The sequence below is a fragment of the Corvus moneduloides genome, chromosome 13, assembly GCF_009650955.1.
Source record: "Corvus moneduloides isolate bCorMon1 chromosome 13, bCorMon1.pri, whole genome shotgun sequence".
Classification (NCBI taxonomy): Eukaryota; Metazoa; Chordata; class Aves; order Passeriformes; family Corvidae; genus Corvus; species Corvus moneduloides.
Window position 1 is genome coordinate 5,196,273 of NC_045488.1, and position 280,497 is coordinate 5,476,769.

Sequence of the window (280,497 nt, forward strand, 5' to 3'; positions counted from 1 at the left end):
TTCAGCCATTTCTACCAGTGTTATCAGATGGCTCCTTCCACTTACTGGTGCTATTCTGATGGGAAGAGGACAGTCCCTTTCTCTTAGCTGGACCATCAGGCTTCAGACGGAGTTGGAGGAAACAGGGATGAAAACCAGGCCTAAAATCCTACATGTTTTCCAGGGTGATATAATGTGAGGAGCAGGAAAGGAAAAGAGAGGGGGGGGAAGGAGGTAGGAGGGCTGATAGGTCTCTTCACTGCGTCTAGCTGTAATTCTTACACCTGAGGGGGGGAGTCAAAAGTAGCTATTCACATCCCCTTGGGATATGACACCCTCATTTTCCATGCTGAGTAAAGACAAAAACCCTTTACAACATGTTTCTGGAATTTGTCAGCGGCTGCCAGCAGCAGCATGTTAATTAAATGTCGGCAAAGATGGAAGCAAGAGGCTCTGCTCTAATTGGACACTTTGCTTGGTGGAGCTGAAAAACATTGTGACAGAGGAGGAGGTGCCGAAACACTGTGTTCCCCTGCCATGGCACGGGGATGGGGACAGCCAGGCACGGGAGACGCTCTCTCCTGTACACGCGTTGCCTCCATTTGGCCTGAAACAACCTCACCATTGAAAAAAGAAGAGTAATAAAAGATCTAAAATCCTCCATAGGGTTGGTCTCGAGCATGGCAGCAGTGTGTGATGCAGGGAAAGGGCTGGTTGGCTAAGGAGAAATTCAGAAATATCGTAGCTGGGCCATCAGGAGCTCCAGCCCTCTTGCCAGCAAGTGGTATATTGTGTATTTATTTTATGATGGCAAAGGCAGGACTGACAGGGGTTAGAAATGGTCTCTGGAGAATGATCCCTGCAGAGGCTGAAGCATATGTTGAGCTGCATCTTTTCTCCAGAATAGGGATGGGAAAATGTAGGGCAGTTTTCCCTGTGCAGGGATCTCCTGAAGGAAGGAGATCTCCGCCCAGCTTCTCTGCACTGGGAAAGGGATGTAACAGCCATTTTCTGCTCACAGCTTCATTCAGAGAGTGCATCAGAAACCACCACAGGGATGTTTACTGACAGGCACCGTAGACAATGTCATTTCAAAAAGGGAGTTCTAAACTCTTCCCCCCAAGTCTGCAAAATCTGAAAGCAGCAGCAGACCTTTTGGGCACTGCATTTCCTACTGTGTCACCAGACTGGTGTCCCTCCATCCCACACCATTTGAGTTCTGTCTGTGTCCCAGATAATCTGTGTGTCCAACCTTCATGACCTCTGATCTTCCTCCCAGCTGCTTGCAAGGGGCTGTGGGGTTCAGTAATGGCAAAGACTGGGTGACCCTTACTGCTTCTGCGAGGTGGCCAGCCCACATCTCTTGTGGGACGGGTCTGTGAGCCCTGGGAGATGTTCCCATGTGCACGTGCTGGAAGAAGAAGCCCTGACCCAGTTCCCTGTCCCTCCGGGCTCTGCTTCCTCCTCATGGGAAGACACCTAAATTGCCCAGGCTGCTGGGCAGCGAAGCGTTTTATTGCCCATGCTCTTGCGGGGCTCAGTCTGGTCTCAGTACCTAAATCACTCTCTGGGGCTGGCTGTGCAGTTTTAATTCCCTGACAAACAATGCTGGGATCGGGCTGGCGCGTTTGAAGTGCAGTCGCCGCCCCAGCAGTGGACGGAGGGTTTCTCAACAGGGGAGCGTGGAGAGCAGAGGATTGGGCTGCTCTGGCAGGCGGGAGAACGTGTGAGAAAGGGGCTGTAGATACTCGTGGGGATTAGGTGGTACAAATTGGCTGGGAAGCACTGGAGGCATTGACCAAAGTTGTCCTGGGGCAGGTTCCCATGGGGGGGGGGGGCCGCTGAAACAACCTGCCTTCAAGGAGGCTGGAAGGCCCAGCCTGGCTGCTAATCCCCTGGGATCTGTGTGGCACGGAGCAGAAAAGAGGTTAAAAAAAAGAGAAAATCTCATGTAAAGGTGGTGGTTTCCCCAAGGGGATGATGTTAGAGAGAGCAGGGAGGAGGTGGGGGGGGAACAGCGTAGTTTAATCCCTCTTTTAATAGGCAGGTGGTGGGCATTGCTCGCACTCCTGCTTCTGTAAGCTGCTGCAGAGATTTTGGCAGAAGGCCTTTGCTCACCTCTGCTGTCCCTCATTCTTGGTGGAGAGGGGCCCCATCTGTGGATCTGCCCGAGACAAGGGGGGTTGCCTGCTTACTGCATCCATGCCCATGTGTGTGTTGGTGTGCATGAGTGCAGCTACATGGTGCCAACCCCAGATTTGGGCTGAAATGGACACATTGCACACCCCAGCCCCTGGCTGCTGCGTATCTGCTGCTGGCAGAGTGCCCATGTGTACAAAGCCGCATGTTCCCACAGCCGTGCCTCAGCCTTCTTGACCTCGCACAACTGGCACGCTGAAAACCACGCTGTGGGTGCTGCTGGTGATGCTCACACGGTGTTGGCCGTGGTGCCACTGTGCACATCCTCCCACCTTGGCCACGCACATTCACCTACCTTTGGGCCGGAGCGAGCGCGTGCGTGTCCAGCCCGGCGTGTCCACGCCTGCGTGAGCACCGCTCCGGCCCCTTCTGAAGGAGCGCTGTAAATTGTAATCAGATTAGGGCAGCCGGTCGCTTAGGGCCCTTGAAAAGGGCATACGTCCCCTCATCAGTACCTAGCATTGAGTCGCACAAAGGGTCTAAGTAACTCGGCAGGGGTCGGGCCCTCTGGAGCGCAGGGGAGGGGGCTCGCCTTTCTTTTCTCTCTGTCCCTTGTAATTATGTCAATTTGCTAGCCAAATTGTTTGCTTGAGTGGACAGTGGGGGCTTGCCCCCCTTCACACCTCCCCCCCACCCCTAACCCCATTCATGTGCTAATGTGGGAAGGAGCATGGCCTCCTGACTTCGGGAGGTGGCCGTCAAGGAGCAAAGCACAGGGGTGCATGGGCCAGGAGTCCCCCGTTTAGGTGCCCATGGTGGATGGCTTGGCCTTGCAGCCCTGATGAATGGGGCACTCCTGTTTACTTTAGCCCATGGCAGGCTGTGCAATGGCCAACCTGCCCCAGACAGCCCTGGTTTTCTCTGGCCACCCCTCACCTGCACCACATGCCTGCTCGGGCCACGGCATCCCCAGGGCCAGGAGCCATGCCCTCCTCACAGTGGTTTTCCCGGCACACCTCCCCACCCGTGCACCTCCCAGCATTTGCATATATTCTGCCCGCAAATCCTTGTCAAGGGGACCCTCTTTATTGCCTGTATAGATCACAGGGTGTTAGTTAAGGGGCTTCTTTGTATTGCCTCAGACAGCTGGGGTCATCAAAAGTCCTGTGGTGGGAAGGAGAGACAGGAGGAGGGGGGAAGCTCTGACAATACAGACTGAAGGATTAAAGGAGCATATAAAGTTCCTATTGAGTGAGACAAGAGGCTGTTCACTCCCAAGATTGACAGCAACCAGGAGGCGATTCCCAACACAATGTCCAATTAATTCTCTACCCTCTTCACTGCCGTCTCCTCCTCCCTCCTCTCCTGGGCTGGGCATGAGCAGGGAAGGGCTGAAGCTAAGATCCTCGAGAAGGTTAATTAATTATTCCTGACTAAGAGGAGCTTGCCAAGGTGCAGGCCAGTCCCCAGGCTTGCTGGTCATCCATCCCCCTCCCACAGGCTACCATCAGTTTGGGCCACTTCAGGGTAGTTTTCCTCTCTATCACAGAGCTGTCCCACCAAAGGTCCATCATCATGGCATGTACTGGACAATAACCCGGGCTACTGCTGAGCCCAGAAGAGGCAGATTTAGGGCTAAAGCCAAGCTGACAGTGGAATGCAGCAGGACAAGGCAGCAGCAGGAAAGCTGGGGAGCAGGGCAAGGTGCATGGCCAAGATGTACAGGCGTGCAGAGCATCTGGGGAGAGACAGAGCAGTGTGTGCCAGGCCTGGGGATCAGATTTTACCTGTGTGTCCAGTGGCAGTGGTTAAAGCAGCTCCACCTACCCTGGTTATGTAGGGAGAAGTGAGTTTCTGGCAGTGAGGATGCATTTCCACTGTTCCCTGGGCTGGCCACCCACACTGGCCCCAGTGCTGGGTATAGCAAGACTTGTAGGAGATATTGTAGGATACTGCATCTCTCTGATGTACCTTCATGTACAGGGGCAGAATCTGGGCCACCATGTGAAATTTCTGCAAAGCACTGAGTACACAAATTGTCTGACCTGTCTGTTCTGGTTTTTTCCTTACAAACATCTCAGCCCAGAGGGAGGAAAGCACCTTTCTCTGAGCTGGCCATCTTTTTCTGGTACTCTCTGCAGCGGGGAGGCTCCCAGACATGAGTGTCAAATGTCCTTCAACAGTGACAAACATTTTCAGACCACCTCATTTGGAAGAAAAAAAATGCAACCAGGACAGCCTGTTCTCACCACAGGGACATTTTGGCCAGCCCATCTTCTACTGCTCGGCACTGACCCCTTCCCCTCTGCTGCCCCTGCCCATGGCACTGAGGATGCCCCGGTCAGCACGGGGTGGGGGACCAGTGCTGCCCTCCCTGCACACCTCACGAGCAGGGGATGCCCTCAGGATGCCGGCATGGGGCTGCCAGTGGCCCGGCACCTCCTGCCCGCTCCCTCCCGCCGCACACGCTCCCAGTGAAGTTGTTTGAAAGTCTTCCGGCAGTTTTCATGGCCGGGAATAACAGATTAGCCATGATCTGATCAGCCCAGTATCTAAGCTGTATTCTCCCTGCTGACAAGTATTTGAAAGAGGGGAGGGGCCACTTTCAGCCCAACGATGAATCTTTCACCGACAAGAAAAGACCCTTTTTTCTCCCTGCCAGCCACGGGCTGCTCCATGCCCTGTTGCTAAGCGAGACCCGGGGCTGCTGCTTGCACGCGGCCGGCTCCAGCCGAGCCCTCGGGTTAGCAGGATCAGGATATTCACACCAGACATCTTGTATTTTAGGGAGGGTGTTTCTTTTCTTACCCACCTCTGGCTGGCAAATAACAGCTCGCCGGCGAGGCCTGGAGATGCCCCTGCTGAGGCAGCTTGCCCTGGGAGGAAAGGGAAAATGCAGAAGCCTTTGGAGGGCAGACTGGGGCATTGGGGTCAGGCACTCAGCCCTGAATGCCTGGGGTTTGCTACCACACATGGGGGTGTCCCTATCTGGGCTGTGGAAGGCCAGCCACCCCACAGCCCCCATGTCCTGGTGGGTTTGGGTCCAGCGGGAGCTTGGGGATGTCGCCTTGGAGGATGGTGCTTGTGTCCAACAAAAACCTGGCTCGGCCTCATGCAGGGGTGGCTCTGGGCATGGTAACGCAGGGGAACGTGTGACAGAGGAAACAGGAGGGTGATCTCCAGGTTTGGGATGCTTTTTTAGTCCCCGCAGCTTCTCTCTGCTCCAGAGCACCCTCTTACCCAGTCAGCACCAGCCGTGTGACCCTGAGAGAAAGAAGGGAAATCACTAAAACAAAGGCTTCCAGGCTATTTCTGGAGCTGCCAGCATGAGGTGCCCTCGCCTAAGACATGGTGCTCGCATCTCCCTCCTCTCCTGCAAGGCAGCAGTGCAGGCAGGACTGCAGGCTGCCAGGGCCTGGGCTGGCACCTTCGCAGAGCCCTGCCTGCCCTGCCCGCCCTCGCTCGCAGGCAGAGTGCTGGGGGAAGGAAGGAGGCTCTCCTTCGTTCAGGTACCCCTCCAGTGACTCTCTAGTGCTGCTGCCGAGCCTCCCTCGCCAGCCCTGAGCAAAGGCATCCCTGAGTGTTACTGATGCACGGCAGCTCAGGCTCTTTGTGAGCAGCCCTGTGCAGGAAATCTCCCTCTCCACTGCTGTAGGAAGCCTGGAGAAACCTGCTCACTCCTACCTCAGCCTGGGAAGTCTTGCTTGACCTCAGACTCCTGCAAGCCCTTGATCTCCTGATAGAGGTGACCAGGGTTCATTCCACTGACGTGCAGGACTGTGGAAGAGACAAGCAGAGAGGCTGTTTCCTTTTCCACGGGAAAGATAAACCGCTCTGGCACGGCATCACAAGCTGCTCCCTCTCCTCAGGCCATGCCCTGTGCCCAGCTGGTGGAAAAAAACCCAGGGAAAGATGCCAGAGGGGATGCAAAAGTTACTGCTGCTTTGAGCAGCACAGAAAGGAAAGAAACCCTGAGCCTCCTGGTTTGAAACACAGAACGCTGGATCCGTGGCTGTGATCCAGCCCCTTTCTGGATCTTTAGCAGCACAAAGCCGCTGAAAAGCTGTCCTCTCTGGCCCAGGGAGCTCTCCTCCAGTTTGTGGAGGGTCACTCGCTGACTGAAGGGGCAGCACCAGTGCTGTCACAGCCACCTCCAGTGCCATGGGCAATGCGATGGGTTTCCCAGTGCCTAGAGGTTGTCCTAGGTCACACCAGAGGCATGATGACTTTCTCCAGTCTTCCTGGGAACAGAAGTACCTATGTTTGGCATTCTGGGGGCAGGTGGATTTTTGGTGCAGGTGCTCTTTCAGTTTGTGCTTGCCATGGGCAGCAATGGCTGCATGGGCTGTTTTCCATTCCTGGCAGAGGGCACCCACCCCAAATAAATCCCTCCTAGCCCGCAGTTTCTGAAGGACATGCTCAAATCTCTCTAGGCTTGAGCCAGCAAAGCACAGGCAAGGTCTGCTGACTTTTGAGGCTCTCACAGTCCTACCTAAGTCTCTGTTATGCTTTTTTCCTGGCTGTTGGCCATTCTGGCATAGGCAAGCTCTCAGCTTTGGGACCTTAGCATTCCTCTGGTACTTCAGGCCAGATTTCTCACTCTTTTTATGCATCTCTGCCAGCCATGAGTCATGTTCTCCACGGCACAGACAGGTCTCCTGCCTTGCTCTGCAGCCAGGAATCACCTGTGTGAATGAGCAGCAAGAGAGCTGGAGGGGGGCTGGAGCACAACTCCCTTCATCCTCTCCTGGGGCGGCTGAATGACTTTTGACATACATCTTAGAGCTTCCTGGCCCATTGCTTGGTTAAACCTGCAAATGGCCTCTGTTCCTCTTGGATAAACTCTCTGACTCATTGACTTCTTCATCTGCAGTACAATGACCCGATGCTCACACCACGGATATGAAGACCCATGTTTGACTGCCCCCGACTTCCACTGACCAGGTTTTCAGGAGCTCCATGTGCTACATACAGCAAGTCCACAGCATCAGAATTAACTGCTCCTGACTTTATTCCTTTTGTCTCGATTGTGTCTGCTGGCTTTGCTTCCAAGCCTTGGCTTTGCCTCGGATTGTGCTTGGCAGGTGCTGGGAGGTGCTCTGTGGATGAGAGCAGGAGCATCCCATATGGCTTCCCTTTTCTCTGGAGAATCCTGAACCACTAAATCCAATTTACTCTGTAACTCTGGGTAGTCTCTACATTGGAAATGCTCTATAGAACACTTATTTGGGGAGGATGTGGTCTGCAGAGAGATTTGACTGTCCTCCTGATGGTCTGATCATCTGCAGGAGAGCACAGGGGCTCTTCCATGACCAGGGCTGAGCAGCACCATGTCTTCCTGAGGAAGAAAGGAAAATTTGCCTTCAAGAACTAGCAGGTAAAACCTGATCTGAGAATTCATGTCCCAGTGCTGAAATAAACCATTGTGCAGCGAAGAATAGTACACAATGTAAGCACTCAGGAAAGAAGAAAATAATTTTATCCTGATTTCTAGTGTCTTCCTGACTTGTGAGCACCCTTCCATACTCACACATGTCAGCAGAACACCATGGAGATATATTTATATGAAAATCCGTTTGTCTCCACAGCTATCTATAGCATTTCTTTCCATGCCCTCAGCTCCTGTGGCTGTGGGCTCGCCTTGCCTGCTTGGTTCCAGCGCCTGGAACATCCCTGTGCAAAGGGATGGCATCAGCACCCCATGTCCAAAGGAAACCAAAATAAAGAGCCATCATGGGATCAGAATGGGAGCTTGGATGGTCTGGGAGCACATGGGGAGCCTCGAGCACCGCAGCATCCTTTTCTGGGGCGCTGCCAGCGGGGAAGGGGGTCCCCCCACGGGCCTCCCTGCAGACGAGGGCCCCCGCTCAGAAAGAAGAGGCGGCACATCAGTATGCAGGAGTGGTCGCTGCTCGCCAATAAATTAGCATAAACCACTCTAGGAGGTAAATAGACATACAAGGCGCCAGTGTGTGCAGCGTGGGCTGCGGCTTTGTCTCAGCCCCACTATTGTCACGGCCCCTGCTGCACACTGACCGAGTGGGGCCGGTGTGGTGGGCTCTTACACTTTTGACTGCTGGATAAAAGGGGGGAACATAAAGAGAGGGGAGAACTTTTTTTTGGGTTTTTTTATAAGTCCAGACGAAGTTACAGACGTCTGTTAAACGTCAATTACAGCTGAATAAAGACGTCTGCTTGAGGCTTAGTTATGGCTCCTTTCAGCCACCGAGATTTTTCCAGGGCTGGTCCGGGATGCCTTCGGCAACCTAATTTGGAGATTGTAACTCTATAAACAGGCTCTGGCATTAATCAAGGCTGGTGAAAATGCAAATGATGGCATGAAGGGGGCTTGGGGACGGGACGGGGTCCTGCGCCTTGCAACTCAGGGCAGGGAGTAAAAAGGGGAAAGCGAAGGGGAGGAAGAAAGGGGCCATGCAGAGGAGTAGGGATCCATAAATAGAGAGCTTCGTGGGGTTTGCCGGCTTTCCTCATGGTGCTCTGAGAATCTGGTCCCATCAAGACCCATCTGTATCCCACTGCTTCCCACTGGTTAACCCTTGTGGTGCTCCTGGCCATACAAGCCTGGTTGCCTATGTTTTTCCCAGCAAGACCAAAGCCAAAACAGCAAAAAAACAGGTATTCAATGCTTTAAAATCCTGGAGGATCACTGGCTGTTTGGGAGCATCCAGACTGTATGAGAGAGGGTGTCAGGACAGTTTGGAGGCTGCAAGGAATGATTCCTTTTGGAAGGGCAGCTCATGCTCTGTGTGTCTCCCTGCTGCTTGGGTGGCTTGTTGATGTTTCCATTTTGCCATGGGAAAAAGGCCTCTGAGCTCTAGCTGGGTGAGGGGGGAATGAAGCCCCTGGTCAGTGTTGCCCATGCCATTAAAAGACATGCTGGTGACCACAAAGACCAAAACACCCTTCAGACAAGACAAGGGCCTTCTTCCCTCTTGGATACGTCCATGTCAAGAGGCTGAGGGTGGAGGGGTGGAGCTCCCCTTGGCCTCATTGGCAATATTGTCTTGTGCCCTGGGACAGGTCAGTACCTGGTGGGGAGAGCCATGTCCTGTTGTATAGCCATGTCCTAGCCAGATATTGCAACCCAGAATATGAGGAATAAGCCTGAAAATCAGAGTGGCAGCAGTGCAGATGCTGAGGGCTCGCTGTCTGATGTGTGCTGTGGAGGAGGCTCACTGCTCACTCCACCCAGACTATGGAGCATCCTTCCCATGCTCTGCCCTGGGGCTCAGCGCTGTGCTGGCCCAATGTGCCACGTGGTGACTGTGGATAGATGGTCCAGAGGAGCTCCAATCTCCCTCCTTTCCCCAGATCTTCTGGGAATCTTCTATTTTGGATACATTTGAGAGGAGAGGTGAGTATTTTAAAGGTAACGGTAGCACAGGAACCCCCTTTCCATTCTGCTCCCTTGGGAAAGCGTGTTCTCCTCTCATTTCCATTCTTTGGGGATCATTCTCTCCCCATCCCAACCCCTCTTCTTTTATTCTCTCTCATCTGCTCTCCCACATCTCATATGAGTACGCACTCCTGTCTCCTCTGTTTCCATATCAGAAAAATCAAACTGGCAGGGAGACACAGAAACTCCAGAGAGTCCCTTCTCTGCTTTCTTGGAGAAACTCTTGTCCATTTTCAACAGACCCAGAGTGCCAGGTTCTTCCTTGGCCCATGGGGATAGAAGTTGCGCTCCCATCCATCTCACGGACCTGCCATGGGACTGGCTTGCAGGGTTGACAGAAAGGGGGATTTATTTCAGAGCACTGAAACAGAAATGAACATCCTAGGTCCTTCCCCTTTGGGTGATGATTAGGAAGGAGCCTGCCCCTCCTGAACTGTTAACCTGACACTGCTGAGGACTGAAACCGGATGTATTTTCCCCAGGTTTTTTTCCATCCACCCGTGGCTTCAAAGAAATGGGCTGAAAAACCAACAGCATGCTTCTGGAAAACTCCTGAAGGATACCCTCCAACCCAAGGAGAATCTACAGGGTGGATTCTGGCCAGAAGACATTCTTTTGATGATGGTTTATACACAGCAGAGCAGTTTTCCTGATGAAGCAGCCTGAGAAATCTGTAGTTGGTCCTGGTGAAGTGTGAATGAGGTGCTGTGCCAAGGCTGTGGAAACCCCTTTCAGGGAAGTGGCACATGTTCATGGGTGTGTTTTGCAGGATTTGGTTTTTTTTGCAGCAGGATATGGTTCAGAGGAAAGCCAAAGGAAGGACAGGAGGGTGCAGCCTCACAGAGCTGCGAAGGCTGGCTTAGGCAGAGATGCAGAGAAGCAGTACCTGAACAGGCATCCGGTTGCTCTGGGCTGAACTGGGAATGCTGGTTCTCCAAGGCCTCTGCCTGATGTTACCGTGCATTCACATCCTTTCCCCTTTCACCTGGGAAGAGGGGTACAGGCAGATTTTTGGGGAGCTGACAGCACTTCCAAGGAAAGGAAGGTCAGACCTTGCAGTGAAAAAGTGTCACTGAGCCCAGAAACCAAGAGACGACAGAAAAAGAAGGGGTGAAGGTGGGAAGGAGGAAGAAGATGAGAGGATGATAAAGGGGGATGTGAATCAGGGCACAGAGCCAGCCCGGCGGACAACGCCCAGGGCTTCCCGAAAAAAATGGAGGATGGGGTGGACCAGCGACAGCTGGAAGATTTAATTGCTCCTCTCCACAGACCTGTTCGGCTCCCTCCCTCTCAGATCTGCATTTCAATATGAGAGCAGCAGTAAGTGGGATGCCGCTGGAAGGGGTTAGAATGATTAATCATTTAAAAAGCAAGATCTTAATTACAGGGTGCAATTTTTGCTATTTAAGGAGTCCATTAGTTTCCAGAAAGGAAAAAAAAAAATATATATATATATATATACTGCAGGTTATTCTCCTTTTGAAGAAAATGGGAGGGGGAGAAACCGGGGGGCCGCAGCACCCAGGCTGGCGTGGCCGCCCCTGCCTGGGCGAGGGCGTTGGTGTGCGAGGATGGCGAGGGGGAGGTGGTGTCATTTGTTCCCCGAGTGATATTTTTGAAGGGTGCTGGCTGCAAGCGTTCGCCGCACTCAACCACGCGTTGGCACAATCTGTGCCGGAGCAGGCAGACGGCTTGTGCTCAGCCTCCCCCGGCACGGCTCCTCCTCCGCCGGGAGCAACGGGAGCATTCGGCCGCTGTCAGCACCACTGACCCCTCGGCCAGAATAGCTCCCAAAGGATGTTTTGGGCGGTAATTGCCGTGATAACATCTTGTCTGCTGCGAGCCAGGCTGAGACCTCGGACGGCTCATCTTGCCCGCGGCTGGGGCAGCTCCGATCAGGCGGGGGGGGCTACAGAGCGCCATGGGCCGCAGTGCTACCCCTGATGGGTGCCAAGGGACATCGGGGCACAAGGGGACACCGACTCAACTGGTGCCGGGACCGGCGGCTGCGGGCTCGGCCCCGTCTCACCCCGCGCCGAAGCCTGGAGGGAGGTGACGGGGGTTAATCGCCCACCGCCTCCCCTCTGACCCCTCTGTGGGTTTTTCTCTTGTATGGTCATTTAGCCGTCCCCTGACACAAAAGGGAGCGATTAAACACAGCTCAGGCCCTTCATGCTTTAGTGGATTAATTTGCTGATCCCCCACGGATTAAAGGTCTCGACAGGATCAGCGGGAGCAGCGGGGCAGACCCCGGCGGGAGGAGGCCAGTGATAGTCCCGGGCAAGCTCCAGCCCGCAGCAATCCCCCTCTCCGGGGACCTCGCGGTGTCACCGAGCCATGTCAGGGTTCAAGGCATCGGAAGCTCGCCTAAATACCGCATCCCCAACCCTCCTGCTCGCTTTGCCGACAGCCGAGCGATGCGGAGTCGCTGTCGCCCCGTTCGCTCCAGGGAGCAGAGCCTGTTCCCATGCACCCAGCAAAGGCGAACGGGGATAGCGTGACCGGCTGCTGCAAAGGAAAGAGAGAGCAGTGGTGATTTTTGGGGGCTGCACCCCAATGAGGGGGGAGCGTGGTTACCCTCCCCAGGCCTGCGGGAAGCAGAGATTGCATCTGCCTTTAATTACTCCCTCTCTACATATCAGATGCTCGTGCACCTTCTGCACATGAATGCTGATTAATTGCAGGGTTAGGCTCCGAGGCAGGCCGGACCACATTATTTCTGATGTTTGCTCTTTTCACGAGGAGAATAAATGCCATGAATCCACAGTAATCAGTGGCTTTTAGCTTGTCACTCTTATGACACTCTTTACTTAGACCAGGAAATGGCAAATGTGGTGGAAATAAGAACTTTATTATCTTTTTTTTTTTTTTTTTTTTTTTTTTCTCCCAAAAGGGAGGTGTGTGGTGAGGAGGGGGAAGAAAGTGGCAGGGGCATCTCATGGGAGAGGGAGAAAGCGGCTCCATTTTCCTTGTGCCTGAGGAGCTGAGCTTCACCCTCTTCAGTGAGGGAGAGAGGAAAAGCGGCAGCATCTTCTTTGTGAAAGGAGGCCAGGGTGGCACGTCAGACTGCGGCTGTCCTGGAGCAGTGGTGGCACCCTGTGGACAGCAGAGCTGGAGGGCAGTGGGATCTCTGCTACCCTCCGTAGCATCTGTGGCCTTGCCTGAAATGCTGAGCTTGGGCATGCACTGTACAGCCACATCCGGGCACAGATACCCACGTGCGCTGCATCCAGCCCGGGAGACACCCCATAGCCTTACCAGAAAGGAACAAGGCTGGGGGGAAACCCCGAAGGATCATCATAGAAAGGCTTGGGTTGGAAGGGGCGTTAAAGATCATCTAGTTCCAACCACCGCATTCCGAGCATGCTTAGTCTCCCGGCAAGGATGAGCTCTGGGAGACACCCAGCAGCACCCACAGCATCTCCCAACCCTCACCCTTCGCCCTCCCTCGCCGGCAAGCCCCGTTCTCCTCCCAGCAGAGCCCCATCGGCTCAGGTGGGAAACCCTTTCACCGCCTCCCTCAATGCCCTGCTACCGATCTCATTGCCACCGCTTAGCTCAGTGCGAGGGCAGCCCTCGCCTTTTCAGCAGCGAACATCTGGCGTGCGGCGGGCGCCTGGCCACGGCCGCCCCGGCCCCCTCCCCGCGCCGCCCCGCCGGGGTTGCCCGCAATTAGGCAGCCCTGAGCCCCTGGCCGTGGCCCCGCTCAGGTGAGCACCCGGTTCGGAGGATGGAGGTGTAATTAAGGTTAATCAGGGGGCCGGGGATCAGGGCGGTGGTGGGGAGACCCAGTGAGCCTAATGGCGGCCGTAATTAGGCAGCTGTGGAGAAGCGGTTAATGAAGACGGCAACCGTTAATAAAGCTCTTCCTGAGCAGCCTTCTGGCCCGGGTAATTGAGGGATTTGCAAGTGCCATCTCCCCCTTAACCCTGTAATGAGCAGACCCGTGGCAGCCCGCGTTAACCCTTCCGGGGACGGCGGCGGAGGCAGCGGGGCCATTTGCCGCTCTGCGGGGACGTGCCAGCAGGGCCGTGGTCGTGGGATGTGGTTTTGAGCATCTCCCCTTGCCACCGGGTCCCCAGGGCTCCCTCTGCCCCGTGGCTTCCCCGGGAGCCCTTTGAGCCATGCTCAAAGCGGCTGGCAGAGACTTTTCTCGCAGATGCTGTGGTTTCCCACGCCTGCCTCGGCATTATGCAATCCCCCCCCAGCCCTCACCGCCCCCCCGGCCCCACCACCCACCAGCGCCGGGATGTCATCATCAGCCCAGGCCCTGGGAACCCACATTGTTAGCTTAGTAAATAGAGAAATCCCCACTCAAGCATTGCAAATGAGGGCAGAGGGGGAGCCGGGGAACCGCGCCGGCGGGCCGCAGGGTCTCTCCCCTCTCTCTCTCTCTCTTTGAGTTGTCAGATGAATTCAGTGGTTAACAAAGAGCAAGGGAGGGAGCTGAGCTGCTGTCGCAGCTGGGCAGGGCGGTAAGAGGAGGCAGGACTGCAATGCCACCACTCCAGCGAGCATCTTCGGCCCTGCAATACCTGCTGCAGGTGGGCAGGAGCCTGGCGTGCCCCCAGGGCTGGGCCTGCCACGTACCTGAGCATCAGTAACTGCACCCTGAGGCTCATATTACAACAGGGGGTGACGGCCAGGGAAAAGCAGGGGGGCTGGGGACACATCCCATCCTTGCTTTGCTCCTCTGCTACTGGTTGTACTTGCACGGATGCAATTCCCCAGGGAATCTTGGGACCTTGTTGAGATATGGGGACCCACCATATCCAAATGCTTGTGAGCATCCTGAATGTGTCAGTAAGGAAGTGAGGCAGATCAAAAGATGCAGAAATGCTTTTATTTTCATCTGAAATAAAAAAGAAGCACAAAAGAGATGCTTTTTACAGAGCGATGGTTCTGCTTTTCTGAGTGGGGCACGAAAATCAGTCGATGACTGGAGTGCCCAGTGCCAGCTCTGGCAACAGTGATGCTACTTGGTCTGTAGCACAGCAAAGCCTCTCTTGGCCCTACCAGGGGTTTTCCTTCACCTCTCACCAGGGATTCTCCTGTTTCCCTCTAGCTCTGGGTTTCTGTATGTGCAGGGACGTGTCAAGAAGGATGCACACCCCCCTTTGCAAGGTGCACAAGGGCTGAGAGCTGCTGAGTGAGAACATCCCACTTGGCACAAGTGTCTGGAGCCAGACTCCGTGCTGAAACTGCTGCCTATTGGCTCTGCCCTGCAGCAGACAGGACAACTGGGAGTCTTTAAAATCTTTATTAAGATGTGGAGGTGTGGGTGCCCTGCTCTGTCATTTGCCTTAGTCCAGAGCCAGACAAGGTTGTGGTGATGAGCTGGGAGCTTCGCAGGCTTTCTGGCACTGTGAGCAGTGCTTGAAGTCTCAGTTCTTTCCACAGTGCCCACAGAGCTGCTGTCCCCAGGAATCCCAAGGGTGGCCACAGCCAGAGGGTCAGGAGGAGCCATGAGCCCCTGGCTAGGAGTGGGCACCCAGTGGTGAGCAGGTGAGATGGGAGCACAGATTCAGGGCTGTTCTCTCTCCTAATAAAAAGCTTTTGCTTTTTTTGCATCCACCACTGGATGGTCAGAGAAATCTGCCTGGAGGGCACATTTTCCCAGGCCACAGTGATTTGCAAGGGGTTGAAAGATCTCAGTCTTTGATTTCTAGTGCTAACCTGGCTTTGTTGAACTGTTTTGTTAAACTCTTCAAATTGTGTGTTTCTATTATAATAACATATTGGGTTTAAAATAAAAAATACCTTTTTAAGAGGATAGCAAAAATGTTTCACTCTGTGTCTTCGCCCCTGGTTTCAGCTGCTGCAGCTGGATTAGCAGTGAATGCAGGAGGCTTGGGGAACCCCTGAATTCCTGCCAGGGGGTTCATCAGAGCACTGGCAGCTCGGCCACCCTGGTAACTTGTGCCATCAGGTGCTTGTCAGGACGAAATCCTTACCCCAGCACAAGCAGGGAAGTGCTATTGCAATCAGGCAGCCAGAGGCAGAGCTGCTCAGATCGTGTACTGGGAGTGAACCTCGAATTCTACCCCGTTTTGGGGTACAACTGGCATCTGGCACCAATGTGCTATGGATGCCAACCCTGTGCCTGTCCCAGGTAGGGCCAGTCTAGTGTGAAACACCAGCCCTTATCTCCAGGCTTCCCAGTATGTCCCATGGTGCTGCAGCCGGAGACATGTTCACATTCTGACCTTTCCCCAAATCTCTGGGATTTGCCTCAGGTCATTCTCATAACCAGATTTACTGCTGGTTGTACTGGGGGGATTGGAAGGAGCCAAAACCCACCCCAGTGAGACAAACCCAAAGAGTGGACAGATGTTTGTCCTGCCTCGTACTACAGCGTGTGTGGGGGACAGGGAAGGAAGATGTTGTGATGAGAGAGCAGCTTGGAGCCATGGTTGTATTCAGAAGAATGATGAGGAAACCTCTCCCTGCAGTTTCAGGGCCCAGATGCTCCAGGTGCTTCATACCCATGCCAGCAAGCAGCTGTGCTGCAGGGTCAGGTGAGCTCCCAGGATTTTCCAGCCACACCCCCACGTACTTTGGGAAATCAGTGGCGGCTCAGCCTGCATCCCTCCATCCCTCCCTGGTCCCATGGGCTGACCCTGCAGGGACACTCCCAGCCAAGCACTGCGATTCATCAGCTCCTACAGTGCAGGGTCACTAAGCTGGGAGTCGCAGGTGAAAAGTCACTTCCAGGTATTTAGGATGGCTTTTTCTTTTAGAAGCCTATTAAATCGTAGATAAATAAAGGGAAGAAAAAGGTTCAGCTGAGACCAAGTGGTCTTCAATAGCTGGTGGCTGCTGGTGTTGAGCATCTCCAAAACAACCTGATAACAGATATATCCTCTCACCAGCAAACCTGCTTTGGCAGATCCCACATCAAATAAAATATGTAGATTTTTCATGAGAAGGTTTATTTATTTATTTATTTTTGGCTCGTTGCTCCACAAAACACATTTACTCAGTCACATACAAAATACATTTATCCAGTTTCTTTAAAACAAACAAAATAACCTCTCCTCTCCATCTGGCCCCTCTCTCTGCTCCTTTCTAGCCTGGTCTGCTTCCCTATTCCTCGCAATATGGAACATGACAGGGTATTTTCAATGCTATTTTTGTCCGTTGTGTCATAGCTTATATTTAAAATAGCATTTAAATCTGCCAAGTAGTGCGGTGTTTTAAACTGCTGTCAGACTGAATTTCTCCTCCTACATACCACAGATTTCAGCTACGACTTAAAGACAGCTGAGGGAAGCTTTTGAGGAAGGGGGGAGGTGGAGGTGGTTTGGGACCAGATTGTCTGCAGGTGTGAGGACAGTCAAAGGATATTAATAGGGTAAAGGGATGCTGGAAGGGGGGGACACAGACCCAAAGAAAACCAGGGAAGGTGCATATGGGAATGAATTTGCCTTCCCAAAGGAAGCTCTTGCATGGGACAAAAGGCTGTGATGGTTGGACCAGGAGGCTGCACCCAGCTGTGGAAATGGGGGGATCTCTGGCCTAAGGGTGAAATGAGAGATGCCCAAAAAGGGGTATTTGCTCTGCGTTTGGGGTTCACCTTTCAGGTCCCAAAACCAGGGTCAGTTGAACCTTTAGTAAGGACAGCCCTAAGGCAGAGGAGGAGGTTGTGCTGCCTTGCTTGCATTGGGGTTTATTCCCTCTTTCTTCATCATTTAATTTTTGGGACGTGGCTGACGTCTGAAAAGCCCTGAGGTGAAGGGGTACGATCATTGTCCATGGTCATGGGAAAGGGCCCATTCCCCCTCTTTACGCTTTTGGGGATCTAAAAGTCAGCTGCTCCCTTCCTTCCCCGCCATGAATAAACATCACAGCCATCCCCAGCAGAGCTGGCTTGTTTGCAATCACACTAGAAACCTCAGCCCAACCTTTCCCAGGCAAACCCTCAGCCAGTTCAAACCTTCATGACCCCTCTGAAATCATCTTCCACTGAAGGACATGCTCCAGACATGGATTTTCTCTCCCATCTGAGCCCGAACCACCTTTGTTTCGTATGTTCAGTCTTCAGCCCTTTACTTTAGGTATTCCCTTGGTTCCTTGTTGTCCCTTTCACATTTCCCCATCGATCCGTGGGCACATCCCAGCAGCGTGATGGGTCCTGAGTGGCACCTCCCACCCTCTCCCCATTGCTCTGCTCTGCTCCAGGAGCACCCTGCCTTGCATGTCCGTGTCATAAGAGGATGCACCACGTCACTGCTTCCAGTCGCTGGCACACGAACAGCACAGGGATGCCCAGGCTGTGGTCCCTGTCACTTCGGCTGCCCCCGCTTTCCTTCCTTCCCTTTCTGGCTGCTCATGTCTCTGCTGGGCTCGGCTTGGCAGCCTGCATGGGAATTGTGGGTACCACAGCGAGGGCCAATGGAGCTGGGAGCGTCCCCACACCGAGCCTGGCAGGCACCTGCAGCCCCACCCCGCTGCAGAGGAGTTTGGTGTCTGTTCTTCCCCAGATCATTTTTGGCTGCAGTGGAGATCTGGCACAGCCCCACCAGAGCAGCTGATGTTCAGGAGGGGTCTCCCCCAGCCCCTCGCTCAGTCCTGCACCTGTCCCAATGCCAAAGGGACCCATGCCAGATCCTGATGGCTGCTTGATCTTCCAGGATGTCTGGAGGGATGGGTATTCCATAGGGTGCCCCCAGCCTGCAGGTGACCCCACTTTCCAAAGAAGGTTTGGGTTTCTCTCCTGCAGCTGTCCAAGGTTCATTTCTTGCTCTGTCTCTGTTGGTGTCTCACCCTCTCCTGGACACGTGTGCCTGCCATTGAAATCTCCTACCCATCCTCTTCTGTCAACACCACCTAAGGAAGGGACAGATTGAAAATTTAGCAATGTGTCCTCTGTGTCAATAACTCCCCCTCGTCATCTCCTGGGCGGCACAGAGATCTGCTCTCCCATCTTCTCCCTGTTCCACAGGCAGACTTCCTCTCCCCCCTCTCGCCCTTCACCATTTCCCCTTCTGCCTGGAGTTTTCTATTGCTCACCCTTGTTCCCAGAGGGAGAGGTGACCCTTCTCACAACTCCTTGTCGTGTCACGCAGTGCCACAACCCTTGACACATCCCTGTGCCGGCCCCAAAACCAGCTCTGCCACCCTGGGGCCAGGATGGCAGAGGCATCGCTGTTACACCCCTCAGCTTTCTGGGCTGAGACAGGACCAGCATCAGGATCTCTTCCTTTGGGATCACCTCCTGCCTCCAGTTCGGTCCCATTCTCTAGCTCAGTTCAGCGCAGGATGAGGCACCGTGGGTGGGGGTGCCTGGTTGGGTTTGGTTATTTATTCCCCAAAAAGGCAAGGCTAGGGAAGGGGTACGGCTGGCTCCACGATTACATCGTGGCGCGTTAATCAGCCGCATTAAAATTCCGAGACAGCTCCTGCCAAAGTGGCTGCGCGCCGTGCAAGGTGGCTGGGAAACGCCGGGAGCCGTGACAGGCAGGCGCAGGCAGACAAAGAGCTCGCTCCGTCACTCCGGGTCTGCTCCGGGAGGAGAAAACCAACACACGCACACACCCCGCTCCACACCAGCACTCAGCCCGCGCCGCCCGGCCGCACGGATGCCACCAGAAAGCCCAAAGCGAGCAAGCGTGCAATGGCCAGCGAGCCTGCCAGCATCCCAGCACCATCCCAGGGGATGTCTAGGCTGGATGAGCATCCTGCCTGACCCCATGGAGCTGGGTGGTACCCGCCACGGGGGACTGGGATGTCACGGTGGAGGGGACCACTCGCTGTTCAGCCCCCGCCATCCCATCCCTGCATGCGTGGGGAGCGAGTGTCCCCGCAGGGTGTGAGCCCCCAGGGCGAGGGCCCCTCAGGCCGTGTCGCCCCTCCGGAGCCCCTGCCAGCTGTAGTAATGCGTTTTGCCACAGGGTGCCACTATGGCAAAGCTGTAAGGCCGCCGGGCCCGCAGCCCCGTTGTGTAAGGATACCTGGCGTTACCCACGTTACTCGTGGTTTCCTTCTTGCCCTCCGCTCCCATCTCCCCTCATCCACCCCGCAGGGAAACTGCGGCAAGAGCCCCCCAGATATTCATCCGAAGGGGACAGTGCTGCCGGGTGACCCCTGGACTGGGGAAGGGATGCTGCCACCTGCTCTGAGGTGTCCTGAGAGTGACACAGAGGAGACGGACATGGCAACACTGGGATGGCATTGCTCTGTCTCCCCCAGACCTGGCCAGGAGGAGAGATTTTGGGGGCTTTGTGGAACCTTGTGCCGTGACAGTGAGTGAGTGGGATGCTGTGTAACACAGATGTCCAGGAACAATACTCCAGCCATGCTCCTCTCCTGCATTTGGTGTGCTGGGCTCTGGGGATGCAACTCCCTGACAAAAGGGGTCCAGCTCCATTGCTGGGGAGCAAGCAAAGGGCCTGGCAAGGCTACAGCCACTCATCTCCTCCAGCTTTTCTCCAAGGATGGATCTGGCCAGCCCTGTCCTTCTGCACCTGGGCCTGTGAACTGCCTGAGAGAAAGGGCATGCTGCAGCTGGGGCACCCCATCCCATCCCATCCCATCCCATCCCATCCCATCCCATCCCGACACCCTGTAGGAGTGAGCAGGTTGGGTCCCATGCCCTGAGTTTCTCTTCTCCTGGCACACTCCAGTCCCTTCCCTGCCTCTCCCCAGGGAAGAGGAGATGCCACGGGGGAGCTCAGACCTGCACCCACAGCAGCATCCCAGCAGAGCCACACGAGGGGAATGGCATGGCTCACGTAGGAAACGGAGCTGATGAGAGACACGCAGGATCAGGCCACGAACCTGAGATTTTTTAGGGTGAAAAGTGCTCTGCAAATGGCAGGCAGTGGGATCCTGCGTGCTGCATCCGCCGCGGGCGGAGAGAGAAAGAAGATTCTCTTCTTCCCTCGCTAATAAAGTCTGGCTGAAATGACACAGTATAATCAGTGTTTACCTGGGAGTTTACATATGGTTTGTTGTAATTATAGTTTCAATTCCTGCTTTTGCTTTTTTTTTTTATTTTTTTTTCCTAACATCTATTTTTCAATCAGTAAAAGTAAATACTATTTTCAGCCCAATGTAATTCTTCCACTCCCGTGGCCACAAACACAGCAAGGAGAGCGATTCCATTTGCGCGCTGTGCAATTGAGCAGAGAGAGGAGCCCGGCGGCTGCGGAGCATCAGCGAAGCCACGGCCGAGCAGAGACCTGGGGACATGGGGACGAGCCTCCCCTCCCCACCACAACTCCCCCAGGGCCTCCACCCCACCTGGCAGGGCTACCTTTGCTGGTAAAGATCAGCACCAGGCCCAGACGTTGCTTCTCATCACATCGGCATCATTAAAACCCCAAAGCTGCCTGGTCGGAGGCAGTGGGGAAGGGATAAGAGCCATTAGGGGAAGCATCATTTATTTCAGGGCTGGCAAAGCTTTGTTCCAGCTTGGGGATTGAGTTGGCACTAAAGGCACCGTGATCCCCAAGATTTAATTTCCCCCCCCCCCCCCCATTTTTATGTGTGTGATTTATAACAAATCAAGGATGCCGGTGTCAGGTCCCCTTCTTCACCCAACTATTGTCACACACACATGCTGATTAAAACCACCCGGCCCCCGCCGGTTCCTCCTTGTCCATCCATCAGCCGCTCCGGGGACAAAGTTAGACATCCCACTCCTAGCCCACACCTGCATCCCTGCGTGTTCTGACACCCTGGGTTTTAAACCAATATTGGGTATTAATTTGGTGTGCACATACCCACATTTAAATATATAAAAACGGGTGTATTTATTTATGCCATGCACCCAAATCCCTGTAAAAATAATTGGGAGCTTTGTCTCAAGGAGGAATTGGGTGTTATTGGGATGCAGAACAAACACGTTGCCCTAGAGACACACACAGTGTTTCTGCCTCGGCCACTCCAGTTGAATATTTGCCGGTTCAGGCACGGTTGGAACTCGGTGCCAAGGCAGAGCCGCTGCCTGAGGCCGGTGGGCAGCTGGGCAATGCTGTCCAAAAGGGGATCAAGAAAGGACCCTTCTCCTGCCTGGATGGTCTCAGCCCCTCAGGGGAGTCAAGCAGAGGCCAGAAGCCTTGCCTGCACCCCAGCATCCCCATCATCCTCATTTTGGGGTTAAAAAATAGATGATGAGGATGCTTCTCCTAGAGCTCTGCCTTTGACCTCCACTCTCCTACATGCCCTGCTCCCCACCAGGGGAATTACTGGTGTTCTTTACTGCCTTGAAGAAGGGCCGTTTTCTCCCCAGATGCACATGTTACCCTTCTGAATATCCCTGGGAGCAAAGGGGAATGTTTCAGCAAGGGTTTTCAGAGGGGCCTCTTGCCCCCCAAGGCCCCAGCACGGCAGGCAGGGAGTTGGGGCTGGGGCTGTGCAGGAGCAGAGCCACCCCACAGCAGCCGGGGCTCTCCGTGCCTTTGGAGAGTGGCTGCACCAAAAAATGCCTGTCCCAAAGCACGGGCAGCTTTGGCCAATTAATTCAAGGGGTGCTGAGTCTGGGTTTTCCAAAATAGGAGGAAGGAGGGGGAATATTCACCAGGTCAAGAAAAGCATCCCTCTCCCGCCACTGCCTGACACTGAAAAGAAAATTAAAACCCAAGCAGTTTTTTTTTAAAAGTACAATAAAATTGTTTTATTTCTCACTTCCACAAAAAAACCCGAAAAAAGCTGTTCTCACCAATCCCAAACACGAATATATTTTCTTAGTATGTTTCTTAAAAGTCTACCACACTCAACCTTTTTCCCCCAAATTAAGAATGAGCTGGTTTAAACTCTCACCCAAAATATTTATTGCGAGGAACAAAGATATTGGAATCGTCTCCAGCGTTGGATTTCAATTCTCCCTTTCAGGCTTTTATCTTTTCAATCCAAATTTCAGTGACAATAATCCGATTTTGATTGACATTAAAATTATTTATTGTCACATTGTAGCTGTTTAATAAATTGTGCCTGCTTTATTTTTTGGCTTATAAATACTGTATCTTTACTACCTTGGTACTTAATTCAGGGAAGAAACCACTTCTGAAGGCAGGCAGCAATAGTCTTAGCTCAGGCAAGATATAAAAATGCCTTTTTAAACACATGAACCTGAGGAAAGAGCTGATTCCACCTTTTTACTAATTTATATATTTTAAGTCTCTCTGGTTTATACAATTTTGCTTTATTTTCCAGTGGTAAAATATGCTTCTGTGAGCTACGTGCAAAACAAAGATTATTTTAATCTCCTTTCAGATACAGAATAATTATTTGTCAGTAACACTTAAAAAAATTAGGAAAACAATTCATGACACTTTCATGATCTAGATTTGAGAGATTTTTCACCATTCTGGGAGTGAGTTCATAAAAAAAAAAAAAAGAAAGAAAAAAAAACAAAGCCAGGCGACATCCATTTCAGAGTGCCATTTAAATCTGGGTCGCGTTGCAAATGATTTTCTTTTTTTTTTTTTTTTTTTTAATTTCCACAAATTACTGAAAGTTAAAAGAACCATCAGCTCATTTTACTATTAAAAAAAAAAAAAAAAAAAAGAGAGAGAGAGAAAGAGAGAGAGAAAATTAAAATATAATATGGAAAAATGTAGCCCTTGTAGAATAAACCTAAAGCGGCTCCTTTGCAGAAATATTTCCCTGGGTGAAAGATTTCAAGCCTGTGTCCCACAGATTTTTTTTTAGCAGGGGGGCCCTGCCTTTTTATGCTGGATAGCAGGGGGTTGCCGAGGGGTGCTGGAGGATGCCAGTGCCCCAGCGATGTTCTAGGGACACGACATCTCCTTCTTCCACCTGCAGCGGGCAGAGGAGGCTGTTTGCCCACTGCCTGAATGCCCTGGAAACCCTTTCTGGGGGGAGCCTGTTGGCAGATAAAGGAGGTATCAGCCGGGGAGAGCGGGTTTGTCCCCTGTGACTGTGCAAATGGGAGTGGAGGCACTGGGACCCCAGTTGGGCTCGTGGGACCAAGGGAGGGATGCAGGGCAAGGCAGGGAGCAAGGATGCTCTGCAGGATTCAGTCTTGGGCACCCCCTGCGCTCAGTTCCCAATGCACAGACCCAGCGCTGCCCCTCAAAACTATCCCAAATCTACACCTTAAATCTACATGGGTTCGGTCCCAGCTCCATTGCTGATGCTGCTATTTCAGGGCAGTGTTAGGGTCCTGTGGAGAGCCCCCAGGGAAAGGCAAGGCCTTTCCTGCAGGGACACGGGCTGGCCTTGGGGACACAGACTCTCAGCCAGTGCCAGAAGGACAGTGGGGCTGCCCTGGGTCTCGCTGCTGATCTTCTGTGCTGCCTCTCCCAGTGCCAGGCGGCCGCAATGGCTCTGGCAGCCACATTTGTTTACGGGCTGAATTTGTATTAAAATGGTTCATTATTTTCCTGACTGGCAGGTTTCCAGGGTCCGTGCTAGTTAATAATTGCTGCCAATTAAACCTTCGCAAAATATGCGTTGTGGGGACGGGGATGGGGGGGAAACAACACGCGAGGATTTCTGCCGAGCCCACGGATGGCTCGTGCTGCCGCAGAGGAGCCCCGTGGTGGCTTGGGGATGCGGTGCTCTATCACTGCTTGCCGTGAGAACCTTCCAGGGATGGGGCAGCTGAGCCCCCTGAGATGGGGATCCTTGCAGGGCGGTCACTGAAAAGGGGTTTGTCCCTTTATGGGGCAAAATTTGCAGCTGGTGGGGGGAACAGAGTAGGATCGATCCAGGTGGCCCCCTTGACCTCGCAGGAAGCAGCCTGCCCATCCCGAGCCCTGACCTGCCCGCTCACCCTGTGGATGGGTGTTCCCAGGGTGGGCAGCCAGGGCTCGGGACATTGCCCCAACCCTGGGCATCCCACTGCAGCTTCCAGAAGGTTTCTTTTCAAAGAACAGATCCCTCTTTTCCTGCCTTTCCACTTGTTCCCTTCCTCTGCTGGAACACCCTCTGTCTCTGCAGGCCAGCAGAGCATCGCCTCTGAATTCCACCCCGCTCCCGCTCCGATTCCAGCTCCAGGCACAGCCTGGAAATAAAGCTTTTCTCAGGGGTGAAGCACAAGCAAACCCCCGTGGTCCAAAACCCACCTGGGGGTGCCCAGCTCCTTCCACCTGTGACCTCGAGTGTCTTTTACAAGCCATAAAGACGTGAGCGCATTTCCCGACCACCGCTTGAAAAGCAGCCAAAGAACAGGAATAAAGAATCATTATTTAGTGAATGCTCGCCCCACTCTTTGAAGCTGGGAAGCTCGGCAGAAAGGCTGGGTGTTCAGGCAGGCTGTGGCTATGGGAAGGCTGGGGGGAATGTTTCTCGGATGCTAAAATCGCTGAGAGAGATGCAGGAGTGGGACTGCGTTCGTGGGAAGGACGGCTGACGGGGAACCGCTGCCTTTCAGAAAGGCAAATAATCGCAGCCTAGGTTAGCTCTTCTGTCGAGAGAAAAATTGTGCTTCTAAAGGCTCTGATATGATGAGCAGCACTGCTTTGAAATCGAAATAAATACATAAATAAATCAGGGATCTTGGACTGATTAAGGCAATTGCTTCCCTTGCTTTTGCAACCCCTTTGGGTCCTGGTTCCCAGAGCCAATTACATATTTAAAAAGTTTCTCTCTGGAAAAAAAAAAAGAGGACTTGCAACTCTAAAATAAAGTTTCTTTGTGCTTGCCTAATGAACAGCAAGGGCCAGGGCAGTTTACAGTTATTAATTGGTTTTAAATGGCTCCAGCTCTGTCTTGAAGCATCTTTTTGAGCTGGCCACAATATGTCTGTGCCCTCCTGACTGCACCACACGGGGTCAGGGCATGCCGGGCACGGCTGGCCCAGGCCCCTTTATGTGGGTGAGCAGCCAGCTCACCTCCCCTGTGGCCTCTTCTCCTTCTCCACCCCATGGTCAGTCCTACAAAGCCCCCCAGGACCTGCCGAGCTCCCCCTGCTTCAGACAGGGTACGGATGCAGCCGATGGGGAGATGAGCCAGGAAGATGCTGAGGGTGCTCAGCCATTACTTTTCCAAATGAATTCACAATTTCTCCAGCTCTCTGCTCCCTCCTGTATGACTATGGGGGAGATTTGCTTTGCCACCCACTCCCCACTTTATCCCCCACCTTGGCACACTGCAAACCCCTCCTTGCCACCCAAACCTCAGCTTATTTCTAGGCTCCACATGGCCACGACATGTGGGAGCTCAGCAGCCGGCACGAGCCCAGGGACTGCCTAAGCTTCTCTTGGCACACCACAGCTCACACCACCGTGCACCTCCAGGCACCGAGCAGGCAGAGAAAAGGCTCTATTCCTCACCCAAAAAACTCCCAGGGGGGTTAATTCAGCAAACAGCCTCCTTGCCATGAGGATAGGTGAAATAAATCTTTCTCCCAGCCCAGGGAAATGCAGAAACATCACCCCTAAAGGGAGGCAGGGCTTGAGCCATGGGCCTCCTTGAATGTCTTCTCCCTGTAAACATGCATTATTGATAGCAGAAATTATGTTGGATTGGGTTTGGGATGTAAGGAAACGCTGGAGAATATTGATATTTTCCCGAGTTGCTTCCAAACCTATTCTTGGCCTTGAACGCGTTGCATATGTCATCTCCAATGAACAGTTTTAAGCTTTAATTCAAAAAATAGCATGATGTTTATAATACTATATAAGGTTTTCTCCTGGCTGTACGCACGGGATTATATATGTGTCGGTGTGTGGGTGCGGATGTGTGTGCAGGGATGTAATGAGACAAACAGCTCAATCTGGAGCCGGTGGGGAGGAGGAGCTGCACACGCAGCCCCGAGCAGCAGCTGGTTCCCTTTGGTACCAATTCGGTTTCTTTTCTAGCAGCCGTCAGAGTTGTCTGAACAAACAGGTTATCATCGGGACCGATCCGTAGATAAACAGGCGGTGCTGTTGTAGGTGCAGGAATACACCTGGGGGTGTGTGGGGAGGTTTATTCTCCAGCTGTTGAATGCTGGAGATGGGCTGGTGCATGACAAGATGCCAGACGCTTTTCAGCACATCAAATCCGCATCTCAGCACTTTTCACGGCGCGGAGAGGAAATAGTAATTAAGCGACAGGACTTACACCACTTCCGCGCCGGAGTCTCGCTGCATCCCTTTCAGCCCCGTGCACGTGTGTGCCGGCGGGCCCCACTATTCCAGGTGCAGCCTCACCCCTTCTTAAGCACGGTCCTGATGGTTTTTTTTTTTATAACAGATAAATTATTCAGCAGAAAAAGTGTTTCCCCCATTCGGGGATTTTCCTGCTAACACCTTATTGGTCATTTCTGTTGGTCCCTGCCCAGCTCCACTGGTTTTGTAAAATGCTCTGGAATAAGACTGGGAATAGCAGTGTGTGGGAAGGAGAAAGGTTTTTATCTGCATGGGGTCTTCCATCTCCAGCTCTGTTTCTATGGATATCTGAATGGAGTTTATATTTATCTCTCCCATTTGAGCCATGTGTGCAACTTTGGAGGAGAAGGAGGAGGCCAAGAGCAGAGCTGCCCTGCTGCTGGCTCTGCTGAACCCTGACTCCTTTTGGTCAGCGGTGAGAGCATCGCCCAGGTGGTCAAACTCAGCCAAAATGTCACTAAGGCAAGCGGAAGCTGCAGAAATACTTGAGCTAGAGCTTAACACAGCAGCAGGCACTCTCTCCAGCAGGGAAGTGGCCCCTCTGCCACTCCCAGACACCGGTCAGGGATGGCAGGGTAGGAGCATCACTCCCGGTCTCCAGTCACCGGTCCCCAGTCCCTCATGCAGCTGCCCTGTAAATGACCAAATTTCTCGGGAGCGAGGGATTTTCCATCTGTCACAGTGTCCTTTGCTGTCAGGAGAGAAGTCGGCACAGCCCTGGTGCCGGGGGGAGCATGCCGGGTGCCGGAGCAGGTAGGAGTGGGAAGGCAAGCACATGACTTGGCCTGGCCCCGGCGCACCAGCTCCCAGAGCATTACCATGATGGCTCCATCATTAATTGATCAATCACTGGATGACAGTTAATTAAGTAGAAAATAAAGCTGCTCTGCCCAGCTTGGCATTAGTAGGCAGCGGCATTAAGATTTCTGGAGTACAAGGGGGAAATTAAAAAACAAAGGCACAGCTGGAGGAATAACCCCATCGCCGGTGGCTGGGGGTGGCAGCCTGGCATGATGTTCCCTGGGTCGGGATGTGCAGGCAGCCCCTGCACGGCAGCGATGGCCGGTTCTTGGCTTCTCCCCTTCCCAAGAAACTGGATCTCACCTGCTGCCCTCCAGTCATAACCCCCATTATCCATGTGCCCCTTTCTCGACAGCTCTGGTGCTGCTACCTGGGCACTGGCCACTGGCCACCAGAGCCTCACCAGCACACAAATCTGCAAAGGGGCTTTTCCTTTCACTCCTGTTTTCCCATCTCTCCGTCCTGCCTTATGAGCTAACCCACAGACAGGGTAGGAAAAGAGAGAAAGCCAGATAGAAAGCATCCTCCTGCCCCCCGTCTCATGTGCCCAGGATTGTCTTGATATGAAAAATTATGGTTTTTGTTAAAAACTATTACTAATGAGGCGTCTTTCCTGCCCTTAATTGTTGCCAAGGCAATGACCCCAGCCAGCCATCTTTAATTAACTTAGACTAGATCTCCTGAAATGAGTTCCTCGGGTAAATTACTCACCACAGCTTTCAGGCACGGAGCCGTGTTTGCCAAGGCCACCCTCTCCGGCACGCTGCCACAGCCACCGGCAGAGGTGATGGCACAGGCTGGTGTCCCCACCGCTGCCTCCCCTTGCCACCACCGTTCGGCAATCCCAAAGCCACTTGGTAGAAACTCAGAGTAATATGGGGACGAGGCCGGAGTGACTGATGCCTGACCACAGGGAATGGGATGAATGCGGGTTCCTCCATAAAATTGGAATTCACCCTGGCTGCTGGCTTCTCCCATCGCAGGGGCTGTGGGACCGGCCGCACGGTGGCTGGCACCTCTCCAAGTGAAAATCACATTTCCTGCCTGACAGATAACGTCGGTCAAGAGAATGCCAAGGACGATTCCTGAAAATGCCATAATTGTTTTAATCTGATGGCGGATAAAAGATAATGATGCTAACAATATTTAAACGTAATTATAGTTTCCTGCGGCTGTTGGGCTCTCTGAATCGTCTCCACTCAAGTGGCTTTGTTTACGAGCGGCTCCAATAAGGCAGGGCCCGTTCTGCTCCTCTATCTCCTTCACACCTGCACCTCCATCAAGGCAGAGGGTGGACACATGCCAGGGGGCTGGATCTCCTCAGGGACCAGTGCTGGCCAACTCTGCAGCCCCTCCGGGTTCTACTGTTTCGGGCCCACCATCATCCATCCTCTGTCTCTTGGGATGTGATGCCTGTCTTGGAAAAATGACTGGGATGCTTGGACCGTGGCAACTGCCAGAAGAGAGGGATCTGTTTGGGGAGTTTTAGGGACAGGTGGTAGAAGTAAATCTCCCCCACCAGGGCAGGGGAGGCATATGGTGGCTTGTTTCTACCAGTCACTCGTGTCAGGGCTGTGGCCCCCTGTAGTCCTCAGATCCCATCCTCAATTCCCCTCCAAGGTGAACTCCCCAGCACCAACATAAAACAAAAAAGCAGGACAAAGGGAATTTTTAGGAATGATTTGCCAATAGTAAACCAATAAAAAGCACCAGAGGTGGATGTCTGGGGGCTTGCAATCTGCAGGAGAAGAAAATGGAGGGAGAGGAAAATGGGATGAATCCTACGTGGAAGATTCTCCCACACTGGATACTGTTACCACCACCTCAAAGAAAATCCCCCAGTCTTTTGGGGGCCTGGATGCCCTGGTGGCCCCAACAGCAGGAGGAGAGGTTGCAAAACAGCTTGATCAAGTGCACAGAAAAAAGTAGTGAGAAAAGATGGGATTTAGGCGAGGCTTTTAGAAGAAGTTAAATATGAAATGGCTATTTCAGTAGCTGCAGTTTAGCCTCCTGTGTGAATCGGTCTTTGTAAATAGGAATGGAGGATAGCCAACTTCCCCAAAAGGGCTCTACGGGGGGTCCGGAAAACCACAACGTCCTGAGTTTAATGGGGAAAACAGATAGAAATGGTAACAAAGAATGGGGAGAAACAGCAATAAACCTGATTGTTTGGTAAATAAGACCAAGCCTGTTGCCGAGAAGGGAAGTTTGAAAAGCAGCTGGGGAATGAATAACCGGTTAAAAGTTAGGAGACAAAGTGGCATAACAAACCCGAGGGGTTCCCAGCTCAGAGCGGTCAGTGCCGGAGCCCCCGCAGCAGGCAGGAGTGCGAGCCTTCGGAAGTGCCAGGGAGGAGGGAGGAAGTAGCAACAGGACAATATCCATTGCTGCCCCAACATGATGAAATCTGGCACTGTGTAGAAGGCTGTGGAAGGGTCTCATCGTGGTAATGAACCTGGCCTTCAAATGAAGGAGGAATTCAGTGTTGAGCACAGAGAAAATAAATCCATTACCTACATGACAATGAAACAGCTACATCCATGGAGGGAGGGTGCTCCAAGACATGGATATTGAAAAGATTAGCCTGGTCACTGGCAAGAGTCAAGAGCCACATGGCATGTCAGGAATGACTCAAGATAGACCAGAGAAGAGGGCAGAGATAGGTGAGGAGCAGGCTCACCCTGTGCCGTGTGGGTCCCTGCCTCACTGAGGGCATCCCACGAGGACTGGGGAGGCAGCAGGGCAGGGCGAGGAGGCATCTTGGAGTTGTGCAATAGCTGCCGCCCGAGGAGGAATTAAAGAGTCCAGCCTGCAGAAAGAGGGGCTCGGATGCTCCAGCTGCCTGGCTTCCCGGTCCTGCCTGGCACAGGAAGCTGCTTCGGCAGTGACCAAAAGTTTGGAGGGGTTGGAAAAGTAATCGGGGAGAGCATAGATGTGCCTGGCTGCTGGAAAGGCAATGAACGCGCTGGGGCTGAGGGCTCTGCAGAAAGCAGGGCAAGAGCAGGCGAGAGAGTGCCCCCTCCCTGTCACTGTCCTGTGCCCTGGCCTGGCCTGAGACAGCCCTGGGGACGGAGTGAGTCATCTCCGGACCTGACATGGGTTTGGGCGTGGCCCGGGATCCTCCACTTGTCCCTGGAGCATCTCTGCCCTCCAGAGCCGGGCATGAACCTCGGTAGGGGACTTTTTTGCTATAGCACCAGCAAGGATCTCCTCGCTCCCAAAATGAGCCTCCAGGTTTCCCAGCGTCTCGCCCCCACCCCGCCGGGACGGATTCTCACCAGTTACCCCGTTCTCCTTGGAAATGCACGCGAGACACGCAGGGAGAGGTCTTTACAGGACACGCATCACAGCGATGAGTGCCCACCCTTTTCGCCCTTGCAGGACCTAGACGCGAAAGGCGGGGGTGGATCCCGGGGAAGTCCGGCCCCTGCCCTCTCCCGGCCCCGCAGCCCACGGCCACAGCCAGGAACCCGCGGCCGTGGCCACGCGTGGCCGGCGCAGCGCGTCTCCACGGGCTCGGCGCAGCCCCGATGGGGCGCGTTGACATCTGTAACCAACACGCCAGCTCCGGCAAAGGCAGGGCTGCCCGGCCAGGCGGAAAATTAACACTGACATTGAGTTTAATTAAACAAAACAACCAGGCTGCGAGCTGGAGCGGGGACGTGGCGGCAGCTGGAGGAGCCGGGCTGGGCGCGGTTCGGGACCGACACCCGTCGCCGCCCCGCCGGGATGAGTCCACGTCGGCCGCTCGGAGCCCGGCGTGGCTCGGGAAGCCGAGGCTGGACGGGCGGCCCGGCTTCCCCGCCGACACTGCCGTCCAGGGCCGGGAAACAGCATTTTTCTTCCCCGTTTTGCCGTCTCTTTACAAAAAGATGCGCGGGACGCAGCACGACGGCGGAGGCCCACGCGCGTCCCTGCCCCGGCGTAGAGCAGGACGGGTGCCCGGCGGTCTGAGGCGCGGGGGAGAGGCGAGGGACACTCCAAGGGGCGGATTTCGTTGAGGGGGATTTGGGGAGATGCAGACCGACTGACAGCCACCCCCTCACGGGATGCGGCCCCGCACCTGTCCCCGGCCCTACCCACAAGAGGTGGGAAACGGTCTGATCCGGGCAGGGAGACCCCGACAGAGCATTTCCCGGCCAGCTGCTCCCCGGCGGGCACCAGTCGCACCAGTAGCACCAGTGGCACTGGCGCTTGCCATGCCTGGGCATCGGAGCTCCGGGCAGCGCCGGCAAAGGGGAAGCCGTGCCCGGAGGAACCGTGGTTTTACGCCGCTCGGCTCCGAGATTGGTCGTACGAGGCAGAGCCGCCCTGCCCGCTGCCCTCTGCCCGCTGCCCGCCGCTGCCCGCCGCTCGCACCGCAAGTTCCTCCGCGGAAGAGCTGAAAATAGCGCGCAGCCCAGCGCAAGGCGAGCATGGGGCGGCCTCCGATAGCCCCCGACAGCCGCAGCGCTGGTGTCGGGTGTTTGGGGCTGTTTCTGTCTGATCCCCCACAACCCTCTGCCCCTCCGGGAGCTCCCTCCAGCATCAAAGACCCTCGTGTTCCATCCAGCCCGCTGCGTTCAGGTCCTGGAAGCTAAGGGCTGATCCCTCTGCCGTCGGCCTCCTCCTCCCAGTACCCAGTCCATAGCTTTGGGGCTTTTAGTCTGGAAATTTTATTTTATTTTATTTCACTTTTTTTTTTTTTCTGGGGGGGGGGGGGGGGGGGTGGGGTGTGAAATGTCGGCTTTGAAGGATATTTGTAATAACATAACCAGCAAAATGAATGTCATATTTTTGCTCCAATGAATTGGATTTCCTGAAATATTGTCTCCGTAATGATGCCTTTAGGCTCCTCTGGATTAGATAACTCTCCAACCACATCAAGAAGGCTAATTATCCCAAAGCCACTTTGCCGGCGTTTCCACATCTATTTCACACACCTATGTATGTCTATATTCAGAGACACGGCACTCTCACGAGCCAGCCGGGGCTGCCGCTTTGCGGGGCGGCGCACGGCAGGGGACAGGCCGCCCGCGCCCGTCGCCCGTCGCGCCCCCGCGCCCGGGGGAGCCCCGTCGAGCAGCCGTGACGACACCGAGCCCGGCTCCCCCGCCAGCCAATCCGCGAGGCCCGAGCGCGCCCGTCAGCCCGCGCTGACCAATGAGGGGCGGGCGGCGCGGCCCCGCCGGGATCCCCTCGACGGCTCGAGGCTCCCGCGGGGCGCTCCGGGACCTCCCCGCCCCGTCGGGAGCTCTGGGGTCGCATCCCCCGGCGAGGGGAGGGGACTGGGAAGGGCTGGGGCAGCGCCAGGTGCCGGGATTGCCCGGTGGGGTTGGGTCACGCTGTCACAACTGGGGGTGTCGGAAGGCGGCGAGACCCTCACGGAGCGGTGGAGGCGCGAGGAGCAGAGACCCAAACAAAGGACGAGGGGTTGCCCTGGTCCCACCGAAAACTCCAGCGCTCCGGGGGGGTGCGGGCGAGGCCGCCCCTTGCACACTTGCGGGCGGAGCCGAGGCAGCCCACGCGTGGGTGCCCCCGCCGCCACCCGCCCCCCCTGCTCCGCCCGGCGCGGCTCTCTGTCCCGGCTCTTTGCTTGGGACGGGGAGTCTGTACTTCGGGATTATTCAGCTCCTGCAAGTTTTTTGTTAGGCGGCCCTGAAAGGCCTCAAAGGCTGGGAACACCATTCTAATTACGGGGAAGCACAGCTTATTTAGAAGATAAAAAGAGACTTGTAGTCTCATAACAGCTTCTTATATCCGTCAAATAAGGATCTCTAATGACGGGGTGAGAGCCAGTGAATGCCTAAAACAAACTAAAAAAAAGGAGTGAAAATAAAGCAGCCAGGGGCTTAAGATATATTAAATTACCCTGATTAGGAATTTAGGCCGTGGCTCGAGTCTGCTGGAGAGGCTGGCGAGGGGGGGGGGGACGGAAAGTGCTGCTATTCATTTCTGGGGAGAGGGGTCAGTAGGTCGGAGGAGTTCACAGGGCCTGGCTCTATTCTTATGCTAACAGAGAATACAAGCGCTGGCCTGGAAAATAGAAATGAATTTGCAATAATCCGAGCCCCTCTGTTTGCAAGGCGAGCGGCTCTATAGCTAATTGCAGCCCGGCCTCCCCCGCCTCGTTGCGGACAGTTGTAACGATGCATGGGAGATTAGACCCTGAGGGGCTTGGGGGGGTGGATTTAAGCCGTCTGCCCCCCTCCCTTCCCTCTGCCCGACGGTGAAATATTCCGGGGCAGGCGCTGGTGTTTGGGCTGGCTCTGCTCGGAGGGAGCGGGGCCAGGCAACTTCTTGAACTTCCCCGAAGCCGCGCAGGGGAGCGGCCGCCGGGCAGAGCGGTGTGCCGGGGGGGTTGGGGGTCGGCCCTGCGCGGCCCCGGGGCCGGCGGGGGCGGGAGAGGGGGAAGGCAGCGTAGGTCCCGGAGACGGGGGACCCCCATTGAGCTGCCGGTGACAAGCAGTAAATCGGGGAAGAATAGCGCATGGAAACGCGCCGTCGGGGCCGCTGGCTGGCCCTACAGCTGCCGCCCCGTCTCGCCGCCGTCAGAGCCACCGTCTCCTCGGTGGCATTCCCGGCTCCCGCCCCATACAGCGACGCCTCCCGCCCCGCACCCGAGCATTCCCTTCCCGCAACAGAGGGGTCCCTCCCGCACCCCGCGGGGTCCCGCCGCCCTCCGCCCCGAGCCCGCCCCGTCGGCTGCTGGGCAGACTCGGCGGCCCCAGACTGTTTCAGGACCCTGGACAGGGGCGGGGCCGCCGTCGGGGCGCGGCGCCGCCGGGTCCCCTCGCGTTCTCCGGCCACGTCCCGACGGGCCGAGGGAGAGGGGTCCTCCCTGGTCCGGCCCGATCTTGGCCTCTCGCCTCCTTTTCCCCACGTTACCGGGCTGGGATCACCCGCCGCGGAGGCCGTCCAGCCCCGGGGCCATGCTGTGGGGACGGGCCACGGTTTGGCACCGGTCGGAGCCCACTCCAACGCAACCACACCCGCCAGCGCGCAGAAATCGTGCATAGGGGACGCAAATGCAGCCGAGGGGCTGTTTAAATGAATATCGAGCGGGTCGGTCAGCCTCCGCCGCCCTCGTCGGCATGCGGGCTGCTCCCGGTGCCGGGGATGATGTGTACTCCCCGCCGTGCCCCGACGGTGAAACGGGGTGGCAGAGACCCGGGGTAGCCCTGCCCGGTCCTAGCGACAAAGAGCTGCCAGAAATACAGCCCTCTTTCGTTAACCGCATTCCCCCTTCTCCTCCTCGCCTGTGGCTGACCCCAAAGCCGGAGCCAGAGATGCCCCGGGTGAGGGCTGTGCCTGGGGTGGGCGGCACGAGACGGTGGCAGCCCCGGACCGAGACCGGGACCGGTTCTGCAGAGCCGGGCCGGACCCTGCGCCCCACACAGCCCTGGCAGCAATTCTGCCGAGCGCTGCAAACTTTGCCCGGCAGCTCAAGGCTGTCCCTGCAGTCCTGATCCTGGAGGCATCGGGTGCAGGGAGATGGAGAGCGGGTTCGGGGGCTGCTGCGGGCCGGGGCCAGGGTTGCCGGGGCAGCCCCGGCGGCCGCAGGTCTCAGGGTCTCCATAAATCACTTTTTCAGACTCTTGAAATTCTCTCACTCGAGACAGAAATTAAAAGGATGATTCCCGTAAGTGGCACACGCCGGACAGAGTCATCCCCGCTCGGCATTGTCTGTGCCACGGGGCTTCTCCCAGAACCTTCGCCTAACACTTTTGTCGTTTTAAAAAGCAGAACCTCCGAATTTTGTCCAGAGTGCTGTTCTGAAAGGCTGCTTAAGCTTAAGAAAATTACATTTCAGGTACATTTGAAAAAAAAACCAAACCCAAACCCCAAACTTAAAAACACCCCCTATACACAAAATAAACCATACAAATAATAATAATAATAATAATAATAATGATGCCAAAACAACGGTGTTTCCAATTTCCAATTGTATATTAAGTCGGTGAAAAAAAGAGGCGGCATTATTTGTAATCATAATCTATTAACTGGGTTTGGGAGAAATTTTCAGCAAAAAAAATTCATTACGGGGCTGCTCTGTGAATTTTCGCTCTCCCGAGGACATACAGGGAAAGGATATACTCGGGGTTTTAAAAATTATTTTGGAAAACAAATTCGCCGGCGTTTTTATCTCCTCTGTGGTGGGACACGGAGGTGAGCCAGGGCGATTTAATTTCTCAACGCCGGCCGGAGTTTGGGCTCTCCCCTCCCCAAAACACTGGCCGGTCCGGCCCCGCATCCTCTCCCCGCTTTGTCATTCCCGGCCAGAAATAAACCATCGAGGCGGAGAAAAGCTGGCTTATTTGCTAGAATAAAAATCGGGCTTATTTACAAGATTTTTTTTTTAAATCTTATTTACTTGGAAGAATGAAAAGTGTGCTTCTTTTCAGGAATGAAAATCGGGTTTATTTGCGAGACCAAAAAGCCGGTTTCTTTGCAGAGCGAGGACCCGCTGCTCTCGGAGGTGTGGGACAGGGGGCTGTGCCGTGTCTCGGGGGCACGCAGAAGAAAGGGGGTGCCTTCCCCGCCGAGTGCCCCCTAAATGGGGCTGGGGTTCATTCCCCAGCGGGTCCCCCCCGAGCTGCGAGCGGCCGCTGCCAGGGGCGCCGGGGGCCCGCACCCAGCCCCGCATCCAGGGCGCTTCCTCGCTCTCTCACCGCAGATGTGCGGAGATTTGGGGGGGAGGGAGCGAGGCACAAAGGTGCCCGGGAAGTGCCCTCCTTTTCCCGCTGAGGTTGAATTGCCCCACGGATGCGTTTTCCTTGCCCCGAGGCCCGTCGCACACTGTTCGCCTGCCCTCCTCGCAAGGACGGGAGAGCTGTTCCCCCTTCAACGAAAACCCGGAGGGGTGACGGCAGGGCCCTCTGCGGTGCCACCCTCTCCGCAGGACGGCCGGCATGGAGGGGCAGCCCGGCCGGGAGGGATCCCCCGTCTCAGCTGCGAGCGAGGGGCGGCGGCCTTTCCCCGCACCCCCCCGGCCGTGGGCGCGGTGCTCTCCCGTGGCAGGGATGCTCCCCAAGGGTGCCCGGGCTGTGTGCGGACACCCTCCGCTCTGGTGCACACCCGCGTGTGCGGGACACGCACGCACACCCCCGGGTGGTGACCCTCCGGTGTGACACACCCACCCGAGTGGGGACACGCGTGCGGCGCGGGGATGCAACACGCGTGTGCGGGCACGCACAGGGCGGCACACGCAGAGGTCGCGGACACGCCCGTGTCCAGAGACGGACACAGACACCGGGTTCGCACCCGTCGTTTGCAAACGCACCCCCGCAGAACGCACCCCGGCCGCTCCCCGGCTCCGGGAGCCCTCCTATCCTGGGTACCCATTCCCCTGCACCTTCCCTCCCCAAACTGGTCGGCTTTGTCGCTCCTTTTCCCCACTCCACCCAACCCACTCAATTAAGGGCGGCGGCGGGAGCGGGGCAGCAAGGGCGGCAGCTCAGGGCCCCCCGCCCTCTTCTTTCCCTGCGCAAGGTGAAAGAACACAGAAAAAGGTGAAAGCACAGAAATAGCCCCAAAAGAGCCGCTTCCAAAGAGGTTTGGCTTTATTTGTCCCTGCGTATCCTTGTGCCCTGCAGCCCCGGGCAGGCTGGACGAGCCGGGTGCCCGGCGGGACAGCCCCGGCGGTGGCTCGGCGGGCCGGGGGGTGCGAGGGGGTGATGGGGTCCCACTGCCCGCGGCGGGGGGCGCGGGGAGCCGCAGGTGCTGCTGGCAGGAGAGACCCGCAATGGCTGTTTGGGTGTTGCATTAAAGCACGCTGCAGTGCGCACACTGCGGCCCCTCCCCCCGCAATCTGCCTGTATGCTAATGACATGCAAAGAGACTGATTTGCATGTTTATCTCTGTCAATGGGCAAGCGTGGCGGGCGCGGTAATACGTTTCCCACCGTGGCGTGGAGGCATCCCCCCACCCCGCGCCCCTCACCGCCCCGCCGGGCCGGGGAGGGTCGGGCAGGGCTCTGCTCCGGCCCCACCGCCCAGCCCTGGCACCAAGGCAGGTACTGCCACAAAATGGCTGCCGGAGGGGGCCCTGCAGCCTCCCGAGCACCCACCTCTGCCCCCCAGCAGTCCCCGGCCCCTCCGCGCCCCCTCCCCGCAAACCCACCTCCGGATTTTGTGCTTAAGCAGCCAATCGGGGGCGCGGTACCCTTCCCCCCTCCATCCCTCCTTTCTCCCTCCATCCCTCCTTTCTCCCTCCATCCCTCCTTTCTCTCTCCATCCCTCCTTTTCCACCCACCATTCCTCCTTCTTCCTCTTCATCCTTCCTTTTTGACCCTGCAGTCCTCCTTCCACTCTATTCTTCCTTCTCTCGAGTCCATCCATCTCTTTATCCCACCTCTGTGCCTCATTTTGCACCCCTCATCCCTCCTTTTCTACCCTTCATCCCTCCTTTTCTACCCTTCATCCCTTCTTTTTCACCCTCCATTTCTTTTCTACCCTTTATCCCTCCTTCTCCCCCTCCATCCTTCCGTCTTTCCTTCTCCCTTTCTGCCCTTCCATCCTCTCCTTCAACTCTCCTAATCCCTCTCCATTCCTTTTTCACCTCCATCCCTCCTTTCCTCCCCACTTCGTCCCGCTTTCCCCAAACCCAGAGTCAAATCTTCACTGTTTCCACGCGCGGGGATATTTTTGATTTCCCACCGACCGCGGGAAAAGTCTTTTCCATCCTTCCAAGGCATTCCGACTCTCGCCCGGGTGCTGAGCCCCCGGCAATTTGTAACCTCTGTGGGTCCGCCGGCACCGTGTGAAGCCCCTGGTGGGCGCAGAGCCGCGGGTGGGTGCCCCGGAGGGGCTCGGCCCTGGTTTCTCTGCTGAGAGGGGCGTGAGGTGTCCACGGGCACTAGTGGGGAGAAGCAGCCGTGTGTACATTCACGCCACGGAAGGGACGGACATTGGAGGCACCGGTGCGAGTGTGGGTTTTTTAAATAGCCACCAAAAAAATAAAAAGCGCAGCCTCTCTCCCGACCCCGAAGTGCGCCCACGCCGCTATTTTCAAACACGCATGTGAGAGAGAAGGGCTCTGTTTTGGGGAGTGGCGAGTGCTCTGTCCCCGCTCTCTGAGCGAGGATGCGGCGACCCCAGCGCACCCTCGGCGGGGACGCAGCACGGTGCGACCTCCCCACACCCCACGGGGCTTTGGGGACAGCTCACGACTGCAATGCCATACAGCGTTATGTGCGCTCCATTCTATGGATATGTAAAGAACACATATATTCTTGTGTTCCGCTATCATTTATGGCGCCGTGTTATACTCCACGATGCTGCGTGACGCGATGCGACGTGACAGCCCTCGGCCCTCGGCACGGCCCGGCCCCGTCGTTGTCCCCGGGCCGCGGGGCCGCCCCGCCCCGAGGCGCCGGTGAAGGGCGCCCGCGTCGCTGCGCTGGACTAGAGGACGGGTTTCGGGGGATTCCCTCCTGTCTCCCCACCCGGTATCCCAGCTCCCTTCTCAGCCTCTTATCCCCTCCTTTCTTTTCTCACTCCCCCAAATCTAGCTCATTTCCCCGGTGAAGGTGTGTTCTCTCCTTCCGTCCGTTATCGCTATTTTAGCCCCGGGAACTGGAGGGGCATGTATGTTTATCCCTCCCTCCTTCACCCGAAATTGTCTTAGAGAAAAATAAAACCAGCCGAAAACTTAAATCTGCCCGAGGACCCCGGACTCGCCCTGTCCCGACCAGTTTATCCCAGCACTACCCATCCGCAGGTACTGGGAGGGGGTTTATTTGTGGGGTCAGTCAGCACCTCCCTCCGTCACCCTATGGCCTCCCCAGCCCCATGTTATCACACCTGTGCAGAGGGAGGTGTGACCCAGCCGGGATGGTGCCGCTGAGCCCCGGCACGGCCTTTGCCCCGAAGCTCCGTCCCGGAGGGCAGGGGGCCCGGAGGTGTCGGTGCTCGGGAGCCCTGGGGGTGCCGGCCCTCAAAGGCCCCCCAGCTCCTCGGTCCGCTCCCCGGGTGGGTGTTCCCCTCTCGAGGGGGGCGGAGAGAGGCAGGCCGGGGCAGAGGCAGGTTTGGGAAGGCCACCTCCCCTGGCTTTCCGACTGCCCCCGCCAGGCAGTGTCCCCGCCGCACCCCGGCCGGGGGTGGGTCCGCACGCCCGGGGGAGGTCGGCTCGGGGCTCCTCATCAGCGTGCCCGAGGCAGGGCTGGTTTTGCCAGGAGTGTGTGGGAACCCCTGCAGAGAGACACCCTCCTATCACTCCCCAAAACCTGCCGTGTCATCACGCCCCGAAGCAGAGGCAGCCCCCCAAAAGCAAATGGGGTGTGTGTTCCCTTACCTGAGCGCTGGCCCGGGGGAGCCACGCAGAGCGGGGGGTTCTGTATCCGGCTCGTTTTCTCCTGCCGTGTCCCGCAGCAGAAACTTCCTCCGGCCGGGGCCGGGGCGGTGCGGGGGAGCCGGGCTGTGCCGGGGGGGACCCCGCGGCCGGGGAGAGCCGCACACCCCGGGCCGTGTTTATATGTAGAAAGAAGGCTAATTTGAGTGCTTATACCAAGAACCGGGGTTGTTAAGTTTGCAGGCAGACAGCTAAACGGTGCCAAGTGCGGGCAGGGAGGGGGGTGCGGGGGGGAGGCTGGGGGTGTGTAAGAAATAAAGAGCAATTGTCAGAAGCGAACAAAAGGCGGAGGATGGAAAGGAGCTGGGAATCCCAGGGCAGAGCCCCTCGGCGTGGACTTGAACTTGGGCTTTGACACCGTCTGCCAGGCGGAGAGCGGCTCCGGGCCGGGCGAGGCGGGCTGCGGGGGGAGTGACAACAGCCCCGACAACGCAGAGAGGGGGCATTGCCCCCTCCAAACACCCACCTTTGACGGGGCGGGGGGGCACTCTACTTCAGGATGAGAGTGATGCGGGGAATAACCCAGACGGGCTGAGACCCGACGGGCTCAGCGCACCTCCCGGTGCAGAGCGGGGCGGCGGCGGGGGGACCCCGTCGGGGATGGCCGGGGCCAGACGGTCGGGGGGGCCGCCCGGTTCTCATAGTCTGCGCCCGAGCCTGGATTCTCTGCACGTCCCGGCCGGTCCCCCCTTTGCTACTATTCAGCACTTAATTGAACATTAATGGCAGCTGGGGATGAGGTCATTGGAGCCGGCTTTTCTCACACATTTTTCATGCAAATCCGCTAAACTCTAAACAAATTTGAATAAAACCCCCTTTGTGCAGGCCCTCCATGGTGTTTTTCCACGGGCCGCTCCGCCTGTCTCCGCACACTTCATCCGGGGAGGGGGGAGCGGCGGGGAGATGAGGGGGTGTGGGGGGGTCTCTGCTCGGGCCTGGAGCGCCAGGCAGACCCAAAGAGGCTGCACCCTCTGCGAGGATCTCAAGCCCAGATCACCCCCGCGACGCCCACTGCACTTGCAGGGCCCCGCACTGTGCCATCGTCTCCTTTTGCAGCCCCCCTACAGCACCAGTTCCCCCAGTAATATCCATTAGCAACACCAGCTCCCCCGCAACACCTCCATAGCACCAGTCTGTCCCCAGCAGCATCAGTCCTCCTCCAATTCACGCTAATCCCCCACAGCCCCCCAAGCACCACCAGCCCCCCAGCAACCCAAATTCCTCCCAGTACCGCCAGTGCCCCCAGCATCCCTCGCTGCACTTGGCAATCACTGCCGCTCTGCAAGGTGGTTTTTGGGTGCTCGGGGCTGCACAGCGCAAGAGCACGCAGAGCCCCCGGCCCCCCTGCTCCGCAGCCCCCGCGCAGCCCCCATTAGCATCCCCGCGCGCCCGGCCCCCTGCCCAGCCTTGAACTTGGCCATGCCGGGCTGCGCTCCTTCTGCCTGCCTGGGCTTGCACAATGCCGGCCTTGACCCATTGTTTGCTTTTTTCGGATTTCAGCTGGGAAAGCGGCCACCTCGCGCAGCCTGCCCCGAGCACGCCGGGAGCGGGGCACAATGGGGAACCCTGCTCTGCAGGCAGAAGGGCTCCAAATCATTTGAGAGACATATTCATTATATTCTTTCACGGGGGTCTGTTTGCATTGGGTTTAGCGGTTACTTCCCAGACGGGGTTCAGACCAAATAAAGATCATTGAGCGGCGAGGGATTCGCTCGGGCTTTCAGGGAAATATGCCTGATGCGGGGCACGGCGCAGCCCGGCTGCTTGGCTCTCGGCTGCTCCCGCTTCCCTGTTGATTTGCCCGGGTTTATTTTGTGCCCATTGCCTCCTCCATCTCGAGACTGCACCAAATCACACGCTCACTTTTGCAAAAGGGAGAGTTTTATTTTCAACAGTGCATGGGGTGGGGGGGATTTGAATGGGAGAGAATTACAGGCAGTACATTTCTCTTACAGGAACAGAGAGGGTGCAGTACAACAGCAAGCAGGGCTGCCTGGCCTCGACAGGCTCATGGTCCTTTGAGCCCCAAGCACAGTGCCTTTGGGAAGGCTGCACTCCCACAGCTCCACAGACCCAGGGATCAAGAGCAGTAAGGGCCGAGCTCTGCTCCATGAGCAAAGCCTCCAAAAATCTCCCTCCAAACTTCACACAGCTGGTATTTCACCAGGTGAAACAGTGGCTGGCTCAGGTCTCTCTGCCTAAGCACTTTGGTCCTGCTCTTGGATATTGAGGGCACCGAAGACAACATACAGGAGTGATGTGGGAAGATCCCTTGGCTCCCTGTGCTGCCCTGGCTCCCTCCCCATGGCTGCACCGCTGTGTTTTGAAGCGATGCAGAAATCCACTGTGTTCACAGGACAAAGCTGTCTCCTCTCTGGGCCCATGGAGAAGAAGATTGGGACCCTCCTGGAGAAACTCAGAGAAGTCAGATGTCAAGTCCGGGCAGGTGGTAGCCAGCTGCAAGAAGGAACTCACAGGCTTCAAAAGTCCCTTGTCCACTCACTGGGATCTAGGAAGAAAAGAAAAAAAAATGGAGTGGTTATGATCTCTGTCAGAGAAATGGTCCAGTAGTGCTTGGCTGAGAACAGACCAACTTGTCTCACTGATGGAACAGAACTCCAATCCTCTTTCCCTCCCCACCACACGTTTCTCATGGCTCTGGACCACCTTACCCTCTTCCTTACGAGGGAAACTGTGGTCCCCAAGATGCCAAGCTTTCCCTGTGCCCTCCTCAATCCCTTACCTCTGCCTGCCCCACTCACCGCCAGCCAGGGGAGGGCTCACCGCTTGTCCTTCCTCCCTAGGCTTTGGGGCATGGGATTACTCTGCATGTCAGAGCCACTAAAGGCACAGCCCTCTGATGTTTTAATCTTCGTGTTAACTTTCCCTGCCCTCGGCGCCCTTGCCTGGCTGGAGAAAGTGATACCAAGCCACCGAGCTGGAGCCGAAGCTGTGACACTCAGCAAAAGTCCCCCTCTCGGCTTTCCCCATGCCTCCCGTGCTTTGCCCCACACATCTTGCACCTTGCAGCATGTTCTCCCTTTTTTCTGATTTTTTCCCTCTATTTCCTTTACACTTTATCCATGTTGAGTGTGTATTCCCTAGCCTCCAAACCAGTCCCATCCTTCTCCTGTCCTCCCTCTGCTTTGCCCATCATCTGTTACATTGGAAGGAGTAAAGACTAATACAACAAATCCTTGAGTACACTTGCAAAAGGAACCATCAGCTGGCTAATTTATTCTTTTTATTGCACCAAATTGTAATTTTATAAAATACTGCAAATTTTATAAAATATTTGCAAGCCCATTTTAAGAGATAAATCTTCTGTGTGGCTCTCTAATGAGCCGTCCTGGGAGTAGCCGGCATGTGATCTGCTGTAGGTCGCACCGCGACGTTCCCAGGCTGTGACTGGATGAACCACCGTAACTCTTTGAACTGTGCAAATACTCTACACTCTGGGGTCCAGGCTGCAATTTTCATGGGTATTTTTTTTCTCTCTTAAAAATAGATCTTCTGTAACCCCTTTATTGCAATATTCATAAAGCACTTGATGGAAATCCAAGGAAAATCCCTTCCCTTCCGCAACTTTGAAGCAAGCCTAGAACTTACGACAGGCAGAGACCAAACCTACCCCAAGTGCATGGGTTTGGGGAAGGACCGTGGCCTGTCTCTGTCTCTGGGTGCCAAGAGGACAGACCCCATGCTGGCATGTGTGTAGGGAGACCCAGGCTGCAAAAAGCCAAGGCTCAGCACTTCTTTATCCTACGTGAGATTAGGAGTCATCCTGAATATTCCCCCAAGGCTGGCAAGGCTGTTGAGGTCAGGACAGATGAGATCTGAATTCACAAGCCCAGGAGAGGAGGAAGTGGCTGAATCCTTGTGCTCACCAGGCAAAAGTCTTTACCTGGCAGGTAAAGCCCCCTGTCCTGGGCAGGGACGGCCCCTATCCTCTGTAGGGACAGGCTGTAGGGACAGGCCTCAGAGAAACTCCTCTCTAGTGTGGATAGAGAGGATGCTCGTTGGTACCAGACATCAACCCAGCCTGGAAATCACACGCTGCCTGCCTGGTGGGCTTGAAACTTCTGGCACTCAGTAACTGAGGGCAGGAGGGGCTGGACCAACCCGACTGATTTGACATAAGCCTTAGGAAAACTCAAATCTCCTGCATGCACTTTCTCTACGGGCACAGTTCAGCCTTGCACTGAGGGTGCCTGCAAAAATAGGGCTCCACCAGGACCCAATCCCAGGCCAACACTGCCTTCCCTCCCCAGCGCCCTGCACAGGGAAAACATCCCTCTCCGTGTGGATTTACTGTCCATCTTTTTTTAAAAAACTGCATAAATAATTGAAATTATAGCTCAGCCTCTGCCCCAACACTTGCTCCTGGACCTCCTCGTGCCCTTACAAAGCCAGCACTGAGGTTTATATGCTGATAAACTCCCCTGCCACAGCAATTCTGGGCGGTGGGAAGAGAAAAAAAAAAAACCCTCAAATAATGGTAAATGGATGCAGAACGCTCTGCCTAATCAGATTCCTGTCCCCTATTGAGGCCAGGAAGGAGGGACCCCGCTCCTCCCCTGCCCTCAGCCCAGCCTCCGCTTCACCGGCTCACACGGAGAAACTTTCTGGACAATTTAATCTCGACAGGGTGTTACTTAGAAAAACCTTTTTCACTGTCAATTTTTTTCCCCCCTCCCTTCCACCCCCCCTTTTTTTTCTTCCCTCCCAGCCTTGATTGAATTTTGCAAGCCCCTGATATCTTTCTTTTTTGTAGGGATGCACGCTGCTTATGCAAATACCAGCCTTTCATACCAGCCTCCCTGGCTCAAGTCCTCCAACTTGAATGTGACCAAAAGCTGTGCTCTCCCCTGCTAACTCCTTAGCACAATTACACCTCCATTCTGCTCCAGGGGCCCGGGGAGGGGGAAAAAAAAATCATTTTAAACTAATAACACGTGCTGTTTGCTTTGGATAATTACAAGGGAGCTTCGGCTTCTAAGAGCTATGAAATATTCTGTGCAGCGGGGCGGGAGGGAGGCTCCGTGTTACGCCTACGCCGCGAGTTTTATCTCCTGACGGAGATGCTCGCGCGGCCTCTCGAGGCTCCCTCCATCTCGTGCTCATCCTCTGCACCTGGGCAAGCATTTACATTTCCTACGGAGCAACTTCTCGGCGCTTTGGGCTACAGGAGAGAGGAGAAGGCGTCTGACATTTTCCTTATCTCAAGTTACAATTTCCTGCAAGCATCAAGATAATAAAACATCGGCGATGGGCAAGATGAGCGAAATGAATGCGTCGGCTGAGCCTCCCGCAGCAGCGCGGGAAGGGCCGGGGAGAAAGGACACCCAGGGGATGCGGCTGCTCCGCTGGCTCTCGTTTGCATCGTGGCCCTGACGTTATTGTCCTCCTGCCTTGTCTGCTGGGGAAGTTTATGTGGAGGGCTTTTGCTGGGGCGAGGAGGAGGAGGGGAGTTTTCCCCAAAAGCACCCAGGAATCTGTCAAAAGAGGGACAGAAAAGAGAAGAAGAAGAAGAAGAAGGGAGACAGAGAGTGGGAACGTCAAGGACCCCTGACTAATGAATAGCAAGTTTGCCCTTGAACCTCCCTGGGCTTTGCCATTCCCAGGCTCCAAACAAGGGCTGATGCATGCTTGGGCCCAGCTGCAGGGGGACCGGGCTATGGTTCATCTCAGACACTTTGACAGGCCGGGCCTTTTCCCCACATAGCTCAGACTCGCCTAACTACTCCCCTGGCAACAGCTCAGTGCAGGAACCTGCGCTGAGGCCCTGCCTGCTGCATACAGAAGTACGAGGAGGAGGAGGGGAGCCGCTGGGAGAAATTAGCTAGAGACTGGCTTAACCCATCAAATGCTGGGCAGGCGTTGCCAGCCCCAGCACCCTTTGCTCAGCCCCAGCACCCTCCAGGCATCCCCAGGTGCTCACTGGCCAGTATCTGCAGTGGAGCTGGAGAGGGGCAGGGGTGGGTTAGATGTGCAGAGTCGCTGTGTATCACAAATCCCACGACCTGCTGCTTCACCATGACCCAGCGCCTTGGATCTCGTGAGTCTGAACGTCCTCATGGTGCCAGGGATGTAGGAGGGAGCCAAAGTAGCCAGCTGGAAAAGGCCACTGCACACTGAGAGGAAAGGGCATGGCCTCCCCCCGGTGTGGTGGGACAGGGCATCCCTCTCTGCCAGCCAAAATGAGGGCAGGGGCTGGATGAGAGGCACAAACTTGCCCTGGATGCTCTTTCTGCATTGCAGATCAAAGGCTGGGGACGAGCTGGCCTTAGAGGTCTGCACTGAATGGCCGGAGAGAACAGGCACAAGCACCCAGCGGCTCTAAAATGCGACCCAGAAACGTTCCCACATCCCAGCCCCATATAAATCAAGGGGGGAAAAAAGGGGGAGCTCCATCTCAGCCTCTGTTTTTACAGAGCATTTTTCATGTGCAGCCCCTGAGAGAGGGCTTTGCCGAGCTTGTTAAGGATGGCTCCTGAGCCAGGCAGAGAGGGGGATGCACCATATGGAGAGGAGAAAAAGAAAAGGGGACACTGAAAATGGAAAATTATGCAAAGCAGGAGGAGAGGCGCTGGGGGAAAGGGGGGAGGGAGGCAGCAAGGAGGTGGGGGATGGGGAGACAGGAGGCTGGAAGGGAGCCCTGACTTGGGGAACACCATGAGCTGGCACTGGGGCTGCATGAGGGACAGAAGTTTCCTGTGACTGGGTGCAGGACAGCCCTTTGTACCCTAGGGTGCTGTCACTGGAGGGCAGTTCTCCAGCCTGGCCTTCCCTGGGAGGGTCTGGGCTGTGCCAGGGCGATGCCCAGCTGGACTGTGGTGGGTGCATCCTGTTTCTGGAGTTGTGCTGCACTGGCAGACACAGAAAAATGGGGTCCATGGTGACCTACTTCAGAGGTTTCCTGAGTTATTTCAGAGGTGTCCTCTGTTACTATAGCAATGAGGGTGCAAGCAAACATTATGGGCTTTTGGTCAAGAGTTTTGCTTTTCATCAGTCACAAAAACCAGAGCCATGTAAGGAGATGCCAGGGCATTGTAAGAAAAGGCTCTGATCAACAGCAACGATAGCAAGGGCCCAAACTGCCCCTGGGTCTCAGCTGCCCATGCAGTGATGGTGGATGCTTGGGTGAGTGAAAGGAGAATCCAAATGCAACTGCCAGAGCTCTTCCCTTTCCCTTGGACCCCGCAGAGTCCTGGTGCTGCAGGGTTAGCTGCAGGCCCAGTGTGGCTCAAGGATGCTGTGCAGGCATTCCAGTCCAGGCTTGTGTTACTGCCCAGCTTGTGCTCCGACTCCAGCATCTGGCCTAACGCTGTGTTTGGAAAAATGACTCGACTCTTCCCAACCCAGGTCTAGAGTTCCCTTTCCCTACCCTGGAAACACCAGCCACTTTTGGGGAAACCACCCACCCTGTCACTGTGACAGCTTCTTTGTCCCAAAGCCGCTCTGCGCCTCAAACTTGTGGCACTCTGCTGGCTCCCTGTCATGGGCCACAACCACCTTGCACATCCTCACTGGGTGCAAGACCCCTTCTCCAGCCCATCTTTCACCCAGCAAGGAAAGCCACTCACCCCCATGCTTGGTGCTTGTTGCTCTGTGACTCCTGCTTTGTCCCCTCCATGCCATTCCCATCTTCCCGTTCTGTGGCTTTTGTTCAGAGCAGCCAGTGTTTTTCCTTCACTCTCCTCAGCATTGCTCCACACCCAGGAACACAAACTGCTCCTGGCTCCCACCACTCATCTCTCTTGGCCCTGTCACAGCCCTTGATCTCACACCCGTATCTACCACACTGCTCCCTTTTCCAGCTCCTTCTCCTTTTTGTTCCATCAGGAAACCTTCCCTTGCTGCATCCCAACAGGATTTCTCCATTAATCCCATCTACTGTGCTTCCCTCCATTTACCACTGGTTAATTTACCATCAGCCCTATGCCCCCAAACCCTCATTTCAGGGAAGTGTGGGGCAGATTCATGTGAGGCCAGTGCATGCGAGGGGCTGGTACAGAGACAGGCGTGGGACTGTGCCTGCAGAGATGGGCACGCTTGCCCTGGCATACACGTGTTCCTGCCTGCACATGCCAACACCTACATGTTCCTGCCCACGTTCCCGCTGCCAGATCCAAGGCTGTGGGATTTCAAGGGGAGTTCTTGTTCTCCAATGGGGCACGGGCGTAATCTGCACAGCACGGCTGCAGGTTGGGATTTGGGCTTTTTGGTCTTACAGTCACTAGACTAAAAAGATGCTGTATTCATTTAGTTTCTTCGAGAGCCATGCCCTGGAGTAAGGCTACATGTGTTGGCCAGATCCTAAGTAAAGCCGTGGAATAAGCTGTAGGCACTGAAGAGGATTCATCTAAGCAGCATACAAAGAAAAACAGCAAAAAATAAAGTTCACGGGGGCACAAGGAAAACAGAGCTTCCACCCACAGAGCAGCTGTGTGGGGCTCTGGAGACAGGCAGGCAACGTGGGAGATGTTTCAGAGCTTGCTCTCAAAATGATGCATTTGCAACCGCTTCCCTTCTGCAACCACTGGAGGTACACTGCGCTACCTGCCCTGCAGAGACACATTTCAATCTTCAGGCACAGGAATTTGTCCTGGGCTGCTTCCAGGCTGGCTGGCCCCTGTGGCAGCATGATGCAAAAATGAGATGTGCCTCCATGCGAGAGGAAGAAGCGGGACATACTCTATCCCTTGGTATCCTGACACGGGCAAGAAACTGCCCCTCCACGAACAAAGCCAGGCAAAGGGGATGTTTGGTGTTCTCACCGCAAATTCCCACCCACGAGGAATGGGTGGTGTGGGGGAAGCAGATGGGATTCAGGGTGTCCTTTGGATCAGGCTGGCCTCAGCTGCTGTGCTGGAAGCTGAACCATTTCCAAGGAGGATACAGCAAGAACAGTGAGTCCTGCCCAAGTGACGGTCCAAAGCGCTGGCACTTCGTCCTGATTCAACCTCGCCCCAGATTCCTGCCCTTGGCGTGCATCCAGGTTCCTTTCTCCTTGACCCATCTCCATCAAAAGAAGCGCTGTTACGAGTCTCTGCTCTGAGTTTCTAGTCTACAAATAGAAGCAAAGCAGCGCCTGCTCCAGAGCTGAACATTTCCACTAAACCCTATTTTGATGCCTGTCCCGGCCACAGAAATCTTTTGGGACCGTGTCACTTGTATGAGATGTTAAATATTTCAACCTCCAGCAATACAAGACACTGATACAATACCGAACTACACAATTGCTGTATGTCCCTGCACTTCCACCTTGGCTGCAGAGTTGCTCCACAAGGGTTCATCTCCAGCAAATATTTCTCTGGACAGGGACAGGGAGTTGGCTGCCTTGAGCACTGGGGCCGATGTGTTTATCGGGCAGCAAAGCTGGCCCTGCCATCTCTCCCGGGGAAGCTGTGCCACGGGAGCTGCTAAAACAGCATTTCATTTCCAAACAGGGCCCCAGAGACCTCTTGTGTGAAGGATTCAACAGAGCGAGGCGGGGTAGCGCAGAGCAAGGAGACACAACCCCAGGCTAAAAATAAGCCAGACCCCAGGTTTGATGAACCTTATTGCTCTGCACAAGGGTTCAGGCTGGCCTGTCCCCTTGAATGAGTGCCAATCTCTCCTACGCCACCACTGATGGGGAAACGGCGAATTGGGATTTTTTTCACCTCCTTCTTCCCCCCTTTTTCCTCCCCTAACGCCTTTTCCGCATCATAAGCAAAGTCCTAATAAAGCTCCCATCCCCACTGCCAGCCCTGCACCATGCTCCCAGCAGAAAAGAGATGCAAAGCCACGCTTGGAATCTGATTCCCCGGCTTTAAACGCTGCTCTGCCAGCAAAGTGCGACTTGAAAGCTCCCCTGTCACAGTTACAAAGCTCCGAACAGCCCTTCCTCGGATAATCACGCTTATCTCCAGATTAAGAAAGAGAGACCTGCAGCTGAGGCTGGTCACATGGGCTGGGATGTGGGCAAATCTCTTTTAAACAATCCCCATATAGCTGTGACCTCCACCACAGCCCAAATACACCGTCCCTCAGTCCCACTCGAAAACCAGCTCTGGAGACATGACAGAGCATGTGAGAGGAGACTGGGCTGGTGATGGGGGGGGGGCAGGAGGGAAACCAAGGGGGAGGAGTGAGAAAGCAACGGAGAAGAGGAGGGTGAGAAAGACGGAAGAAGAAATAAGTAAAGGGAGGATGTGGGAGAGGAATAGGATGTGGTGGAGAGGGAGGAAAAGTGCATGAATGGAGGGGGAGGATGATGAAGGACAGGGAGGTCTCTGCTACTCTTCCTGTTGGGGATTAGTTGTCCCTGCACTGTCCTCAGTTTAACTCTTCCCACTCTGTCCCCGGCTGGCAGCCTAGCCTGATTACGTGACTCCAGCTGTGCCAAGCAGCCTTGGCAGGGCGAGCACGTTACCTACTTTGCTGCCACGGATTCATTAAGAGGCTTTGCTTGTGTGGGAATAGTCATCCCAACGGGAAAAGGGAAAAAAACCCTTCTGCAGATCAACCTGGCGAGGAGCTCTGACAAAGCGGTTTCCACAGCCCTGCCCAGAGTTTGGGAGCAGAACTAAGGAGAGACAGGGATGTGTAAACAGCAGAGGGGTGGGAGATCAGCTGGAAGGGGTCCCTAGCATGGCCACTGCTCGGAGATGAGGCACGAGACAGGGAGGGAACTACAAGCCCTTTGCAGGATGCTGGTGCCTGGTTCTTCTTTGTCATTAAAGGCCACCTTGCATCTGGGTCAGGCATGGATGACACATTCACCCTCTGCGTAAATGAAAGGTCTGAGCAACCGCAGAGCGACTTTTTCCAACAGCAGGTTCCCTTCTTACATCCATGTGGGATTAACACAATTACTTTGCAATGGAGGAGCCCAAACAGCTCTGAAATGGGCACAGAGTGCTGGGGCTGCACCTCTCTGAAGATGCCCACTCTCTGCTGGCACTGACTTGGGGTTTCCAGCCGTGGCCATCGGCTGCAGCCCGCCGGAGGGACTGCAGTGCCGCCTCTCTGGCTGCTCATTATTCACCCTGCGCAATTAGGCACCGCTGATAAGTCACATGAAATTGCCTTTGTTCTCCAACTGGAAGACCTCCATTTCATGGGAATCCCTTTTTTCCCAGCACATTACTGATGAGCTGCCCACTGTACCTACTGCTGGAATGGCAGTGAGGATTTTGGGGCACTCTTTGGGCTGGCCCTCATAGATGTCCCATGCAGGTCGATGGGGAGGTGTAGCCTGGCCCTGCCTGTGTTCCTGGACTTCTCTGAGCACAAAGGAGAGCTGCTCCTCCTGCCGCCCACTCTGCCCTGCCAGGGACTTGTCAGCTCTCCTCCAGGCAGGTGGCTTTGTCGCTTCCTGGCTACTCTACCATCTCTCCATGTCACCTCCCAGCTTCCTTCCCAGTAGCAGAGGAAAGCCCAGTGCCGCTGCAAAGTCAGTGGGGGAAGAGGCGTCAGCCCTACCCAACCCTAACCCTGCTGATGCCAATGGCCACTTTATCTTGTTCATGACCTTCCCCTTTTCCTCATGCTCTGCTGCTTGGACCAAGCATCTCCCACCCAGGCTCCCTGCAGGTCCAGCCCCACTCCATCATGTATCAGCTCCTGCTCTTCATTCCTTCACTGCACCAGGACCCAAGTACGGAAGAGAAGGCAAAGCAAATTGGAGCCAACACAAAGCTGGGCGCTACCAAACTCCACAGGAGGCAAGCTGTGCTCCAGTAAGACTTCCCAAAATGACCTCTGCTTCAGAGCAGCCTTGTGCTACGTAAATCCCTGCTCTTTCAGCATCCGGCAGCTGCTCAGACGGGACCACAGGGAGAAAAGACATCTTGGCCCGTTCAAGAGTTTCTTCCCATTCTGCTCAAGAAATGTACGTGGGCTCTTAAGTCTTGTTGATTTAAGGGAAAGGATGCAAAATTAATTTAGACAGGAAATTAATTAGATGTGAACTGATGTTTACATCCCTACACATACAATGAATTCTTGTGCGAACCTACAGAATGCAGATGGATGGATGGATGAATGGTAACAGCAGTCTAGGAATGACATTATGTGCTGGTCCATACGCTGGGGATGTAGAAAGACTTTTCTCTGCATTGGTAATTAATAACTCTATCCTGAGCAAATGTTGATAAATCCTTTATAGAGCACGTTATCTCTGTCTCTCCAACTCCTTTCTGCATTTCCATTTGCCTGTTTCCACTGCTCCACCCCTGGCACCCACACGCTTCACTTCCCTCCCATATTTTGTAACTGGTAGCAGATTTGACTCCCTTTCTGGAGAAGGAGGCGGAGGTTTTGTTACTGGGGCTTTGTGTGAGTGATTGCATGTGTATGTGTGTATACAAAGATGGATACAAATCCATTGGAAATAAACACCTTTTAAGCGACTCGAGAGAAAGACACACAGGGCAGAGGAAAAGAAAGAGCCTACAGACCCTCAGCCAGACAATCAGCCAAGATGAAGAGAAAGACCCAGTGAACCAAAAAAAGCCTCAGTTCTCTTTTAAACTCTCCATGATTTGCAACGAAAGCAGCAGATCTCATCGCTGGGAAGCCGAGCTCCAGCGATGCAACCCTCACCCCTTCTCCCAGCCCCGCACAGCTCAATTACCCCAGGCTGCCAGGCTGCACTGAGCACACCCCCACCACCCCGCATCTCCCCCGCCGCCGAGACAGCTTTCGCCAATGGAAGGAGTACAAATATATTCATTGGCACCTTATCAGACATGCATGCAAAACTAATTAACATGGGGAGACATGCAAGCTGCCACCCAGCCACAAATACACACCCACGAGCATGCACACACACACGCACGCATGCACAAGGCAACCCTTGTCTAGGGGGGACATTCAAAAGGCTTTGTCACTAATTTAGGCATCTGTCTCAGTCTGGTCTGGTCCTCCTGGCTAGGCTGGAGTTGTGGTTTTTTTCCCACTCTGTTTGACAATGCTGGGAACATGCCCGGAGACCCCTCATTCAAATCACCCCTTGACAATGGTCTCATTGTGTGAGCATATAGAAAAGGGAAAGGATGGGGGAGAAGATGTGGAAGGGGGGTAAGGAATTAAAATGTGAACCCAAGGAAGTGTTTACTAACACAAGCCTCGCAGCTGCCCCGTCTCTCCTCCACCCCCTTCTTCCGCCCCCAGCCGTTCCAATGGCCCAGCTTGTCCCCAGTTCGAAGCGGGCAGCAGGATGTCGGGACAGTGGAGTGGGAGCAGGGCTGCACAGAGGTGCACAGAGAGCAGGCAGACCGGATGGATGAAGCCTCAGGGCATTCAAGTCTTTGGCAGCAGGGGGGCAGGTACAGGTTAGAGAAGAGAAGATAGAGCCAGAGATGCCTTGGAGAGGATTAGGGACTTAAAATGTCCCGGGAAGGACATCTTCATGGAGGAGCAAGAGATTTATTGGTATAACCACTCCAAGGCTTTTTCAGGCAGGAACAAAAAGTGCTTAAACCTGGCCTCGTGGATTTAGAGCAAGTGAGCAGCCTCACCGCACGGTTTGGACTGCTCTCTTTGGTGCTGCTGCCAGACACGCTACAGCACAAGAAGAAAGGGGGAGAGCAGCAGGGAGTTGGAGCTGGGGGCTCAGAGGATGGACCGGCCTCCCTTCAGGACCTCACTGTCTGCCTATTGCTAGTTATTAAATACCAGGAGAAAAAAAAAAATAGGGAAAAATGCCCCAATGCTCTGACCACCCCCCAGGCACGCCTGGGGAAGGAAATAGCGAAGGTGCAGATGGGGGGTGGTCGCCCCCAGCCCCACCGCGCTTGGGGCCTTGGCAGGCTCCGTTCAGCTGGAAATGCCCAAGAGCCAGCAGAGCAACGGGAACGGGAGCTGGGGAGGGGGAGAAGATGATGACAACGTTTTCCATATATGCAAATGCATCCACACAAGATACCCAGAGGGAGACAAAACAAAGAGACCTCAAAGAGGCTGGCTCTGAGACCCGCACAAAGCCAGATACCTCCGCACACCTACGGTGTTTGCACGTGAGGACCTGTGCAATGCAGGATGCAATGTTGCCCAGAGGTTCCCCCCAATCTGAGCAGATATCAACCCAAAGAAAGCCTGGTGGAGGAGCCCAGTGAAAGCTGCAAAGCCAAATGCCACAATCCCACATCCTCCTACACAAACAGATGCACCTTAGGAGTACAGAACTATTCCTGTCCTTTAGCTTAGTCAGAGAAGAGAAAAGCTGTGATGCAAACCCACATGAGCCCTGCCTTGGTGGGCAGAGGTAGCTCTGCTCCTCCGACACTGCTCCTGCAGTCGGATCCACCCCCTAGACCTTTGTGTGCTTTCCATAAGAGGAAAGCTAGGAGATTCCCGGACATTACTATAAACAAGGCCGGGCAAAATGTCACACAGAAACCCAAGAACATACATGAGGCGAAAATTTTCTTTCCCACAACCATCGCAACAAAACAAAAGTCACCTGTGCAAACATTTCTGCTTAAAAAAGGGAAACTACTGCCAAGTAAGCAAATCTGTGCTTTTTATCCAAACAAGTGGTTGTGAGCAGTTTTATTGCCACATTCCTGTGCCCCAATACACAGGGATAAGCACTCGACACACAGCGACACACAGGGACTTGGGGACAGAGCTGTTGTTTTAATAGGGCAATGAAGACAGCGAATGAAATAAAACCCTACAGAGATCAGCTTGCAGAACTCAAGGCTGAGAAAATCTATTTGATGGTGAAAGGAAACAAGGACACTCGTGATTCTGCTCTCATTTCCATGCTGTAAATTTGGGCAGCTTTTAGTGAACGCAATTAAATCCTCACTTAGGATTTAACCTGGTGAAGCTGAGGGCAGACCTTGCTACAAGACCCACCTCTGGGCTCTTCCCCTCAACTTACTCTGCAGAGGCCAGCAGGAGCTGTGAGACAACTGAGTGAAAAAGCAAGGGAATGCATAGATCCCTGCCAATGTAGCCATTTCAAAGCCCCCTTCAGCTCTGTCTTGCCTGTTTTCTCCTTCCCCAGTGATTTGCCGCTTTGCTGATGGAGCTTTGGCTGCAGGGAACACTCAGTACCAGCCTGGCAAGCACAGAGACTCAATAGTATCTGGGCATCTCCTTCCCTTTGCCTCTAATGGGAACTGAAAACCTCAGCAAACCCCCAACACATCCACTCCCTGCCTCTGGTAGCTGATCCTTCCTTTCCAATACTCTTAGGGTCTCAGTGGGGATCCCATGCAAGACTCTTGCAAGAAACCCTGCAAGACCCTCTGTTATTAACATCTCTTTGACTATTCTTTACATTTTCCTTTATTCTAAGACAGGGCTTAGAATTTCAAAGGCTCTTGCCCACCAGCGCAGTTTAACACACTGAGTTTCCCAAGCAACAAGTGATAGAACTCCTCACCTACTTGTACCACACAGGTAAAGTGACCTCAGGGCTGTGACCTTAAATCCACACATGCTATTCCCCGTGGATGTTGAGAGGTGTAAATCTCAACATCTTATTAAACAGATCACTCAGAACAGATTGCCTCACAACATAACTTTTCGGCTGGCCACTACCCACGAGCGGATGATTTTACATGACATTTATTCATGCAAATTGCCAAGGCTGTAGTCTGGTTACCCAGCAAGAGCATAAAAATTTACAGTTTAGATGCATAAATGCTGGCACCATGAGAGAAGACATGATGAGACTGGAAACACATCCCTGGGTTTCACATAGAGTGCAAGAAAACTTAGAGGGAGTCCTCATCAGATGGGGGTTTATCAGGAATGACCCCCCCCCCAAATGATCCAGGGGAGGCAGAGAAAGGCATGTGCAAGACTACAGGGGCTACAGAGAAATGAACTTCTCCTGCTGCATGTGCAGGAACCTGCCATGGGGAGAGCACACGCAACATTTTACGTCACTCACAAAGCCTACTCTGTCCAATAAAGTGGGGAGGTAAAACAAAGCATGAAATCCAGGCATAAATTAGCATCCCTCTAGTCTAGCTTTATTTGTGCTGCTGCTGCTGTGGATTAGCATCTAGCTGGCTGACAGGCTGATAGGCAGACAGAAACAGGGAGAAATAAAAAAAAAAAAAAAATCAGTAGGTGTCTTTTTTTCCCTATGGTTCCCGGGATGCCTGCCTTCAAAGTGCAGGCAGTGTTCATCTCTTTAGGACCCAAATTCTTCCATCGTCCTGTGACAGCAATAGGCTCTGCAGGAAAGCAAATCCCCCTGAGATATTTGTGCCTGCACTCTGTGGAGCTGGCACCCGTCATCTAACGCAAGCCCAGTGCGAACCCGTCACATCCCCAGCCGCCATCCCTCCGGCATCCACAGCTCCACTCTGCAGAGAGCCACAGAGCCCCGGGAGCAGCTCCGGTGTGGGGCTGGGAGACCTTGAGGACAGCACCTCGCCACAGGCACACACAGGGAGCAGACGCCTCGGGATTAGCTCTGGATCATGTTCACCCTCGCTTAGGGCAGCTGCTTCCTTCCCTGCTTGCAGCCACGGCTGGCTTTGGTACCTGATCCCAGATGACATGACCGGGATCACACGCCGGCATCTCCTCTCAGTTTGTGTCAGAAATGTGTCACTGCCAGCTCCTCGGGCAGGAGGACCTGCAGAGAGCTTCCATCGGGCTGACACACAGCCTTCCGCTCCTCAGGGCTGCATGGCAAAATGAGTGGTCGTCACCGGAGACATCCCTCCTCTCAGGGCTTGGTGGCCTCGTGCCCACCCACCCTTTCCAAGCACAGCCATGAAAACACAGCACTAAAGAGGTGCCAGTCCTGACAGCCACCACTTTGGTCTTTCCCAAACCAGCCCTGGCAAAGGACGCGTTTCTGCCCTAGCAACTTCAGGCAGCAAAGAGGAGCTGGGAAGCTCCTGACTTGTGCACAAACTGGGGCAACAACAGCAGTAAACTTGACCGTGATCAGAGTGAACTGCAAAGCCCATCTCCACCCTCACTGAGCCATTCAGAACTTGGCTGTGCTCTCAGGTCACAGGAGATTTCTAGTCCTTGCCTGTCTTTTAAGGAGCCAAACACAGAGCTCAGTTTTTAGGCTATGGAAATCAAATTTTCAGCCATTTGCAAAGGTGGCCTAGAAAACACAGACTAATTCTGCACAGCCATAAAGTGAGTCCCTCAGGAGTACAGCATGCAGTTCGAACACCCCCGTGTCCCTCTGCCTGCCACCATGACTCTCATTGAGTGGGTCTGATCAGAGGATGCAGGTGGGAAAACTCCCCAGGATGCTGAGAATCCCTCCTCGGCAGAGCCCTTGCAGCTCTCAGCCAAGTGTACTGGCCCCACTGATCACTGGTGCCACAATCCCAGTAGATTGGTACTGGCATTGGAGCATGGAGCAGGCAAAGCGTTGCTTGTGCAGCAGGCACCTGTGGCCAGTTCTGCTCGCTCCATGCCCAAATGGGTCAACACAGGCAGGTTTTCCCCAAAGGAGGCAGAAGGGCACTTTGCAGGGCTTCGAGACAGCTGCAGCTGGAAATAGCCCAAGCAGAAGAGATCTATCCCTGTTCCTCCAGCCACGCCTTCCCTGGAGTGCTCGATCCAATTCCGGAATAAAGCACACCATCACCACCCTCATCCCACTGCACCCAGCAAGACAGTCCCCTCCACATCCACGCACCCACAGAGGTATCTATGGAAACATCCCATAGCATCAGTAGGGCAGTTTCTTTTAGGGGCTAGGAAGGAAGGGAAGAAGGATGAAGAGAGTGTAGAAACCGGAGCCTTTATTTCCCAGCACTCAGCCATGTTGTTAATTAGGTAGAGAGACCAGCCACTTCCTATCACACCCTCAAGCTCTTGCAGCAAGAGCAGGCACTCCTTTTGCCTCTGTCCTTTGGGGATGAGAAGGAGGCAAGGAGGCAGAAGTCAGACAGAGCCTACAGAAATGCAACAAGCTGCAGGAAGGATTTTTCCTTTGCAAGGGGATGGGCGCCTGATGGGTTCCCCAGCCAGCACTTATCTATGTGAACCATTTGTTTCCTCTCCAAGCTCTCATCTTGCTCTGACACATCACCCATTCACCTGATTGCAAGCAAAATGAGTCAGATGGGTCCCAGCCTTGCACCCACTCATAAGCCCTCTATTTCTACTCTGCTCCTCAGTGCCACACCTTCAGAAAGCTCAGCCTGGGGACTGTGCAGGACCACAACTGCCTTCAAAGCTTGTACAAGTCCAGACTCACACATGCAGTTTGCCTTTCATTCTGAACAGCTCCAGTTCAACTCTGCATAAGATGTATTAAAACTCACACTGGCAACAGCACATTCAGCCAAGCGGCCACTGGGACCAAAGCAATACCTAGGAAATGTATCACAAATGGACTGAAGGAGCACATTCCCTTGACTCACTGGTCCAAGTGGCGACTTGGGACATGTCTGCAGCAGCCTGGGGAGACCCTGCACAGTCCCATGAGGACACCACAGAGACAGCATCTCCTCCTCTGGCTCTTAAGCAGAGTCTTCGGCAGCGCTGCACACAGCATGTGACCTCTCAGTTAAAGCAAGGACCAAATAAATTTTAAAAAGCATTTTTTTTCTGAGTCCTGCCAGCATGGAAGTCAAATACTGTTTTTCAAGCTGTTCCCAGAATGAGACAGAGCCAAACATGTCCACAGGCACAGCCAGTCTGTGTCTGTACAGCCTTGTTCCTACCACCTTCATTAACACGTACAGAGATGTGCATCCCTCACTTGTGAACAAGGTGCCAGGGACCAACATCACCAATTATTACCTTCCAGACCATAGACCTTTGTGTCCAAGGTTCTCTGTGCCCAGGGCCACACAACATCTGGGACCACTCCTGAGGGTCCTCAGTACGTTTAGGGGCTTAAGTGAAGTCCAAGCCAGCCACTATCCAACCCAGTGTGATCCATGACACTCTCTTTTACTCCCTGTTCAGTGTTATGCAGCATCCTGCACTGTCAGCCTTAAGCTTTGAGTCTCAATCTCCAAAATTGCTAAGCCTCATTCCAAAAACCAACTATTTGGAGGGGGTTTTTTTTCAGACTGATCATGCCCAAGCCCTACAAAGTCTTTGACTTATTTCCAGAGTTTTCACTGCAATTAAGATGTCCCTAAATACATTTCTTGTTAGCATAATTCTATTAATTTTAAGTGAGAACTGAGACTTTTAAGCAGTCCTTGATTACAGTTGCTGGGGGTTTGCAACAGACACCCCAAATCCCAAGGTTTGTTCTAAAACCTCTGTGAATTATTCTAGTCCAGCCTTGCCAGCTGCTCTTCTACCCAAAAGGCACCTTCCCTTGAGAGCAGGATAGTAGAAGAAGGGAAGAAAGCTGGAAAACAGCCATTTCTGGGACTACAAATGAAATCAGGAGGAACAGTCCCAAAAGCCTCTCTTAGCCTTGGCCACCAGCAGCAGCTACTCGGGAAGCTCCCACCAAGTGAGAGCCAAAGGAAGAGACACACTGATCCTGCCTTGCTAGATTTTATGCCAAGCTTGTCAGCAAGGCATGCTCAGCTTTGGCTGCCCAGGAAATGCAAACCTCTCCTTTGTGTGGCTTTCTGGACACCTCCCGCTGCCCTCCCTAAATCCCAAAGCCAGCAGCATCCCTTGCAAGGTGCACGCCATGCCAGAGGCAGCAAAGACGTGCTCCTCGCAGCCTCCTGGCTCCAGGCCTTCTGCCAACACCGTCCCAACATGGGGCACGCAGGCAAAAGAGCTGCCGGAGGAATCCACGCCAAGCAGCGCTGAGCACGACCTTTCTGCTTTACAATGGTAACCTGAATCCTAAATACTGGATTTCTAGGCACGCATTAAAGCCATGAGACAATGGAGACGGCGAGGCTGGGGCTGGCTGCAAGCCAGCTCCGTGCCGGCCCCGCCAGCGCCCGATGTTTCCCATTTCTTTCTTTTTTTGCCATGGCAGATAAGCAAAGTCCCCCTAAGCCAGGAGGCAGGTGCATGCACAAGCTCACCCCTGACTTGGGGACCGTGCATGACTCACCCCCCGGAGAAGGTGGATTCCCAAGAAGACCCAGAGAGGTGGTTGCCTTCCTTTCTCCCTCTCTCTCTCATATGAGCATTGCTTCTCCTTTAATTGGTTTCATTCATGGCGGCCCTTTGCTAAATGTAATTATGCCAGGCTCTCTCCATCTGTCTGCGTTCAGGAAGAGCCATCGCTCTCACCGTTTTTATCTTCAATCTTTATTTCTGCATTAATCCCCACTCTGCAGCTCACATGTACAACAATGTCCAGGACCTCCTGAGGACATACAGGCACAGAATGAAGAGCAGGATTTGTCCCTGGGTCTCTCCTGGCTGGAGGACATTTTTTCACAGGGAAAGCCCAATACCTCAGTCACTCTGTAACATCTACATCTCTCAATGATACCTGCACAAGCCAGTCCTTTTGCAGACACTCAAGAGTTGTCTGGGAGCCCAGGCAAGAGGAGACAGCTTGATTTTGTCTGCATCACAGAGCTGTCTCTGGCTCTGCCCTGTCTTCCCAAGCCCGGTACATAAAGGTAGCAAGATGCCTGCTTATGTTGACATGGACCGCTTTTCACATGGAAAAAGCATTCAGTCCCAAACTACCACGCTCATTTTCCTTCCCAGGAATGCACAGGGTGAACACGGCTGAGCACAGGGATTAACAAACCCCAGCTCTGCAAGGGCAGCTCATAGCTGCATGGCTGAGGCTGCAAAGCGCCCAATGCACCTAGAAGGATTTCATTCCTCAGGATTCATTACCCAAGGTCCTTACACCTTCCTCAGCCAGGGTAGGTAGATCTTGGGGGGAAAATACAATGCTAAAGGAGCTGTTGGTTTATCAAGAGACCAAACCCAGTGACACAGACCCTGGGCAACCAAGCACCATCTGGTGACCGCCGGCTCCCGACACAATAGCCCACGTTGGCATGTTTATGATAGAGACCAGAGGCGGATTCCCATTATCCCCATCAGATCCTGTGATGTGGTTTCAGGAGAAGGACCATGAGAAGCAGATGGGATGGCAGAAGAGAAAAGAACGCCGCGAGACAGACAGACAGGAGAGATTTATATGAAGCTAAAGCGCATACCCATAAACATGGGATAAGTAAATAGCATGTAAGTATGAAATTAAATGCAGGGAATCCATGGCATCCAGTAATCAGTCAAATATCTCCTTCACCTCTTTTTCAGTTTATCATCGGCATTTTAAAATGAGATATTTATGCCAATAAGTAAGCCAGTTGTATATTGTAACCCTGCAAATATTGGCTTGGATCTGAGAGATTCGTCCCGACAGACAATTCATTTTTACAGTTATTTTTGGATTCCCGGCTTTCGTGGAACACCGGCTCTCTGTGTTGGATTTTATGCCCCTGAAATGTATTTACAATGCATGGCATCTGTATTGTGCATTACACACTTAAATCATTGCATATCATTCATCGCTTGTAAAAAAAAATATTGCAATATCCTGAAGCTCTGAATACTCAAATTCAAAATATAACTGCTGCATTTTCAGAGTAATGCTATAAAATAATGTTGTATTTTTAGATAAAGGAGGGAAAATTGATCATGAGGAACATGGATTCCCAAGATCTGGGAAGAAGGGGAGTTTGGATTTCGCACCACAATAAATGGGAAAAAAATAAAACTAAAAGCTGAAAAACCCACAAAGGTTTATTTTCTAAACAAGAACATGGAAACATTTTGTCACTTAAACAAAGGGAGGAGGGCGGGGGAGGCTCCGCATCCTTGGCTTGCTCTCTGCAATGGACAAATACTACCAGAAACAAAAAGCATGGCATAGTTAGCAGGAGCTCAGCGCTTTAGAATTAATGGTATGTATTTAAGTTCCTTTTAGGGGAAGCCTTCTGCAACTGGGGGGGGGGAAAAATTCATGGTTTTAAAGGCTTCTGTCATTGCTGCCTACAAGCAGAAGAGAAAGGCACTTTCTTTGTCATCCGGGGGTTTATGGCAACACCTTAATATGTCCTTTTCATAGGTGAAGCAAGGCGCACAAAGCAGCCGCGTGCCAACGCGTCCCCCCCGCCACCGGCAAAATAAATAAATGGAGGAACGCAGGGACGGCGGCCGTCGTAATCCCTCGGCAAAGAGGCAGTGAGGATGGTCTGGTGGGGTAAATATCGCACGTCTCCTGCCAAACCCCGCGTGGGCTATTGTCCTGCCACCCCTTTTAGATGTCATTAAGGATTTTTCGCATACAACCAAACGAGCGGAGGGGATGAACGCGCTCGCTTCTTCCCCACCAGTTGGAGAAGCCATGACGAGGCGGCTGGGAGCCGGCGCAGGGAAAACACAGGGCAAATTAGGAAGTATGTTAATTCAGTTAATATCACAGAGGGGCTGGCGGGCGGTGGGGGGGAGGTGTGCGCGCAGATTTTCCGCCCGAGGAAGGAGGTGGCAGAGAAAGAACTGGGGCATGCCAGCTCCCGTTATTGTTCTGCCTTCATCGGTAATTAGCAAGATAAGGAGGGGACGGCGTGAGGGAGGCAGCGTGGCGAGGACAAGGCAGCGCTGCACCCCACCTCATGCCCATGCGGCCATCTTACAGGCGGCGCTCGCCTCCCGCAAAATGGCCGCCGGGGCCCACGCTGCCTCAGGCCCGCAGCTGGCCCATCCCAGCGGGTTCCCCTCTGCCAGCCCCGAGGCAGTGGGCACCCAGGAGCAGTGGCAGTGGGAAAAGGGGGCCCCAGGAGAAAAGGAGTTGCCGTGGTGGGCCAGAGTGCGCTGGCAAGCGGCCATCTTAGCCCGGGCCCTGCTCGCGGTGCCAAGGCGCTGGGCACGCAGCACTCCCACAGCTCTTTCCCCAGCCCTCCTGGCTGGAACAATCTTGGTACACTTCTCCTTCACCAGGCAGCACACATTGCCTGGGCCCTGCTTGTGCCCACTGAGGCGGCTGTGCCCTTGCCAAGGCGTTCCCCTCGGACATGAGTGGGCTTATCCCCACATGGGCAGCTGCCTGCCTCAGTGTGTCCCAGTGAGTTCTGAAGGCTGCCAGGCACTGGACTGGCCCTGGAAGACTCAGCCTGGACAGATAGAGCATTCTGAGAGCTACAAGGCAAGATGTCACCTGTCCATCCATCAGTGAGTTACGGGCAAATTATTCCTTTCTCCTGGCCAAAACAAAATAAATTCCAAACCAAAACTGCAGAGATATCCGTAAAGAAGAAGTGAGCTTCCTAAACCTTAATTTAACACAAATTTAAAACAAGGTCAGTTATAAAACGCATGGTTACACAGACGACACAGACAAAGCTACAGACACATTTCTCACTCCATGGGAGCTTTACAGTGGACATATCAGTGTTGCTCAGTTCTCCAAATGAGCAACACCAAATATCAACCAAGGAGCCCTCATCTCTGATCTTGGGCTGCCCTCAGGACAAGACCAGCAATTCCTGACACTAAAGCAGTATTTGGGAAGCAATTCATGTGTCTTTAGCCATGATGGGACTATTTCACACGGTGCAATAGGCACACGACGCACACTGAAAATTCGGCATCTGCTCCAGTACTCTGTGGAGAACCAGAGGGTGATTGCAACCGCATGCGGGCAGGGCCATGTTATACATCTCAGCAAGACAGTGAAACATAAGGGATGGCAGGCTAGCTGCTCCGCTCCAGGGTTGTCTACACGGAAAACCACACCATTATAATGACAGCGCTATAGGTCAACTGCTGCTGCTCCTCGCCACGCTGGTGCACATCTCCACTCTTAAACTGGCTTTCTCCAGTTTAGCTTAAACTGCTTCCAGCGTGACATCACTGGTATACAGGAGAGTCCTGCCTTCTGCTAAAGTAAATATCCACGGAGGTTGTACACGCACAGCTCCTTGCTTTAAAATCTGCCCCCCAAACCGTACGTCTGTAGCTAGACCTGCCCTTCGGCTAACCTTTCTGTACTCCACACACTCCTGGGCTGTTCACAGTGCCCGTGAAACACTATTACACCCTGCTTCCCTTGGGTGCTAATCCTGCTTGTCAACCCAAAGGCAGAAGCAGACGGTGGCTTGGCATTTTGATTACGTTGTGATCTGTTTGAACCTTCCAGACTCTTTTGATGTCTGTGCAAATTTGAAAGGGGGAGCTTTCACCCCCCACAATGAAACTCTGCTATTGCATGGTGAACCATCTCGGGACTCCTATGTCCATAGCCATTGCTAGATTTGAAGCAGGGAGGGGAGTTGCAGCTCCTCCAGGAAGAGTCTGAATTTCAGAGTAACCAGTTCTGGCCCTGAGCGGAGAACACTACGGGGACAGCGTGTTGCTCTTCAAACAAATGCATGCGTAGGGGAGTGTGCGCATGCACAGAGACACCAAATTTATACAAATAGATGCATTCATAGGAAAATGCAAATAGCATCCTCTTCCATCCTAGTCTCCCTTCAAGCTCCTGACATCCCAAGGTTTCAGAGGAGTACAACGGAGCCTCAGATCAAACATTAGCCCTGCGGGGGTTCCCTCAGGGAAGCAGCCATGCACTGGGGTCTTTTCCCCGCTTCCATGTGAGGTTTGCCGACCCGGCCTTCCGTGGGTGCTCAGTTCTGACACGCGTACGACACACGCGTGCGCATGCAGAGCCTTGCTAAAAGGTGCTCTGGGAATTGTGCTCCACTTCCTCTTTCTCCTGAATCAATTGTCATAAACCAGCTTTTGTTTTATTCTTAACAAAGCAACAGAAATAATCTCCACACACAGCCCTTGCCACTCCCACAGCCCTGTCCTTTAACAGAACAAGCTGTCCAGGGCCCCCGAGGACATGGGCACAGGGAGACAGCAGGGTAAGAAAGACCAGGAGAGGCTGCTTTCTGGTGCACAGAAATCCACCGCTCCTCTCTTGAGCCCATGGCTAGCAGGCAGAGAGGTGGCAGGATGGGAAGGAGACTGGATGGTAGGCAAGGAACTCCCAACCTCCCCAACCCAATCTCCAGCTGTTCCCTTCATCCCCTGCCCACTGAAGTACCCACTTTCAACCTGCATTTTACCTAACACTCTGTTTCTCTTGCTCTTCGGTACCAGTAAGAGGTGACTCCTGCAGCACCACTGCAGCAATCAACGGGCTGACGTGCAACCTGTGACAGCCCGAGCTCTGCCTGCCTGTGGCAAAGCCCTGTCTCCACCATGGCCAAGGACTCATCCCTCCTCCTCCTCCTCCCATCCCACATACCCAGTTTCAGGACTCAGACACATATGGAGACATTTCTTGATGAAACCTATCAGTGGGTGAGTGGCAGCTGAGCAGGTACTGAGCAAGACATGGGGCCAGACAGCAGCCAGGGGGGAAGGCAGCGGGTGGAGGGAACGTGCCTCAGGAGGAATACTCACAAAGGGCTGCTTTCATTAATAAAACATTCCCCCCTCGGTTGCCTTTTGATTTGGGTGTAAGAATTAACCCCATCTGCCCAACAGCACGCTACCTACCAAGTCATCTCTGCTGAGGAGGGCCGTCTGACGTATCCACTCAATTGCCTTGCTTCCCACTGCCCGCACTCCTTGGCGGCCCAGACCCCTCCAAACAGCTCACCAGCCTCGCTGGGTCTGCCCTATGGAAGAGCTCCTCTTCCCACAACATAGATTAGACCCAGTGAAAATAGGCTTAGTGAAAATACCATTTCACTATTAATGCCACCCATCCCACCCCTCCCAGCTTCACACTCTCACACCCAGAAAGATTATAACAAATCCTGGTCACCTTTTGCCCCTGCTAACTACTGCTCCAGTCTTTGCACTGCATGCCTTCTACCACGAGTAGAGAGCTGGGCACAGGGAGTACTTATATATACACACACACATCTCTCCAGTCAGCACTGGAGGCGTTCAGCTGCACAACACACATCTCCCTGCACAGCATCTCGCCTTGTCACAACACCCCAACCATCCCTCTCCGCTGTAATTGCAGCGCCTGGTCCTTGGGCATCAGCAGAAAGTTGCAGCAAATCCTGCATTGGTTAAAGCACAATCTGTCCATTCAAAATTGGTGGGGGGTTGCTTTTAAATCACTGAGACATTTCTATTCCCTTTCTGTTTCAAGTAAAACTGAGATGCAGAGATGCCTTCGAACCGACAGCCCCTTCATTTTTCCAGAGGTGTGTTTTAATGAGTGACTCGCCTTCCAAAAAGGGGCCGGCAAAGGGGAAGGACGGCAGATTCTCCACACAAATTCAATAGCTGGTAGGTTGCCATGGGCTAAAGCATTTCTTTGCACACATGAAGGGAAGGGACTCCACAGCACTAAGGGTTTTGCCTCCCATGAGTTATAGCTCTACCCTTCAAGAGCGGAATAAATGCTTTATCCCATTGCAGCCTGCGATGTATTCTACATAGATGGATTGATTTCCCCTATTGTTCTTAATAAATCCTGGCGCATGAAGAAACTCACTGCACAGCCATTTTTCCTGCCTTGTTCTACCTTGCAGAAGTAATAAGGGTCAGATGTGACTGCAGTGAGAAGCAAAGGCCATACGCGAGGCAGTGCTTTGCTGGAAGCAGTGGGTGTGCTTGCAGGGGCTTGATGGGTGCAGGCAAGCAACTCCCTTTTCCCTGTTTATTCCCCCTTTGAGTCGAAGCTGAGGAAAAGGGGAACCATGACTGGGTACCGCAGCATTGGCACGGCTCTGACAGGAGCAGCCGCTCCACAAGCTGAGCCTACACAAGCCCCCCCGGTCTGCACAGGGAAAGGCAAGGCTCTGGTCCTCTCTGACTGGAGCTCTCAAATGTGAGAGATAAGTACTTATTGTATTGTCTGATAAATACAGGGCTGAGAACTGCACCACTGTAGAACCTTCCTGAGCACACCCAGCTCTCTGTCGTGCCCAGTCCATAAGACCTGCCCCCGCCCGTGTCCCGGATGAGAGGAGTCCTCACCACCAGCACTGGGGCGCCTCTGGTTTTTCGTTTGTTTGGGATTTTTTCAAATCAAAATGCCAAACCAGCCCCCTCTCGATGACTCCCAATGGCACAACTCAGACCCCAGATTGTTGTTAAAAGGTTCTCTCCCTCCCTGCCATCTTTTCTACTCACAAGGTTGACACCCATCCTCTTTTCCTGCTCCAGGAGGGTGTTTGCTGGACACAGCTTCGCTGGTGCCCAGCAAGGAGGCACTACTGGACTCCAAGAAGCAGGTGGCTCTGCACAATCCTGCCTTGGCCACCTGCCTCTGGCTCCGTCCAGACTCCCTGGATTATCGCTGCTGGTCTTCTCTAGCAGCAGCTAACAACTGGCCCTGTTTCAAAAGCCTGGCTGGGAATTTGGCTGTGGGAGGGAGGGAGGGATCAGGTAAAAGAGCTGGTCTCCCATGCATGAGTTGGACTCGATTCTTCAGCAAGACTTCCAGGGACTCACCTCTCCTTGCTCAGGTGGAGACGTCCCAGCCCTTCCCAAGGCATCCCACTCCACGAACTCTCAGTCAAATCTGATTAAGGAAAAGAGAATTTGTCTCAATTAGAAAGAGGTTCCCATGGACGGATGTCAAGTAATTACTGCATGTCACTCATGTTTGGAAAAGGGACCTTAAATTTGGGGCCGTGCAAACTTGCACTCACAATGGCAAGTGAGTTACAGACCTTGGCATGCTCCAGAGCATACGTTGTGCGGATGCTTTCAAGCCCGTCCCTTGGCTGAAATACACCCAGCCACGTAAAATACAGCCAGACACAACCCCGTTCTCTAATAAGGAAATAAAGCCGAGTGGACCTGCATTGCCAGAGCCCAGAGAGCAACACTGTCTCTTTAATTTTTTCCCTGGCTATCTCATCCTTTGCACAAACTCTTTCCTCCCCGTGGCTTCTTCCAGCCTGGTGGGCAAAGTGGGAAAACATCATTAGGGAGGAAAAATAATTTAGTTTGTTAATCAGTATCCAGTGGTGGGAAACAAGAAAGACAGAGAGCTGGGCTGGCGGTTAGGGCTTAGGAAGGGCCAGCACAAAGCCCACCATTCATGACATCTGGGGCTGGGATTCTCATTGAATTAAACAGACACAAAGAGCAGAGGCATTTCATGCTCTCTTCACAAGAATTATCATATCTCCCTGGCACTAGGAAACCTTCAGCACGGGAGAGGGGGAGCGAGAGAGAGAGGGGAAAGCGGGCAGGCTGGGTAGAAATATGGGGCAGGGTAGAAGAGGCTTTGTTCCAGGGTTGGATTTATGGATGGGATGCGGCGCGTTGCTTTGCGGGGAGAGACAGGGCCCTGGCGCGCTGGGTCTAATAAGAATCAGCAAATGTGAAACAGGGGGCCCCTGTGTACCATGAAGCAGGGAAACCCGCGTTTGACAAGCCAACAGAATAACCGCTCGCGTCTCAAGGCTGTGGAAGGATGCTGACGTTCCTACGAGATGTGTCGTCTTGCGTGTGTGTCAGCGAGGAGGGGGAGAAGGGGAGAGGCGAGGAGTATAAACAAGAGACCAGGCAGCATCGTTCAGTCATGAAAATTAATTAGCTGATGTGCAAACCATGGCTGCCTCTTCCCACTGCCCTGCAAGCATTCCCCATAAAGCTATGGTGCGTGTGGACCCTGTGACTGGGAATGACAGGGGCAGATTAGGCAGCTCCTTGGGACACCAGCCTGGCAGCAAGAAACCCACAGCCCGTGCAAAAAAGGTGAGGAGGGACTGATTAGTGTCCTCGGGGAAGGGGCAGAGCCCAGGGACCAGAAGAAAGAGAAACGGGAGAGACCGGGCACCAAGCTGAGACCAGGAATCATGTTGCTGCAGCAGCATAAATTGGGGTGGATCTCAAAAACCAGCCATTAACAGGGGCTGGTGGACAGCAAAACCATTTAGGGTTTAGATCACAAACTCTCTGGGGCAGGACCTGTCATCTCCTGCAGGCTCACACCATGGAGGCCTGTCCTACTTGGTCTCTGGGCATTACCAGAAGATCTGCTTTAAATACTAATTGCTCCATGATCAAGACCTGTGAGCGGCTGGGAGGCTCCCTACAGCATTACCTGTGGGAAGAAGGGATAGATCTCTGACCTCACGTCCCCAGGGTAATTTGACCCCGTGCACTAGTGCCACAAGCAAATATTACTACTCAGTGATGAAGATGAGCAATTCCTGACCAACTTCACATATCCCATCCCCAAGCTTTCAGATCCTACTATAGTATCATGCTGATTCTTTGCCTGGAACAACTACAGGAGAATGAGGGTGCCAGGGAAAAGGGAAAAAAAACGGGAATGAAGGGATGCAGAAAGTGATCGTTAGGGAAAAAATAAAGAGAGAAGACTCTTTGACATGGGATGTGCACAGTGAACACAGAATGCGCTGGAAACAAAGGGATGCAGGGAGGGAGGAAAGGCTGGGATGGGCATCTCGGCAGACATGCAGGTAAAAGTTGAAAAGGAAGCACTAATTAGCACCCAGACCATCACTTTCCATTAATAGCTTGTCACCATTTCCTTGATGTTGCTGAGAGCAGGGAAGTTGGTATGTGTGATGCTTACCTGTCTCTATCTCATTAACAGAAGTGAGGGTGAGAACAGATGTTTATTGCCTGCATTCAGATAGACAGGCCCTTTGCTGAACTGAGAGGCAGGAGAGAGGAGGAAAGTTATGAGAGATGCTCATGAAACACAAGCCAAACCCAAACAATGGAAACCCAAACATAGGACACTTAGATACCTGTGCCGATCCAGAAACGGACCCTGGCAGGTATCAGGTTCCAGGAATTCTGGAAACACAAAACTGCTAGGTCAAATAATTATAACCCAGGGCAAATACACTGCCAGCTGGGGGAGAGTGCTCTGGTATCGGCACAAGGTATGCGCAAGGGGCTGTGACTGCATTATATCTGGGAAAGTAAAACAAAGGGCTGCTTACTTCCCAGGCTGATTTGCTCAAGGTGTCCACTCCACTCAAAAACAGACAGCCAAGCATCTTATTGAGAGCCAGAATGGAGATACCCACCAGTAAACAAAGGAAAAAAAGAAAACAAAAAAGTGCTATTTCAAGCAAAGATAAATGTGCTTTGCATATAATCACCTTTGGAGTAATTCTTCCAGCAGCTAAAAGAGAGATTATCCTTCCAATGTAAAACACAAAGGCCTCTCCTTTCCCTCCAACATGTGGAATGGCTCCTGACAGTGACACAGGAAAGAGGGAGTGTGCAAGGCAAGGCAAGGCAAGGACGCCAATCAGCAAGTACCTGCGAGCTGGTAGCACACGTCTGCTGGTGCGATGATGGGAGCGTGCGTGTGTGTGCACATTCCTAGGGACACCCTTGCTTCCACCAGCACATGAATTCACTACACAAGCCAAAGGTTCCTCAAGAGCAGGAGCCCAAACCTCCTTAGGAGGGAATGAGGGAAAACCAAAGGCAAAGAAAACATCAAGGCAGGGACTGAAGGAACAAAGGCTTCCGCCCTCTCAGCTTGGAGACATCTTCTTGGCCATTTAGCTCAGATCAAGTGTAGGCTCTGTTGACTCCCTCATCTATTCAAACAAACACTTTCAATAGTCTGATGGGTCTTTTCTGCTCTACAGCTTCTCTACCCCTGTGTTTGACGTCCCCAGCCAATGCAGTTAATGCCACATGCAGAAATAGTGCCCTGAAGAGCCCTTGCTTAGATTGCGTGGTCAAGCACTTCAAAGTTAGGAAGTGTCCAATTTATGGCTGTCCATGCAACCTTAATTCCAGCTCGCTGTGCAGCCACTCTGGACAGGAAAAGAGGGAGTGAGCTAAAAATAGGCTGTGACCGTGTCGTCAGCCTCATAAGGGCACGGGCAAGGAAAGGCTGAATTAACGTCTCTTGGTCAAAATGAAATCAGGTACCCCCCGACTTGCCAGTGCTTGCTTTGGTGCCTTCAACCATGTACATTTTTAATATACAGAAATCACGTGCATTCTAAACATACAGAAAAATGCATTATTTATAGCTAATAAATAATAGATTGTTTATATAAGCAAAAAGAAAAACAATTGTAGGCAAGTGTAACAAATTCCCCTTCCTCCACCCCGCACCCATCCCTGCTTCATCCTGCATGGGCAGAGAGATTTTCAAGCCCCAAGCCTCGGCACAGATTTCTGCCACTATGAAATACAGGACTAATGTTATCTGGCAGCGGCAGAAGGCTGCTCTCCTGGGGCTGGCAGAGAAGGGGACTGCTGGGGCTGGCAGTGCCCAGGCCAACACACCCACATCCCCTACACTTTTTCCTCCTGGCACCAGAACCTGGAGGAATTTTCTCCCAGGAGAAGGGGCTGTGCTGGAAGGATATGACCTAAAGGTGGAAAGGGGTGATGGAGTTGGCTGTGAACACCCTCCCACCTTCCCTGGCTGGTCCAGAGCTCTGCAATAAAGTGGTGGGAGTCCGTGGTTTCACCCTGCTCCTGATCTGTTATTATTATTCCAGGGAAACAATAAATTTTGATTTTTTTTTTTCCCTCCAAGAGGTAAGAGAAGGGAAATCGCGATTCTGAATGATTCATAATTCAGCTAAACCTGAAAGGAATTTAAGGGACAAAGAATAGGCATTTCTCGAGTCGAAGAGCTTCCCCCGGACGAATTTCAAGGGCCCACAGCAAACAATGGGAGTGTCAGAGGTTCTCAAAAAGAAAAAAAACTTCAAGAACCTTTACAATAAAAAGTGTTAGGCAACACAGGGGTCAGCGCCAGCTCCTCCTATAATAAATAGCACGACTACCCTACATTAACTATAGGAGACATTTTAATGCAGTGCCTCAGCTTCGTGCTAATTATACTTTTTCACCATATTTTGAACCTAAGAAAAAATGTCATCAGTTAATTATAACAGATGAGGGAGTGTGAAGACTTCCTCAATAAATAATGCCTTGATATCTCATATCCAACAAGCTGCGTGCTCTGCTCTGAAGGTGCCCAGAAATATGTCCTCTCAGGAAATATATCAAGAACTGATGGTCCCATAAGCTGGCTTTGTTTCCAAGTCTTGATTTTCAGCCCAATAATTAAGTGATTTTTATGGTTTGGGGAGAGTAAAGGTCGTGGGACTGCTGGAATGGTGCCAGAGAGTGTCAGTGTTTAAAAATAAATAAATTCCTAAATCAAAATGAGATACAAAAGACCTCAACAAATTCCCCTCATGGCTGCACAGGTGAGCAGACAGACGCAATTTGGTTTCTGAACCCAAGTCCCATCCTTCCTTCATTTGTGGCATCTCCATGGGAATCTGGCATGCACTGAAAAAGCCTGGTTTTAATGAAACCAGGCCATGGCTGCCAGCGTGCCACCGGGAGCCAGCCACCGCTGTCCACCTGCCCTGAGGAGGAAGGACACTGCGCCCCTGCTGCTGTGCCACCCTGGGCGCTGCCCCCCACTACATCCATCCCTGCTGAGGCTGCTGGGCGCCCAGGTCCTTAGGAAGGTTCCTCAACTAAGCCATCTTTCTTTCAGCTCCCTTCTCCACCTAGCACCCCTCACTTCCCCCTCTGAAGAGCTGGGATTTGGCGTGGGAAAGATGTCTTTGGGCTTTTCACAAATCCAGTATCCCCTTGAACCAAAACCAATTAGCCTGGCCCAAGGTCCTGCCATTGAAGGACTGTCCCTTCTTTTCAAACCCCCGCGGGCTCAATTGCTCTAAGGAGCCTGGATGTGAATGAGCAAAGCCCGCTTAAAGTGGTACTTAAGGCCAGACCAGGGTGAAGGAAAAGAGAAAGCCTCTATAGGAACAGCAAGCTGAGTTTCCAAGAGACAGCTAACTGCCGGAGATTGTGTTCTTTTGCTCCCCCCATTTTCCTTTTTTTACCCCCACTCCTTAGCTTTCGAGGCAAACGCTCCTAACCAAACCTGAGCCCCTGAATAAATATTAGAAAACACGAAAGCCAGAACCTTGTCCCGACTCTTTGCAGACACTGGGAGCCCAGCTGTGGGCAGTGTGATGGCCCAGCCTCATATGCAAGCTCTGGTCACAAACACATGCACCCAGAAGGACAGAGAGATGGTGAGAAGCCCGAGATGATGTTTTTCCAGTTTGGGTCCTGGCAAATACCTTCCCAAGGTGACCAGGCTTGTGGGCACAAAACACCAAAATCCCCAACCTGGACAGGGTGACTCCCTGTACCACGTGTCGGGGAAGCCAGCGTGGGCAGCCACACGTCCATCTTATGCTGGTGGCCCCTGGGGACATCCAGACACTCCGGGCAACTGAGGGGCTGCGATGTGGCAGCAGCAGTGTTGGGGTGACACACGGTACCCACACCACGAACAGCGTGTGTGCACTGCCACGTGCCAGGCGCCTCGGTGCTCGCACCTGCAGATGCCAAATCAGCACCTTCCCTCCACGCAGACACCAGAGTGTTTTCAGCAGGCAGCTGTGATCCCTCCCTGCTGGACGAGCAGCACCCATCCATGGCCACAGCTTGGATGGACCCTCCAAGCTCCTGGGCTCTGCCCTTTCTCTGGCAGCACAGACAAAGCCAGGGCAGAGCAGCAGGTAAAGGGAGGCACCATCCGTTTGCATCAAGGGTGCGGGGAGCGGGTGGGAAGCCAAGAGAGACAAAAGAAATGGCCAAGCCCAGCCTCAAGAGTGGAACTCGCCATTGCCAGGCAATTCCACAAAAATGCCTATTGATGGGATTTCATCCATAACCAAGAGTGCATGCTCACACGGCCTGGCTTCCAAGGCAGCTCCTCCAAACAGCAGGGCCTGAACAGCCCCTTCTCCACCTGACCCCAAGCCTGGGTGAGTTTGGCTTCCCCAGGTATCTGGTATAAACCCCCTTCATCTCATGCCCCAAGCCAAACCCACCCTATGGTGGACAAGTTTTAGGAAAAGATGGGAAATCATGAGCTGGAGTACGCGAGGTCCCAGAGCATCATTTCCCTGGGGTGAAACCCGCAAATGATATTTTCCATTTATCCCCCAATGGCACATGCCGATTCTTCTGTTTCTGTTTCCCTCTGCCCGTCCCCAGCTCTGCCTGAAGAACAAAGACATCACAGCCCAGCTCCAGGAACCTCACCCACGTTTGGCCTATGCTGTATCCTACTGCTCCATCAGGAGAGTCTCACTGAGAAGAGAAAGAACCAGGAATGCTGGGACATGGGCGCTCATCTCAGCACAGCCGAAAAAGACGCCTTCCCTTCTGGGTTTTGCCTACACAGGGGGAAAGATCCATCCACAGCCAATAGCTACCCTAACAGGGCAAAAGGCAAAGCCACAAAGGGAACTGTGTCTAGCCAAAATCCATCCCTGGCCCAAGGACAGACCCTTGGGGACCTTCCTTCCACTATGGTACTTAAAAAAAAGAAAAAGACAGAATGCAGAGACCCGTCGGTGGGCTGCCAAGGACTCTCTAAATGTAGCGGGTATGTCACAAGCAGGGATTTGCAGGGGGGCTTCATCCGCCGCCTTGCCCCCCACCCACGCATGCATGAGCTGGGGATTCTCATACCACTGTCCCCCATCACTCACTGCCACCTCCCTTGTCAATTGAGGAGGTTCTGCCTTCACACTTCCTTGAGACACCCATAGGTTCATGCCAACAATGGGGGCAAAAATGAAGAATTAAAGCACCAGAAAAATTTCAACCGCGGTTTCTCTCTCCTGGACATTAAAGGCCAAATCGCTCAGTCCCCTTCGGGGGAACTGCTCTGGGGCAACTGTACCAAGGACATGGCCTGAAAAAATACCTGAAAAATCAGCTCAGGAGAGGTGATTTTGTGAAGAAAAAAAATAGTAAAAAACAAGAGTGGTTTCTGACCAGCTGATTGAACAGCAAGGTGAAAAAGCTTGCATCGATCCTTTGTAAGAGTTCTCATGTAGACACGGATTTCCACACTTCCATTTTATTTCATAAAATTATATATATGTGTATTTATATACACACACACAAAGACATTTATTATATGTGTGTGTATGTTTTTTCCTCAGATCCTCTTTTTATATTTTCACCTTTTGCAATTACAAAAGCCAGGGACAGAAATACCTCCTGGGTTCTGCCAGTGCAGAACACTCCCACCAAACAGATTTTCTCTAACATGCTGGTTGAATGATTCCTCCTGAATTACATTCATTAGGAATTTGAATGTTTCTTTCCTCCATCCCCCATCAAATCATTACTCCGGAATAAATGCATTCATCAACCACCTTGCTCAGTTCCCTCCTGCTTTGTTCAGTCTAGTTTTAAAGCATCTCCACTGAAACCGTTTGCACCTGACTCGATGCTAGCGCACGAAAGGAGGAAAAAAAATAAATAGGAGAAGAACTGAGCGCCATTCACAATATTGTGAAAATAATTGGAAAATTATTTCTTAAAAATAGCCAACATAATAAAGGAGGGAAAGGACTACATTCCTTCCTCCCCACCTCCGATCTCTTCCACAATTTCTGGGATTGCATCGAGTATACATATTCCAGATGGGCTGGAGAGAAGGAGGTTGGTTCTTAATGACACGTCTTTCGCTGCCTTTGGAATGAATGATTCATTCGGATCTTGCCGAGACTCGGTGCCACAGTTGAGTTACATTTCTAGAAAATCCGTATCTTTAATTCTGGCGCTGCGTGTGGGACCCAGCAAATCATGGAATTACTGCTGTAACTTCGGATTAGTAACGCTTTCTAAATGATAGTCTAATTCCAGGCCTTCATGCTTTTCAGCGTTCACACTCACACAGCCTTTTCCCTGGGAGGCTTCCTGCGGAATTAGTGCTGGCGTCTTCGTCCTTCTCTGCCCTTTTTAATTTCTCCAATGACTTCTCATTAGAATATATAATAACAGCTCCTCAGAACTTTTCTTTCTCCTGGTATAGCCAAATTCAGGCTGAGATCCTTTTTCCTTACTGTGGTTATGGCGGTGCTTTGCTGGCCCTGGAAGGGTGCACAGGCAGATTTAGCTTTGCGGGCCTACGTGGCATCTGACGCCATTACCCCGTGCAAGGGAAGGTGGAAAACCTGCCTGTGAGGTGCGGGGGGCTCCCACCTCTCACCGCCCCCGCACATCGCTGGGCACGGGCACCTCGGCCCTGCCGTGCTTCCCTGTCCCTCGGCAAGCGATGCCCGCTGCAGAGAGAGGATGGGGCAGGGTACCCACGCTCCACCTCGCCGAGTAGCGGGAATGCGGCAGCATCTCTCCCAGCCCTCCCCATCTCCAGCAGCATCTCCTGGGGGGCAGAGAGCCAGCTTACAGCCCACTCGCAACCCCAGCCACGGGAAGGTTTCTCTCTGCAGCCTTCCCAGAGCTGTCACGACCCGTGTGGGTTGGCGGCAGCGCGGGGACCATCCCTGCGGGATGCGAGCGGCCGGCGCCGGGCGAGGGGCTGGTGGCGATGCTTCCAGCCTGCCCCAGGGTACCGGGGGGCCAGGGGGACCCCGGCCTCGGCCAGGGGCGCTCGCCCCACGCCAGCTGGGAAAACGTGCCGGGGAGGCTCGGCGGAGAGCACGGTGCTTTGTGTCGCCATGGGAACGGAATGCAGATGTGCCAATTGCTTTTCTTTTCTTTCTTTCTTTTTCCACCTTTTTTTTTTTTTTATTTGCCAGACATTGTAATACATATTATGTTTCAACTTCTGGGGCTTGCAGGAGAGGTGAGGGAGGCTTTGTGCCTTGCCATGCACTCGGCTCCCAAAGAAGCCCCAGGGCCGGGCGGCTGCACGCTGGAGGGGTGCACCCAGCAGCGGGACCCCTTCCCTGGGCATACCCCACAGCTACGGGCAAAAGCAACAGCCACTACGCAAGAAAAGTGATCACATTATCACCAACTTGACCTTCCAAAGGCAGGCCAGGATCAAATCCAAAGCCGAAAAAATAGAGCGGGAGGGAGAGAGAGAAGGAAAGATATCCAAAAGCTGCGGGGGTTCGTGGTCTGACCCGTAGGCTGGGACGGGGGGAAGATTTATTTGGGGAGGGCGCTCGCTCTCTCCATCCTCCCAGAGCCGCGACATCCCGCAGCCTAGGAGTGAATATTGATGTGCGTTTAACCGATAATTAAACCCCGGATTTATTTGGGAAAGGAAGAATTGGCGCAGGACTCGCCTCCCTGTCCCCATCCCTCCCGCCTGCTGCCGCGGAGCCCCGGGCTGCCCGGAGCGGCCCGACGGGGAGGTCGCGGAACCGCAGCCCTTACCTGGAGCCCCCAGGGCGGCGAGCCGGGCCGTCTCTGCACTGCCGGTCCTGGTGCGGCCGCTTCCCCTGGGCGAGCAGGTCTGGAAGTCATTTCTACTTTCGGTTATCTAGCTTTATGATGGCTCCACAACACTCATACAGCTAGATAACCAAAGACAGAAACATCCCTCCGTCGGGGATGCCGGCCATCCGTCCGTCCATCCGTCCGTCCGCTCCAAGGTGCGGGCACGGCCGGGGCAGGGCGGCCAGGAGCTGCCACCGGGAACCACACACATATAAAAAAAAAAATTTAAAAAGAAAAAAAAAAAATAAAAAAAAAAGAAAGGAAAAAAAAAAGAAAAAAAAAGAAAGAAAAAAAAAGAAAGGAAAAAAGAAAAAAGAGAGAGAGAGAAAAAGGTAAATACGAAGCGGAGAAGACAAGCCGGGGCAGAGCCACGGGCGCACGGCGGGCTGCCGCAGGGGCTCGGAGCCGAACCGCGCCGTACCGAGACAGGTCGGGCTGTGCCGAGCCGAGCCGAGCCGAGCCGAGCCGAGCCGAGCCGGGCCGGGCCGGGCCGGGCCGGGCAGCGATGGGCTGGGCAGGGCAGGGCAGGGCAGGGCAGGGCTGTGCTGCGGGGGCCGATCCGAGGCGCTCGGTGCCCAGCCCGGCCCGGCGAGCGGCACTCGCGCTCCCGCCCCGCTGCCCAACTTCTACTCCCCTCGCATGGTAATCGCCCCCTTTGGGAAGTGACGTCACGCCGCGCCCAGCCAATCCCCGACCCCTCATTTAAATCAGCGCCCCCTTTCCCGCGCTTTCCAGCCCGGAATGGGCTTTGCGGCGGCCCGGCACGGGACGGGGCGGCCCGGCACGGCTGGGCTCGGCACCGGGCGGCACCGGGCGGCACCGGGCGGCACCGGGCCCTCCGCCTCCTCCCGCCTGCCCCGGCCTGTGTCGGGGGCTGCTGCGCCGCGGGTCGCTCACCTCCCCTGCCCCCCTCCGCCGCCTCCTCCCGCCCCGACGTGCCCCCCGCGGCTGCTCCGCTGGGCCGGGGGAGAGGCGAGCAGCACCCCTGCACAGTCCTGCACTTGCGACTAACTTCCCTTTCCCCGTCCTCGGCACTCCCCTCTCTCCCTTTCCCCTCTTTTCCCTTCCCCTCGCCCTTTCCCTTTCCTCTCTCTTCTTTTTCCCTCTCCCCTTCACTCTCTCTCTTTCCCTGGCCTTTCCTTTCTCCCCACCTTTTCCCTTTCCATCCATTTTCTTTTCGTATTCCCGACCCCTTCTCCCTTATCCCATTTTTTCCCTTTCCTCGCCATGCCGCCCCCCCCCCCCCCCCCCCCCCCGCCCATGCAGCGCACCTCTCTCACACTCTCTCGTCCCCCAGGAATGCCCTTCCCGTCCGGCCTCCGCACCTGGGGGCTGCCCAAAAGACCCTTTCTCCGCAGCCAGACGCGGGGCCCGCCCGTCCCGAGACGCGCCCCGGGGACGCACCAGCGATCCCCCACAGATCCTCTCTGTTCCCCGTTTTCCCACAATTTTAATTATTTTCCCTCCAGCTTCTGCTATTTCCTGCACAGATTCTTAACGCGACGTGCGTGTAGCGGCGAATCCGGCACATACAAATAATAACAGCAACAATAATCAGACTAAAATGCCAGGAGGTAAATATGATTATCTGGGGCGCTTAACTGACCTGCTCCTCACTAAAAAAAAATTAAATAAAATAAAAAAATTAAAACTGTAATCCCTCGCCGCTTCTGAACATCGCCTTTCTTTAAATCCCAGACGAGGGTAAAATGTGACCTGCTACAAAACGGAGGGATCCGCGAAACGAAGCGATCTCGGCGGGAGCAGCCGCGGCAGAGCGCTGCCTGCCGGTCCCGCCGCCTCCGGCTCCCGGCGAGCTCCGCTCGGATTATTTATCTCTCCCTCTCTTCGCCCTCCCCCTCCCCGCCATCCCCTTAAAAAAAAAAAATTAAAAATTAAATAAATAAAATCTACGAGCTCAATCAGGCTAAAAGCTAAAGGACGAGGACTGCCAGCCCTTTGCGAGCCGGCGCTGCTCCTGGCGCCCAGGAGAGCCCGGCCATCCCTGCTTGGCTCCCGGGAACCGCCGGTTGCCTCCCGCCTCCTGCCTAACGAGAAACGGGCCCGGGGGTGCTCCGGCCGCCCCGACGGGGCTGGAGAAGGTGAGGAGAAATATTTTCTCCGTCCCCAGCCCCTCGGTGCCTCCCCCGCGGCCCGGAGCCGCTCGGGAAGGGGCTTGGCCGGCATTTATTTCAATCTATCCTGGAGACAGGGGTAGGAAAAAATTGCCATGAATGGAATCTCCTTAATTTTACGGCCTTGGATTTTCTCCTAATTTATCGGTTTCGCTGTTAGGGTGGTCGCTGCTAGAATGCTCGCGGCTGAGGCGAGGGAAGTCGCCCGTCCGCCCCGCTGCCTCGGAGGGCAGCCCGTGGGTGCGAGGACAGTGGCGCCGAGCGGGCACGGGGGGCTCGCCTGGCCCAGGGACCAGCCTCTCTTTGCCCCCACGGGGGAGGCCCCGTTACTCACCGCGGGGCCTCGGTGGCGGGGAGAAGCTTGGGGCGCCGCCGACAGCTTTCCCCACTCCCGGGGCCGTTTCAGCGGCGATGCGGCCCCGCTCCAGCCCCGTTGTCCCTGCGGCAGCGGCGAGGGGGCCCAGACGGGCAGAGCCAGCCCCGTTAAGCCGCAGCTCTGCCCGGCTGCCGCCGTGCGAGGTCTCCCGCCCGCCGTGCCGAGCCCCCGGGCCGCCGTGTCGCTCAGGGGAGGATGCTGCGGGTAAAGCACCGCACCTCGCCGGGCTGCTCGGGGCTGGAGAAGGGGTCCCCTCTCTCTGCCGGTTAGAGGAGGTGATTTTCTTGGCAGAAATATATATAATAACATTTTTCTTCCCTTCTCCTTTTCGGCAATGTCTTGCTCTGCTCGGAGCTCTCGCCTTGACCCTCTCCGTATAGGCAGAGCCCCAGTACCTGGGAGAGAATACCTTGTGCTCGGGGTATTTTGGTTTGTTTTTAGGCTTTGGGTTTTGTGGATTTAAAAAAAAAAATTATGGTTATCTTGTTGGGGTTTTTTTGGGGGGTAGGGTTTTTTTGGGCTTTCTTTTTGGCGCAATTTTAGCAGAATGCGTACAAAATGGCTCCTTGGCACAGCGCAAAGCACCAGCGACCAGCCTGGGGAGGGATCGGCGGGAGCTGCCCTGGCTCCTGAGCTCCGGTGGCATCGCCCGAAGCCAGCCCGCTTCCTCCTCCCCTGGGCCACCCACGGCGGCCGCGGGACTCTCCTTCATCTACACGAGAGAAAACAACCCACGGCGGCGGGCGGCCCGACGGGACGGGGAGGGACGGCGTGGCTCTGGCCATGGTGCTGCACCGGCTCTGCGGACCTTCCGCGCCCACCCGCGGGCAGGACGGCCCCGCTGCCCGCTCCCTCCTCGGGTGACCCCGGCGCCAGGCAAGGCGGGCGGCCCCGCCGGCCGCACCTCGGAAGAGCCCGGTCACCAGGCCGGCCCTGAATTATTTAACGTGATCGCCCAGGAACGAGTCCGCTGCCTTCCCCTCTTCTACGTCCCTCACGTCTGACGTCACTTTTCTTTAATTAGGAGAAGTTATTTTTAGCCAACCTGGAGTAACCCCCCACGCCTCGCCGCCTCGAGCTGCATCTTCTCCTAAGTGTTTTTCTGGGCTGAGTTGTTTTTTTTTTTTTTTTTTTTTTTTTTCTTTCCTCTCACCATCGGGGCCCGGCAAAGAAGCGGCAGCTCCCGACGGGCGTGAAGCAAACGAGTCGCTTTGTTTAGTAATTAAAAGCCGCCTCTGAGCAAGCCCCGGCGCCGAAAAGGCAAAGCGGCGGCGTCTCACCCCCGGCTGCTCTTTTATCTCCGGCCGTCGGGGCCGGGACCCAGGTAGGGACAGCCCCGGACCTTCCTCGCTCGGCGGGGCGAGGTGCTGCCCGTCCGGGGGCCGGGGGTGGAGGCACGTCGATGGGATCCGGCCAGGTGCAGACTCTCAGGCCACCTGCATTGCTATGATTCAGGTTTCCTTAAGGCTGAGGCCTAAAATGCATTTCACTTCCAGGGCGATACGAGGAAAAAAAAAACAAAACAAAACACAAAAACCAAACAACAAACCCCGAGGAAATAACCATTCGCGGGAAGGGAGGGAGCAGAAAGGAAGAATGAATGCGGGGAGAAAAGAAAAAAAGAAAAGAAAAAAAATAAGGAAAAAAAAAGGAAAGAAAAAGAAAATGATAAAAAACAGGGATGAAATAAAATAAAATAGCCTTTTTTATATTTTTTTTTTTTTTTTTTTTTAGCAAAGAAAATGGATACAGCAAATGAAAAATGAAATATATCCTCCAGCACTAGAAGCTGGTGGCAGATCAGGGCATGAGCAGCGGTAGCCCCGTTGCTGGTCCTCAGGGGTAAATCCGAGCAAGGGAGCGGGACGCCTCCCCCTCACCCCTAAAAACAGGCCCAGTAGCAGCACCCGCTGCACCGGGAGGATGAACTTCCTCCGGAGCTCGGGATTTCTCCCGCGGCCTAAAGCCTGGGTGTCCCGGGAGGCTCGGCCTCATCCGGGCGTTTTGTCCGGTGCCGCTTCTCCGACCGGCGAGAGGGGAGGTTGGGGGAAACTCGGTAGCCCCCCGGCAGCGCTCGGTCCCGGCTCCCCGCCGTCCCGTCGGGGCTCAGCCTGCCCCGAGCCCCGCTCCCGAGCTAAAACGTCCCGGGCATCCAGGGAGAAGCTGCCGGAGCAAACGCGTCCCCGGCAGCAAAAGGTCCCCTGTGTCTCCCTCTCGTGCCCCGCGAAGGGTGAGCCGGGGCCAGGGAGCCGCGCGGGGCCGTCCCGGTCCCGCGTGGTGCCGGCATCTGGAGGCGCCCAACTTCCCGGCGGGGACCTGCCCAACTTCGTATCCCCCCTCCCTCTCTCCCTGCCTCCCTCCTCCCCCTCCGGCAGCCGGTGTGTCCCCCCCCGGAGGAGACTCTGCCCCCGCGCCCTCCCGCCTCCCCGGGGCCGCCCCGCCGAGGCGGTGATGCCCGGCCGCGACACTCACTCTGCTGCCGTGCGGAGGGCAGGACGATGGTCCCCGGGAGAAGCGGGCGGCGGGGCCATTCCCCTCCCCGGGGCGGGCGGAGGGGCGGGCAGGGCTGCCCCCGGCCGAGCAGTGGCCCCCGCAAGCCCCAGCCCCGGGCGCGGGCCGGCGGGGGCCGCGGAGGTGGCTCTGCCCCGGCTCCGTGCGTCTTCCCGGCTGCTGCCGGTGCCGGCTCTGGTCGCTGGCCGGGAGCTGCCGCCGCCGGCAGGCTCTGCCCGCACTGACGTCAGCCCGGCAGCCGCCTATTCACTCCAACCATGGCGGAGAGGAGGAGGAGGAGGGAGAGGGGGAGGGGAGGAGGCGGTGGGAGGGAGGGGGAGAGGAGGAGGACGGGAGGAAGGCGGCGGTGGCGGCGGGGGCTGGTGGCTGGCAGGCTCCGCCGAGCAGAAAGCGCAGCCCCTCCGCCTCACCCCTTAATTACCCCCCGAGGACGGGGCTGCGCGGGGAAGGGGGGCCGTGCACCCCCCTTCCCCCCGGTGAGCCCCTCTGCCTCCCGCTCCCCCGGGGCGGCCGTCGCTCACCTGGCCGCCCCACCGGGCACCCCACTCTTCCCCCGGCCCCGGGGAGCGTTTCTCCGGGGAGAGAGAGGGGGCAGCTCCCCTCACCCCCCGCCACCCGAGCCCCCTCTTGGCGGTGCCCCCATCCCTTGAGGAACAGACCCCGTGACGGCGGACAGGGAAAGGGCTGCGGCCGCCCCTACCCGCCCCTGGCCCGGGCAGCTCCCGCCGGCCCCCGGCCGCCTTCCCGGCCCCGCACCGCTGTCCAAATGCTGAAAGGACCCGCGACTGCCCAGTCCGGCCCGACACGGCCCGGCCCGGCCCGGCACAGCACGGCACGGCACGGCACGGCACGGCCCGGCACGGCACGGCACGGCACGGCACGGCACGGCACGGCACGGCACAGCCCGCCTGCGGCCGTCGGGCAGAGCCAGGGCACAGGCTACCCCCGGGCCGCAGCCCCTGCCCTGGAAAGGGGGTCCCTCCTGGGGCCATACCGGGCCGGGCCGGGCCGTGCCGTGCCTTCTCCGACACGGACAGGCCGAGTCCGGAGCCCAGTTCGCCCCGACAGCCGCAGCGCAGCGCCCGGCGGCCGCAGCGAGCTGGGACCGGGGCGCGGGCACGCAGGTACCGCCGGCGCGTCCCCCTCCTCTCCCCTCCGTCTCTATCTTCCTTATCGTCTTTACAGAATCACACATACACTGCACCGCCTGCAGCTTCTGCTGTAAGACTCAAAAAGCCCTCCCCAAAAAACCACAATCCCCCACACCCCAATCCCTCCTGGCACACCTTTACTTCGCTTCCGACCTCTCCTCTTCCTTCCTGCGTTTAACCTGGCTCCTAATTTTTTATCTCCAATTCACTCCACCGATGCCCCTGAGCGGCTCTGGGGAGACTCTCGCTGCCCCGATGAACGCACAGGGATTCCCAGACAGGATTTCTATGTAGGAAAAAATACACCGATCGAGCCCGAGAGATCTGCAACAGCCGAACACGCCGCCTCGCCTTTACATTCGTGTTTTCAAATTCCCCCGTTATTTTCCTTTTTTGCATCTGCGAGTTGCCACGAAAGGAAACACAGCCCCAAATGCCACCGCCAGCAGAAATCGGAGCTTGTTGCCAAATTCCGTAGTATTTTATTTTAAAAGCAATTAACGCCATTAAAAAAAAAAAAAAAAAAAAAAAAAAAAAAAAAAGCGCGTCTTCTCCTCTTGCCGGGGAATGTAAGAAATCCTTTTGCTCACCCAGAGTCGAAAACCTAATGACATTGTCGTTAAACACGAAAAGGAGAATATTAAGAAATTGCAACACTCCCTCCCGAGCGCTCCCCCCCTCCCAGTTTATTTGCCCTAATAATTAATTCACAAGAGCTTAACTTCGGTGTAACCCCGGCGGTCTTTTCATTAAAAAATCCCCGCGTTTCCTATTGAATTAGCTCTGCTCCATTGTCGCTGAAATGAAGACGCCAAACCAACTTTTACCCTGAGCATTTTCTCACCAGCCCAAAGAAAAGTCTCTCTCCTTTTTCTTTTCTCTGATTTTTTCTTTTTTTTTTCTTTTTCTTTCTTTTTTTTTTTTTTTTTTTTTTTTTTTTTTTTTAACTCAAGCACCCAGGCGATGGACGTGTCCTGCAATTTAACTACTTTCAAATTCTTTGTTCGGGTCCCACCGGGGCTCTATTGTCACCCTATTGAGAGAGCTTATTGCCAAGTCAAGCCTGAGCGAATTGAGACACGCACGGGAGGAGCCCCGGGGGCTGGGAGCGGGATCCGTGGGCTGCTCGGCCCGGGGGGACCCCGACCCAACCCAGAGGGAGCGGGCACAGCGCGGGGCAGGGGCTGCCGGCAGCCCCCGGGCCGGGATAACCGGCACCGATTGATTCCACAGGAGCCGCAGCCGCCAAAGCAGCCGCGGCCCCGCAGAGCCCGGTGGTTGGGATGGGGCAGCCCCGGGAATGGGCACTCCCCGGGACCAGGCTCCTTTGAACCCTCAAAGCATCCCCCGCAGCAGCGCCCTGCCTCAGGTACCACCGCGGCGGGCAGGAAAGGGACTTACCTCGGATGCCCGCGGTGCCACCAGCTTCCCTCCTTCGCTGGTTCTCCCTTAATCCCGAAAAGGAGGGTCCTCCTCTACTCTCATCCCACTCCCGACCCCTCCACCTCGGAGCCGGCTCCCGCCTGTCTCCCGTCGCCTTCTTCAGCGCTCACTTTGGGAGCTCCGGGGCTCGCTTCCCGACCAGGGAGAGAGCTGGATGTCGGGGGTGCTTTTCTTTTCTCTTTTCCTTCTCTCTCTCCCGACTCCTCCCCAGCCTGGAAAAGGGGTTGCGAGCTGGAATAGGGGGGCACGAGCTTCACGGAAAGGTTATTTCAGGAGAAAAAAAAGCTGAAAAAGCAGTGCTGGGCACGGATTCCCACGTAAGCCCGTACGTCACCTATAAAAATCGCCCGTTTCTCCCGTTTCTTGGCTCCGGGGGGCAGCTGAGACATCTCTATCTGTGGAGCGCGGGGGTGAAACCCCATTAAAACCGGCACCCCGTTAAAAACGTCCTGCTCCAGCTGGGAGAGGAAAGCAGAACCGGGCGATGCTGGAAGGCAGGGGCCGCCTCTCTGCATCATCACCCTCTGCCCCGTGGTGATGTTTGGCCGCCCCCTGCTCCCCCAAAACATCCACCTGGAGCCCTTCTCAGCGTCTCGACGCCGGGGAGAGATGGAGGTTTACGGGATCCCACGCCGATCGCACAGGGAGGGCCGCGGCGGGGACAGGGGGACACTGCGGCCATCACATCCCCCTCTTCGCCACGGTCCTCCTGTTGTGACCAACGGCGTCTCCGCCGTCTCCGCCGTGTCCCGGGGGAAGAGGAAGCCCTTGACCCCTGGCCCCCGGGGCAATGGGGTTAAACAAAGTCCCACCGCCCCATTATCCGACAGACAGCATTGAGTTCCCGGCGGGGAGTGGGGTCTCCAAGAAGCAGGGGGAGAAGTCGCAGCTCCCACCTCTGGTACCGGACCCCGACGGGGCACACCTGGATGGGGATGGTTCTCTGACAGACATAAAAACAAAAAACCTAGGGAATGAAAAAAAAAAATACTATACACATCCCATTCCGACTTATGCATTGCATTCAGCTCTGCTGAAACGGCGGATTTTTGAGGTTATTTCGGGTTGTTCACAGTGGTGATTTTTTTTTTTTATAGCGGTGCCGTGCCTTGCCGAACCTTCCTGCCCGCTCTCGGGTGAGGCACAGGCAGCCCCGGCCCGGTCCTGCCTGCGGACAAGGCAGCGGAGCTCGTTGTCATCAACCCTCCCTGGAGCGCTGCCGCGAGAAACATTTAGAGGAGAATTTATTTTTTCTATTTACGCTTTGGAGAGAGGAGAAATTTGTTTGGTGGGGCGGGTTTGAATTTTTTAAAATTTCAATTTTTGCGAACACAATAAAAATAAGTAGATAAAAGACGCCAAATAAGAGAAATCGGTGTTAACACAATGCGTCGGAGGGGAGAACAAGTGCACCCGGCTCCTTTCCCAGAACCACCCCGGAGCCGGGGGTCCCTAAACCCTTCTTCCCTTCACTCCAGGGCAGCTCATGGCTCTTCCATCCCGGCCAGAGCACCCGCGGTCTTGGAGCATCTCTCCCCGTCGGCTGCGCACCCTGAGCCCCACCAAGCTCCCGCAGTAAGACCGGGAAACCTCAAGTCCCCGGTATGGAGGTGGCCGAGGACAGGCGTCCCCTGTGGCTCCTGGCAGGCTCAGGCAAACCGGGTATCTCCTGCTGCTGGGTGAAGCACGGCGAAGCACAACCCCCCATGGAATCTCAGGCTGCGGGGCAGCAGGGACTTTAGGGGCATCGAGAGGCTGTGAAACGCATTCAAAGCCTCAGAACCCTGCATCGCGCCCTGTGTGTGTGTGCGCGTTCCTCACATCCCACACCACTCCCGTGCTGGCTCTGCCTTTTTGGAGAGCGGAGAGCAGTGGTTCCTCGCCCTCCATCCCCCCAGTCCTGCATCCCCAAGAGGAGGGTGATGCGGAGCTGGAGTACTGGGGCGGAGGCGCACCCGGGGTTTGGAGCTTCGCAGGGGCAGGGAGGGGCGAAGGGGAGGTCACGGTGCTCGGTGCCCCTGCCCGGTGCCGCACGTGAAGCGGGGAGCGGGACGGGACCCGAGCGGTGTCCGCGCCCCGACGGCCCCGGGGGCCCGGCCCGGCCCGGCCCGGCCCGGCCCGGCCCACAGCGGCGGGGCCGCAGCGCCACCTGGCGGCTCGGCACGGCCCGGCCCGGCCCGACACGGCACGGCACGGCCCGGCCCGGCACGGCCCGGCACGGCACGGCCCGACACGGCACGGCACGGCCCGGCCCGGCCCGGCACGGCACGGCACGGCACGGCCCGACACGGCACGGCACGGCCCGGCCCGGCCCGGCACGGCCCGGCACGGCACGGCCCGACACGGCACGGCACGGCCCGGCCCGGCACGGCACGGCACGGCACGGCACGGCACGGCCCGGCACGGCACGGCACGGCACGGCCCGACACGGCACGGCACGGCACGGCACGGCCCGGCACGGCACGGCACGGCACGGCACGGCACGGCACGGCAATGTCAGCGCGGGGCTGGGCTCTGCCGGGAGCCACCGTCCCGGCCAGAACAGCTCCTGCGGCGCGCAGGGAGCCTGCACCCACCTGTGCGGACCTTGGCACCGCCTATTTACCTTCCTTGTCAACCTACATCCCACTCCTTGCACCCTGAATCCCCTGCGCCCTGCATCCACCTGCTCTGCAGCTGGCATCCCATTCGCTGCACCTGTGACTTTTCCTCTGCACCCTGCATCCCATTCCTAGCGCTCTGCATCCCATTCCCTGCACCCTACATCCCCTTCTTCGCACCCTTCATGCCCTTCCCTGCACCCTACATGCCCTTCCCTGCACTCCACATCCATACCCTGCACCCTACATCCCATTCCTTGCACCCTGTATCCCTGCCCTCCATTCTGCATCCCATTCCCTACATCTATGGCCTTTTCCTTCCCTTCAACCCGCATCCCATTCCTTGCACCCATCACCCATTCCCACTACCCTACATCCCACTCCCTGCACCTGTGGCCTTTTCCCTGTACGCTGCATCCCATTCCCCACACCCCGGATGCCATTCCTCGCACCCTACATCCCATTCCTTGCACCCTGCATCCTCCGTCCTGCACCCCGCACACATTCCCTGCACCTTACATCCCATTCCCTGAACCCTACACCCATTCCCTGCACCCTACACCCTCTTGCCTGTACCCTACACCCCATTATCCCACACCCTGCGCTCACGTTTGGCTCTCCAGCCACTGCTCCACCCTCAATCCATCCGTGAGGCTTGGGGCTTTCAACGTGACAAGCACCGGCGCGGTGCGTCCCGGCCCCGCCACCGTGAGCATCCCATTCTGCTCGCACGCAGCCGCTTCCCACCCCGCTCCGCGGTCAGACACGGGACCAAAAGGCGCACCGCGGGTGCGGTGACCCCGGTACCGGGGCCGCGGAAGCCCCCGCACGGGTTAGCGCAGCAAAAGCGCCAGCGCCAACACAGCGCTCCCGGCACGACCGCGGCAGGACTCGAACCTGCAATCTTCTGATCCGAAGTCAGACGCCTTATCCATTAGGCCACGCGGCCACCTCCACTGCCGCCTTCCCGCCTGCCTTACTGAGGGAATCCCGGAGGGCCGTACCATGCGCGGGAGGGGGGCGGGACGGGACGGGACGTCACCGCGGCCGGAAGCTCCCCCGGGCGCCCGGATTTGGATCTGCCCGGCGGTCCAGGCCCCTGCAGCCCGTGCCGGGGCCAGGTGGGAGCCGGGGGCAACTGAGGGGGAAAACATCTGTACGGGGATACCATCTGCACGGGGGATAACATCTGTATGGGGGAAAACATCTGTACGGGGATACCATCTGCACGGGGGATAACATCTGTATGGGGGAAAACATCTGTACGGGGATACCATCTGCACGGGGGATAACATCTGTATGGGGGAAAACATCTGTGTGGGGGAAAACATTTGTATGGGGGAAAACATCTGCACGGGGGAAAACATCTGTATGGGGGATAACATCTGTAGGGGGGCACGGCTGTATGGGGGGCACGGCTTTATGGGGGAAAACACCGGTATGGGGGAAACCCATCTGTTTGGGGGCACCGCTGTGTGGGGGAAAACGTCGGTATGGGGACACGGGTTTATGGGGGGCACGGCTGTACAGAGGGGTGCGGGACTGTACGGGACCATGCGTGCATGGCGGGGGTGGTGGCCAGTGCTGAGCTCACCCCTCGCCTTTTCTCCGCCCGCAGCTCCAGCGGCCCGTGCCGGGGCACGTCCCGGAGCAGGGGTGGCGATGAGACGCGTGCCCTGGGTGCGCTCGCTGAGGGGCTGCAGCCCCCAGCCCCGGCGATGCCACTCCAGCTCCTCGGCCAGCAGCCCGCTGCCGCAGGAGCCGAGCCAGGAGCCGGCCGCGGGCCAGCGGCGCATGAACCCCCTCAACATCCAGATGCTGTCCAGGACCCTCCACGAGCAGATCTTCCGGGGCGCCCGGGTGCGCTACTCGGCGGAGGAGGTCCGGCGGAGCGTGGAGCACCTGCAGCGCCACGAGCTGTGGGGCAAGGAGACCTCCACGCTGCCCGACGTGGACCTGCGGCTGCCTCGCATGTACGGGGACAACATCGACGAGCACTTTCGCCTCCTGGCGCAGAAGCAGAGCTTGCCCTACCTGGAGGCGGCCAACGAGCTGCTGCGCTGTGAGCTGCCCCCGCTGCCCGAGCAGTGGGCGTGGAGGCTGGGCTGGACCCGCTACGGCCCCGATGGGCGAGCGGAGGCTGTCGACTTCCCCGAAGAGCGGGCGCTGGTGTTGGATGTGGAGGTGTGCGTGGCTGATGGCCAGTGCCCGACGCTGGCTGTGGCGGTCTCGCCGCACGCCTGGTGAGATGCCGTGCCAGCAGCGACGCTGAGGTCACAGCAGGGGTGGGGAGGAGGCAGTTTTGAGAAGGATGGGGATGCTCCTGAGCGGAGCCTCTTCCTGCAATCCACTGCTGGCTTGCAGGAAAGACACAACGAAGCCCCAAAGCGTGGCTCTGGAATGTGTGTACTGCTTGGCAAGTGCAGGGCTCCCCAGGGTGGGTCAGCTCCCTCCCACAGGTGGGGTCCTGCTCAGCGGCCCATGGCACTGCAGGTGCTTTGTTTGTGACAGCTGCCGGTGCCACATGTCCCCCGCAGGTACTCGTGGTGCAGCAGGCGACTGCTGGAGCAGCGTTACTCCTGGTCCAGCCACCTCACCCTGGCTGACCTCATTCCCCTGGAGAGCCCAGCAGGTGCCAGCTGTGCCAGCAAACAGGACTGGATGGAGAGAGTGGTGGTGGGACACAATGTGGCCTTCGACCGGGCGTTCATCAAGGAGCAGTACTTTATCCAGGTAATCCATTGAGCTTTTGCTTTGTACTGGCAGCTGCAATTCCTTACCCAGATAATCATTTGCATTGGCTCTTGAGGGTTATTTTGATAGATGCTGTTCTGCACAGGTACCCCAGGTTTGTGTTCACCTTGTCCTGCAGAGCAGGCTGAGGTTGGATCCCTTTAGAGGAAAAGGTTCTTGCATCCTATAAGGCTGCTGGAGGCTGCAGGGTGACAGCTGGGGAGGTGGCAGGAGCCTTTGAGCAGCTGACAGCCTGCACTGGGCATGCTTTTGGCTCTCAAAAGGGGAGTGTGGGGGGCAAAGTTTCCCTTAGCAAAAGCAGCTTGAGCAGAGGAGTTGCAGCTCCTCCAGCATATCCCAAACCCTCACTTTTCTCCCACTGTGTTGTGTCCCAGGGCTCCAAGATGCGTTTCCTGGACACCATGAGCATGCACATGGCCATCTCGGGGCTGACAGGCTTCCAGCGCAGCCTCTGGATGGCTGCCAAGCACGGCAAGAGGAAGGGGCTGCAGCAGGTCAAGGAGCACATGAAGAAAACACGCAGCAAGACAGAGGGGCCAGCGGTGAGTGAGGGAGCTGAGCTGCTGGCAGCAGTGTGGGCGGCAGGGGACCGTGTGCTCCTGTGATGGGGCTGTTTGCTCCTGTACTGGCAGAGTGGGAGCTGTTGGAGCAGCAGAGTGAAGCTCTCGCAGCACATTTCAGATAAGGTGGCCTTGGTTTAAACTGGAGCAGCAGCATGCTCTGCTCCTCCTGATCTTGGCTGCAGCTGGTCCTCCTCCCACACTGCCTGACCCCCCTGCTGTCCACAGATCACCTCGTGGGACTGGGTGCACGTCAGCAGCATCAACAACCTGGCCGATGTGCACGCACTCTACGTCGGGGGGGAGCCGCTGGAGAAGGAGGCACGGGAGACCTTTGTGAAGGGCACCATGGCTGATGTCAGGAGTCACTTCCAGGTGCCATTCCACCATCCTGACAGGCAGCAGGAGCTGGAGAGGGGAGCAGGGTGGTAGTAGTTGCTGGGGTAGTTTCTATTTTGCTGCCCTCTCTTGCAGCTTTGTGTGTGCATGGGGCTGTGACCTGCTCTGGGCTCCTGCAGCCCCGATGCCTTGCCCTGTGCTGGCAGAGGGGTGGCTGCTTTGCCTGCTCTCACCTGCTGCTGTCCTCAGGACCTGATGTCATACTGTGCCCGTGATGTCCAGGCTACCCATGAGGTGTTTCAAGAGCAGCTGCCACTGTTCATGGAGAGGTGAGAGCTGCCAAGTTCTGGCTGGCATTGGCCAGGGGGCTGTGGGCTTGGTGGGCAGTGGGGAGGGTCACAGTCCCTCTGGGCATGAGATGTGGCTCCTCTTGTCCTTAGGGTGTCCTGAACCTCTTTTCAGGAGGGACTTCAGACCCCTCCTGTGTAGGTGAGCAGGAATAAACAGCAGCACAGTGGCTGGGGAAGGTGAGCAGGCTTCCTGAGGCAGCCTGGAGCTCTACAGTTTTGGGGTTGTTGCACAGGGCAGGCAGAAGATACAGAGATCATTACAGTTTAGAGGAAGAGCATCGAGGATTGTGTGAGGCTGGGAAACTCTAGATGAAGACACGTTTGTATCTGTTGTAGTCTGGTGCTTCCAGGGCAAATCCTCTCTGGCAGATATCTAATTCCTTGCTGCTTTGGGGCCCAGGTGCCCCCACCCTGTGACATTTGCAGGGATGCTGGAGATGGGAGTGTCCTACCTGCCGGTCAATGGGAATTGGAAGAGGTACCTGAATGATGCTCAGGGTATTTACGAGGATCTGCAGAAGGAGATGAAGAAGTCCCTGATGAACCTGGCCAATGATGCCTGCCAGCTGCTGCACGAGCACAGGTACCGTGGGCTGGGGCTGCAGGTCCTGCTGGAAGGAGCTCAGGCACCAGGTGGTCCATGGGGGGCTGTGGGTGGGTGTGAGGGACAGAAGCAAAGCCGTGGTGTGACAACAATGTATCATCAGGTACAAGGATGACCCTTGGCTGTGGGATCTTGAGTGGGACACACAGGAGTTTAAGCAAAAGAAGAATCCAGGGAAGAAGAAGAAGAAAGGCCAGGATGTGAACAGCCAGGTCTCCCTGGCAGCAATGGATGCAGAACAGTCAGCGCAGGAGTGGCAGGAGGGTGAGCATAGGTGATCCCTGGGGAGGAGGGATGCTCCAGGGCTGCCTCCCCAGGAGTGCCCAGACAAAGGGACAAGGTTTGTTGGTGCTGCAGGGTAAATCATTGCTGGCCTGTGTCCCATGCAGCTGCATGTGGTGGGGGACTGGTTTGATGTCCCTGTCCCCAGAAGGGTGGCACAGAGGACCCTTTGCCAGACAGTTCTTCTTGCCCCACCAGACCCTGGTCCCCCCAGTGAGGATGAGGAGCTGAAAGTCCCTGCGAGCCAGCTCTGTCTGGAGCGCCTGAAGGAGACAGTTGCACTGCAACCCAAGAGACTCCAGCACCTGCCAGGCCACCCAGGGTGAGTTGGGGACCCTGGGTGTCCCCAGGGCTTGCCCTGCGCTCTCTGACCCATCCCTGCTGCTCCCCAGCTGGTACCGCAAGCTGTGCCCACGCCTGGAGGAGGAGGGGTGGGTGCCTGGCCCCAGCCTCATCAGCCTGCAGATGAGGGTGACCCCGAAGCTGATGCGCCTGGCCTGGGATGGCTTCCCCCTCCATTACTCGGAAAAACATGGCTGGGGATACCTGGTGCCAGGACGGCAGGACAATTTGCCAGCAGCCCCTCTAGAGACCGATGGCCCCTCCTGCCCACACAGGTGAGGGGATGTAATGGGGTGCTGCGCTGGGAGCTGCTCCATGGGGATATCTGTGGGAGCTCCCCGGAGCCCTGGCACTGTGCCCAGGAGCTGCCCCAGAGCCTTGGGCCCTATTGTGGGTGCATCAGCCCTCCCCTCTCCTCTGCCAGGGTGATCGAGAACCTGTACAGGCAGCACTGCCTGGAGAAGGGCAAGGAGCAGCCCCCAGGGCTGGAGTCTGCTGTAGAGGACGAGCTGGTGATGGACAGCAGCATGATGTGGCAGAAGGTGAAGGAAGGGATGGAGGGTTCCCTGGTGGGAGGGAGGGGTGGGGCTGTGCTTCTTGCTGAGTGCATGCAGTAACCAGCCCTGTGTGCAGCTCCAAGTAAGAAATTCCCTTTAATAAGGAAGGATTGGTGTTTGATCTGGTTTCCCCCACGGTCCCTCTCTGCTGCAGATGGAAGAGCTGAGCCAGATTGAAGTGGATCCAGAGGAGAAAATGAGCAAAGCAGGCCAGAGCCTGGTGCTGGTAAGGAGGGGTTTCCTGTGGAATGGGGTGGTGGATTGGTCTCTCTTTCCTTAATTTCCCCCTCCTGCCATGCCTGAAAATGTTGCTGGCATTGTCTCACTTTGCTGGTCGCAGGAGGAGATGGAAGAGCTGAGCAAGCAGGCAGAGATGAGGAGCCAGCCCTCATTCCACCATGGCAATGGTCCCTACAACGATGTCAACATCCCTGGGTGCTGGTTCTTCAAGCTGCCTCACAAGGCAAGCTGGGGCTCCTGGGGCTCTTCCTGTCCCCACAGTGCTGCTGGGACCCACATGATCTCATCCCGTGGGGTTGGGTGGGGGAAGTCCATCCCTGTAGCTGGGACAGGAGAATGCACAGAGCTTTGCTGATGTGGTGTGGTGGCTTGCTGAGCCCTGACACCTCTTCTGCTGCTAAAGGATGGGAATGATAACAACGTGGGAAGCCCTTTTGCCAAGGATTTCCTGCCCCAGATGGAGGATGGCACCCTGCGGGCTGCTGTGGGCCGCACCCACGGGACAAGAGCCCTCGAGATTAACAAAATGATCTCGTTTTGGAGGAACGCTCACAAGCGGATCAGGTGAGCAGCTGCTTCCATGGTGACACCCCTGCAGGTGGAGGCTGTGTTGAGACAGGGGAGTTTGTGTGGATACACAGGGGAGCTCAGCATCTCACCTGCCTTGTATCCTCCCAGTTCCCAGATGGTGGTGTGGCTGAAGAAGGGGGAGCTGCCTCGTGTGGTGACCAGGTATGGGGCAGAATGATCCAAATCTGGACTGTTGCTCCCTTTACCCCGCGCCAGGAGGGCTCTTGCAGGATGATGCTCATCCTCGCCTCTGTCCCAGGCATCCTGACTATAACGAGGAGGACAGTTATGGAGCCATCCTGCCGCAGGTGGTGACCGCAGGCACTGTCACCCGCCGAGCAGTGGAGCCCACCTGGCTGACGGCCAGCAACGCCCGGGTATGGCCACGCTTGGATCCTTGCCAGGGGTGTTTTGGGGCTCCCTCTGTGTTTTGGACTGATGGGAGCTGCTTGGGTTGGAATAGGAGTTGGATATGGATGCTGGGATTTGTGGTGGCAGGGCCAGTGCTGGGGTGCTCTTGTTGATGTGCTTTGCTGTGGGAGAGGGGAAGGAGTTGGCAGAAGCTCTGGAGCTTAAGGATGTGGTGAAAGGGAAAGAAAGTACCAGTTTCTGTCCTTTCTCAAGCTCCCCTTCTTCTGTGCTGGAGTAACCAAGTGGGTGATGCTCCACCATGGGTTAAACCCGGTTTTTGACATTGAGAACAAAACTTAGGAGCACGGGGAGTGCTGTGCCAGCACACTGTGGCTGTGGGAGGAAGGCTGCTCCTGTGCCATGGAGGAGGAGAGGGATGTGCTGAGCTTGGCATCGTGTCCTGCAGGCCGACCGGGTGGGCAGTGAGCTGAAAGCCATGGTCCAGGTGCCACCCGGCTACTCCCTGGTGGGAGCAGACGTGGATTCCCAGGAGCTCTGGATCGCCGCCGTGCTCGGCGAGGCGCAGTTCGCTGGCATGCACGGTGAGCCGGGGCTGCGCCGCGGGGCAGCGGCTTTACTGGCCAGGGCGGTGATCCCCCCGATCCCAATCCTGATCCCGCGTGGTGCCCACCCTCTGCTCCGCTCCCGCAGGCTGCACGGCCTTCGGCTGGATGACTCTGCAGGGCAAGAAGAGCAACGCCACGGACCTGCACAGCAAGACGGCCGCCACCGTGGGCATCAGCCGGGAGCACGCCAAGGTCTTCAACTACGGGCGCATCTACGGGGCGGGGCAGCCCTTTGCCGAGCGGCTGCTGATGCAGTTCAACCACCGGCTCACGCAGCAGCAGGCGCGCGAGAAGGCGCAGCAGATGTACGCCGTCACCAAGGGCATCCGCAGGTGGGTGCTGCCCGGGGACAGCGGGGACCCGGCTGCTGGCAGTGTCCCACCGGAGATGGGTTACTCGCTCTCCCCTCCAGGTTTCATCTCTCCGAGGAGGGGGAGTGGCTGGTGGCGAAGCTGGACCTGGCTGTGGACAGGGCGGAGGATGGATCGGTGTCGGCCCAGGATGTCCAGCGGCTCCAGAGAGAAGCCGTGAAGAGGTGAGATTGGCTGACCCTGCACAGCTTTGTGGTGTTGGTGATGTGGAGAGGGCTTCAGCCCGATGGGCAGTGGGCAGAGAAGGCAGATGGGGCTGGATAGTCTTGGTCCACCCTTCCTGCTGGGCCAGGGAGGTTTGATCTGGGGGCTCTCAGCCTCACCCACTCTCCCAGTGAACAATTAGCAGGGTCTCATCCTGCTGCCCCAAACCAGGAGGGAGTGTTTGAGGATCTCAAATGGGGACCTGCAGCCCACTCCCACACTTTGAGTAAACCTTCCCTCTGCCCCACAGGTCCCGGAAGGGGAAGTGGAATGTGGTGGAGCAACGAGTGTGGGTTGGAGGCACCGAGTCTGAGATGTTCAACAAGCTGGAAAGCATTGCCTTATCCCCCTCCCCACAGACCCCAGTGCTGGGCTGTCACATCAGCAGGGCCCTGGAGCCTGCCATGGTCAAGGGGGAGGTAATGATGTAGCTCTGGGCTGCTGAGATTTTGGCTTTGCTGCTCTTCTCCAAAATGGGTACCTGATGTTCAGCCCCTCTTAGATTGCTGGAGACCCACTAGGCTCTTGCAGCCATTCAGGAAACGCACTGTGCCTTTATCTCCATGCCATCAAGAAAACTCAAGCACCCTGAGTTGAAGAGATTTCTCCCAGGAGCTGTCCTGTAAGGGTACCGTGCCCTTGACTGTAGCGCTCTCTTACTGTCCATCTGTGTCTCCTTTCACCAGTTTGTGACCAGCAGAGTGAACTGGGTGGTGCAGAGCTCGGCTGTTGACTACCTGCACCTCATGCTTGTTGCCATGAAGTGGCTCTTTGAGGAGTTTGACATCAATGGGCGCTTCTGCATCAGCATCCACGACGAGGTGCGGTACCTGGTGCAGCACCAGGATCGCTACCGGGCAGCCCTGGCCCTGCAGATCACCAACCTCCTCACAAGGTGAGATGTGATGGCTCTGGTGTCTCCTGGGGAGGAGCAGCAGTGACTCTGGAGAGGGACAGGCAAGCCCCAGGGGCTGGAGTTGGCTTTGCCTACAGCAAGCTGGTACAGAGCAGTTTTCTTCTGCTCAGGGCAAGTTAGCAGCACTGGAGGCTGCAGTTCCTTCATGTGTGACTCAGGTGGCTATAAATGGACCTCGGCTTTGATTTCCAGGGATAATATACTGGCAAGAGGGGGATATCATCAGTTTCTGGCTCCTGCAGTGATGGGGCCATTCATTGGCTCTGCTGGAATGAAAGTGAATCGCCTCCTGCTCCTTTCAGGTCTGCAGCTGTCACATGGCAGCAGCCTTTGGGCTTGGTTGAGGAGCTGGGAGCCTGAACCTGTCCCATCCCTAGTCCCCTGCTGCCTTCAGGGGACAGCAAGGGGCACGGCTCATCTCTGTTGTGAGCACCAGCACTGTCGCCCCTCCCACAGTGTGCTTGGGGTGTTCCTGCTGCTTCCCTGCCCCATGCAAAACTAAGCTCAGCCTAGAAAGCTCCTGACCTCAAAGGGCTCCTGTTGATCCAGCTGTGGCACAGGCAGCTTTGCCAAATCCCCCTCCCAGCACCGTGGGGTATTTGGTTACACGGGAGCTGGCCAAGGTGAGCTGTTTCTCCCGTGGGGAGGCAGGGATGCTGCAAACAGCCTTTCTGCAGCCGCAGCGGGGACAGGCACCCTGACGTTCCTGCCTTTGTGCCGGCTCCTGCGAGCACAGGGCTTCCTGCTGGGAAAATCCCGCATCTGCTCTGCCTGCCAGAGAGGATTAGCCAGCAGTGAGGGGCTGGATTCTTCCCTTCTCCCCAGGAGGCTCCATTACTTCCAAGGAGGCACCGTTACTGTTCCTCCCATGCCCACTTTAGCAATACTTGACTCTCTTGCTACCCAGGACTTAGAAAACATCTTGTCCCCCACCTGCTGAGTGATGTGGGTGCAGAGTACCTTGTGAGGGGTGGCTGGCCAGTGTTTGGTGAAACTGCCTGGTCAGAACTGAGTGTGACCAGGCCAAGGATGATTGTCCAGCACCATCCCACCTGCTTTCTCATTCTCCAGGTGCATGTTTGCCTACAAACTGGGCCTGCAGGATCTGCCACAGTCAGTGGCTTTCTTCAGTGCGGTGGACATTGACCAGTGCTTAAGGAAAGAGGTGACCATGAACTGTGTGACGCCATCGAATCCCACGGGGATGGAGAAGTACGGCATCCCTCAAGGTGAGCGGTGTCTGTGCAAGCTGCCCCCTGTAATCATCTCTGCACGAGCCTTCCCAGCTTCAGCAGAGCATTTGGCCTAAGTAGTCATTCCCTCAGGGCTCCTCTGTTCAGCTGAGGCACCTCATAAGCCCCTTGGTTCCTGACCTCTCATCTGACCTGCAGGGCAACCACCGTGCTGGAGCCTGCCCCTCTTTCCTCAGGCCTCGTGCAGTTTGTGCTGCTGCTTCCAAATATTTGTGACAGTGATGAGCCAGGCCTGGCTCTGTTCTCCCATGCTATGTTTGCTTTGTGCTCCTCAGAGGAGCCCTCCTGTGCACTTTTAACACAGCCCAAATTTAACTTCTCCTCTGAAAAGAGGCACCTCAACAACCTTGGCTATTTTGCCCTGCAGACCCAAATATTTCCATCCTTCATTCCTTTCCCTCCTTCCCCACTCTCCCTTAGCCCACCACAGCTCTTTTCAGAGAACTGCAGTGGTGTTGCTGGGTGCTTTCTCAGCAGCCCCAGGGCCTCAAGTCATCCCTGTCTGCACTCAATGTAACCTTCTAATTGTTGCAAGCAAACATTTAACTTGTGGCTGGGAAAGCAGCTCCTCCTCACTGTGCAGCAGCTCTTTCCCAGATAAGGGAAGAACCTGCCCTCAGATTTGTTCTCTCAGTCACTGCACACACCAGATGCTCCACCCTTAAGTACCCTTTATTAAGAGTCTTACAGGCAAAGGGTGCTTTCAGAAACAGGATTTGTGCTCTGTAGGCAAAAAGGGCACTTTTCACCAAGAACAAGGCAAATTAAACAAGTGCATCGCAATCAGGATCAGCAAAACGTAACAGCAAAAACGTGTCAAACCAGCCTGGGCAGAGGAAGCTGTGGCCTCTCGCTGCTCAGGAGCTGCACACAGCAGCTTCAGCTCCAAGGCAGAACAGCATACGTCCCCAGCTTCCTACTGGTGCTGGTTCCTTCATTGTCACCACCACCCAAAACAGAAGTTTGAATAAATTTAGGGCTTTCTGTGCTACATGCTCTGAACTAAAGCAAATCCGAAGCATCGCTCTCTTACGTTGCACAGTCTGAGTGTCCTGCAGGGAACTGACTGTCCCCTTGTCTTCCAGGGGAAGCACTGGATATATATCAGATAATTGAAATAACCAAAGGTTCGCTGGAGAAGCAGTGACGACACCAGAGTGCCAGGACAATTGTCCAGACGGCGTGCCAAAGCCTCATTGTCCTTTCAGAAGCAGATCTTTTGGCAGGGACTGATCCCAGTCACCCCCTTCCCTTTTTGCTGTAAGGAGGGATGTTCCTGGGGAAGATCTTGTAGCAGCACCTTTGAATAGCAGAGGCACTTCTGATGGCAGCAGCCAGCTGTGAAACCTGAGACAGGGGCCAGAGTCAGTCCCGTGGACTCAAGGGAAGAAGTCATAAGTATTTGGCAAGAGAAGCAATAAACCATCATCTCTGGATCTGCAGCCTGCGACCAAGGCGAGTCCACCATGGAACAGACACTGTGAGAGGAGGCAGCAGCAGCAACCCCCGTTTATTTTTTTCTCTGTCTCTTCTTTTTGGGTTCCTGGTTCTCATCTGTCTGCTCTGCTGTGCTGCTCTGGAGAGGGGAGGGAGAGAGCAGCATCAGAGTGTGATTGTTTTTGTGTGAGTAGTCTAAGGAGTGTTTACCTAGAGCAAGAAGCCAGGTGTACAGAACAGGATTTAGCTTTTTTTTCCTCCCTAACATAAGGACCTGAAATGGAACTCCTGTCAGCCACTGAGACTTTCCCCATGGACCACCCACCTTCCCAATTCATGCTTAGACCACAGGCTACCAGTGGCACAGAACAGGGACTCTGTCCTGGGTTTTGGCTTGTTGAAACACTCAGGAAAATATGGACAGAAGCACCAATAAAAACCTGGACAATCAGCAGAGTAAACTGTTTATTTTTCTTAGCCAGCACAGGTGGCACTGCCATCACCAGCACTACCTAGTAGAGATGGCTCTGAGAATGATGCCTTGCAGAATTTGCCCTGCCAGGTCTTTATCTACAAAAACTTGCATACAAAACCACTTTGCATCATTCTGCAAAGGTCTGATCCTGGCCAGGCAGTAGATCCTCATGTGTAATGCTGATAGACCTCTCTGCTTTCTGAGGCAAAGAACAAGGCCTAAGAACAGTTTCACTTCCTCAAGACTAGGGACACAGAGCTGGTACATGAAAATAAAGGCCACTCAAGGCAGAGGGTTGGGGTGTAGGGGGTGTTCTGAGAGAAACTGTTCACTCCTTCCTATCAGCTTAGTATTAAAGTGAGAGCTAACCCAGGGAAGACAAGCTGTCCTAACTTCACACATTCCTGCACAACTCACAGATACAGCTGGCTTCTAAAGAGGAGGATGCCTATCAGTAAAAGCAGCTAAATGAATTCTGACCTGGTCATTGTGTGGCTCGTTCTCAGCATCCTCCGAGTTGCGCTCCTGCAGGGCACTGTCCAGCACGGACGCGTTGATGCGGAAATCCCGGGAGGTGCTTAACTTCATGTACTGCATCAGGTTCACCTGCAGCAACCAAGGGGGAAACAGACAGGGGAAACATGAAGCCATGAGCATCTTAGCTTAGTGTTCTACCCTGTCTAGTCCTTTGCACAGCACTGGGACAGAGTCCCTCACAGCATTGAAGCACGAAGTGGGTGAAAAAGCACCTGCCCCCATGCAGTGCAGGGGCCCATTTACATCTTCCTAAAAGCCAAATGATTGCCAGTTACTCTCACTTTCATGTAGGACCTTGTTGTGGCACATTTCACGACACAGACTGGGAGAGAGTGAGGAAAGGTGGCACGAGGTGTGCATGTTCCTGCTCCACCAGAAGCCACAGGTCACAGGCAGGACTGATGTGGACATGGGCTGGCATCAGTGTGGCAACAATTCAGCAGTGTTGGGCCAGGAGCACGGGCAAGGGCTGAAAGGTCCTTACACCTTCCTAATTACATAAGATCTCTGCATTACATTACCTTTGACTTCTTGGAGAGGTGGATAAGGAACTTCTCATACTGCTCAATTGCAAAAATCAGGTTTGGGATTGGCTTGGTCTCCCGAAGCACCTTGGCCTGAAATGCAGAGAGGAGTGAGATGGGTCAGATTTGGGAGGGAACAATGGCACTGTAGCCTGACATGAAGACCATAACATTCCCAGTTTAGAGAAGAGTCTTCAGCAGCTTTGCTCTGTACCAGTGCTGCCCCAGCAAGCCTTGCCAGCTCTGTCACTAGTTTTAAACTGACTCCCAGGATGGTTCTGCAGTGAGGCTCTGCTGTGCATTGTTTTGTGCTCTGCCCGCAGCCCACAGCCCTGATATCCCTGTCAGCAGCTCCTCTGCTCCAGCTCTCCCAAGGCATCACAAGCACAGGCCATCCAGGCAAGGAGCACCCTGACATTTCACCACATTGTTGTCCTGCTTATTCACCACCACTGGTGCTCGTTCCCCATGGTGACAGAGGGGTAAAGGACATGCAGCATTTCAGCCCATTCCCATACACTCAGGGAAGAGCTAGGCAGATCATGCCTGTGGCTTTTAAACCCTTAACATCACAGGAACGTCTGGGACAGCTGAAGAGACGGAGGAAATGCTGTCTGGGAGCACAGACAAAGGACATCAAGGACCAGGAACCTGCCAGCCTGTTCACTTGCTCCCAAACAAATAATCCAGTTGTTTTCAACTGCCTTACTTGAGTGGAATCCATTCCTTCTTTCATCTTTAAATGTACTGATAAAATTAAGAAACACTTAAAGAGGATGCAATATCGGTTCCAATAAATTAGCCCATATCTGTAATTTCATAGCTTACCCCGAATGGCAAAAATACCAGACAAGGCAGACTATCCAGATTGACCTTTGTTTCATGTCCATGAGATTTTAAGATGCATTTAGTGAAGATGGCCCTTTTGTTATGTTTTTTTTTGGTTGCATTTTGTTTGTTTGTGCTTTTTTAGACTTTTCTCTGAAGTTACAGTAGATTAAATTTGATTTTCACTTAAAGGCCCAAATGACAAATTGTCTGGTGATCTGTAAGAAGCCACCAGGTACCAGAAGCCTTGAGGTACGATCCTGCAAATACAGCCCATGTTCTAATGGAGTGAGTCAGTCTTACCATGACTGTAGAGACTGCAGCAGCTTCATCCTCTTTCTTCTTCTTTTTCTTCTCTTCTAAAAAGCTTAAGCTCTCACTGTGGATGTTCTGAAGGAGGATGCCAAAAGATGTGTCATTAGAGGGTAAGCAGGGAAGGAAATGCCAGCCAAGAAAGGCCAGAGAAGTCCTTGCTCTGGCCAGCTAACAGCATTACCAGCTAGGTAACAGAAAGGTAATGACATAAGGGTGGAATTTGGGATGATCTCAAAAAAAGATAAGGAAAGAAAAACTAATTTCATAATTCACACATTCAGAAATGTGAATGTGTGAGAAGTCCCCAGCAGTGATAGCTCTGCACACCCCAACACCTTCCCCAGTATGTTGTACAATTCCTGTGGTCCTCACACAAGTACCCAGTTCCTCTCCAGGCAGATAAATCCCAGCTCCAGCACCGCAGTCTTTGGCACCCACATTGCTTCACACTGTGATGACTGCAGTGCTGTTGACCTTTTTTTGCCATTGTGGTTAACAGCAGTATTAATCTCATCGAAAAAAAGCCCCACATGAACAGAGGGGAAAAAAAACCAGCAAAAACCCAGCTCCTTCCCTGCTCAAGCAGAAATCAGCATGCTCAGTCTCAATGGTGCTGAAATGTCTTATACTATATTTGACAAAGTAAAGCTTGAACTGTAAGACTCAGGTCATGTCAAAAAGATGAATAATCCCCAAGGGTGCCCATGTACTGAAGCTGATACACCACTCAGCACCAGATAGACTGGCTGTGATTCTGCCAGTTAATTTAGGCCTTACCTGTACGTAAGTAATGAATGAGTAACACTGTGGGGTCAGATGGGAACCTGAGAGCTTCACCTGCAAAGGAGCAGAGAGAGAGGCTGGTGTTACTCCTAACTCAGGGCAATGAGCCATTTCCCCAGAAATTTGCTCACACTCACCAGCTTTTCCAGTCTTCCTGGAATCGTACTTGAGGTGCTGCGGCAAGCCTGGATGTACTGCAAGGAAAAACATGAGTTCCTTCTAGGTGTGCTGTTCCCATCCTGTATCCAGGCAGAGCTCAAAGCAGCTCATACAGTGGCACAGTGGGGAGGGCAGGATTTGCACAACAATCCTCCCCAGTGGCTTGCTACATCCAAGGTGCCATGTCTGCAATCCAGAGCTGTGAGAGGAGAGCTCTGGGGCAGTCACCACCTCGTATCAAAGGAGCTCCACAGGCCTGTGTTTCATGGCCCAGGTTCCTCCAGGTTCTGCTTCAGGGAAAGGGAATGAGTGGCAAGGGCAGGAGTGGTGAGCACTGTGAGAACACTGTGAGTGCCCTTCATTGTGCACACAGTTGTGTGGAGGAACCCACAGGACACGCTGGAAACAGCAACTCCAAGCCATGCAAAGCCAAATTCAGCTGGAGAGAAGCTTTCCTTTTATCTCCACTGGTACAACTATCACTGCTCAGAAAGGTCATGAAATTGAGGGCATGAAAGCCAACAGAACAAGGGCTCAACTCCTGCAAGGGATCAACAGCCCAGTCCCAAGCCTAACTGCTGCCAGGGGTCACTGTGAGCTTGCTGCAGCAGATGGGGAGAAGGTTTTTAGCTCAGAGGGAGCCCGCTGTCAGCAGAGCACACTCACGTGTTTGATGAGGGAGGTGAGAATTGCGTATGTCTTGCTGAGGCTTCTCAGCAGTGTGTCCACACAGCTCCCTGCTGGGAGTGCAGTCTGCACCAGCTCATGATAGACTGTCAGCAGAGTTCCCAGCTGCAGAATTACACCTTTCTCCAGAGCCTGAGTACGATCTGATGCCTGAGAGGAGTCTTCTAGAAGAAAGAGATGAATATCTGGTGAATGCGTGTCTAATGAATCCAGTTGTGCAGGTGGGAGGCACAAAAGCCCATCTTTATGTCTGGTGTATAAAGCCCCAGTGGGGCAAGGGGAAAATAATAATAATGGAGGGATTTTGTGAGAACACCCTTATCTCACTTTGTTCATGTAGAACCAGCTCAAGGCAGAGTTTAACCTGCCCTCAGATGATGCTATCTCAAAATCCTCAAATATCTTTTTGCTCTCTGTCTTCATCTGTTTTTGACAAAGGTGTAACAGTAAGAACTGGACCACTTTCATTACCTGATGTGTCTGACCCCAGACTGGTGAGTTTCTTGGTAAGCCAATCCACCTCTTCAAGGACCTTATCCACCTGACCCAGAACCAGCAGCTGAGACAGAAACCAATAACAAAACAGGTTTTTGGAGGAGTTTGGCACAACAGGAACCTGCAAGCTGCTCTGAGCACAGTAGCCCTGGACACTGCAGGTGTCTGTTCTGACTCACACAGACAGTGGGGGCTGCAGTCTTGGCATTCACTACGGCGAAATGGCACCGGCCCTCCACTTCTATGTCCTGAGCAGAGGAAAGAAAACAAATTCTGGTGAGTAAAACTTTAACTGCTGTCACATAGTTTGCATCAGAGATGCACTCAAACCTGACAGCACTGTGTGATGAAGAGCTCAGCTACTCCTGCATCATACCTGATCTATGTCTCCCAGGCAGGCGTGGATGTCTTGTGCAAGTTCTCGCAGGAGACCGACAGGGCTCTTGTAGAGAACGTGGACACTGAAGAGCAGAGACAGCAAACCCTTGCAGCAAGAAATGTCCTCTGTAGGGAAGAGAAAATAACACACTGCCAGGTGCAGTGCTTGCCTAGCTACTTAGGAACATCAGACATCCAGTGAGGGGAAGTCTCAGATTCAGTATGGATTTAACAGTAGGTAAAAATCCTATCAAAATACTGCAGCTATCAAAAATCCAGCTAAAAGCGGGATTTAAAACATCAGGCATCCCATGCGAGAGTGCAAAGGGAAGTATGGCACACTGGAGCTCTTGGATCGTGGAAAAATGGTGACCAAAAGCACTGAGGAAGTGCAATACAAACCCTGGCAAGAGTACTGTCTTTCCAGAGTATAAATCCCAATTTGAGCCTAAGTAACAAGGGAGAAAAGTCAAGTGAATGGCTTCCTTTCCTTCAGAAATGCTAAAAGATTTAGAGATGGAGTTCCTTCCCTAATACTTGTGCTTATAATCACAACGTTGTAGCAATCTGCCACAGAATGGGACCTGAATCTATCTTGACAAAGAGGTAAAACCAGGACAGACCCCAGCAGAGCATGTAAGGGTCTAATATCAGACCTGACACATCACATCTAAACATGCTCCTCAAAGCTTACTTACCAAGAGCATTTTCTTTGCAAACTTTGACTGTCCAAGTCAGGAACTGAAGGAACTATTTAAGAGGAGAAAAGATACCATGAGTTTGAAACAGAATTCAAAGCACAAAATAGTAACAAAAATTTAAGACAACGGATCACAGCAAAGGAAGATGAGTAGAGCAGCCAGCCATGATCTGTGAAGTTCCACAAGGAACACTTAGCCTACTAACAGGTCAAAAGCTGAGACCCAGGACAGGGTAATGGCTATACATTCCCCTGGACAGAGTAACAGCTCCATTTAATTTAAGGTAAATGATGACTCCAGACTTCTGGCACAGTTACTGCAGTTCCTAGCTTGTAAAATTGGGGCACTTTAGAAAATGACTCCTTGCGTGGAAGGAATTAGGCACTCAGCCAGTTTGGACTGGACACAAGTCTGCTGGCCTTTTTTGCCTCTATTCCCATGTGGAGGCCATACCACAACTAGGCTATGTTAGGAGTCCCTGCTCAGGAAAACAAATCATTCAAGTGTCCAAAGGCAGGATCAGAATGTGCAGGAGTGGGATGGCAAGGCAACTGCCTCTGAAGTGTCCTTGCAGGCGTGTGACAGGAGAACCCTTCACAGTGTAACAAAACTGTCCCTTTGACCTGGTGGGGTCTGTGGGAGGAGGCAGGACACACATGTCAGAGCCCACAGATGCCAGCCCCATCTGATAATCTCCTTCCCACACATATGGCTGTGACATGCATCCCAGACACCACATGAAGGCTGAGGAGCACCTGCTGGGAGGCTGGATCCAGGAGTTTGGACAACGTGGAGAGAACGGTGATGAGTGACTGCGTTTCCTTGGCGTTGAAGTCATCTTCAGCACTGCTGAGTTGGTTCACCAGGGACCTCTGGTCATGGGAAGGAAAACAGTCCCTGAGTGTGAAGACATGTTGCAGAAGCAAATAACCAGAAACTGTGGCAGAAAAAGGGATCAGCAGCAAGGAGAATGACAGGGAGTACAAGAAGAGGACTCTTCTCAAGAACAAGTGCTGATTTTTGTTAGGAGTGCTTACATACAGGCCTGCACATGGTCAGTGTGACTTTTAGAATACTCAGGTAAGTTTATGCTGCACTGAAGAACTGAGAGTTCTGTAAATACACATGCACTTCCACCCAGCTCTGCAGGGCATCCTGAAGAAGCTTTCCTTAGGGATCAGAAACTTACTGAACTGCTAGTGAATCACTGCCACAGTTGCTATCACATACTCAGCCCTGTGGTCAAGCAACAGAGAGCTAGCAGTGTTTCCTGCCAGAATCCCAAAGGCTTTGGAACACTTGCAGCACACAGTGGTACTCACCTGAAACTGTCGGATCTGGAAGGCAGCTTTCTCTGTGACATTAATATCCGTTTCTTCTGCGTCACCATCAGTAATATCTGGCAGAGACAGAGAGGTGCAGAAAAAAAGCTAAATGCCAAGAGCAGAATACAGGATTTATTTCTAAAAGTGGGAAAGACTGCTCACAGCTAGAGGAGGAATACAGACTGCAGAACCACGGTGAGCAGAAAAATGTGTTAAAGGCAAACTTCAAATAGACAAATGTTATATCAGACCCCAACTATCCTCTGTTGACAGACTGAGAGCTCTATAAAGGCAGGTAAAATATATCTCTGGAACTTGTCTCTGGTATGAAAATCTATGCTACTAAGCCCACCTTGTTACACAGAGACAAGAACCAGACCCATCTCTCCCTAGTGATGGATAAAGGGTGCTGGGTCCCTACGTGCCCACAGGTGGGCTGGAACCTGGAGAGTAGAAACCAGAGCAGAATTGTACCATGTGCCTACCCAGGGCTTGCAGAAACTGGGGGATCCTGGCAGAGTACAGCTGCTGCACCGTGTTGAAGATCCGCAGCAAACCTTCCAAGCACAGAAGAGAAATGCTTTTGCCCTTCTTCTTCCCTGATTCTTCAACAACGGTGGGAATTGAAGTGTACCTCCAAAGCAGAACCCTGTGGGATGGGAGATGAGATTTACTCCAGTAAAGCTGGCTGCACAGGGCAGGAACTAGATTCTGCTCTTAGGATTGTATTTTTAATATAACTAAATTGGAAGGTCTTTTGCCTATAGGAAAAGGGTGGGGGAAGAGATCTTTTTTAAGAAGATTTTATTTCAATGTCAGCAAAACAGCTACTGCATTCTTCCTGCACAGCTAAATAATTTAATTCTTTCCAGGTGCCAAGAGACCTTCCAATCTCATTTCAAGTCCATCTTTATACACTCATTTCTTCCACCCAGCTTTCCCTCTTTCTCAGACTACCCTGACCACTGGTGTCAAATCTGCCAGTGACAAAAAGAGCTTTTCTCGCGGCAGTTTGGATCTGTGAAATGTCAGAATTCACTACAGGGCTCTCTATAAATAAAATCAGAAAGGTAAAGGCAGGCAAAGCAAAGTAAAAAGCTGTGAGGAAAGCAAAATTGTTTGGCCCAAAGGAGACTTTTCTGTTTGTAGGCAAACATCTTTTTCCTGCTTCCCTAAGCCCACTTCTTCCCTTTTTTGTTCCCTCTCCTTTCTTCTCATTAGTTCTGTTGCCTGCACAGATGATCTTATTCTGTTTCAATGTCCAATCACGCAAAACATGTAGCTCACATGTAGTCCTAATGACTGCAACAAAAATAGCCTCTATTATTTGGGGCGAGACACAAAACCAGCATTATGCATGGCAGGGGTAATTTGCATTTTGTGCTCTCTGCTGACTGGGCTCTGAAAAGACCCCATGCAGATATGACCTAGATTCCAAAAGACATTTACATGGTTCACATTCTTGGATTTCCAAAGGATTAGATGCATGAATGTCTTCAAGCATCTTGCAGAAGTCCTAAACAAATGCTTTCTAAAGCTTGTGTCCCTCATGCATCTGTTTTGTTCCGTAGCTCAAAGTGAATTTTAACTTCACTGCATTCCAGAGGCCTCAAGAATCCAGCCTGTAATCATCTTACCTTCTCTGTGACAATGAGTGATGAACCAGAAGTCAGAAAGAGGATGAAAATTTTTGATGGCATTTGGTTCTTCCAGACCAAGTTATTAGAGCTGTATCACTCCCTATGGCACAGAAACTGTAGTGCCTCCATGTGATTTCTCAGGAGCACAGAAAGGCAGTGACTTCAACCCAGCAACAACAACTGTTTGACACAGTTAGGGACTGCATTCTTCTTTCAAAACCCCACCTGAGAGTCAAAAATCCCCCAAACGCATTGCTGATGTCTCCACATGCCACACTGACTCACTGTGTGATTTTGCAGAGGTGCTGGAACATCTTCTCTGGATTTTGTCCATCTGGCCCGTCCGTTTGTCCCGTCTCCTCCAGCTGCTGCACCTTCTGCAGAGCGACGCTGACAGCGTAGCGGAGGAACTCCGTGCTGGAGCGCAGCACGGCCAGGCTCTCCTCGTGGCTCTGGGTATTGTCCCTGCAGGGCCAGGAGAACTGTCAGAGAACTGGGGATGCACAGGAGAAGCTCAGGGATGGCCTAAGAGATTCAAAACTTAAATATGCATTTACAAATAATATCACTGACTGAACTCAGGGTGGAAAAGACCCTTTGTTTTGGTAGCTTGTAGGGAAACACTCGGGAGGATAGAGTTGCACCAGCTTTTCCAAGCACACTGACACATGGCTTGAATTGATGTCTGGCTCTGCTCCACAGAGGACTGGACACCTTCTCACCTGAACAGAGCTGTGAGCAGAGTAGAGACAAAACCCATGGACAGGAAGCTCCGTGCAGTTTTGTTGCTCAAGGCAGATTTGTTCTTCCCAGCTTTTTCCCTCAGGATTTCAGAGAGTTTGTTGTAACATGTAAACAGGCCTAGGACATCCTCAAACTTATTCTTACTGCAATAAAGTAGTAGAAAGCATTAATGGAGAAAATGCAGTCTTGGAGTTCCCCATTTGAAGCTTCAGCTGCCAAATTACACAACGACGCTGCCTAAATGACGAAACAAGGACCTATTACATCTCCCGGCCTCCCTCATGGTGTATACCTCACCCAATCCTCCTCAACCTGCTCTTCTACAAAATGTCAGATCCCATCTCCCACAACACATGATATTCAAAAGGAAAACACTCCCCAAGGCTCTGTGAGTGGCTGTGCCACGAGGCACTCACGCTCAGATCACTGATTCTGTGTTGGCACTACCATCCCGTGCCTGAAATGAGGCTGTACTTCAAGGAGCTGGGCAAATAATAGCACAGCTAGTGCTAACGGGTAAGATTTAATGTTTTACCTGAAATTCCCGATGTTGAAATTGTACTCAATCAGAACCTCACAAATTCCCATCACCTGAATGGCATAGATGTTATTTTTCACACCAACACCAGAAGACAGCGAAAAATCTGCTGATTTATCCTGAGAGGTAAAGTGAAAAATCTTTTCAAAACCTGACAAGAACTCGGCGTCTTCTCCCACTGAGTCGAACTGAAAATCTGATTTACCAGTTCAAAGTCTTCCAACTCGCTCTTGATCATCCGTCGTGTGACAGATTCTAACATCTCTTCAAAGTTTTGCTCAAATCCCACGCCCTCCTCCTCCTCCTCCTCGTCATCATCCTCAGCTCCTTGGCACAGGCGCACAGTGCTCTTGTACCAGGCGAGACAGTGCTGGATGCAGCAGAGCAGATGGGCCTGCAGGAAGCAGCCACACAGTCACACTCAGCCTTGCAGCTGGAGGTCACTGGCAGAAGTGGACAAGGGCCAGGCTGTTTTAGTGGGATGCAAAGAGCTGGAGCTGCCTTTGGAGCTGCCTTGAGTCTCAAGGATATGCCTCATTCCCAAACTGAGGGGATCACTAATCCCACACACAGCTGCCCAGTTCCAGCTTCAGGCAGTGCTCTCTGCCTGAGCTTTTCTAGATGGGATGTAAAGACTTAACTCCCACTGCTCCCTCCACCCAGACACCTCAGGTGCTGAAGGAGATGGAAAGGGAATTTCCAATGGGACTCTCACTCTAGCTGAAGTGTCTGCTCCCTTCCTGCACACAAGCTTCCTTAGGGGGAAAAAAAAATGATTAATTTGAATTTGTTCCCTTAAAAATCTAACAAATCATTGAGGTCTCATCTCCAGCAATTTCAAAGGAGCAAAACCAAAGGGCAAATTCTTCCCCCTGCTACACACACACATACACTCTGCACAACTGTTTTATGTGGAATTAAGTTAAAGGAGGGAAAAAACCCCGCAGGGTGAACTCAACAGAGGATAACAGAAGTACACTATTCCTAGAGCATTTTTCACACAGGTCCCCACAACCACGATGCTTGGGGAGCTCTAATAAATAGCCTGAGGCAGGGGTGAGATGCCCAGCTCTGTTGCCATTAAAAGAATTGCTCCAGGCTAGAAGAGGCTGAAGAAGCACAAGGTATTCAGCTCCTGCAGCAGGACAACTAAAATGCTAGTAACAGATGAGCTTGCAGCTGTGGCCAGCCAATATAGCTCTTACCAGTGGTTCTTGCAGAAAGATTTGATCTCCTTGAGCCATAATACATCCCTCCAGTTTGAGTGGAGGCAGGAGGTCTGGCTGGGGCAAGTAATATTGCTTTATCTGTCACAGAAAACAAGAAATAAAAATAACCAGTTACTTGGTAACTGAGCCTCTTAAGATGCTTGAGAACAGAGTACAATAATCTTTGTACCCCATTCCAGAGAGCAAAACCTGGCACTGTGATAACAGGACTGCACAAGTACATAAGCCACGTCATCTGCTCTGCTGGTGATTTAAATCCCTTCTTGAGTTACTCCTGTACCTCTCAGCCAGGACACGTCACTGCCCTAAAACAACATCAGCTGACCACTTGCTGTTGTGTTGCCTCAACAAGTAACATCACTTGCACCCCACTGCAGTGTTACCCCTCCTTTAAACAGTGAGGATCAGTAGCTGCTGCTGCTATAGAAAGTTACAGATACGTAACGATGCTGTAAAATTTTACACATTTACACCAACTTCCTATCAAGTGCCCTCTGCTACCCAAAAGCTGTCTTAGCTCTGTTCATGTTCCTTTCTCAGACCCTATACTGTCATGGGAAAGCTGGAATTAGTCAGCATGAACTCTATGGATGATTAAAGGGAAGAAAATTACTTGTCTCAAAGAAAGCACAGCCTGTCCAATGGATTGAGGAAATGTGATTGTCTTGTTGCCATGAGCAACACTGCTGGGGGATGAGTTAATCCTCCCAGATCCTACATGGACTTGGGTATTCTCCCGATGGGAGGACAGCAACATTAATTACTGTGTCAGCACATATCCTTGGGGAAGTATGGGAGGGTAACTGCTGGGCACTGCTAAGGAACAGGGAGAGCACAAAGAACTTCTCTGGGCTCACACTTCCCACAGCACTGAAGAACTGAAGGGTCGGAAAGGGCTCCAGGAGATCCTTCCTCTTCCACCCTTTGACAGGATGTGAATCCTTCTCCAGACATTTACCTAGTCTGCTCTCTCAGCATAGCAGGGGTTTGAACACCTCTTTAGGGAAGTGCCACAGCACTCAAACATGTTTGCAGTGTGAGGGAGAACGATTTCCCCAATATTTAACCTGAATTGTTTGCCATACTGGTTGAAGTGCAGCATTCTTAGAGTGCCTGCAGCCCCACCACGGAGCAGGACTTTACCTGGGACAACAGTGTTTCCATTATAGAGCTGGCCAGCTGGGAGTTCCTGCGAAGGACATCATAAAAACCCTGGAGACAGGAAGGAAGGACAGGTTGGCTGACACAGCAGAGAATATGAACCACGGGCATAATAAGTTGGCGTCATAAGACAGCAACGACACTTTGGCACTGCAAGGAACCATGAGGAAGTTACAATGTGCTCAGTGTAAAACTCCATACCTGGCAAGGCAAAGGCACCACAGAAAGAAGGTATGAATCAGAAAGAGTATGAATTTCCTCACAGGGGCCCTCTCACAAGCTGTATCTCCCTAGCAGCAGTGGCAGCAAGCCCAGAGTGACTTTCACTGCTATTTAACACTAGCACAAGATCCAACTTCAAACTGTGAAATCCTGCTTCAAAGGCAAAACAAGCCAGTGGGGAAACTGTAGGAGGCAACAAATCCTGCAGACTGAGAAAACTCAGTGGATGGATAAAGCAAGCACAAGTTTTCTAGCAACAGTGATGAACGCACCCAGAACTTGCAGCTCACCAAAGGTCAATCCAACCCAAGGCAAGAAGGAAACAAAATCTCTCTGACCTGTACAGGCTTTTTTCCTCAAGGTGATAGTACACCATGGTTATAACACAACCTAAGATATGCACCCAAAAATGGCCCTTTATAACAGGCCTGTCACAACAGACCTAAGGACAGCCAAGCTTTTAAAAACTTGGAAAGGAAGAGGAGAAAAGACAGATCCCTGATGCAGGCTCTAAGGAAGTTTCTTCATGCTTTCCAGACAGGGTTTTCTTTGGAGCCCATAATTAACTCTCAACAGCTCCACATCTACCCAGTGCCTGTTGTACCACTCCTCCTCACTGGGCATCAAACACGCTTCCCATTCCCTGGGCCCTACCACAGCAAGACAGACTTTGACGTATTTTTGCTCTTAAACAACGCATGAGCTGAAGAAGATACATCAACGTGTCTTTGGGTTTGTAACAGTCAAAAAAAAAAAAAAACAGCAGAAGGATTGAAAACATGGTACACATGTCCCATGAAGAACAGAACTGAGCTGAAAGGCTGTTTTTCACAATAACATGACTGTTATTTACCTGAGGCTAGAGAAGAATCAGACCACAGAAGAGCTTGTGGCTGTTTAAGAGACAGAGGAAACCATGTTTACCTCATATAACATGAGTCGAACGTCTGCTTGCTGGCTCAAACACCGCCTCAGGCTGCCCAGGATTTCTAGGCAGAAGGCCTCATTAGCTGCAGAATTATAGCAGGCATGAACATCTGCCTGGACCTGAGAAGGAACATTAGTCACGTTATACTGGTTACAACATCACTACACAGGAGCAAGGTGATAAGGGTCTGGCCCCTGAACAATCACTGAGATAGTCCCTGTGCTGCCAGGCTCCTCATCATTGTCATGGAGCAGTGGGAATGCTCCCCAGAACACTGGTGCTGTAAGAGAGAGTAACTCTGAGAAGCAACATCTCTAGGCCAGCTTCTCTTTGCACATTGCACTTCCCAAAGCTTTACTTCTAGGAAGGAAATTCCCTGCTGGATTTCCAGGACTAATCCTTACTAAAGCTGTATTTCCATTCTGGGGGAACGCTCCCCTTTTGAGTTGTTTCAAACAGTGCATATTAGACACCAGACTGTCTCCCGTGTCCACACAGGGACTGCAGAACAGCACTTACCTGAGTGGCACCAATGGCCTGGCTGCACTGGGAAGAGGACAGGCTGCCCAGAACCTTAAAATTTCTTAACAGGAGCAAAAAGCCAGCGACCGCAGCTTTACGAGCATCGAGCTGCCTGGGAATTGGGACAGGAGAGAGGGTTACATATGAAAACATGGAAGCAAGAAGCTCAGAAGCACATGAAATATCAACTCAGCAATGAAGAAAAGGCCACAAGTACAGAGTGACTGGGCCCCATACAACTGTATTTCCCAAAAGGGCAGTGCAGCCCCCAAACAGTCAAGAGCTTGGCAGTTTGCTGGGAACTCCCTTACTCTACACTCTCACAATATTCCATTTCCTTTCTGTCCTTACAGTGCTCACACTCAGGGAGTGCCCAGGCCAAGACACAATTGTTAAATGTCCCTGGAAAGCTGGGAGAGTCTCACAGACCTCAGAGTTGGAAAATTCCTATCAAAAACCTGGTGTTCACCTTTTCTCACAAACCCCCAGTCTTTCCCAAGACCGAGACCCTTGCTTTGAAAAATAATCCTAAATTTTGAATTCTATATTCATAACCAGGCAGCCACTGGCCAACAAAATCCAGTCTACAATCACAGCAGAATGGTTTGCTCAAAGCATGACCAAGACAACACCTTGTAAGGGATCAGAGGGAACGTGGCAGCTCAGCATTCTGATCAGTGCTTCCTTCCAGACCCTCCTTGGATGTACTCAGCTCTGCTAGACACATGCTGGAAGTGGTTTTCATTTTGCCTATGTATTTGGAGTTCCCAACAGCTTTCTGAACTTGCAAAGCCCATTCATTCAGCTGGGGGTTGGGATTTGTGTCTCAGTTCAGTGGAGCTGTGACTGTACCACAGTTCTAGGCTAAAGGGACAGGAAATGTCATTATCTAGCTATGGGAAGAACACAGTAAGTAGATACTTAGCCAAAATAAAAAATACTTCTGCTCCAAAACCAGAAATGAGTTGTAGAAATTTTTTCAAAGAATCCCCTCCCCATCTTACCTGGAAAAGATAGCTTTTTGGAGGACAAGTATCAGGGAGTCCCTCACTGACATGCTGACTTTGAGCAGAGGCTGGAAAGGAAAATAACCTTTGGAGAGAAAAGCACTAAGGCATGCCAAGCCCTTGGGGCATATGAGCTCATCTTCCTCTGGCCCATCTGGCCCTGCATTTTCAGTACTGTCGTCAGTACAGTAGGAGAACCAAAACATTTTAAAATAGACAAGAAAACCCATAGAGCTGTGGCAGTGAGACACCCTAGCAGGTTAGTGAGGACACAGTGCAAGGGTTTGGGAAAATAACTGTTATCCCCAGGCTGGACAAAGCAAGTAAAAGTTAAAAAACACCAGGGCAATATCCCAGCCCAGGCAAAGAGGAATACTGACATGGAGCTTGGAAGGAGAAAAATCAACGTGACAGCTACAGCTGTTCAGCTAAACACTGTAGACTTAGTTTTCTACAGGGTGCAGCATCTGGGCATCTTCCAGATGAAAGGTCAGCACAGAGCAGTTTTGGTCCCATGCCAGCCCACGCCATATGCTTTTTGCTAGAGGGCACATGCAAATCCATGCTTGAAGAACAGTCCCATGCTACACTGAACAACCCACAGCAGAGAATGAAGGCTTATTTTATGAGGAGGGTTATCAGATCATGCATATAATTGTGGCCCAGAGCTGTCACTGGAACTAAACTAGCAAGGATATCCATGGAAAAATGCAAAGCTTTACCTGTACTGCCCGGAGGAGCCCTTGCACTGTGTCGATGGGCAGAAAGGACAAATTGTCAAAGGTCTCTGTGACTTTGGAGGATGAAGTCTGAAGCACGAGAGGAGCAGACACAACAATATTGGACAGCAAGTCTGAAAAATAAAAGGACAAAAATAACAGCTGATGCCAAGGGGCCAGAAAAGCCTGAGCAGAAGATGTCTGTACAGCTAACAACTACAAACTAATCAAAGACCTTCCATTACACAGAGAGGTCACGATAAGATGAGCATCGAAAAACTGAGTCTACTGCAGGCACCAAGTGTTAAAAATGCTCCCAGCCCAGCTGAAGAGCCTCACCCCACCAGAGGGCACTGAGGTGTAAGGGAAGAGGCTGCAGCACTGACATCCCAGCAGCCCCAGTGGCTCCCAAGCCCAAGGACGAGGAGACGGCAAGGCTGGCAATGTGGAACAGGCAACTGACTGATGATTCTGACTTTCTGTGCGTCAGCTGTTCCATGGCAACTGCCTGCAAACATATTTTTCACCTGTGATGAATACAAGGCAGTCTGATGCAACTGATACCTCAGTCAGAGGAGAAGGAACGACTGATTTTCTTGGCTTCAGGTCACTTCAGCAGGAGCTTCAGCACCCAAATCACATCCTGGGCTGCATCAAAAGCAGCTTGGCCAGCAGGTTGAGGGAGGAGATTCTCCTTCTCTACTCCACTCTGGTTAGAGCCCCCTTGGAGTACTGTGTCCAGCTCTGGGGTCCTCAGCACAAGCAGGACAGAGACCTGTTGGAGCAGGTCCAGAGGGGCACAAAAACGCTGAGAGGGCACCTCTGCTACTGAGATTGGCTGAGAGAGTTGGGGCTGGTCAGCCTGGAGAAGCAAAGGCTTTGGGGAGACCTTGGTGTAGCCTTTTGGTACTCAAATGGGGTTTATAAGATGGGGACAGGCTTTTTATCAGTAGCTGTTGTTATAAGAATAGGGCTAACAGTTTTAAACTAAAAGAAGGTAGATTCAGAGATGATATAGAGAAGAAATTTTTTACAGTGAGGGTGGTGAAACATTGGCACAGGTTGCCCAGCGAGGTGGTGGTGGATGCCCCATCCCTGGAAACATTCAAGGTCATGTTGGATGGGGCTCTGAGCAACCTGATCTAGTGGAAGATCTCCATGCTCATTACAGGGCAGTGGACTAGATGACCTTCAAAGGTCCCATCCAACCCAAACCCAGTTCTGTGATTTTATAATGTGTTTTGAGAAGCTGTGTTGTGACTGTCCACAGAACAAGAGCACATTTTTCTCTCTTTCCTGTTACCTATGAAGTGGCTGACAGGAGACGCTGCTTTTGTGAGAACTCTGTTCAGGACCTGCTCAAGAATATCACTTCTGATGGGCTCATGAACCTGAATGAGAAAGAAAATAAATAAAAATCAAAACCTTTCAGATATTCCTGTACTTCCCAGCACAGGCATTGTACATTACAAAGCAAATCCAGATCTGACAGGAAAGCAAGGATGGTCACCAGAAGTCCCCTTTCAGCTAAGTCCACACAAACTGATTCAGATTTCATCCCACAGAACAATCAGAACCAGCACATCAGGGGACACACTGTACACTCAGGACATAATGGTGCCAGTCATCTATGGGATGAAAATTTACCAATTTGGTGAAGGTGAATGGGTTTCAATCCCACCTTGTCAGATTTTATCTGTACCTCTGAATTTCTCTACTTTCTTTACCTCTGCAGTTTCTTGGAAACTGCAATAGGGATTACACAAGTATCATGACAGCTGGAACAGATTAGAATTAGATCTTCATGAGGATGGCCTCTTCTGGCTGGAAAGGGGCAAATAGGAGATGAAATCTAGTATTGTTTCCAAAACACTCACAAAGGATACAAAGCAAGTAAGGTTTTGACACCATTTACCAAGAGAGAATAAGAACAGAGTTATTCTCCCCTCACCAAAAAAAAACTTCTCCAAAACAAGCACTACCTTAAATGTTTCCAGCAGGATACTTGCTCCCAGTCTGCAAGCTTGCTGGGCTGGCATTTTTGAAAGGCCATAGCTGTTATCAGCAGCTTTTCCTCCAAAGGGCTTTTTGGGTTCATAGGATTCCATTAGGCTGAAGCCAAGATCCACCAGGCCCTGAGTAACATGGTCCCAGCCAAATGCACTGAGGGGAACATTAAATGGACGAGGAAAGAAACAACTTAGTCACAGGAAAGTTTAGATTAGAGCTGTCTGAGGTAAAATCTTCTGCAGTCATTCCAGTGTCCAAAGCAGCAGTGAGAGACACTTGATGACAGCAGGGAAGATGACAACCCTCACAACCCTGTGACTGTCTTTGGGCTGAGCACACCTCTGCAGTCCTGGTTGTCCATCAGAATTCCTCTGCAGCCCAAAGGTCTCCTTGCCATGGGGAATGATGTGCACTCAGGCCTGATCTGAGCATAACAGCAGAGTATAGCTGGGATGCAAGAATATCCTACTGATCCCAAGATCTTCCAGTTGGAGAGAAAGAGAAGGGGAATGCCTCCCATCAAACCAAAGGGCAGCTGGTGACAGACCAGAGCTATCCCACAGGATGCTTAAAGGACTAACCGGTGAACCAGATTAAACAGTGAACCTATTCCTCATCCCTTGATCAGAACACAAACTACAGCCAGCAGCATGACTCACACTGCAGATTAGGCCCTGATCAGTTTAGCCCTTTGTACCACCAGACCCTGAGATTTGAGGTAAAAGGAGCAGATTTATACAGCTGCATGTTGGGGTTTTTTTTTTAATTCACTAATATAAAACTGGGATAAAACCTTTGGATTTTGACACTGATCCCTGCTGGCACATGGTCAGAAGTATTTAGCATCCTAGAGTGTTTTAGCAAGGCTGAAACTCTCCCAACTCCCAAACCTCATTGAATGTTCTGCAGCATGTGGCAACAACTCACCTATTTTTCACCACTTCCAGAATGACAGCAGTTATATCATATTGTTGAGGAAACAAATCCTGCAGAAACTTGGAGGCCTGAAGGAACTGCAGGTCCTTGCAGCTTCTTGTGATTGATGTTTTCAAGAACTCAAATATCTGGAACATAAAATCATTAAGTGTGAGGAAATGATCTTTGAAATGGGACCTGTGTAGTCTTGGGTATGTTCCAGTAAGAGCACCAGCCAGACACAAGTTCCAGTGCAGCCTGCCAAAAATCTTAACTCACTTCTTTGTCAGGACAAATACACCAGTCTCATTAAGTGCCTCAAGGAGGGTAACTTGCTGCCAGGTGCTCTTCATGTGGCCACCTCAGAGCCAAAACATTAGAAAAATAAGACTGCTTTTCTTCTCATCCTACAATACCAACCCACAGGAATCACTGCTCTGGAAAACTGTGATATTGCTCTGGGGTCTTTTAGAGTGTTTAGTAAAGTACAGCATACCAATGATCTAATTACCCATGAGTATCCTGAAACCATTTTAAGCCTAATTCTGATGGGACTATGACCTTCCCATGCTTCCTTTCCTTTACAGGGAGTGCAGAGTGCATTCTCGTGGAAGTTCTCTGCAAGCTTATCAAGCACATACCTGCTCTTGCAGTCTGTGTTTTACAGCAACCGACAGCAGAAGAGCCACGCTGAAGGGACACAGTGCTCTACCAGGGTCCTTCTGTTGCTCAGTCTAGGAAACAGCAAGGAAGCAGTGAGAAAGCTTGTTATCTTCAACTGAAACACCCTGGAAATTCAGGAAGCCATCAGGCACATGTCTCTTCAAATGTATCACAGCACTCGCTAAAGAGAACCTGACTGCAGTCATAAAATTATTTAATCCCTTGTCCAGATAATAAACTAAGTTTTTAAACCCTGCTTCAGTATCTTCAGGAACAGTGCCTGCTCCATCTTTGCCATACCTTCAGATGTCTAATTAGCTCCTCGCCCAGGTCCTGGTCCAGGTTGATGACAGAAACAATGTGGAGAATAACGGTGCCTTCCACGTGCCGCAGCTGGTCCAGGGGCATTGTGGCTACCTCAAGGTCCAGTGACCTGTAAGTTTTACCAGAAAATAATGTGCCATCCAAAGCCAGGAATCATTCCTGATGGATCAAGGAGGATGTTCTTTTACGAGGTTTAACCATTCAAGGAGCCCTGGGCAGGACCTGTGTGACTACAAACGCCCAGGAAATAAAGAAAGGGGGTAACAGAGCAAGAACTTACTGTGGAACTCTCTGTTCTTCCTTCTGTCTCTTATCCAGCTGATTGAAAAAACGGATGATTCCTTCCAAAACAGTCTTCTTACTGCCCTGCAAGGCAGGACATTACATTGAGCCATTGTAGTGCCTGCAGTGTCCCAGAGAACAGGACTCTATTCCCACACCTATCACAAATCTCAGGGTATCCTTCAATTCCCCCCCATAAATTGCTAAGGCAGGGGAGGGCTCCTGTGTGGATCACTTCCAGATTTCCAGTTTGCATATTTCTTTTGACTGCACTTATTTCTTTTGACTGCATCATTGAAGAACTGGAAAAAACTCAAGCTCTCAGATGTTCTGATTGTCTTTTTTTTTTGAAGTTGCTATTAATTAGAAAGGATCCTTTATGTTTTAATCAATTGGGAAGGCTTTCAAACTCCTAACCTTAAATCTAACAATATATTTTGTCCAGTGGACCCAAATGACCCTCTATAACACACATATAATTTGTCTTTGGATCTTTTTGGCACTGACTCGGTCACAAATGAAGCAAACAAAAGAGCCAGATCACCCTGTCAAAGGGCAGAGATGTCCCTGGCAGTCTCTGCTCTGGAGAAGGGGACATTCCCAGTACAAGTGAGACGACAGCCCAGTAGACAATCATAGTGCATGAGCTATTATTATAGTGTGCAGATCAGAGAGAGTGAGCAAAACCACACTGAAAAAACCCAAACCTCTCTGCTGCCTGCTAGGTCTGTGCTCATCCCTTATTTCCCAAAGGTTTGCTTCTTTTCCCACAAGGAAGACCAAGATCCCATCTTTCTCTGAGCACTCAGATTCTTCAGGCTAGAGGGAATTAAAGGAAACAAAACCTACTGATGTCCTGTTGTGTCCCTCCATCATGATTTGGGAACAATCAGAATCCCTGCCAAAATCCAGACTATAGATCAGTCTGGAGACTTTTTTCCCGATGGTATAAACTTAAGGGAAATCCAGCTCCTGTAAGCTTTTACCTTTGCAGAAAGTAGCAGCAGCTGATAGACCAGAGGGGGGATTTCCTGCAGGTCTAATTTGGAGAACATCCTAAGGACCTTTTCCACCACAAACTGCAGCTCCTCTCCTGATAGCGGAATATCCCTGTTGAATCAAAGATTTTTTTACATTAATATATTGTTTATTTGCCAAGGTTCACTCACACATAGAATAAAAACCATGATGCCATTCCCAGATGTATTCTGTATCCAAAGGATCCAGTGTGGATGTTCATTGACCAGTCATCCATGGGGCTGTGCTGGGTATGGTCAGACCCATACTACTTGTGAAATAGGACACAGACATGACCACAGCACAAGGCAGTGTTGATGCTGAAGGGAAAAAGAATTACCTGAACATGTTGGCAAGATGTATTACACACTGAGGATCCCACCTGGTAAAACAAAGATATGTTGGAAGATTGAAAGCAAGCAGGATTATCATCTAGCTCTTCCCTCCTACACAATTATTCAATGTCACCATTTCCCTGTCACACTCTGATACTAAAATTAGAAGCCAGATTTCCACCAGAAATCATTAGCACCAACCTAACCACCCACATTTACACAGTTCTGAACTGCCCCAGCCCCTCTAATAACAAATACCAGAAAACGAATACAAGCACTTCCTGAGACCAGTTCATGCAAGAGTCTCACAGGATTTGGGAACAGGATGCTCCCCTGCCTTCCCAGCTAGGGAAGACACTGTCACAGAGGGCACAGATTCAAGGATGACAGGACACACAGCTCATGGTGATGCCTTTTTCCAAGCACAATGTGAAACACAATGTTTTGCCATGTAACCAAGAGCTGGCAGATGCACGTACTTGCTGGAGCAGAGGGTATTTATCAGCTGTTTCTTAAACTCTTCCCCATTCAGTTCACCTGAAAAAGCAAGAGTCTTAGGAGCTGATTCCAGAGGAAGGGAGGACAAGCTGAAGAGAAGCAGCTGATACGAGTTACCTTTCCCATAAGCCAGGTTCTCCTTTGAACTGGCCAGTGCAGTGAGAACAGTGGAAAACAGCTCCAAGGATTTCCCGTTGGTCAGGCTGCCGCCTTTAATAACATCCACAAATAGGTTGGCAAGCTCGGCCAAGGCGTGTCCTGGCAGCTGGCGGGCCTGGGGGAACGCACAACAGGAGAGAGCCTGAGGCAGTGCACAGAATTCCATATATACATCCAAACTGTCACCAAAAACCAGCAGAAAACAGAATTTCTTACAGGGAAATGCTCCCTTTAAAGGAGAATTCAGCCCTGAGATCTCTGTTTTGTACTGTCCTTTGCAGAACAGAGCAATAAATCAAGATGATGTGATTATAGAGTAGAGTTTTGAGCCTAAGACTAAATATCTAAAGATAATCAAATTCACACACAGAGCCAATTCCAATACCAGCTAACTTAGTCTAGGGAAGCTCCGTGGAAAGGATACAACTAATTTTCCTCAGTGGTTTAGGGAAGTATCTCAATTACATATTAAATTATACCCAGCAGAGCCCAGGAAAGCCAGCCCAAAGGAGCTTTACCTCCAGCATCAGCAGTCCTATGATTTCAGACACCTTGCCCAAATGCAGGTCCCCTGACTCCACTAGTGGGACGCAGTGCTTGTAAACCTGGAGTCTCCTGAGAACACCACTTCTCTGGGAGCAGGGGGAGCCTTACAGCGAGCAAATAGAGGGACAAAAGAATGGGAAAAAAAGTTATGCAAGTAACAACGTGTTGCTAAACGACAGGAAATCAGCAGGGATAAACTGTCGCCTGGCAGCAACTTCCTATTTTACATCTGACAAAACAAATAAAAAAACCCCAGAGCACAGGAAATGAGATACTTGGATAAAGCGCTCAGCCACCCTGTTATCACTCAACCTGCTGCCGGAGATCAGGAAGTGTCCAAATTTTGAGAAGAACCAGGTTGGCAGTCAGTTCTCACCTGGCCAGCTCAGTGCTACTCCAAGGTACCTAAGGGCTCTCAAAAGCAAATCCCGCTTACCACGGGCTCATCACAGCTCTAGTCCAGCTTGCTGTGTCCCCGCATGTACTTCTGGACGTCGTGCTTCCCCGTGACAGCGGTTTTTTTACGAAAAGTGACACTTCCCTGTGCTGCTGCACCCACCGGCCCCAGGCAGCCCCCCGAGCGCAGCTCACACACCACCCACCTTTGAAGATCCCTCTCAGCAAAGCCGCCGTCTCCCTCCCCTTCAGCGCCTGCCTGGTCACCATGTCGCCCAGCTGCAAGAGAAGGGGACGCCGTCAGCCGCCCCCCGCCCGCGGAGCAGCCCCGGCGGCGCATCCCCGCTCCCCGCCCGGCCCGCGGGCACCGCGCACCTCGCCCTCCGCCAGGCTCTGCAGGGCCTCCTGCAGCCGCTCGGGGCCCTCCTGGGCCGCCAGCGACAGGATGCGCTCGGCCATGGGGCCGCGGGGCCGCCCGGGACGGCCGGGCCGCAGCTCCGTGCCCCCGAAATTCCCGCCCGGAAGCGCCCGCGCGTCACCCCGGGAACAGCTCCCGCCCCCGGTGCGCGCTTCCCGCCCCGCCGCGCCCGGGGCCGCGGGTTCGAGTCCCGCGCGGGGCGGGCAGCGTGGGGCGCAGCGGGGCGGGCAGTGTCACCGAGTCACAGAATCCCAGCGTGGGTCCGGAGGGAAGGCACCGCAGCGGGTCATCTGGTCCGACCTCCCTGCTCAAGCAGGGTCGGCCTAGAGCACATGGCTGGCACAGGACTGCGGCCAGATGGTTCTGGAATATCGCCAGTGAGGGAGACTCCACGGCCTCTCTGGGCAGCCTGTTCCGGTGCGTGGGCACTGCGCAGTGAAGAAGTTAATGGAGTGGGGTGCAGGCACGTGGGATGGGCAGCCGGGGGTACCGGGGCATTTGGCACAAAGTGCCCATTCAGGGCCACCCCGCATCAGCAGCGAGTGCCACCCACGTGGGCTTCGGATACATTCGAGTAAACCCCCTTAATTCCGGGGGACACGAGGGCTGGCCTGGAGCGTACCAGGAGGTGTAGCCCGTCTTTAAGCAGCAGGATTTGGCCAAAGGATCAGGTGCCAGCACAGCGTGGGAGCTTTCGAAAGCCCCGTGCTCACGTGGAGCGGGAGTTGATGCTGCTGAGCGAGGGGAGCGGGTTTCACATGGGAGGAGGGGGATAGCCAGACCTGGAAGAGAGATGCGCTTAGGGCTCTGTCGCAATACATCAGGGTGGGGTCCCCCTTGGGGCTGCCACCTCTTTCCTTGAGACCCGTTCAGCCAGGACAAAACACTTGCTCTGTGATGCCAGGGCTTGTACATGTGTCTGCAAAACTATTTCAACTGTGATGACCATGCTGGCCAGGATGCCCAGGTGGCCCGGGGATCACAGGTTCTCTCTGCCACCCCAACAGAGCATTATTGGGTCTATTTGGGAAAACCCCATGCTGATGATGTCCCCCTGTTATGCACTGTCTTGCGCTGAGCTGCAGACAAAGGTCCAACGAGCTGTAGGAGGGAGCTGAGCCTTGCAGCGGGGAATGGGGACGGGAGGGTTGGGGGTCTCCTCTGAAGAGCAGCGCACAGTGCCTCTGGCCACAGCGGCATTGGTCAGGGTTTTGGTACAGGTCCAGGTTTTCCCTCAGCAGCACCCCCTCCTTTCCTCTGGAGTCTCGTGCCTTCCTCCCTCCCTCACACTGGGATCTCAGCTCTGCTTGCAGGACAGCCCTGTGTGGAAACCAAATCCGTAAATCCCAGAGGGCATTACAAAAGATGCCTTGTGTAAGATCCTTCAGCCCTGCTCTGGTGCTTAGCCCGACCCTACCACCTCCCCAAAATCCCCATTGTGGTAAGAGCTTGGCCAAGCTCCTCTCTTGGGCTTGAGCACAGCTCCATCCTCACCATATCCTCACCCATCTCCCACAACCCTTGACCCAAAGAATTGAGGCTGCAAGGGCTCTCCTGCTCTATGTAGCTTCAGCATGCTGGGACGTCCCAGAAAACCCGTTTTGCCATCCTGCAGCACCCACATGTGGACTCAGCTTGGTTTCTGCCACATTCAGGGGTTTGCCTCACTTATGGGTCTGTGGCATCACCGTGGTGGTGGAATGGTTTCCAGTTTCCAGAGCTCCGAGCAGGTAATTGTCACTTGAGGGTATTGTAGGAATTTTGCCCGTATCTCTTTTTCTATTTTAAAAGCTGAAAGGGGCCTCATATGGATGCTGGTTTGGGAGGCCTCGTAGGGGAGGAGTTGGAGAGCCCCAGGACCATCCTCTGCCACAGACCCATCCCTGCAGCTGGACCACACGGCCAAATTCACAGCAGGACCTTGCCAGGGTTTTTGGGCCAGAAGCTGGGGAAGAGACCTGTCCTGCTCACCCCGGGGAGCAGGCCAGGATGGCAGGCTGCCCACCACCTGCCTCTGCCCCTGCCCCGTGCTAATGAGCGAGTTACGCAACAAGGAGCTTTTATACTTTGTTAATCGGGTCCGGCATCCAGCCCGCCTCTCCACGCACGCTCCAGCTGGTGGTGGAGCCCCAGCTCCCTCCTTCCCTCTCCTCAGCTGCCTTTTGTAATGTTTTAATGGGGTTTCTTGCCTAGGCTGTGCTGACTTAATTACAAAGCTGCAGTGAGTTGATGCCTTGTGACGGTCTAATCCCAACCCGGTGACTCTACAAAGCTTTCGCCCAGCTCCTTTGCTGCTCCACTCCGGCCTCGCCATCCCTGCATCCACCTCGGCTCCGTGCACTGACCTACGGACAGCTCAGCTTTTCCTCTTCCTGGTGAGTATCCAGGACTTTTTCCAACTCAAAGAAATGCGTTGAAGACCATCATCCAGCCCTTGCTCAACCTGGCACCTCTGGAGCTTGAATTGGTTTTAGTGCCTGGAACAAGGGGACGCCTATCTTCCCCAGGAGGTGAAGAGGATGACCCTGGGAAATGGTTGAGCTGAAGCCAAGCATCCTTCACACAGCCTGAGCCCAGAGCTGGTGCTACAGCCAGGCAGGGAGGGGTAGATGCTGGAGGCAGGATGAAGGCAGCCCTCCTCCTCCTCCTCCTCATGGATGGGAACAAGGTGTTTCACCCAGACCGTGTTGGAAGGATGCTGAGAGGCTGATGGTCCAGCCTTGCAGTTGGTGGAGCAGTGAGACATGAGAGTTTGGGAAACACTTTGGAAATAATTATTTATTTTGGGAATATTATTTATTTTGGTAGTAGAAATAAAAGGATGATCTGGCTGCCTGGCCAAAACTGGATGCTCACCTGTGCCCATGTGAAGGTGGTCTGAGACAGAACACTGCTGGGTGAGCACAGGCTGAGATGCCCCCAGCCCAAAGAGGAAAGGCAGAGTAAGAAAAATGTAAGAAGGCATCAGATGATAAATACACAGATTTTTAAGCTGCTTTTGCAAACATCCCTGGTGTTTTTCCAGGCTGCTCAGCTTCCTCAGGCAGGCAGACATGCAGGCAGTAGGTGATGGAGCTGAGGATTGGTTGGGGATGTCCTCTGGACATTCACTTCTGCCCCCACCTGAGCAAGATGGGCAGGGAATGGGGCATAGGGGGGCCGTGGAGACTATTTGGATCCATGCTGATTCCTCCTTCCCTCTGCCAGTGTCCTGCTGCTGACGGAGGACAGAGGACAACATGTCTGCGGTTGTGAGTACTGTCCCCACGCTGCCCCATCCTCTGGGCTCTGAGCATCCCCTCCTTGCAGTGCTGGGATGGGCTGCACAGGGTGCACCTTAGTCCAGGCAGCACACAGTCCCTCCCTATCCCACCGCACCCCCTTGGGTGCATGTGTGGAGCCTCTCCCCTTCCCTGTATCTCCCAAGGAGACTTGAAGTGGGGCTGGGAGCTGGGGGGCTGTCTGGGAAGCCCCCACATCCTCTCCTCCCCCCCCCAGACGGGCACATTCCGGATCGTGTCAGAGGAGGAGCAGGCCCTGCGCTCCAAGCTGGAGCGCCTCACCACCAAGGACCACGGCCCCGTCTTCGGGAGGTGTGAGAAGATCCCCCCACACACCCTGCAGAAGGTGAGGTGGCTCTGGGGAATGGGGGGCAGGTGCAGGCCGAGGTTCCTGCTCCTCAGGGGCCACAGGAGACCCTCGATTGGCTCTTGCCTTGGGGGGGATGCACTTACCAAAATGTCTCCAAGCTGGGGACCTGAGTGACCCTGCCCTCCCTATGCTGGGAAGCATAGGGAGCTTTACTGTCCTCCCCCAGTTTTTTGGGTGCCTACACGACCCCCGGGGTGTTTTTGAAGATGTGCATGGCATCACTGGGTCCCCTCTCTGCTCCCCCCAGGCAAAGGATGAGCTGAATGAGACGGAGGAGCAGAGGGAGGTGGCAGTGAAGGCGCTGCGGGAGCTGGTACAGGAGCGGGCGGGCGGCGAGGATGTTTGCCAGAAGGTGGCCGAGAAGGTGCAGGAGAAGGATGACTCCTTCTTGCTCCGCTTCATTCGTGCCCGCAAGTTCGATGTCCACAGGGCCTATGATCTGCTGAAAGGTGGGGAGGGGTCCTGGGCTGTGATGCTGGCTGAGGACGGGGGTACACATCCCCCAGCAGCTCCCAGTCCTGTGCTGGTGCCTCCTAGCCCAGACTGGGCTCTGCTGGCAGAGCAGGACCCTGACATGGGAAGGGGATGAAGAGAGGGGATAAATAGAAAAAGCCAGGGTGGAGGGGCTTGGAAAGAGTTGGGATGGGGAAGGAAATAAATGAGGGTGACACCAGGCATCCTGCAACACCAGGACAGTCCCATTCCTTGCAAATTTACCCAAACAAAATGGAAAAAACCCTCACATTTGGTGGTGGCAGGCTGTTTCATTTGTGCAGCAAACCCAGCTGGCTGGGGCTGCATCCCCTTGAGACCCCTGTACATGCCCTACACTCCCTTCTCTGTACCCCTGTAAAGGAGCCAGTTCTGCACCCTCCCGATGCTTCTGTGCACGGTGCCTGGGGGGCTCTGCACCCCTGGGGCACCTCTGGGTCTGGGGACAGCTCTCCCCACACTGAGAGTGACCCATAGGGATGGAGGGGGAGCAGAAGGGCAGCCTAGAGGGTGGCTGCTGTCTGGAACCTGCCTGGCTCCAGCTCTGCTCTTTGTCTCAGCTTAGGGGATAATGAGTTGTAATTACCAGTGCTGGCTCCCAGACGAGCTCTTTTGCTTGCCTGCATTTTCCCAGGATGAAATTCCTTATTTTGTGCCTGCAGGGTGCCAAGGGAGGGGAGATGGGGGTTGTCACCCAAACAGGGAGGAAGGGAAGAAGGGAAATGTGGGGGAAAATGACTTTATCTACTTGTTGAGGTGTTGGAGAGAAAGCAGGTGTGGGAATCTCCTGGCAAGGGATGGGATAACACCAAGCATGCTGGGGCTGGTGTGTTGCTGAGCTGCTTCTTCCTCCTTTGCTGGAGGAGAGCTGACCCATGTGGGCCACAGGCAGAGCTTTCCACAGCTCTGGGGCTCAGCGCTGACATCTCACCATCACCAGCCCATCCCAGCTTCCCGAGGCTGGGCAAGCAGCCACTGTTTTCCCCATTTCTGCCTCTCTCCAGGCTACGTGAACTTCCGCCAGCAGTACCCCGAGCTCTTCGACAACCTGAGCCCCGAGGCCGTGCGCAGCACCATCGAGGCCGGCTACCCCGGCATCCTGGCCAGCAGGGACAAGTACGGACGGGTGGTGATGCTCTTCAACATTGAGAACTGGGATTACGAGGAGATCACCTTCGATGAGGTGAGCCCAACTCAGATGCTGCTCCCAGAGCAGAGTGGTCCTGCTTTTGGGCTCATCCCGCTCGGCATGTCTGAGCACAGCATCCTTACACACACACGTGGATCTGTGCAGTCATACAGGTGGAAGCAAATCTGTAGCCCTTTGAATTTGTCCTTTGAGGGAGCCTGGGAGAGCATGGTCCACCCCAAAGGATGCGGTGCAAGGTGCAGGCCAAATTCGGGGTGTGTGTCCCCCAGCTGATGTAACATGGGCTGAAGAAAGGCACCACACCATTAAATCAAGGGCAGAGGAGGACACTGAGGCATAGGGCATGGAAAGGGCCTCTTGGCAAAGAGGTCTCCAGGCATGTAACTCACAGCTTCTCCCAGCTCCGTTTTCTGCTCAGCTCTGAATCTGGTCTCAGCGTATCACTGATGCAGATCTGATGCTCACGAGTTGAAAAGGGAATGTGGTGGTGGTTCAGCATCCCCCCTCCCTGCTCTGAAATCCAGGGGCTGGCTGTGACAAGCAGACTGGAGTCAAGCCTGGACAATACTCCAAAGGACTCTTCCTGGTACCCCCTAGGGCCTATGGGAGGTGAGACCTCATACAAGACCCTGCTGTCTCTCCTCTCCATTAGATCCTTCGTGCCTATTGTATTATCTTGGAGAAGCTGCTGGAAAATGAAGAGACCCAGATCAATGGGTTCTGCATCATTGAGAACTTCAAGGGCTTCACCATGCAGCAGGCATCAGGCATCAAACCCTCCGAGCTCAAGAAGATGGTGGACATGCTGCAGGTGAGGTGGCAAAGTCTGCACCCAGCAGTGGCAGAGGGGGCCCCGGGGGAGCAGGGAGCTCAGAGAAGGGAGGTGGCAAGGCCAGCAGGGTTTGGGATTGCCACCACACTGGAACAATGAGAAAGCGTCACAGAGAGGCTGTTCCCCATCATCCTCTCCCTGCCTCGCCAGCTAACTGGCTTAATCCTGTAAAATGGATCCCATTTTTCCCACCTCATCTCCCTGCCATCTCAAATGCCTGACCAGAAGCAGTACTACCACTCCTTGCAGCATCCTAGGGCATGGCCTGGAGGTCTTTCCTCGTGAGCCTCTCAGCCCAGCCCGGTCCAGGTTGGATGGAGACTCACAGGCACTCCAGGATTTCTGCCCTTGGACCAGAGGCTGGACCAGAGGCTGGACCAGAGGCCAAAGACACTCTGCTCTTCCCAGGACAGTAGAGATGTGGTCCTTCTCTGGAGTGCGAGCAGTGAACTATCTGGGAGGTTCTTCAGCTCCCTAGTGCTCCTGAGGCTGGGATGGTTGATCCTCTGGGTCAGGACAGAAAGGGGCCATCAAATAGAGATGGGGCAAGGAAAGCCGTGGCAGTGCTGGGGTGTCCATTGCTGCCTGCTCAGATCTGGGGGGACAGCACCATCTGTAACCATCTGTGTCTGGGTTTGGGATCCTAGGACTCCTTCCCAGCACGGTTCAAGGCTGTCCACTTCATCCACCAGCCTTGGTACTTCACCACCACCTACAACGTGGTCAAACCGTTCCTGAAGAGCAAACTGCTGGAGAGGGTGAGTGTGGGAAAGGGATCTGCAGACAAAGGCATGTCCTTGGGTGAAACAGAGCTGTTGGGAAGAACTGCCCTGGTCCTGTGCTGAGGGTCACTCCCATCTCCCTCCAGGTCTTTGTGCACGGTGAGGAGCTGGAATCCTTCTACCAGGAGATCGACGCTGACATCTTGCCGGCAGACTTTGGTGGCAAGCTGCCCAAGTACGACGGCAAAGCAATCGCAGAGAAGCTCTTTGGGCCCCGCATCGAGTCCGAGGATACGGCTCTCTAAAGCGGGAGCCTGCTGCCCTCCCCTGTACCACAGCACCAGAGGTGGCCCTCTAACCCCAGCCACCTCCCTCCCGTAGCATTGGTTGAGTGACTGCTCGTGCTGAGGCGCTCTGGGCGCGCTGCTCCACGCCTGTCCCTCCCGTCCCCACTCCAGGCAGTGGCTGTCCCTCCCAGGCACAGCATCCTTCCCTCCGGAGCCGGTGGAGAAAGGAGGCCACCGGCCCTCTCCCACAGCATTTCCTGGAGCTGCGAGGGGAGGACAGGAGAGTGTCTGCTCTGGGAAGGGAGAAATAAAGTGTTTATCAGCAGAGCTCTGTCGTCCCTCGTGGTAAGGCACAGGGGCACAGGTTTTTGGGCACTGGCTGCGTTGCTGGTTCTAAGGAGGCCAGGAGTGCCAGAGTTTGCTAGGAGACCCCTGTCCCCTCATCATTGACTACACTTTGGCACAGGGGCCAAGGAACTGCCCATCTCCATCCTCCCTGCATTCCTGATCAAGCCCCACCCTTGCCTGAGCAAGGACCCCCAGTTCTTAGTTATCTGCTCTAACCAGGGAAGAGAAAACAGATGAAAACAAAAACCCAACCAGGGGCCCAGGTGGAGCTGTCTCTGCCTAATTCCTGCTCAGGCAGGCAGGGAGTAAAACAGAAACTGCAGTAGCCACTGAGACTAGGAGATGGATTTCAATCACAAAACAACTGAAAGGCAAGCAGAATGTACCCTCCTAAATCCTTCAAAGGCCTCAACAGTTGTTTTCTCCTAGCACTGCACGGTGTAAGGGAGCTCAATCGGGGAAGCCCCACCAAAAGTCACCATGGAGGGTAGAGGAGGGTACCTGCGCAGCAAACAAGCTAATTACTGACACTAATTACACCTTGCTAATGTGGAATCAGCAGGACGTGGGTGGGGAGGAGGGAGGCAGAAGTAGCTGTCCCAGGCAAGGCAGTCTGTTCCAGTTCATGAACCACGCATCTCCTCCAAGAAGCCGATCGGACACCCATTCCCAGATCATCTCCTGCCTTGGCCAGCAGCAGGGCTCAGAGAGGAGCAAGTTCTCTGCCCAGGTTACCTTCTCCCTGAGCCTGGTCCCACAGTGTGTCCTGTCCCCCTCCCAGCTCCACACGGGCCCCTTTCATCAGCCAGATCAGCCCCCCACCCAAAGCTGGCTGAGGTGGAGGGTGATGACAAGAGCCACATTCATCAGGGCACTGGCTGAGGCTCAAACCAAACAGGACATCGGCTCTGAAGCCGCAGGGAGGATGGGGCCTGTCTGGGGTTAGATCTGTTTGCTCCAGCCTCAGCAGCTTGGCGAGTCCATGCATGGCAAGTCCCAAAGCCTGAGGCTGTGCCAACCTTGTGCAAGAGTCCAGAGACAGAGGAACAGGCACCTCTCCACTTCCTTTGGCTCTTTACTGCACCTGGAACCATCCCAAGGAAACCATGTGTGACAGCCCTGCAACCATCAGGCCAGTGCAAACACAACAGCACAGCTTGCCTGGGAGACAGAGCAACTGCAGCTTAGGAAACAGAAAAAGGGGAAAAAACCCCATCCACACAGACAGGAGTATCACATTGCTGCCTCTGGGATTTGGACTGGGACAGTCACAGCTCTTGGGAGGTGCCCATGGCTGCTCACCACTCCTGTGACAAATTGTCAGCTGGGAGCTTGTTTTGATGGAGAGACAGAGAACAGCACAGCAGAACTGGCAGCTGAGAGACTGACCAAGGCAGGAAGGAGTTTGGAAGTGGATCTAACAGCTGATTCACAATGGCCAATAAATTAGAAATGAAGCCTAGCATCTCTCACAGAGCACTGCCCATGACAGGGGAAGAGCAGTGATGGGTCTCTGACCCAGCCCAGTCCAGCTGCCCAAGCAGGGCACCAGGCCCAGTTACCCTCCACAACTCCTCTCTCTCAGGCTGTAGATAATAAACCCCCCATTGGTGAGTTGCTAGGGGCAGGTGAGTAGTGCTTTTGTATGCCCTGGGCTCGAAGATGTCCCTTGTCCTGGCCAGAGATGCTGGTTTGTGTTTCTTCTGCCAGCAACTGAAAGATTAGGAAATCCACTTGTTCTCACATAAGGAAAAATAACAGATGTTCTATTCCACTGGCAAAAATAACTCTCTTTCAGTAGTTTCAGGGCAGGCATGTGCTTTTTTAAGTTGATGCTATGCCCATTCTTCACCAGGGTGGCATCAAAAACCTTTCCTTGGCCAGAAGACAAAAAGCAACTAGGAAAGGCTTGAGCACCACAAGTGCTTGTATCACTTTCCCCCCCAGCCAGCTCCCCAAGCTGGGCCTCAGGGAAGACTGAGAGCCTCTGCCAACACATGGAACTTCACACACAGGCACTAGCTGTAGCACTGACTTCAATAAGTCCTTTATTTTTAAATAAAGAAACCCCACTGAATCAAAGATAACAAAATTACATTTTGTTTTGCAATGACTTCCATTTTACACCACACAAGAACAAAAATTAAAGAAAAAAAATCAAAGACAGTTTTATATATATTTATATATCATTTTAAAGGTAAACATCAGCAGATATAGAAAAATTGCATTGCTAGTTGCAAATCATCTCCCCTGCAGCTCTCAGCTCCAGAGAATCTGACTCAGAACATGGCAGCAGGGAGGGTGTCTCAGTATACAAGCTTCTTCAGGGCAGCATTTTGAGATAGTTACAGAACATAATTTTGCCAAATTGAAAATATTTTCATAGTCAACTGCTCACCAAGAACACTGGAAGTCACTCTGCCTGTTCTAACACAGCTGCATGAGAAAAACAAGGGCACAGCTCTCCTCTTCCCAAGCTCTTCACACACCTTTTTGGCTTGGAACTTCCAGAGAAAGAGGTTATGCTTTCTCAAGAAGAACATCTAGAGATCTGTCACTGGGAATTACAGTCAGGCTATCATGTAACACAGTAAGAAGATATGCCCCCTTTGGAAGGTTGGTCACTTGGGCTAAGCAGTAGGATTTAGTTATATATCAAATACAAATGAGTTTTATTTGGCTTTTTTTTTTTTTTTATTTTAAAGACATTCCAGTTGACAGGAACCGTGAGAAGGTTCAACATCGCAGTAGAACTATAGTGGAGATCCTAGAAGAAAGTTCTGTACCTCCTCTCTGGTCATGCAAGAACTCTGATTACACTGGAAGCTTGTCAGTCGGACCAAAGCAAAGGGGCTTTTCTGCCACCTCGTACAGATGTTCAGGATGACCCCAGAAACTCTTCCACCAAAGCACAGAAAGCTGGCAACCCCTTTGACTCACTGATAGCACTTGTGCCTAAGCTCCCCTAACAGCTGAGGAAGTCCAGGCCAGTGTCACTCCCACTCCCAGTGAGAAGGGGGGACAGTAACAGGGGACCCTCCCTCAGGCTGGTGCTGCTCTGAGGCATTCTAAGCTTGGAGAAGAATCATGAAGTCCTCACACCAAGGAAGGGCTGTTTGCTTTCCACCTAGAAGCCATGAAGGAAACACTGCTTTGAGTCACTGTGGCTCCAGCACCTTCCCAAATGAACGGACCCACATGAGGAATACGGACACATGGAGTGTGCCTCAAGCCAGAAACAAGATGCTCTTTACAACAAATGACTTCTACAGGCAGCACAAGGCTCAGGCCTTCTCTGGTCTCACAAAAAAAGGTTGAAGAATTTCAATAAGCTCCAGACAAGCATAGTATTTCCAGAAAAACTTGGAAGCAATCCAGGTGACTAAACTGGCAATTAAGTCCTGAAAATGGTACTCTGCTCTTTCCTTTGAGATGTACCCACTTGAGCAATCTACCTCCAGCTATGCTGCTGGAGTGCTAATAGACACAAAACTTTGGGATTGCAGGATAACAAGTCACACATTAGGCAAAGCAAACCCTGCTTCTATGACTCAATTCCTACTGCTAGAGGAGCAGAGAGCTGAAAATGATCCACTGCTTATATACATTGTTATTTTAAGCCTTGAAATAGACTGTAGCCAGTTGTAGGCTGCCCACAAAGGTCCTTTAAGCCAGCACTCAGTTGTACAGTGTTCATCACTGGTGTGTCTCAGAGTGTCTGAAAAATCAATTTACCAAAAAGCAAAGTCTCAAAAGCTCTGACAGAGCTGTTACTGAAGTCTCTAGATATGCTGATGTCAAGGGAGGAGGAGGAAAAGGGCAAGGCACCACGTGTCAAAGGGCTGTGGTCTAGGAACTTGTGACAGACCCAGGACAGATGACACACAGGTAGCTTGGCTAAATTCAGTACTGGAGTTAATAGCTCCCAACATTTTTACTTAATGCCCTGTCTTTGTAACCCATATCTTCATAATTAGGAACTGCAGAAAAACACTGAGGAAAAAGATTGCAGGGAAGTTCAAGTGTTTGCCTTTACAGTGCAACTACAACACTGCCAGACCCATCTGAAAACACCTTGATTTAAAAGCTAACAAAGGGACAATTAAAAATGCTGGCAGAGCTCTTGTAGTGGAAGGTGAAGTTCCTTGTGTTCAGTCAGAGCAAGTCTGAGCTGCTTATTTACCATCTTCAGATATCTCCAGAAAAACGGCAAAGGTGATGGTTGGACCAGCCTAACCATCAAAGAGTAATAGTTCTGCATCTTGCTGTCTGATTGAGAGGGTCCTTGGGATTTATGTTCAAGTGCTACTTACATTCAGGGATGGGGAAAGATGAGACTACCTGTGGAAGAGCTCTCCTGATGATTTTTCTAATCCCAGTTTGAAACTAAGCAGAGCACATGTCAGATTCACCATGCTGTAATCTTGAATGGCTCTATTAGACCACACTGCAGTGATCTCCAAGCACACACTTCAGCAGCCTCATGTGTCTCGACAAGAGACGAAAGATTTCCCCTCTAAGACTGAAAAATTCAGATTACATTTAAGATTGGGTTGGCTGGGCAAATAAAGACCACCTGCCCACATCACAAGACTAGTACTGCCTTATTTTGGGAGATAAGAGTATTTCAGATTAGGACTGGACAAAGTCCCATGTGTCACTAGGTATCAATTACCAGTCATTGTCAGTAGCAAGATTTAACACATCATTGTAAGGTTTTTAGATAACATGAACTGCAGCTTAATTCTCTCCTCTCCTAGTTCCCCAAGACCTCTTTATGTGCTTGCTGCAAGTCTGACAAGCCTTGCTTTGAAAGAAGCATCAAATATGTTGAGATGGAGAGAACAGTTTTGGTTTTTTTTAACACTGCTTCCACCTACAGGCTTAATAAACTGAACCTCGAGCTCCAGAAACCTTGCACAAAAAAAGCCACAACAAAAGTTGTCCTTCCCCAAAGAAGCCAGAATCAGTCAAGTCACAAGTGATTTGAACAGTTTTAGATTCAAGTGCAAAAACAGGACAAAGGAGCAAGACAGACTCGTGTTACTTCTGTAGCTGAGAGTTTCAGAAAGTCCACAGCATTGGCACTTCTGAAGTATGAAGGCTTGGGTTGTGGGGCAGGAAGGAATATTCCTCAGAAAGGCTCTCCAAGTGTAAAGAAAAATCTCTATTTGATTGGACAAAGCTACAGCTCCTGCTGCTTTGAGAACTGCCCAGTTGCTCACCTCATTTTGGGAGACTTAGACACCTAAATTTATACTGTATCTATTTGATGTGTACAAGTGTTGTTTACACTCCACTTCTGCTGAAGTGAGAAGATATTTAAGTCATATCCAATGAATATTACATGAACACTACTTAAGCAAAAAACCTGAAATGTCTTTTATGATACACTTTAGTGATGCAGGATGAATAAGAGGATAACAACACAGAGACAAGATACCCATCAGCTAAGAATATCCTTGCTAACTGAAGCCCTAAAATAGTTCTTAAGGAACAGCCACAAGCACAGCCAAATCTTGCTGTAGCTTTACTTAGTTTTCATCTTCTCTTTGAAGAAAAAAAGAAGCCCAGATTTACTAACTAGGAGAATGTGCAGATATCCACATCATTGTGGATCACAGGCCAAGGTGTTTGGCCTAAGGCAAATGAAAGAAATTTCCTGATACGGCAATGCACCTTTGCTACAAAAGTTAATTATTGCTTTATTAAAATGAAACCCCCCCTACTCAACCTACTGAAGTTCAGGGACAGAGCAGTCCAGAAGGCTTGTTCCCCTGGTTTGTTGTTACCAGACTGAAGTCTTGCAGCTTGTTTCACCCTTAAGCTATAAATTAAAGTGCCTGGAACACAGACCAAGGCTGAAGCAATAAAGTGCTGATGAGGGAAGTATGACAGGAAAAGAACTTCACTGACACTGTGATAAAGAAATCCTAAGGATGAATTAATGACACTACAATATTGACAGAACAAACAGTAAAGAAAAAAAAAAAAAAAAGATTTTTCTACAAGTTTCAGTCTCCAGATTGTCATGGGACAACTTTCCTTTAATAACCATCTTGGCACAGACCAAAACTGCCACTTGAGGGAAAAGCACAGGTGAGTAGCCAGCTTTCCTGCAAACAGCTTTCACACTTCACTTTTCACATTAAAACTAGAAGGGGATGTCTGGGTGTGGAAAAGAAATTCTAGTGAGAAAGAGCCCAGTGTCTTACTGGAGCCAGCAATCCTTCAGCATTACACAGATCTGGAAGTAGTCAGCCATGCAAAGATGTCATTTCAGTTACACAGGGCTGCAGACATCCAGTTCCACATCAACTGTGAGTAAAGTCACATGTCTCAAACCCACTTGATGCTCTGAAAGCTAATGGGAAGAATTTTGGTATTATTTACCCTGACATAAGGGGAGTAAATCTAAATAGGTACACCCTACCCCCCACCAACTAATCCCTAAGAGAGCACAATAGCTCTTCATGAAGTATTCTTTCAAACAGATTGAGCTCACAGAAAAATCCTGCAGATTCTTAATCATGGGTTACCACTTGGAAGCCAGAGCCAGCTTTAAAAAGCCCCAGGTCAAACAAAGAATCCAGTACTGAAAAGATAACAGTATTTAAAAAGAGGCAAAGATGAGAAGAAGGTGACTGATCAGGTCCTGGGAGTGAGAACATGTTTACATAGAAACATTAACTGGCATTACCAGGCTGCAGCTTTTCTCTACTTGGAGACCCAGCATAAAGCCACCCCAATCCACAGACAGCTCAAGCATGGAAAAGTTGAATATTTTTAAAGTGATTCACTTGTGCAAGTGCATTCCTAGGTACTAAAAGGCTTCCCTTGAGATGGTGCAAAGCTGACACTACACTTGCAGTCACGCATCTGTTTTTCCAAGCCACACTGTAGTGGCTTACAGACTGAACCACTCACTGGCTTGTGGCTTGGTACAGGGATTTTCCAGCACCCAGACAGAGAACAGAGCCACAGTTATCTCATCATCTACACCTAAACAAATGCTGCAGATCAAGTTTTTGACCAGCAGGTAAAGAGACTTTGACATGTGAAACTTCTGCTATATTAAAGCAAGCAGTTTTAGCTCAGTAGCCCTGTAACAAGCTACAGTCAGCAAAACCCAATTCTTCAAGCAGAGCAGTAAATTACAAATCCACATGACTGGATATCCAAAGAGGCTCTGACCAGATGTTAACCTCTGCTTTAACCCCATTTTGGAAAAAAACATGGTGATCAAACACCAGCCAGAGGATATCAAGGAGAATGGAAACCTGAAGCAGCAGGTGAGGGAACAAGATGTTCCCAAAGAGGGAAGATATACTGAAGTGATCCAGAGTCTTTGGGTCGATTACTCCTGGCCAGACACAGCCTGCTCTGTGTCTGAGCAGTGAGGCTTTGTCTTCTCCCACTGGCAGATGGCATTGGCATACTGTACCACGAGCTTATCCATCCAGGTAAGAGGTTCTGGGAATAGCACTGACCCCTCAAAAAATCCCAGGTGGCCTCCATGAAGGGGCAGCACATGCATGACATTCTCTCTTTTCTCTGTAAAAGAAAAACAGGCAGAAAGTTCCAGAAGGTTAACATCTTCAAGCTGAGAATGAAACCATCTTGAATTGCCAGGACAAGAAGACTGCCCAAGAGTTGCTGCTGGCTGGGCCCTTACAGCAATACCTGTATTGCTGTAAGAATAGTCATTCTTTAACAAATGAACACCTTTAACTCACATCCACTGGAACCAGGACTGTTTGCATCGTGTCAAGCTGCACTAAGCTCTGACAGTGTATCAGCCATCTTGTTGCATGGACAGTGAAAAATCCCCTGTGCTTGCTTCTGTCTGAAAGCAGCTGTGGATAAACTCTCTGCTCATAGCCTCTGACCAGGAAAAGAATGAACCCTGCTTCCCTCCCTGTGCACCCACTATTTGTGTGATGAAGCAGCAGCAGCTCCCTCTTCTGAGCTTCTAAGGATAATTTACCTTTTTCCTTGTTCGAAGACAGACAGCTCAACTCCTTTCAAGGGAGAGATCCCAGTTCAGTGCCAAGTGACACAGCCATGCATGCACTGTCCCCATTTCGTCAGCAAAGGGGAGTGTTTATCTGTGCTTCATACAGACTGTCACCACCACCCATCTTCTTTTAAATCCCAGTGAGCAATGAAGATGTGAGGAAACCTTTTTTCATCCAAGAATGTAACCTGCTGGCTATCAAAACAAGCCAGAGCAGCAACAGGTGCCTGAAGGGACTCAAGTTCTTCCTGCTCAGGGTTAGCCTTGTTAGTTTTAGCAACTGGTGACTTAAAGAGGCTTAGCATACCTCCTGCAGCATTACAGATGTAAGGAGGCAAGTCAAGCTGCTTTGAAATCAGGAATTGTGATGTGATAAGCAAGCTGTAGGCACACAAATGTACACAAAACACATAAGAAGGTGTAGCTACTGCTTCAGCATACCTGAAAGAGCTCTTGGAATTGATAGAAGACTCTCATGGACAAGAGGGTCATCAGCAGCATTAACCAACAGAAGAGGAACATAGATCTGCATCAGGAAACGTGACATAAAAGGGAAAAAACCAAAACAAAAAGGGGTTGGTATTTGAATGTCAATCTACCAACTGTAAAAGTGTCTTAGCTTAATTGAATTAAGATCTCTTATTAGAGATTAATATTAATTTATTTTTCCACCCAACCCAATTGCAAGAAGGAGGCAGGGATGCACCAGAGCAAACACACTGAGTCCCTGTTCTTAGAATTGAAACAGCTTCACCCTTTTTTCGCTCCACATTGCTTTGCACATCAGGCAGCTAGTGCCAGCTTTGTTATGGACACCTTGGTTAAAGTCCAGGAAACTCCCCTGGAACATCTCCATTCTCTGGGTCAGTGGAAAAAGGAGGAATTGATTTCAATTCCACTTTGGCAAAACTTTGCTCAAGCATTTAAGTCTCTTCCACAGCACCCAGTCAGCCTTTCTTCCTTGAAGGTGCAGGCTGCACGCCACCACCCATTTCCCACTTTATCCTCATACACTCAGACCATTCAGCTGAATGTGTGGTTTTATCTCCATCTCTTGGGTGCAACCACTTGCCAGAGCTATAAGCTCTTAAGAGCCCAGAGCATTTAGCCCCAGTGTTAGAGGAAGCAAGAACTGAAATCCCACTCCAATATACTGTGCCTGATTATTTCTGAAAATCCCAGCTAAGACATCTGCAGGTAACAACAGAAACCAAGTATTTTCTCTCCAGTGCAAGAGCAGTCCGCTGCAAGAGCTTACCCTGTGCAAGTACTGCAGGCAACTTTCCTCTTCGTAGTACTCCTTCAGGGAGCTGTAGCCATGGAATTTCCTGAAATAGAGCAGACTGTCATTAAAATCACCTGTCACTATTACTCTCAAGTGAGGACACACATGCAGAAACAGGAGTGATGCCTCAACTTCCATAGACAACTTTTAAATATCCAGCATCTTTGCAAAACCCTTCGGCAGTACATGCCTTGATGCTTTCTGTGCCTTCTCAAATATTCTGAGAGCATGGGCAAGTCAAACATACGAACTGAAGACCAGCAGCCTTCAGGGTTTCTTTTAAAATACCCCACTTTGTTTAATTGTACACATGGACGAAATAAAGTTAGGACCTTGTTCATCTTTCCCTAAAAGTCTCTTCAAATACAAACCCAGCACAGCTTATAAACCTCAAACTTACTGGACAAGTTCCCCAGAATTCACTGTGGTTCCACTTCTTTGCCAAATCCCTTCACACCATCCCAAACCAAGAATTCACTAAGCCTATATTCAAGTGACTTTTTTTTTAATAAAAGGGACAACATAGCTGTTAGTCCAAGCTAGAAAGGCCTCAGGGATGGGGGACAAGTAGGGAGATTTCCCTAGGAATGGCTTTTTTATAAGCAGCCAACAATACTCCTAGCTTGCCAAAAGTGTCACAGCTTTTTAGCTAACAGTTTACAGTTTTATTTTGGAAAGGGGTCAATGCCTGATACAGAACATGCCATGGTATGAACACTGCCACTTCAAGTGTTATGTTGATGTCAAAGGCACAGGCAGTAACAGGCTACTGCTTATTAAAGCAGAGCACTTAATTAGGTGTTAGTATGACAAATAAAGGTTGCATTATCTCAGTCAGCCCTACTGTGTATTGAGAAAGCAGCAGTGTTTTACAGGGAGAAGATGTTTTCAAACAGAGCTAAGGAAATCCATGAGCAGTTCTGAGCTGCTTTCCACATTCCTCTTTTTTGTTGCTAGACCTTGGCAGCAGAGCTGGCCTCTTCCTACCTTAGTGAAGGCTGCAGGTTCAGGTGTTACCAAGAAATAAATGCCTCCTGGATGATTTTCAAGAAGCTGTGACTGTAAATAGTAAGTTGTTTTTTGTTGGTTTTTTTTTTTCTCTGCTAAGTTTTCTTTAATGTGGAGGCAAGCAAGAATTTGAAGTTGTGTTCACTGTATTTCAGCAGATTCCAACAGGCTCAGCAAGGGGCTTGCAAGAGCAACACTGGGAAGAGAGGGTACTTGGAGTGCTATACAGGAGCAGAGAATTGCCCTTCATACCTCATAACGTTATCATCGATCTGCATAAGTGATGTTGCTGTATAGAGCTTGCCCAGATCAGCATCTGACAGGCTTTGTGGCTTCTTCATGTTGTTATCTCCAAAAAGAACTTGCCTGGAAAGAGTAGCATCAAGAATTACATCCAAATAACATAAGGGCAGCAAAACCATGACCTGTTCAAGGACAACTGAGTTTACCAAATCTGACAAGATAAGATTAGAAGTGGGCTACATAAACATGAGGCTGTCTTGGGAGCAAGAACAGCTTATTTGTCCACTTACCTTTGCAGCAAGACATAACAAACCCTAGCAGCCTCCTCGTAGGAAAAAATGCTTTCCCTTATACACTGAGAAACTGCATGGGGGGCCCTCTTAAAAGAAACTTCCCAGAACAGAGAGCACTAAGGGTAATTGGAATAGAGGCTACATGTTAGGAGGGAGGCTTCTTTGGCTTCAGACCAAACCTGTGGGTGGTTTGGGTGAGAGCACCAACAATCCTGGGCACAGCATCTCCTTCACCATCTGGTTCTAAAGCCCCCCAGCACAGACTTTAGGCTACCTCACACACAGAAGTGACTCAGGGTATTACCCTAGAAGAAAGCTATTTACTATGGACACTTGTCATATTAATTATTGCCCTCAGGGGAGGATGCGTTTCTTTACCAGAACAAACTTCTGCCCTAAGAAACAGAACAAAAGCCACAAGTTGGAAAGGGATTTTTATTCCCTTTGAGAGGCAAGCTGCAGGGCAGAGCAGGAGGGAGGCTAGGTTTGATTTGAGGGAGTTAGAGCACAAGTGATTATGGAAAAAGTTTACTTAACACACTTGGCCTTCAAGCCAGCACTGGCTTCTTCTGGGTTAAGAATTTAAGTACCTTTTAATGGGATCTTACCTAACTTCAAATGTCAAATTTGGTCAAGTTGTCTAAATATTTGTAAACCTGGAATGAATTATGTGGATCATCCTACATTGGCTACCCTCCTCCTCCAAGTGCTTTATACTGCAAAGGAGTGTAAACAAAGAACCTGAAGTTCTGAAGTGACACATGCTCCTTCAGTGAAATAGGTCTTAGATATTCCCTTCCTTTCCCTTCAGTCAGGCAAATTCCAATACACATAGATGAGGTACTTCCTTGCCTAGAAAGTACCACCCAGAGACCTTTTGGTGGGGAAAGCACCAACATTGAGCACGTCACCTGTTTAGCACACAAATTTATTTGTTATGCAAGAGCCACAGAACAGCAACAGCAGCAGAGGGATCCTACAGTACACCTGCACTCCAGGAACAGCAATGTTGAGTGTTTTGCTGGCTACATGCTCTTTCTAGAGGAACAGCTAGAAGCCAGAGCTACAGGTTTGACTATTTGCTTGTTTGATAAGCAGCAACTCCATACAGCAGATCTTGAAGGTTAGTCCTACCTCAGGTAGGTGGCAGAACAAGAGGCTCCTTCAATAGGGAATTCTTTGGCTAGAAGTGAAACAGATGCAGAATACTCCACTTTGAAGTCTAATTGCAATGTTTTCCTGTGCATGTCTTGTTTATTCATTAAGCAAGTTTCCCCAGAATACAAAAAGACAACCAAGTCTTTCTTCTAACAAGATGACCAAAGCTTATTTGTCTATTTTACAGTATAATGAGATTGACATAAGCTCACCTTCTCTGTTGGTTCATCTAAAGACCCACCAACGAACTTGTGCATAACCTCTCAGGAGTCCTATTTTAAAGGACCAGGCAGACAAATCCAATACAGCAATTGACCCAATCAATACTGTCAGTGTAAGTGATGTACTGCAGTACCTGTGAGAAAGGATGATCTTCTTCATGTTGTCTGCCATGAGGAAGTTATAAAATCTTCTACAATGATCCCACTGCATGAAGGTTTCCTGGGCCCTAGAAAAAACAGGGCAGAACAAACAAAGCTGTTAGTGGAGCTCTTGAAAGATCAGATTAATACACTGTTAACATCTTATGGCAGCCTGGGGGCTGTGTAAACAAACCTCCAGGCCTTCCTTGCCACAGCTTAACCTTTTCCAGGAAATGACTTCCACTTTGATGAAGTTTGTTAGTATCAGAAAACAGATCTGCAGTCTCATCTTGCACAATGCAATTAGTGGTTTTGATCAGAGCATTTAAGAGCCATCAATCAAGATCCACAACACTGACAAGAGGATTTTAGTATCCCTTTGCAGAAGTTGAATGTAATTTACATAATAGGACTTTCAAGGAAAGGGCTAAAACCTGTTGCTCAACAGTGCTGCCTATTGTGTAATATAGCTCTGCAGAGGAAATAATTTGTGCAGATGTTTCCAATATGTACAGATATTATTATTGTTTCACTTCATTGGCAGGAACTGTAGGAATAAATACTAGATGCAGCTGCAGTGGCATCTGAGTCGAAGCCTTTACCTATTCTCAAAGCAGCAGAGCACTTCACAGCTTATCTGTTGTTAAAACAGAATTTAAGCCACCCAGAGTTGTGTGAGCTCTGCCAGATACCAGCACTCCTTTGCTATGCAGGGTCATGGGCAAGTTAGAGCTTTACTCCTAGCAGGGTTTGCTGTTACTGAGGGAACATACTATCATTTACTGAGACTGAAGAATGCTGGGAGCAGTTTCAGCTACTGCTGAAAGCGGTAGGCTCTCCTACCACTTAAACATTAACATACCATGAGAACTACTGTAGATTTAACATGACCTTCCAAGCTATATCCTGCAAGTCCCCTACCAGGCAAGAGCAAGCTGTTTTCTTGTAATTAGCCATGCTGGAGTATGGTTTGAAAAAAAAAAAAATCCATTATCTTTTTATCTAGCCAGGCTATACCTACCACATTTATACCAGGGCAGGGGAAAAAAGGAAGATAGGAAAAGGCACATTTCTTTCTTCACAAAAGGTTTTCCAAGCAAACCTATTAAGTTATCACAAGATGTCTGAAGTTAAAGCTGCTATGCTGCCCTGCAGTTCCTGTGGTGTACAGCAGTACTCCTAATATGAAGAGCTGCAAGCATAAAAAAAAACCAATACCACATGCAGCTTCCAGTATTTTGAGGGCTGCCCAGGTTTCAGAGCTGAGGTCTCTCCCCACAGCCTGTAGCTATGGTGAAGATGCATTCCACAAGATCAAGAAGCAGAATCAAGCCTATGCAGGCAGAGATTAAGGAATGAGGAGACCTGTCCCTGTTTAGCCTCAGGGAACACATTCCCTAGACTCTGTGTTAATTCATTAAACTAAGAGTCTCATTCTTCTGGCAGATCCTGGTATTGCTGCTGCTCTGGAAAGGCAGATCCTCAGTTCACCTTGCTCACTAAAACCTTTTTCCTTCATTTATGAAAGTTATTTGGGGAATAAATGCTGGACAAGCTAATATAAAAAAAAAGGAATTGTAAACTAACTGGTCTTGTCTACCAGGGTAATCCACTTCCATGTAGCCCTGAAGGCTGAAGCCAGCTATTTTAACCTACCAGAGCAAACCTGGGAAGGCAGTGGCTTTGCACCTCCTCCCTCCCAATTTTATATCCAGGGCACAAGGCCCTCCCTCCTCCTGTCTTTTGCTTGGTAGATGTTTTCTCCTAGCTCTTCAGCTAATTAGCACTTACAGCAGATGTAGATATTAGGAAGGGAGACAGGACCTGAAAAGCCTTCCTGCTGGCTGTCCAGTAATACAGAGCAGATGCTCTGTGGCAGGAGGTTTGCTAGGAGATGTTTACCCAGCAGGTGGAGGCAAGAGCTCAATAATCCACACAACCCACACGATGGGGTGCATTAAACTCAGGGAAAAGAAAAAAAAAACCCAGCCAGTTGTTTTTCCACACAAATATCCAAGTGAAGAATTGTTCATCAGGTTGTCTTTGCCATGCAAGCATAACAGCATTACTCACAACATCATTTTGGAGATCAGGAACACAATATTGCATAATTGTAGAAGATGAACCAAGTGGACCTCAGCCAGATATTATCCCTGCAAACCCTGTCTGATGGTTGCAATTAAGGAGCTGGCTTCAAAAGGATGCTCTATGCCAGAACCCCAGGACAGCTAAGAACATTTTACTTGAAACAAAACAGAACAGCTGTTCCTGTACATCTGTTCAGATTTTAAGGGTGTGAACTAGCAGCAGATTATACACTTTTTTAGCAGTAGTCACATCTGACCTCAAAAGGGATTAGATAGCTGGAATATTACATGCACATCAAGCTTTTACTCACATCTTAATGCTTCTGGAAAAGCTTTCTGCTTTTACCTGTAAGAACCTGATTCATAAAAGGTGTCTTCAGACTGCTGAATAACAAGCTGGTCCCTGCACAGGCAGAGCATCATCAGCATCAAGAGTTCCAGCTACCTTGACCAGGCTGTGAGGCCAAATTCCACAGCAAGCCCCTCACAGACCTGCCACAGTTTCACCATTTATATCAGCCCAAAGGATCTTGACCCAAATACCTGAGTCTCAACAGTCCCTTTTGCCTTGTAAATAGTCTCATGGCTCAAAACTGCAGGTAAATTACTGCACAGTCAGCTACACCTTAGTAATTGTCAGCATGTACAGACAGTAAAAACTGAAAAGAGCAGCTTAGCCAGTTACAGCATTTGAATCTCCATTAGCTGTGCATACCCAGAAAGGTTAAAGTACATTAGTCAAGTCCAGTTTTCAAGTAGCAGTGCTGTGCCTGGACCCTCCATCAACACATGCTAGTGAAGCCATCACAGCTCCTAAAGTGCCACAGCCTTGGCTTCCAGGTGGGGAGACAGGTTAATACTTTCAGACTTTAGGGCTGCAATACTTTCCCTCCCCACCTTCCCCACTCCTATAACACAGCTGCATGCACCTCTCCATCCCCTGATCAGCCCACAGCACTGTTTCAGTGACACACACTAAGAGGGGAGCATGGACTGACAGTGAATGTGCTGTGTCTTTCCAGTCTTCCCAGGTAAGAGCTGCCAGATGAAACTGCACACTGAAACCAAACAAGCTATTATGAACCACGGGATCTTTCTCACAGTGATGAGACAGTGTAAACTATTGCTTGCAAACCTGGCATCAGCTCAGCAGTTGATCACGCTGCCCAGCCTGCCTGGTTAATTACACCAGGACTGCACAGGGAATGCCTCCTCTTAGGACACTGCAGCCATGAGACAGCATCACATGCACAGTCCAGAAGCTGCCAGCATGTACCTGGCCAGGTACAGAAAACCTGTCTGCATTGCTGACAAAGTTTACTTGTGCTTGCAAATCAACAAAGCTTCAGGCTCCTTCAGGAAGGTGCCATCTTACACACTCAGTGTGTCAGACCAGTTCAGTGCAAGAGAAACACCCATCTTCACCTTGTCCTTGCAAAGATCTGCCCACTCCTGCACTCCCAGAAGAGACCAGCACGGAGAAGACCCCAGACCCACCTCAGTGCACTGTACCCCTGGCACACACTGACACAGCAGAGGACTCGCTCCTGGTTGGCCTGGCTCTCTCCCAGGTATTTGCACACTATGTTTCCACCCAGGCTGAAGCCCACGACAACCAGCTGGGTCTGAGGGTAGGTCTTCTTGATGTAATTCACCATGGCACCAAATTCCCAGGTGCATCCTAAAAAGAAGAACGAAGTTAAAAAGCATCTGATATATTTCAATTCTCACTTGAAGCTTCCGTTGCATGCTTTGAATTCAGCTTTCTTACCCTTTCTGACTTTTCAATAGCCTTAAGGTTTTAACAGCTCTGATTCACATGTGTTCAATACATCTGTGAGTCCTGTGGAGCTTAGCTCATGCTTAGTTCTGACAGAGTGCCAAAGCAAGATGAAATTTAGTTGCTTAAAAATCATGGTGACAGTTAACGTGACAATCAAAACTCTTCCTTTCTAAAACAGCTTAAGAAGCAGTCCAGCAACTCTGGGCTTGACATTACTATGCAGGACCAGCACACATCATTACTTTCCTGAGGCAGTTTACCACTTTTGAAGTGAAATGGGGCATCTGGAATGCAGTTTGCTCCTTTGTTTTTAGCAAGACCACCATGGATCCCCAAATCCGTGCTGCTATCAGGAGGGGAAGAGAGTGGCTTGTCAGGAAGAGCTGCCAGCAGACTGCTGCAGACCCTGACTGAGCAGGTGATCTCTGGAATCAGAGAGAAGGGTTTAAGCACAGACACATTCAGCCCTTTGTAACCAGTGAAGGGGTAAAGATCCTGCAGCTCCCTAAAAGACACGTGGGTATCCCCACATCAAGAGAATAGTTAAGTGCCTCTGTACAGATCTGTTCTGCTGTCAGTGAACACCCACCTGCATCTCACAGGCTGCAGGCACTGAGGGATCCAGTTTCTGGCAGTACTGGCATCCTCCAATTGTTTGAGAGACTTGAAGGCCTCCACACAGGCAACAATCTGAGTACCTACAACTATTTCTTCTGCTTATGAGTACAGGAAAAGGAAGTATGGAGAAGCAGCTGCAGTAGTGATGGCATTAGTACACTGGCATCAACTGTTTATGCAGCTCATTAACCTTCCTTTTGGATTTAAGGCTGCAAATCACAGAAGGCATCACACCGACAACAGGAATAGAACTCCAGATGTTTCTTCCTGTCCAGAGTCAGAAACTCAGCTCTCTCCTGTGGAACTTGTCCAGTGAGATAAATCCTAGCATTCCAGGATTCTACCCTGTACTAACCTAACACTGCTCCACTGTGCCCTCACCCCAGCTGTAGCATCCTCAGACATCAGACTCCAGCTTTACCTAGATCTGGAGTAAACTCTGAGCACCACGGTTTGTTTGCTTCAGTGGAACAGCAAGCTCCTGAGTGTTTCAGCAGGGTTTGGGCACTTTCTTGTGAACATTCTTAATGAGCAATCTTCAAGACAACAAATGCTGCACTGCTCTGGCTTCCTCTGGAAGAAGCCAGTGGTCAAAATACTTCAGTGTTTGACCTTTGTGATTTCAGGGCAGCTCAGGAATCCAATACTAGAATAGCAACAGGTCAAACTTGATATAGAAGCTGGGGTTCAGCAAATCCCAAATTTAGGCTACTTGCTCCTCAACAAGCATGCCTGGAATACAGCAAAGCTGAAAGGGCACTGAGTTATTTGGGTAGGAGGCAGAGTAAAGTCTGCTCATGGTCTTGCTGGCACTTAACAAGCAACTCTGCCAAGTGATTTACTGTCTTGCTCAAAGGAAGTGCTAGGCATTCTTTGCCCTTTCCAAGGCTATAAAAGACTCAGAAGGGTATGTCTCAAGAGATGCACTACAGAATAACACCCTTAGGCCTAGAGCAAAGCTCCATGAAAGCAAATTCAACTTTTAGCAAAATAACAAATGCTTTAACAAGGACAAATTTAGTTTTCAAGACACGGTAGTTCTGCGGCCATTAACAGCCTAGGGCCTCACTACAAATGAAGGTATTTGGTATTCCTGAAGTGTTTCCCAAAGAGGAATATATTTAATAATTCTAGAACAAGCAACAAAGCATTACAGCCTACTTGCCTGCTCGACTTGGCACCTCAAAGCACAATACATCTATTTTGACAATTACCTGTTCAAGATAACTATTCTGTTATAATCCAAACTCTAATCAGTAGCTTGCCTAACTTTAAAAAAACAAAAGCTAACACAAATCTGCTCCACACACAATTGACAGGGTACCTATAGATATTTACAGTAAAGAAGGAGAAGAGGGCTCAAGAGAGCTCAGGAACAAGCAGATTAGGTCACAGGCAAAGAGGGCCCATTCTACAAAGAGCACATTACTCACCAAGAGGGCAATTAAGACTAACTGGAGTCACCCTTGACACAATTTCAAATAATTTATTCCTTTTAATTTCTAGGTTAAGAACGACTTCCTTATACTCAAGGTGAGAGCCCAAAATCATGGCAATTGAGCACTACCACTTCTGCAGCTTTACTGTCATACTCTACAACTGTTGCTGTTGACTTGTGTTACATCTGGGGCAAATCCTCATGTGTCCCTCCTGGGATATAAATGTACTTTCTGGAAAGGCTGGTACAAACTCCTCTCAGGTTGCATCCTACAAAGCCTCAGAAATGGCATTTATCCTTCAGGGACAGGTTTGTTTCACATTCCATGAAACTGGCAATTTCAGTATCTCTAAAATCATTTGAACAGGCTCTTGGTAGCCACAAAAGGGGTTTTTTTCCCCAAAAAAGTTTTCTAACAAAAAACTGCCTCCTTGATGAGAATACATGTGTAAGAGCTGGCAGAAGAGACAAAAGTGAATTCAGTATTAGCCTGCCCTCTTCCTCCCATCTAAGCTCAGTTTAATTCCCAAGAAACAGTACAAAACTGTTACCCTCATTGGGGTACAGCAGTTGTGTTATCCTGAAGGAGGCTGATCAAGCCCTAGAAACTCCACAAGCTTGAAAATAAGTTCCCCAGGTGCCACGAAGTACCTACCATATGTGAACATCCGTGGTGAAGTGAGCTCAATGTTTGGCAGGGCTCCCAAGTGATTGAGGACAGCACACCTGTACCCATTTTTTTGGGCATAGTCAACAAAGGTGCGGATGTACTGCTTCTCACTGTGGTTAGCAATCCCCGGGCAGATCACCATCGTGACATCATCTGTGCTCAGAGAGAGAGGGAAGTTAAGTAAATGTCACTTCATGCAAATTAAGAGAGTCAGAAGGCTTCCATTTCAGATCCGTGGGAAACCACCTACCACAAGCAAGCTAGAATTCCTACTAGTCTGCCAAAAATCCCGTATGGGACAGGAGACCAGCAGCTCTAGTGCTACAGATGTGAAAAAATAATTCATGCTAGGGGAGATGAACAGTTTTTAACTTCAGGGAAAGCTGTGCAAACGGTTCTACTGGCACTGCCTAGAGAGCAAGAGTACATTCTTCCCTCCGAAGGACACTTTTGATGTTACACATGTTCTGCCTTCTGACAGCCTGTTCTGACTGTGACATGCATGGAAGCTGTGGAGTCCAGCCTCCCAAGTAGACTGGTTGCACTATTTCCCCCTCATTTCCCTTCTCGAGCTGGGTGTAATAGAGATCTTCCAAATGAAGCTTTGCTAAGCACAGACATTCTGATCACCTGACATTACCCATCATCTACTTTGTGGCTAATCTAATGATATTTGATCTGCTGACACTATTCACTAGTTTAACAAGATATCATTTCATCAACCAAGAAAGTAATTGCTGTAATTCAAGTAAGCACAGTAAATTACATTCAGGATTATCATCTGCACTTCAAATTAACTGTAACTCTCATGTGCAAAGCTCCAACATCACCAGCTCTAGCCACTGAACTTTTATCTCATTAGAAAAGCACTGCTCAGGTTCTCTTCAGCAATAAAGATAACAGTAACTGTTCTTGTGCAGCATTGTACCATGAAGATCTCAACTCAGAGTTAAAAAAAAGAAATCTGCTTTTTCTGAGGGCTCTATTCCTCATCTGTCCCCCAGAGCACAGAATCAAGGTTAGCAGCCAGCAGCTGTTTGACTCACCTCCAGTGCAGTGCTCAGAGCATGGCTCAAAGAGATCAAAGGTGGCTGTCGCTCCATCTGGCATCGTGAGGTACTTGCGAAGTCCATATGGATGTGGTGATCTCACTCTCCCCATTTTTCCATAAAGAGCTGTCTGGATATGTCCACTCTTTCCCCAGATGAGGGGTGGAATGTACCTGAAAGGCAATAATTTAATTACTTACCCCTGCTGTGTTAACGAGCCTTTGAGAACAGGTAAGCACTCCCATAAATCTCTCACCAGCTCCCAAATATAATAACAAATATGGAATTGTTTTTGCTATGACTGAACTGGCAGCAGTGATCTTTGCAGCCTTATACAAGAGGAGAGACCAAAACGCTCTCAAAGCTGAAAAATCAGCACTGATAGCAACAGCAGAAGCCAAACCCCACACATTCCCTATTATTGAGATGTTAGAGGAACAAATGCTTCTCACTGAATACACAGAGGCCTTGTGCCTCGGTGAGACTGGGACTGCATGTTGCCAACCAACCAAAGTGACCTCCAGAACTGTACAGTGCTGTAAATCTGTTTTAATTGAAACACTGAAGCCTCCTGGGTCGAGCCACATGAACCTGTGTAAGCACTTGACTGTACAAGTCAGTGGCAGAAACAGCAGGATTCACAGCAAGTTCTAGAAAACTGAAAGCCCCAAGACTTGCTGGTTGGGATCATTTTACACAGAACTGCTTTAGTAAGTTAAGCAAAGTGCACAGTACAGGTTGATTTTGCTGTTCAGAATTAGGTAAAAGTTGAGACAGTGTTAAAAGAAGCAGTCAATACTGGCCAAACTCCACTGAATAACAAATCCCTTCCAGTAAGAGGGGCGAGTCTACCAATTATTCATGCTTATCAAGGGTATATTAAAGCTGTGTAACAAGGCAGATTGTCTCTTTTCCTGGCTTACAGGCCCTCAAAAAAGATACGTGAGAAACACAGCTATGAGCTGGAAAGCATTAAAGGCTTAGTTATCAATTTTGTTTTAGCACAAGCAGAGCTGCAAGTGGTTTAACAGGAAACATACTGCGCCCTAGCACCACCAGCCTGTGGGCAAGTCACCTGGTCACTCAGCAAAGGAGACTGAGCCAATGCCTTGAAAAAGAGAGTTACATCAGCTCTGAACAGGAAAGCATGAATGATTTATTGTTGAGGAGAACAGCAGTCCCGGGAGACACACTTCCAGTTAAAGAACTGTGGTCTCTGGTGCACAGACCAGGCTATCCAGAAGAGGCTTGAGAGCTTCTGACACCACCTTGGATCCTGAGGGATTAGCAAGTCCCTCCCTGCTGTGTTTGGGGCTTCCTGCAATTGTTCCTTCTGCCTTCTTGAGAGCACATGAAGCAGAGATCATGTTCCTCTCTCTTCTAGAAGAAGAGAACTAGGCAGCTCAAATTTACTAAAGCCCATAATCCACCAGAACGTGACAAACCCTACCTTTATGCTCTGACACTGCCTACTCATACAGCTGGACCTTTCCCCATGCCAGCTCTTATGTGTCATATCCGCAACTCCCTCCTCTCCCACACACTCCTTAAAGAGACTTCCTATCAAATAAAAACTACTTAGGCTTGTTTAGGAAGACAAGGGCAGCAGTATGCTCTCTTTCTCCCCATTCTTCACCCTCACTACGAGGGAGACTTCTTACAGTCAAAGCAACACAACAGTTTGCTGTAGTTTCACTCATTTTTGCAAGTGCACTTCCCAAAGAGATCCAAAACAGATTTCTGGAGAAGCAGGTAGTGCTTCAATAAAGGCTGCAAAAGTTGCTCACAACCTTGTAAATGAGCCCTCAGTGCATTCTGGATTTGATCACTCAACTAAAAAGATTTTCAAAGGATCCAGGCAAGGCCAGGAGCATCACACCCCTCTTCTGTTAGGGAGCATCCCTGCACTGGGTCTTGCCAGGCACAATGTAAAACTGTGCAGATTCCCAGCAGTGACAGAGGCTGGACAAGCTCATCCTCTGCAATAGCTGCTAGAGCTGGAAAGTAGTCAGTGGGTCCATTCTCACAATCCAGAGTAAATACCCACTGGGATAGGGCTGTCAGACTAAACCAGGCTGCCCAAGAACTACACACGGTTCTGCTCAAGTCTCATACAGCTCAGTGCAGGGGCTCTGAACACACCTATTATGCCAGATGGAAGAGACACTGCTCTCCCAACATAAGGGAAAACAGCTGGCTTCACCCCAGTCATTTACTGTGGCACCAGTTCACATCAGTAGCCATACTCCACACTAGACAGTGCTGACTGGCTTTTTGTCTTTTTTTCTCCCCACAGACATCCTTTACTGATAGGGTTTGCTAGCACCTTCTGAGGGGAGCTGACAAATACAACCTATAATAAGAATTTTCAGCTCTTTTAGGAGACTCAGATGTCAGCATTGCTTCATGGTTTCTAATCTTGGGTGAGAACATGCATTGGAAAGTTTTGGTGATTCTGCTTCTATACAGTGCTTTTCAACTCAAAGACTATCTGAAAATCTTACCCTATAGGGCTAACAGGAAAGCAATTTGTCCAGCTACAGCAGCTAAGTTATACAGCTGTTATAGCTGATTACTGCTACCATGAAAAAATACCAAAACAAACCAAAAATCAAGGATCTCTGCAGACATCCTCATGTTTAACCTACAGTTCAGTTCCCAGCCATAGGTTACAGCCATCCACTGGAACAGATGCAGCAGCACATACCACAGGATATTGTTAAGAGATTAAATCAGAATAGTCTTCAAAGCCTCACCACTACTGCCAGAGTTTAAACGAAGGCAAATGGTTTCAAGCACACTGCTTCCCACAGTCTGCCTCTTCAGGTCACTGATGGTTTCTCCGGGGAAAGAAACCCCCAGATCTGTCTTTGCATAACCCAGCTGGAGGTTACCTAAGTACTGATGTGCAATAAATCAAACCTTTATACTGCTTTTACAGGCAAACAGCACATGCAGTTTCCTTGACATGTTTTTTATTTAAGGCAGGAATCCCTTTCACTCCATCCATAATGATGGTCAAGTGACAACTACAGTGTCCACGTTTCCCTCAAAGCTAAAACTGTGTGAAGCCCTATGGACAAGGGAGCATTCACTGTCACTCTCTGCAGAATGCGTAAGTGTTTGAGCATCCTATGGACCAAGTAAAATGCTCAGCTTATCTTTTATGATGCTAACTCCAGACACCTGCTTAAGCATCACTGCCTGAAGCAAAGATGGCTTGTGTTAGTCACTCTGCATGTAACTACACTCTTTCAGACAAATATTCAAAAGCCAAGCTACAGCATGAGTGATGTGCATAGTACTCTGATGCAGATATTTGTAAGTTCTACCAAGTCATTAAGTATATTTCTAGTTTGCACATAAGTCTTAAAGCAGTTGAAGCTCTGAAATACATGCAAGTGTTCAAGAAGAAGCTTGTTATCTAAAGCTTGCCATCTAAACTTTTTGTTTAGACCCATCAGCCTTTAAGCAACAGACTTGTGAGGCAAACCACGTCCCTTAAGTATCCAGGCTCAGGAGACTGAACAGCACAACACTTCAACAGGGAAAGGGAAGAAAGTTGCCCAGATAGCACAGAACTTGTAATATCAGTGAAAAATTAAGACAGATTAGAACTTACCTTGTAAGATTGATGCAAAACCAAGCAGCTAATAAAGATATTACTTCTGTTTACTACAACAAGTTGTCAATCTAACCTACTACAAAACCCGGTAAAGCCTTTACAGTAAGAGTGATTCCTCTCTGTCACTGAATTCAGGTAAAATCTGTTCTCAGCTGAGGACAAGGTATCCTTACAATCTATAGCAGAATCAGACACATGATCTGCCTGTCACACTATTTCTGTTGACCCTCCATTTTGCCAATGGACAAATCTATTTTTGAAACATTCGTGTGACTTATGTCTTTCGATGAGACAAAGTCTACAAGAACTTCCAAGAGCAAGTACTGAGCCTAACAGCACAAGACTGTACAAGACTGAAGGATGGGACATCTTTTTACAGGGTTGGTGTGGACTTAGCTTGCTTTTACTAAAATCATTCAAAAAGAAGAGAGCACAGGAAGAACTCTTCAGTCCCAAAGGCGCACAATACGACACTGGTGAGGGAGAAAACTTGCCAGGAATTGTGCAAAAGCCTTTACCCTCTGAAAGGGCAGATCAGATTAGAAAAATTTTATTTAAGCCTACTACACAGTTTCAGAGACATTTCTATCCTCAACCCAGCTGAAAAAACCTAACTACCCAGGGCTGATAGCAAGAGCTAGAACAGATTGTTTTGTAGTGAAGTCAACATTCCTCACGGCAAACAGCTGAAAAAAGATGCTTCTCCAAAACAATCATCCTGCAGACAGAAGCGCATGTACTAAGGGCATTCTTCTTGTGGTTTACCTTAAGAAAACAAGCCCAGCAGGATGCAACACAGGGAAACAATGCAGACTGAGCAATTAAGTAGTATTCAGTCTAAGGAGCATTTGAGTATTGTCCTTCAGATTTTATGCTAAAACTATAATTACTGCTAAATTTAACCATGTCTTTCAAAGAAGGGCCCTTCACTCAAAACCAGGTGGCTTCCCTCCAGCATTGATAACAAGTAGAAACAACGAAAGTGTTCAAGGACAACAGATTTTCAACTCCTTCCTCTCTGTCTGCTATGACCTGAAGTTGTTCTGAAAAGCAGTGTACTGCAGAGGTTATTCCAGCACAGCATGGAGATGCTTCAGTACATATTCCTCAGTGTCCTGTTCCAGAGAAGCTGCTCCCAGAGGTACCAAAGCCCAGGGATGTCTCTAAGCAGCATTTCCACTGCTATGCAATTGTGGCTTATGGTGACAGGAGCTGAGCAGTGAACACCAGCCAGGAGGACCTCTTGCCAAGGCCTCCAAACAAGGACAATGACAGCATAACACAACAACCCAGACAAGCACGTACTGATAAAAAAATCCAAAAGAAAAGTTATGTTGTACCAAAACCGGAGATTTTTCTTTCTGTGAAACAAAAATGGCTTCTGAGTTTACTCCAGACCCAAAGGCTTTTAACTGACTCATTTCCCCGTTTTGGTCAGTTGCAGTAGACAGCAGGCACCCTGAGTAATGATAAAGATTTGAAGCAGTTATGTCTTCCAGTACGCAGCCCTGTAACTTCCAGTAACAGGAGGCAGACAGGAGAACAGGCCTGGGGATGGTAGTTACTTATTATGGAAGCTGTCCTACATGGCCCAACATGCACAGAGTTCATCACTCTTAGGTGGTTAAGTGAATTCACACCCATTTACATAAATCTACTCAACACTGTTCGGGTTTGAGCTCCAAACCTGCATTTCAGCTGTGCAGCACTGCCTCACATCTTGATAGGTGGCTGCTCACAGTGCTCCAGAACAAGACAATTCCTAGGTGTTTCCCAAAAATTTCTCCTAACATTTTAATACTTAAAACATTTCCAGCATGTGATTGTAGATTAAATTTAGTGGCTCTCAGGCAGTAATTATCATTTTAGAGCACGTACATCATCCAGTATGCAGGAATTTAGGAAAGCAGCAGCTGTATAAGCAGCTCACACAAAGCACATAAAAACTGTGCTATTTTTATTAGCAGGCATCAGCATTCAGGTCCTCAAAGATCTGAAGTGGAAGTTCAGCAACAGGCTTATTTCTGGAGCATTGCTTCATTTCATCTGAGGAGATTAACACTTTAAACATTAACTCTTACATGTGCTATAGCACACTGCATACTGACGGTGAGAAAACAGAGCCTACAACTTCTCAGTGTCAGGACATTCTAAGATTTTTACCTGCATTACAACAGGTAAGAGATTATTCTTTTCCCTTAACAGAGCAGTTTGGAGGTATTTAAAGAATGCTTTACAAAAATCAAGCTTGCTTTGAGCCTTGTCCTTTATTTGATCCTAGGGAATGCAATTTGAATTCCAATCAAGGAAACTCTCATACAAGTCTGCAGGGTTCAACCCCTGACCCCAAATATGTAGAAAGCAGCTTTTTCTCCATCAGCTCAGCTAGACTGCTCAACGTGATGAGGACACAGCAGATACACAACAAAAAATTTTAAGCAAGTTATGGAACGTCCACATTCCCTGAGCCTCAAAAAAGAAATAAATGGAGTAGAAGTGTTTGTTTGCTGCCCACAGTACCTGTATGAAGTCAGAACTATTTAAAAATACAGACTGGCCTCCTTGACTAAACCACCTCCTTCACCACTTCAGAAGCTTTTATTTAGTAAAGAGCCCATCACACCCCTCCTCCCCCCACCAGTGACTACAAGAAGTATTTTAGTCAAAACAAGGTATGAGGATTTACAGCATTTAGAATCCTCCTTGCTGATAAGAGCTGGAGAACACAAGACTGCTGCCAGTGTCACAGCACCCACCAAAAACTCAGACCCCCGAGGGTGCTTCTCTGCAAGGTCAATGCTTCAATTTACCAACAGGGAGCTGCCATTCTTCTCTGCCTCTCAGCATGTTCACCTGCCAAAGCTTCAGGGGTAGCACTGTTCTTCTAGTTTATTATTCTCCTGGAAGTGTTCCTCCCAGAGTAAAACACTAAGGAGTTGACAGGGATCAAACACTGCTTGCTATTAGGGGGAAGAAAAGAACACTGAAAAGCTTGAAGACAGCTTTTCTGACTACTCATCTCCTTGCATCTAAGGGAAAAGCAGTGACAGAGTAAAAGAGTCTTCTGGTACCAGGCAGCCTGCTCACCCAGCACAGGTTGGTGTGCAAACAAAGGATGAGAAGGATCTAGGCTGGATCTTTGACAGTGTTTACTAACAGGCTTGACAGTCATTTGCCTCAATCTTTGAGGAGCTTGCCTTTACTGATGATAAAAAGTGTGCAGACAGTGAGGATAATTATTTTCGACATGGATGACACGTGCCACATCTCTACAGAAATAAAGATACACACACTTTGTTAGAATAAACTGTAAACAGCCACAAAAGTCTAGCCCAGTACAGCAAGCACTGGCCAAATTTATCCTCACAAATCAAAGAGCCAGCGCTGCATTTCTACAGGAATAACAGCAGAAGAAGGACTTTCTGTACCCTTCTGAAAGACAGGAAAAGGACACAGCTGCCACCAGCAGTTAGGCCCAAGTGCTCAAGGGCACCAATAGCTGTGCTGAATTGCAAGAGCTTCCATACAAGAAGCAGCAATTTGAATGGAAAAGGGTCTGATTATGCTACTCTACTTGGTAAGCCAAAGTACAGATCTGGACAGGGTTGGAGGAATGGAAAAACAGGTAAAAGAACATGAGCACTAGGAAAACAGATTCTCCTGCTTCCCAATGTTTGGTGGACATGTAGAAAGTTTCTGGCAGTTTACAGAACTGTAAAAAGCAGTACTAACATCTACAAGTACAAAGTACCTGGCACACAGCCATCTCAGGCAGTTTTACAATTCAAAGTTCTTAAATTATTCATCTACCACCACTTGGCTCACTGAATGACACCACAGCTACAATACACTGAATTAGGCCGGAGGTGAGGATTGTGCCATAAAGGGAAAATAAAGTCCAAAAGTGTTTACTCTAAGAATTTTTGAACACCTGCACAGATAGCAGAAGCAAGCAAAGTTATTCTTTCTCCCTGTCAGCCTGTTTTTCACAGCAGTGCCCTCATCCCTTCCTCCCTTAAGCAGGAGCTGAACAAACCAGGTCCGAAAGCCAGTTCACAGCCAGTCTGAAAGCTGTGAACATTCCTCTGTACAGAAGAATTGGTCTTATAACAGATCTGACAACAAACCCAGTACTGATATAGCAGAAGGGATTGCTGGGCTACTTACTTTGCTTTCATGGTAGAATTTGAAAAGAGCTGCTTAATCAGCTTTCCTAGCACTCTGAATAATTAGCAAGTAATCAAAGCCTTGCAAGATTTTTCGGTGGAGTATGGCACAAGCTGTTTTCACATAGCTTTTTCCTAATTATCCTACAAACTGTTTCATGCATAATTGCAGGAATTTAAATGTATTTGTTCCCCTTTAGTCTCCAGGTGACTTTCATGCCTAAAGACAGGATTTATCTGATTTTTTTTTTTAAATTTCTATATTGAAAAAAGTCTGTGATAACAACACTAGAATAGTAAAAAGAAATAACCGCATACACATCTTAAGAGTTGTCTGTCCTGTAAACTCTTCTAATTCCCCACAGCAATTATATTCCCAAGTCCTGTCTTCCTTAACAGAGATACAGAGGTAGGAGGACTGAACAGCTACCTATCAACACAATTTGTTCTAGTTTGTTTCAGCTGAGTTTGCTGCCTTTTGTCATGGAAGCCTTTCAGACAATATTTTGCCCATGAACCAGGTACTGGAGATCACTGCTATAGTTTTCAGAGAAGCCAGCAAGCCTGAGCTCAGCTAATCCAGGGAAGGCAAACAACCCACGACTACACACTATTAACACAATACCAGGGTTCTGCAAGCAGCTCGTCACTCCTGCAATTAATGCATAGCAGATGGCTAAATACTGCTGGACATGTTCTGCATTTTCACTCTTTTGGGAATGCTTTGTTCTCCAACTGAAAGTCAACAGACATGGCCCTAATACAGCAGTGCTAGGAGCCTGTGCTGTGAGCACAGAGTTGAAATAGCAGGAAAATGGACTCTGAATTAGCTGACAATCCCTTTCCAAAGACTAGCCTAATACTAACATGCCTTCAAGGCTGGTAATCAGCACAGCTTCATGCTTGCTCCTTCAGTGACAAGGGACATGTCATTCTGGAGTGCGACACTGAGATGGCAAGTCTCTAAAGTACCAAGTAACTCAAACCTCCTCACTGTATTTTTTAGGAAAGCAATTGCTTTGCAGTTAAGGCGCTAGACATAATCAAGAATCCAAACACACTTATGTTACCACCAACTTGGAGTGCAGCACAGAACCCTCTCTGGGTTCCAATTTCAACAGATAATGCTTTGTTTGCTCTAGAAGTTTACAGAACACATGGCCTAACATCTTATACCTTACGTAATCAAGGCACCTAACACAGCACTGCTAAAAGCCTCTCATCTCCCCTAAAATGACTATCCTTAAGTCAGCTTGACTTTTGAGATCCAAAAGGAAAGTTCATGCAGCTGCACTCGGCACTTACTATATAATTGATGTATTTAGAGCTTCTAAATAGGACTTGCAAGTTTTCAAAGTGATTGCAGAAGAGAAATACTGTAATCAAAGTCCTTGTCCCTCCAAAGCCTCACAAAATTGTACTAAATGCTTCCTATTATTGGCAAAGGTTCTTGGTGAAGTTAAGGGCAGCTGCACTGATTCTGGAGGTCTTGGAGTGGAAGATCAGGGACCAGCCTGCTCAAACACACAGCTGACATAAGGTCAATTTGAAAGTGTATTCAACAGGCTTAGAGCTGGCCTCTGTGTCATTACTTTATTAAACTAGTTAGGATGTGCTCCACCAATAATAAATTTCATTAGTTTTCAATCACCTTAACATACTTCAGATAACAGCAGGCACTTTAAAACTAATAGCCAAGCCTGTCTTCATTATAAGGGCACTGACACACCATGAAAACGTCTCCTTCCTGTGAGCCCCAACACATTCCTTCCCTAATAGAAAGGAGTACAAGAATATGAACAAGTGCTGACTGCACCCACCCCTCCCCCATTTCTACAGACAGTGGGCTATATAGTGCTGGTATAGCATATCAGCATACAGCTTCTGTAAAGATGAACAGTGATGACTTTTTCTATACATCTGTGGAAAATGCCACACAACAAGGTTTGGTCATAAATCCAGGTACCTGAGACAATAAAGAAATGCTTGACTTAGAAATAATTTATTTTAGCAGGAGTATACCCTGACATCCATTTGAACCCAAGTTTAAGAAATACATGAGGAAGAATCAATAAGCACAGCTCTTCTTCCTATAACACAGGTCAACATGGAAAAAATATACTACTTACTCTTTGGTCAAAAGTGGGCAGGATTTAAGCAGAAAGCGAGCCAAAGCAGAGTCCTGGTAAATGAGTTCAGGAGGGGCAGTTGGGCTTTTTAAATTCAAGCAGCGAACAATAACATACAGAACAGCAGCAACTGCAGCTAGCTTCACCCCATCAAACACTGCTGGCAGCTCAGAGGTTTCCAGTATTGCACTCATTTTCAGCCTGGAGATAAAAAAACAACATTAAAGCTTTTAGAAATATAGTGTTGGATACGAGTATCAACTGTCAGGTTAAACATACAATTGTGCAAACCAACTAAATTTGTTAAGTTAACACTGCCAGGAAATCCTAGCATATCAACTCAGACCAGCAACTTTTAAGCTGAAAGAAAATTTAGTTGGTATTGTTCTAAACACCCTAACCAGAAGAAAAACTAGATGATCAGCTGTGAAGGAGATTTACTCCCAATCAGTGCTGTCCTAGAACTGCACCAGTGTCTCAGGTGTCAACCCCTGGTCTGCAGCCAGTCAATACATGCAGGTCAGGTTTGACCTGACTACTCAGGTCAAACAGAAGCTGGGTGAAAAGCCAGGCTATAAAGGCACCTTGGCAGCTTTGGACAGGTGTTCCTTCGCAGCCAGACTTGAAACAGAGCATCTGAAAGAACGACTGTATTAGTTCCTCAGTCTGAGTCTTGCAGTTCCACGAGAACACTGGTACTAAATCCTGCCTGCACTTAAGATGGTCACTATGTACTGGCATTTTCAGCATTTCTTTTAACTCACTGCAGTTCTGCAGCTGAAGGACTAGATTAATATCTAATCTTTCAAGGGCTTCAGAGTAAAGAAAGAAAAGCAAAGTATAAAAAAATATATCCTTCCAGCCTGAAATCAAATTCTTAAACTGATCCAGCTTATTTTGAACATACAATTCAAACAGCTGGCTGCATTTATTGTTGAAGGGACAGGTTTCTCCCTGGGTCTTTCCTAACCCAAGTAAGATAAGTGACAAGCCAAGTCTTACCAATTTCAATTTTCTTCAAGCTAGAAAAAATTGCCAGTCCTCAGTAGACTTGTCACTGATCCACGTGCTGCCCGAGCAATCCTGTGAGGGGAGGAAAAGCAAATTGATTATTACTGATAAAGCTGCATTTCTCAGCTGGAAAGGATGAACACAAATTTATACAAAGGTCCCATTGCAGACATGGCAAGCTATTTGTGTAGTCAGTCATAGCCAAGTCTGATCCATCTGCATCAGAAATCTGTTGCCAGTGGACCAATTCCAGACAAGATCACTTGCCTAAAGCATATTAACTCAATTGCAGTGTGCAAACACAACTTGATGAGCAGAGAGACTTCATCTCTGCAAGACAGAGAGACATTGTAGTCAGAAAACCTGCCCAAATCTCTTCCTATTTAAACAACTAGGATTAGCAGGATACACTTCTCAACTTTGTACAATATCTACACTGTTACCGAAGTGTGAAGCCAGTCTGAAAGAAGTTTCCTGCTACTTTTATTCAGGCTTAGCAAGGCAGCTCACTCCCCTACAGATGGAAGCCTGTAAACAGTCCCTGCTTGTTCCCACACTTGCTTTTTGAGATGTTACAACGCATCACACTTCAACACGGTGGGAGCCACAGGAAGCTCAGACACAGTCACCTAATTAACACTAGTGCACATGCAAGGAGGCTTGTTACAAGAATATGATGATGCCAATAAAAGAGAAAGCTTCCAGCCTGTGACCATAGAAGTGTAAGGAATACTTGCAATTAGAACTGCCTTACCACAGGCACAACAAATCGATGGGGAATCAGAGCTTCCAGGAAAAGCTCCAGAACTGTCTGCTCTCTACCACAGCTGCTGCTTCCAAATGGAAAACACACCATCAGGACAGACCATACCAAAGCCTCACTCTTCTTCATCGCAGGAGTAAAGAGCCTCAGAAGTACTTTTTGTACTCAGTGTAGCTACACCAAAAACCCTTGGAAGAAGATACGCGTAACATCAGCTATTGACTAACAACGTGCTGGAAAGCTGCAAGTTCCTGCCACCACAACCATCTGCCTAGCAGAACAGAGTGAGGGAAGCAGAGACATTTAATCTTGGACAGCTTTTCTTTCAGCTTCTATTTTCCAGTTCTGAGCTTCACAGTAGAAGGGAGAGGATGGGCCATAAAAAGCCATTTATTCTTCTACTCAGAAGATAGCATTGGCATCGTGAGAGGAGTTCAAGTATCACATTCAGCTGCAGTGTGTTACCTCACATCTCTACCTGGTAAACTTTCACCAACACTACCATCAGTTCTGTAGGGGACAACAGGCAAATCGCAGCAATGGCTTCACCAGGGAAGGTACAACTGGCAGAAGAGCAGACCAGTTCCTGAACTCAAGGACAACCAGGTGCTCAAGCAAATCTTTGCCAGATCAAACTCCCAGCAGTTCTGTTGACATCTTCTTATCATTGTTTTATTCAGAAAATTAAGATACGCTAATCTCTGAGAACGCACTGACTCCTGGATTTTAAGCTAGGTTGCTGTTTACAGTGTTCACCTTAGTGAACTCGCTAAAAATAAAACTGGGCACAATTAGTCATTAGGATTTTGTACTAGTGACTCAATATAGCTGATCCAACTAAACTATCTCTCCCTGAGAATGTTCTCTCCCATATAATCTTCAGATGACAAACACACCACATCTTTTCTGATACTTTTAGATCTCATGTTAGCCTGTCACTCCCTTAAAACAGCATTCCAGCTTGGCATTACTTCCAGAAAAATCAGCTGTTGGTAGGCAGGATTATGCTTTGACACTTATGAACTAGTATTTTCCATTTTAGACAGTCTAAACACATTCACTGAACTTACGCACCTCAAACATGTGTTAGATGTTCGTGTGTTTGTCAAAATCTGTACCCAAAAGCTCAGATCAGTCTGTAGATGTAACACAAAGCTGGCACCGCTTCAAGTGCACAGCTTTCTGCAGTGATTATTTAAGCAATGGATCCAGTCCATGAGGACTCCATACCCCTATGGATTCAGCTGTGTCACTTGAGGTACTCCCTCTAAAGTCTGGTATTTCTGAAGACCTAAACAAACCTGTCTCAGCCAGGGCAGATTTGCAAGGGCTGAGTCAAGGCACTTGGCTCTAAAATTTTAAGGGTTTACCTTACGAAAATGGATTTGAGCTCTGCCTCTAATCACAGAGGACAAATGTCTCCCTCTTTAACCAGCTGGGATGAGGTCACCTTGCTTCTGTTTTGTTAAGCCCTTTTTGCATTAACCCAATAAACTTGTCTGTTTAAAAAAAAAAGAGGAGGGATAGATAACCACAGGGTTGAGCCAGACAAATTTTAATCTAGAATCCCCTCTAACTGGGTCAGCATTAATCTAATTGGACAAACATTTGGCTTTTTCCATATAAAAAGCACTGCATTCACTTCTGGCAGGCCAGGCAAAATTACCAAAAAGCATACCACTGGGAGCAATCAAGCCTTTCCACCCATCACAGCATTTGAGATCCACATTGAAGAACCCAAAGAAGCTGAAGCTCTTGGCCCCAAGGATGTTCTTTTGAAACATCTTTTTTTTTAAATAAAATTGTGCAATTAAATCCCTTACAGGCATGACAGCCCCAAAGACGAGCAGCCTTCTCAAGCAATGTTTTTAAGTCCCAGCTGTAACTGAGGGATAACTTTAAAATCAATCACTGGAAAGCAAGTGCTGGATTTGTGGTCTTTTCATTTGCCCTTTCATCACAAAAAGCTGGAAAATCATATTATAGGAAACATTTCAGCATTACTGTTAACACAGGGCACTTCATCTGTACAAGTATAATGAGTAAAAAATCCCAAGTCCCGCCCTTCCCAGACAGGAACAGACATAAGTACAACAAAAGCCAGTAGAGCTACAGCAAATTCTTTGTGTATCCTTTCAAAAACACTGGGTTTTTGGGAAAGACATCAAAATATTTACTTGTACAGTAAGTGAATTCACAACTGTCAACAAATCCAAGAGCTGTACGCATTTCAGTTCCAGGTTTCCTGTGGAGAGGAAACTCTTCCAGGGACAGAAGTCACTTCACTGTGACTCAACAAGGCACGCACAGGATTTGGTAGCTACCAAGCTTTACAGCTCCTCCACCCATGGAAGCAGAGTCTGACTCTTCATACTGGAAAGCCAACATTAAAAAAAGCAGAGATATTAAAGGAAGCCATTCCCATAGGATCCTCCCCCCTCAGACCTTTTAACAAGCCACTGAAAGCCTGGCAGACTTTTATTTCACTGAAGCATTAGAAATGCTTTGGGCTAATGCAAAGATGCAGCTATATGGAACACAAAGAGCAAAGGCCTCTTTGAAAGGGGCTCCACTAACAAGATATTCTATTCTCCATTACATGGACTGAAGAATCTTGAAGGAATGCCATTTCCAGGAAGGGCAGCTTGGTACAAAAGCCTCATGGATTCCTCCCCACCCCTCAGCATTCTGGCTCACTGATGATCTCAGAGCTCAGCTGGACACCAAAACACTGGAACATGCCTGGCCAACAGTGAGAGTCTTTAAAAATTCCCTTTCCTATTCTGTTACAGCTTACCAAGTAGTGTAATACTCTTACCCACTAGGACTCAGAAGAGCCAAAGAGGCCATTTATGACAGATTTAAACAGGCAGACTTTGTTAACTAACATATCAGACATTTCTTGGACTGGTTTCATGTATTTTAGTGTCTGGTTGGGAATAAAACTGTGAAAGCAAGCATATCAGACAAGAGGAAAGCAAAACCACCCTACTTTAAAGAGTTGTGCCAAAGCAGACTAGGATCAGAAATAAGGTGGGGTTTTTTCCAACCTCTTTGAAGGAGGAAGGCTGAAGTCAGTTCTTTATGGAATGTTTCCAGGAAATTAATCATCTTTAATATCAGCCAAAGCTAATGACTTTTCTGAAAGATACACCATCACTATCAGGTAAGATATTTAGAACCATGTTATAGAAAAAGGAACTTTATTAAGGAAAGGGCAAAAAGTCAGAGCACTGCATAGCTTTTTTTTACAAAGACAAGTTTTATGCCAGAATATTATTCAAATCTCACTCCAGGAAGTGCACAAAAGTGTTTCACTGCTGAGCTTTCAATGGTTTAAATGCAGAGGGTGATGTTTAGAGACCATCTAGATGAAGATGAATACACTTGGGAAAGGCTCTGAAGCACGTGTCCTCAAGGGAAAGGCATGACTAAGCACTGGAGGACAAGCCACACAAGTACAGAACCTGTGCAAGAGGAATCATGAAGAAAGCCTCAAGCTTTATTGCGCAGTTCTATATCCTTTTACCCAGTGCTTGCGTAAAAAAAAGCCTTTGTTTTTATAGCAAAGTGTTAAGTCTAAACTGCTTTGCTCCCTGAAAATGACATAGATATGAGTATTTTAGGGCCACACCAATACTATGCCTCATCAGCTTAAGCACAAAGACAAGTCGTAACACCACTTATCTTGAGACTGGCATCTACCCAGCCCAAGCTCACCTGGAGCAAAACCTCCCATTACCTTCAGTGTGGCTCAGAGGACACATCAGAAGGAAACGCTGCCATCTTGATGCATCACTCGGTACTTTTGGCCATTTAAAAGAGCCAGCTAAGTGTCAGACCTCAAAGCACAGAGGGTATAATGAAGAATTAGCCGAGCACTTAAGGCACTTAAGTTTAGGGTTAGATGTGGCCATGAGAGATAAAGTGCAGTTCTCAGGAGCCTGGCAAAGCCACCATGGGTATGTTGTCCAACATGTGACAGATTTTATCTCCCAGTAAAGAGGGCACACTGACATGCCCCATCACCAGGATGCTTCAAAGAACAATATTTGGACAGCCTATTGAAGTCCTCAGTGCAAATCCCTCCCTGTGCCAGGGCCATACCCAAGCCAGGATTTGGCTGGTTGGCAAGTACAGAAACAAGCAAGTATTGTTTACACCCTGTTCAAAAAAAAATTCTTGGCTGGTGCCTTCACTGGAATTTGACCTTTTCATGAGTTACAATACTTGGCTCATACTAAATTTAGAGGTACTGTGAGGTTACAGGGATAAAGTTCACAGCACAAGGAGCCATCAACACAGTCAAAGACAGGTGCCTTGAACTAGAGCTTTTTACTTTGCCCTTGAGGAGTTCTACTCCTTCAGAGCAGAAATCAAGCACCTCAGAGGGCTGGGTGTACATCACAAGGCAGATTGCTTAAAAAAAGCACCCAAGAATAAATCTACAGCAAACAGGGCCAAAGGCTCTCTAGCACTCTCACTTCTCTGTTAATTTACAGTCAAATGAGCCTTGAATTTAACTTCCTTCCAACTACAGGAAATGCCTTTGTTTCCCAACAATATCGTTTTAAGTGATCAGAAATAGTTCTACTGCAGGAGAGGCAGCTTTTACATATGACCTAAGGTTGCTATGTAAACTCTTTGTTACATCACCTTATCTGGTTCCTGTTTGTCTCAAATGGATTGAAAAACCCCTGCACTAGCTTTTATTGCACACACCTCATGAACATGATTAAACTAAGACAGGACCAGACTCTGACTTCACAGAAATCGATTAACTGCAGTAATCAAATAATTACGTTTGCGTAAATAACATGAGCCTTTCCTTTAAGATAAGGTGCAGGGACTTGGGACTGTCTCCCTAACCACTACCTTATGTAACTACAGGGTAAAGCTTCAGGTCCTTGTAGAAGAGGTCAAGCTAACTTTTAGGTACAGAGAGAAATATTGGGTAACACCTTCACACAGTCCTACAGCATTAGCAGGTGTCCTTTGCCTACCACATAACTCTGTCAGTGAGCAGCATAAAGCTCAAGGGAAGAAATGGAATAAACAGACTGTAGAGAACCCAACAAACCATGCTTAGTAGATGAGGGAGTGCTATTGGAATCAAGCCACAGAGAGCTAAGTGAGCTAATAAAAACTGCATTATAGACCAACCCTCCTCAAGGAAGTCTGCTCTATTCCTTCATTATATTTTGAAGCATCATACTGTTAAAGCCTCATTTATCCTCTGACTCCAACCCCTCCATTTCCACACTGTCACAGATCTCAGCTGAACACACTGGAGGAACAGCTCAAAGTCCAAGCACATCACAGCTGTTTACTCAGCTACAGGGTTGAGTAAGTGGAGAATGTGTTCCACACCAGATGAGCTGCACAGCAGGGGAAGACCACCTATAACAAGGCACAACACGGGTAAGAACTTTATTCAAGAATGGTCAGTTCAAGCAGTCTGAAAACACCTGTACTTGAACAGGATGAAAAGCTGAGGTGCCATTTCACTGAGGTCTTTAAAGATCTTGCTTACTTTGTTCCCCTGACGAGCAGCTCCTCTCCACAGGGGAGCAGAAGATTTGCAGAGTCATTCTCTCACAGCCTGTCCATGACAGGCAGAAGGCTCACACTAGAGGAGTAATGTAATTCATGCAAATACATTGAAAACGAAGCAAAAACGATTCAGGACAGAAGAACTACACACAAAGAGACAGGGGCTGACCAACACACAGCTACTACCACTGATGAATACTCAGGTTCTCCCAGAATGCAACTAAAAGAGCAGTTTTGGAGCATTACAGCAGTCACCAGCAGCTCAGTGTCTTAAGGGCTACATTGCCCTCTCTGCTGCTGAATCAGAGTGACAGGCTAGGAGTATTACAGGCACATGTTTTAGGACATTTTGTCCTTACCTCTTACAAGGAGGTTCACTGTAGATGACTGTGCACGTGCTTATTTCACTTAGTACAGCCTTTCATATTCACATATGCTCAACCAACACTTCACAGAACTGGGGGTTCCAGATAAGGGAGAGCCAGGCTTGAACCCTCTCTGCACAACCTTTCTGGAACCTGCAGCTCTATACAAAAGCATCTTTGAGGATGCTTTGAGGTAAGTTTAGAAGCAGGGCAAGCCACTCAACAGTGAGCCTCTTGGTAGCAGTCAGTCACTTGTCCTTTCCTATGAGGAGCCTGTACTATACTTTTTGAGTACTCGATGCCCTGAATAAGGCTGTAGCTCAGTTACCAGCAAATAATACATGACACATTTCAGAAAAGTTTGGTGTTTGCAGGGGCTCAACCCATATTAGCACAGGAAGTTGTCAATGTCATTTATTTTAGCCAGACTGAACCCATGATAAGAAGAAATGAAAGCATTTCTCAACAGCAGATTGATAAGCAACTGCACTTCTTGGTCAGTCTAGAGATATAGACAAAAATCTGGTCTCTGCCATGTCTGGCACTGCCTTCCACTGCCATTACCTCTAACACAGCACAGGCACAATGACATTTCAAGCACCTGGTTTGTACTGAACTGCTTTGCAAAGCATTTTCAATTACTGCTGCCTGATATTGGCAGAGTAAGGCTGGCAGGCAGGCAGAGACAATCTTTATTATTAAGTCAACTGAGAGAGCTGAAGGAAAGATAAGCCTTTGGGTGTAGAAGCCTTCCTAGAGCCAGGAAAGGCTTAGATAGCTGCCCCACAGGGTACCATCACTGCCACCCAGGTATGCTGGGCAAGCGGGACTTTGCTTCCCCACAAGAAGGACAACATGACCTTGCACACTGAAATTAAATCAATTGAAATTAATCAGCTGAGTTTGATCAGACATTTAACTGCATATAAGCTTAAACTTTGCAAGATATTTAGGCAGAAGAAGGGCAAATACTTACACAGATCAATTGATCTATTAAGAACATTAAGAACAGCAATTTGGAGCTGTAACACATCCTGAAACACTCTTCCAGAGAAACTCAGAAGTGTAGATGAAGACTCCAAAGTCCTGGCAAACTCCAATTGTTTAGGCTTTTGCTGAAAAGTTCAAGTAACCAGTTTCAGGCTGGTCTTTGCACCTTTCAGTAGGAATTACAAGCACCCAAGAACCCAGCACTTACCTGCCTACCAGAGACTAAAAAAATCCTGTTCTTGGTTAGCTTAATCCAAGTTCTGGTGCTGCCAGAGCTGGCAGTGTGAAAGCAGGGATGAAGCAGCAAGAGATATGGAAGAAGAAAGGTGAGTAACAGGGCAATGTGAACCCAGTGGCACTCAGGCATTTCACTGCTCTAAACCCACCATTTCCTAATCCTACATCAAAATCCCATCTGGAGTATAGTTGGAACTTAGTAGACTCAGATAATGTCTTCATATGCCTGTGTCAAGGTCAAAGGGAGTTATTTTGCCATCTTTTCTTCCCAGTGCCACATCCCAGAACAACTGCTTCAATGTGTTAATCTCTGAGTTTTCACATGACAAGTTTAATAAAGCAGCTTTATGAAACACTAAGAGTTTAAGCCGCTATTCACTCCCTGAATAAAAAAATACAGCTTTTACAGGAAGAGAAGAACGCATTAATTTTTAAGTTTAACTTCTTCAGAAACAGTTCTGCAAGATAGAAGGCTTTATCCACAAGCTCCACATCTTTTCCACACCTAAAAAAAATACAGTCTGGCACAATCTTAGGTCAACCTCGTATTTTGTGCAGCTAATTCACTCAGTAACATAGAGGACCTCTCATTCAAAAGCAGCTATTTTTAAGAATAAGACAGGAGAACAGAAGAACTCAAACATTAGCTTTTATTTCTCTTTTCATAGCCTTCCTGTTCTTACTCTTGACTTTGAGACCAAAATAAGCAATGTGTAGAATAAGAAGAATGGCTGCATGTCCACTGATCTAAGAACAAACAAGAGAAGCTATTGAAACTTCTCTTGTGATATGAGAACTAAACAAGCACCTCACAGAGAAGGTGACACAGGAAAGATAAGAGAGCAACTAAAGACTAGCACTCAATAACAAAACTCCCTGCAGAGGAAATACATATTATCAAAGAAAGTCTAAAAATGAGATACCACAAATGCAAGCAACTGGACTGAGTGTTCACCATACAGACACCATATCAGCAGCGACTAAAACATGTCAACCTAAGCAATATTATGAACGTGGCTGAGCATGATAATAATTGATAAATAAGGCATGTAAGATGAACACCCTGTACCAGTTAGCTGACTAATAAGCCAGGAAGATTTGTTACAGAAGGATGCACCAGTACTGTGAAAGTCAAACAGCAATCTAAGAGGCAGACAGGAATCTTTAATACTTGTCAGACCAGTGACAGTTTTTCATCAACAATAAGAGGAAGCTGTTGTGAATTCTCTGAGAGAACCTACATGAGAATGCAAGTACAGAATGCAACCCCTCCAGCCATAACTGCATGAATAAAGCTGCTCCTGACATACCTCTGCAAGCACACTAGCATCAGGTGAGATCTCAGCAGCTGTAACTCATCAATTGTGATAGATACATCTACACATCCTGCGCTAGAGATCACGAGTTACACCTGAAGGTGCAGGATGGGGCAGAATCCCATCATACAGGGTAACAAGCAGGTACACAGCAGGCACCAAAAGGGAGTCTGAAGCTGATGCAAGCTGCTCCCAGCAGGGTCAGGACCTTGGAGCGTGAGCACCAGGGAAGAGCCTCGTTTAGCGGGAGCAGTGTGACCTGACAAGGGGCACAGTCCACCTGGCTCTAACTCACGCAGGGAGCATCCTCTGGTCCGCACTCAGCTCTCGACCGCATCCACGTCGGGCTTCCCTCCCTGCGAGCACAGGGATGCGCTGCTCCCACCCCAGCTCGTGCCCTGCACAGCCTCGCACCCCCAGAGAGCCGAAGGAGAGGCTGTCACCGCACCGCCACCTCCCAGAGCTTCCAGCATCGGGGAGAACAGCGAGGGGACGGAACACTCACCGCCACAGCCCCACCGAGGGACATCCCCATCTCCCTTCCAAGCAACAAACACGCAGGGCCGGGCGTGCAGGCAGTGCACGGCTGGGTAGGGACAGACCCGGCCGCGGGGCAGCCCCGCAGGCCTGCCGAGAAGAACGGGAAGGAGGCCCGGCCGTCCCCTGAGCCCTGCGGGAAGGGGCTCCCGGGTGCCCCCGCCTCACCTGCGGCCCCGGCCGGGCGCGCCGCCCCCGAGAGCTCCCGCCGCCGCTCCCGCCCGTCTGCCGCGGCCCCGCCGCCCGCTGCCCTTTAGCAGCCGCCCTCGCCGTCCCATTGGCCACCGCCGCGCCGCTTCCGCCCAGACCCGCGCGTCGATTGGCCAGGAGGAGAGCGGTGGGCGGGGCTCGCCGTCACGGATGCTCGGGCGCCATTGGCTGGCGGAGGAGCGGAGGGTGGGACGCCGCGGTTCCAGTGGCTCGGGCACCTGTCAGTCAGGCAGAGGACGGTGATTGGCGGCGGCGGGCTGGGGGCGGGGCTGTCGGCGCCGGCGGGGTGCGCGGTGCTGCGGCCATGACAGAGCGGGGCCTGAGGGAGCAGCGGGGGCCCGAGGGGTGGGGGCAGCTGCGGCTTCAGCCTCCGCCTCAGCTTCATTTTCAGTCCGCTGCACGCCGCCGGAGCTACCACCCGTGACGTGGGGGAGGCAGTCCGGGGAGCGGCTCCAGCTGAAGGACGTGGTTACTTCTTAGTGACACGGGGTTCGGTGGTCCTGAGGGTCAAAAACCAGCTCCAGGCTGCCCATAAGCCGTGTAGTGTACCTGGTGTTGGATACTGGTTACGTGATACTGCGTCGTTTGGAAACAGTATGTTAAAAATGGTGTCTGGGCCTTCGACGTGCTGGGTTTGTTTACCATGGGCCCACAGGCCACCTCTGTGTGGGAAACACTGGGAGCACCCTTGGGCTGTGCCAGCAGCAGCGAAGGGTCTTTCCAGGTCCCTCAGAGTGCTCTGCATCGTCCCACCAAGTGGTGTGTGTGTCGGGAACAGCGAAATCCAGTCAGAGGTGGGTGGACCCTGCCACATTTGGAAGGCACTGGAGGAAAATAAATGATAAGATAAAAAACTGTCCACAATGCAGTCTTTATAAACCACTTCTTTTGTATTCTTCCAAAAGAACGATGTGTTATGTTGCTAGTAACATCAACCATTCTGAGCTGTGTTAATGGTTGCTTTATATAGCTGAATGGAAAAATCCTTCCTCTCATTTCAGATATTTTGTTTCCTCTGTTTACCGGGTGTTGGAGCTTCCTACGTGGAGAAAGCTCTCAAAGAGCAAGTCACATTTTCCAGGGCGCTGTGTACATGGAGAGATGAATAACTGCTGTAGCCTGAGTCACAGGGAAGGAGGGAGTTCTGGGTAAGGGCAGAGAGGAAAACTCTGGAGTGAAGGTGGCAGAATAAACAGCAACCACCTCTCCTCCACACTTGCTACAGGTGTGATCCCACACCACTCAGTGAAACAGAGTTGTATTCCTTATCTTTTAAGCTTGTGAAAATACCCAGGGTTTGTGGTTGCTAAGTTTGTCAGTGGCTCAACTGGGCTGAGGTTTGGTGTGTCTCAAGGCAGCTGAGTTATGCTTGTGATCAAGTTAACAGATAGGCTCAGCAGATAAACATCCGGTATCAGGCTCAACTAAGTATTTGAGGAATGTGTTTGAGTTTGATTACAGAAAATTGCAGTCCAATTGATTCCAGATGTACCTTAGCTCCTTCACCATCTGATCCAGGCAGGAAATAACAGATCCAGGGAGGAAAACATGCCTCAAACTGGAGCTGAGCCTCCAGGCAAGGCTTTTATTTTATGTCCTTGAGACTACTGGAGATTCTCTGACCTGAGAGAAGCTCAGCTATTAGAAGAGAGCTTTGTTATGAACCTGTCACAAAACAAAGCAAACCTCACTTGCTGCTCATTTCTTGCTGAGGACAGGTGAACACTGAAGAAATGGCAGCACGAATTTACAGGTGGCTGTGGCAGTGGGAGCCGAAATCCTGAGCTGTGTTTATTGCAAGAAGTGAAGTGATGGAAAAGGTGCTGTGTCTCCAGAAAGGGAGGGAAGAACCAGTGCCAGTCATTGGTGTTTTACTCTGGGCAGTGTTGGGGGGTTCCAGCTGCACCTTGTGGTGTGGAAGCAGGGATGTCTGTGAGGGAGCAAACACGTTTTGGGAATACAAATCTGACTTTGGGCTGTTAAGACAGGTGGTGAGCCATGGCTTGTGAAGGAAGCCGCCCTCCCTCTGAGTGTGTGGGGAGTTGCTCAGGCCGATGTGCTGGTGGGCTCTGCAGGGTTGGTGCTGGGAGCAGTCCTGTGTGCCCGTGTGGAGTGCTCTGGCCAGGAGCCAGGAGCAAAGCTGTGCCACTCACAGTAAACAGGTCATGCTCAGAAAATGCCATCTGGGCATGAGCCTGAACCATCCCCAAAGGAAGAGTGCTGGAAAGAGCTGGGCTTCATTTCCAGCCTTGTAGGGGAGGGATTTAGCTGCTTCAGCCCAGCAGATATTTCTGCCTGCTATTATTGCTGAGAGGTGGGATGGGAGTGTCCAGGAACACCCCAATGCTTTGGAGACAGGAGGAACCCTCTCTGAGTAGTGTGGCTACTGCAAAAGGGTACAAATGTATTTGCTGGAAACTGAAAGCACAGGAAGAACGCAGCTTTGCCTTGTGCTTTGGGCAGCCAATTACCTCTGTAAAGAGAGGCCAAAAAAAGACTGATGAAAATTCTACCTTTTTAAATGCAGCAATTGGAAAGGTACCAGGCAAAGAGAACTCCACGTGCTGCTGAACCAGCCCGAGACACCCCCATGCAACACTGTGGTGACAATCACCTTTTGTTCTTCACACCCCTCTCTCTTTTGGCTGTTGCTGCCACAAGGAATTCTGAATTCTTTTTCTGCTTCATTTCCCCTGGCCCATCTTTTCTTCTGCTCAGCAAACGTGCCTTGTGCTGAAGGACTCCTGCGGACTTTGCACCCCTGAGGAAACCTTTTTGCCAGAGGAAACATCAGGGTGTTCATCTCTGGAAGTGTGTAGCAGGAGCAAAAAGGAAAACACTTCTTAGGCAGGGTTTGATTGCCAGCTGAAAAGAAGCGAAGTGCCTGTCAGTGACATGTGAGCACAGAAAAGCTTTGCAGATGGAAATAAAGGCAATGCTTTTTCCTCTCCTGCTCTGCCTTCCCTGCAGTGTCAGTGAGGCTTTGGCTCGTGGGCTGCAGAGCCGTGCTGTTCCAGAGCCTGTTGGATCTGGAGGCACAGTGCTCTTTGGACTCTTACATCTTTTCTGAAAATGATGTCTAAAAGAGTAACGGGCATTTTGCATAGCTCTAAATAGACCAGCCTCTGTCCTGAGGACCTGGCAATGTATGGAGGCAAGTGCCAGGGATGGGAGAACTTCTGCATCATACAAACCAGCTGGGGAGGTGGCACGTGGCCCACCTGATCAGTATTTTTCCATCACAATCTCATTCAGCTGCTCCTTGCCAACTTCCAGCTCTGTCACACTCCTCAAAAGCTTCTACTCTGGGTTTATTTAGCATGCTATTTATTTCCTAATTATAGAACTGAAGTGACTGACCTCAGCCCTTCTGGGTACTGCTGTCCACTTTTTTGTCACCTCTAGACCACAGGCTCTGGTCTCCTCTAATGGCTGAAGGCCATTGCTAGAGACTTTCTGACTCACTTTTTTTGTTTTTCTCCCAAACCCGACAGGGCTCAGACTGCTTATACAGACAGCTTCACTGATCATTTCGGAGCAGATGGGCTATTGCATTCCCAAATTCTTTAGGCCAAAAGAGAAATGCCGCTGAGCCGAGCACTTAACCAGGCTGTGTTCCGCTGCTTCTGTCCACAGATTCCCAGCAGCCAGCTCACTGCTTTTAACCCACATCCAGCCACAGCTGCTGGCTGGAGGAAGAGGTTTTGAAAACCACTCCCTAGCATCAGCAATGCTGTGGGTCCTGCTTTTGGTTGCTCCATGGCACTTGAACCCTGCCTGGCTCCACAAGCAGACTCAGCGGTCTAGGAGAAGGATCCATCTCTGTGTCCCTGAAAGGAATCTGTGCCACAACACTACTGAATTTTCCAGGGAGTCTGGTTAGGTGAAATTCCTACCTTCAGAATACCTTCTGCACCAAAAGCTGCCAGGCTGAGCAGACCTGTTCCCTGCAGCCACCTCTAATGCCACCTCTTATTCACTTACAGCTGTTTCTGCCCCTTTCACACATTTTGGTAACTGAAGATACAGCTGCAGGAGCCAGGCCGTGCTTTGGTGTGGCACCTGTCCCTAAAGCCACCTGCACAAGCAGGGGGTTCTGTGCAGTGGAGGTGGCATCAGAGCAGCAGGTGTCTGTCAGGCAGTGAGAGCAGGGAGAGGAGGCATCTCTGATGGAAAACAGGGTGGATTCAGACAAATGAATGTACTAGAGCCATAAGGATGTATGAACTTCTCCTGGAGAGTTTCCAAGATGTCATACTGAATAAGGGAAACCGCTGGTTTTCTGTTTAATCCCAAGTGGTCTGTCTGACATTTGCTACTGTAGTGTGTTCCTGAGGTTGGAGTCTGAAAAGACTGGGATTGTCCTGCCTCAGAAAGCTGGCAGAGAGTCTGCTAAGGCCACAGTTTTATTGTTTTTTTCAGTGGCTGCTTGTGAAATGCTTTCTGTGGAAAAGTTTCCGTAGAAGTCGTGGTGCCTGAGGAGAATGCAGGGTTGCAACCCTGCAAACTGAAATGCTCAGTGAAGCAAACAATGGGATTAGCACCCCCTTGTAAAAATCCAAATTTTATTATTGTCTGAGGAATGGGGAAGGGCCTTTTCCTAGAGAGCAATATTTATGGAAATAAATGGAGTGGAGGCGGAAGCTACTGCCTTGTGCCAAAATAGTGGGAACTGGGATAGATCTGGGAGGGAGGGAGAACAAAACAGTGTTTGGATAATGGTGAGTACAAAAGAAATGGTTACAGCTGTGATTTGGGAGAACGAGTGATGGTATTCAGGAGCAGAGAGCCAGAGCTCTGTTTCCTGGAGATGTAGAAGGAAAGCAGGTGTGAGAGGAAACAGGCTTGGTGCTGGTACAGGGAGGTGGGTTGTGAGTGAGGTTGTGGGTGAACCACGGGAGCATGGTTTGGGGGGCTGGATAGGTGGGGAGAAAGCTGCAAGGAGCAGTGGGATGGCTGGGATGAAAGGCTAACCCAGAGCATCTCCATGTGCCTGATGGTTTCCTGAAGATGCACTGGCAGTCACAGCCAAGTGGGGAAAGTCTGCCGCCACAGCCAGAGGTGAGCTGGGGGTGACCACCCTTCTCCATGCACAGGCACCTGGGAGGCTGCAGATCATCGTCCCAGGAAAACAAAGCAACTGCAGAGCTACTGCTATCCATTCCTCTGGCTGACCTTACCTGGCTTTGCAGGAGCAGCGCTTCCCTTTGTACCACCTCTGAGTTAAAGTATTGCGTGGGCTGGAGGAAATAAACGGTGCTGCTGATGCTGTGTAATGACCCCTTCTCCAGGCTGATTCCACCTTGGTGCATTGCAGGCTCCACCTTGCAAAACCGATGTCTCAGCTTTTGGGAAATGACATCTTATTTGCCACACGTCTCCTCAGAGCAGACCAGCTTTAAGATCCTGACCTCCGGAGTTCCCGTGAAACCCATCCTGGGATTTGGCAGTAATGCTGCAGGAGGATTTTGTTGGAGTTACGCAGGGCTGGATGTGTAGGGAGTGTGGCAGGATGGGAGGATGCGTGGCTGAGTGATGATGGTGAAGGTCCTTCCTCCTTGCAGCTCAGGAAAGAGCTACCGCCCCGGCGAAGGCTAGAGGGTGCTGTGCTGCAGGGAATGGGTGTCCTCCTCCTTCCCTGCTCAGCATCCCTTCAGAGCCAGGTAAAAATTTGCAGGAAACACTGCCTCTGAGTTAAGGTGCTGACTGCAGTTATGAACAACTTCCAGGGCTTTTTTCAGACTAGAACAGTTCATTAGTTAATTATTTAGCACCCAGAAGGTGACATACAGAAAGGAAGGGTGGCTTTTCTCAGATGGGTGTAAAAGCAAAAAGAAGGGGACAGACAGGAGTAGGGAAAAGGAGTGAGAAAATGAGGAACGGATCAGAAGATAAGGAAGCTGATTGGAACAAAAGCAGAGAATAGAAGGGTGAAGAAAGAGAATAAAAGGATAAAGAAAGAAAATAGAAGATGAAACCAATGCAGAGGATCACATTCACTGCTGTGTCCAATTAAGGGCTTCAGATCTGCTGAATGATGAAAGGGAGATTCGCTGGGGAGAAAAATAAAGGAGCACTTCTTGCTTGCGGCAGCTGAGGCTGCAAAGCCCCCGGCTGATGGGGCAGGATCACCTCCTGTTTACCCAGCTGAGGTGTGGCTAATCCTGAGCACCGCAAAGAGCAGAGCTGAGGAGTGAGAAGAGGCCGGGGGGGGAGCACGGGAGACAGGGCTGTGTTTGTACAGCAGCTGACAGGCAGCTGCAAGACCAGGCAAAAACACGACATGCTCCCGAACAAGCAGCTCTGTGAGCCGAGGGCTGCTCCCTGGAAAGCCTGCCAGCAACCATAGGCAGCAGGAGCGAACGTGCCTCCTGCGTGGGGCTGCAGGTGCTCCACAAAACACAGCCCTGCCGCCCCGGTGCTGCGCTTGGGGGTCACTGGCCTCACAGCTGGCTGAGCTGCTCTCCCTGCCCGCCTGCAGCAGCTGGGGCAGATGTGCAGGCGTAGCTGGAGCAGGAGGAAGCACAGGTAGATATGTTCTTAACTCTCAGGTCTTGCAGAAGACAACCTACCAAAAGTGAGAAGATGCAGGCATGCAGCAGAGGAGGAAGAGTGCAAATGAGCCCCGTTCACAGATAAAGGGACTGCACCTCCCTCTGGGCTGTGGGGAAGTTCTGGGGTTCTTTCAGGTGAGCAGCAGGTACAGCACAGTGTCCATGAAATCAGCCACATCAGGTCTTGATGCAAGTGACCCCTCTTCTGTTTTCTACCTCAATCCTGAGGTGGGTTAGCAACCACTGAAAGAGAGCGTCCTAAACTGGACAAATATTACCACACAATCCCCTAATAACTGTCCTGGCCCCACCACACGCGTCAAAGGAGGTGCTGGAGCTGCATCCATAGATCCCTGGGGGACTTCAAGAGGTACAAACAAACCTGGCCCAGAACACAGGTCAAAGGGAATGCTCTGGTAGGATGCAAAGCCCTGTTAGAAGCTAAGCGGGGCTGTTGAACCCACATGTTTTCACTCTGTCTACTCTGGATGTCTGCAGTGAGAGCCACTGCTTTTGCTGCTGGGGCTGTCAGGGCAGCAGCGCCCTGCCAGCTGGGGACATGTAGGGACTCAGCACTGGAGCTGCAGCTGCTTAACTCTCTGAGAACACTGGGAGAAAGCAGAATAGGTGGGATCTACTATTATTAACTGGGCCGTGGGGTAGGACAAGGAGGTGAGAGGAACAGTGAAATGTGAAAATGCCTGGAGGGGGAGTTGATGGCAGAAGGCAAATGGGTTCATGCTCTAATAAAGGCTCTGTTGGAGGCTGGACAAAGTAGTTGGTGTGATGGGAGACCCCACTGAGAAGGAGGGGTGATTGCAGAGGACATATGGAGTATGACTGACTGAATGCATATTGTAAAAATATGTTAGCATGAACTTCCTGGCAGGGAGGGAGAAACACTTGGGAGACTTTACAAGGATCACACACTTAAGCGCTAGGAAATATCCCTTGGAGGAAATTTGTGAACCAGGTGGGGGAGATGGGTGCATACCCCTGCCCATCAGCCAACTCTTCTTTCTTCTAAGGAGGTCTTCACTTCTCCAGACTCTGTGTACGGAAACTGTATGGAGACATCTGTGGCTGCGCAGGGCTATCAGCTGGCTCCTTGCCTGGAAGTTGTTGTCGCTGCTGAGAAAGGAGGTAGCACAGCCCCAAGCAGAGCGCCTGGGGAGGACACAGCTGCCCCGGCCGTCCCGTGGCATCCCCTGCTCCAGCCTCGTGTCCCCTTGGGTGCGTGCTGCCCCTGGGACTGGCTACGTGCGCTTCTCCATGGCGGGGCTGGACGCCCTGAGCAGGCAACAGCCCGGTGAGACCGTGGCGATGGCTCTGACAGATGTGTTTCATTGAGGACACATGTCTGGCTTGGAGCTTGTTTTCATTTCCTTTTGAGGGAAGGAGGAGCCATGAAGAGGAGTAACTGAGTGGCTGAGCCGGCTCTCCTGGACACAGACCGCGGTGCCAAATGAGCTCTTGCTGCGGTTTCCACTGCGGCTCTGGAGGCTGCAGCCCAAGGGGCAGGAAGTGGTAGAGAGGGAGCTTCAGCTGGTGTGCCAGCAGTGCAGGATCGATCCAGGATGGAAGAGAGACTGAGTCATAAGAGGAATGCTCTGATGGGTCATGGGGTGGGGGGGATGTATGGCTCTTTGCCAGCACAGGAGCTCCTGCAGCAGCTCCAGCAGAAGGCATCAGTCACCATGAACTTCCTTCCAAGGCAGAGGTCCTACAGGAGCCAACATCCTGCATCAGTGGTCACCAGCCTCTCCACCTAGGGGCACAAGTGGCTCCAGATGGCCTCTGAGAGCTGCTTTGGCCTATGTGAACCAAGGGGATAAGGAGCTGTTTTTGAGGTGTGATCACCCTGGATTTCCCCACTGAGTCAGGTGTCCGTGTGAGAGAGAGGAAGGTGTGCAGGATCTGGTGCTTTCGTGCTACATCAGCCATGGTTGTGGCTACTGAAGTGTGTTTTAGAAGGCCACAAATATGCGTCTCTCCAGGAAGAGGTGAATCCTAGAGCTGTGGCAGTTCTCCCCTTGCCTGCCAGGTTCTGGGGGATCAGAGCAAGTGGGAGGTACAGAGAGGGTGGGACGGGCAGAGTTCAAACCTTCTCTTTATGCTTTGAGATACAGAGATCAAAAGACAACTTTACAAATTAATAAGGCCTCCACCTGGGCAGAGCCTCTCCCGGCATGGATGGGTGGGAGGGGAGCGTGCGGTAATGAGCAAACTGCCACTTCTCCACCAGCCGGTAGGACAGGTTCTGGGCTCTTGCAAACAAACCCTGTGGTCTAGCTCGTTAGAGTTCATTAGTGTTGTTCCATATTCATATAGCATTAGCGCCATCAGGCCCTGAGCTTGCCTTCAGCCCTGCAGGCCTTGGAGGACCTTCCATCAAGGATACGCCAGAAGCACACGCACCAAATCAGTGGCTTGAGTACGGACGGGTCTTGTGAGTGTGATAACAGGGTGAGGATCAGAAACCTGCCATGGAAACCTGGTTTATCAGAGGAGCCTGCGTAACAAAGCTATCAAGTACACAATTTAGTGCTTCGTTTCAAGGCAGGAGTTTGCAAAGAACTTCCTGAAAAAGAACAAAAGAGCCATGCCTTATCTTCCTGTGGCATCTGCTCGGTGCTCAGGCACGGTCAGGCTGCTCGAAGCTTCTAATCCATCAGCGGTTTCGATTGTGCACTGTGGCGTATGATGGAGTGTGGGCTGCTGTTACAGGCTGGTGTTCCCAAGCAACAGGCTACCGAGGGCAAGGCAAGCCTGGGATGTGGACTGTGCCCCATCTGTCCTGGGCAGCGCTCTGAGATGAGCACCACAGGGAATCACCGCCACACAGGGGTTTAATCCTGGCCCGAGGTTGGTGCTAATCCATCATCACTGAGGAGACAGGTATTTCCCAGGGTAATTCTGGCTGTAGCATATACAAATGACCTTTGGAAGTGGTGCTGTTACCACTGACTGATGAGACAGTGTGTGTAAGAGGCCAAGCCTGCATGTCTAGCTTTTGGATGGACAAAATAAAGGGAGATACATCCTTCCCTGGAGCCTCAGCAGCCCCTGGTTTCCCATCTGCCAAATGAAGATGAAGGCAACACCTTTTCTGCTGGAGATAAGCATGGATAAATCCTTAAAGACAGCAAAGGATTCAGAGAGGAGGGTTATATAAAGGTGCTTATATTAAGTACCTTACACAGACACACCAGCTCTAAGCTGGGTATAATCTTGTTTATTTAGGTTAGAGCAAAGGGCTTGAAGTTAAACTGGCTGGAATCTCATCTGAGCTCCGACAGGATCAGCCACGGGCAGTGGAGCAAAACCAGGGGACGGTGCTGCCCTTTGCCTTCTTCCTTTTAAATCAGGAAGTTTCAGATATCCTGAAGGGCACTCAGTAGCCTTATGGAGATTTCCATGCCCCAAGGATATTAAGCATCTAGGTTTTTTGATTATTCCTGAAGTTCCAGATTCCTAAACATTAGCATCCCTAAGTGTACAGCCTGTGTTTAAAGAAACTGTTGCCCTTTTGGTGGAAAGGGCAGAGAGTGTGGAAGCCTTTTGTTCCTCAAGAAACTAAACAGAGAAGTCTGGCTACATGCAAGGATTGTCCCAGCCAGTGGATATCTTCTGCAGCCGTTGGAAACCACGTGCTGGTAAGGCCAGCGGGCAGTGACGCTGGCTGGGGCTGCAGGAGGTTAGAGATGCTGGCACAAGCCCTTGGTTATCCTGTTAGAGGGATTAAGAGCAGACTGGGGCTTAGTCCACTGCTTTGGTGCCGCAGATCATTTCTCCTTCCCACTTGGAGTGGCTAACACATGTGGCAGGATGGGAGGCTTGATCCCACGCAACACAAAACTTTCCCGGGGCCTGTGCTGTGGCCTGAACCACAGCTTTGAACTCTAAAAAATAGTGGTGCCTGCGAAGGATGGGGCTGGCTATCTCTGCCAGGGAATTTTTTTGGGCTCTCAAAACTGGGGTGAGAGAGGATAACCATGTTGCAAGGAGTGCTGTGAGAGCATTTTGGGTGGGGAATCCCCCTGGGGTGTAACAGCTGACTTTTGAGATAGACCTAAGCCAGTGAACTCCTTTGCAGAACAGATAGTTGAAACAATAGGAGCTGCTACCCAAAGAAAGATCCATGCAAGGGCTGAGCAGGACTTTGTTGGGGGTGGGGGGGGGGGCATCTTTGCTACCTGATGGTGGCGGGGAGAGGTCCTGTGAGCATCTGAGAGGGAGTGGAGGGAAGGAACATGAAACTGTACTGATAGCAAAGTTGTCACTGCACATTCATCAGCCATGATACACACCCCGGTCAGTTTTATGGCAGATGAGGGCTTTATGCTTGGGCAAGGGATCAGCTGTGTATTGTTCATCTCTCTTGTTCACAGGAAAACAGCTTTGTATAAGCTGGAAAATAAATAGGATTGCATCAGAGAAATGCATGGCCCCATCATCACCTATTTTCCTCTTTATCACCCCAGCTACGGAACCAGGCTCTCTGCTATCAGCACAGCTTGGAAAGGGTTACGCACGGCAGAATCTGGCAGATCTCTGCGCAGAAGAAACCAAACCCAGTGGTAAATACTGCTATAGCAAGGCCTAAGTAGTCCCTGCAGAAGGGAGTGAAATTACGCCTGACCTTCGACCTACCCAACTCTTTCAAGTAGAGCCATCCCTTGCAAAAACTTGGCGGCCGTAGGAGCCTGGGTGTGGTGTTTGCCGTGGGAGCTGTCTCTGTTCCTTGTTTCTTCCCTGTCCTTGACAGGTTGTTACTCTCTCTTCTCTGCTTCCCATGTCCAGAGCTTCCCTCTGCCAGCTGGGACAGCAGAGACACTTCCCAACTGTAGTTTCTCATGGGATGCCCCTCTCCATTGCAGGTCTCCATTCAAAGAGCTGCTGGTACTTGCAAGAAGCACTGTCCCCGTGGAGAGCACTGCTCCATCTGGCCTCCACAACTCGCTTTTTCATATCCTTTCCCATGCACATTCCTCAGGACATTGGCCTTCATGCCTCTGGGGACAGGAGGAAAACATTTTGCTTTCTGTTTTTAGAGAGGCTGATGCTTTTTCTGCAGCTCCCTCCGGGTCTTGCATTCTCTCTGAGACTAATGCAGGCAGTAACCCCTCAAAAGACTGAACAAACACCCTTGTCCTAGTTGCTTGTGCACAGTCCTGGGAATCTTGCCCTGCACTTTCCTCCTCCTGACCTTGTTTTCATCGGAACACCACAGCAGTAATTACCCTGAGGTTGAAGGGTTATTCGAAAGCAAGTACTGTGTCTTGTGTGCTCCCTCCTTTCCAGCTGTTTTTACTCCCTACACTGGAGTTAAACTCTACCTGGAGTTTTCTTTGTGTTGTTACTAATTTAGGGAAACACCAGCAGTGAGGTTGGTGGGTGTGGGTGGGAATACGTGTCCAATTCCATGCGTTTCTTGTTCTCTGGTGCTCTGAGAAGTCACCAGCACGCTGGGGCAGCTGGACCTGCCACTGGGTCTCTCCCTGGGGTGTCGTTCATAGTCTGAGTGCTCTCATGGGCTCTGGTTGACTGTGCCTGACAAAAGCATTAGCTGGACACTGGAGTGGAGGTGGGAAGACTGGTCAAAGTGCATGGCATGCAGCTGGACTGCCCAGCTCATGGATGGCTGCCGTGGCTGCACTGCCAAAGGCAGAAATGTAGCAACACTCAGACAGACTCAACACATAAATACGAGCGGCCCAAGTGTCTGAGGTGGGTTAGTTAATGCTGAAATGGAGGGTTTTGCAAGAAGAGATAAAATCAGCTTCACGTTTAGGAGGAGGGTTTGGAGTGGATTTCCATTACAGGGTCAAGTGATCCAGCATTCCTGTGCTGTGCAGTGCTCTTTTCCAAAGAATTTGCTGCTGAATATGGATTTAGCCTGAATATGCTTTAGCCTTCCAGGGCTAAATATGTTTCTGCCTTCCAGGGTAGAGCTCCCCACAGGGCACCAGTTCCTTTCAAGAGCATGGCTGGGCTTTTCCAGTTCTTGGGCACAACTCAAAAAGGAGCTAGTTTGTGGCCAAACCAGTGGAGCTGTGGTGTAGTGCTTTGGGCAGAAAGCTGTTATGTCACTCCCAATCCCTCTCATATATTCGCCTGACCTAGCTGCAAGCTGTTTTCCTTGATGCTAGTTAGGAGGGACTTGGGAAAACCCCCTGTCACTGGATGACAAGGATGGCACAGGGCACTTGTGTTCCCTGTCCATCGGAGGGGAAGCCCTCTCCAGCTTTCATCCCACCCAGGGAGAGAAAAGTGGGGTTTCTGCTGCAAAACAGCTCTTCCTTCTGCCAAGTGCTGGCAGCCCCCAGTACATTCCAGTCCAACTCTGCACCCTCTGCCTGCCAACGAGGGCTGGGAGCCATGGGCACTGCCAGCCTCAGAAAGTCCCTACCGGCCACCCGCGGGCCAAGATCTGGCGTGGCGTGAGCCAGCGGTCCCCCTCACTGGACCATCAGCAGCGTGGCCGCGGTGGCTCTCACTTCCAGAGACACCTTTGCTGCCTTGCTCCCGGTACCCCCCGCGCTGCCTGCACCCTGGGTCCGCGCACCCTCGGCCGGGCTGTGCCCCGGGCTGTGCCCCGCCGGCGGGGCCGGTCCCGCCCCGGGGGCGGGCGGCGGAGCACGTGGGGCCGCGCCGGGCCGGGCTGAGTCACCGCCCGCCCCGAGCCCCGCGGCGGAGCCGAGCCGAGCGGAGCCGAGCCGAGCGGAGCCGAGCCGAGCCGAGCCGAGCCGAGCGGAGCCGAGCCGAGCGGAGCCGAGCCGAGCCGAGCCGAGCGGAGCCGAGCCGAGCGGAGCGGCTGGCTGAGGAGCGCACGGCGCGGCTCGGGACGCAACATGAGGGCGGCGAGTTTGTTTCGGGTGCTGCTCGCCGTGTCGGTGGTGCTCTCGCTGCTGCTGGTCGTGTCCAGTGAGTGCCGGGGAGAGGGGGTGCCGGGGAACCGGGGTGCCGGGGAACCGAGATCAGGAGTGCCTGGGAGCCGGGATTCCAGGCATCTGGGGTGCCGGGGAACCAGGGTGCAGGGGAGCCGGGGTGCGGGGAAGCCTGGGTGCCAGGGAGGCTGGAATGCTGTGGATCCGGAGTGGCGGGGATTTGGAGTGCAGGGTTGCCCGGTGTGCAGGGATTCCGGGGCGCAGGGCAGTCCGAGGCGCAGGGGACCCAGAGCGCAGAGAATCTGGAGTGCAGGGTTGTCTGGTGTGCGGGGGATCTGCGGTGCAGGAGAGGGTGAGATTCAAGGGATCCAGAATACAGGGGAGCCCGGAATGCTGGGGATGTGGAGTGCAAGGGATCCGGGCCGCAGGGGTTGTCCGGTGTGTAGGGATTGTCTGGTGTGTAGGGGAACCCGAGATGCCAGGGATCCGCGGTGCCGGGGATCCGGGACGTAGAGCGAGAGGATCTGGGGTGCAGGGTGAATGGGTCCAGGCTGCGGTGCGGGTTGCAGGGCACGCAGTGCGAGTGAGAGGGCGTGCAGCGGAGGATCTCGGGTCCACGGCCCCGTCCCTACTCCCGAGCCGGGAGTCTCTCAGCCGGGCTGTCCTGTGCTTTCAGGCTCAGAGAACCATGCTCGCAATGTAAACAGCGTCCCTGGGACCGCCTGGTACTGCGCGCCCAGCTGGCCTGGCCAGGGCAACCCCGGGGAGTAGCAGCTCCGTCATAACCCCGTGGGTCATACCTGGGGCACTTGGCTCCAAAAGGGATGGAAAAGGGGAGCAAAGCCTAAGTGCAGGCTCCAGGTCAGGGGACAAAGGACAGCAGGAAGGGGTGAGGGAGGCCCTGTTTATGTTTGCTCTTCCTGGGCAGCTGAGGTGCCCTTTTTGCCCTCCTGAGACCCGACTTCCCCCAGCCCTGCTGGGATGAGCTGTCCCAGTATTCGGAGGATGTTATTTTTGCCTTCCAGCCAGCCTGTGGGTTCATATAAGCAAACATTTCCAAAAGCGGTGGCTGATCTTTGTTGCCTTGGTTCCTGAGTGTTCAGCCCGTGACAGCTCTGTCCCTGACTGGAGAAAAATGTGTGTGTGGAGGATGGAGATGCTGAACAGCTCTGAAACCAGGCATGAAACAGCCCAGAAACAGGAGCATCCAAAACTGCTTGCTACAGTGGAAAATGTGACCTGTGTGCCTCACTGCTAGGCAGGGGGCTGGCTACCAACACCCACCACATAAGGGATTATTCCTGGGAGGGGATAAAAGGGAGTCCAGATACTTGAAATAACTAAGGTATAAAACTCGGACCCCTCCTGCCCTGACCCTGAGAGGAGACCTTGCTGCCTTGCTGCCATGTTACACCCCAGACACTCCTGCGCTGGAGGCAGCACTGATGCTGGGGAGCACATGTTCTTTGACACTCTGCCTGGGGAAGCAGCCGTCTCCCACTGTTGAACAGAAGTAGCTCTGTTTGTGCAGCCTTGACTGGCTGCCGGCAGAGATCCTTGGGATGGGGTGGCTGGATGTGCCCAAGACCTGCGGAGGGGTGGAGGGCAAAGGCATCCCCATGTATCAGCAGGAGCCCTCTCCTCCCATGCTGTAGCTCATGGCAGCGCATTGATGGAGTATGAGGTCATGCAGAACAGGCTGGGCAGCACAGGCAGTGACTTGAACTGGTGCCCAAGTTTTTCTGCCTCCCGAGGCTGGGCTAAGGGAGCCACAGCATCCTTATGGAAACCTTCACCTGATGCTGGCCTGCCTGCCACCAGTGTGTATGCTACACATGTGGAGTGTCAGGAAGAGTAGGATTAACTCAAAGGAGTCCTGCTATTAAAGGACTAATGAGTAGGAGCTCACTGAGTAGTAGCTTAGGCAAATGAGAACTGCGTTGTTTGGTGTGGGTCTGGGCAGTGAGCCCACAGCTCATCAACTTCCACCTTCTCCAGGTCATACAGGTAGTGAAGGGTTATTCCTAGGTCTCCATCTGGGTTCAGCCCTTGTTCTGACTTCTGCAGCATGACAGAGAAATGCCTGGCATCAAGGGATGTGCTGTCCTGTTTGACGAGAGTTACTGAGGAAATCTGGTCTAGGTTTATGGAGCGTTGCCGCCTTGCAGCTTTTAGGCAGAGTAAATTGAGAGTGGGAGGAATTTCAGCCCAGCTCTTGTAATCTGATTCAGCCCTACAATGGGGAGTAGAAGGCTGGAGGATGCAGTGGGTTGACATCATTCACTCCCCTCCTCAACCGGACAGGGTGGGGAAAAGAAGGAAAAGATCCAGAGTGGGTCCTTCCCATGGGCTGCAGTTATTCATTAACTGCTCTGGTGCGAGTCCTTTCCATGAGATACAGTCCTTGAGGAAGGGACTGCTCCAGCCTGGAGTCATCTGTGGGCTGCAATATGGATATCTGCTCCCCCATGGTCCTCCACAGGCTTCAGGGAGACGGGTCTTCTCCATGGGCTGCAGTAGAATCTCCCTCCTGCACCTGGATCACTTCCTTCCCTTCCTTATTCTCTGCCGGGGGTGTCTGCAGGGCTGTTTCTCTCACATTTTTCTCACTCCTCTTCTACAGCTGCTGCACAGTGTTTTTTACTTAATCTTGGATATATTATCACAGAAGCAACCCTAGTGCTGGTGATGGGCACCAGCTTTGAGCAGCAGAGGGTCTGTTTTGGCATTGGCTGGGACTGGCTGTCTCCAGCATGGGAGCAGCTCCTGTTGTCTTCTTGCTGAGCCACCTTTGCAGCCCCCTGCCACTACCACCTTGCCACATAAACCCCACACCATGGCACAAGCTGGAAGTGGATGAACAGGCAGGGAAGGTGGTGCAGCCCCATCAGCTCCCTGGGGGAACCTGCCTGTGAGCCAGGGCTGCCTTGTGGGAGCTGCTTGGAAAGTGATGGAAGTCCGGCAGGCATCCTGCAGAGATGGACCTTGTGCTTCCTCCCTGCGTGACTCTGGGAACTGAGGCATATGAGCTCCCCCTACAATGACTTTTTTTGGTGTTCTTACAAGTACAAACTTACATTAGCAAAACCCAGCAACAGCACCAGCCTCGTTCCCTTGAACGATCCTGTCCTGCTCGTGCCCGAGTGAGCCCCAGCCTGACCGCTCACGTTTCCCAGCCAAGTGTCAAATACATTTAATGCACCAAAACCCTGGTTTTCCCCTGTCTTCACGTTCACATATAGGGTCTGTTAAACCTCTTTTTTAATGTGCCAGGGCAGGGAAGGTCCTTGCTGCTGGTTATGCTCCCAGTCTCAACCATGCCTTTGAGTGCCAATGCAAGGTCCAGCAGCCTGTCCCTGCCAGGTGCTCCCTTCCCTGTGGGATTTGCAGCAGACCAGTTCCTGCTGTTGGGCTGGGATGCCCAGCCTTAGGGATGGTTTGCAGTGACACCTGGCTTTACTTCCAGGTGACTTCTGTGACGTGAACCACTGTCAGAATGGGGGCACCTGCCTGACTGGGATTAATGAGGCCCCCTTCTTCTGCATCTGCCCTGAGGGCTACGTTGGGATTGACTGCAATGAGACGGAGAAAGGTGAGGAGCTGGCCCTTTCACAGGTGCTCCATGTCAGCCAGGAGCCTCGCAGAGAATTTGCCCTTGTCATGGCCCTGCACCACTGGCCCTGGGGTTCAGCCCTTCTGATGGCTGATGGACACACAGAGCAGAGATCCAAGTAGGGATATAGTGACGGGATGCACTTGGGGGGAGTGCAATGTCTGTTGGGGAGTGGAAGCCCACTGGATGCTCTTATTTTCCACCTGTGCCTATATTACAGTTCTTTTTCCCCTTCCTCAGGGCCCTGCCACCCCAATCCTTGCCACAACAATGGTGAGTGCCAGCTGGTCCCAAACCGGGGTGACGTCTTCACCGACTACATCTGCAAGTGCCCTGCGGGGTACGATGGGGTGCACTGCCAGAACAGTGAGTACAGTGGTGGGGGGCAGGGGGAGCTGCTTGTCTTCTAAGAGCTTGGGGACCTCTTGGGTGACAACTGGTGGGTGTGTGCTGCTGTGACTGTGGGCGGGGGCACCAGGCTCTGTCAGGGACCGTGGGCTGTTTTGGGGCTTGCAGGGTGGAGGGAAGGACTATGATGTGGGGACAGGTTGTGTCTGAATCTTGCTCTGCAGCTCTGGAGGGACACGGTGCCTCAAGTAATAAAACAAGGGATGCCTCGAGGCTCAGTCTGCTCCATGCAGGTTCCCAGCCTTGGTGTGACTGAGTGTCCTGGTGCACCTGCATGGCTGCACTCAGTGGGGACATGGCGTAGACAGGTCCTTGGGTTAGAGCTTCAACCCGTGCCACCCTATTATCAGGGACCCTGCCATGGCCCTTGTTCAGAGGATGCCTCCCCCTCTTCCTGCTGCACTGAATGAGGGGTCTCCTCCCTGGGACTTGTTTTGGGATTACCTCCTGAGCTCCTCCTCTCTCTTCTAGACAAGAACGAGTGCTCCTCCCAGCCTTGCAAAAATGGAGGCACCTGCCTGGACCTGGATGGTGACTACACCTGCAAGTGTCCTCCTCCGTTCCTGGGGAAGACCTGCCACGTCCGTAAGTCCTTGGCACCAACTGTACTGAATTCCCTTTCCCTCCCTGTTCCCTACTGTCTGTCCTTCATTGCCAGGAGAGATCTCACCAGCTGGTTTAGGGGATCTGGAGGGCAGCTGTGTCTGCCCTTGATGCCAGCAGGCTTGGTCCTAATGGAGGGAACATCCTTGGGGAGGTGCTTTCTCCTCTCTGGAGGGCCGCAGGATGACCCTTTCTCCTCCAGACCTCTGTGCTGTGAGGGGGACTGATGGATGGTATGGTTTTGGCTGAGGGGTGAGGGAGAAGGGACACCCTGGGGACAGCCAGGTCCTAGGACTGGCGTCCCTCTCCTGCTCTGTCCCCAGACAAGAAACAAATGACCCCTAGTTCTGCGCTCTTGTTACTGTCTCTCTTTGATCCTGATCACCCCTCTACCCCAGGCTGTGCTGTTCTCCTGGGCATGGAAGGAGGAGCCATCTCTGACGCCCAGCTCTCAGCATCCTCTGTTTACTACGGCTTCCTCGGCCTCCAGCGCTGGGGGCCAGAGCTCGCCCGCCTCAACAACCACGGCATCGTCAATGCCTGGACCTCCAGCAACTATGACAAGAGCCCCTGGATCCAGGTACGTGGGGCAGGACTGGGAGTGCCAGCACAGAGAGCAGCCCTGGTAGTCATGGCTGTTCTTGCAGTGCTGCTGTCACGGGATTTCACTGTTCCTGGTGGCAAATGTGGGGCTAAACTGCTGCAGCAAGCTGCCACCTGGGGGCATCTTGGGATGTGCTTGGAGGAGGCAAGTCCGTTGGAGGAAGGTGGGACCCAGATTAATGATCCCCCTTGCTCTGCCCACCGTGGAATGCAAAGCTGGAAGGATGGAGGGCTTCCACCCCATGGGAGTTCCAGCACTCTAGGCAGCCCCTTTCCTTGTCCCAGCGCCCACCCTCCCACCCAGGCTTGGTGGTGCTGGTGGGTGCAAGGGCTGTGCACCCCATCCTCACTGCACCCTGCTCATCCTCTTCTCCCCTCCACAGGCCAACCTGCTGCGGAAGATGCGGCTGAGCGGGATCATCACGCAGGGCGCGCGCCGCGTGGGGCAGCAGGAGTTTGTCCGCGCCTACAAAATCGCCTACAGCCTGGACGGGCGGGAGTTCACCTTCTTCAAGGATGAGAAGCAGGATGTAGACAAGGTGGGCTGCGATGCTCCATGTAGGGGATGTCCCAGCTCCCCCCATCCAGTGTTGCTGCGGTTTGGGGTGGCTGTGAGCTGCATCCCCATGTGTGGGAAAGTGCTTTTGACCTGGCAAAGCTGTGTTGGGAACCATCCTAGCAGTGAGATGGCACAGGCAGTTCTGGCACCGAGCAGTACTCCCTGCCTCTGTTTAATTGACCATAATAAGCATAACCAAAGAAGCAGCACTGACTTATTTAGGTCATTCAGCTATCTTTATCACTGACACGCTGTGGGAACTGGGCTTGGTCTGGGAGTGTTACTGAGCAGCTTGGGTGGCTCGGTGTTATATCTGCACCAAGCACCAGCTGACAGTGTGTCTCTCAAAGCAGGGATACTCATAGATTGCAGTGCTCTCCACTCTCAGTTCTTTATGACAAGTGTCTCCTGCTGGCTTTCTGAGCGTCCAGGGAGTGGTTGGGAGTACCTGCTTTGCTTTAAAACAAATAGAAAAATTCCTCTTTTTTCTGCAGCGCAGAAAAAGTGCATGGAAACATGATTTGATTCTATTTATTGTGTTAAAAAGTAAGAAGCGAGCCACCTCTGCTTATTGTGATTTGAGGAGCACTGTGGTAGTGGGAGGGAGTGGGTGTTGCTGCATGTGTGGCTCTGTGGGGGTGAGGTCGAAGCAGGGAGAGTTCCAAAGCTCTGTGGAGAGTGTTGGAGCTGCTGCAAGGTCCTGCACTGTTCCAGGGCACAAAAGCAGAGCCCAGCTTCCCCCTCTGTGCTTTTTTGCCATTGGCAGTGCTGAGATCTCTCCGTCTCCTGTGCAAGGGATTTGATGCAGGAGACAGTGGGAGAGCTGGGGCACTGAGCCCTGCTCACTGTTGCAGGTTTTTGAGGGGAACGTGGACTATGGCACCATGAAGACCAACATGTTCAACCCTCCCATCACGGCCCAGTTCATCCGCATCTTCCCCGTGATGTGCCGCCGTGCCTGCACGCTGCGCTTCGAGCTCATCGGCTGCGAGATGAACGGTAAATGCTGGTGCCTCTCCCCTCCCCGGGGGCTGCAGGGCAGGGGGTGACGCAGGGCAGGGCATCACCCCTTGGCCTGCTTCTGATCTCTCAGGACAAGGGGATTTGTTAGTGCTTGTTTTTCCTCACACTGATGCCTGGAAATACCCAGGGGTGCGTTTGGGGAGCACAAGCCGTTAATCCCATCGGCTCAGCCAGCTCTGAGCTGCATTCTCATGCTGCTAACACCTTCCCAAGCCAGGAGTTTTTACTGTGTCCCCTCCCCGTCTGAGCTGTGAACCCGCTGCTTTTCCTGCTGGAGAGCTTGAAAAGCAGCGGAGGATCAAAGTCCTCTGGGAAATGTAAGGGATCGTCAGCCTGAGCCCTCTCCCTGTGCCTCCCGCATTCCTGCCCCGCGGCACATCCCTGGGAACTGAGTGGGGCTCGCGTGTCGGTGTGGGAGTGGGATGCTGTGGGGGCTTGGGTCCTGTCCTGCTGCTGCGTGGGTGTGGTGCCATCCGTGCTTTTGGCTGGGGGTGTCTTTGCGTTGCTCTTTCCACGTCCTTCTCTGCCTCCTGCCAAAGCTCTCTATATTCCAGGGCTGTGCTGTGCTGTGGGGACATCACTCGTCCCTGCAGCAGGAGGCACTGTGAGCCAGGGAATAGCTAGGAGCTAAAAATCCCGGGAAAAGGCAGCCCTGCGCCTCTGCTGAGCATTTCCCTGCCTGGCCCTGATGCTGCTCTGGCAGTGGAAACATGAGAATGTGAGGATGGCTTCTGACAGGGCTGAGGGGTTTTGCTTGCGACCGCGCTGTTGTCTCTTTCGTTTTCACTGCCTGTGTAAACTGTTGTGTTACAGTGTATTTCAACACGGCAGGTTGCTCGGAGCCTCTGGGCATGAAATCCCGCCTCATCTCCGACCAGCAGATCACAGCCTCCAGTGTCTTCAAGACCTGGGGCATCGATGCCTTTACCTGGCACCCTCATTACGCTCGCCTGGACATGACAGGCAAAACCAACGCCTGGACAGCCCTGCACAATGACCAGTCTGAGTGGCTGCAGGTGGGTCTCTGGTCTCTGTAACCTCATGTCTCCTCACCAGCTCCTCCAGCTATGCCCCTCCTGTTTCAGGGTAGCTGGAACAGCTGGGTTGGTGTGGCCAGAAACTTGCAGTGGGTCACAAAGTCCAGCAATGCTCTCCCCGAGGGGGAATCACAGGGCAGGTCAGAATGGGACCACAGCCACTGGTTTTAACAGGAGTCCTGGAGCACTGGGTCAGAGCCAGTGCCCATAGGGTTAAGGTGGTGCTGTCTCTGCACCTTCTTGTGGGGTGCATCAAGCCTACAGCACCCCAGTTCTGCCTCATCCCCTGAAAAAATGCCATCCCAACCTGGGGTGACCATCCCACCACCTTCTGGCTGCCCAGAACACCATGTTTCTGTTTTGCAGGAAAAAAATCAGGCCTGCTTTTCTCTTCCCAGTCTGGAATAGAAACAAATAGTTTTGAAATTTCCTTCTCAGTTTTCTTTCCTCCCCTGTTTTTGTACTTTTCACATGATTCCATGACATAATAGGACAAGGCAGTTTAGATATTTGTCCTGCTTTTTATTTGGGAAATGATTAAAAGCAGCTGCCTCACAACTCTAAACCAGCTTATCGAGATGTTGGCTGATGATGGGGTCGGGATGACACGCTGAGTTGGACTGCTGCACCACAGACTGCCTGTGTATAGATTTACATGTACACTTAGGATTTACATGTATTGTGTAGCTGGAACTGCCCTCCATGAGCATGAAAACAGAACTAAATTAATGAGGCTTTCAGCTCCTTTGGTGGTTTACCCTGTAACATTACAGCAGCAGTAAATACAGTGTGGCAGAGTAAAGAGAATGGAAGCCGTCTCACTTAGAACCCAAATGTCAGATTGTGTTGAAGTGCATATTTTCTCAGCCAGAATTGCTTTCCAGTGGAAATGCATTTCCTCTGTGAATCCTGTATTTTTTTGAGTTGAGATTTTTTGCTGTCCTTCCCACACTGATGTTTCCGGCAGAAAATGTGGAGGTGGAAGGGGTGGGCAAGGGGCTGAGGTGGGTTTGTGCCCACTTTTGGTCGCTTTGAGGGATGCTGTGAGTGTTGAAGGATCAAATATTTCACAGTCGTGTTTTATGATTTGTCTGGCATTGGCGTGGGGGTCAAGTGGTGTTTTCTCCATTCTTGACCCCCGAGGGCCAGCTCTTCCTGGCAGCCTCTGGAACATGCAGGGTGCTGTAGGGTGGGAGCGCTGCTTCTGCAAGGAGCTGTGACGAGCCTTGTCTCTGCCAGATTGACCTCCGGGACCAGAAGAAGGTGACAGGCATCATCACGCAAGGAGCCCGTGACTTTGGGCACATCCAGTATGTGGCAGCCTACAAGGTGGCCTACAGTGACAATGGCACGTCCTGGACCCTGTACCGGGATGCCCAGACAAACAGCACCAAGGTGGGTGTGGGGAGGACAAGGTGGCTTCTCTGGTGCTCAGGGATGCTGTGGTGGGGAGGGATGGGTGGTGGGGGTGAGGTCACAGAATCACAGAATTTGCTGAGTTGGAAGGTACCCACAAGGATCAGTGAGTCCAGCTCCTGACGCTGCACAGGACACCCCAAGAGTCACACCACATGCCTGAGAGTGTTGTCCGAAGGCTTCTTGAACTCTGTCAGCTCAGTGCTGTGACCGCTGCTCTGGGGTCCTGGCAGCACTGACGCCCACCTTTCTCCTCTAGATCTTCCATGGCAACAGTGACAACTACTCACACAAGAAGAATGTGTTCGATGTGCCCTTCTATGCCCGCTATGTCCGCATCCTGCCCGTGGCCTGGAACAACCGCATCACCCTGCGCGTGGAGCTGCTGGGCTGCGATGAGTAGGCACGGGGAGGAAGGACGGGGCTGCTCTTCCCCGCTGCCCAGGCTGCACCCTGCCTGCCCCTGCCCGCTCCTGCTCTGACCTCACACCCCCCTCTCCGTGTCCCCACACTCAGGAGGTGGCTGAGAGGGCTCCCCTGCCCCGCATCAGTGCTGGGGCTGCAGCACTGCACTTTATGGGGCCCTTGTCGGTGGGATGTGGGGATGGCTCCTGCCCTTTTGCTGCTCCAGCCAGGGCTGAGACCCCCTCCTGAACTGGGGCTTTCTTGGGGACACCATCCTGCAAATGAGGCCTTGCTGGGGGACCCTGTCCTTCAACCAGGGATTGGCTTTATCTTGTCAGCTAAGCCTGGGGACAAATTTTCTCCTTCTTGCTTCTGTTTCCTGCAGAGAGGCTGCAGCCAGTGGCAGTCCCTTGCCTGAACTGGGTCTCGGGGCTCAGCAGTTTTCAGGGTCTTAGGGCAGGCTCCCCTGGCTTGCAACCTCCGACGTCCCTCCTGCTCCCTGCTTGTCTGCAAGCAGGGGCTGTGAAAATCCTCTGAAAAAACTCAGCTGTTGTCCCCTGCCCATTTTGCCAGGCCCTGAGTGTCCTTGCCTGCGATGTCAGCACCACATAGTGTGAGTGGAGTGATGACACGGCTCCTGTCAAGAGGCACCAGATCCCCCCTGATGGTGGCTCTACCTGCTGGGCACTCTGGCAGGCACCACAGCAGGCGTTTTGGCAGGCACTGCCCATTCCCCTTCCTGGAATGCTAGCTCCAGCATCCTCCCAAGTCTCAGCATTGCCATCATCTCCATCTTACTGCAGTTTGGGGTGCCTGGATGTCCCTTGTCCTCAGAGCCCGGTGGTGACCAGGGGAACTACAATCTGGTAGTGGGGAGAGTTGGTTTGTAGCCACAAGGATGTGGAGAAAAGATGGGAAAGGTGGTAGTTAAACCACCCAAGTGCAGTGGGCAGAGAGCCGTGCCATGACCCTTTTTGTAACCTGATTTTTTTCCCTTTGTGTGGGGTGGAAGGGAGCCTCTTGCAATGCTCGAACCCTCGGGATTAGCGGTAGGAGATGAGTGAGACCCAGATGGGAGCACAGGCAGGCTGTCCTGGGCTGGCAGCACTGCTTCCCCTGCCTGCTGGGATGTGAAGCAGCCGTGGGGCTGAGCTGGCGGTTCACTTTGGCAAGGGCTGAGGGAACCCGGGTGGAATGGCAGCGATGGCCCCACTCTGGGGTGTCTCTGACAGTATTAAAACCAGCTTAAACTTTGGGGGTGTTGGCTTGTCTGCTCTGTGCCTCCCTGAAGGCCATCTCCCAAAGCCCAGCTGGTCTGGTGATCCTCCAGGATTCCCTCCGAGCCCCTCGACTCCTCCATTCCGGGGGATTGCCAGCTGCTGTGCTGAGCCCACCCCTCTCCTGCCTTCACAGAGCCTCTTAGCTTCCTTCCCTGTCTGAAAAACAGGGTATCTCAGGGCTTTGTGTGCATCTTTCCCACTGCCTCCACCCTGTCGCAGCTGCTGGAGGCTGTGCTCACAGCTGGCCAGGCGCGGCAGGATGGGACTTGGGGAGGGGAAGCCTCTATCAGCACCCCACACCCTGTGTCTCCTCCTTTGGCTTTGATCCTGGAGCAAATCCCCCAGCTTGGAGCTAGATCAGCTCTTACACCCAAGCTCACTCCCAGGGCTGGAGGGAGCTGTGAATTTTGTGAGGGATGCCTGTGGGGATGTTCCCAGCTGAGCCCTCTTGGGGAGGGCTGGGGCATGGATGCTGCTGGAGCAGATCTCCCTGCATTGAGGAGGTGATCCCATGTAGGGAAGGAGCACCGTGGTGAGCAGGACAGACGAGCTTTGCTCATCTCCAGAATCTGCCGCACTGGGCAGGGACCCCTGAGGCTGGCATGAGTGGCCAAGAGTCACCTGTGTCCCACACAGTTCTCTGTCCCTGCAGCTCTGGACAATCTTCCTGCACCTCCCTGCTGCCAGCAGTGCCCTGCTCAGCCAGGCATCTTCTCCTTGGGCCTTGCCTATGGGAGGTGGGCTCATGCCTAGCCCTGGGCACCAGAGGAGCTGGGGGTCTGCTTGCGGAGGCCGGGCTGAGTTCACTGTGACTGCAGCTGCTTGGTGACAAATAGCAGCCACAGCTAGAGCCAGGGACGGGGGGGACAGTCTGCCCGGCTCACCTCCAGACATGCCGCCCTTATCATCGGGAGGCTGAGGCAGAGATAAGAGCAGTTCGCTTCGAGTCCAGCCAAGACAGCCGTGAGCCAGGGATAGGGCAGAGGCTCCATGAGGAGGGTGATGGGAGCAGATGCTGCACATCAGAGCAGGGGATGCATCCTCAGCCCCTGGCTGCTGCTTCCCCCTGCCCGTTGCTACCCCCCAAGCTCCTCTGATGGATGCTGAGCCCCTTCCCAGCCTTGTGGTATTTTCTTCATTCCCCAGAGCCCCAGGACGGGGGGACTGGGAGAGCCAGGGTGCCCTCCCTGCCATGCACAGCCCCTCACGGCTTGTCCTGGTCCCTCGGATTCTCTTCCCGGACGCGGCTGGGTTGCTGGGACAGCAGGAAGGCCAGGATGGCCAGCATGCTGTGGCACCCTGCTGCCTGCTGACTCGGCTGCCGGCGCTGCCAGCTGCTGTGAGCTGGTTCCTCAGGAAGCAGCCGTCGGGGAGAGCATCCTCTCGCCGCCACCCGGAAAGCCCAGCACAGATCACAACCTCCTCCATCCCACCAGGAATGTGAGTGTTCCTGCTGGAATCATCCTGTGCAAGCAGCATTTCATGGACAAATCTCTGGTGAGGCCACAGCAGAGCTGTCAGGCGCTGGCTTTGAGGCGGGGAAGACAGGGATGACACTTTTATGGCTCCCGTTCAGCCAAATACTCAGCCAGCGCTAGACACGTGCCCTAAACATGTGCTCCCAGGTCAGAGCTACCCTGACCCTGCACAGCTTTGCTCAACCTGAAACCTGTGGTCACACCCAGGGTACCCCTCAGGGAATAGAAGACGAAAAGAGAGTGAGAGGTGGGAAGGAATGAAGGAGATTCCTTCTTAATCAGGGACTGGTGGTGGCCAGATCCTTCCCCATGCCCCCTCCTCCCTAGGAGGAGATGGAGAAATCACTGGCCACATCCTGACAAGAGTTGTGCCCTAAGGTGAGCCAGGAGCTGTTGCTGAAAAGAGGTGCCTGACAGCATCCCTGTCCCCTTCCCTGCTGCCACCCCCCTCCTCAGGCCGGGCAGAGGATGGCTGCTGGCAGGCGCCGCGGTGCAGGCAGTGCGGGCAGCACAGGATACTGTGGGGCTTGTTCCTCCGTTCTGGAACAATGGGATAGCCATGCCAGCGAGCAGCGTGCCCCGACAGGGCTGCCTGTTTTCTGCACAGCCCGGGGGTGGAGGGAACCATCCCAATTGCTGGGTCACTAGAACAACTTGGGCAAGCAGCTGCAGCTGGGCACAGATGGCCAGGGCGCAGCTGGGACACCATCCCACTACCTTCTCCGGCTGGGGAGGGCAGGGACCGTCGGCCAGGATGCGGGCAGTGCAGTGGCCCCATGCCGGAAGATGTAATTGTCCCTGCATTGTGGCCTGCGGGACAGGCTGCTCCGGGCAGGCGAGCAGGCGGCGTGCCCGGCCGTCACACTCCCGTGTCCCTGGGCAGCCCGGCTCCGCCGCGTCCTCCTCGGGCAGCGCTGGCGGGGCTGGTGGATGTCCAGGGAAAAAGAGAACAAGGAAGAGCGGTGCCTCCAGACCCCGATTCCCACAGCCATCCCTGGTCGGGGCTTCCCACGGCGAGCACGGGCTGTCGTGCCGGCGCTGGGCGCAGATAACGCCGTTTCCTTGCTGGCTGCTCCCTATCAGCGTGGCGGCGACGGGCAGACAGGATCGCATCCCGAGCGCTCCGTGCTGGGCGCTGTCGGGAAGGGGTCCTGGCCCCCTTCACCCCGCAGCCAGCCTCGGGCCGTTTATTTTTACACGAGTTGTTTTCTTTCCGGCTTGAAGCCATCCTGCACGGCGGCAAGAGCTGGACCGGGGCCCCCGCGCCTCATTTCCTTGCCATAAAACAACAAAGTGGGGGGTGAAGCAGCGCTCTGGACTGGGACAGAGGGTCGATGGGTCAGGGCACACGCCGCATCGTGGTTCCTCTGTTTGGCCTCTCTGTCTATCCCCTGACCGGCATCCCCTGGCGGTGTCACCGCCGTGCTGCCCTTCCTGAGGACTCGACCTGGGGCTCTTGGACCTGGGTCTGCATGTCTGTGTACCAGTGGGAGCTGGCATGGAGGGCATCGCCCAAGTTTAGGGATGATGCCCCCTCAGATGGGTGCAACTGGGCACCCCAGAGTTTTTGCCCTGGTTTCTGTGCCTCTGCTTTGTCCCCACAGCCCCAGGCAGAACCTGAAGAGGCTGAACCTCACAGCGCAGCTGTCTCTCCTGAATTCCAGAGCAGGCAGGCACTGCCTGCACATCCTGGGCACAGATCACTCCGTGCCACAGCCCAACTGTCCTCAGCTGCTTGTGCCTGTGGTGCTCCTGGCACACATGTGTTGGATACCACCTTTGTCTGGGGTCTGTGGCCAGTCCCCTCCAGTGGGATGTGGGACAAGGGATGTCTCTTTTTCCCTGCACTGTGGCTTCACCAGGGCTTTGCATGGAACATCACAGGATCCCACCAGCCCCAACAGGGCACATTTCTCCCCACTGCTCTCCCTCCCAAGTCGGGGGCAGTGCGGGCAGCTGGCACACCGCAGATAAGGTGTGTGAAGAGTGTGTGGGCAACATGTGGGCAGTGTGTGGACACACGGCGAGGCCATCACCCAGCCATGGTGGGCAGGCGGGGGGCCGGGGCACCCACCCCAGCTCCGGGGCTGCGAGCAGGGGGTTGGGAAAGGCGTGTGTTTCCCTTTAAGAGGCAGGCCCTGGAGCTGCTTCCTCTCAGCCCTGCAAGAGCCCTAAACACAGTGCATCTGCCTGCAGCCTGCCTGCACGCCTGCCTGCAGCCTGCCCGCAACCAGCGTGAGTAGGGCTTGGCCCCAGTGCCGGGACTGGGGAGGACTGGCACCCCGGGGCGGTGGGCACCCTGCTTGCCGCGAAGGGCAGGGGGGGATGGCATTGCCACGGAGGGAGCCGGGCATCACTGTGGAAGGTGCCAGGCATCGCTGCGCTGGGTGCTGCAGCACGATGCTCGCGGCACTGCAGTCGAGAGCGCTGGGTCCGCTGCACGTCCCTGCAACGCTGGGTTCTGGGGGGGTGGGGGGTGGGGTCAGCAGGCATTGGGGTACAGGGGCACCAGGGCTGGTGCCCTGCAGCCCGAGCTGTGGAGCTGCCGTGCGTCGAGCCCACCCTGCGGCGCGTGGGCAGCACGTGGCGGTGTCCCCGCGGCTCCGGTGCCAGCAGCGCCGGCTCCCGGGGCTCTGCTGCCGCTCCAGCGGGTGCTCCCTGCGTCCTCGGACACCGGCTCTGCTGGCCCCAGTGGGTGGCAAATGTGGCTGCACCCCACGGTGGGCAGTGGCACTGACTGCAGAGGAGAGTCCGGGATTGAGCAACCTGTAGTGAGAGCAGCCGGTTTCACGCCCCGGAGCCCAGAGAGCAGCACCGTACCCTGTACTGGACCCTTCCGGGGTTGAGCATCTGCTCTCCCACAGCCCCCTGGCCCGGGGTGTGTTTGCAGGCACTCGTAAGCCTTGTCTAAGCAGGGCACAGATGTCAGACCCCCCCCCCACCCCGCGGTGCTGGAAGGGGTCTGCCAGAGGCTTGCCGGGTGCCGGGCCCCCTCTGCCGGCTCCGGGAATGCTCACAAGTAGCCAATTCTGCTGGTAGCACCCTGGGTGACCCCCGTGCGGGGAACCCTTGGGTGTCCTGGCCCCCAGAGCTGGGGACGGTGCACGTTTCTGGTGCTGTGGGGCAGCCAGGCTGCCCCCCTCCCCTGGGACATTCTTTGGGAGCCAAATGTGTTGCACGGGGTCGGTGCCAGCCATGTCTGTGACACAGAGCGGCAGCCCTGGGTAGGACTAAAGGTTCCTTGGCCAGGACGGCGAGTGCTGCCGTGCTTTGTCCGGAGCCGGGACATCAGAGGCAGCCGGAGCTCTCTCCCTCCCTCCTTGGTCGGGTTGCACGCTCGGCTGCCTCTGTAAACCGAGCTTGCTGCTTTACAGTGGAGCTCAGCCACTTCTCTCCCTCTGCACCCTTACGTGATGTTTTCCCAGTGCTCCCTGTTCAAAGGACACGCTGGGATCCCGTTTCTCCAGCTGCCCCGTCCCTGACTTGGTCTCAGCACTCCCCTGTGGGCCAGGCGCTCCCTGCAATGGGCACCCCCCCAATGGGCCACCCCCTCAATGGGCAGCAGCGGTGAATGTGGGGGTGTGTGGTGTGAGCCAGGCGGGAGGATGAGGATGGAGGGGTCTGGGAATACCGGCTGGGGGGCGGGTCTGGGGGCACGGCTCAGGTTGCCTGCACTCTCCCCTGCGGGCAGGCGAGCTGCTCTGCCGGCTCTTCCCACCCCTCTCCTTGCTTGGCACCACTGCCAGGCAGTGCTGGCTTGCTCCGGGCTATTTGGGGGTGTTCCAGCAGCCCTTTCCCCCTCTGCAGCCCAGGCTCAGGGTTCAGCCTTGCTTCCCAGCCATGCTGCTGCTCCCACTCCTCCTGAAGGCCACCCTGCTGCGCCTGGCCAGTGGCTCCTACCGCCCCTTCTACAACGGCTTCTACTACAACCACATCATGAATGACAATGACAACGGGCAGGACAAAGGTATATCGGGGACAGGCAGGTTGTTGCAGGAGGCTGAAGTACCCCCCTGCCTCTGGGTGGGTTGGAGACTCATCACTTGGTGGGATGTGGGGCCCAGAGGAGCAGGCGGGAATGCTCCAGAGATGCTTGGGGGATGGTCATGGTAGAAGAGGTGGTGACTGGAGGGAAGGTTTGGGGATGCTGCCCAGCCCTGGATCCTGACCTGCCCATCATACGTTCTTTCTTGCCCCCAGTGGATTACTTCAATGGAGCCAAACTGGTGGTGGAAACCTCCAAAGACCCTGTCTACAGCTACAATGGTGCCAATGTCACCCTGCCCTGCCACTATCGCTATGAGCCTGACATGGGACCTAAGCGCAAAATCCGCATCAAGTGGTCCAAGCTGCGGGACGACTACACCAAAGAGCAGGATGTGATGGTGGCCATAGGCAAGACCTACGTGGCCTTCGGGGACTTCAAGGGCCGTGCTCACATCCGTCAGGCCAGCCGGCACGAGGCCTCGCTGGTCATCAGCGATGTGCGCTTGAAGGACGACGGCAAATACCGCTGTGAGGTCATCGACGGGCTGGAGGATGAGAGCGATGTCGTGGACCTCCGGCTGCAAGGTGGGGCATGCTGGGGACCATGGCTCTAAGCCAGTGAGCCTGGCCTTCCTGTGGCACCTTCTCCTTTGAGGACATAGCAAGGCAGGGGGCTTGGGGAGCTTGATCATGGGTAGAAAGGGGCTGGGATGCTTGGTGTGATGGGGCAGTGGCTTAGGCTGTCTGGCTCTGGGGTCTCAGGAGTGAGTGAGCCCAGAGCTGTCTCCCCAGCTGGGACACCAAGGGTGCTTTTGGAGTCAGAGTTGGGAGTGACCCCATGGCTGCAGCATTTCCTGCCTTTACCCACCCATCTTCCCACTGTGCTGCATTATGTACAGGCGTCCCCTCCCCTCCCAGCTCTGGATATCCCAATGCATCTTGTGATGAACCTTGGTGACTGGTCCAGCCTCTCTTGCTCACTTGTCATGAGGGACCTGACTCAGCCCTGACATTGCTTTTGAGCTCAGAGCTGTGGAAATGTCCCCATTGCTTGTCCCTGCCCCACCCCCTTGATCCCTGGACCCTGCCTCCCACAGTGACTCATCCCCACCGGTCCTTGTGGCTGTGTCCATGGTGGTGATGCCCATGGTTCTGTGGTCCATCCATCCCCGCGGCATCATCCCCATGTTGGTGGTCCATGTGTCCCCTGGGATCATGGCCCGTATGTCCCCACAATGCTGGTCCTTGTCTCCCTGTTCCTGAAGCCTGTGCATGCCAGAGACAATGATCTCTCCATCCCTGCAGGGGTGGTCCATGCCCCCCTGACCACTGTCTGTGTGTTCCCAGGCCCGTGGTCTGTACAGCCCCGTGGTGGTGGTCCCTGCATCCCCATGATAGTCTGTGCATCCCTGTACATGCAGGTGCTGTCCCCATGAGGGGGTCCTTGTCCCCAGGACCGAGCCCGTGTGTCCCTGTGCCACCAGATGTCGCTGGCAACTCGCTGCTGGCGCCTGCATGTCCGGAGCAGCCCCCTCCCTGCGTGCCTGAGCGTTGTCTCTGCCACATTGAGGTGGTGCCTGTCCCAGAGCCTGAATTTGACATGGGTCAGGGACCCCTGTGGCTTCTGCTGGGGCTGGACTCGGGTTGGGTGGGTTGCCCACGGAGCCAGCTGAGTGTCCCATCTGCCTCCAGGCATCGTGTTCCCCTACCAGCCTCCCCGTGGGCAGTACAGGCTCAACTTCCACGAAGCCGAGCAAGTGTGCCGGGACCAGGGTGCCATCCTCGCCAATTTTAACCAGCTCTTCCAGGCGTGGAGCGAGGGGCTGGACTGGTGCAACGCGGGCTGGCTGGCCGATGGCACGGTGCAGTACCCCATCCGCCTGCCCCGCAAGCCCTGCGGGGGTGTGCACCTCGCCCCGGGCATCCGCAGCTACGGCCCGCGCCACCGGCACCTGCACCGCTTTGATGCCTTCTGCTTCTCCTCCGCCCTCAAAGGTGAGTTCTGGGCCAGGGATGGGGGCTGGGATCCTGGGGAAGGTGCAGTGCATCCCTCCCTCTTAGGGCACAGGACTTGGCCTGGATGGGGTGGTTCCAGGCAGCGATGCCCCAGGTGGGGATGCTCGGGATGATGCTCAGCACTGATGCTCCCCTCTCACTCTCCACTCTCCCTCCTAGGAGAGGTTTTCTACCTGGACCGCCTGGCTGGGATGGAGGAGGCCAAGCAGAGCTGCCAGGATGCAGGGGCCGAGATTGCCCGGGTGGGGCAGCTCTACTCCGCCTGGAAGTTCCTGGGGCTGGACCGCTGCAGTGCCGGCTGGCTGGCAGATGGCAGTGTCCGCTACCCCATCGTCACGCCCCGGGCCAACTGTGGCCCCGCGGAGCCCGGCGTCCGCAGCTTCGGCTTCCCCAGCAAGGGCAGGTTCGGGGTCTTCTGCTACAAGGAGAGATAAGGAGCCGGGAGGGATCCTTCTTGGACGAAGGATGTTTCCAGCCTGCCAGTGCCCAGTGTTGGGCATTTCCAAGGGCTGTTTTGGGGGTGACTGGGGGGAGGTGGGAGGTTTCTTTTTGTTTTGTTTTGTTTCCTTCCTTTATATTTTCCACGTCTCGCTCAGCAGCTGGCACATGCAGCTGCTTGGGGTGGCTGCCAGCTGGGCAGTGTGGGACAGTCCCTGTTGTGGGATGTGTGCAAGGACGATTCCCCTGGGCTACTGCTGCCACCCCACTTGGCTGTGCCACCCCATGGGTGGTGGCCCCTTCCTGCGGTGGCAGGTTGTCACTGACAGCCACCTGCCCTTCCAGGCTGGTCCTGCCTCCGAGTTCATGAGGCAAGGCCATGAGGGAGTGAGGCAAGGCTGGATTTGGCCAGAGCAGAGAGCGGGTATCTCCGTTGCATCCTGGCCCCTCTTCCAGCCCCATCCATGTCCTGCTGAAGGATGCCATTGTGCCTGTCCCTGCAGGAGCACAAGTGCCTTATCTCCATGTGCCCCTTGTGTGGACTCCATTTGAACTCTGGTGCCTTCTTCTTTGAGCATTGGCTGCAAAAAGATGTGTTTTTCTGGACATCTTCTAATAAAACGGTGGAGAAAGCCCTGGAGTGACATGGCTGTGTCCTCATCCCTGTCCCAACACAAGAGAAAGTTCTGCTCTGGAGAAAGGACTTGGGGATCCCTGGCTGTCTTATACTTGGCTGAACATCAACTCATCAGTGCTAGCTCAGCTCAGCTCCTGCAAGGGCCTTGTGTTCCCTCATTAGTGAGTGCTAATTAACCCCCTGGGTGTCAGGACTGAAAGCTGGAAGGTGAAGCAGTTCCTGCTGGCCACGGGTTTTAGATGGGTTTTTAGGCATGTGGATTAACCCCCTCCCAAGGTGAAAGCTGAACAGGGAGGGCAGTGTCCTACTCCAGGGTCCTTCTTCAGCTGGGGCTTGGGACACCCCTCCCACCTCCGTGGTCCCTTAGGTGCTGGCTGGGGCTGAGCCATTCCTGTGTAGCTTGGAGCACCCTCTTTGGGTCCCCCTTCCTTCCTTGCTGCCTTGCCATGGGAGACCCCTCTCCTCCCAGCCCACCAGACACCCCTCTTCCCTAGAAGAACCAACACTGACAAAGTGCCCATTCCGATTTCGCTCTCTTTATTATTTATCATTCTTTCAAAATAGGATATGTTCAAAAATATAAATAGGTGCAGGGAACGCTGGTGCCCCGCACGGTCCCCTGGAAAGAGCACGTTGTCCCGGGATGGGCGCTGCGCTGCAGAGGGGGCGGTGGGGAAGCAGAGAGGGGCCACAGCCCCCAGCACCCGGATCCCGGGTCTCAGCATCCTCTCGCCTCCCTCCTCCCACAGCTTCTTCCACCACAGCCCCCCGGCCCTCCCCACCCATCCTGACGTGCTGCAGCAGTAGAAGGATTCTGGAAAAAAAAAAAAATAAAACCCCAAAAGGTGCTGTTCACCCTGGAGATTAAATAACAGAAATAATTACATTGTTCGTGGATAAAATCAGGAAAAAATAATCATCTTTATTATTTAACTTAACCCCCTGCCCTTGCAAACCCACCCCCCTCCCTGTCCCCGAAGGCACGAAGATAATTGGAACCGGACGGTTAGTAAAAATGCTGAGATCTAATTCGTTTTGCTTTGGTGCTTGGAAAAACAATTTTTTTTTTATATATATATACACAAAAGTGGGTTTGTCTTTAATATAATTTTTTTTTTCCTTATATGACAAAAAAGCAACAAGAAGAAGAAGAAATCGACTCTGTTAATATAAGTGTTCCGTTAAAAATCTCTCTTTCTCGCGCTCCCCCTCGGTCTCTCGCCCCGCTCTAATGGGTGGGTCTGCGCACGGCGCTGCCGCTGGGTTTCGACCGGCTCCTGGGGCTCCTCTTGTATAGCCTGCTCTGGTAGCTGGAGGCTGTGGAAGAGAAGAAAAGGCACCTTGTCGGCAGGAGCCGGAACAGAGAAGCTACTTGTCCCACGCTGGCCGGCCCGGCCGCTGGCTGCCTGGAAAAACACGGGCAGCCGCAGGCAGCGCTGCCCGGGGGCGGCTGTGTGTGCCCCGGCGCCAGCCCGCCCGCACACGCACAATCGGCCCTTCTCTCGCCCTGCCGGCCTCTGCTTCACCCAGGGGACAAGGTGCCCGGGGCTTGGCCAGAGCCTGGGCAGGAGCATCATCTCCACGGCTGCTTGTCCCAGCCCTTCACTGCGCCCAGCCAGGAGGGCAGCTCTTCCCCACCTCACCCGCTGCGCTATCCCTTAATCCCCTACCCCAATATCCATTAGTAGTGGGATGTGCTCAGGGCATAGGAGAGGAAACAGCCCCGTCTGGCTGGCAGGAACAAGGTTTCTGCCTGATCTTTGCTGCCAGTTTCCCTGGAAGCTGGCATGCTCTGGTGTGATAATTGCAGGAGGGCTTGGGTGGAAGCAGCAAAAGCTGGTTGGGAGCAGACCAGGTCTCTTGATCGCTGGCGGTCCATGTCGGGAACAGCCTGCAGCTCTCCAGATCCACAGCAGAGCCAAAGGAATCAGCATCTTGGTCGGCACCAGGCAGCCGCCCTTGGACACCTCCTCCATCCCTCCTGCTTTCATCTCCTCCCTGGGGCAGAGGCTTGTCCCTTAAGCCCATATCGGCTTTCCCTGGCTGTGGGACCATTGCTTAATCTGCCGTATCTGGAATTGCCCAGCTGGACCAGAACCTGGCAAGGAGGCCACTGTACAGATGTGATTTGTCTGAGGCCAACGAAATTCTTGGGAAGCTGCAGGCAATCAGGGATGGGACAGGGGTGTAAGCAGGCCTGGGAGTGGGCTGGGACACCAGTGAAGAAGGCTGGCTGCCATCAGCTGGAGGCCTGACAGGAGGAGAGTCAGGAGCCCAGCCCTGTCCCTCAGCTTGTATCTGCTGTAGGACTCCTGTCTGCTCCCAGCGCAGGGGGACACTGGAGAAGGGCTAGGGGGACCATAACTCTCCCCTCCTATTCTCTCTGTTGATGCAGGTGGTGCCAGAACTCACCCTTTCAGAAACCATTTGTTTTTCTTTCCCTGCATAGCCTGGGCCATTGGTAAGCTCCTCGTTGCCCTTTCCTGTCTCTGGAGCTGCCTGTACTCTGCCTTGCTGGCTCTCCAAGGCAGTCCTGCAAGCCAGGCTCTGTGGTCCACAACTGCCCAGAAGATGTCAACTCCCACGGCCCCGTCATGGGGGAAACTTCCAAGAAGTCAAGGGAGCCATGATGCCCCCTTCTGCCTGGCTCAGAGCTATCCTACACCCTGAGATGATGCCCTGCATTCCCAGCTCCTTCTCCCAGCTGCAGGGAGGCATCAGGCCTAACCCAAAGGTAAAGGGACCAAGACATACGGTTTAGGCAGGATATCCGCGGCTCCTCCCACTGCCCATTGGGCTGGCACCGGATCGTGGGCACGTGGCGTTGGATGTAGCCTTGGTCACACTGGTACCGCACCAGGGAGTTTATTTCGTAGCGCTCCTTCTTCCGACCGAAGGTCCTGGCATTCTCCACCGCAGGGGGGTTCCCGCAGGCCACTGCAGGAGATGGGCAGAGACGTGGAGGGTGAGTGAGAGAACACCTGGCTGGCTGAGCAGGCAGCTCACACCCAGGGCAGGCTGGGCACGCACAGCCTCGTCACTCCTCCGTGCATAAAACCTTAACTGCCTTTGAGATTGCCTCTGTCTACAAAGCTTAGGGGCAGGGGGATACGGAAATTCTGTGATTTGAAATTAAGCAGGGGTCTGCCTCAGTGCTCCATTCCTGCCTCCTGGAGAGGCTGTGAGAGCTGAGCATCACAACAGCTGCCTGTGTCTGTGTGAGGGCACAGAGCTGGTGTGTGGGAGCGATGCTGCAGCCAGGGTATGACTCTGCCTGGGGATGTTGAATCTTAATGGCTTGTCCTATTTATTTTCAAGTCCTTGTGAAATTTTCTCCTAGATCCTTGGCCAACTTCTGTTTCTAATTCCTTCCATTTCTTTGACCACCCTTTGCAGTGACAAAACCCATGTTCATGTGCACTGGGGACTCTGCTCCAGACCCACAGCTACCTCCTGAGCCCCCAGTCCTTGCCAGTATGGCACAGGGTGCTGACCTGTTCCTTTCTTGCAGGTGAAAGGGAGGTGATAGTTGCAGGGAACGTCGTTCCATTCGCCTTTCTCGTGCCAGATCATCACAACGCAGTCCTCGCCCGCCGAAAAGAAGTTATCGGGTTGGTTGGGCCGCCAGTTCTCATATTGCTGCCGAGAGAGGACAGTCCTTCATCTAAGGTTGGGCCCTGGTCTCTCTTACTCCCTCCTTCCTTCTCACTGCCACCTCTCCCACACCTCTCTCCAGCCTGTGGGTTGCCAGCACTGCCCCTACACTGGTTAATTCTGTTGTGTTGGTGCCCGGGACCCGACCAGCTTTTCTAGAGTCTTGGAAAAACCACGAGCCCTACAGAGTTTAGGGTTGCCTCTACTCAATGCCCAACCCAAGCACTCAACCTGTAACCTGTGGGGCCCTTCTCACCCAAGGGGAACCTCCTCCCCCCACCAAAACCTGGCGCCTGCTTGTGCTGTGGGCTGCGGGCTCACCAGGGAGTGCCCATCGGACCAGCGGAAGTCGTTCTCCACAGCTCTGTCACTCAGACCGATCCACTGGTAGTCCTGTGCGTGACCTGGAAGAGCAGGAGGGGGAGAAAAGAGTCATGGTTGTCCTACACTGTGCTGGAAGCATTTCTTTGCCATCTCAGCTGTCCCTGGCCCTGGAGCCTCTGGGTCATTCAGCTGCCTCCCAGTCACTATTCCCTGACACCCTTTTCCTTACATCATGTTTGTCCAGCTCCCTCCTCACTCAACCTGCCATGAGCATGGATGCACCCATACAAGGATGAGGCTGTGTTAGGATACATATGAGCTCCAGTGGGGCAAATGGTGGGTTTTACACCACTTTGGGTAAATCTGCCTGTAGAGTCAAAGTCCAGTGGTTGGACCCATGCCCAGTCCCAGGCTGCCCTCAGCACTCACTGTTCACAAATTCTTGTTCCTCTGGGGTGATGATACTGCTCAGGTGAGCTTGATGTTGTCGGCATCTGGTCTCTGCATCCATCCAAGTCTCCCTCTCTTCAAAGTGCCGGTAGCAGTGGCCCTGGAACTTGGTCCAGCCTTCCTCGCAGTTTGCCAAGTCTGAAACACACAGAGGAGGGCCGAAAAGGAGTTGGTGCATGTGTCTGAAAGCTTTCAACTCACCTCTTAGCAGCTCATGCTCCCATTGCATGGGACAACGCACCGTCACTTTCACTAAAAAGCAAACCCTGACACTGTTGCCTGTAGGAATTCCCTGGGGAAACTTTCAGAAGGCATCCAAGACACGCAGAGAGGGCAGCCTGTGTGGAAGACCCTGTGCCTGCAGTGACACAACCAGTGCTACGGGAAAGCTTGAATGATACAGAGTTATTCCTGGGAAATTCAATCCCTGTGTAATGTTCCTGAAATCTGCTTCTGAGGAACTGACTAAGCGAGAACACCTCTCTTCCCACTTGTGCTGGCCTGAAGTTTTCTTGCTTTGGAAAAAACCCCCTCCAAACCCCATACCCAGATGTCCAGAATCAACACATAGGTGTTGAAAATGAAAGAGGGGACCACCAGGTGCGGGTGGGTCCATCACTTGGTGTGATTCTGGAGCTCTGGAGGAGAAGCAAACCGACCAAGATGGGTGAAAAGAGATGGAGATAGAAACTTACCATAGTGGAGAGAGAGAATGAAATCTCAATGAAAAAGCTTGGAAGATGCTAAAGAAGTGCGAACATTCCTCAACTTTTCAGAAGATCTTTTACCATCTGAGTAATGTTGAGGAACTGAACACACTTACTAAGAAAAATAAAACCACAGATGGGGGAAAGTGGAGATAAATGGAGAAACCACCAGAAAAGACCTTCAGCAGTTCCCATGCAATGCAACACCACACATCTGTCTGCTAAATGTGACCGAGGGAAACAGAAAATGAAATGTGTTTAATCTCAGCCCTTCAGATGCCTGACCTACCATCCTTTCTCAGGCCTTTGCTGCTCTGAAAGTGGTGGGCTTCCATGAGTCCTCATGCCTGTCTCTCTTTTCAGTAAGGTTTTCTCTACTCAGTTTCTTTCTTCTTTGTTAAACTTGGTAGGTCAAAGCACTAGCCACCTTCAATCACACGAATTCCTCCCAATCCACCTTTTTGGTGTTCTTCCAGCTGGAGATTGCAGGCCCATCATAGATGTTGGAGTGGTTGGTAGTTATCTGAGACATTAAAAGCATTTCCTGCCTTCTTCAATAGATTAAATGGGTTATCTGGAAGTAGGTGAAGCTCTAAGGATTCTCAGGTTTTGCAGGCAGATCTCCTGCTCAAAGTTAGCAGAGCATCCTTGGGGCAAGGATGGTCTGTCTCATGGGAAGATGAAGATTTACATTCCCCACAAATTTTGGGGCAATGGCTTCCTCTTGCATCTCCCAGGCATCAGAGCTCATAATTCAGAGAAAAGAGAAAATTAAATCTGGCTTGGACCACCCAAGATCATAAGCAGTCACAGGGTGGAAAGTCTCTGGGTGGATTACAAGGATCTTCAACAACAGGCATCATGGATGGGTAAATTGAGAACTGATGAGGTTGCATTAAAAAAGTGATGTTAAGACAGCACAATTCCTGCCCAGAAGGTCCAATGATCATGAGCCTTCTCCTTATGGTCTGCTCCACATGTTCATGTTTGAAGCAGAAAGAGATGTGAAGAGAGGAAGGAGAAAATCCAACATATATTATTGTTACTCATGCCAAGGTGAAGAAGATACTGCAACCTTATTTCTCTTTTGTTTGAGCAAGGAAGGAGAGCTTCCCCTCAGCTAAGCTGATAGAAGTTTGGACTTTCATCAGCTTTAAGAAAAAAACACAACTCTTTTCTTTCCTTGTAGAAATAAAAAGAAGTATTAGTGCAGGTCAGAATGCCTAATTTTGATGGAAATACAGGTTGCTTCCCGTTTTCTCAAAGATATATTCCCTGCTGATTTTTCCACAGGAAGCCATGTTGTGGAGATGACAAAAATGTCATGCTGTGTCAAATTGGTGGAGATTCCTGGAGTGAGTGAGGCTTCTCTCAGCTGCATCTTCCCCAAGAGGAACACAAGCATTTTTCATGGCTCAGTCAAAGCATCCTTCCATGAAATTCCAGTCTAGCAGAGAAAGTTTGCCTGAGGTGAAGACGTACTCAGAAGGTTCCCTACTGTTACAGATGAACAGAAAGACCCTCGACCCAAAGAGATACCAACTTCTGTGATCAATGATCTATGTGGAGATTCACCAGAGAAACTTAAAAAAGAGAAAGCTGGAGAAGACACCAGAAGCTCCTGCTTAGGAATCTTAGAGGACATGGTGCTGTGAGGAACAAACTTATCAAAACAGATGTGCAAAAGCCTCAAAGCTTTTCCCTCGCGTGTTTTAAGCTGCTGTTAGAAGTTAGCTTACTGAGATGAGGGCAGCACTGATGGGAGCACTGGGGATCAGCTTTTTTTGGGGGGTAGCATGGGAACAAGGTGGTGCAGCAGTTAGTAGGATTAGCTGAAGCCAGGGAGGCCGTACCGATCTCACACAGGTCCCCTCCGTAGCTGGGAAGGCAAAAGCATTTGAAAGAGTCGATGCCATCAGCGCAGGTGGCTCCGTTCAGACAGGGGCTTGAGTGGCACACATCGGTGTCTGCAAGAAATCAAGGGCTTCCATTAGGGCTCTGGGCAGGCAACTCCACCAACAGGAGAACTTGTTTCCTTGCTTGTTTAGGAGGGAATATCAGCTGCTTTGGGGAGACTTGGGAGGGTTGTATTTTATAACATACTGCTGCTGCTGCTGCTGCTGCTGCTGGAAGAATGAAGGCAAGAGACCCAACCCACCCTGAAAGGAAGATATTGGATTTGTGATGGTTGAACACCACTCTGAAGATATCAGAACAAGCTCAGCAAGGTGTATCCAACACACAGCACTTGCTGTGGGAACTCTTCCTTGTCTGCTGTCTCTGCCTGATGCATCAAACATGCAAACTTGTGTCCACGTCTCCACCAGGTAAAGGTCTATGAGGAAGAATGTGGAATTCTCATAAGTGATGGAAACATCCTCAAACAGATCTCTGTCTCCTAACCAGACAGTGTTCCTGGTTGTCCATCCTCACTAATAGTTTCTTCCTAACCATAATTTGGATGAAGGTCCGCGTCAAGAAATCTCTTGTCAGTGAACATGAAGAAAGTGAAGAGAAGGAAAAAAGTGGGTTCAAAGGTGGTTCGGAGACCCTCAACTTTTTCTCTTTGAGGATCTTAGGCCTGGCTATGGGCACTTCTTCCTTGGTGAGGGATACTGGAGTGCAGTGCCATTTTCTCCAGACCTGTCCCCACTACGTGCTCTTTTCCTTGTGATGGGGATGGAAGAAGCTGGTACATCTTTTCCAGCTGCAGGCTCCATCTTGGTGGAGAGAGCTTTGGAATCAGAAGAAGGGTCATTCAGAATGGAAAGATTTCAGATACATTCAGCTCAGAAACAAGGAGGAAGACTAAGGAAGAAAATGGGAACACATCCACTCTGGTTGGATTAAATGATGCCTGGTTAGATCCTCAGGCAAGACAGCATTTCTTTCACACTCAGGAGAAATGTAAGGCTTTAAAAGTGATGACTAACTCTCCATGCTTTTCTTGTGGATGACAGGGTTAGTGAGGAAACCTTCAAAGATGATAAACATGCTGGCTGTGGAAATAGCAGAGCAGAGCAGACCGGCGACTCCCCAAGATCTGTGTTCATCTTCTGACTGGGCTGTATTTGGTTGGAGATTGTTTTCTTGGAGCTGAGGCCCAGCTGCTCAGTGTCCCCAGGCACAAGAGAGCAGATGGGTGTTATACCCCCTGTGGCTGTCTAGCGACTCAGTGGCCAAGGTCTGATATGTCCTCTAAGAGCTGACATGTTCTGTAACGTGCCTAAGTGATGGAAAAATCCTTTCTGACCTTGGATGGTAAATCTGTGCGTGCTTTGGAGCAAGGAGATTGTCATCTTTATTCTAGGCTGTATCACTGTGAGCAGTGAAATCATTCCTCAGATGGCTGATGAGCCTCTTACTCCAGTTTTGCAGTTCTTCTCTGAGAGAAGGAATTTTTCACTCTGGATTGCTCTTCTAAATGTCACAAGAGCTTTCTGGATTTCTTTGTTCACTGCAACATGAAGAGAATTCCTGTTTCCATGATACTAGTAAATACTTTGAGACTTTCCAGAACAAAATGGGAGTCACAAGCCTAGAGGAAGAATAGAGGAGCTGAACTTGGCTGAGTATTGCTTATTAGTCACACTTGGAGTTCCTAGAAGATAGAGAGCATAAAGAAAAACGAGGAATCCTGAGGGGTGATTGCAACTCAAGAGGCCCTTTGGGCTTCCCGACAGCAGTGGCAGCAGAAGTTCATGTTGATTCCAGTGGGCTCCAGCTGAACACGTAAGGAAAGGCTTTCCTTCATTCGTCAGGCTCCATGAAGTGGAAAGAACACTGCAGAGGTGGGAGGGAAGCACACACAAGAGCTAAAGCTGAATGTTTAGTGGGGGATAATGAGCCTTCAGCTGTCTTCAGCCATGTGGAATAAAACTTGGCGTGTCCAAGATCTCTTCTGAGATGAAGGAGACCTGCTGTGTGCTGCCATCCCTAGTCTTGGAGGAGGGGGGAGCAGGGACACATGTGCAAAGTCATTGCCACACATTTCCAGCTGGGAAATAAGATTGGAACAGTTTCCTTTTACAGATATCACATATAATATGGTTGCATATATTATATATGCAGTAAAAACAAATCTCTGATTATAATATATATGTTACATATCTCTCCATACATACACATATGTATTTTTATCTATGACACATAGAGAAAGGGTGTGTACTTGTAGGTAATGCTGGAGAAACAAACAGCAAATACAAGTGAGACACAGACAGGTTTTTTTCCCAAAATTGTGCTTCAAATGGCTGGAGAGAAGATGTTTTAAACACGTGATGATCGTAAACACCAAACTCCCCTTCTGCCTGTCGGGCTGTTGAGGCAGTGACCCTCTCTCCACCTGGATGTAGAATCACCTCACCAAGCTGATATCAGAAAACTCAAATATACCTGTCAGGTTGGAGAAAGTGTTGCTGATTCTGGTCCTCCCAGAAAATCTGGATCTCAGAGGTATTTAAGAAAGGTCTAAATGGTAAAATTGGCAGTGATGTTGCCTCTGGAAATCCTGGCAAATTGGTTTGTGGATGTCTCTAGGATACTGCGTCTAAGCCACAAAAGTGATGTACAGGAGGTGAGAACTCCATTAAAAAATTTTTTTTGCATCTATCAGAAAACACTTAGCGATTTTCTTCATAGCCTTTTATATACTATAAGTGTGTCCACTTCCACATTGTTGAGAGCTAGATGAGGTCAGCAAATCACTGCACACCTCTTCAGCCGGCTGCAAAGCCTGCAGCACACAAGGTGTGCCCGCTCTGCTCAGCACGGAGCGAGCCCCACTCCCGCAGCACTGGCTGCCAGGTACCTTGACACTCAAGGATCTTAGACACGAGCTATTTATTTGCTTGGGTGAGCAGCCATCCAAGCAGCCAGCTCTGCTTTGCGGTGCAGCTCGAGTGCTTATCAACTGACAAGGAGACAAGACCACTTCTATTATTACCCTGCGCTAACAAAGGACAGCGACAGTCGAGGAATGCAGGAGGGAGGCAGCCCTCGCTTTCAAGAGCGGGAGCTGTAAAACAAAGACGGGGAGAAAACGCCAAGAATAGGAAACCCTGTTAGAACATGTTATTAACTCACTCCTTGAGGATAATGCAGAATTAGCAGCTCTTCTAAAGAGGGTTCGTACTGCACTTACTATTGCCCAGAAGTTGCAAAAATTCCTCAATTCTACTGTCACAGCAGTTTCTATTTTTTGCTACTAACAGGACCCAAGGTCTAACTTTTAGATATTTTTTTTTTTAAATAAATCAATTAAAACAAAATGGCCAATGTAAACCAGGTATTGCATCTGGAAAATGTAAACTGTTGGCTGGAGAAAAAAAGGGAGTTACACAGCTGCAATGCAAAGTTTGAATTTCACCATTTTCTTCCTAAGATTTCTTCTCCACTGCCAGATATACACTATATTTAGTCAGAAAAATTTTCTTTTGGTGCAACTGAAAACAAGAGAAATATTCTTGTCCACTCTGCCCATGGTGGGGGGGAGGTCTGAGCTAGATCATCTTTAAGGTCCTTTCCAACCTAACCATTTTATGATTCTATAGTTCTCCCAGTGCCTTTGGAAAAAAATTTGTTGCACTGGATCATGGAAATTGGGAAGAGAAACCTGGCAGAAATGAAAGAAAAATAGATTGGCCCTGGTTTTGCTTAGTTGGGAAATGGCATGTACAAGTGAACATGCAGTGTCAGTGGTGAGAAGGAAATGCTTTTAAAATTCTTCATCTCAAGCTGAGACAACAATACCAGAAACAATACTACCATTTCCTAAAACAGTGCAGTCTGTGCATTTCTCTCCATGGCTGCCTGTATGGAAGATGAGCATTAAACAAGGTCAGCTTTGTGTTTAAAACATCTACTAAGGAGAAGCAGCTGGTGGGCAGAGAGGATGCTATCACCCAAACCCTGAACAAACTATAGTTTTCCTGAAGCTGTGAGTAACAGGTTTAGTAACACACCCTACAATATTTCTATACCCTCCTGTTTTTGTTCCACAGAGCAGAAAAAAAGGTCAGAGAGAAGGGCAAGGCATTTTCAGGGTGCCCAAGAGTGCCTGTTGTGCCCCTCACCCTTTCTTCATAGGCCTCTTTGTAAGTGCGATTATCCAAACAGGGAATCAGAGACGAACTAGATAATTATCTCCTAGAGATTGGGAAAAAAAGTAATCCAGGTACAAATTAAATTTGCTTTTCAGAGTCTGCTGGGAAGTTTGAACTACTGATCTGATAGCTCAAACATCAAAGAAAAACATTGGTGCAATTGTAGGGTGACTCCTAGGAGAAAAGAATAGGAGGAGTTGGAGAAACCAGTTCTCTCACATTTTAAGTTAAATGCTAGTATTGAACATCACATAGCCAGTTGCTGACTTACAATGAGCAATTAAGTCATTAAAATAATTAACTACAATAATTGAACCGAAGTCTCCATGCAGCAGAAGGGGCAGGAGTTGCTGCAGTTTTAAAATCTCTATTCTACTAAATATCATCGAGTTTCCAGGAGGACCTGTTGATCTGCTGGAACCTTCAACTTGTCCAATGCTCTTATGGAAAAAGAGCTCAGGAAACTTGGATATCTCTGTCTCCTAAATATTATATGCAAAAGTAAATGGATGTGTAAATAACACTAGTCCAAGACTGTAGGTTACCTCTGCAGATGAAGGTTTTTTTAAACAAATTAACTTCTGGTGCAAAGCAGACAGTGTGTCCAGGAGACATCCAAGCATCTGCTCAGCCACAAAGGGGTCTGTGCCTCTCAGCCAGGACTGGTACCTCCATCTCCTTCTTGAGAGCATAATTTGTGTTCCACATTGGGTGAAGCATTCTGAATCAGGTGAATATTTTCTTGACTTTTTTTTCTGGATGATTTTCTCTGGACTAACAAAACTCAGTGCCTCCTACTTCCATGTGGTGAAGTATAAGGAAAGTCCATTAAAACCTTTCCTCATTTGTATTCTAACCTTCTGCTGTGTGGGGCTGTAGGCAACAGACTTCATGGACTTGTTCACCAGAGACAAGCAAAACTTAACATAAATAGATGCCATTTCAGCACATTTCTCTTTTCCCCCACAACTGGAGCGAAGTTTTTACGTCACTGACTGGCCAGAGTGCTCCAAACCGCAGCCTTTCACTGAAGTGCCAGCATGTTCTTTCAGCTAATAATTATTTATCTTCAAATGCTACCAGAAGCAAAAAGACACACTGAGTTGGCAAAACCCTGGGAGAGGAAGCCAAGCCTATGGACAATTCTTTCAGCCTGTGGGGTCCCTGTCCTCATGAAGGAATCAAATGCTGACTGAAGACATGTACACGCATAGCCTTCAATTTGGGTAAATACTAAAACATACTGGCACTGCAAGTGTTAATCTTCAGTCTTCTGGCTCTGGCTTTTAGAGATACTTTTAGGCTACAGAGCAGAATAATATCATTCTTCTTGAATCATCCCATTAAGCAGACTGCTGGATCTAACTGGAACCCTCCAACGACAGGCCCAGAGGGCAAAAGCCACATTCCTTCCTGTTCCTCACCCTGAGCTCCTGCAAAGCTGAACCAGCTTCACCCGTGCTTTAATGCCAGTCAAAATCCATTGCACTTCATGGGCACCCGTTGCATCCTACAAGCCCTGAGCACAGCACAAGGCATGGATATAAGAACTGATTTTTTTTTGCAAGAACTGATTTTTTTTTTTTTTTGCAAGAGCTAAGTTTCAAGACTGGGAAGCTTCAAGTGAAAAGGCAGCCACAACATGGGAAACGGCATTTTGGGTTCTTCCTTGTAGACTTTCCATGTTCAGAATCCCCAGGGCTCTGTAAAAAGTAACAACCCAAAAAAGGAAGCCCAGGATTCTTTTTCTGCTTCTTTTTTTTTTTTTTTTTTTTCTTCTTTTGTCATCTTTTTGCTGTAATTCTCTAGAAGAGGTTTGCCTTGTTGCAGAGGGGTTCTGAGTTCATGGTCAATACACTTTTTTGCCACCTGTATGAGCTTCCTTCATACCCTGACCTGGACTGCATTTAACCCTTTAGGGACATTGTAGTAAAGTTTACCAATAAAAAGAGAAGTTTTACCCTAGAATATTTTCTCTGGTGGGAGTGCCAGCTGTACACGTGTACTCAAGCCCATTTCTAATTTATGAAGTGTACGATTAAACTTCATGCAGTTGTTGCTTACCTCTTGTCATCTGCTAAGAAACCCCAGCTGCTTCATTTTCCTGTCTGTGACTTGCAAATACATATATTCCAATTTCAGAATATTTTTCAAGATTCTTCACACATGAGCTGCTGAACACATGGTTTTCTTTCAAAATACTTCACAAAAATGTTGGCTAACAAATGGTCTGAGGAATCTGGCAATCGCCTTGTGGTTAATTTTTAAAAAGAAAAAGCAGTGGAATAAAACAATTTTTTGAGGCCAGTATTTAAAAAAACTTTTTTTTTTTTTATTTTTACTGATCCTTACTGGCTTCCTTCCTCCCCCTCAGTGCTGCCTTTGCTGGCTTATTTTTGTCTTTGGGCTTGGACGTGGCAGTGGGCACGGCCCAAAAGCAGAGCCTACTTTTGCAAGAAGGGTTTTTGGGTCCATAACTCCTGCACCACCCTGCTAAGCCCTGGATGCTGTGCCAGGCTGAACAGTGCTGTGGGAATCACCCTGCTGACTTGTCCCCACCCACTCCTGCAGCATCCTCGGGGCAGCTGCTCAGCCCAGACAGAGGGGAGCGCAGATGTGCTGTGATGGGGCTGAACAAAGGTTTGTGATTACCTGTGCTCTCAGAGGGAGAGAAGTGATGAAGAGGGAAATGCAGTGACTCATTGGAAACGCTTTGGGGATGGAAATAACATTAGAAACCGGGCTGAGCTTCACAAAGCCCTGCACTTACCGACCCTGAGTCCAGAGCTAGCTACACTGAACGGCGTAAATTGACCCAAAAGAAGCAGTTTAGGAGGTAATGTGGGAAGGGGTGGAATTGATGACACTTTTGCTGGAAGGAGCTGTGCCAATCTCTTGCCACATACATTTTGTACCATACTTAAGCAACATGTGGCCCTACGTGAACATGTGGCCCTTTGAGAAATGAGCACATGCAGGATGCTCACACAACAGCACAAGCATTGATGGCTCTCAAACGAGGCTTGTCCCCAGGTGCCAGCTCCTGATGGCAGCAAAGGGAAACCAAGCTGTGTCCAGGGATGCTGCAAGACATCCTGTGTTACCAGGACTGGGCACCTCCCTTGGCCAAGAGGCACAATGTCTTGCATTTTGTTTTTCTTCTCGCTGCAGTGCACTAATGCTTTCACAGCATGTGAACTCTGCTCAGGGAATGCTCGTCAGAATGCCAGGAGAGTGTTTTCACCATAAATGGTTAATCAGGCTTAACTATTGTGTCTGTTTGTACTTGGCAACAAGGGGCCCAACCAAAGACAGAGCACTAAAACACTAAAAAGGCAGGGTGGAGAGAAGGGCATTTATCAACAGGGCTGACAAAAGCTAATGATGCTCTGAGCAGTATCTCACATGTTTATCCCACTCTAGCTGCAGAGAGCAGGGTAAGACACAGACCAAAGGGTGGCCACATGCTGAGCAATACTTGGGGCTATAGGCAGCAAGACAGACCACGATGGAAAGAGAAACAGAACAGGACTGAGACTTGCAGCCCATCTTTTCCAACTTCTCAGCTGCATGCAGGGTTGGAATCTCTGGCAGGGGGAGCCATTCTGTGGAACACTGGAACAGGCTGCCCAGGGAAAAGGTTGAGCCACCATCCCTGGAGGGATTTAAAAGACATGTAGAGGTGGCACTGAGGGACATGGGTTAGTGGTGGACTTGGCAGTGCTGGGTTAATGGTTGGACTCGATGATCACAAAGGTCTTTTTCAACTTAAACAATTCTATGATTCTATGATCATGACCTGTGGAAAACCCCATGTTTATGGGTTTCCATCAGAACAAGGTTCTGCTCAAGTCTGCTTCTGTGTTAGTGCTCTCTGCTGTATAAAAACCAAAAAAGGTGACAGCTATGTCCCCTCCTTCCCTTCCACAAAGCTTTCCCTTCCATATGAGACATATGTTACCTTCTGTAGTGGGTCCTAATGCGTCAATTGCTTCTTGTGAGACTTGAGGCAGGGCAGCAGTGGTGGTGGCCAGCAGATGAGGATTGTCTGGAGCAACAGCTGTCTCTGTCTCTTGTCCTGACACCGCAGGAGGGGAAGGCTCTATTTCAAGCTGAGCCTCTTCAAGGTTCCTGAGTCCCTGTGCTGGTTCAACATCTGGAGTCCTGGTACCAATTACAATGTCTGGGACAGAGGCTTCCCCTGAAAAGCCTGTGATCGAGTGTGTCACAGCTCCAGATGTTGCGTCAGGAACCTCCTTCTCCTCAGGAGTACCAAAGGGCTCCCCACTGGCCAAAGATGTGGCAGCTGTTTTAATGTTAGCAGCAGGCATTGTAGATGCTTCCCCACTGGTTTCAGGGACTGTGGATGCTTCTATGCTGATCTCAGGAAATGTTTCACCTCGGGCTTCTTGACTTGTGGGTGTTCCTATGCTGATTTCAGGAAACGCAGAAGTTTCCCCACTGACTTCTTGAACTGTGGATGTTTCTATGAAAATTTCAGGATAGGCAGATGTTTCACCCCTGGCTTCTTGACTTGTTGGTGTCTCTATGCCAAACTCAGGGAATGCAGATGTCTCCCCACTGATGTCATGGACTGTAGATGTTTCTATGCTAATCTCAGGAAATGCAGATGTTTCGCCTCGAACTTCTTCACCTGTGGAGGTTTCTATTCTAATTTCAGGAAATACAGGTATTTCACCACTGGTTTCATGGACTGTTGAAGTTTCTATGCTAATTTCAGGAAAGGAGGACATTTCCCCACTGATTTCATGGACCGTCGAAGTTTCTATGCTGATTTCAGGAAAGGCAGAAGTTTCCCCACTGGTTTCATGGACTGTTGAAGTTTCTATGCTAATTTCTGGGTAGGCAGATGTTTCACCCCTGGCTTCTTGATTTGTGTATGTTTCTATTCTAATTTCAGGAAAGGCAGAACTTTCTCCACTAATTTCATGCACTGTGGAAGTTTCTATGCTGATTTCAGGAAAGGCAGATGTTTCTCCACTGGTTTCGTGGACCGTCGAAGTTTCTATGCTGATTTCAGGATACCCAGATATTTCACCCCTGGCCTCTTGGCTTGTGAAAGTTTCTATTCTAATTTCAGGAAAAGCAGACGCTTCCCCACTGATGTCTTGACTTGTGGAGGTTTCTATTCTAATTTCAGGAAATGCAGATGTTTCCCCACTGATTTCTTGTATTGTGGATGTTTCAGTGCTGCTTTCAGGAAACGCAGAGGTTTCCCCACTTACTTCTTGACCTGTGGATGCTTCTATGATAATTTCAGGATAGCCAGATGTTTCACCTCTGGCTTCCTGACTTGTGGATGTTTCTGTGACAATTTCAGGAAATGCAGAGGTTTCCCCACTGATTTCTTGAATTGTTGATGTTTCTGTGTTAAATTCGGGAAATGCAGATGTCTCCCCACTGATTTCATGAATCGTGGATGTTTCTACACCAGTTTCAGGAAATGCAGATGTTTCCCCACTGATTTCATAAGCTGTTGATGTTTCTAGAGCACCTTCTGGCAGAGCAGATGTTTCCCCACTTAGTTCGCCAGACGCAGAGGCTTCACCGCTTGGCCCCAAACTGTAGGGAAATGTGGCAGTTTCCCCACCCAGTTCCTGTGACACTGTTGGTCTTGTCACCACTTCTACTAAATCAGAAGTGACTAAAGTGACTCCTGGGAGCCCTGAGGCCTCCCCACTAATATCAGTCACTGCTGAAGACTGTCCACTTAGATCTGTGGCTCCAGAAAAGTCTCCACTGATGTATGGGACTCCAGATGGCTCTCCACTCAAGTCTCCTGCCCCTGAAGGAAACCCACTAAACTCCACAGCTCCAGACCCCTCTCCAGAGAGTCCTCTGTCTCCAGAAGTAAATCCACTGATTTCTATCATCCCAGACGGTCCTTCTCCCACTTCTTGCGCCACTGATGTCTGTGTTACAACTTCCACCAAAGTGGTATCCACAAGAGAGACAGTGGGAAAACCAGAGGTGAGTCCACTTTCCTCTCCAGACAGCAGACCACTGGTGACATCAACTCCAGAGATGTCTCCGCTGCTGTCCGTCACTCCACTCGGATATCCGCTCATCTCCAGCACTCCAGAAACACTCCCACCAAAGTCTACCTGCCCAGAAGGCTCACCACTGATGTCTAAGCTCCCAGATACCGTGCCTGACGCATCTTCACCTCCTGAAGGCAATCCACTTGTTTCCAAAGTCTCTTTTGCTTCGGCTCCTATAATTGGCGGGGTTGTTGTCACTTCCTGCAGAGTGGCATCTACAAAGGTAATGCCAGAGGCTTCGCTGCTTCCATCAGTACCAGAGGGAAGGCCACTTAGGTCCACCAGGCCACTGGTCTCATGTGTTCCAGATGGTTCTCCACTGGCATCCAGTCCTGAGGGCAACTCGCTCAGCTCAGACCCTCCCGAGGGCAGCCCGCTGAGCTCGGGTACCCCAGAGGGCTCCCCGCTGGGCTCAGCTCCTGAGGGTAAGCCTTGGATTCCACCACTGCTGTCCCATTCAGAGGATGGGAGCCCTGACAGATCTCCTTCACCGCTGACTCCGATGGACCCTTTTCCCTCCTCTCGCCGTTCTGGCACTGCTGTTACAACTTCCACTAATGTGGTATCCACAAGAGAGATGGTAGGAAAACCAGAGGCGAGCCCACTTTCCTCTCCAGATGACACGCCACTGACTAGCTCAGTGCCAGAGATTTCTCCACTCACTCCAAAAGGCAGCCCGCTGCTTTCCACTTCAGATGGCATCCCACTAATTTCTGGTATCCTTGAAATAGACACCGATATCTCCTCCTCTGCAGAAGGCAGGCCACTGATATCAACAACGCCCGAAGGCACACCACTCAGGTCTCCTGAGGGCAGCCCACTCTCTTCAGGTGGGAAGCCACTGGCATGCAGGTCTACTGATGGTAATCCGCTCTCTCCAATCCCCGAGTGCTCTCCGCTAAGTTCAAAAACGCCAGAAGTTGGTTCTCCGCTTGTATCTGGGACTGCAGGTACCCACCCGGATGCTGAAGATTCACCACTGACTTGATGCTCTCCAGATTCAATCACCTCCCCTGACACTTCACTGATGGAACCATTGGTACTTGTTTCCTCTGGTACTATGGTAGCTGGAGGAAAAGCAGATGGACTCACTGGAAAAGAAAGAGCAAACAAAGAGAAGGAGTTGCAAAAATTATTTATGTTTTGGAAGTGTCCCAACCCCATGTCACCAGCCCTGTATGACAGAGGCTACAAGGAAGCTCTGAGCCCACCTGAGAGCAGTGACACATCGGTTGGGAAGACCTCTGTTCCCCAGGCTGTCTGATTCTCAGGTTGAGTGGCAGACTCCATCTCCACGGTCACCTCCTCCCCAGAGGGCACCCCCTCCACTCCAGGGATCACTTGTGTTGCCAGCACATCTTCAAAGAATGGGGTGACTCCCTCCTCCTCCACGGGAGGCACAGCTGGAACAAAAAAGGCATTGCAGGTACTTCCCAAAAATTCACAATCCAAGATACCGGCGAAGCGCCTCACCCAAACCAGCACCCCAACATGCCCTGCCTCCCTTTTGAAATCCCTTTCCCTGAGGAGACAGGTCTATGCACCCTGCAGGGGCTGGGAGGGTACCTCTGAAGCAGAAGGCGTGGTGCCGGGACAGCGGGTCGGGGAAGCCCGTCTGGTTGTGGTGCTGGTACAGGGTCCTGACGCCCGGCGCGTCCCCGCCACAGGCGGGGCGGGGGCTCACGATGGGGTAGCGCAGGCTGCCGTCGGCCAACCAGCCCGCGTAACACCTGTCCAGGCCCTGCTTCCAGGCGGCGTGGAGCTGCCCAACGGAGGCCAGCGTGGCGTTCTGCCTCTCACAGTACTGCTGGGCTTCTTGGAAGGTGAACTGCTCTGGCTGAGTTGCGAAGAACACATCGCCTGAGGGATGGGAGAGAAAAATGGGTGAATCCCTGCATCCCAGCCATCTACAGACAGAGGTGGAGGTGTGGAGCACATTTTTGCTCTACAGCAGTGCTTAAGGGAAGGTGAGGATGTACCCTTGAGCCTGTCGATGTAGCAGTACACGTCGTAGGTCTCCGAAGCTGGGCGCATGCCGTATGAACGCACGCCTGGAGTGTTCTCTTTGTCTCCCACGCAGTTATTTCGGGGATTCACAATGGGATACCTACCAAAAAAAGGAAAAGAGGAGGTAACCCGAGGTCAATCTTATGTATCCAGGACTGAAGAACGTCAATGTGCTTGGGAGCAGGACACGAACGCCTCACTGTTTGAGGTGCTCAGAGCCCGAGGCAATAAATACAAATTTCCTGCTACTCTTCCTACACACCAGGAGGGCTCACTGGTGCAAGATGTATACACAGGTGAGGAAATGAGGAAAAGAAGTGGACAAGAACATGTCTAGTGGCCACTGAGTATCATGGACTGGAGACAATCTTGGGTCAGGAAAGCTTTAGATGCTGATGAGGAGAGGAGCAGGATAGACCAGAATAAAGCCTCAATGTCACGGCTGAATAGTCATTTTGAGGGGTGTTTTCCCCAAGTCAGTGTGACTTTACCTGACTGTCTGGTCCCGCAGCCAGCCAGCATCACACTGGTCGAAGCCAGCCTCGTAGGCAGCCTGGAGCTGCTGGGGGGTGGCAATCACGGCACTGTTCTCCAGGCAGGCCTTCTGGGCTTGGACGAAGGAGAAGGCGTATCTGCTGGTGGCTGCACGGTAGTGAAACACCACACCTGGGGGAAGAGAAGATTGAGTGGTGAGACAGCAGGTACAGGACCCCCCTGCACTAAGATGCATGACCAGAAAGGGTCTTCCAAAAACCAGTGTGAGAGCCAGGCCCTCTTAAAGTTTCTGTGGTGGAGATGCCTCATTCATGGAGTTCTGCTGCCACTGAGGGTGATGTTCTAGGTATCTATCTAGCCCTCCTCTAGGTCTTCCTGCCTTGACTTTCCCCTTTCCTGGAGTCAGCTGCATATGGGAGAGCAGAGTGTGACCACTGCAGCCCAAGTCCTGGTCATCACATTATGGGGTGGCCCACAGCCTTGTCTCCCCTCCTGCCCTACTGTGGTGGAGGCGCTCAGCCTGTCCCTGACCCCAAACAGGCCTGTGCACCTCTAGGGACCTGGATGCCCTCTGGGATGGCAGAAACCCAGGCTGTTTTCAGCTGAATGGTTACCTCTAGAATGAGCTGACCTTCAGGCTTCTCAGAGACCTGGTGACTTACCTGTGGGGGAGATGGGCTGCTCGGGGAGGTGACCAGCACCGGGGGCAGCTGTCACTCGCACAAGTTGATCTTCCACTGTGAATGCCGAGGCAGACTCCAGTCCTGGTGTGGCAGTCACCCCCAGGAACTCTTCCACTGAGCTCACCTCTGCTGTTTCGGTGGTACCAGCAGTGCCTAAGGCTACAGTGGTGATGGCAGTGCCTAAGTCTATGGTGGTGGCCTCTTCAGGGACAGTCCAGACCGCTGTGACATCCTCCCTGGTCACATTTTCCTTCTCTGTGGCAGCTGTCTCTACTGTGACAGCGGTGGTGAAGAGATCGGGCAGGGCAGTGAAGCCCTCATACAGCCTGGTGGCGGTGGGGGTGATCTCAATGGGCTCCAGGGTGGCAATGCTGCCGCGGGCCTCCTCCTCCGTGGCATTGCGTGACAGAGGCAGCTCCACCTCGGTCTGGGTGACAGTCTGGACAGTGAAAGCGCTGCCCAGCTCGCTCCCTATCTCGTCGATGAACTGCCCTGGGACCAGGCTCTCAATGTCATCCCCTGCATCAGGACACAGAGCAGCAGAGAGGACAAGGTCAGTCTGATGAGGTGAACTGTGCTGGCGCTGCTTCTGAGAAGCAGCTGGGTATCTACTGGCTCTGAGGGGATTAGGAAAATCATGAGAGTTTGGTAAAAGAAATGGTTTTCCTTCCTCCACTGTGGCTCTCTACAACGCCTCAGCACGCAGGGCATGGTCAAGAAGCACAGAGCCACCTCATTCTCCAAATCTGGTTCATCAGCGGGGACACTCCCCGCTAGCCTGCCAGTTCTCCTTGCCGGGATCACCTTGCCCATATCCAAGTCTGTACTGACCTCTAGTGCCTGCTGCAAGGAAGTTAAGGTGGACGGAGGGAGGTCGGGGAGCTTGGATAACCTCCACAGCAGCTCTGTCTGAGCCGTGGGAGAAAGACAACTAGATCCTCACACCCAGTGCGTGAAGCCTCACCAGGATCGTGATCTCCTTCTGCTCTGCCCACGTGACGACTTAAGAGCTCATCCCATGTAAGCATCCTAACCCCATTGCCAGGACAGCCAAGGCCACTTGCTGTACCAAATACATTCAAACAGCTCCCACCTTTCCCCTCCCAAGTCACTTTCCTGCTCAAGTCACATCCCTTGGGTCTAGGAGAACGTGCTTAACATGGCATTGAGCTGACAACAAGGACAGTGGTTTACAGAGCAGCATGAAACAGAACTGTGAGGGCAGGTAACAGAGGGATGGATCTCATCTTGGATATGTAGCAAGGCAGGTCTTGGCTGGGGAGGGGAAAACTATGAGGCAATGCCTGGGTTTTCCTCTGATACTGCTTTCCCTGCTCTATGTACAACTCCATTTTACTGCTAGTTCATTTTAGCCAGTACCTTTCAGATCTCAAGGGATTCAGAGATTTCTATAAAGATGCTCAGACAAGGACTGACAACATGCAGCAGTTTCAGATGCGAACCCTGAGATAACCAGAAGGCTGTGGCTTGGTGGACCAGTCCTTAACTTGGCCTCATAACTAGGTACCTCCAGGGGTCTGGGACATGGATCTGGGCACAACAGATCTGTTCAGAAGGGTTTCAACACATATTTTAAAATATTGTTATTTTTTTAACCATGGCAATCCTATTTGAATTGTTGGCCTCTGGCTAGTTGCCCCGAATAGACCACATATTACTGTGTTTTCCCCTCTTGCTGCAGGAAGAAGTGTGCACTTAGAAGAAAGAGGGAGTATCTGGGATGCTCTTCACTTCCTAGGTGCAGTTTTGATCCACGATTCCCAGAGACTGTGTCAGTCTCAGATTTATCCCAGCATGGAAACTCAGTCACGCATCTGTACCACATCACATCTCATCACTACACACATTTTCAGGGTCAGACCTGCCCTCTTTCTCCTTTGCTTCGTTCTCCAGCATTCAAAGTCTTGTATATGAAGCACCTGAACTCTGCCTTGTGTCTCCAGGAGAGCTATAAAAGCAGGAGGGTGTGGGAGGATTGGAGAGAAGCAGGCTGTGTTACACCCACCTCCACAGAGCCCTCTATGCACAGGTCAAGCAGCCTTTCTGGATCTGCTTTCTATCTGAACACAAGCAGACGATTTTGTCCTTTGCCAAACCTGCTTTCTCCCTCTCTATTTCTTTTTTTAAAAAACCCCAACAACAAAGAAGCAAGAGGTTGTCTCAGGCCAGGGAGCTCCTGCTGGCTGGTGTGCAGAGGCGCTGCTTAGTCCCGCAGCCCCGAGCACTCACCGCTGTAGCAGATGGCGTCGTAGCGGGAGTCAGGGTGCGGGTACCCCGTCTGGTTGATGTACAGGTACACCGTCCTCACACCCACCAGGTTGCCCCCGCAGTTGGGCCGTGCTCTGGAGATGGGGTAGCGGACGCTGCGGTCGGCCAGCCAGCCCGCGCTGCACATGTCCATGCCGTCCTTCCAGGCCAGGTACAGCTCTCCCGTGGTGGCCAAGCGTGCTCCCAAGCTGCGGCATTTCTCGAAAGCTTCTTGGAAGGTGAACTTCTCCGGGGCAGTGGCATAGAAGACTTTGCCTGCAATCACACCGTCCATTAGCACAGGAATTACCTGTAGAATTTAATCACGATTCCCTTTCTATCCCCTTCCCACTCCTGAGAGTTTGGATAAGATGAAGAATCCCGTGTCTTAGAGGTGAAATGCCACTCCATGTTGGTGACTTTGTAAACCAGAATGAAGTGATTCTTACAGACCAAATGCAGGGTGGAGCAAAACGCACCACACGAGCTGGGGCCACAGGGCAAGAGGGAGATAAAGGACAATTGCAGTTCTGTTCTGCTGAACATCAATGGATCCCTGTCATAAGTATGAGTGATTGGCACCTCTGAATGTCACACACTCAAATGGCTGACCAGGCAGGATGGTGTGGACTCTGGTGGAGGTTAGACGGACTCCACCCTCTGAACTGCATTAGTCATTTGACATTAAAATTGTCCAAGGTCTAATAAAGAGACTGTAGAGAACATCTGGCCTGGCCGGGGTATGTGCTTTTCCAGCTTTGACCTGTCTTTTCCCTAGGCCCATTGCCTCTGTATTTGCAGTTGTTCAGTCTAGGCATGATCAGGGCTCTGGCTGCTTCTGTGTCTAGTGGCAACAAAAGCCACAAATCACCTTGCATTTGCTCTGCATAGCAGTAAACATCATAGGTTTCATCTGGCTCACGGACACCGTAGGTCCTCACTCCTGGAAATTCGTCCTTGTCACCATAGCAGCGCTCCCGGGGCCAGTGGATGGGGTACCTGAAGGAGAGATGGTGGATAAGGAGTAAGGGGCAGGACCCTGGCAGCCACAGGAGGCTGGGAGGGAGCTGCAGGGCACTGCCCAGTGTGGTTATTTATGGCTTTTCCTGGGTTATGGGGAAGGGGAAGGATGATCTGCCATCCTGCCCTCACTCTGATCGTCCTTGGAGCACTGACCAAAGACATCAAGACAAGGAGCCTCCCCAGTGGGGTATGCACAGCTTGGTCTGGTTGAGCCACATTTGTGCATCTTGGCACAGCACTAGTTTTGTTCAGGGAAGATGGAAGATAAGAATTAAGCCATTGTCCACTCAGTTGTCACCACCAGCTGAGGAGGGCAGTGGTCACTCTGCTTTCCCACTAGAGACTCCCCTCTGGCAGAGAATAGCTTGCAATCCACTACCTCCCTCTGCACACCAGCAGTTACAGCAGCTGCTATTAACAACCATTTTCAGTTGGTGGCTTCATTACAGAAGTCCTTCCCTAATGACCCTGCTGTGGCTTTCCCTTCCCTGCATGGCTTCTCACCTGACAGTCTGATCAGCCAGCCAGCCAGCATCACACTGCTCGTACCCATCCTCGTAGGCAGCCTGCAGCTGCTCGGGGGTAGCGATGACAGCGCTGTTCTGGACACAGGCCTGCTTTGCCTTCTCGAAGCTCAGGGTGTACCTTGTGGAGATTGCTCTGTAGTGGAATACGATGCCTGGAAAAGATGATGGCCATCACTCACAATCACCAGCCCCTCACCTTCCAGAGAAGGCACAAGAAAAAGGCAAAAATAAACCTCATCCTGCACAGTCCTGCAGTGGAAGCTGTCTCCCTGTCTTATACAGAAAGCAAAAACCACATAAAAGAGAAGGATTGTACAAAACTTTCGTTATCTTATCCACCTATTACTAGGAGAGGCTTTGCAATATGGCAATGGAAGTTTTTCTAGAACAGCCCAATTCTCCAGATGAGGGCATCCCATCTCCTAAAATGTTTGGGAGAAATTAAAGGTCTGATAAAGGCTCCGTTCCAGCTTTACCCGCTTGAGTAATAGCGCAGTGTATCCAGTACCAACTCCTGCCAAAGATGTCATCTTGCTGTTTCTGTAACTCACCTTCTACCACAAGAGTCATTTTCTTGCCATATTCTGCCATGAGTCATTTTACTGGTTTGTTTAGTCTGGTCCTAGCCTGCTAAAATAAATGCTTGGCCCGTGGCTTCTGCTCACCCACCCATCACCTTATCTGTGACCTGAGAGAAAGGGTCATTATTCCTATGAGAGCAGTGCCTCCTCTACCCATGTACCTCTTCCTCCCTTCCACCCAGGCCAAGCAGCAACACACTGAGAGAAAAGAGCAAGGGCAGGATCCCACCTTTCACTAGGACCTCTATTGTGTCTTGTCTGTCCTCAATCCCGTACATGACTTCACAGCGATAAATGCCCGTGTGGTTGGATCTCAGCGCCTTGATCTCCAGCGTGGCATCGGTGGGGATGGCGGGGTAGTTGGGCAAGGAGATCGCCTCCCTGTACTCGCTGTTGAGCCGGATTTTCCCACCGGTGGCCACCAGCAGGACAACTTCGGTGCCGTTGGAGAGCTTGCTCCATTTGATCCGCGGGGTCAGCATGACACTGGTGTCCTGCTCTTCTGGGATGTTGAAGTAACACGGGATGTTCAGGGAGCTTCCCAGGGTAACACGCAGGGGAGACTGCTCAGGTATCTTGACTTCCAGGCCATCACTACTGTCTGCCAGTTCCCAAACAGAGCAATGGTTACATCAATAACACATGTAGTACAAAACATCCCCTGTTTCCATATGATCCAGGGCCTATATCTGCTGTGCAAACCTGTACCCACATATTCAGACATGAGCTTTTTGGTCTAGTCTAGAAAGGGAAGTTGTGGCAATGACCACTGCACCATGGCTGCTTTGGAGATTTGGACCAGTGCTGGATATGGGCATGAAGGGAACAAAGGGCTCTGCTGCAGCATGGCTGCTGCCCACGTGAGATCATGCCTGATAATGTTTCAAAAGGGAAATGCTGAAATTCTCTTCCTTTCCCCACAAATCTGCCTTTGCCTGCAGCTATCTCCCTGGCTTCCCAAACACCAGAGCAGTGAGAGGCTGTGGCTCTCCAAACAGAAGAGTCTTGTGTGTGCACAGCAGAGATCTTGGGTACATTTGTGTCTGGGGGCTGCCTGTCCTTGGGGGTGGGACCAGAGTGCAGGACATGGCTCAGTCCTGCTTTCCCATGGCCTAGACACGTACCTGAGAGCTCCACAGAGTCGGCTGCAGTGATGACTTGCAAACACACAAACACTAATAGTAAAGTGGTCATAATTTACCTGCAAGAAACAACACAGGGAGAAAGGATTTGTGTATGTTCACAGGGAGCTGAGTGCTGTGGATGCTGCTGCGGGGCAGCGCAATGCTTTCAGTTGCCCCTAAAGCCTCCTACACTCCTCACACCAGAAGGGAAAGCCCATCCCTGGGGAAGGATTCTGTCTCAAAGTGCCACTTGCTTCAGGAAGCAAGTCCATGAGAGAAATAAATAAATAAAATAAATAAATAAAGATGCTCTGCTATGGACAACAGTCTGAAGTGTTATTATGCATCCCTTATTATATTGCTTTCCCACTCTTTCTCTTGCGATTCAGTCTTACCTATGGAGCAGAAAGACAATTTTACAACAGGTCTTCACACACCTATTACTTATTTACTCAAGAGGGACCATCATATCCACTAAGCCTTTGCCTCAGAACAGGAGCTCTCCCTCACTGGGCATCCCAAATCAAACCAGAACTGGCTCTCAGGCCAGATGGTTGGAAGCATTTTCTATCCCTTAAAATGCTCTGAAGGGAAGTTTGCCCTCTGCATGGTGGAAAAGTCAAACATTTCAATTCTTTGGTCCAACACTCTTGCACTGAGAGCCAGCATATCCTTAAGGTGCAAACGGATCCAGAACTGATACAAGAAATCCACAGGATACAATCCTGGGCATCTTAAATCCACCCTAAAAATATCTTCTTGGGATCCCTCAATTAGTCAGAGCAACCTGCTTCTTCTGAAGGCTTCAGGAAGAGAAAGGATCATCCTGCTGACATTAAGTGACAGAAGCAATATCGGGAGGCCAGCTAATTTAATCCTAACTGGATTACCCTCCAGTACAATATCATGTCATGTTAAATCGCCACAAAGACTCAAGTTGGTTTCAATATTTCAAATAAAAGCCAGGTCCTCCGGCAGCCAAGCACAGTCTGGCATCAGGTTTCAACCCTGACTCAGAAGGAAGGACCACACCTACTGAATCACTGGTGTTTCCTTTGAATATTGGCTGTTGCACTCCTGTGATCTAGAAAGATTCCAGCTGACTTCATCTGACAGGTAACACTCTGGGTACGTGCCTATTGGCCTTGTAGAAAATTCCATTACATATCTTCACTGGCACAAGAAAAGGCCAAAAATAAACCCCATCCTCTACAGTTCAGCATTAACCTTTCACTTATGAAAAAACTGACCATCATGCACTCATTCATTGGAACCTGACACACCACAAACCCTTATCTTTAGTGAATAGAGACAGCTCTATTGGCAGAAAATAGGAGAGAACAGGGATGGAACACATTGGCAGAGACTTGTGGAGACTTCAGTTTGTAGGGCTGAACAAGATCAAATGGAGATATCCCATTTTCTGCCGTGCATGGGAATAAAATTTCAGGTAAGCGCTAACTTCAGGGAGAACTCTTGGAGCTGTACATGTGTTTGGGTGTCTCTCTGGTGAGGGGTGATGTCTGCACAAACAATGTATTACAAGCCTCTTCTGCAGATGACAGCTGACTTCATCATTTCCCTCCAGGGACGGGCAGTTCGGAGCTGACTGCCCCTCTGCAGAGGAGGTGAAAGAGTCTGGCAGTCAGCACTGGGTCAGTGGGAGGGGGCCATGCCCACAGGGTGGGCTGTGGGGGGGCAATGAAGTGCCTTCTGCTCCTCAGTAAAGCAAGGGGAATTGGAAACACCATCTGCTACTGACAAACAGCCTGAAATCAGCTTGGCCAAGCAGCCGTACCCAGGAGTCCTTCAAGAGCTGGCTGAGTGAGCTGCTGGCCCACTGATGTTCGTTCATAATCTGTGCTGGAGCGCTGGGGCAGGTCCCAAATGCTGAAGCACTGTGTCCACAGTCAGCCAAGGTACACAATGATGAGCCTCAGAAATACGTGCTAGTTTGATTGACATAAACTCCAGGCGAAGTAATGGAAAATCTGATACAGAGTTCAGTTCATTAAGCACTGAAGAATAGATGTAATAATAATCTTAGTTAAGGCACTTATGTATAAAACAGGTGCTTCCAACCTTTTATTATTTTGCATGATTCTAAGCTTGTTTGATAAAGCTGCCTGCATGGCAGCAACACGATGTAATTAGATTTTGATAAGGTTCCACGATATGAAGATGTGTAATGTCAGTAGTGCATCCATTAAAATGGCTCAGCAGAAGCCAGGCTGGTGGGTCTCTAATGGGATCCACCTGAGGGACCTTGAGGGAAATATTTCGAATGGGCATCCATTGGGGTCAGTATTAGTCCCAATGGGTCTCCAAATAGACTGTATTTTAATAGAATCAAATATAAAATTGTACAAGAGATGCATGCCTGACAATGGGATGTTGAGTCCTAGAAAGAAGTCACTCAGGAGAGCAACTGCTGTTATCCAACGTTAAACCAAACAGGAATTCCTCTCTGTGCATTAGAGGTGAATGGTGGGAATACTTTGCACATCTCTGGGCTGTCATGAAGAGATCAGAAAAAGGTGGTGAAGAAACACACTAACAAGGATCTGAGGGCTGGACAGAATGCTTTATGGGGGAAGACTAGAAAGTAGGAAGTTTGAGCCTAATTATTGTAACAAATAAAAAAAGAAAAGCTGAGAAGCTGACAACTGTGCTGAAATACTGTTTCAAGCAGTGGCTGCTGGTGTTAAAGGGCTCTTTAATTTAGCAGAAATTCATGACCAGAACTAATAACTGTGAGACATATGCTGAGTAAACTCAAATGGGAAACAAAGTCCACGTTCTGCACAGTGGGAGATGGATCACTGAAACTGGTACCAAACGAAGTGATGCAGTTTCTGTCAGGGTGGGTCCTGCAGGGCAGAAGGGATCTGGGTAGAGGACACTCTCCTAACCACTAGTAGTAGCATTAAATAAAAGCTCTTACTTCTCCAGGTTGCTTAGATGAGGTGCCTTTCATCAACTTGTATTTTGCCAGAATTCAAGTAAGCTGAATAGCCCTGAGTGTCATGAGATTAACTCAGCCAAGAGAGGCAGGCAGCTTTAGACCTGGATTGCCTACTAAAGGATAGAAACACCCTAGAGCATGGAGGCAGAGATGTTTAACTATAACAGGAGTTGGCTGGCTGAAAAGACTTATAGAGTCTGTGGCTACAGCAAACTGGTATTGTTCTGAGTTGATATTTCTGTGTACATTGGCAGTGGACAGGAGGAGAACAGGTTCATCTGTCCATCAGGCAGACATCAAAGAACAGAATGCTCTGAATGGAAGAAATCTCCTTTGTTCCAAAGTCAAGACAAGCCCATGCACTCTTAGTCTTATTCAAGCTTTATGCTGATCTTCCACAAGAAAAACAGCCTCATATGACAACAGCCGGGACCAGCAGTATCTTTTCAGTTTGGTTTAGCTATGGAGGAAAAAACCCAACCTCTTCTTATCCCACAGAAGCCCAGAGGAAATGGATTTTCCTTGTAAGCAGTGGTTAACAAATCAGAATAACGATGTTTTGGGTGTATTCTGCGAAAGTGTTGAGTCCCTGCCAGTAAGAAACCCAACCTACTCCTCAGGGTGCTGTTTGCAATGTTGATCTTCATTTTTCATTCCCCTGAAGCATGCCAAAGAGATCCAACCCTGAGTCTGCACGGAGCTCTGGTTGGGATTCACTGTGCTGGGAATGCCTTTGATTAATGTCCCGGTGTTACAGCAGTGGTTCCATGCTGCAATACTTCTACTCTGTGCTGTCTCTACTGGGATGTCCAGGCACATGCTAATGAGTAAACAGCTGCTTGAAGAAGCAGTTCTGGAAGCAAGTGAGTAAAGAGGGAGGTCTGTGTGAGCAGATTGCATGGATGATGGAGACCTGGTCTGTCTGGACAAGGGAACTGCGGAGGTTGGTCCTGTCATTCTAAAGCAACACCTAAAAAGACTGTCGGGGCAGAGGAGGGTGACTAGCTCAAGCTGGATGCTGTCTCTTACAGAGGAGTAGGTTCAGACTGAGTGGGCTGTGCCCAAGGAGCAGGAAGGTGCAGTTCAGCGTGTGGGAGCATCAATGCATGCATGCTGAGATGGGGTCTGGCACAGAGGAAAAGTGCTCAGGGGTGAGTGACTGAGCTGCACAACTGAGTAAAGGCACAGTACAGTCTGGAGCAGGCTAAGCAGTGGCAGGAGCATCCCCTGCTCAGGATCTTAGTGACTGGCCTCCAGCTGTAGCTGAATGGCTACGGAGAGAGCTGGACCTTGGAAATGCACTGGGAATACAGTCAGTGCCCCTACCATGTGTGTCATAAATAACACAGGCCTCTGCACATAACCTCCTTTGACTGCTTTGAAAATCATAGTGGTATTCTGGCTGCTGGAAAAAGGTGAGCTCCTGAATGCACAGGAACTACCAGATCACTGCTGGCAAACTCGAATTCAGTTCCAGAGTCCCTCTCTTCTGGCAGAAGAAGTCACCCTGAGGAGAAGTTGTTCCTCACACACTTTGGTGGAGCTGAAAAGAGAGGTTTGTCCAGGCTCTAGCAGGGAGCACTGCAAGGGGATAATTCTTGCAGCACAAAGCCCTCCAGACAGGCAGCAATGGTCACACTATGCTTTCTGCCAGGTCCATGCTACAAAAACACCTCCTATCCCTGCAGACTGCTTTCCTGAGAAACTCCATTTGCACTTTCTGGGAGAGCAGCTGGAGCAGGCAGATTTTGTGGTGAGAAGAGAGAAGGAGGCAGGGCAAGTTACACAAGGTCACGGCTGTGCCTCTGCATCAGGATGACTGTCCCTGTGTGGGGTACAGAGCAGTCTGGAGGAACAAGAATCCAACCAAACTGCCACAAAAATTCTGGCCATCCTACCATCTCTAACCAGTGCCCAAGACAGCAACAAGGTCCTCTCCAATTCAGCCTGGGCCAGGAAGAATTCAGGAAAAAACTCCTGCCTTTCGGAAAAGGACAGGGTTGGGAACTGCTGGTAGGCTCAGGAGCTCCCCACCCTGGAGAACAACTGTCCCTGTCACTGAAGTTTATTGCCACTCTATTTTACTCCTAAGACCGTGCTTCTGCATCAGGTTGTGTGCAGTGTCCTCAACTGGCTGCATATAAATATGTTTATTTGAGAATCTAAGTGTGTGTGGAGGGAAGCGTGTACCTATGTGCAGACAGGTTTAATCCCTTGCTCTTCCAACCACATCCCCAGCTTTTCAAAGGGCTGGAGAATGTGGAGAGAGCAAGAAAAGGAAAAGTCACTGGAGTGGAAGCTCAACAAAGTACCTACACAGTCAGACTGTACAGTGGAAAACAGCCAGATGGCTTGTTTGCAGCACAGCTGAAGACGTTTGCTTGCTGCAAAGCATTTTCTGTTCTAGTCTATTTTAATTGAGTCCCATTTGCAGTTTTTCCTCCTGTGGCCTTTGCTTGCTCCAGACCATGTCAATTGCCCTTGTTGCAATAGTTGCCCCCTTTTCCTTTTTTTTTTTTTTAGTAGGGGCAGACGGATCATTTCAAGCTTTCTTCTCTCTCAGTTTTGGAAAGCCTTTAGCGCACTTGCATTTTCCTTCTGGCAGCTAATAAAATGTCACTCATTACCTCGAAGATATGCCTGGACATAAGCGCATGTCCAAAGACAATATTTCCTCTAAAATTATGAATATAAAGAGGCTCCTGAGCAAGCAGCTCTGTTTATTTAGCCTTGGATTCTCTTTCTTCAACTGGTTTTCCATCCCCAGTTTATTCCCCACCAGGGAACGGACCTGAGTTTCTCTAGGATGTGTGGTCACCTCCATCCAGCCTTTTCTCAGCATTATTATTTTCAGGCACCAGCACTTGGGACCAGGGGTTTGATGAGGTCTGAGGAGACCCCATGACCCAGCAGGGACATCAGGAGAGCACATCCTATGCCCTTGTAGGCTTCGGTGAAACGGTGGTTTCTCCTCTCCTCTGTAAAACTACAGACTGTTCCCCTGTGATCTCTACAAACAAACACTTTATTGTCCCTCTGTGTGTTCCCAGCCTCTCTGCTGGACTCAGGGTTTTTCAGTTAAAAACCTCAGCCAGGTCCAGGAAATGGGAGGGAAGGGAGGAGGGGGGAGGGGAGGGAGTGAGGGAGGTGGGAAAAACCGGTTTTATTTCTTCTTCTTCTTCTCTTTTTAAATAAGGCAAACTTTGGAACAGAAATATGGCAGTAAATGCGCTCCTGTGATTTTTCATGTTTTTTCAGCTGCAAAGAAAATAGGAGAAATATTCCATTCTGTCTGGCTTCCTAACCATTCTGTGAGTAAGACCTTTATGTGCAGAGCAGCTTGGATGCTTGGGTGCTTCGTTTCTGAAACCATCCCTGCAACAATAACCTCTTTTTGTTTTCCCCCAATCAGAAAGACACATGGCAGCAACTGCTCAGATATTTTGTCATCGAGGGATGTGGTCCTGGCAGCCCTGCAGCACTGGCTGCCTGGATTGCTGCAGGGGATGGCAAACTGGTGGCACTGAGGCACTTTTAGTGCATAAGGCACAAAACAGAGCATTTATTGAAGATTAGGGATAATGGGAGGTTTCACCTCAAGCCTCAGCTGGCTCCTGTCCTCAAGCACCCATTGCCACTGCAGGTATGGCCATGGTCAGACAGCTCTGTTGATGCACCCTGGTGATGGTACCAGGGTGCCTTTAGCCATGACATGAGCTCCAGAACTCCTCTCTCTCCTCCGGCACAGAGACCCAAAGATGGTGCTATGCTCTATCCTTTTCAATGTCTTTATGACTTCTCTTCCAATAAAACAGTTGCAGTCTGTTATAGTCTGACTGTTTATCTGATTTTAGTGTACACACACTACAGGAAAAGCCAAAATGCTCAAGGTTGCATGCTGCTCATGCTTTCAAAGAGCAGGGTGCCAGAGGAAATCTTAGCAAAACTAAACAATCCTGTGCTAGGTTCAGTTAGTGATCCAAGCTCAGACAGATGGTCTGGAACAAAACTCCGACTGAACACAAAAGTCTCCCAAGCATTTATCTCTTTTCTGATATCTGCCACAGAGCAGCTCTCATCTTTCCCTGATTTCCATTGGTTTTTCATTATATCTCCACTGATTTCAGCAACAAGTTAAACTCACAGGCTCCAGGACAGCAGAAGCCCAAACCACCAGCTGTTCCAAAACTAGCCCTCTTGCAGGAAAACCAGAATTGTCTGCCACTAGCAACACCCACCACGGTAATTCTTCTATCCTTCAAGGATAGAGAAGTGGCAAAATACCCACTATGGCAAGCAGATGACAGCTGGAGCCTTTCAGGCAAGGTGTGGGATCAGCACCAAGCCCTGGGCTGCCATGGCTCCAAGCGTCTGCTTGATATGGAAAGCCAGAGCTACGCTCAAACAGGCACTGGAGCCTCTGAATTCAAGGGAACAATGAGCCTTTGAGTCTGGTAGAAGCTCACACTCAAAACCCTCTCCAGCCCAAGAGGAGGAACAGAAACTTCTAAAGAGCAGTTAATCTCCTTGTAAAATAGATGTCTCAGCTGAGATCCTTTAAAGAGGGGTTCAGCCTTTTCTGTCAGCAAGCAGGGGAGCCTGGAGCACTGTTAGACATCTAATTTTTAGGGATTGGTGGGTGTTTATGCACTTCATAAAGTCTCCTTATATCCTGTACGCTTTTTATCTGGAGCTGCTGTCAGCCTTAAGTGAAACTCCCCCGAAAGACACAAGAAGCAAAACCAGCACAACACAAAAGAAGAGAAACCAGAACCTCCTTGGATGTGAGGTGTGAAGATGGCAGCTTGGGCCATGATCCAAGGAAGTCAGTAGCAAGTCCTTCAACTGACAACTTTTTCCATCCAAATGCACTGGCTCAGTATAAACCCCATGAAAACCACAAAAGCTGTTGTTTCTGTGCACCTAGGATCTGAGCTACTAAAGCCCAGTAGGGAGGAGGAGGAAGAAAAGATTGAGGGAGCTAGAAAACCCTCTGAGAGAGCTTGTGTAGGACAGATAAAGCTCATCTGAGTGGCAGCATCCACTTGTCCCCACCACAGGATGTCCTATTGCTCTGCTGGAGCATGTGGATGATGAACAGGCTGCACTGGAGATTTTCCCTTGTGCAGAATTTGACTTCTCACTTGTTTCAGGAGAAGGCTGAAGCCTCATTTATGCAAAGGTGTAGCCTTAACAATAAGAAATCATCCCTCTCTGGCTGCAGAACGAGGTGTGAATGTGACTGCAGAACAGCAAATCTCTGCAGCGCTTCTACGCTGGCAGAAGATTCCAAAGAACCATGGAATGGCTTGGGTTGGAAGAGACCTTAAAGAATTCATGGACAACCCTTCTGGTCCGAGCCAGCTCAGCCCTTCAGAAGGATGGCTTTCCAGAAAGCAATAAAGTGTTTGAAACCATGTTTTATTACAGAATCTGTAGGCATGGAGACATAAATCTTCACAGACTCTGCTCATTACTGCCCAGATCAGATAACTGTCAATGCTCTGCTACCCAACATCACCTTGAATGCAACATATGTGCTCCCAAGAAATGCCATGAGGAAGTTCACCTAACAGGGCACTGAGTGGCACTGGAAGAGACATTGCAAAGCTGTTTCCTGCCAGCTTCACAATGATCCTTCCAGATAGGCAGAAGACATCACGCTAGCTTGCAATGGCAACAACCTCAGGAGACTCAAGGTGAGAGCCACATGTGCGTGGCTGTAGGGTCTCTGTAATGACCACACCGTGGGTCACACTAACGGTGTGCTGTGACCACGTGGCCCCATTGCAATAATGTCCCTTCATGGGAATGGGCACCTCTCACAAGATACAAAACTGCAGAAACCTCTTGCTAAGGACACTTTCTACTGATGTGCTCCACACATCAGACTCCACCACGATCTTTGGTGAGGCTGTCCCTGCTGGGAATGCACACAGCTGGTGATATTAAACCTCCTTATAGTGTCACATCTTGGACACAAAAGAGCTGGGTGAGCAATCATACCCTATCTGGGCCTTGCCATAGAGAGTACAGCATGCTGCTGGTGCTTAGTAGCAGTAAAAGCAACCTTTCATCCAGCTTGGAGGAAGAGCTTCCAGCTTCATCACAGTCTCAGTATCTGCCTCTTTTTGCTCCCCATTTTCTCTTTCCAAAGTTGGCACCTGAAAGTTTTCTCTGCATTAATTCCAGACATTGTGTAAACAGTGTGCTTAGATTTCCTTAAATGAGGCTGTTTCAGCCCCAGCTTTCCTCACAAGTAGATTTCCTGTCTCATAAATTCAAGACATGAACAGTTTAGTTTTGCTAGGAAGGTGGAATCTCAAACTGATCCTCCCTTCGGGATGACCTGGAAGACAAAAGGACAAATGGCATGGCAGAGGGCCTGAGGTTTTCTGGTCACTGGCTGAAAGAGTGGAGCCATCCTGCCACATGCTGTTCAGGAGGTAGTGCCAGTGGTCCAAGAGACTGTTACTATTTGCCATAAATAATCTGCAAGTTTTGAAATCTACCAATTTCTTGGCATATTTTTTTTCTTCATAACTCCAGAAGATGGAGAACAATCTTTTCTTACTGAGCAGATCACTGGCATTTTCATTGGAGAAGCAAGGGATTACTGTTTTCTCACGTATCCAGATCCTCAAAATATTTGTGACTCCTTAGAAAGACACATGCATATCAAGTGTTCACAGACATTCTTTGTGCAAGGCAAGCAGAGGAAGTCCTAGAATAAAAAGAGCTTTTCCTCTCAGCTGCTACTCTCTGGGACTTCAGATAATTCCTCTGGCAGCAACGTGAACCCCCAACCACAATGCAAGTGTGGGTTTTGCTACTGCTGCTGAAGGATCTCACACACTCTGGTGTCAGAAGAAGGGTCTTTACCAGAGTATTTGGGTGGGTTTTCACCAAAGCCGTCTCTTGTCTGGGAATGACATGATCACCCTCAGTTCTGAAGGCACTGGGCTCGCTTTGCCTTCCAGCTTATGGAGAGGGCACACAGTACAAAGGGACCACAAGCTTCACATTCGGACTATAAATGAGGGTTTTGCTGCTTTGGCTGTATTGAACAAGACTCTCCTACTTCTCCATTTCCTCTGCCAGCAAACTTCTGACAACTAAATTGAGCACAAAACAGCCATGCCAGCTTGTACTTCTCTAGGAGGTTGAATGGTACAGGAAGGATTAAGGAAGAGAAGCAGCTTTTCACTCCCATCTCTGGTTCTAGGAAAACTTAATCAATGGCTGGGCATTGCACCCCCGAAACTGCCTCCTGCATGACAGCAGGAGAATGGTTCACTGTCTCCTCTCATTTCCTCCTTGACCAGCTCTCCCAGACCACTTTGTCCCCCTCTTGACAGCTTTAGCAGTGGTGAATGATTTTGTGGACCATGGACAAAGCCCTCCCTCTTGGCCCCTTCCAGGGACAGAGCCAAGCAACTGGCAGGTGCTGAGCAGGGGCAGTGCCCAGGGCTGCTGTCTGGCTGTACAAACCAGGGGCTTTCCTGTAAGTGTGTGGATGGCTTAAAGCCCTGTTGAAAACTCACCAGATAATCTCTTCTTTCATGTTTTCCCTCTATATTCATCCCCAGACACTCCCCCAGCCATTGCCATCTCAGGGCACCTGGTAGTCATAGAGTCACAGAATGGTTTTTGATGGGACGTTAAAGATCATCCAGTGCCAACCCCCTCTGCTGTGGACAGGGACACCTTTCACTAGACCAGATTGCTCAAGGCCCTGTTCAACCTGGCCTTGAACCCTCCCAGTGATAGGGCATCCACAGCTTCTCTGGGCAACCTGTACTGGTGTCTCATCACCCTCACAGGAAAGAACTTCTTCTTAATATCTAATCTAAACTGCCCTCTGTCAGCTTGGGTCCATTCCCTCTTGTTCTGTCACTACATGTTCCTGTCCCAAGTTCCTCTCCAGCTCTGTTGCAGCCCATTTATGTACTGGAACATGCTCTAAGCTCTCCCTGGAGCCTTCTCCAGGCTGAACAATCCCAGCTCTCCCAGCCAGTCTCTAAAGAAGAAGTGCTCCAGACCTCTGAGCATCCTCATGGCACAGCATCCCTGCACAGTTCCTTCCTTTTTTTGTGTGCTCAGACTGTTCCTGCAGGAGACCCTTCTGGTGTGCAGTGCTCTCTTCACTCTTAACTAAGGCACACATTGTGTGTTTAACTTAATTTAACTAGCTCAGTCTATAAGTTCTCTGTTTAATTTAGTACTGCTCTGTTCTTTTGGGGCATAGAGTGCAGTCAGCTGTCCTGTCCTGCACCAGTTATTCATTCCAAGGGGATTTCACTGTGCAGGGAACACTGAGGGATGCTCAGCTCTCCGAGCTAGGGGCACTTCCATTGGGCACAGACACTCCTCCACTGCTCCTATGCCCTTGTCAGGTCACTTTGTCCAAACAGTAATTCCTGCCTTTGGTTCAGACTGTCCTTTTCTTCTTGGGAAGAAACCAACAGGGACTCCAGGCAGAAAATAAATCTCTCTCTTGTGTTTTTCTACTATAGTGGTGCTTTAGAACCAAGCCAAATTGTACAGCAGAGAACAAAACATGACAAGAAAGAAGATAACGACAAAATAGTTCACAGCCAAACGAGCTTGTTTTGGGGCTGCCACAGAGAAGGACCATCCATCAGAGACCTCAAAAGCTTTAAGTCCTGTTTTATGAGACTGGCAGGGAGCTAGAAAGAAAGGAGCAAGGTGATGGAAAAGATGCCTAAGAAATTGTCCTTTCTCAGCCTCTGACACAGCCCCCCCCCCCACAGTGGATGTTGTTCTCTGGGTGATGTATTCATCCACCCAGGAGGAAAGGTAATGGGACTCCTCATCATAAGAGAGAGAATAAGTGGCAGAAGAGCTTCAATCCCTTGTCTTGAGATTTCCATCGTGGCTCAGGACAAAACTTCCCCAAGAAAACCCTTCAAATAAACACTTCCTGAAAAAAGCAACAAAGGTAAAAGGATAAATTTTTAGTTATATAGGACCCATTGTTCAGTCCAAAACTCAATCACAGCCTTTTCCTTTTTTTTTCCAAAAGAGGTCTCAGTGTCTTCTTGAAACTCTGCCCACACTGAAAGGTCTGATCCCTTCAAACACATGGAGAAACTACCCTAAAGAACAGAGACACTGCACTGGAAATACAGCCAAACTCTGTGACCTGAAGGTATATTTTGTATATAGAGATCCTTTTCTCTACATACACGTGATTTTATAAATGGGCTTAGGTACGGTATAACTTAGGAGAAAACTGTGTGGATGTGACATTGGAAGGGGGAGCAAGAGGAAGACAATTACCCTCTCCAAAATGGGTTTCAGTCTACGGTCAATAATATCAATAATCCTTTAATTACAGCTCAGATCTGAGGACTCCACTGAATTACCCCAGCACAAGCAGAAGACAATCTCTGCCTTAGAGATCTTGGAATCCAGAAAGTGTGCTGCTGGCCAAGCCTAGAGAGCACAAATGTGAATTTGGGGAGACCATGGGAATCCTGAATAAAAGCAAGGTTCTTACATGAAATATAAAATTATTCTGTGAGGTGCAGACTGTGCAGGGAAAGAAATGCAACCTTAACACAAGCCACAGACATTTGAAGAGCTGCTGCCATTGAGCCAAAATCTGCAGTTTGCTAAGCAAAGTCCATTTGTCATACATTCAAAAAGAGAAAGTGAGGTATGGAGGAAACCCAAACAGCAATTAGATGGGAAAAACAAGTTTTCTGAGAGGTAAATAAATTCCTGTGTGTGAGATGTGGTTGAGGGAGAGCGGTGAAATGTTGTCCAGTGTTTGGTGAAGTATTCTGTAAGGGCAGAAGAAAATGTTGCTTTTCCAGAGATATGTGGGAAACCTTAAAACCAACAGTGCCCACATTTTGAGGAACAGAAAGGCACCAACATAGATCCCCTTGTAGGCAGAATAACTGCCTGGCAATGTGTTTAAAACCTGCAAATATGGTCCAGCATTGATGGAGGAGATGTGGGCTTTAAAATGGATCCTGGAGCATGTTATGCTGGTATTTTGACTCAAATATGCAACAATACGAAGAGAAACTGGATAAAAGTAAAATTCATTTTATAGTATTAGCATAAAAGACCAATTCAAATGCAAGTAATAATTATGATTTATTTTAACCTATCCTGTCATTCTCCCAGTAAGATGGGCAGGTAAATTATCTGGTGGCCAGATCCAGTTACCACTGGAATCAGTAGTAAAGACACCATTTAACTCTGAGGCTGGGAACATTAATCCCAAATTCTTCTATTAAAACCTAGTCTAGACAGGTAACTGCTTGCAAGTCTTGAAAAGACAGCAGGGAGAGCCCTCAAAAGGATGTCTAAATCCCCACAAGTTGGCACAGAGCACTCCGCTTTCGGACAGAAGAAGAAGTGATTCCTTAAGACAATACAGAGAGGAAAATCCTCTATGGATTTTACACACAGTGTGAGAACTGGATCAAATCATACATAACATTTGGGCACTGTCACAGAGCAGCCTGCAGGTCATGGAAATTCCACAGCTGCAACTGAAGAGCCATCACAGCATTAGTGGACACTGAGGCACCACTGAAATAAACCACACAACAGGAGAGATGTTCAGGAAAACAGCAAAATGTTCAAACCAAAAATATTCTCTAACACCCAGGATGAGCATTCCCGCAAACACAGTTGCATGAGTCATGCTTTAAGTGAATGATTTTTAATGAAAGTATAATGGGAAGGTGAGGGGCTACACTGATACTCATTTTGGCCCTTAAAGTTTGGTCCATACAGACTCCAGCCTTGTCCAGCCAATATCTGGAGTCTCTCGAGCCTCCTGTGGGCGTTGGGGTGTGCAAAATCCATGCTGGACATCCTCTCCCCTTAGGCTGTGAGCTCTGTGCTTGCTCTCTGCACAGCTCAGTGAATCTCCTTCTCACCATAAGGATGTTGCAAAAGGGAATGAAAGCTAAAAGCATGTATTTTGGAGAGCAAGAGACACCAGACCCACTGGTCATTAACAAATTTAACAGATTGCTTCTAAACTGAGCTTTCAAGGATCTTGAGTTCAAGTTTTGACACTATAGCAAAGGGTACAGTGGTCTCTCGTGAGATGCTGTGAGATTTCTGGGCATGTCAAAATTGTGCAGTAAAACTCTGATGGTCTGACAAACTGTGCACAATATTTCAGAATTTAGAGATGCAAATGGATGAGCAAGGCACATAATGGAATTTGCAGAATTGCTTTTCTCTGTCTTTGGGTACTCTGCTGTAAAACTGGCTTTGAATCCCTAAAGCAACTTCGGGAAAAGGACTAATTTTATAAAGGAGATAAATCCAATCAGCTATCTGAGCATCTAATGACCCTCGTACCCAACCAGTTTAGCAATATTATTGTTTAATTATACCCAACAGCACAGAAGAGAGACACATCTCTGATGGGTGAGGAACTGCATGCAGATTTACAGAAAACCAGTCAGCTGCACTTGAAGTTACAGAACAGAAAACAATCCAGTTGGAGAATAGAAGAAACTGGAAATGAACTGTGCCAGGGTTGAAGAGAAGGTGCCAACCAATGTATTTGTCTTCACTTTTGCCAGTACACACAATGGAGAAATGAGTAAAGCTTCAGTGTTAATCTGAGACTGCAGTGTGAGAAAGTTTCCATTTCAAGCATAAAAACCCCAACCTTCTTGTTTTTTTCCGCTAGACTATGATCCTGAAGTTGCCAAAATACCCTTTCTCCACCATTTCCTGAACAGATGAGGTGCCATGGTAGATGGAGGAGGAGTGTAGAACCTTAGCATCCAGGAAAGAAAGGGCTGAGGACAACATTTATAAAGCACAGGTGTTTATGTCAGTTTCATGTGCTTACTCAAGTAGGAAGCCAATGGCAATTGTATGCAAATGACCAAAACAAGAGCAGAAGTGAGGTATCCTGTGAGGATTTAAAATCTAGAAAAGGGCAGTGTGATATTCAGCAGAGGCCAGCTCACTCGAGAACTTATTTCTCAGGAAGGCTTTGTAGCCCACACTGAACTTGAAGCTGTATTTCTCAGAGGGATGATGGTGCCTGGGCAAGATAATTCAGATATGCTGCCAGTGCCAGTGAAAGCTGGAAGCACAGCATTGAAGGTGAACTGAAATGAAGATCTTGGTTGACTCTGAGTTCGTCATGTCTGTAACCCACGTGCCTACCTGGATTTGGCAAAAGAATGGCCAAAATGGCCCAAAACATATTCATATGCTGATGGGTACAAAGGAAGGTGCACGTGCCTATCGCTGTGCTGATAGGGGAATGATTTTGCAGATGAAATGGATGCAGCACTGCAGAGGGGATCAAGGGCATGCTGGGGTTGGTCTGGAGCATTTCAAAATGCTGGACAGGTTCAGAGCTGAACCATAAGAGCAATGAAGACCCTTCTGTCCTTTGCTGAACACATCTCAACATTACTGGTGGTGCTGAATCCTTTCCATGGCTCCTGTAACAGGCAGGAAGCCACACGACGGACTGGCAAGTGATATCTGCTCTAAGTAGCCTCAAGAGCTTTTTTCAGGAGACATGCTACAGGAAATCTGGGAATTATGAAGGCACAAGCATTTTGCCCTGAGTCTGGAAAAATGGCTCCTGGTCTTGAAGGATGCAAGGAAGGGTCACAATCCCACGGGCTAGCTGGCTAAACAAAGGGCTGATCCCTTTTCCTGCTGGCACACAGTGATGATTGCACGGTAGCATTAGCTCTGTGGCCACTGACCACCCTGTTTTTTGAGAGAAGGCCCAAGTATCAGTGGTGAAGGGCTAAGCTGGGAGCCCAGTGTCCCTCTCTGCACAGTGCTGGTGTAGTAGGCAGTATTAGCAGAGTAAGAACCCTGCAGCCTGATGGGATCACTTACATATCAATTACCACGAGGCAGCAGGGTATTATTTATACAATAAGTGCTATACAAAACAGCAGGGCAATGTTTAGAGGGCAAATACTATGGACAGGAAAGCTGCAATTTGTTCTGCAGCAGCCGGATGTTCTGTGCACTCCAAAGTGCCAGGCAGGATGAGGGTGATGCTTACATGCCAACTCCTGTAGGAGGACAGGTTATTATTTAAACCCCAGATACAATGATAGGGAAAGAGTATTACTTACTAACCAGGCCGAATGCAATAGCAGCAGTGGCAGTAACTGCATGGTGTAATTTACAACAGAGGAAAAGACATCATTTGCAGACCAGCTATTACAGAATGGGAGGGTGTTTGTTGTGGTACAGCACTGAAGTATTACTTTGAAGCTGAGCACTATAGAGGTACAGGGTATTATTTATACACCCAACACCAGAGAAACTATTTTTTTGGGGTAAGTAACAGTGACAGTTAGTCATTTATATGAAAGCCATTCTGTAATTTCCAATATGTAACCTACATGATTATTTCAACCTTGAAACTGTGGTACAGATGATGTAATGTTAATTGTACTGAGATCTACAGCTGCTCTACCACAGGGCTGCTAAACTGGAATAATCTTCTGAAGTCAGTAGATTTATGCCAGCAAAACTACTGAATCTGCCCTGCCCTGTGCAAAGCCTGTGGTGCCTGGGGATTTCCAGGGGTGCTTATCCCTGACCCTGTGCAGGATCCCAGCAGGAGCTGCAGGTTTTGCTGTGGATTACAGGTTATTCAATCACCAGCACAGCGACTGCTCTCTCAGCAGAGGTGCAAATGATGGATGGGACCTCCAGCTGGGAGGGATCAGCAACATTTTCATCTGTTTATCAGCTGCTGGCCTTTGCATTTTTTTCACACACCTTTCTCATCCAGTCTGTGATCTAACCTCAGGCAGGAGATGTTCCTTGGTTATTTCCTTTTAGTTTTCCCTACAGATTTTTGTGTCCTGTCGAATTATTCCTGCTAAGTCAAACCCATATGTCTGCAGCCACAACAAACGATTCCTTTTGTCTTTCAGTGGTTGTCTACACTACTAAATAAACAAATAATAAAGTATTCTGCCAAGTCTTCTGCCCACTGCTAACCAAGGGCATTGGAGAAGCCAAAGACACATGGAAATTGCCAGACCAGATGAAACCAATGGTGTGTTCAGATCAGTATCCTGCCTTAGACAAGACCTATATTACCAGCTTCAGAGCAAAGTTCTCATCATCGAAAAATAGGGAGAAAATTGCTGAGGAGGAAGTTTCTTTTTAACACGAGGCATTCAGTGGTTGCCTTCTGCCTTGAAGCATGAGTATTTACATTCCATATTCTCCCACTAATGTACACTAGGTCTATTTGGCATGGCTTAATAGGCAATTTTACCCCTCAGGCCTAACCTGTGAGCACCACCCTGCCAGAAGAAATTTGCTGTCCTGATCACTTCATCCCCATGATACGAGGTGGTTGCTCCTGCAGATGCCCTTTTGTCTTGTGCCACTTGATATGGCCCCTGTTGAAGTGAGTCCCTTTCCTCCAGGACCTGCCCTACTCTCTGCTGGCACAGAGGAAGGCGGGGTTCAGCTCCCCCACAGCAAGGTGTGTCAGGAGATCCCTGGCTCCCAGGTGGTTCCCTGATAACACGCTGGCAACCAGGACTATCCATGTGTTCAAGGCTCATGTGGTGCCTCACTAATATCATAGCAAACACATCTTCCAGGTCAAGCTGTCCAGACCTGCCTCTCCTGGGACATCCCATAACCCAAATTCTTCACTGCCATCACTGCTCCTTTCCATTATAAGCCCCCAAGCAATTAGGACATAGTGACAACCTGGCAGGAACTGAGCAATGAGGTAGGACTATTCACTCACCTGAGTTAATTTTGGGTCTTGCCCAAAGTTCTCCCTACTTCAACTGCTCCAATTGTCCTCTGGCTTGCTCTATAAACTGGTTTTTATGGAAAAGCCATGAGTTGCTATGCCTTGGTTGACATAAAGAACAACTACAAGGGTGAAAACCCAGAGGATTATGCTTGTCAGAGATCTCCCATTTCCCTACCTTCATCTCTTGCTCCCTTCTCTCAGCAGAACTCTTTCTGTGGCTGTCCTCCTGTCCAGCTCCCCTGCACAGCAAGGTTTCCCCTTCAGCCAGCCTCAGGCACTGGCAGAACCAGTTTCCAGAACAGAAACCCACAGGCAAAGCCAGCTTCCAGGCTACCTCCATGCAGCACATACAGCAGGAATGGGGTCCTGGTGGCTTCTGGACCTTGCTATGTGACCACCATGCTCAAGGCACAGCATCTCCCTTATCCTTGCTTGGTCACAGCAGCAGTGACACGGCTCCAGCTGCCTCCATCAACGTGCTGGAGCCTTTGGGAGAATTAGATCACTACAGCCGATGGCACAGCAGTTGGGCTTGTAAAGCAGGGGAAGGAAGTGGGAGCAAGGCGGTCCACGGGGCTGCTACTTAACACCTCGGGGCATTTCGACAGCTGAAGCACACGGAGGGTCTTGGGGTGTGCAAGTGGAATGATTCTGGTACTTCTCATCCTTCCCCCACCCTTCTGCTCTCTGGTCTGTATGGAGCAATCGTTGGGGAGGGAGAATGTCATGCGAGGGAGATGTGGAAATTTTTCTTAAAAAAGGGAGGTCCAATGAAAAGCGCACGAAGGAAAAAAAAAATCTCGGTGTGAAGCGTCTCAAAAAAGGCTACGCGGGTAGCGCGACAAAACCCCCTGCCTATTCATCAGGCCAACAAAAAGCTTCTTTAGATTTATACTGTGAGCCCATTGAGAGGGAGGGGAGGGAGGCAGCGCTCACACACCGCCCTTGTGCACACAGCAGAGCCCGCAGCCCTGCCCCGCACACACAGGCTGGGCTGTTCTGCCCGCTCACAAGGAAGCTCTGAGTTTTTAAAAGTAAACTGTAAGGTTTCCGTTGTTGCACTGGGCTCAAGTACTTTTTTTTTTTTTTTTTTTAAATATATAACAGCTCCCTCTCTTTGCTGTCCCTCTCTCTCCTGCACTCTTTACACAGCCCCGGCTGCTCTGGGCTGCTCGGCAGCCGTCGTGCGCTGGCTCCCTATGTGGTCCAGACCCTCTATGAACACGGCTTTTGTTGCTGCTGCTGGGAAGCTGCCTGAGAGCGGCACACACAGCCCGGCTTGTTCCACACGTGGAGGCTGCAGAGGGCTCGGGAAGTGGGGGGGAAAAAAGGAGGAGGAGGAGGAGGAGAGCAACTCGCGTTAGGTTGTCTTGTGGTAGAGCAGCCATCCCACCACTGGCAAGGGAAGGGAGAAGCAAGGAGACGGAGGCGGGTGGTGGTGGAAAAGATGCCTCAGGCAGCTAAGAAAGGTCCCGTTGATTCTAAAATGGGACCAGCTGGCTCTCCACCGGCCCACGTTGCCGACGGGTGTAAGTCAGCACGGGAAGGCAGTGAAGTCACCGGGTCTGTGCAACTTATATTTGCAGAGGATCTGCCCCGGAGAGGGAAGAGGAGAGTAAAGACCAATAACGGAGTGGACTTTGGAGTTCCAGTGTTCCTAATCATTATGTCCATCCCTGGGTGATACCAGAGCACTGAACAACAATCTGATCTTTTTTCATTCGTTTCTGTCTTTTAAGTGATACCATCCATCCTCTTTTCCTCTAAACCTCTTAATATTCCTCACTTATTGGGGAGTATTTTATAGCAATGAGCTTGCAAAAGAGCTCAAAACCAAAGAGTTTGCTCTGATGGAATCTAAGTCTGCTGAATTTTGTTTAGTGTCCTCTTTTCCTTAGCAAGTTTTTCCCTCCACCTCTTTCACACCCTCAATTTCCTATCCTGTCGGCTCTCTTTGCCCATCCATCCTCCAGCCCCCGTGCTGCTGTCAAACCTGGCTACTGTACACGGAGGTGATTATATGAAACATTAAACAGCAGTTCAAGCGGAACAGATGGAGCTTCCCCCCAAAGACTGCTCAGGCTGCAGAAAGAGCTCAGTCTCTGTCCTGCCCAGTGATGGTGGGAGGTGATGCCTCCCCTTTTCCATTCTGACAACAACTTGAAACATCTCAGAAAGGGGCAGCGTCCCCTTTGACCTGTCAGGCAGATACAGTCCCTTCAAAACAGCAGGAAAATATAACATCAAACAACCAAAGCAAAGAAAGAAATAGTTCAGCTTCCAATAGTGCCTTTGCAGGATTTGAAACCCCACGAAATTTAGTCCCCAAACCACTGGCCCCTCTGCCCAGCTGACATTCTTTACCAGGAGCTTGTAGATGAAAACCAAAGTAGTGAGGAATGCTAAGAAATTCCTCTCTCCCAACTATTTCATTGTGGGATGTTTTCCCCTTTCCACATCTGGCAAAGCTATTTTAGAAACCAAGGGAAGCTTTTCAAACTGACGTTTTTTGGCTAAACAACTCAAAAGGGAAAGGTTAAAATGTACTCTTTCTTCTGTGTGCAGAGCACTACTGAGCACAGGATTTAAATGAAAGGTCTTAAAGAGCAGTAAATGAGTGGAAATAAGTAACTTCTGACAGAGATTCTGACAAATAAAACCTTTTTTTGCTCGCTCTACTTCTGGAGAAGAGCTCAGCTCCCTGAAAACTATTGCTAAAAATACGCTTCATCTGTGAATGGATTCGGAAAACGGGCAGGTACTGAGGAACGCCCGGAGCAGCTCACTGGAAGTAACCCAGGGGACTCTGCCAGCCGCCAGTCCCTGACATTCTCACACAAGGGGAGAGCTGTCAAACCCTCGGGCATCTCGGTTCTTTTCACTCTTTCTGAATTTGTCAGCCCCTCCAGAGCTTAACACCCCTCCAGCTCAGGGGTCACCCTCTGCCTGCGCTGTGGCAGAGCAATGACACTGAGCAAAGCCACGACCACAGGAAACCCCGGCACTGGTTGGGACACTCGCAACAAATCAGCAGGACAGCAGCCACCATCCCCAGAGCTCGGGAACAGGATCAGACACATCACCTGAGCTCCAGCGGCAGCTGGAATCCATCACAAACACACACCCATGGGTCGGAGGGTCTGTTGGGGAGGGAGAATGGGGATAACCCTGTCTGCTCTCCCACCTCGTGGTTCTGACTGTAGGATCTCTGACTCTGTCCTTGCTTTCCCTCCCTTCCCCAAGCCAACTAACAAACTTGGCACACAGGTGTTCCCCCTGGCTATAGGTCTGCTCCCCACAACGGGTGGGATGCTGCTGAGGACCCTTTGTGCCGAGGTGAGGCACAGGCTCCCCTTCACAGCAGCGCTGCTTGCAGGAGGGAAAAGCTCTGGCTCAATCAGTTTTACAACTTTTCTCACATTTCTCCGCTGGTTGCTCACCAGGGAAACAACCAATCCACTGACTGAGAGCCTGCTTCTGTAGAGTAATTAGGAAAGTTAAGGAAAAGACACCAAAGAGAGAGAAGGGAGGAAAGTGCGATACGTTACCTTTAACAGTTCAGTGCAGTGCTTCCAGAATCTAAGTCCCATACACCTGGCAGAGAAACGAGGTCTTTTTCAGTGTTCAAGAAGTAAAGAGCTTGCCACTTCTTGCTGTTATTGTATGTCTTCTTCACAATCTCCAGATGAATTTTCCTGCGTTTTTGTTTGTTGGTTTTTTTTTTTTCCTTCCCCGGTTTCCCAGAAGAAATCAAAATTCCCTATGTGGTATTTCAGGTCCTTTCAGGCAGTGGCAGCAGCAGCAAGCTTGGAGAGTAAGTACTGTGTGTGAATGGCAAAAAAGAGAGAGAGGGTTTCAGACCACATTAGCTGCCACTGGCTGCAAAAGAGACCATCAAACTCCTGTCAGCCTCCTTAGATACCTCTTGAAGAGCTGGCATCTAAGTGTATTGGATCCTCCTCTGGATTTTAGAGTAAAGGTAGGCAGGCATCCAGGGGGCAGGGGGAAATAGGAGGGCTTATGGACCGAAAAGGAAGCCCAGCCTCTTGGAAAGAAGGGGAAAAAAAAAAAAAAAGCAACAAACCACCAAACCAAATACCCAACCCAGAAAAGAAAAGAAAGGGGGGAAATAAAAAAGCATTACCAAAAAAATACTGTAAATGGAGAAAGCCGAATGGGGAGTGGGGGGATTAAATTTAGCCCTCTGGTTTGGAAGCAAACTGGCTGGGGCACCACAAGTGGTTGAGAGAGAAGAAATAGTTTGTGCAATAAAAAGAGAACGTGGTTTATGCAAACTAAAATAAGATGAAGCTAATTAAGGAACCTGAGCAAAGTATTTGTGTCTGCAGTGCAGTCAATATCACTGCAGTCTGAGCAGAAAGGAGCAGATCCACAGGGAAGCCCAAAGACAGCAGCAAACAGGACAGTGTAGGGAACTCCTGCATGGCCCCACTTGCTGCTGAGGGAGGGAGGCAGGTGATGGAGGGAAGGAAGGGATGCTCTGCATTTGGAAAAGGGAAGCCCCTGGAGCATCAGTAACTGATAAGTGATATAAAGGCAGACAAAGGAGGCATTTGGGACTGAGTTTGCTTAAAGGTTATTTGGGGTGAACTGGGGAGAAATGGAGAGCCTGTACACACCTACTAGTGGTGGAGGCTGAAGAGACTACCCCAGAACTGAGGAGGAATCCATAACTGAATCCTTGGCAGTAGTGAAGCTGTGAGAAAGTGCTGAGAGGACTGTAGTGTGTTTTCTTTTTTTTTTTCTTTTTTGTCTTTTTTTTCCTGTGGAGTTGCTGGTACCTTTGAGAGGGATAAAAACTGTGATTTGAGAGGAGGGGATGGGTCTATGACTGCAGACCTACACCTTGGCTTGTGAAGGGGCCAGATGACAGCTGAGAGCAGGTGAGAAACCGCTGAGGTATTCACAGTTGAGAAAAGCACTTTTGTTTGAAAAATCTGTTATTTCTAACATGGAAGAGAGCACCACCAGCCTAAAGTAAAGGTAAAGTCTGAAACTGAGCACAGGGAGGTCCCCCTGTGCCCTCCTTGCACCCAAACCACATGGCTCCCTCAGCATCTCTCCTTCCACTTCTCTTTTAATATCATCTTTGATATCTGCACTTCCCTCTCTTTTCCCAACATCCTGCTTTGCTTTCTGGTTTATGATATAATAGCTTCTCCTCTCTCCATAAATTATTTTGGTCCCCATGCCTCATTTCAAAACTTGCTTCCTTGACTGCCTCACTCTTTAACCTGAGGCTCATAACCACCAGCCGTGCATCCATCATCCTGACAGGTAATGCTCCCAGACCACAAGAGCATGGATCCTCACTTCTTCCTGCAAGTACCTTATTCCATCTCAGAGATTCAATACCGAATATTGGTTGCGAATTTCCCTTCGGATTATCCCACCCCCCCCATTCCCCTTTTTTCCCCCCAGTAGTTCAGCACTAGATATTAACTTCAAAACTTGCCACGTGCCCATATGTCAGAAGTCAAAAGGGCAGCGAGGGAAAGCTTTGGAAAGGACATTGGAAAGGACAGTGTCTTTGCCATCTGAAACACTGCCTTTGATGCATCCTGGCACACATGGTTGGGTCATACTGAGCTTCTTATCCACCAGCACCAAGTCCTGCTCCTCACTGAGGGTAAACTCAGTCTGTTCTCTGCCCTGCCTGTATCTGTGCTTGCTTCCCCCACCTCACAAGCCTGACAGTCTATACGAGTGCTGTCTGTTCATGTCAAATTTAATTCTCCACCTGATGAGATAAACTAGGGCCCTTAGCACTTACTCAAAGGGTATTGGATCCATCCCAGGGCTGCCACCACCTGCAGGTGCTGGGTGGGCTGGGACAGACAGGGCTGTGCTGGAGCATCACCTGCCTCACCCCCTCACTAGCTGGGGTGTCTCCTCATGGGCAGCATGGTGCAGCCATAGCAATGAAAGGAGACAGGTAAAACACGCTGCAGATAGGGCATGACAGCTCATGCTCTAGGCAGGACTCGGTATTTCCAGCTGGGTGTGAAAGACACATAGACAGGATCTATAAAATGTGACCTGGCTGATTTTGCTCAGACTCATGTACGTGAGACGCTCCGAAACAGCTCATGCCTGACCACAGCCCTTTCTCCCCGTAACATAAAGATCTTTTGGGAAATGTACATGTTTAGTTGTTTTGCTGTGGAATAACTGAGCCCTCTGTACCCTCTGCTGCTGCCGTGGTTTGGCAAAGAAATCCTCATTTGAACCTTTGGTGAGCTTAAGCCAGGGAACAGAGAAAATTCCACTTCGGAGCTGACCAGCTAGGAAAATGTGATGCTCCACACAGAGTGGTTTCTTAGCAGCTTCAGGAAGGGGATAGAAACTGCTCAGTACCTGCTGGCTGTCCCAGTTTTTTGTCTGCATCAGGAACGATTGGAAAAAGAGCTAAATATGTTCAGAGAAATTGTGATTCATAAACTGCTCTTGTGTTTGTTTGTTCCTTAAGCTGAGGAGTGGCCAGGTAAAAAAAAAAAGTCACATAGATGACTTTTGTTTTTTGTTTAAAGCGGGAAAGCAACAGTTCATGGCTCTTTGAAATACAGGTAACACATTGCAAAAGTGCTTGCAGTTAGGTAAGACTTTTACATGTCATTATACATTCAAAGGAGGCTTGTGTCTATTCCCAGTGAAGTTTAGCCTTCAGGGAGCACGAATATTTGAACAGAGAACAAACCCTGTGGCCAAGGAAAAGTGGGTAATAGCTTTTCTGTGAAAACTATTGAATATCCAGAATTTATATGGTGGAAGCAGTCACTGAATGAAAATGGCCAGAAAAGGGAAAAACACCAGACAGAAGAAGGTTGTGTCAATTAAGGTGATAGTTGAAGTTTTTCAAAAGCAATGAAAGGTGGGCTTGGGTGGCTTTTCAGCCAAGAGAGAGAAGGGAAAAAAGAGAAATAGAACAATGGTAGAATAAAGAGTAAACCTTTCAAACTGCTTTCAAAAATTGTTTTAATTAAACCACTCATGGCTGTGAACTGCTGCTCCTTCCCTGCAACTACCAGAGCAGTCATCTCACAGCTCTCAGCTTGGCTTACTCACAGAATGAAAAGGAGCGCATTGTGTTCCTAAAACACTTACTATTTCTGGAATTATTGCATTCTATTAAAATCTAATTTGACATTTAAAGAAAGCCACTGGGGACATGAGAAGGGGCTGTAGGATCCCAGCTGCTCTGTGCACAGGTAGCTCAGTGGGTGCACAATTTCAGTCTGTAAACAATTAATGCACAATTTCAGTCTGTGCACGATTTCAGTCTACGAACACTCATCAGGTTCTGAAGATTCAGGGTCAATCCAGGACCTTTGGGCTTGTGTCCAAAAAGTATTGTTCATGCTTTTACAGTCAGTTGTCTGACATTGCAACAGACACTTCTTGATCAGCTGTCACAATTTCCTTCAGTGATCAATATTTGAGCTCTCCCTGCCCTGTGGTGCTGCAGAAGCTCTGACACGACACTGAACTGAGGCACAGAGAAACAAAGTGCCTTGCTCAAGGCTATGGGTGAAGCCAGTGTTAGAGCCAGAACATTTGCATTCCCAGCCCTCTTCCCTCTTCTAAAGACATCAAAGCCCTGCAGCAGTTCAGGAGTGTGTTTGCTGCTCTGCTAAGCTGTTTTTCTGGAGCAGTGATGGGCAGTGATGCTCTGTAAGGGTGAAGCTGCCACCTCAAAATGTCAGCTTTGACCCTCACATTTGGGTTCTGCATTTCTCCAAGCCAAGATGCCATGATGGGGAAAGCGTGGTGTAATACAGAAACGTCCCTGTCACAGCTTGGGTACTGGGTCCATGAGGGGAGTCATTGTGTGGTCTTACTTTGGAGTCCTGCTGGAGGGATGAAAAGAGACAGTGCTGACACTTCTCTAGCTAAAAATTAAGAGGGGCCTAAAATCTCCCAGGAAAGTCTTTGTCTACTGAAAGTTTATCCTGAAAGCACGGAAGGTGACTGAAAAGAAAAGAGTCAACATCTGGGGGTAAAAAGGACACAGAGGGACCTCCCCACCAAGCCCAGCACCTGCGCCCCTTTATTCCAGTGTGAATATCAGCCTTGTTGGTGCAGGTGGAAAACTCACCCCATATTTGAAAAGCCAACCCCATACACACACATACACACACACACATCTTCTCCCAGCCCTGTTTGCATCACGGATTGGAAACGGTGCCCTTCCTGAACCTCCTGTGCTGGACAAAGTACCTATTGAACCTGCAGTGGCCAGGAGGCTCCAGCTCCTGCTGAATGAGCTGCCTTCTGCTCACAGCCCATCCCAGTACTGGCAGACGTAAACAGCGGGGCTTGCCCCCACCCCGATATTGTGGCTTGTTCATCCCCTGACAAAAATAGAATCCAGGGCTGGCGGGTGGGATGGTGCACACAGACAGGGGTTTGTTTGGGAATGAATATTTTAAAAAATATTTTCTTCTTTTTGCTTCTCTTGTCCCCTTGGTGTTCTTCTGATTGCGCAACAGGGCTGTACCAAGGGAGCGGGGATGGACAGCTTCGGTCAAAAATTTGGCACTGGGTAACGCTGGATCACCAAGATGAGGCCTCTTATGCTTATCCTGGCTGCCCAGCACCTCGTCTCCATCCTTGGATGGCCAAAGGGAAGGTCTGGAGGTGATGGGCACCACCAGCTTAAAATATGTGGTGTCAAGGCTCATGCCAGCATTTGGGCTGGGGCTTGGCACACAGAGGGGATGGATGGTGTCCTGGGGCTGCTCATCCCTCTGCACTTCTGGAGGGCTCCCCAGGGATGCTTGCTCTTCTGTTTTGAGGTGCAGGGATGGGCTGACATCTCCTAGGTGAGGGGAGAGGGCAGTGGCGAGGCAGCAGCCTGGGGTGGCACAGGGCTGTTAATCGGATGAGATGTGACTTCAGAGCCCCGGGTGCACCAGGGACTTACTGTCCCTCCTGCTGCCCAGCTCCATGCTCACAGTGTGTGACACATGTCCAGCCTTCCTGGCCATCCCCGGGTGACAGTGAAACAGCTTTTGTACAGGAGGCACAGTGTGGATTGCTCCCTTGGCCAGGGCGATGCTGTGCATGGCTCCCTGTCCTCTCACACAACTCCTGGCTCTCCCTTTCTCCTCTCTTCCCCTTTTGCCACATTCATGCCCTCACCTCACCTTGTTAATCAGCTGCTTGGACTGAATCTAACTTCGCCCCCCTCCCAGCCTCCCTGATGGAGACTTGCAGGCTCAGCAAGGAAACGTGGGGGTGGGCACCAAGCAGAATGTTTGCACAATGAATGAATGAAAACAGTGCTAATTTTATGTTCCTCCCAACTTGGGACGAAGCAACATGGGAATACAGCCCCTTTTGTATGGGCATGGGACATCTCCTCTGTTTGCTTTTCTCCCAGAATGCCTCTTCTCGCCCTGCACAGTATAAACAGGTCGCTGTTGACCTTGGAAGCTGGCGGAGGGGTTACGTCAAGCCCGGCAGGTTTGCTGGCCTGGGTATTTACGGTCTCGCACCCTCTTGCTCTGGCAAGAGGTGACGTACACTGAGCACTCCCAGCTCCCTGCTGGGCTCCCAAGGGGCTCTGGCCACCTCTGCCTGTGGCAGTGGGGAAGCCTGGAGGGCTCCCCGAACCTCAGTGAAATGTGCTGCTCAGGGGAAGTTCTGCAGAGAGTTTCTCCTGGGGTTTCCTTTGCTCTTTTTGTCGAACAAGGTTTTTTATGGCATTTGTTTTGTTCCAGTGGAAGGTGTTTGCTTGTCTGAGGACAGCGAGGAAGAGGCAGGGAGGGGATGTGGGAGTGCAAAGAGCAGGAAGCAAATAGGCTCTGGTAGCAGGTATAGCTTCATCTGCCGTCTTCAAAAAGCTTCTCTGGTCTTGGTGGGATGTGCCAGGTCTTTTGGAGCTGGGAGAGGTCACGGGAGAGCCTTTTGACCTGAGCATACTGATACCACTCCACAAGGAATATTGAGCTGATTTGTCAATGGTGAAAAGAAATCTCAACAGAAACACCAGCAGCAACCAGACCCATGGAAAGGGCTGCTCCACAGCTCTGGGTATGGATTGTCCTCTGGCCAGGCTTTGCTGAAAAACAGGAGGAATGAACCTGTGCATCTCAGCGCTGAGGGGTGAATGAGGTGCTCCCCACCCAGAGTCACTTAATTCTGGAGGGGTAAATGCTTCCTCCTGAGATCAGGAAGGAGCACCTTCTGTACTTCCCACCCTGAAGGTCATGGCCAATGTGCTGGTAGTTTTAAAGTGCCTGCAGAGGACTAGGCCAAGGCATCTGGTAGCAAAGAGTTTTCCAGGAATCCCCCAGGCTATGCAGCTTCAGCTAAGGAATAAAGGGATTGCAGGGAGCCTTGGCTCTGCTGGCATGCAACAGCCCAGAGGTCATTTTTTAAACAGACTGTCCAAGAACATTCACAGCAGGCAGTGGGCTTTTCTTACAGTAGTTAACTGGTTTTCAGTCCTCAGCAAGAGGTGTGTACTCATCTCTTGGGCACTCAGCCTCTTCTGTCATCCCATTAACACAAGAATCCCCTTGAGCCTCTTAACCCTCTCAGTCCTGCCCAGAATATTCATTTTCCCTTTCCCATTTATATCTCACTTCTTAATTTGCAAGCGAAAGAGGTTTCATTCTGGTAAACAAGAAAACGCTGTAAAAAAGTCAATCTCAAAACCAAAACCCCGCTAAAAGCTTCGCTCAGCTGGACAGTAATTACACAGACCCACATGCACCAGATGTGCATGTAAGATCAGTGCTGGATGTTGCTATCTGCAACTGCTGGAGCTGTCAGAACTCAGTTGCAGACCTGTACAAATGGAAAAGAGTGTAGAGGGCTTCTTCAGGCATGACACATGGAAACCTCGATAAATTATCCAACCTCAGGGTTGGCAGTGAGAGGTAGCTTGTTCCTTCCACTTCTTTTACATTTACTATTAGTTTTTCTCTTTCTTTTTCAGTTTAACTATGAAATCTCATCCTCTGGTTTCAGCATTTCACTCTTTGCTTTCCAGTCTTCAGCAAATGTGGGTTTTTCTTTGCTGCAGAAGAGAGGACATTTCTCTGTCTGGATTGTAGGCTGGGTAGGTGGAGCTGGAGTTTAAGGTCAGAAGGCCCAGAAATATCCTCAGGGTTACTCCTAATAGCACACCTCTACTTTTCTGCCGGTGGAATATATAACCTGCCTCACCTTTTAGCTCTGAGTACTCAGGGTACTCAGGGGGGCAGATAAACCTTCCATTAGTAAGATCATGGTTAGAGAGGAGGTTGTGACCCTCCCATCCTTTCCCCAGCCCCGGACTGGGGTTCTCAGAGCAGCATCCAGAGTTAGGGAGATGCTCATATGGGTCTCTATAATTGAACACACCTCCAGACAGCCTCCTCCTTTTCCTTAGCTTGGTGCTGCTGGGCCCTTCCCACAGGCTGATGTCTCTTTCTGCTCTCTGCTGAGTTTCCAGGTGGATAAGATGAACAACAGAGATTTGAGCCTGGGTTGAGGCACATGTGTGGTTGGTAAGAAAAATTTGCCTTGGCTTGTGCTCGTAGTAGGAGAGAACATTTTGAGCTGCCCCAGGTTTTTGCATCCGTGCTGGGATTAGATCTGCACCCACTGCCAAATACTGACCAATGAGGCTGCAGGGGAGAAGTCCTCAGAACACCTTCCCAGCAATCTGTATAATTCTGCTTTACTGACTGCTGTTGCTTTCTTAAAAACTCAGCTGGGACCGTGCTTGGAACTCTAAACAGGTCTCTCTTTGACAACTGCTGCCTCCTGGCATCTGTGCATTTTTGGGAAACATCCCTCACTGGCCTGCAAAGAGGTGGCTACAGCTCCAGGAGGCACTTCTGTGCCTCTCTCCAGAGGTTCCTGGTGCCTGAATCTGGATCAGGGTTGGACAGGTCCACCTGAGGAGTTGCTAGAGTGGAGAGGAAAGTAAAGGACTAAAATCCAAATCCCCCCATCTTCATCAGAGCACCTCTGCAGACCAAGGATCTCTGGAAATGTTATTGCTCGGCCGCGATGTTGAGATCCCAGAGTCAATATTTGTGAAGCAGGAAGGGCCCTGCCAGATACAGCATTCCCAGAAAAAGCCTCTGTGCACAGGGCTGGGGCAGCTGCTGGGGCTCAGTCTGGGACACCCCACACTGCTGCACAAGCCCCGGGCCAGTCCTGTCCTGTGTAGCTGTGGGAGGCAGAGGAATGGCTCTACTCACAGCCTTCATCTGCCTCTTTGAGGTTTGGGTGAGATTTATCCTGTTCTTCAGAGAAGCAGATGGCAAGCGTTTCTCTGATGCTGTACAGTTTCAGCAAAATGCATGAGTGAGTTGCCTTTGATACTACAGCAGAGCTGCTTGAGGGCCTGGGGGCAAGAGCCTTGATGTCTGTTCAGGAATGGTGCTGCTCCAGCACAGCCACTGCACCAAAACCGTGTCAAAACCGCTCCCTCTCAGGGTCAAGGTAATGGTGACTTGACTCTCACAGCCTTGGGAGAGCTGAGAGTGGGCAAGAAGGTGAGACTTGATGTATGGATGCTGATGTCAGGCTGCAGGGGTAATGTCACTGTCCCCAGGAGGTGACCTGCCACCTCAGAGAGAATGGGCTGGGAGCCCAAACCTGATGTAATGCCAGGACCCTTCAGGTGAGCGATAACAGAGCTGGTATAGTCACAGCCTCAAGACTAGCTGCTCCCAGAGCTCGCTCCTTCCTTCCTTCCTTCCTTCCTTCCTTCCTTCCTTCCTTCCTTCCTTCCTTCCTTCCTGAATATGGGGATAGTGTTCCCTTAAGTGGTAACTGCTTGGTATTGGTTTTGGAAAAAAAATAAGATGTAAGAATATTTTCTTGCATGGAAGGAGTGACAGCCATGCCTCATCTTGTGGGCCATTCACTTTCTGTCCCCTCTTTTCCTCAGCACTATTAGAAAAGGCTGGATATGTGTCCTGTGTGGCAAGGAAAAGCCAGATCCACTGCATGAGAAAGTGGAACTGAGCAGCAACTGAGGCTGCAAAGGTGGAAGCAGAGTTAGCAGACCGAGGAGATCCCCACAGTAGGGAGTGAGGGCTGTGGGGTTGTGCTACCCCACCCCTTATCCCTGCTTTCTTCAGCCCCCACACGTAGCACAAACATTCAGCAGACAGCTTGTCCTTTGGCTTGGGACTACTCAGGTGGGAAATAGCCTTTCAGGCCTTTGTGATTTGTTTCACCTTTTCCTTTGTTGGGTCCTTTTACAGGAACCCAAAAGTAGCTGTTTTGAAAAGACAGCAGAGACTGTGTGGACCTTTGGTAACTTTTCTGAAGACCGTGAGACCTGCCAAACAGCCCGAGAGAAAGGATCTTACTGTGTTGATTTGTTTTCTTTGGTTTATGGGGGGAAAAATATTTCACACATAATTAGCGCAGCCACAGAGAGATTGTATTAAAGGCGCTTTACTGGAAATTTCAAGGGACAGAACAAGGGAAACCTGTGTTAACACTAGCAGCCAGGAGAAGGACCTTGCCTGCAAAATGGTGGGGAAGGACAACGTGGAGTGTTCAAGCTGCAAGAAAGAAACTCTTCAGGAGGGCAGCATGTGCATCAGGGGCTGGGATTAAACTAAGCTGCTGCGGGCCATGATGCTCCCTGCTTCCCTCCCCCAGCCCTGCCAGGGCTGCAGGCTGCCAGCCTGGGTGGTCAGCTCTGGGGGAGACTCCACTCCCATGGAGGGAGGAGAGCAAGGACCAAGAGCCCAACTTACTTCTCAGTGTTAAAATCCTTGGTGTCTCCTTCAGCTGAAGTCACTCAATTTCAGTTCTACCCCGGTGTCAGTGTGCAAAACCAGCCAGTCCTTCTATCTTGAAGATCTCTCCAATATAAAATAAGAGCTCTCGCCTGCTTTGTCCATCTGCTGAACCCACTCCAAAAAGGAGTTCTTTTAATGCAAAAACTTCCAAGACAAACCCAAGCTGCTCAGCCTTGTCCATTCTCTAGTGAAAAACCCACCACAGGCCTCTCTGTCCCTGGTGTTTCCATGAAACCAATCGCTAGGGGCTTTGCATTCCCTGGAGTTCTGAGTTTCCTGGTGGACCCTGCTGTATCCCTTGTGCTTCTGTCCATAAAGAGTTGTGTGAGTGAGGTATGATCTTATTCAGGTGGGATTTTTGGATCCCTGGGGCTCAGTGAGATCCCTGGAAACGAAGAACCTTAGTTTCTCTTTTACCATAGTTTGGGGGACACTGATACAGGAGTAGAGGACTGATGTGTCCATGAGACCCATGCTGGTACCTCGTTGCACGGCACCTACTGCTGAACTACCTGAGCTCTCTGCCCACGCCGAGGTGTCACTTCAGACACATAAAGTACTGTTATTTAAAAGCAGAGATGTGAAGTGCCCAGCCCTGCCCAGGGCCATGATAAAAATCTCTGCTTCACACGTATTTAGCTGCCCACAAATCAACCTACAGTGCCCTGGTAGAGTGTTCCCAGTGTTCCCAGGCAGAGGAAGCAGCATTTTGACTCTCCTGATTGCAGATCCTGCTGTTCCTTATGAAAATCATGTGCTTGCTGCTGGCTGGTTTGTCTTCCTTATTGTTTCTGCTTGTTTCGTTTTTAAAGCTTACATCACTCTGTGGCCAGTAATGTCTTGGGTGTCATACAAGAGCCACTCTTTCCCAGGTTACCTGAGGGCAGCGCCAGAACTGAACAGCAGCTCTACAGAAGGCACGAATATACTGTGGCCATTTATTTCCTGCTGTGCTTAGGAGAGGAGTGAGGCATATTTGTGGTGGTTGCTATTAGACATCAGGGAGGAGCCGTGCCTGGTGGTTGGCAGAGGGACGGGCATGGGCTCCTGGGTTGTATTCACAGCAATGTCACTGACTTTGAGGGGCAAAGTGACACGACCTGGGCTCCTCACCCTTGCTTGACAGGGACAGCAGTATATTTAACTATTCCACAAGTGAGCTGGCAGCACCTGGATAATTCAGTAATTCAACAGCAGCTCAATCGTTTGTGTGTCACCTCAGCTGCCACAGAGTGTTCTCAGGCTGTGTGGTGGTGCTCGGCATAGGACACACACGTAGGGGCGTTGATCAGGGAGGGCTGTGGAGGTAAAGCAATTCAAAAAGCCACTCTACACTACATTCAAGTTGTGCCTATCCCTTTCTCTTGGGAGCTCATCTTTCCTCTTCTCCTTTTGGACTTTATACCTTTCCCTGCACAATATTCTCTGCTGGAATATCTCTTGGACTCTCCTGAAGCTCCTAAAGCTTCTGACCTCTCTTGAATCCAAAAGATCATTTCTTTGTGCACATCCCTGACTCCCAGCTCATGTTCCCTCAGTTTTCCCATGTGCCAGCTTCACAGCAGAAGGCACAAATATGCTGTGGCTGTTTATTTCCTGCTCTGCTTAGGAGAGGAGTGAAGCCTGTTTGTGGTGGTTGCTATTTGCCTTTAGGGAGGAGCAGTGCCTGGTGGTTAGCGCAGGGACTGGAAAGGTACCCAGGCTTAGGCAGGAGGACCTGCCCAGGGAGCCCACCTGTCACAGGTGAAGGTGCTGCACTGGTGATGAGAATGGACCTGAGGAGCATGGCATGCATCAAACCCCTGCTGGCCATGGAGAATCTGGGCACCGGGAATATGATTAAGCAAATGAGTGTTTATTCCCATTACTAAGGTGTTGCCTGTAACTCAGGATGCTGATTAATTGGGAAGTGGTACCAGGAGGCAGGACAGGCCCTGGGACAGTGTTTACAGCATTCCTCCTTGGTACAGGGTGAGGGTGGCCAAGAATAACCCTCTGTTAGCCACCAGCAAGGTGTGCTGGTTGGATTTTTCCATTTGCCCTGTGTGTGGCTCTCATCTTTGTCCCCTGACTCCTGCCAGCCCTGGAAAAGCCCCGGCCCCAGTTGTCCCCAAACAGGCTTCTCTATTTAACACTGCCCAGGTTGTGGGGAGGTGGTTGGGGTGTGAGGAAGGACAGCACCCATCCCTGGGAGCCCTGGAGACACTCAGGCGGTGCCTGTCTCTGCGCTGCCGCTCTTCCCTTATTTAAAGCCACACTGTTTATGTCCCAGTCTGGATGCAGAGGTGAAGGGCTGGCAGGCACGCTCTGGCTCATGGCACCCTCAGGGCAGGAGACAAAAGATGGAGGAGGGAAGCAGGGCTGATGGCAGAGCCAGCCAGGTCGGCAGGGATTTTCCTTTGATGTGTGTCTCTAGGCAGCACTGTTCCATGCTGCTGCAGCCGCTGCAATTATGGCACTCTCTTCCCTGCCAATTTTCCATGTCCGTTAGTGCTGAGGTTGGTTTGTGACATTAATTCTTTCTCTGCTGACGCGGGCAAATAAACTACTGGCATCTCTGATTTAGGAAAGCCAGTGGTCCAGCACTTTTGCCACAGCTGGGCAGAGTGTGGCACACCACAGGCAGAAGAGAGCGGGCACCAGAGCAAAACGGGGCACCACCAGTGGTGGGAAAGGGAGAGCTGGAAACAAAGTGCCCCAAAAGCATCTTCCTGTCCCACTGCCTGGGCTCAGGGCTACTCCACACTCCAGGGGTCCTTCCCACAGACTCCACAAACCACAGTACTGGTCTCAGGTGGCATTCCCTGCCTCCACGAATACCTGGGCCAGGTGCATGATCCCTGCACAAGGCTGGTAGTCCCTAACCACTCAGAGTCCAGCACACTCCCTGCCATTTATTCGAGTGGTTGCTGAGAGCATCACCTCCCTGCTGCTGGCCCTGCCAAAATCTCCCACTTTTGTCCTCTCTGATAGTCTCATAACAAAGACACCTTAATTTTATCTTGCCTGCATCATTTTAATCATAAAGGCAGCTTGAGCACGGGAGGAAAACTACTCCCTTTCTATGTGACATGGAGTGCCTCAAGGAGCCCTTCTGAAACCCTACTTTGAGAAGGAATCTCATTTGAAAAACACTTGGCAAATGAATACAAGCATATAATATGAAACAACAATTCAATTATTTTAAGGTCCCTCGAAGCAGCAAGCCTGGAGAGAGTTGATGGGAAACTTCTGCCTCAAGATCAAAATCAGAGATCCAGGATCAGAATCCAGGCGAGAGAATTTGGGTTGATTGGGAATAAATGGTCACTTTTCAGTACAGCAAAAAAAATGGCATTAGATTTATAAGGCTGGATGAAGAAGAGACTGGTCTGGTAAAACAGTTTCTGGCTTTCTGGACAGCAGTGTATTTGCTTCCCCCACCCTGGATCCAGCCTCTCCGTGGGGCCTCAGTCTGCACTGCAGGGAGCTCCTGCTGAGGGAATTCGGTGTGTAAAAATGGGGAAAGAGATTTCCCTTCTAGGCGTGACCATGAGCTGCAGGGGAGTGAAGGAACTGGTTAATACGAGCTGAGACCTCAATGGAAGGCTTGACAGAGCTCAGGGCAGACTGACCTCAAACACACTCAGACATAATTTTCTGTCCTGGGGTGATTGCTAGTGCTGTCTTCTGAGAAGATGCCAACCTGCTGCTGTTGGAGACTCACAGATTCTGACTGCAGGGCCTGTGGCTGCCTTCATATTCCACACATCAGACAGCTCTGCAGAAGCTCCAGCATGCAGTGGGACCAAAAAATACCAGCAGAGAGAAGGCAGGAGTAAGAGAAAAACAGATTTAAGATTTGATCGGAGGTGCATTTCCCCTCGCTGTGTTGGCTGGAGAAGCACCTGCCTGGCCAGGTGTATGTCTGGGATGAGGGGCTGGAGGTGCAGCAGGCAGCAGAGTTTGGGCAGGTCTGTATTACTGCACTCACACGTTAAATTAAGGTGGCCTTTAATTTAGCTGGCCCTGATTGTCCAATCCCCAGACTGCAGTGATGTGAACTGTGGGCTGAGTGGTGTGGTGGGATGTCTCTCCTGGTGACACTCTGCTGCACTGGGAGCCTCCCAGCTCCCTGGGGTGAGCCTGGATTCTGGCTCCACGCTGGGGGGAGAGGGCTGAGTCCACAGCACTGGAACCTGGACACCTGGGGCTGGGCTGCTTCCAGCACTCGTGGTAACTCATCTAAAGCCACCTGGGATAACTGTGCTTGGCTGTGCTGCTGGCAGTGCACACATGGCCTGAGAGCAGCCTCTGCGCAGAAACTCATGAAAAACTGACTCGATGGCTTTCAAGGTTGGCACCAAAGCTGCAGACAGCCCTGGAGCTGAAAAGTAGGAGCCTTGTTCCCAGTCCAGTGCTTAGTGCACTAACCAATCCACTTCAGACTATTGAAAAGTCCCTCTTTGAGACCAAGGATTGCATTAGTGTCTCAGCAGAAAAGCCTGCTGAGCTCTAATCAGCTGTAGAGAGGAATTTTATGGAGGATGTATTTTCTCCAGGCCCTGCTCCAGCTGCTAGGCATTTGTTCCAGCAACTCACCAGTGCATCTTCCTAAAAACATCAGTGGGTCTGTCATAGTAGGCATCATGAGGTGTTCTGGCTGGGGAGGAGGTAAACTCCCCAACTTCAGGAAAGTCAGGAACAGAAATGAAAGCAGTAGGGTGCTCTGGCATGAAAAAGGCCAAAGTTTCTGAAGCTCTTAGCCAGAAGTATACAGGGGTTTTAGGGCAGTCTCCTTAAACAGTACCTGTATGGGGAAAGTGGCAGAAATATTATGGGAATGCAAAAAGTGGCCCTAACACAGTGCTCATGGTTAGGGTTTGAAGGTAGCAAAGAGGACATAAACCCAGGGCCCCTGCCAGTGATGGCAGAATGAAGTCCTTTGGGAAAAGGTTAAGCTTCATCAGTAAAACAGCATGAAAGTGCGTGGAGACGGGTTTCTGGGTGCTAAAACAAAACCACTGAGGACTGTGTGGGCTTAGAGTACAAACTGAATTAGCTCTGCCTGTTGGCCATGATTTTCTTTCAGGCCCTGGGTAAGAGGACAGGAATTTAACATACCCTCTTGGTCTTAGCAGTAGCACAGATAGCATTGCAACCTTCAGGTAAAAAAGGAAAAAAAAAGAGATCTATGTTTAATTTAAAGCAGTTTGTTTAGCCGGTGAGCAATGTGCATAACTCTGTGATTTGAGGAGAGAAGAGGCAGCTCTGGTCATCTTGTCCTGGCTGCCAGTGCCCTGGAGCTGGTGACCACAGGCATCTGGCAGAGAACAGCAGCTGAAGAACTGGACTTCTGGAAGAACTGGAAGTCCTGCAGCTCTCCGTGCACAGAGTGCTCTTGTCTAGCAAGGCTCAGAGTGGGCCCTGCACGCTTCTGAGTGCTCCTCAACTTAGTTGGACAGCTGTTTTCTACCTGTCACCCTTCCTAAATCAACAGGCTCCTTTGCTTGCTGCTTTTGTATTTTTCCCCGTGGAACTCAACAGATAGCTGCTGTTCAGTCCTTTAATGGAATTCAGTGGGAGTTAAACTGTTATCTGGGGTTAAATGGTTATTTGTGTGGTCTGAGTGCAGCCTTGCACTTGGGCAGTGCAGAGCCATGGGCTATAGCCACCCATGGCATCTGATGGGACAGCGCTGCTTCTCCTGACTTAGTAAAGCTGAAGGCTCTGGGAGGTGGCTGGAGGTGTGAGGAGTGTTGCTCTCTAATTCCCTTCCCTCCCATGTTACTGCACCAGGATCTTCAGAGACAAGAGCAGGATCACTGATGGCATTGGGAGATCATTGAAATACAGAATCATTAAGGTTGGAGAGACCTCTAAGATGATCAAATCCAGCACTGCCAAGTCCACCACTAAGCCATGTCCCTTAGTACCCCGTCTACACAGCTTTTAAATACCCCCAGGGATGGTGACTTAACCACGTGCCTGGGCAGCCTGTTCCAATGCTTGATAGTCCTTTTGGTGAAGAAATTTTTCCTGCTATCCAACACCAGGAACCTGACTGACAGCAAATGTCCACTCACTCATAAATGATGCTAGGGACTGGTATGAGTCAGGTTGCAAGTTGCTTTAAGTGCTTTGTACTTAGGGGCAGTTATAAATTGCAGTGCTGTTCCCTCCGTGGGTTGCCTACACCCTGCTAGGAGGAAGGATGCTCTGTGTCACACAGTGTTGACCTGTTCAGTTCCCTGCATTGCTTCTGAGTGGACATTGTGGCTTCTGGCAAGTCTTGTCCTCTCAGTAACCAGATTCCCTATTACAAAAGAGGAGTGGCATCACAGGTATGTAATGGTGATGCCTTTGAAGAGCAGAGCCACAGGAGTGATGAAAACTGAGGAGTGAATTCAGCACTGTCTGCCTACTGTCCAGTGCAGCTGAACAGGGAACCAGTTTAATGATTTATCACTTATGCAGCAATGCAGCACGTTACCTTCCCCCTCCCCTTGCCCAGACAGAGGGGACATGCTTTGCACAGTGTGTTTCTGTGACAGAGGAGGGTGACTCGCACAGGCCCCAGGACTCCCTGATAGCTGCAGGGGCATGGAAGGGGTGATTGTGACATTAAATGACAGGAAAATCATGAAGCTAAATGTTCTTGATGATGCTGTTTTGAGTAGAGGGCAGTGACACTTCCAGAAGCTCCCCTGGAATTAGATGATCTCTCATCCAGCTTACCAGAGAGTTTGTGGGACCTATTTCAGGTTGGGAGAAATGGCCATAAATAATGAGCTGAAAGAGCTAATTCAGATCCAAAGCATTAAAACTTCAAAGACCCCCTCTAAGGATGCTAAAAGGCAAGGAACTAGTGTGGCTGCATTCACTAGTGTGATTACCTGCAAATGAAGGCAGCAGCTCTGACTCATGTGCTTATGGAGGAGAATTATAAAGAGATCTGTATTCCCAATTATTCCCCAGGCTGGAGGACAGGAGCTGGGAGATAATGGGCAAATCAGATTCAAAGGTAGAGAAAAGCTGTTTCTCTTTCTCTGCATGGCTGCATGAAGCCCACAAATATGAGATTTGAATTTTCTTATCTCCTACATAGCATCAGCTTAAGAAAACATGAGCATGACTCCACCACCAACACTCATACACATGTGCTGTCTTGGCAAGCTTTTGAACCATATCACACCACAAACAGGGCTTAAAGCACTTGCTGCTGCTGGCTCAGGGGACACCCTGAGCTGAACCCTGATCCCCAAAAACTATCCTGAGGCTGCTCAGCTGCTGAGCTGGGGAATAATTTTATAAATAAAGGCAAACGGAATTTGGTTTCACACAATTCCCTCCAGTTTCTCTTCTGCTCGTTGATGGAGAGGAAATGCTTTTCAGATGCCAGCTGGTGACACTGCTTCATTATAAATTGCTCATGTCCCGTTTTTAAATAGTGACTGCAAAATATTCACCCATCTCTCAGATCAGGCTGTCTGTCCTCTCTGGGGCACCAACTGCTTCTTGGGCTTGGAGTTTGGTAAGAGTTGTCTAAAGATTTAACACCTTTGCTGCAGACCGGCTTGGAAATCCTGAGACTGTCCGAGTGATCCCTCCATTGTCGTTGTTGGGTACTGGATCAGCTGTGGGAATAGGGCCAGCTGGAGACCTTCCTCTAACGCAGCTTTGCAAGGACCAGGTCATGTATTCCCTGTGCTCTCCCTGCTCCCACTGCAGGGGTCTGTGACCCCTCGAGGCCCGTGCCCTCTGAAAGCACCAGAGTCCCCACAGCCCTGTGTTAAATACCACAGCAGGGGTGTGTGTGTGCAGGGTGCCTGCAGAGCTCCCCCCGGGGAGGAGGAGTGCTGGGAGGGAGCGCTCAGAGGTACTTTTCCATCCTCCTCCTCGCAGGCTGCTGGCTACCTCGGTGGGAGCTGTTTGTAGGGCTGAAGCCAGGAAGTGCCCGTGACGTGGCAAACCCTCCTGTGCCAGAAACCACCTTTTCGGAGCGTTTTCTCCCTCATAGTCATCTGTGTTTTCATTTCTCTCTCCCAGCTCTGCAGGGAAGGGAAGGCAGCCAGCAAGCTGGTGGGGATGGAGATGTCAACTGCATGGGGAGAGGCAGGAATTTAGCAGTCCCTGGGCAAACTCAGCACTTCTGGCGCTCTGGCTGCCATTTGCACACCTTTGTGGATTCCAGCCCCTCAGAGGTGCTGCTGGTTTAACTCCTCCAGTGCCAGGAACAGGGGTGACTATGGTCTTTTCTCTCTCAAAGGCATCTCCTTTCATCTGCTTGTGACACAAGCTTTTGCTTGTGATGCAAGGCTTAGAAAGACGGTGATCAAAGAATAAGTTTGGGAAATCCCCCAAGGGCAGAGACAAGCTCTGTGGCTCATTTCTGAACCTTTCTGAGTGGCTGAGATGTTTTTTTGGTGTGTGTTTGGTCAGCATTCTGAAGCAATATGTGTCTTCGCTCAGAGGTGTTTTATTTCATAATGGGGCCCTTCCATGCTGTAAAATCAATAGAAGTAAATAGTAAGTGACTTGCCAAAGCAAAATTGAAAAGAGATCTTGAGAAACCATGTTAGCCTTAAGACCTGGAGATTTTTAACCTAGTCCTAGGGACATTGGTGTCATTATAGGTGGGAGCACTGATGTTTGTGAAGATTGTTATAGAATCCTGCTTAACAAAGTTGGCAGTGTCCCATAGCAGACATTTCACAAGCAATAAGCACTACAAGGAGGAGGAAGGTAGGGATGTCATCTAACTCTTCAGCCAACTTCAGTGTGCCTGTTAATTGCCATTGGGTTACGAGGCTTGTCCCAGTGCAGATGCAGGGTGTGGTGCAGAGTGTGGCGCATGGATGGCCACCACTTCAGGGATTTACCCTTCAAAGTTCCCTCATTGGCTTGCATGGCAATGAGTTTCTTGTCCCTGTGTGAGGACAGAGGCTGTGCTTGAGGCAAAGAGCCAAATCCTGTGCCCATCTTCACCCCAGTCCTCTGTATGGTCTTGGGTACATCCCTTCTGTCCAGGTCTGTAATGGCTTTTAGCACAGACACCATCACAACCTCTGCATTCACATGATGAGGCAGAAGAGAGCGACAGGACAAGGCTGCCACATGAGCCACATTTCCTGGAGAAGGGCAAACAAACCAAACCACCAATGTCTCATTTCACCAGAGCATGCCGACACCAGCTTACGCGCACGCCGCAAGTGGCAATAAACAACAGGAAAAATACAGTCAAAACCAGTCCTGGATGAAAAACCCAACCATGAACAACACTGCATTTTGTATTCAGCTGGCACTTGTGATCTGCTGGGGTTTTTAAAAAACATTATGTTCCTTTGGGTGGACAACAGAAAGCTGTTTGAGAAAAGTGGAGCTCACCCAGCTGCACAGACTCCTCGGGCCAGCATCCCCATGACCCAGTCCCCTCCACTCGCCTTATCCTTTGTCTACCTGGGTCTGTCAGTCACTTCTTCTCTGTCTGCATTTTCCCCCTCTTCATGACTCAGAACACTACGTGGTCTATGGCTCTGGCTGGAACAAGTGAGGACCTGTGTCCGGTCCAACTGGAGCCAATTGCTGTGTGTAAAGTGATTGAATACAAAAATTAAAAATGAAAAGGAGGTTGGGGCGAGGCAGCCAAAGAAAACACACATTGCAAGCACATGGGGAGAAGAAAAGCTTGTAAGATCCCTGGAACTGGGCACCACTTGGAGTGTTGTGGCAGACACCAGGCAAACACTGTGGCCAGGTTTTTCTCCTGGGGGGCTGTTCTCCCAAGCTCACCAGGACAAGGTCTGGTTACATCAGGGCAGGTAGCAGCAGTCTTTGTTCCAGGGATGTTTTGGAGAGCAAAGATGGGCTGGGGTGGGATTTATGAGCAGTCCTCAGGGGTGGTGTATCTCTGGGTGTTGCTGTGGGAGCAAAGAGCACTGTGTCTTTCCCATAGTTGGGTTTATTGCAGAGCTTCCCCCCAGCTTGCCATTGCTCCCTGTTTCCCGTGCAGAATCTTGCACAAACCCAGCTTCAGTTTCTGGCCTCTTTGTTTCAGTCCACCTGGAGAGGAGATGTAGCTTGGGACTGAATTGATGGGAATGGCTTTTCAGCATCCTGGCATCCCCACCACAAACCCTGGCATGGGACCAGGTCCTCAGCATGTTCTCCTTCATGTTTTTAAGGAGTTTTGAATCACCGCAGCCAGCCCATGGGTAATCTGTGTGCTGCATCCTTCGCTCACTTGGCACCTACATTTGGCAATTGGCTACCAGAGTCCAGTGCCCTGGTTGTATAAAGCATGTTTTCAAAAACAGGACAATAACGATGTGCTTCTCCATAGACATTTCCTTCACAGGTAGATCTTCGTGCTGCGGTGTGTACTGTCACCGCACTCACAAATATTTTTGCAGGTTCCCAAAGGCTGGAGGAGTCTTTGTGTTCAACAAACATGACCCTGAATCACAGCTAATGGACCCTCGTGCCTTTGGGGTGGGAAGACTTGTCTCCTGCACAGCCAGCAGAAGTACTGGGAGAGGAGCACAGCTTTTCTCTAGAGCAGCATCCTCCGTTTTGACACTGGCTGTGTCCAAAAGCCATTACAGTTTGGTAGCATTTTTGGTTGCAGGAGTTGTGAAATCCCAGTTTTGATCCCAGTGACAACAGGATTAAAACGCAGCAGCTGGGAAATTTGGTGTTGCCTGGCTTGGTGATTTGGTAAAAGGATCAAGGTCACCCTGTGTGGTCCAGAGCTTCCCATGTGCTTCTCCCACCAGGTTCAGCTTATCTTTGAAGATACTGATCAAGGAAAAGCTTCTGTCCAGCTTCTGCCCAGACCAGCTGCACTGATAAGCAGAGGGTGTCTAATCCATGTTTATCAATCCAAGAGTCTAAGAATGTCTTCAGTGAGTTGATGTACAGTGAAGAGAGTTCAAATTTCCTCTGAAAATCAGCTTCATAGCAGTTACGGAGACATGGCAAGTGTGTTCATACAAGCCTGTGGGGGACTGGAATTGAGAGGTGAATTGGCTGTGAAATGCAAATCAGCCATGCTCCAGTGAGTAAGTGGAGCCACGCTGTTTTGTCCTGGCTGAAGATCTGATCACTAGGACACAGTTTATATACTATAGAGAGCAAGAAATTCAGTTTCCAACAAGGGAAAAAAGGACCCCACAAAGGAGTCATATGCCCAAATCCACAACAGGGAATGCACGTTTGTGTTTATTTTCCATTTTGCACTTATTGTTAGCAAACCAGATACAACTATGTTTCAGGAGCAGAAACCAAGGGCCACCTACATCAGTTTAGTGTAATCTCAGAAGTGGGGTCGTGGGAAGAAGGTGCCGCTTCCTCAGGCTTATGTGGATATACAGAATTCAGCTGGAGTTTACATGGGCTGCAGCTCTGCTGCCTGGTTGCTGCTATGGTCTCTATTACAATGATTAGTATCAAAAGAGGAAAGGAGAAAAAAAGAAAAAAAAAAAGCCCAGGGGAACATAGTCTGAGTGTGAGAAGTGAAAATGTTAACACAGGCCAAGAAAGCTTTTTCTCCTGCTGAAAATCTGTTGTGCTCACTCTGGAGCAGGGAGCTGGCAGCGGGGCCGGAGCCGTGTTCACGTCGCTGAGCCTCCCTGAATGGCCCTTTTCAGCCTGCAGTTTCTGAAGAAAAGTGGGAAGGAGCCAAAACCAGGGCGGAGGAACATATAAATACTACGTGTAAGCAGTGATATTTTTTATTTGGAAGCAGACCAGTATAGTTGAGACTCACCTTGGATAACTCACAGTGGGGGTGGGAGAGCTCCTCCCACCTCCACCCACTACCAAAAAAAAATTAGTTTTAGGAGGCTTCGGCTCCTTGCTGGCTTTTGGGAGCTGCCTGTGCAGTGCAGAAATGCTTCCAGCAGCTCCTTTTGCTCCCAGATGCTGGGGTGGGTTTTGCCATCTCTAGATGTGACAAACACACTCCCAACTTCCCATGGGTTGCAGGGAGTATTAATGAAATATATGAGGTGGGACTCACGTACAATGTAGCAAGAACAGCCAGCCAGGGAGCTGTCACGCTGCCACAGAAATACTGTCAGGCTGAATGTGGCTTTGCTGCAAGTCCCTGTTGGGGACCTGCTCTAGTCTTGCAAGGGACACCTTAATCTGATGTCACCTGCAGAGAATATGGCTTGGGTAAAGAGAGAGAAAAAAGAATGAACCTTCAATCCTGCCCACCCTCAGCTGTTCTCGAGCCATTTCTTCCTAGAAAAATTATGAGCAGAGTGCTTAGTTATGAAATAACCAATTTATGTATTTATGCAGAATTTACATGTTTAAGCTTCACAGAAAGTCACAGGGAATTGTTCAGGAACAGAGCAAACACCACGAGTGTCACATTACGAGTCTATAACAGTGGTGTTGTGTGCTGGAGGAGCTGTGTGAGGAAGGTGTGCTGTTCTCCCACTGCATCCCAGACCCAAAATCCCACAGAGCTTTGCAATGTCCAGTGTGAGGCTGTCCTGCACAGCAGAGAGAGGAAGAAGTGGTGATATTAGTATCAGGGGTTTTTTTTAAATTTTCCCCCTGTGGAAAGGTCCATTATTAATTCATTTAGCTGACAGGTATAATTTTTTAAAAAACCTTGGGAGGTCAAGAATAGAAGAGACATTTTTCACATCGAGTCCATATTTTGGGTTTATGTTCCTGTGACAAATATCTGAAGGTGGTGAAGCCAAATGAAAGATTTTGTATGCTTTTAAATCTTCTTCTCTGGACCAAGGACTGCGTCTCGGTGTCGACATCTGCAGTGGAGCAGTGCAGGTGGCTGTCCCTTGGCTCAGTGGAGAATGGCTCCTTCAGCAGGGCAAAAGGTGGAAAAGAAGGGGGAAAATGGTGGAGTGGGCTCATATTATGCACTAGCAGATGGAGGAAAGGGAATAAACAGAAGCTGTTTGCTTTCCCTCGGTGGGAGAGCCTATCTGGGCGGGCAGGAAGGAGGGGACGGGAGGGACAGGCAGGAAGGCTGGCAGATGGTCAGTCTCATGGAGGGGAGCGGGTGGCTCATGCAAAAGTGGCTGGAGGGGCTGTGTCAGGCACAGGATGGAGTTCCCTGTTTGCTCAGGAGGTCTGCGGTGTGTGTCCCCTTCCTGCAATGACACACTGGTCCAAACTCTGATTTCAGCTACCCCATGAAGGAAATCCCTCCCTCCAAAAGAGCCACGAAGTTTTATGGAGGTGTTGCTCCTCTCCTGCTTTTCCACCTGCTGTGGATCATGAGTATTCCAGAAGGTGGAGACTTGCTGTGCCCCCATCCCCTTCTTTGAGAAGACTCTTGCTCTTCACCAGTTCTCAGTCCCACCTTTCACTGCCCCAGCATACCCATTATGGATCTGCTGGAAGGGGGTCATCATGTAAAGCTGCTTCACCCAATGGAGCTGGTGGGTTTGGATCTTCCTGCCATTAACATCTGTGGAAAAAGCATTACTGTATCACAGAGGGAAACACTTCTGAGGTCAGTGGATGGAGCGAGGACAAAAGCTATAGAAACATCTGTGCTGGCATGGAGCCTTACTAGTGAAAACTTTAATCCAGCAATATCCACAATTCCTTCAGACCTTTCAGAAGGAGAGGGACCATTGCACACTGGAATCTGTAGTTCCTTTGAGCTGCAAATGTCCAAACTTCAGGGAGAGGAACCTGTGAATTTTCATCTGAAGGGATGGTTCCCCATGATGCCTTGGTCATGAGATAGGACCACATTTAATTCACCAGGTCTGAATGGTTGCATCATTTTCTTTCCTTGAGAACAGAAAGAAAATTCTGTGTTTTCCTTTCTGTCTCCATTCCCCTTGCCTCGCCTTTCCTTGTGAGGATGCTGTGCTACCCTAAGTCACCACATGAGAACCTCCCACTTCAGAATGCAGGAGCATTCCAAGTTCAGGTTTCATCCCCTATGTCCCATGCTCCAGGCAAGGGGAGTGGATCATGGAGCACCACAGTGCACTAGCGACATGGTAAATCCCACAGCTGGATCCAAATTGGAGCAGCCCAGAGCCAGCAGCAGGCTCTCTCTCACCCCCAGGCATGGCTGGAGCAGCACCAGCAACAAAGAGCATTGTGCCCACCTGGGTGATGCAGGCAGGCCCAGGGCTATTACCCCCTTAAGTATTCCATGTCAGGCTGGTCAGATCACCTCAGTGTGAAAATTATTCAGGGGGTTTTACAGCATTTTTCAAATAAACATGCAGTGCAGACTATTTTCATTACTTTCCCAACCTCCTGTAAAATTTGTCAACAGAGTGCTTGGGGAAGAAATTAACTGTGTGTCTGGGGTGGAGAGCTCGGCAACGAGGTCTTCTGCCCCTCAATGCCAGCACTGCTGCTGCACGGAGTCCCCATGCCCCCTTCTCAGTGCAGGAGCCAAGAAAACACTTCAGGTCAGGCATTAACAGCCTCCTGAGCCCAGGGCTCTCTGAGTGTGTTAAAATATATCAATACCAGCAAGGCCAAGAGGGCTAGATCTTTCCGTAGCAGATAGGAATGAGACAATGCTTCTCATGGGCACCTCCCTGGGGATGAAGATGAAACTCTCCCAGGAAGAAATTTCAGTCCTGTCCTCCTGGCCTTCAAAGAGAACATTTCATCTCAGTGTGTGTCCATGGAGCGGGTGGTTGAGTGGCCGGGTTTATGGCGGGTGAAATCATTAACACTCCAGGAGCATGAATGCCCCACTTCTGCAGGAGCGGCCGGCGGGCTCGGCAGGGCCGAGGTGCGAGCGAGCCAGCTGAGACCTGAAAAGGCTCAAACATCCCCCAGCACATCAGGGCAGCTCTTGCTCAAAGGAGACTTTATAAAACATTTTACATAATGTTGAAAACCACCCTTTAATTAGCAATGCCTATTTCTCTTTGTCCCTTAGATGGCAGAGATGCAGTCTCAGGATCTTCCTTTTAATTTCTCCCAGTTTCTTTTCCCGAGAACCCTTTTCTTTTTTCTGTGTTTTCATTGTTGCCAAAAACACCAACAGTGCTTCTCTGTGGGGCTAAATGTGGGAATAAAAGCTTGTGTCGTGGCTGCCATCCCTGGCATGTTGGGAGATGCTCCAGAAGCCTCCCTGGTGAGCTGGGATCTGCACTGATCTCCTGCAGGCCAGCCAAAAGGACTGTCTAAGGCTGTGATGGCAATGCAGAAGAGTGCAGTCCCACAGCCATCCATGGCTGGGACTCAACCCCTACGGCATCCTTTTCCACACCAGCCAGCAGAACCACCCCAGAGCCATAGACTCTCAGGCTTTCCTTTAACTGGAAAGTTTCATTTTGATTTCGATCAAACCAAACCTCATTTCTAAAGCCGTGAGTCCTCAACAAGAGCCTCAGAAGAGCTCTAGCAGGAACAAAGCAGACCAAATGGAGAATGGCTCTTGAAAGCCCTTCTGTCACATACATGCTTTACTTCACTGCTCTGAGTCAGCACTTGGCCTTAGACCTCTGCTTTTCCCAGCCCGACCAGGAGAGTGGAAGAACTGGAGTTCGCGAGGATTTAGTAACTAATGTGACTAAGGAATAAAAACAGTGATTCACGTATTTATTTCTGAGCTTGAGTTCTCTGTTTGAATTGCTGCTATTTACAGGTGGTGGAACGTTGTTTCTGGATAAAAATATTTGCAAACCCCTGTATTCATTAAGCCTTACCCGTCATCTGCTCACATGTCCTCACCATAGAGGTGCTATTTTTTGCTGTTGCTCTTTTAAACTGATTTCCTGTTCTTCATTCAGAAAGGGGAAAAAACCAAAGTCAACACCCTCAAGAACAAAACCAAACCCAAACCAAAACCAAAACTTGGTGCAATTCAGATCCCGAGTGGCACAGCATAAGGAGCAAACAGGAAGGAGCCATCGGATACTTCTTAACCCAAAAATCACTGAAGAGAGGTTCTTTTATAGGTGCTTTGGTGTGACAAATATTCTTAAAGAAGTTGGGGTCACTTCCCTAGCAAACTGATAAAAATGCCATGCTCTGGCAAATAACGACATAAAGGGAAGGTTGTTGCTCTTGTGGGAATTCCCAGCAAATCAGACTCCAAACTTTTTCAATAGTGAGATATTCCAATAACCAAATCAAACCTTCCCTTTATGACTGATATCTCTTCCTTTTCCATGAGAACCTAATGTGGTGGTAACCCTGAGCTTCTAACCCTTACCTCTGCTGTAACTCAGTCATTGCACTTTTTGGGCTACCCAAGTTAAAAAAAAAAAAATTAAACTGTGGCAACTTCAAATGTTTTTTTCCATTAAAGCTGCTTGGCACAGTGATTTCCCTTCTGTCTCACCCTTTGGACAGCTGCCTCACACTTTATCCACATTTAGGCTCAGGACGTCAAGATGTCTGAGCCCAAGTGGTTTGGGAGTAAAGAGGGCTAATGGAAATACTTCTGGACAATGCCTCTATATTTAAAAAGTAACTATATATATTGTGGGTACAGACTATTAATGGGGCTTTTGGCCACACAAATGAATTCAGTCACCACGCTTGACAGCACATTTGGTTATTAGTCTTCTCCCTGAAATCTCTGAGATGAATCCCGCTAGGAAGGGCTGTATGGGAGCTGCAGCTTGTGTCAAAGAGGGCATAGACCTTAGCCAGATTAACCACAAACCCACTGGGATGGGTGGTTTACACACAGGGCTGTTCAGGAAGAACAGATTTGTTCCAAGTCCTTTCGACGTCACCAAATAATTCTTTTCATTAGTTGACATGGATGCTACAGTCTGGGTGGGAAAAAAAGTCAGATTTATTGAATCCTTTTGTCTCCTCTGATTTTACAGTTGTGCTTTTGTTCCTGTCTCTCTCATTGGTATTTCCTTGGCAGCTCATGAGGGATTTCTTTTTTTGAATGATTGAGCTCGTTTTGCGCCAAAAGAGAAAGGAGAGACAACCATTCTCCAAAGCTCAGGAAATGTGACATCACCCAAAATGCAGACCCAGCCTTTTGGCGGCCAGGTGGTAAAATGAAATATTCTCAGCCATCTCAGCATCTCCACTGCAAGGAAATTAGAAACAGAAACTTGGGATGACAGCCCTTGGCAGCTCTATTCAACTCTGGTTTGGGACGCGAAAAAAGCCAGCTCGGTAAGGCTGCTAGAGAGAATAATAAAAGGGCCTAAATTCTGCCAGAATTGTGGATTTCTGCTTCGCTGCTGAGCAGAAGCTGAGTGGTGACTCACACGTCGCTTGACACAGTCTGGCACTGCTGGAACCTTGTGGGCCTGGGGAATCGCGGAGCTGCTGCTATCCCAGCCAACCCCACTGCCATCCCAGCCAACCCCACCGCCATCCTAGCCAACCCCACTGCCATCCCAGCCAACCCCACCGCCATCCCAGCCAACCCCACTGCCATCCTAGCCAACCCCACTGCCATCCTAGCCAACCCCACCGCCATCCTAGCCAACCCCACTGCCATCCCAGCCAACCCCACCGCCATCCCAGCCAACCCCACTGCCATCCTAGCCAACCCCACTGCCATCCTAGCCAACCTCACCGCCATCCCAGCCAACCCCACCGCCTCATCTTGGCAGCTCTGGCACAGCGATGGCAGTGCTTGCACACAGAGGGACACGGGAAGCTGGCAGAAAAATGGGCATTTTACTCTGCATCCAGACAGGCTGCAGAGCATGGGAGCGAACACGCATCCAACAGCGACCACCACAGTTAGGCTAATTTTGGAAAGGCTGTGTTTCCGTTTCAGCAGTGAGCATCAGCAACGGGCATCAGCAATGGTTCTCAACAGAGCTTAACACTTTGGGAAAGCAAAGCGTGGCCTGAAATCTTGCAGTGGGCCAACAGGCTGCCAGGGTTGCGGAAACCAAAGCTTTGTCTCCAAAAGGTACGTCTCTGCTCATTGATAGGGAGAACAATTTCTGCCCTTTTAAGTTGACATTTTATGGCCTGGGTGGTGGGGAAACAACCAGTTCTGGTCATAAAACCTTTGCCTCTGTGCTTTTCTAATGTCTTCACGCTTTGATTAGCTTAACACAAGCTCTTTATCTCAGGGGTGGATTTGACAGTTTTATGTTGCTATGTGGTACCTGCCGTGTGCAGACCAGGCAGGAAGATTCCTGAGCTGATGTGTGACAGCTGAGTCTTGCAGGCTGAAATTTGTTCTGGATAGGTGCCAAAGGCTGCTCCAATAACCCCATATAGATGGTCCTCCACACCAGGGACAGCACAGATGGCCAAAGAAGGCAGTCACCTGTCCCATATAGATGGTATAATTCTGTTGCAACCTCTGGGTATGACAAGCCCATCTCCTCGGAGAGATTTCAGCTGCAGTGTTTTAAAGAGCCTTCATGACCTCCTAGCAGAGATGTTAATGTATCCTCTCCCAGCATAACAAGGGTCACCTTGAACTGGGAAACCAAACCAGCACGGAAATAAGAAATGAACCATATATGTGGTTCATATACACCTTAAGGGGGTTGAAGTCACCCAGCCCCTTCTCAAGGCTGCAAGCCACCTGGAGAAGAAAAGCCTTAGAAGGGAGGGTTGGGCCCAAGCATCGCTGACGGCAGCACCATAAAGAACCCCATGAGCACACCAAATGTGCCACAGATCCCCCATGCAGTATCACTCTTATACAGCAGAGTAAATGCTCTTTCCTGCAGCAGCATCACAGAGCAAAAGGCCAGAATATCAAAAGCCAAGCGTGTGGCCAGAGCAGAGCAGCTGGGTTGGCCACCAGTGCTAAAGACTCCTCTCCACCTATGGCTGGATGCAAGTGCAGAAAGAGTCCCAAAGCCCTCTGGAGCTTGCTGGGTACCAGACTCCGCCGAGCTGCAGCAGCCTGCAGTCCTGCGGGCCAGAGCATGTGCTGGAGGATTGAGCCATGGTGCAAAGGGCTCATCTCCAGCTCCACAGCTGCCTTTGAAATAAACTCTCTTCGGTATTACTACACTGCACCCTGTTGGGCTGTTTGGCTGAATCCCTGCATGTGGGATTAATGGGAAAGTGGAAGGAACAGCCACTGGTCCTTGACGGTGAGCTTCACTCCATGGTTAACCTGTAGTCACAGCTACTGCGTCTGCTGGTGCTGTGATGGCTGTCTGGTAGAGACGCCAAAGACGGTAGACATGGAGAGCAGACATCTTCTCTGTGCTCCCAAGACATCATCCCTTCAGGTCTTGTCTTTTTGGCTTATTTTTACTTGATCTGCAGAGTAAATTTTTTTCCCAGTAGTATCTGTGATTGCTTTCTTTAGAATTAACCTGGGGGTGATTATTTCTGTTTGTTTTTAGAAATGAAAATGTTCTTTTCCTCCTCCACCCCAGGGCCAGGTTCAGTGATGGGGGAAAATATTGAGAAAAGCGTAGAGAGGGAGAAAGTA

The 280,497-nt window shown here is 51.1% G+C and overlaps 8 protein-coding genes, 4 long non-coding RNA genes and 1 other non-coding gene across 18 annotated transcripts; 5 read left to right on the forward strand and 8 right to left on the reverse strand.

Moving 5' to 3' along the window:
- Positions 1–16,446: 16,446 nt before the first annotated feature.
- LOC116450678 lies at positions 16,447–39,913 on the reverse strand. Its single transcript, XR_004242913.1, has 2 exons — positions 39,673–39,913; positions 16,447–18,364 (listed from the first exon to the last, which is right to left on the reverse strand). It is a non-coding gene; the product is annotated as an uncharacterized LOC116450678 (long non-coding RNA).
- Positions 39,914–41,588: 1,675 nt separating this feature from the next.
- Positions 41,589–67,032, reverse strand: LOC116450381. The gene is made up of 2 exons (XR_004242781.1): positions 65,137–67,032; positions 41,589–42,238 (listed from the first exon to the last, which is right to left on the reverse strand). It is a non-coding gene; the product is annotated as an uncharacterized LOC116450381 (long non-coding RNA).
- Positions 67,033–75,961: 8,929 nt separating this feature from the next.
- On the forward strand, positions 75,962–78,761 carry LOC116450557 (vegetative cell wall protein gp1-like). Its single transcript, XM_032123164.1, has 3 exons — positions 75,962–75,982; positions 77,217–78,395; positions 78,520–78,761. Exons 1-2 carry the CDS (start codon positions 75,962–75,964, stop codon positions 78,273–78,275), a joined length of 1,080 nt encoding a protein of 359 aa, XP_031979055.1. The 3' UTR covers positions 78,276–78,395; positions 78,520–78,761.
- Positions 78,762–80,435: 1,674 nt separating this feature from the next.
- LOC116450382 lies at positions 80,436–82,141 on the reverse strand. Its single transcript, XR_004242782.1, has 2 exons — positions 81,805–82,141; positions 80,436–80,821 (listed from the first exon to the last, which is right to left on the reverse strand). It is a non-coding gene; the product is annotated as an uncharacterized LOC116450382 (long non-coding RNA).
- A 1,359-nt stretch (positions 82,142–83,500) lies between these two features.
- On the reverse strand, positions 83,501–85,004 carry LOC116450380. The gene is made up of 2 exons (XR_004242780.1): positions 84,396–85,004; positions 83,501–83,598 (listed from the first exon to the last, which is right to left on the reverse strand). It is a non-coding gene; the product is annotated as an uncharacterized LOC116450380 (long non-coding RNA).
- Positions 85,005–87,913: 2,909 nt separating this feature from the next.
- TRNAR-UCG lies at positions 87,914–87,986 on the reverse strand. The gene has a single exon. It is a non-coding gene; the product is annotated as a tRNA-Arg (tRNA).
- A 97-nt stretch (positions 87,987–88,083) lies between these two features.
- On the forward strand, positions 88,084–99,244 carry POLG (DNA polymerase gamma, catalytic subunit). The gene is made up of 23 exons (XM_032122722.1): positions 88,084–88,158; positions 88,656–89,280; positions 89,575–89,770; positions 90,166–90,333; positions 90,580–90,726; positions 90,940–91,019; positions 91,441–91,623; positions 91,748–91,908; positions 92,125–92,248; positions 92,319–92,543; positions 92,693–92,810; positions 92,980–93,051; positions 93,166–93,288; positions 93,469–93,629; positions 93,744–93,797; positions 93,895–94,012; positions 94,453–94,588; positions 94,698–94,944; positions 95,025–95,147; positions 95,438–95,606; positions 95,874–96,082; positions 97,175–97,332; positions 98,442–99,244. Exons 2-23 carry the CDS (start codon positions 88,700–88,702, stop codon positions 98,501–98,503), a joined length of 3,615 nt encoding a protein of 1,204 aa, XP_031978613.1. The 5' UTR covers positions 88,084–88,158; positions 88,656–88,699; the 3' UTR covers positions 98,504–99,244.
- FANCI (FA complementation group I) lies at positions 98,011–122,386 on the reverse strand. Of its 2 annotated transcripts, none has more exons than XM_032122721.1 (37): positions 122,231–122,386; positions 122,062–122,134; positions 121,432–121,562; positions 120,872–121,028; positions 120,736–120,793; positions 120,262–120,303; positions 119,891–120,014; positions 118,903–118,988; positions 118,599–118,731; positions 118,277–118,369; positions 117,648–117,784; positions 116,693–116,873; positions 116,014–116,101; positions 114,714–114,844; positions 113,989–114,059; positions 112,982–113,096; positions 112,459–112,581; positions 111,295–111,363; positions 110,128–110,229; positions 109,128–109,316; positions 108,920–109,041; positions 108,363–108,527; positions 107,926–108,105; positions 106,486–106,649; positions 105,998–106,074; positions 105,431–105,547; positions 104,673–104,724; positions 103,973–104,100; positions 103,776–103,844; positions 103,573–103,660; positions 103,081–103,262; positions 102,393–102,449; positions 102,250–102,309; positions 101,461–101,547; positions 100,327–100,422; positions 99,749–99,874; positions 98,011–98,932 (listed from the first exon to the last, which is right to left on the reverse strand). In XM_032122721.1, the coding sequence occupies exons 1-37, from the start codon at positions 122,312–122,314 to the stop codon at positions 98,867–98,869; spliced, it is 4,023 nt and encodes a 1,340-aa protein (XP_031978612.1). In that variant the 5' UTR covers positions 122,315–122,386; the 3' UTR covers positions 98,011–98,866. The 2 variants fall into 2 exon arrangements, with proteins under 2 accessions (XP_031978612.1, XP_031978611.1); XM_032122720.1 differs by having other exon boundaries at positions 103,081–103,265.
- Positions 122,387–122,529: 143 nt separating this feature from the next.
- Positions 122,530–129,732, forward strand: RLBP1 (retinaldehyde binding protein 1). Its single transcript, XM_032122430.1, has 9 exons — positions 122,530–122,690; positions 124,467–124,648; positions 125,481–125,524; positions 125,772–125,900; positions 126,172–126,373; positions 127,421–127,599; positions 128,219–128,377; positions 129,046–129,156; positions 129,267–129,732. The coding sequence occupies exons 3-9, from the start codon at positions 125,513–125,515 to the stop codon at positions 129,423–129,425; spliced, it is 951 nt and encodes a 316-aa protein (XP_031978321.1). The 5' UTR covers positions 122,530–122,690; positions 124,467–124,648; positions 125,481–125,512; the 3' UTR covers positions 129,426–129,732.
- A 2,042-nt stretch (positions 129,733–131,774) lies between these two features.
- On the reverse strand, positions 131,775–170,714 carry ABHD2 (abhydrolase domain containing 2, acylglycerol lipase). 2 transcript variants are annotated; one of them, XM_032122427.1, is made up of 11 exons: positions 170,627–170,714; positions 160,689–160,769; positions 159,687–159,887; positions 149,764–149,939; positions 148,703–148,870; positions 145,706–145,889; positions 142,115–142,207; positions 140,318–140,431; positions 139,031–139,100; positions 138,214–138,298; positions 131,775–137,309 (listed from the first exon to the last, which is right to left on the reverse strand). In XM_032122427.1, exons 3-11 carry the CDS (start codon positions 159,878–159,880, stop codon positions 137,113–137,115), a joined length of 1,281 nt encoding a protein of 426 aa, XP_031978318.1. In that variant the 5' UTR covers positions 159,881–159,887; positions 160,689–160,769; positions 170,627–170,714; the 3' UTR covers positions 131,775–137,112. The 2 variants fall into 2 exon arrangements, with proteins under 2 accessions (XP_031978318.1, XP_031978320.1); XM_032122429.1 differs by lacking the exon at positions 170,627–170,714 and adding an exon at positions 170,427–170,619.
- Positions 170,715–183,970: 13,256 nt separating this feature from the next.
- Positions 183,971–195,034, forward strand: MFGE8 (milk fat globule EGF and factor V/VIII domain containing). Of its 3 annotated transcripts, none has more exons than XM_032122604.1 (10): positions 183,972–184,149; positions 187,579–187,704; positions 187,966–188,091; positions 188,605–188,718; positions 189,135–189,316; positions 189,723–189,878; positions 190,753–190,897; positions 191,735–191,937; positions 193,198–193,353; positions 193,634–195,034. In XM_032122604.1, exons 1-10 carry the CDS (start codon positions 184,077–184,079, stop codon positions 193,775–193,777), a joined length of 1,425 nt encoding a protein of 474 aa, XP_031978495.1. In that variant the 5' UTR covers positions 183,972–184,076; the 3' UTR covers positions 193,778–195,034. The 3 variants fall into 3 exon arrangements, with proteins under 3 accessions (XP_031978497.1, XP_031978495.1, XP_031978496.1); XM_032122605.1 differs by having other exon boundaries at positions 183,973–184,149; positions 191,753–191,937; XM_032122606.1 differs by lacking the exon at positions 187,579–187,704 and having other exon boundaries at positions 183,971–184,149.
- Positions 195,035–195,134: 100 nt separating this feature from the next.
- On the forward strand, positions 195,135–203,624 carry HAPLN3 (hyaluronan and proteoglycan link protein 3). Its single transcript, XM_032122607.1, has 5 exons — positions 195,135–198,772; positions 200,345–200,504; positions 200,738–201,109; positions 202,217–202,519; positions 202,700–203,624. Exons 2-5 carry the CDS (start codon positions 200,378–200,380, stop codon positions 202,972–202,974), a joined length of 1,077 nt encoding a protein of 358 aa, XP_031978498.1. The 5' UTR covers positions 195,135–198,772; positions 200,345–200,377; the 3' UTR covers positions 202,975–203,624.
- Positions 203,625–204,512: 888 nt separating this feature from the next.
- ACAN (aggrecan) lies at positions 204,513–251,377 on the reverse strand. 2 transcript variants are annotated; one of them, XM_032122603.1, is made up of 18 exons: positions 250,920–251,377; positions 229,622–229,698; positions 228,727–229,098; positions 227,894–228,068; positions 227,238–227,365; positions 226,349–226,642; positions 224,078–224,617; positions 223,412–223,586; positions 222,893–223,020; positions 222,480–222,773; positions 222,125–222,316; positions 218,813–222,004; positions 210,604–210,717; positions 208,023–208,181; positions 207,591–207,673; positions 207,110–207,254; positions 206,370–206,552; positions 204,513–204,932 (listed from the first exon to the last, which is right to left on the reverse strand). In XM_032122603.1, the coding sequence occupies exons 2-18, from the start codon at positions 229,689–229,691 to the stop codon at positions 204,844–204,846; spliced, it is 6,333 nt and encodes a 2,110-aa protein (XP_031978494.1). In that variant the 5' UTR covers positions 229,692–229,698; positions 250,920–251,377; the 3' UTR covers positions 204,513–204,843. The 2 variants fall into 2 exon arrangements, with proteins under 2 accessions (XP_031978494.1, XP_031978493.1); XM_032122602.1 differs by lacking the exon at positions 210,604–210,717 and having other exon boundaries at positions 250,920–251,374.
- Positions 251,378–280,497: the final 29,120 nt, after the last annotated feature.

Excerpts from the sequence above, each read along its gene's own strand:
- ABHD2 (XM_032122427.1), bottom strand. The coding sequence starts at position 159,880 with ATGAGTGCAATACTGGAAACCTCTGAGCTGCCAGCAGTGTTTGATGGG. Across the intron at positions 142,208-145,705 it reads CAGGGGTACAGTGCACTGAG|GGCCCAGGAAACCTTCATGC; the intron begins GTGGGTCTGGGG and ends TGTTTTTTCTAG. Across the intron at positions 140,432-142,114 it reads AAGATCATCCTTTCTCACAG|GCAAGTTCTTTTTGGAGATA; the intron begins GTACTGCAGTAC and ends TACTCTTTCCAG.
- LOC116450557 (XM_032123164.1), top strand. The coding sequence starts at position 75,962 with ATGCTTCCAGCCTGCCCCAGG. Across the intron at positions 75,983-77,216 it reads TGCTTCCAGCCTGCCCCAGG|GGGCTCGGAGCCGAACCGCG; the intron begins GTACCGGGGGGC and ends GGGCTGCCGCAG.
- ACAN (XM_032122603.1), bottom strand. The coding sequence starts at position 229,691 with ATGACCACTTTACTATTAGTGTTTGTGTGTTTGCAAGTCATCACTGCA. Across the intron at positions 223,587-224,077 it reads GCAGCCCATCTCCCCCACAG|GTGTGGTGTTTCACTACCGT; the intron begins GTAAGTCACCAG and ends CTCTTCCCCCAG. Across the intron at positions 207,255-207,590 it reads GGTCCGATGGGCACTCCCTG|CAATATGAGAACTGGCGGCC; the intron begins GTGAGCCCGCAG and ends CTCTCTCGGCAG.
- RLBP1 (XM_032122430.1), top strand. Across the intron at positions 126,374-127,420 it reads GGCCTATGATCTGCTGAAAG|GCTACGTGAACTTCCGCCAG; the intron begins GTGGGGAGGGGT and ends GCCTCTCTCCAG. Across the intron at positions 129,157-129,266 it reads AGAGCAAACTGCTGGAGAGG|GTCTTTGTGCACGGTGAGGA; the intron begins GTGAGTGTGGGA and ends ATCTCCCTCCAG.
- FANCI (XM_032122720.1), bottom strand. The coding sequence starts at position 122,314 with ATGGCCGAGCGCATCCTGTCGCTGGCGGCCCAGGAGGGCCCCGAGCGG. Across the intron at positions 118,732-118,902 it reads GAAGAACAGAGAGTTCCACA|GTCACTGGACCTTGAGGTAG; the intron begins GTAAGTTCTTGC and ends TAAAACTTACAG. Across the intron at positions 108,106-108,362 it reads CTGCTCACAGCTCTGTTCAG|GGACAATACCCAGAGCCACG; the intron begins GTGAGAAGGTGT and ends CTGGCCCTGCAG.
- MFGE8 (XM_032122604.1), top strand. The coding sequence starts at position 184,077 with ATGAGGGCGGCGAGTTTGTTTCGGGTGCTGCTCGCCGTGTCGGTGGTG. Across the intron at positions 189,317-189,722 it reads ACAAGAGCCCCTGGATCCAG|GCCAACCTGCTGCGGAAGAT; the intron begins GTACGTGGGGCA and ends TCCCCTCCACAG. Across the intron at positions 191,938-193,197 it reads ACCAGTCTGAGTGGCTGCAG|ATTGACCTCCGGGACCAGAA; the intron begins GTGGGTCTCTGG and ends TGTCTCTGCCAG.
- POLG (XM_032122722.1), top strand. The coding sequence starts at position 88,700 with ATGAGACGCGTGCCCTGGGTGCGCTCGCTGAGGGGCTGCAGCCCCCAG. Across the intron at positions 94,589-94,697 it reads GCAGTTCGCTGGCATGCACG|GCTGCACGGCCTTCGGCTGG; the intron begins GTGAGCCGGGGC and ends CCGCTCCCGCAG. Across the intron at positions 97,333-98,441 it reads GAAGTACGGCATCCCTCAAG|GGGAAGCACTGGATATATAT; the intron begins GTGAGCGGTGTC and ends CTTGTCTTCCAG.
- HAPLN3 (XM_032122607.1), top strand. The coding sequence starts at position 200,378 with ATGCTGCTGCTCCCACTCCTCCTGAAGGCCACCCTGCTGCGCCTGGCC. Across the intron at positions 201,110-202,216 it reads CGTGGACCTCCGGCTGCAAG|GCATCGTGTTCCCCTACCAG; the intron begins GTGGGGCATGCT and ends ATCTGCCTCCAG. Across the intron at positions 202,520-202,699 it reads CTTCTCCTCCGCCCTCAAAG|GAGAGGTTTTCTACCTGGAC; the intron begins GTGAGTTCTGGG and ends TCTCCCTCCTAG.